Source organism: Coregonus clupeaformis, chromosome 26 (genome assembly GCF_020615455.1).
Source record: "Coregonus clupeaformis isolate EN_2021a chromosome 26, ASM2061545v1, whole genome shotgun sequence".
NCBI classification, from domain to species: domain Eukaryota; kingdom Metazoa; phylum Chordata; class Actinopteri; order Salmoniformes; family Salmonidae; genus Coregonus; species Coregonus clupeaformis.
The window spans coordinates 43814884-44103241 of record NC_059217.1 but is presented as its reverse complement, the minus strand read 5'-3'; the positions used below and the strand labels follow the sequence as shown (position 1 = coordinate 44103241).

Sequence of the window (288358 nt, the reverse complement as noted above, 5' to 3'; positions counted from 1 at the left end):
GGAAACAGGTGTAAACAATAAAGACCAAACAAGACAAACACAGAAACATCGATCGGCAGCAGCTAGTACTCCGGGGACGACAAACGCCGAAGCCTGCCCGAGCAAGGAGGAGGAGCAGCCTTGGCTGAATCCGTGACAGTACCCCCCCCCCTTGACGCGCGGATCCATCCGTGCGCCGACCCCGGCCTCGGGGACGGCCAGGAGGACGCGGAGCAGGGCGAGTCGGATGACTCCGGTGTAAATCCCTCAACAGGGAGGGATCTAGGATGTCCCTCCTAGGGACCCAGCACCGTTCCTCCGGACCGTACCCCTCCCACTCCACGAGATACTGCAGACCCCCCATCCAACGCCTCGAATCCACGATGGACCGGACTGAGTACGCCGGAGCCCCCTCGATGTCTAGTGGGGGCAGAGGAGCCTCTCGTATCTCATTCTCCTGGAGTGGACCAGCTACCACCGGCCTGAGGAGAGACACATGGAACGAGGGGTTAATGCGGTAATTAATGGGCAGTTGTAACCTATAACATACCTCGTTCAATCTCCTCAGGACTTTAAATGGCCCCACAAACCGCCGACCCAGCTTCCGGCAGGGCAGGCGAAGGGGCAGGTTTCGGGTCGAGAGCCAGACCCGATCTCCCGGTGCATAAACCGGAGCCTCACTGCGGTGGCGATCGGCGCTCGCCGACCGTCTGATAGTCCGCTGCAGATGGACATGCGCAGCGTTCCATGTTTCCTCCGAGCGCTGAAACCACTCATCCACCGCAGGGGCTTCGATCTGGCTCTGATGCCAGGGTGCCAGGACCGGCTGATAACCCAGCACACACTGAAAAGGCGTAAGATTAGTGGAGGAGTGGCGGAGTGAGTTTTGGGCTATCTCTGCCCAGGGGATATACCCTGACCCCTCCTCTTGCCGGTCCTGGCAATAGGACCTCAGAAACCTACCCACATCCTGGTTTACTCTCTCCACCTGCCCATTACTCTCAGGGTGAAAACCCGAGGTAAGGCTAATCGAGACCCCCAGATGTTCCATAAACGCCCTCCAGACTCTAGAGGTGAACTGGGACCCCGATCAGACACTATATCCTCAGGCACCCCGTAGTGCCGGAAGACGTGAGTAAACAGGGCGTCGGCCGTTTGTAGGGCTGTAGTAAGACCTGGCATAGGAATGAGACGGCAGGCCTTAGAGAACCGATCCACAACGTGGTATTCCCCTGGGAGGGGGGAAGGTCCGTGACAAAATCCACCGATAGGTGAGACCACGGCCGTTGTGGAACGGGTAGAGGTTGTAACTTCCCTCTGGGCAGGTGTCTAGGCACCTTACACTGGGCGCACACCGAGCAGGAAGAAACGTAAACCCTCACATCCCTAGCTAAGGTGGGCCACCAGTACTTCCCACTAAGGCAGTGCACTGTCCGACCAATACTAGGATGACCAGAGGAGGGAGCCCAATATATCAGTCGATCACGGACCTCGAGCGGCACGTACCTCCATCCCTCTGGACACTCTGAGGGAGTAGGGTCGGCACGTAACGCCCGCTCGATTTCCGCATCGACCTCCCACACCACCGGTGCCACCAGACAAGACTCCGGAAGTATGGGAGTGGGCTCAATGGACCTCTCCTCTGTGTCATATCGTCGGGACAGGGCGTCTGCCTTAGCGTTCTGTGACCCTGGTCTATAAGTGAGCTTAAATACAAACCGGGTAAGAAACATGGCCCACCTAGCCTGACGAGGGTTCAGTCTCCTCGCTGCCCGGATGTACTCCAGGTTACGATGGTCATTCAGAATGAGAAAAGGGTGTTTAGCCCCTCAAGCCAATGCCTCCACACCTTCAGGGCTTGGACCACCGCTAGCAGCTCCCTGTCCCCCACATCATAATTGCGTTCCGCCGGACTGAGCTTCTTGGAATAGAAAGCACAGGGGCGGAGTTTTGGAGGCGTGCCCGAGCGCTGAGACAGTATAGCACCGATCCCCGCCTCGGACGCATCCACCTCAACTTGGAACGCCAAAGAGGGATCCGGATGTGCCAGGTGAACAGCTCCTTCAGATGTCTAAATGCCCTGTCCGCCTCAGCCGAACACTGCAAACGCACCGGGCCACCCCTTAGCAGGGAGGTGATGGGAGCTGCTACCTGTCCAAAGCCCCGGATAAACCTCCGGTAGTAATTGGCAAAACCCAAAAACCGCTGCACCTCCTTCACCGTGGTGGGAGTCTGCCAATTACGCACGGCTGAAACGCGGTCAATCTCCATCTCCACCCCTGACGCGGACAACCGATGTCCCAGGAAGGAGATGGACTCCTGGAAGAACAGACATTTCTCCGCCTTCACATACAGGTCATGCTCCAACAGTCTACCCAGCACCCGACGCACCAGGGACACATGCTCGGCTCGTGTAGCGGAGTATATTAGAATGTCATCAATATACACCACTACACCCTGTCCATGCAAATCCCGGAAAATCTCGTCCACAAATGATTGGAAGACTGAAGGAGCATTCATTAAACCATATGGCATGACGAGGTACTGATAGTGACCCGAGGTGGTACTGAATGATGTCTTCCACTAATCTCCCTCCCTAATGCGCACCAGGTTGTACGCGCTCCTGAGATCCAATTTTGTGAAGAATCGTGCCCCGTGTAATGACTCCGTCATACTAGCAATCAGAGGGAGAGGATAGCTGTATTTGATTGTAATCTGATTGAGACCACGGTAATCAATACACGGGCGTAAACCCCCATCCTTCTGGAGAAGTGGACGATCGTATGTATCCCTGTCTCAGAGATTCGGTGACGTATGTCTCCATAGCTGCCGTCTCCTCCTGAGACAGAGGATACACATGACTATGAGGAAGCGCAGCGCCTACCTGGAGGTCTATCGCACAATCCCCCTGTCGATGAGGTGGTAATTGAGTGTGCCAAATTGTGCCAAATCGGCATACTCAGGAGGAATATGCATGGTGGGAATTTGGTTCGGACTTTCCACCGTCGTTGCCCCTACGGAAACACCTACACACCGCCCGACACACTGATCAGACCATCCCTTGAGAGCCCTCTGTTGCCATGAAATGTTGGGGTCATGAGATTTTAACCAGGGAAGCCCCAACACCACGGGAAACGCAGGAGAGTCAATCAAATACAACTGTATAATCTCCTCATGGCCCTCCTGCGTCTTCATCTTAAGTGGCGCTGTGACCTCCCTAATCAATCCCGACCCCAAAGGGCGGCTATCTAGGGCATGGATGGGGAAGGGCACATCAACTGGTACAATAGGAATCCCTAACTTGTACGTGAACCGGCGATCGATAAAATTCCCAGCTGCGCCTGAATCTACCAGCACCTTATGCTGGGAGTGAGGAGAAACCTTGGGAAACACAACTTTAATACACATATGTACAACAGAGAGCTCTGGGTGAGTTGGGTGCTTACTCACCTGGAATGACTCATCAGTGCGCTGCCTACTGCCTCGATTTCTAGGAGACCCTCCCCAGCACCGAACTGCAGTGTGTCCTCTGCGACCACAGTTGGTGCAGGGGACGGCCTCTCTCCTGGTCTCTCTCCTCGTCTCCCTAGCACCAGCACCCCCGAGCTGCATAGGGCTCGGCTCGGAAGTGCTGGGGGATGGAATGGACGGCCCCGACTCCGGACATCCGCGGGTAGCCAACAGGGTATCTAGGCGAATCGACATGTCCACCAGCTGATCGAAGCTTAGGTTGGTGTCCCTGCAGGCCAACTCCCGACGCACGTACTCCCTCAGGCTGCACCTGTAGTGGTCGATGAGGGCCCTCTCATTCCATCCCGCATTGGCAGCCAGAGTCCGGAAATCCAGGGCGAACTCCTGCGCACTCCTCTTCCCCTGTCTGAAGTGGAACAGACGCTCACCCGCTGCCTTCCCCTCTGGGGGATGATCGAACACCGCCCTGAAGCGGCAGGGGGAACTCCGCATAGTTGACTGTAGCGGCGTCTATTCCCCCCCCACTCGGCGTTGGCCCACTCCAGTGCCTTGCCGGACAGACAGGAGATGAGGGCGGACACGCTCTCATATCCCGAGGGCACCGGGTGGATGGTTGCCAGGTAGAGTTCCACTTGGAACAGGAAACCCTGACACCCGGCCGCGGTGCCATCATAAGCCCTCGGGAGCGAGAGCCGAATCCCACTGGACTCCGGAGGTGAAGCGATGGGTATAGCTGATGGTGGTGGTATCGTCGGAGGAGGTGTGAGCAAACCTCCTCTTTCCCATCGCCCCAAGGTGTTCATCACCCCTACCATGGCGGTGCCGAGTGCCTGGATCCTGGCCGCTTGTTGTGTAACGCGCTCCTCCAGTGATCCAGCTGGCACCGCCGCTCCTGCTGACTCCATGTTGTGGTGTGTTATTCTGTCACGCGACATGTATGCGGTAGCGAAGTCAAAAGCAGGACACAGGCTGGCAACGTTCTTTACTGAACACAGTAAAATCAACGTACAAAACAACAAACCTCCAAACAGGGAGGAAAACACAAAGACCTGTACATACAAGCAACTGCCGAAATGACAACGAACAATAACACACAAAATAACCAATGAGCAACAGGGGGTAATATAGGGAATACAATCCAACATAATGGGAAACAGGTGTAAACAATAAAGACCAAACAAGACAAACACCGAAACATCGATCGGCAGCAGCTAGTACTCCGGGGACGACGAACGCCGAAGCCTGCCTGAGCAAGGAGGAGGAGCAGCCTCGGCTGAATCCGTGACACCTCTGAACAGTTGATGTTGAGATGTGTCTGTTACTTGAACACTGTGAAGCATTTATTTGGGCTGCAATCTGAGGCTGGTAACTCTAATGAACTTATCCGCTGCAGCAGAGGTAACTCTGGGTCTTTCTTTCCTGTGGCGGTCCTCATGAGAGCCAGTTTCATCATAGCGCTTAATGTTTTTTGCGACTGCACTTGAAGAAACTTAAAAAGTTCTTGAAAATTTCCGGATTGACTGACCTTCATCTCTTAAAGTAATGATGGACTGTCGTTTCTCGTTGCTTATTTGAGCTGTTCTTGCCATAATATGGACTTGGTCTTTTACCAAATGGGACTATCTTCTGTAAACCCCCCCACCCCTCCCTACCTTGTCACAACACAACTGATTGTCTCAAACGCATTAAGAAGGAAAGAAATTCAACAAATTAACTTTTAACAAGGCACACCTGTTAATTGAAATGCATTCCAGGTGACTACCTCATGAAGCTGGTTGAGAGAATGACAAGAGTGTGCAAAGATGTCATCAAGGCAAAGGGTGGCTACTTTGAAGAATCTCAAATATAAAATATATTTATATAAAACAAATATAAATATAAATATAAAACACTTTTTTGGGTACTACATGATTCCATATGTGTTATTTCATAGTTTTGATGTCTTCACTATTATTCTACAATTAAGAAAAACCCTTGAATGAGTAGGTGTGTCCAATCTTTTGACTGGTACTGTATATATATATGATCAATATTATGTCCCTTCACCTGTGTATATTTCCCTACACAGCCAGTGTGTCTCTGCTTGCTGTATATTTCCCTACACAGTCAGTGTGTCTCTGCTTGCTGTACATTTCCCTACACAGCCAGTGTATCTCTGCTTGCTGTACATTTCCCTACACAGTCAGTGTGTCTCTGCTTGCTGTACATTTCCCTACACAGCCAGTGTGTCTCTGCTTGCTGTACATTTCCCTACACAGTCAGTGTATCTCTGCTTGCTGTACATTTCCCTACACAGTCAGTGTATCTCTGCTTGCTGTACATTTCCCTACACAGTCAGTTTATCTCTGCTTGCTGTACATTTCCCTACACAGTCAGTGTGTCTCTGCTTGCTGTATATTTCCCTACACAGTCAGTGTGTCTCTGCTTGCTGTATATTTCCCTACACAGTCAGTGTGTCTCTGCTTGCTGTACATTTCCCTACACAGTCAGTGTATCTCTGCTTGCTGTATATTTCCCTACACAGACAGTGTATCTCTGCTTGCTGTATATTTCCCTACACAGACAGTGTATCTCTGCTTGCATACAGTAACGATTTAGCCCTCAATCCTAGCTGAATGTGCCCATCATTTTTAGTCAGCCACCTAATATCTCTGTGTCAGAGGTCAGTCCAGTGGATGGTTGATATCTGGGAGGCCCTTCACGCAACACTGACTCCATGTTCGGCCCTAGAGCCTGTCAGCCTGCTGAGTTAGTGGTGAATGTTTCCACCCCGCATTCATCTTGTAAACGCCTGTCTGGGGCAGTAACTGGCAGTCTATCCTCGAGCCTTACAGCATGCTTCAATGCTTCTTGTTTCACCCAACCAGTCTCTGTTGTAGTTTTCCATTTTGTGAACGATCTCTTTTCTTCTTTCTTGTATTTTTTTCTCCCCAATTTCGTGATATTATTTTTGCGATCCTGTCTCATCACTGCAACTCCCCAACGGCCTCGGCGAAGGTCGAGTCATGTGTCCTCTGAAACATGACCCGCCAAACCACCCTTCTTTACACCCGCCCGCTTAACCAATGTGATGGAGGAAACACCGTTCAACTGACAACTGAAGTCAGCCTGCAGGCGCCCGACCCGCGAAAGGGAGTCGCTAGAGCGCGATGAGTCAAGTAAAGCCCCCCCAGCAAAACGCCCTATAGGACTCCCGGTCGGTTGTGACACAGCCTGGGATTGAACCTGGGTCTGTAGTGACGCTTCAAGCACTGCAATGCAGTGCCTTAGACCGCTGAGCCACTCGGGAGGCACTCTTCTTCTTCTTTTGGTGCAGTTTTGTCCCGTCAGGTTGTTTACTGATTGTATGTTGACATTTTGTTAATGTCTTTTTAGCAACCAGAAAAATACCTCTTTATCTGGTTGTATTCTGGTTATCTGACCAGATAACAACCAAACGATTACATATTTCCCATGACGTCTGGATCTTGTCATGAAAAATGTATCTTTACCTGGTTTAGACTAGTTGGTTGTAACCTGTTAGTTTTTTGTGTGAATAGGTCTGTATAGGTGGGTCTGTTTGTTTTTTGTGTGAATCGATCTGTAGAAGGAGGAAAGTTCCCTGTCAGTTGGGCTTCTGGTTAAACAGAGCAGCTGTAGCCATACTAGGAATCATCTTGGCAGACGCTCTTACAGGAGCAGTTAGGGTTAATTGCCTTGGGGATTTGAACCAGTGACATTTCAGTTACTGGGTCAACACTATTAACCGCTAAACTACTACTCAATCCTGTCGTCTCTAACCTCCCTGCTGATGGCAAATACAGAAGTCACTGGAGAGAGAGAGAGAGAGAGAGAGAGAGAGAGAGAGAGAGAGAGAGAGAGAGAGAGAGAGAGAGAGAGAGAGAGAGAGAGAGAGAGAGAGAGAGAGAGAGAGAGAGAGAGAGAGAGAGAGAGAGAGAGAGAGAGAGAGAGAGAGAGAGAGAGAGAGAGAGAGAGAGAGAGAGAGAACAGGTGAGAGAGAATTGGTGAGGGCACTAGAACAGTCTGCAGTACCCGGCCTCACCCTACTAGAATCTGAAGTCAAATGTCTACTGTTTGCTGATGATCTGGTGCTTCTGTCACCAACCAAGGAGGGCCTACAGCAGCACCTACATCTTCTGCACAGATTCTGTCAGACCTTGGCCCTGACAGTAAATCTCAGTAAGACAAAAATAATGGTGTCCCAAAAAAGGTCCAGTTGCCAGGACCACAAAAACAAATTCCATCTAGACACCGTTGCCCTAGAGCACACAAAAAAACGATACATACCTCGGCCTAAACATCAGCGCCACAGGTAACTTCCACAAGGCTGTGAACGATCTGAGAGGCAAGAAGGGCCTTCTATGCCATCAAAAGGAACAGAAAATTCGACATAACAATTAGGGTCTGGCAAAAAATACTTGAATCAGTTATAGAACCCATTGCCCTTTATGGTTGTGAGGTCTGTGGTCTGCTCACCAACCAAGAATTCACAAAATTGGACAAACACCAAATTGAGACAAAAATATCCTCTGTGTAAATAATGCATGCAGAGCAGAATTAGGCCGATACCCGCTAACTATCAACATCCAGAAAAGAGATGTTAAATTCTACAACCTCCTTAAAGGAAGCGATTCCCAAACCTTCCATAACAAAGCCATCACCTACAGAGAGATTAACCTGGAGAAGAGTCCCCTAAGCAAGCTGGTCCTGGGGCTCTGTTCACAAACACAAACAGACCCCACAGAGCCCCAGGACAACAACACAATTAGACCCAACCAAATCATGAGAAAACAAAAAGATAATTACTTGACACATTGGAAAGAATTTACAAAAAAACAGAGCAAACTAGAATGCTATTTGGCCCTAAACAGAGAGTACACAGTGGCAGAATCCCTGACCACTGTTACTTCCCCAAAATTAAGGAAATCTTTGACTATGTACAGACTCAGTGAACATAGCCTTGCTATTGAGAAAGGCCGCTGTAGGCAGACCTGGCTCTCAAGAGAAGACAGGCTATGTGCACACTGCCCACAAAATGAGGTGGAAACTGAGCTACACTTCCTAACTTCCTGCCAAATGAATGACCATATTAGAGACACATCATTCTCTCAGATTACACAGACCCACAAAGAATTAGAAAACAAATCCAATTTGAATAAGCTCCCTTATCTACTGGGTGAAATACCACAGTGTGCCATCACAGCAGCAAGATTTGTGACCAGTTGTCACAAGAAAAGGGCAACCAGTGAAGAACAAACACCATTGTAAATACAACCTTTGTTTATGTTTATTTATTTTAACTATTTGCACATCCTTATAACACTGTATATAGACATAATATGACATTTGAAATGTCTTTATTATTTTGGAACTTTTGTGAGTGTAATGTTTAATGTTAATTTTTTATTGTTTATTTCACTTTTGTTTATTATCTATTTCACTTGCTTTTGCAATGTAAACATATGTTTCCCATGCCAATAAAGCCCTTAAACATAATTGAATTGAATTGAGAGAGAGAGAGAGAGAGAGAGAGAGAGAGAGAGAGAGAGAGAGAGAGAGAGAGAGAGAGAGAGAGAGAGAGAGAGAGAGAGAGAGAGAGAGAGAGAGAGAGAGGATGAGGCGAGTGCGTGTTAACACAAAAACCCAATTGCCCAGCATGCAGCTTCTCTCCCTCGTTTTCTCTTTTGTACAACATCTGCTGGAGGGGATAGTGATTATTTATTCGTGAGCCCCCGTTCAATATTCATGACTTTTTTCCAGGCCTTTCTGTAAACTGGATGTGGATGCATGGGGGAGTTAGTGGATACAGGGGGGAGTTAATGGATACAGGGGGGAGTTAGTGGATACAGGGGGAGTTAGTGGATACAGGGGGAGTTAGTGGATACAGGGGAGTTAGTGGATACAGGGGGAGTTAGTGGATACAGGGGAGTTAGTGGATACAGGGGGAGTTAATGGATACAGAGGGGAGTTAGTGGATACAGGGGGGAGTTAATGAATACAGGGGGGAGTTAGTGGATACAGGGGGGAGTTAGTGGATACAGGGGGGGTTAGTGGATACAGTTAGTGGATGCAGGGGGGAGTTAGTGGATACAGGGGGGAGTTAGTGGATACAGGGGGGAGTTAGTGGATACAGGGAGAGTTAGTGGATACAGGGGGAGTTAATGGGTACAGGGGGGAGTTAGTGGATACAGGGGGGAGTTAGTGGATACAGGGGCCAGTTAGTGGATACAGGGGGGAGTTAATGGATACAGGGGAGTTAGTGGATACAGGGGGAGTTAGTGGATACAGGGGGCAGTTAGTGGATACAGGGGGAAGTTAGTGGATACAGTTAGTGGATGCAGGGGGGAGTTAGTGGATACAGGGGGGAGTCAGTGGATACAGGGGGAGTTAGTGGATACAGGGGGAGTTAGTGGATACAGGGGGGAGTTAGTGGATACAGGGGAGAGTTAGTGGATACAGGGGGGAGTTAGTGGATACAGGGGAGAGTTAATGGATACAGGGGGGAGTTAGTGGATACAGGGGGGAGTTAGTGGATACAGTTAGTGGATGCAGGGGGGAGTTAGTGGATACAGGGGGAGTTAATGGATACAGGGGGAGTTAGTGGATACAGGGGGGAGTTAGTGGATACAGGGAGGAGTTAATGGATACAGGGGGAGTTAGTGGATGCAGGGGGGAGTTAGTGGATACAGTTAGTGGATGCAGGGGGAGTTAGTGGATACAGGGGGGAGTTAGTGGATGCAAGGGGAGTTAGTGGATACAAGGGGGAGTTAGTGGATACAAGGGGGAGTTAGTGGATGCAGGGGGGAGTTAGTGGATACAGGGGGGAGTTAGTGGGTACAGGAGGGAGTTAGTGGATGCAGGGGGGAGTTAGTGGATACAGGGGGGAGTTAGTGGATACAGGGGGAGTTAGTGGATACAGGGGGGAGTTAGTGGATACAGTGGGGAGTTAGTGGATACAGTTAGTGGATGCAGGGGGGAGTTAGTGGATACAGGGGGAAGTTAATGGATACAGGGAGTGTTAGTGGATACAGGGGGAGTTAGTGGATACAGGGGGGAGTTAGTGGATACAGTTAGTGGATGCAGGGGGGAGTTAGTGGATACAGTTAGTGGATACAGGGGGGAGTTAGTGGATACAGGGGGGAGTTAGTGGATACAGGGGAGAGTTAGTGGATACAGGGGAGTTAGTGGATACAGGGGGAGTTAGTGGATACAGGGGGGAGTTAGTGGATACAGGGGGGAGTTAGTGGATACAGGGGGGAGTTAGTGGATACAGGGGGAGTTAGTGGATACAGTGGGGAGTTAGTGGATACAGTTAGTGGATGTCGGGGGGGGGAGTTAGTGGATACAGGGGGGAGTTAGTGGATACAGGGGGGAGTTAGTGGATACAGGGGGGAGTTAGTGGATACAGGGGGGAGTTAGTGGATACAGGGGGGAGTTAGTGGATACAGGGGAGAGTTAATGGATACAGGGGGGTTAGTGGATACAGGGGGGAGTTAGTGGATACAGGGGGGAGTTAGTGGATACAGTTAGTGGATGCAGGGGGGAGTTAGTGGATACAGTTAGTGGATGCAGGGGGGAGTTAGTGGATACAGGGGGGAGTTAGTGGATACAGGGGGGAGTTAGTGGATACAGGGGGGAGTTAGTGGATACAGGGGAGAGTTAATGGATACAGGGGGGAGTTAGTGGATACAGGGGGGAGTTAATGGATACAGGGGGAGTTAGTGGATACAGGGGGAGTTAGTGGATACAGGGGGAGTTAATGGATACAGGGGAGTTAGTGGATGCAGGGGGAGTTAGTGGATACAGTTAGTGGATGCAGGGGGGAGCTAGTGGATGCAGGGGGAGTTAGTGGATGCAGGGGGGAGTTAGTGGATACAGGGGGGAGTTAGTGGATGCAGGGGGGAGTTAGTGGATACAGGGGGGAGTTAGTGGATACAGGGGGGAGTTAGTGGATGCAGGGGGGAGTTAGTGGATACAGGGGGAGTTAGTGGGTACAGGAGGGAGTTAGTGGATGCAGGGGGGAGTTAGTGGATTTGTCTGCACCAGAGGCCCCTTTTGGCCCAAACTAGTTTCTGCTCCTTTGAATCCAGCTGCAGACATGGCTGTCGTTTCTATCTAGTGTGTTTATCTGTGTGTGTTTGTGTGTCTACTGTGTTTATAACTGTTCATGTTAGAGAGTGGGTGTGCGTTTGTTCGTACCTATGTGTGTGTGTGTGTGTGTATGTGTGTGTGTAGCCCCACTAAACAAAAAAGGCTGTCTCTGAATACAACATAGCCACTTACTCCCGATCAGTCACTGGGCTAATAGCTATGATAGAGCAGGCAGGAATACTGAGCCAACAGCGATAGTAGGCAGCAGACCAAACACAATAGCCTCCACTCTCTCCTACACAGCTCTTTTCCAAGCCCAGTCAACAGGCTCCACTCTCTCCTACACAGCTCTTCTCCAAGCCCAGTCAACAGCCCCAGTAAATTGAGTAGGACCCAATGCATGCAGGAGACATGGCAGATCGGAGGAGAAAATCTGAACTCAACTAGAATCTATTGACCCGTGGGTTTCATTTTATGACAGGGCTCAGCTTCAACGCTATTGATTTCAGTCTCTATCCTCCAAAGCTGGGTCATTTCCATCTCGTCGACTCCACTCTGGCGCTTCCCTGAGCCCGATGGAGATCAGTCTCATGTTGATTCACCCCCCGTGGCTGACTGCCGGGGACACTGGCTAGGAGATGATTGTGATTTTCAGCTCTGGTGGCTTGTTTTACAATGTCAGTGACCGAGAGAAACCCGGATATTTGTTAGCGGCGGAGGGGAGTCGAAGTGACAGATTCGCTTAATGCTCGGTGGGAGTGTTGTGTGATGGAGGCGTTACAATAGGGACATCCGCATGATGGGATTGCTATTGTGTGTAAAAGCAGAAAGAGATGTTCATTATTGGTTGAGTGATGTCCATGAAAGAGTAGGGCGATTTGTGTAATTGCAGTGCGAGTGTGTGGGTTGCTTTGATTGTGTGTGTGTGTGTGTGCATTTTCAGTACAATTATGTCTATTTCAGTACAATTATGTCTATTTCAGTACAATTATGCGAGCGCGCGCACACACACACACACACACAGTTTCAGCACAGAGCAAAAGCGTTTTGCATCATATTTATTAACAGTGGACTAATTAACAAAATTCTACACGTTTTTAGGTGTAGTATTCCTTTAGTCCAATATTACGAATCCCTCTATACCCATCTGTCTCCCTCCTGCCGCCCAGCACAGTTTACCAAGAGTGCAGTGCCCATGTCTGATGAGAGGAGCAACAACCAGCCCTCCTCTTGGCCTCGCCCCCCGGGACCCTCGCCCCCTTTACCTGGCTGTATAGACACACTGTAAAGAAAGATGTTGATTCAACGTACAATTGTAAGGCAACCAGCTGCAAAAGGATTGTGAGTTTGTTCAACAACATTTTCACACACAAACATTTTGTTGAGCAAACGCACAATCCTATTGCAGCTGTTCGCCTTACAATCAACATATATATTTTTTTTTACATTTCACACACACACATGCACAAATACACCACCACACACACACACACAACCTGCTTAATATAATACCCCACCATGAACCCCACACCCCAAAAATCTAAGACTCACCAATGTTTTGTTTCTCATTAACAGAGTTGACCGCGTGGGCTACACCCAGCACTGTGCTTCTCACAGTGGAACCACAGCTGGTCCTAACAACTTCAATCTACACAGAGAGGAAACCAATAAATAATCTGTGTGAGCATCCCAAATTGCACCCTCTACACAGTGTAGGTCCACAAATTTTGACCAGGGCCCAAAGTAGTGCACCATGTATGCAATACGGCAGCTAGTGTACGTCACGCATGGCGTAGCTGGGAGGGGGTTCTGGGAACGTGGTCGGTTGATGCTCATGGTCAGCACTGGACTGCGGGGGACCATGACCCAACCCCTCCTCATCAGGGCCCTGGCAGTCGACCACCAGAGGACCCTGGCAGTAGACCACCAGAGGACCCTGGCAGTAGACCACCAGAGGACCCTGGCAGTAGACCACCAGAAGACCCTGGCAGTAGACCACCAGAGGACCCTGGCAGTAGACCACCATAGAAGACCCTGGCAGTAAACCATCATAGAGGACCCTGACAGTAGACCACCTGAGGACCTGGCAGTAGACCACCATAGAGGACCCTGACAGTAGACCACCAGAGGACCCTGACAGTAGACCACCATAGAGGACCCTGGCAGTAGACCACCATAGAGGACCCTGGCAGTAGACCACCATAGAGGACCCTGACAGTAGACCACCAGATGACCATGGCAGTAGACCACCATAGAGGACCCTGGCAGTAGACCACCATAGAGGACCCTGGCAGTAGACCACCAGAGGACCCTGGCAGTAGACCACCAGAAGACCCTGGCAGTAGACCACCAGAGGACCCTGGCAGTAGACCACCATAGAAGACCCTGGCAGTAAACCATCATAGAGGACCCTGACAGTAGACCACCTGAGGACCTGGCAGTAGACCACCATAGAGGACCCTGACAGTAGACCACCAGAGGACCCTGACAGTAGACCACCATAGAGGACCCTGGCAGTAGACCACCATAGAGGACCCTGGCAGTAGACCACCATAGAGGTCCCTGGCAGTAGACCACCAGATGACCATGGCAGTAGACCACCATAGAGGACCCTGGCAGTAGACCACCATAGAGGACCCTGGCAGTAGACCACCAGAGGACCCTGGCAGTAGACCACCATAGAGGACCCTGGCAGTAGACCACCATAGAGGACCCTGGCAGTAGACCACCAGAGGACACTGGCAGTAGACCACCATAGAGGACCATGGCAGTAGACCACCAGATGACCATGGCAGTAGACCACCAGAGGATCCTGACAGTAGACCACCATAGAGGACCCTGGCAGTAGACCACCAGATGACCATGGCAGTAGACCACCAGAGGATCCTGACAGTAGACCACCATAGAGGACCCTGGCAGTAGACCACCAGAGTACCATGGCAGTAGACCACCAGAGGACCCTGGCAGTAGACCACCATAGAGGACCCTGGCAGTAGACCACCAGAGGACCCTGGCAGTAGACCACCATAGAGGACCCTGGCAGTAGACCACCAGAGTACCATGGCAGTAGACCACCAGAGGACCCTGGCAGTAGACCACCATAGAGGACCCTGGCAGTAGACCACCAGAGGACCCTGGCAGTAGACCACCATAGAGGACCCTGACAGTAGACCACCAGAGGACCCTGACAGTAGACCACCATAGAGGACCCTGGCAGTAGACCACCAGAGGACCATGGCAGTAGACCACCAGAGGTCCCTGGCAGTAGACCACCATAGATTACCCTGGCAGTAGACCACCATAGAGGACCCTCGCAGTAGACCACCAGAGTACCATGGCAGTAGACCACCAGAGGACCCTGGCAGTAGACCACCATAGAGGACCCTGGCAGTAGACCACCAGAGGACCCTGGCAGTAGACCACCATAGAGGACCCTGACAGTAGACCACCAGAGGACCCTGACAGTAGACCACCATAGAGGACCCTGGCAGTAGACCACCAGAGGACCATGGCAGTAGACCACCAGAGGTCCCTGGCAGTAGACCACCATAGATTACCCTGGCAGTAGACCACCATAGAGGACCCTCGCAGTAGACCACCAGAGTACCATGGCAGTAGACCACCAGAGGACCCTGGCAGTAGACCACCATAGAGGACCCTGGCAGTAGACCACCATAGAGGACCCTGGCAGTAGACCACCATAGAGGACCCTGGCAGTAGACCACCATAGAGGACCATGGCAGTAGACCACCAGATGACCATGGCAGTAGACCACCAGAGGATCCTGACAGTAGACCACCAGAGGACCCTGGCAGTAGACCACCATAGAGGACCCTGGCAGTAGACCACCAGAGGACCCTGGCAGTAGACCACCATAGAGGACCCTGACAGTAGACCACCAGAGGACCCTGACAGTAGACCACCATAGAGGACCCTGGCAGTAGACCACCAGAGGACCATGGCAGTAGACCACCAGAGGTCCCTGGCAGTAGACCACCATAGATTACCCTGGCAGTAGACCACCATAGAGGACCCTCGCAGTAGACCACCAGAGGACCATGGCAGTAGACCACCAGAGGACCCTGGCAGTAGACCACCATAGAGGACCCTCGCAGTAGACCACCAGAGGACCATGGCAGTAGACCACCAGAGGACCCTGGCAGTAGACCACCATAGAGGACCCTGGCAGTAGACCACCATAGAGGACCCTGGCAGTAGACCACCATAGAGGACCCTGGCAGTAGACCACCATAGAGGACCCTGGCAGTAGACCACCAGAGGTCCCTGGCAGTAGACCACCAGAGGGTAAACAAACAAACCACAGTGCCTCCAGAGAGGGAGAGATGGAGGGAGGGGGAGAGATGGAGGGGGAGAACTGAGGAAAGGTAATGGGACAAAGAGAGAACTGAGGTGTAACCCCAGGTGTAAAATAATAAATAATGGCTACTTTTTAGAAAATATTCAACTGTCAAAAGGAGCAATGCAAGGCTGTCCACTATCGGCATATCTATTTATTATGTCCATTAAAATGTTAGCTATTAAAATCTGATTCAGCAATAGTATAGAGGGTCTAGAAATCCAGGGCTTAAAAACAAAGGTGTCATTGTATGCTGACGATCTGGATCCCTGCACAGCCTCATAGAGGATCTAGATCATTTCTCTAACCTCACAAAAAAATACAACTTTTACATTACCGTGTAGTTTACCAATAAAATGGTCTGAAATAAAGGAACTTACTACAACACATTTTTACAGAAAGTTAGCAAATATAGATAATATCTTGCTACCATGGAAAGGTAAATACCTGTCTATTTGTGGAAAAATCCCCATCTAAAGAGGGTATTTTGGCAGGTTGGGGCATCTAAAGATAATATTTTGGCAGGTTGGGGCATCTATAGAGGCTCTGTTGGCAGGTTGGGGCATCTATAGAGGCTCTGTTGGCAGGTTGGGGCATCTATAGAGGCTCTGTTGGCAGGTTGGGGCATCTATAGAGGCTCTGTTGGCAGGTTGGGGCATCTAAAGAGGCTCTGTTGGCAGGTTGGGGCATCTAAAGAGGCTCTGTTGGCAGGTTGGGGCATCTATAGAGGCTCTGTTGGCAGGTTGGGGCATCTAAAGAGGCTCTGTTGGCAGGTTGGGGCATCTAAAGAGGGTCTTTTGGCAGGTTGGGGCATCTATAGAGGCTCTGTAAGTGGAATGAACAGTGTCTGTTCAAAAGCTGCTGCATTGTCAGCTGATGCTGCTACTTGGGTATTGAATACAGAACATCATCAGCTCCGTTTAACAGACGGTTTCTAGCTCCTGCACAGCGAGCATTGTTTCCTGTTTGGTTAGCATTAGCTAACAGCTGCTAATCACATGATCAACATCTGTGTGAATATCCAGTATAACACAGTGCTTGGATTTGTTCAGGACCGTAGCAGTGTTAAACACAAACTTAAACTGAGCTATGTCACTTTGCAATGCACTGAATCAATGAACCCCTTTGGCTCTTTAACTGAAATAAAACAATCTACTTTCCATCCAGGAGCTCCATCACTTAGTAGCCTGCTGGCTTTGCCTGAGACCATTTTAAGTAGATGGAAGAGAAGAGTGCCTGTTCAGAAATAATGCATGATAGAGAAATCTCTAGCGAATCAATTCATAATGGTACAGCTCTTTACAGAAGCATGTTCCTGCCCAGAACAGTAGGAACGTTCTGTGTGTGTGTGTGTGCGTGCGTGTGTGTGTCTGTGTTAGCGTGGGTGTGGAAGTTGGGGTAATTAATGGGATCTGATGGCTCATTGGTAGTCTCCTTTTGTTGCCAGGCATTGAGAGATAGATGGCTGGGTGGGCATAATTAATTAAGTATCGAGCAGAGTTCAGCAACGATGGCCTGTGGGAGTCAAACTGCTTACCTCTAACATTCTCACCTCTGGATGGTGGAGCAGCAGTTCATTACAGAGAGCACAGGCTGCAGACCACAAGTTAAAAGCCCATTTATGCTTGATCTGTGTAGATCCTTTTAGAAGCACAGACTGAAAAACACAGGCTCAGAAAGACAGGTTTAACAAACGGGAGAATCTCCTCCTACACAGAAAATCTCAAGTTCAGATAAATCCAGATATGGCTGCCTATTGATGTGTTGGAACGTCCATTGACAAGGTGTTGTGTGAACATCTGTTTGTTTAATGCAGTTCATTATGTAACAATGGCTTAGTTGTATGATCATTGAAGCTGGATCATTGATACCATGGTTGGCATTTATATTTAATTTCACATAGGTTGCAAGACTTAACATGACAGCGAAGGAATTATTCATCCAACGCCTCCTCCTTTTCTACACAAACTCTCTCTCTCTCTCTCTCTCTCTCTCTCTCTCTCTCTCTCTCTCTCTCTCTCTCTCTCTCTCTCTCTCTCTCTCTCTCTCTCTCCTACACACACAACACTACCACATGAATATGTTTGTTTTGATGAAGATGAGGGGAGAGTAATGTGCTATGCTAGTTTTGAGTGGTTGTTGGGGGCATGGATATATAATGACTAAGCACTATATGAGTAAATTATATGTCAAGGGTAACGCCAGGGTTGTGTTAGCTTAGCGTCAGTGACTGCTGATAGCCCTGAACTGCTCTCGTTTGAGGCCGCACATCAGACGAGATGAGATGCTGCTCAATTTCCATTTTTATGAACAATCAGGCTCCCTCTGTCAGAGAGATGGATGAAGGTGCACGGACAGATCAATGTCACTCTGCCTACGGCGTCGGCATGCCAACCAGCTTGGCTCAGCAGGTAGAGAGAGCGTGCGGCGGTGTTCTCATCCCTGGTGTTTGATGGATCAGCTGCACACTCACTCATCCCCAGCCAATTACACAGAGAGGGCCTGAAAGGGAATGAGAGCACCACACTACTGACACTAGAGATTTCTCCCTAAACAACGCCAAATATCTCTCTTCTCTTCTACTCCCCCCCCACCCTCCCCCCACACAAACACCAAATAGCTATATATTTTTTCCCTCTAACATCCCCCTGTCTCTGTTTGCTTTCCCTTGATCAGTTCATATTACAGTAGAGGAGATTAGGTAGCTTGATAAATTACTACAGTAGAGGAGATTAGGTAGATTGATAAATTACTACAGTAGAGGAGATTAGGTAGCTTGATAAATTACTACAGTAGAGGAGATTAGATAGTTTGATAAATTACTGCAGTAGAGGAGATTAGATAGTTTGATAAATGACTACAGTAGAGGAGATTAGGTAGCTTGATAAATGACTACAGTAGAGGAGATTAGGTAGCTTGATAAATTACTACAGTAGAGGAGATTAGGTAGCTTGATAAATTACTACAGTAGAGGAGATTAGGTAGATTGATAAATTACTACAGTAGAGGAGATTAGGTAGCTTGATAAATTACTACAGTAGAGGAGATTAGGTAGCTTGATAAATGACTACAGTAGAGGAGATTAGGTAGCTTGATAAATGACTACAGTAGAGGAGATTAGGTAGCTTGATAAATTACTACAGTAGAGGAGATTAGGTAGCTTGATAAATGACTACAGTAGAGGAGATTAGATAGTTTGATAAATTACTACAGTAGAGGAGATTAGGTAGCTTGATAAATGACTACAGTAGAGGAGATTAGGTAGCTTGATAAATGACTACAGTAGAGGAGATTAGGTAGCTTGATAAATTACTACAGTAGAGGAGATTAGGTAGCTTGATAAATGACTACAGTAGAGGAGATTAGGTAGCTTGATAAATTACTACAGTAGAGGAGATTAGGTAGCTTGATAAATGACTACAGTAGAGGAGATTAGATAGTTTGATAAATTACTACAGTAGAGGAGATTAGGTAGCTTGATAAATGACTACAGTAGAGGAGATTAGGTAGCTTGATAAATTACTACAGTAGAGGAGATTAGGTAGATTGATAAATTACTACAGTAGAGGAGATTAGGTAGCTTGATAAATTACTACAGTAGAGGAGATTAGGTAGCTTGATAAATTACTACAGTAGAGGAGATTAGATAGTTTGATAAATTACTACAGTAGAGGAGATTAGGTAGCTTGATAAATTACTACAGTAGAGGAGATTAGGTAGCTTGATAAATTACTACAGTAGAGGAGATTAGGTAGCTTGATAAATGACTACAGTAGAGGAGATTAGATAGTTTGATAAATTACTACAGTAGAGGAGATTAGATAGTTTGATAAATTACTACAGTAGAGGAGATTAGGTAGCTTGATAAATGACTACAGTAGAGGAGATTAGGTAGCTTGATAAATTACTACAGTAGAGGAGATTAGGTAGCTTGATAAATGACTACAGTAGAGGAGATTAGATAGTTTGATAAATTACTACAGTAGAGGAGATTAGGTAGCTTGATAAATGACTACAGTAGAGGAGATTAGGTAGCTTGATAAATTACTACAGTAGAGGAGATTAGGTAGCTTGATAAATGACTACAGTAGAGGAGATTAGATAGTTTGATAAATTACTACAGTAGAGGAGATTAGGTAGCTTGATAAATGACTACAGTAGAGGAGATTAGGTAGCTTGATAAATTACTACAGTAGAGGAGATTAGGTAGCTTGATAAATGACTACAGTAGAGGAGATTAGGTAGCTTGATAAATTACTACAGTAGAGGAGATTAGGTAGCTTGATAAATGACTACAGTAGAGGAGATTAGATAGTTTGATAAATTACTACAGCAGACGAGATAAGGTAGTTTGATAACTACTACAATAGAGGAGATTAGGTAGCTTGATAAAGACCTCTATTGGTACGCAAGTGGCTGCAGGGCAAAACAAGTGACATGGTAGCTTGATAAATTCATACTACAGTAAAGGAGATTAGGTAGCTTGTTAGAGGATTTAGCCGAAACGTGGATCTGTTTGTTTACAAGTCAATTTCCTTGGTAACAGTTTTATACGGTTCTGGCCAATGAATCCCTCTTGTTCCTCTTATGCTCTGAATCTCATTATAATAATTATATGTATCTTCATACTACTCTGCACCAAAAAGTGACAGTATATACCCAGGGGGAAACATTTGGCACATTACGTCTTAATGACGTTGTAAACTGGGTTTTTGATCGAGAAGACCAGGGAAAGACGTATTTTTCATGCCAAGGTCAACACATCATGGGGAATCCATATTTTGGTTATCAGATAGAGACTTATTTTTCTGGTTGATAAAAATATGTTAACAAAACGTCTTTATACAACTAGTATACAACCTGACCATGGCATCATAATGAAGCCAATTTTGCCCGCTGTGTATAGCTCTATATAGGCCACTAATTGTCAATATACTAGTCTCCAGCAGATATCAACACAATTCGCAGCTACCCGCCGAGCTGCATAGCTAAACTAAATCACTCACTGCGGTGAGTCCCACCAGCCGTTGGATTTCCGTTAAAGACCTAATTTATGAGAAATGTCAATAAGAAACACAATGCAGAGACACAGAGAGACAGATGGAACAATTAAGTGGCTCCTCGCTGGCATACTAATCCATGAAGAAATTTAGCAGACAGCCTCGGCTGAAATTTAAAAAAAGACAGTCAGAGCGGACGGATGATTCCAATTGATTGGTGGGCGTTCAGGCCTGTTTGAGGGGAGACGACACAATCTGGAAGAGCCAATCAATTAGCAATTCATAAAGTCGTACAACAGAAGAAGCCCCTCATTTTAACGGATCATTCACGAGCGCTGGGGAATCGATGGCCGACACCTGGGCCAATCAGGGCGAAGGTTCAGAGGTCAAGAGCTGGGCGTAATTTGAGGTCTGTTTTGCCCTTTGATTAAAGATTGCAGAGTGACTGTCTCAAAGGCTGGTCTAAGACACAAAGGCTTTGGTTAACTCAGCTGGCTCTCAGTACAAAAGCACATAGCTACTGGGGATCGTTTAAAAGCACAACACAGCAGCTCAGTGGACTAAAGAGTGGAGCTAAAACGAGGTGATGTGATAAAATAATAATGGTCTAGCTGGCATAGAGAATTGAAGTACATGTTGTTACAGAGGAAACCTTAGAGACAGCTTTTTCCTGTCTTTTTTTCCTGCCTCTTGATCTCTCCTCATTCTGAAGCCCAGGGGATCACAGGCTGATAGCTGGCTGCTACATCTCACTGACAGAGGAAATGCATTCCCTCAGACAGAGTCCTGCCATAACAAACACACACACACACACACACAAATGCACACACACACACACTCATTGCCAGCGAGGGCTAAATGGATTCAGAAGGGTGGATCTCAGGGGCCCTGGAGGTGCCAAACATGGTGGAGCTCAGGGTGCCTGGAGAGGCCAAACAGGGTGGATCTCAGGGTGCCTGGAGGGGCCAAACAGGGTGGATCTCAGGGTGCCTGGAGAGGCCAAACAGGGTGAATCTCAGGGGCCCTGGAGGGGCCAAACAGGGTGGATCTCAGGGGCCCTGGAGGGGCCAAACATGGACAGGTAACGCTGTGTTTTAAGCTGCATCCCAAATGGTTGCTATGGTGCTTTTTATAGAAATGGGATAGTCATAGGGACTCAGGGATGGTAGAGAAGGAGGGGGTGAGGGGAGGAACACATTGTCTTGAGAGCCCTAGATTGGTAGTGATGGCAATTTCCAACTTTCCATCAGATAGTGCACTCATGGGTGATTGATGGAGAATGGCAACCTAATGTGTTTGTATGAACACAGAATCCTCCCCATAATGATATTTTCACAACCACACATTTCTCTGTTGCTTTCTTTCCTTCTCTGTTGCTTTCTTTCCTTCCATGTTACTTTCTTTCCTTCCATGTTACTTTCTTTCCTTCCATGTTACTTTCTTTCCTTCCATGTTACTTTCTTTCCTTCTCTGTTGCTTTCTTTCCTACTCTGTTACACACACACACACACACACACACACACACACACACACACACACACACACACACACACACACAACACATACACACACACATGCAAACACATGCTGGCATTCATACACACACACACACACGTGCACAAACACACACACACAGATACATACTCTTGCATGCACACAAACACACACACACAGACACACAGACACACCCTTCCACACACAAAGGTCAGGCACCCCCATCTCTGGCCCTGGCAGTACGCAGGTCTCATGGCTTCTGTTGTTCCCCAGAGAACAGTATTGCATTTAGGCTGATCGTAACGCAAGCTCTGCCTCCCTGCATCCCTGCCTTTCTGCCTCCCTGCCTCCCTGCCTTCCTGCCTCCCTGTCTCCCTGCCTCCCTCCCTCCCTGCCTCCCTGTCTCCCTGCCTCTCTCCCTCCCTGCCTCCCTGCCTCCCTGCCTCCCTGTCTCCCTGCCTCCCTGTCTCCCTGGCTCCCTGCCTCCCTGCATCCCTGCCTTTCTGCTCCCTCCCTCCCTGCCTCCCTCCCTCCCTCCCTCCCTCCCTCCCTCCCTCCCTCCCTCCCTCCCTCCCTCCCTCCCTCCCTCCCTCCCTCCCTCCCTCCCTCCCTCCCTGTCTCCCTGCCTCCCTGCCTCCCTGCCTCACTGTCTCCCTGCCTCCCTCCCTCCCGCCTCCCTCCCTCCCTGCCCTCCTGCCTCCCTGCCCCCCTGCCTCCCTGACTCCCCTGCCTCCCTGCCTCCCTGCCTCCCTCCCTCCCTGCCTCCCTGCCTCCCTCCCTCCCTCCCTCCCTGCCTCCCTCCCTCCCTCCCTGCCTGCCTCCCTGCCTATAATACATAATAAATAATACAACCATTCCTGAAATGTCTTTACGTTGATGTATTTTCCACATTTATTCAATGTCACCAGAAGGAAAAAAAATGAATTTTTGTTGTTGAAAAGACGTGGAAACAATGTTGATTCAACCAGTTTGTGCCCAGTGGGGAGGCTATATATATGAGGTCTCTGCAGACCTGGGTTGTCTCACTCTCTGCTTCGCTGTTTGTGTGTGGTCTCTTGCAAAATATTCAACCAATTACAGCTTATGTAAAAAAAAAAATTGGGAAAATCATTGTACGTTTCGCAACAAGGGCTGGCTGTGTCATCCATAATGAGTCTGCATAGAGACCGAGCACCAATCCCACTTGTCCACCAGCGAAGAGGAGTATTACCATCCAAAGCCTTTCATTTGAATCAACCTCTGCTTTGCACATGATAATAAATTCCCCCACAATAATCTCTTATTTACTCAGTGTCTAAATAACACAGAGAGCCCTGATCGCACCGCATATCCTTATCGTCATGGTTGCAAAGACTAACGAGAAGCACTCTCAAAAACAATAGCTCTTTCAGTCTTTATGGCCGCTCATGTTTCCATTTCGTGAGCTGTATTAGTCACACGCTGAAACGTAATTTGTTCATGGGGCCTGTATCGTTTTCAATCAAATCAACTGCTTCGCATTCCCATTCTGAGAACATTCATCAGCCTCTGAATAGCTCCTAGATTCCCACCCCTCCTCCATTCTTCCTCACTGAGGCCAATGGAGTACCCACCCTTCATCCATTCTTCCTCACTGAGGCCAATGGAGTACCCACCCTTCCTCCATTCTTCCTCACTGAGGCCAATGGAGTACCCACCCTTCCTCCATTCTTACTCACTGAGGCCAATGGAGTGTGCTGCTAAACTGAAGTGGAGTGGACTGGCATTAGTGTTTGTATTGGGGATTTGGGGGTTGGGTGCCTGAGGGTTTGGGGGCCTGGGGGTTTGGGGTCTGGGGGTTAGGCCCTGAGTGTTTCCTTACCACATGCCCGAACCAGAAAAAACTTGGGGCACCAGTTTCATGACCACTTCACCCTGGTTAGGGGCCCATGAAGGTCAGCAGTATCGAGGGCTATGGGAGCCCCTGGCTTTAGCCATGGCTTTACAGTGGAAGCTGGGGCTGAGGTTGGGTGTGTAATGTTTTGCTAGGCACACTCTTTACAGACTGGCTATGTGTGATGAGTCACCTCCCAGAGAAGAGTGTGGGAGGAATCACTAATGACACTGGAGCACTGGGGAGAAAGTGTGTGTGTGTGTGGGGGGGGGTTGAGTGAACCGGACTGAAGGGTGAGTGAACCTACTTTTCCCCATCGGACTGAAGGGTGAGTGAACCTACTTTTCCCCATCGGACTGAAGGGTGAGTGAACCTACTTTTCCCCATCGGACTGAAGGGTGAGTGAACCTACTTTTCCCCATCGGACTGAAGGGTGCCCACACATTTTCTATAGGATTGAGGTCAGGGCTTTGTGATGGCCACTCCAATACCTTGACTTTGTTGTCCTTAAGCCATTTTGCTTAAAAAGTACAATCTTTGTCCCCATGTGCAATTGCAAACCAATGTCTGGCTTTTTTTATGGCGGTTTTGGAGCAGTGGCTTCTTCTTTGCTGACCGGCCTTTCAGGTTATGTCGATATCGGACTTGTTTTACTGTGGATTTAGATACTTTTGTACCTGTTTCCTCCAGCATCTTCACATGGTCCTTTGCTCTTGTTCTGGGATTGATTCGCACTTTTCGCACCAAAGTACGTTCATCTCTAGGAGACAGAACGCGTCTCCTTCCTGAGCGGTATGACGGCTGCATGGTCCCATGGTGTTTATACTTGTGTACTATTGTTTGTATAGATGAACGTGGTACCTTCAGGCGTTTGGAAATTGCTCCCAGTATGAACCAGACTTGCGGAGGTCTACACATTTTCTTCGGCGGTCTTGGCTGATTTCTTTTGATTTTCCCATGATGTCAAGCAAAGAGGCACTGAGTGTGAAGGTAGGCCTTGAAATACATCCACAGGTACACCTCCAATTGAATCAAATTATGTCAATTAGTCTATCAGAAGCTTCTAAAGCCATGACATCATTTTCTGGAATGTTCCAAGCCGTTTAAAGTCACAGTCAACTTAATGTATGTAAACTTCTGACCCACTGGAATTGTGATACAGTGAATTATAAATGAAATAATCGGTCTGTAAACAATTGTTGGAAAAATTACTTGTGTCATGCACAAAGTAGATGTCCTAACCGACTTGCCAAAACTATAGTTTGTTAACAAGACATTTGTGGAGTGGTTGAAAAATGAGTTTTAATGACTCCAACCTAAGTGTATGTAAACTTCCGACTTCAACTGTACATGTGAGTACATACACGCAACAAGTAGGTCACATGGGGGAGAGGCGTTGTGCCGTGAGGTGTTGCTTTATTTGTTGTTTGAAACAAGATTTGCTGTTTACTTGCGCTATATAAGATGGAAGGCAGTTCCATGCACTCATGGCACTGTATAATACTGTACGTTTCCTTGAATTTGTTCTGGACCTGGGGACTGTGAAAAGACCCCTGGTGGCATGTTTGGTGGGATAAGTGTTTGTGTCAGTGCTGTGTGTAAGTTGACTATGCAAACAATTTGGAATTTCCAACACATTAATGTTTCTTGTAAAAACAAGAAGTCTTTCCTCAACTCTTAGCCAAGAGAGACTGGCATGCATAGTATTAATATTAGCCCTCTGATTACAATGAAGAGCAAGACGTGCCGCTCTGTTCTGGGCCAGCTGCAGCTTAACTAGGTCTTTCTTTGCAGCACTTGACCATATGACTGGACAATAATCAAAATAAGATGAAACTAGAGCCTGCAGGACTTGCTTTGTGGAGTGTGGTGTCAAAAAAGCAGAGCATCTCTTTATTACGGACAGACCTCTCCCCATCTTTACAACCATTGAATCTATATGTTTTGACCATGACAGTTTACAATCTAAGGTAACACCAAGCAATTTAGTCTCCTCAACTTGTTCAACAGCCACATCATTCATTACCAGATTCAGCTGATGTCTAGAACTTAGGGAATTATTTGTACCAAATACAATGCTCTTAGTTTTAGAGATGTTCAGGACCAGTTTATTACTGGCCACCCATTCCAAAACAGACTGCAACTCTTTGTTAATGGTTTCAGTGACTTCATTAGATGTGGTTGCTGATGCGTATATGGTTCAATCATCAGCATATATGGACATACATGCTTTGTTTAATGCCAGTGGCAGGTCATTGGTAAAAATAGAAAAGAGTAGAGGGCCAAGAGAGCTGCCCTGCGGTACACCACACATGTTTGACATTAGAGAAGCTTCCATTAAAGAAACCCCTCTGAGTTCTATTAGATAGATAGCTCTGAATCCACAATGTGGCAGAGGTTGAAAAGCAATAACACATACGTTTTCTCAACAACAGGTTATGGTCAATAATATCAAAGGCTGCACTAAAATCTAACAGTACAAACACAATTTTTTCCAACAGTTTGCTAAGAGCTAGCAGCAAGCTGATATGTCTGTTGTTAGAATGAGTAAAGGCTTCCCTCCAGGCCTGAGGACAAAGACTTTCCTCTAGGCTCAGATTAAAGATATGACAGATAGGAGTGGCTATAGAGTCAGCTACCATCCTCAGTAGCTTTCCATCTAAGTTGTCAATGCCAGGAGGTTTGTCATTATTGATCGATAACAATAATTGTTCCACCTCTCCCACACTAACTGTACAAAATTCAAATTTGCAATGCTTTTCTTTCATTATTCGTTTTTTTTATACATGAATACGATAGCTCAATGTTCGTTGTTGGCATTTCCTGCGTTAGTTTGCCCACTTTGCCAATAAGTTGAATTTGTCTTTCTGCCCATAATTTCATTTAAAGTACTCCAAAGTCTTTATATCATTGATCTTGGCTTCATAAGACTGAAGGGTGAGTGTGCATGTATGTGTGTGTGTGTGTGTGCATGTGTGCAGTGTTGTAAAGAACTTAAGTAAAAATACTTTCAAGTACTACTTAAGTAGTTTTTTGAGGTATCTGTACTTTACTTTACTTTGACAACTTTTACTTTGACTTACATTTTACATTTACATTTACGTCATTTAGCAGACGCTCTTATCCAGAGCGACTTACAAATTGGTGCATTCACCTTATAGCCAGTGGGATAACCACTTTACATTTTTTTTTTTGGGGGGGGGGGTAGAAGGATTACTTTATCCTATCCCAGGTATTCCTTAGAGAGGTGGGGTTTCAAATGTCTCCGGAAGGTGGCGAGTGACTCCGCTGTCCTGGCGTCGTGAGGGAGCTTGTTCCACCATTGGGGTGCCAGAGCAGCATACAGTTTTGACTGGGCTGAGCGGGAACTGTGCTTCCGCAGAGGTAGGGGAGCCAGCAGGCCAGAGGTGGATGAACGCAATGCCCTCGTTTGGGTGTAGGGACTGATCAGAGCCTGAAGGTACGGAGGTGCCGTTCCCCTCACAGCTCCGTAGGCAAGCACCATGGTCTTGTAGCAGATGCGAGCTTCAACTGGAAGCCAGTGGAGTGTGTGGAGGAGCGGGGTGACGTGAGAGAACTTGGGAAGGTTGAACACCAGACGGGCTGCGGCATTCTGGATGAGTTGTAGGGGTTTAATGGCACAGGCAGGTAGCCCAGCCAACAGCGAGTTGCAGTAATCCAGACAGGAGATGACAAGTGCCTGGATTAGGACCTGTGCCGCTTCCTGTGTAAGGCAGGGTCGTACTCTCCGAATGTTGTAGAGCATGAACCTACAGGATCGGGTCACCGCCTTGATGTTAGCGGAGAACGACAGGGTGTTGTCCAGGGTCACGCCATGGCTCTTCGCACTCTGGGAGGAGGACACAACGGAGTTGTCAACCGTGATGGTGAGATCATGGAACGGGCAGTCCTTCCCCGGGAGGAAGAGCAGCTCCGTCTTGCCAAGGTTCAGCTTGAGGTGGTGATCCGTCATCCATACTGATATGTCTGCCAGACATGCAGAGATGCGATTCGCCACCTGGTTATCAGAAGGGGGAAAGGAGAAGATTAGTTGTGTTTTGTCTGCGTAGCAATGATAGGAGAGGCCATGTGAGGATATGACAGAGCCAAGTGACTTGGTGTATAGCGAGAATAGGAGAGGGCCTAGAACTGAGCCCTGGGGGACACCAGTGGTAAGAGCACGTGGTGCGGAGACAGCTTCTCGCTACGCCACTTGGTAGGAGCGACCGGTCAGGTAGGACGCAATCCAAGAGTGAGCCGCGCCGGAGATGCCCAGCTCGGAGAGGGTGGAGAGGAGGATCTGATGGTTCACAGTATCAAAGGCAGCAGACAGGTCTAGAAGGACAAGAGCAGAGGAGAGAGAGTTAGCTTTAGCAGTGCGGAGAGCCTCCGTGACACAGAGAAGAGCAGTCTCAGTTGAATGACCAGTCTTGAAACCTGACTGGTTTGGATCAAGAAGGTCATTCTGAAAGAGATAGCAAGAGATTTGGCTAAAGACGGCACGCTCAATAGTTTTGGAGAGAAAAGAAAGAAGGGATACTGGTCTGTAGTTGTTGACATCAGAGGGATCGAGTGTTGGTTTTTTGAGAAGGGGTGCAACTCTCGCTCTCTTGAAGACGGAAGGGACATAGCCAGCGGTCAAGGATGAGTTGATCAGCGAGGTGAGGTAAGGGAGAAGGTCACCGGAGATGGTCTGGAGAAGAGAGGAGGGGATAGGGTCAAGCGGGCAGGTTGTTGGGCGGCCGGCCGTCACAAGTCACAAGATTTTATCTGGAGGGAGAGGGGAGAAAGAAGTCAAAGCATAGGGTAGGGCAGTGTGAGCAGGACCAGCAGTGTCATTTGACTTAACAAATGAGGATCAGATGTCGTCAAACTTCTTTTCAAAATGGTTGACGAAGTCATCCACAGAGAGGGAGGAGGGGGGAGGGGGAGGAGGATTCAGCAGGGAGGAGAAGGTGGCAAAGAGCTTCCTAGGGTTAGAGGCAGATGCTTGGAATTTAGAGTGGTAGAAAGTGGCCTTAGCAGCAGAAACAGATGAAGAAAATGTAGAGAGGAGGGAGTGAAAAGATGCCAGGTCCGCAGGGAGTCTAGTTTTCCTCCATTTCCGCTCGGCTGCCCGGAGCCCCGTTCTGTGAGCTCGCAATGAGTCATCAAGCCACGGAGCTGGAGGGGAGGACCGAGCCGGCCGGGAGGATAGGGGACATAGAGAGTCAAAGGATGCAGAAAGGGAGGAGAGGAGGGTTGAGGATGCAGAATCAGGACATTGGAGGGAGAAGGATTGAGCAGAGGGAAGAGATGATAGGATGGAAGAGGAGAGAGTAGTGGGAGAGAGAGAGCGAAGGTTGCGACGGCGCATTACCATCTGAGTAGGGGCAGAGTGAGTAGTGTTGGAGGAGAGCGAGAGAGAAAAAGATACAAAGTAGTGGTCGGAGACATGGAGGGGAGTTGCAGTGAGATTAGTAGAAGAACAGCATCTAGTAAAGATGAGGTCAAGCGTATTGCCTGCCTTGTGAGTAGGGGGGGACGGTGAGAGGGTGAGGTCAAAAGAGGAGAGGAGTGGAAAGAAGGAGGCAGAGAGAAATGAGTCAAAGGTAGACGTAGGGAGGTTGAAGTCCCCCAGAACTGTGAGGGGTGAGCCATCCTCAGGAAAGGAACTTATCAAGGCGTCAAGCTCATTGATGAACTCTCCAAGGGAACCTTGGGCTAGTGACTGTGACAGCATGGAATTCAAATGAGGAGATAGACAGATGGGTCAGGGGAAAAATAGAGAATGTCCACTTGGGAGAGATGAGGATTCCTGTGCCACCACCCCACTGACCAGATGCTCTCGGGGTATGCGAGAACACATGGTCAGACGAGGAGAGAGCAGTAGGAGTAGCAGTGTTTTCAGTGGTAATCCATGTTTCCGTCAGCGCCAAGAAGTCGAGGGACTGGAGGGTAGCATAGGCTGAGATGAACTCTGCCTTGTTGGCAGCAGAACGGCAGTTCCAGAGGCTGCCTGAGACCTGGAACTTGTGGGTGGTGCGTGCAGGGACCACCAGGTTAGAGAGGCAGCAGCCACGTGGTGTGAGGCGTTTGTATAGCCTGTGCGGAGAGGAGAGAACAGGGATAGACAGAGGCATAGTTGACAGGCTGCAGAAAATGGCTACAATAATGCAAAGGAGATCGAAATGAAATGAACTAAACATCTGGGAAAGGAGAGAGCGGGGCCTCCCTCACCACAACCCCCAAATATAACTCTCCCAACTTCCACCTCAGAGACTATGTGGTCCTCTGTAGCTCAGCTGGTAGAGCACGGCGCTTGTAACGCCAAGGTAGTGGGTTCGATCCCCGGGACCACCCATACATAAAGATGTATGCACGCATGACTGTAAGTCGCTTTGGATAAAAGCGTCTGCTAAATGGCATATTATTATAATTGTTGTAAACTACAGCGGTTCAATGTTTTCTAGGAATAGACTAACTTAGTTTATTCAGCTAGCTAACTAGGTACAGTATTCTTCCGTGAAAATCGTCCAGGGCACCTAGTCATAAGACGCCACAGCCAGCTAGCATGCCGGACTCCAACAACACGGTTTAGCACCAATACTCGGCCACAACAAACCACCAGTGTGAACACGCCAAGCAGATCGTTCGTGTCCGTGTCTAACGTTGTGGGTTAGTCCCGACAGCTTGAGCGAGTCCGTCGTCAACTTATTCAGCCAGTTAGTTAGCTAGAATAGTTAGCATACTAGCTAGCCATTGCTTTCAGACAAAGAAGAAACCCCTCCTTTCACGGCACGAACACACAGAGAGAGCCAAGCTAACGTTAACTAGTCACCCATGTCCTGAATTCCTTGAACGACTGGCTACCAATATGTAAAAACAAAACACAAATGTAGGTTATGACTTACCCCTAGAAGCTACTGTTAGCTAGCCAAGTGCAAAGCTAGCCACTGAATTGACTCAGCCAGTTTGCGTCTGTTCGCTAGGTCGTTCCAGCTATTGTTTACTAGTAGCTATCCAGGTAGCAACAAGCTAGCTAAATTTCAAGCACAGTAGCCACTTACTACCTAACGTTAACGGTTCAGACAATGAGGTTAGAAAACAGCTGAATGGTAGGCAATTATTGTATGTAATTATTGTAGGCAGCCAGCTGGCGTAATTACAGGCACTCTCAGGCGTGAAACAACTATACCGTTGCTAATAGTTGCCAGTAGCTACCCGCCAGCTAGTCCAGGTAGTGGGTTAGCTAGCTAGCTTTGTGCTTCACCGGGCTCAGCCGAATACAATATTAACCTACAATAATTACATACAACAACCCACAATAACTACCTAGAATACCTAACTACAATCTAAATACATAGTTTAAGCTTTACTCGACAAAGCCAAAACTACAGTGGGGAAAAAAAGTATTTAGTCAGCCACCAATTGTGAATGTTCTCCCACTTAAAAAGATGAGAGAGGCCTGTAATTTTCATCATAGGTACACGTCAACTATGACAGACAAAATGAGAATTCCGGAAAATCACATTGTAGGATTTTTAATGAATTTATTTGCAAATTATGGTGGAAAATAAGTATTTGGTCAATAACAAAAGTTTCTCATTACATTGTTGTATACCCTTTGTTGGCAATGACACAGGTCAAACGTTTTCTGTAAGTCTTCACAAGGTTTTCACACACTGTTGCTGGTATTTTGGCCCATTCCTCCATGCAGATCTCCTCTAGAGCAGTGATGTTTTGGGGCTGTCGCTGGGCAACATGGACTTTCAACTCCCTCCAAAGATTTTCTATGGGGTTGAGATCTGGAGACTGGCTAGGCCACTCCAGGACCTTGAAATGCTTCTTACGAAGCCACTCCTTCGTTGCCCGGGGGGTGTGTTTGGGATCATTGTCATGCTGAAAGGTCCCAGCCACGTTTCATCTTCAATGCCCTTGCTGATGGAAGGAGGTTTTCACTCAAAATCTCACGATACATGGCCCCATTCATTCTTTCCTTTACACGGATCAGTCGTCCTGGTCCCTTTGCAGAAAAACAGCCCCAAAGCATGATGTTTCCACCCCCATGCTTCACAGTAGGTATGGTGTTCTTTGGATGCAACTCAGCATTCTTTGTCCTCCAAACACGACGAGTTGAGTTTTTACCAAAAAGTTATATTTTGGTTTCATCTGACCATATGACATTCTCCCAATCCTCTTCTGGATCATCCAAATGCACTCTAGCAAACTTCAGACGGGCCTGGACATGTACTGGCTTAAGCAGGGGGACACGTCTGGCACTGCAGGATTTAAGTCCCTGGCGGCGTAGTGTGTTACTGATGGTAGGCTTTGTTACTTTGGTCCCAGCTCTCTGCAGGTCATTCACTAGGTCCCCCCGTGTGGTTCTGGGATTTTTGCTCACCGTTCTTGTGATCATTTTGACCCCACGGGGTGAGATCTTGCGTCGAGGGATCGAGGGAGGGAGGGAGATTATCAGTGGTCTTGTATGTCTTCCACACTTTTACTCAAGTATGACAATTGGGTACTTTTTCCACCACTGCATGTGTGTGTGGTGTGTGATGTGTGTGTGTCACTGCGGTGTGAGACAGGGGAGGAGAAGGCACCTAGGAGCACAATCATCATGAATCCTCACCGCCTGCTGTTCCCACAACCTAAAAATAAATTCTGAGAACCTTTAAAGAACAGACCAAATGTGTTCTGGGAATGATCTTGTGACATCAGGTGAATGTTTTTTGCACCCTAAAAGAAACATTGTGGGATCATCCGCACAACTTGACAGTTTTTGTGTTTTAGGAACATATATTTTGTGATATCCTCCCCAGACTGTTCCCACAGTGTAATAAAACATTCTGGGAACCTTTAAAGAAAATATTAAATGTGTTCTGGGAACGTTCTTGCAACATCAGACAAATGTTTTATACAAAAATGATGTAATCAGCAGCGCGACTGGACTATTTTTGTGTTATGAGAACATTTGCTGCGATCGTTCACAGCCTTGTGGAAGTAATTACCTGTGGCGCTGATGTTTAGGCTGAGGTATGCGTAATTATTTGTGTGCTCTTGGGCAACGGTGTCAACATAGAATTTATGTTTGTTGTTCTGGCATCTGGACCTTTTTTGGAACACCATTATTTTTGTCTTACTGAGGTAGAGTTACTCAGGTCCTAATCTAGGCACTTGTCATCTCCCGTCTGGATTACTGCAACTCGCTGTTGGCTGGGCTCCCTGCCTGTGCCATTAAACCCCTACAACTTATCCAGAACGCTGCAGCCCGTCTGGTGTTCAACCTTCCCAAGTTCTCTCATGTCACCCCGCTCCTCCGCACACTCCACAGGCTTCCAGTTGAATCTACTACACAACCATGGCGCTTGCCTACGGAGCTGTGAGGGGAACGGCACCTCCTTACCTTCAGGCTCTGATCAGACCCTACACCCAAATGAGGGCACTACGTTCATCCACCTCTGGCCTGCTAGCCCCCCTACCTCTACGGAAGCACAGTTCCCGCTCAGCCCAGTCAAAGCTATTCGCTGCTCTGGCACCCCAATGGTGGAACAAGCTCCCCCACGACGCCAGGACAGCAGAGTCACTGACCACCTTCCGGAGACACTTGAAACCCTACCTCTTTAAGGAATACCTGGAATAGTCTAACAGTAATCCTTCTACACCCCCCCTCCCCCAGTGGTGGTTGTCCCACTGGCTATCCTAAGTTGAATGCACCAATTTGTAAGTCGCTCTGGATAAGAGCGTCTGCTAAATGACTTAAATGTAAATGTAAATTCACTGTCAGGGCCTAAGTCTGACAGAATCTGTGCAAAAGATCTAGGTGTTTTTGTAGGCCCTACTTGGTTGGGGACAGAAGCACCAGATCATCTGCAAACAGTAGACATTTGATTTAGGCTGGGTGCTGCAGACTGTTGTAGTGCACTCGCCAATTCATTGATATAAATGTTGAAGAGGCTCAAACTGCATCCCTGTCTCATTCCCCGGCCTTAAAATAAATAAAAAAATCTGTGTGTTTATTGCAAAATTTGGCCGCAGACTTGTTGTTTGTGTACATATGTAACAACTTCATACAGCAACCCAGAAGAACGGCACACAGACACCCACACTTCAGGTTGACTTGGTTTTTATCTGCAGTAAAAGATGTCAAACAGTGATGACAGGCATTGACAGGACGGTCACAGCCACACATTCACTGCTCTCAGAATATCTCTCTCGGACTGAAGAGCAGGCAGACCAACTTTCCAAATAGGGGAGAAGCACTCAAAACCAAAACGGCGGTGTTCTTTAATTTCGTGGCGCGAATGAGTTTGATGGAAACTCAACATTTTCACTTTGTCACGCATTTTATATTATCGTAGGCTTTCCCCCAACACCACTTTCCATCAGTTTATACAGCAGGCCCTCATGACATATTCAGTCAAAAGCTTTTTTGAAATAAACTAAGCATGAGAAGACTTTGCTCTTTGTTTGTCAATTAGGGTGTGCAGGGTGTATATGTGGTCTGTCATACAGTATTTTGGTAAGAAGCCATTTTGACATTTGCTCAGGACATTGTTTTCACTGAGGAAATGTTGGAGTCTGCTGTTGATGCTACTGCAGAGGATTTTCCCGAGGTCACTGTTGACACAGATTCTGCGGAAATTGTTGGGGGCAAATTTGTCTCTCTCTTTCCATCTTTCCATCTTTATTTCTCTCTCTCTCAATTCAATTCAATTCAATTTAAGGGCTTTATTGGCATGGGAAACTTATGTTAAGTAGATAGTAAACAAAAGTGAAATCAACAATAAATATTAACAGTAAACATTACACTCAGAAGAAATGTAATGGTATGTCTATATACAGTGTTGTAACAATGTGCAAATAGTTAAAGTACAAATGGGAAAATAAATAAACATAAATATGGGTTGTATTTACAATGGTGTCTGTTCTTCACTGGTTGGCCTTTTCTTGTGGCAACAGGTCACAAATCTTGCTGCTGTGATGGCACACTGTGGTATTTCACCCAGTAGATAAGGGAGTTTATCGGTCTTTCTCAATAGCAAGGCTATGCTCACTGAGTCTGTACATAGTCAAAGCTTTCCTTAAGTTTGGGTCAGTCACAGTGGTCAGGTATTCTGCCACTGTGTACTCTCTGTTTAGGGCCAAATAGCATTCTAGTTTGCTCAGTTTTTTTGTTAATTCTTTCGAATGTGTCAAGTAATTATCTTTTTGTTTTCTCATGATTTGGTTGGGTCTAATTGTGTTGTTGTCCTGGGGCTCTGTGGGGTCTGTTTGTGTTTGTGAACAGAGCCCCAGGACCAGCTTGCTTAGGGGACTCTTCTCCAGGTTCATCTCTCTGTAGGTGATGGCTTTGTTATGGAAGGTTTGGGAATCACTCCCTTTTAAGTGGTTATAGAATTTAACGGCACTTTTCTGGATTTTGATAATTAGCGGGTATCGGCCTAATTCTGCTCTGCATGCATTATTTGGTGTTTTACCTTGTACACTTAGGATCTTTTTGATGAATTCTGCATGCAGTCTCAATTTGGTGTTTGTCCCATTTTGTGAATTCTTGTTTGGTGAGCGGACCCCAGACCTCCCAACCATAAAGGACAATGGGTTCTATAACTGATTCAAGTATTTTTAGTCAGATCCTAATTGGTATGTCGAATTTTCTGTTCCTTTTGATGGCATAGAAGGCCCTTCTTGCCTTGTCTCGCAGATCGTTCACAGCTTTGTGGAAGTTACCTGTGGCGCTGATGTTTAGGCCAAGGTATGTATCGTTTTCTGTGTGCTCTAGGGCAGTGGTTCCCAACCTGGGGTCCGCGCCCCCCTCAGGGAGGTGCCAGAGTTCACAGGGGGGGCGCGTGATCTCATTTGCTTTGAGGTCAAACATGCATAAAATGTTCCACTATAATTTAATTGTAAACTTAATACATTTTAAAATGTTATTAAAGATCATATGCTTGCAATGCCAAGGCCAATCTAAAAAAGAATAATAATGACAGAGAAATGTAAAAGCTGTAATTCCCAGAAAAAGTGTTTTGCACTTCAATGACCCGCGCTCAATCAGTTTCAGCTAGCAGCTGGTTTTTCCTGCAGTCAGAGCATCACTATTTTATGAGTAAAACAACATGTCTAAGAAACGTAAAAGTGCTGATGACTCATCATCAAAAAAGAAAGTAAGGCTATATCTCGAGAGTTATCTTTACTTCGGTTTTATTGAAGGACAGGACAGGACTCGGCCAGAATGTGTCATTTGTGGCGAGAAGCTAGCTAATGACAGCATGAAGCCAAGAAAAATGTAACGACACCAGGAGACTATTGGTGAAGGTCAGGATTTCTTTGAGAGGAAGAAGCAGTTGCCACTATCAAAAAGATCTACAGACGTCAGAAAAGCATTTAAAATAGCAGGCAGTGATTTACACAGAGCCACGGAGGCGTCATTTGAGTGTTCACTATTAATTGCCAAGGCTAAAAAGCCACACAATATTGGAGAGCAGCTAATCAAACCCGCCTGCCTGAAAATTGTAGAGAGGTTGTGTGGCCCACAGGTGGTGGATAAAGTGAGAACCGTCCCACTCTCTGACAACACTGTCAAAGACAGAATTGATAAAATGGCTGGAGATTGTCAAAACCAGCTGCACGAGAAGCTTAGGAATGTTCCCTTTGCCATTCAGTTGGATGAAACAACAACAGTGTCAGACGAATCCGTGCTCATCGTTAATGTGCAATATATTGACGGTGATGACTTGAAACAAGACATTCTTCTGTCTACCAATCTAGCCACAACAACAACAGGCCAAGATATTTTTATAGCTATGGACTCATATCTCTCGTCCAACAATCTGCCCTACGAGAATATTGTTGCATGCTGCACTGATGGGGCTGCAGCATTGATGGGCAAAAACAAGGGATTTAACAGCCGATTGAAGGAAAAAGCCCCAGGGTGCGTAATTTTCCACTGCATGCTACATTGCCAAGCATAGGCCAGTAAAAAACTTTCGGAAGACCTTAGTAACACCCTGGCAACTGTTGTTAAAGTTGTAAACTTCATTAAGGCTCACCCTACTAACAATCAATCAATCAATTTTATTTTATATAGCCCTTCTTACATCAGCTAATATCTCGAAGTGCTGTACAGAAACCCAGCCTAAAACCCCAAACAGCTAGTAATGCAGGTGTAGAAGCACGGTGGCTAGGAAAAACTCCCTAGAAAGGCGAAAACCTAGGAAGAAACCTAGAGAGGAACCAGGCTATGAGGGGTGGCCAGTCCTCTTCTGGCTGTGCCGGGTGAAGATTATAACAGAACCATGCCAAGATGTTCAAAAATGTTCATAAGTGACAAGCATGGTCAAATAATAATCAGGAATAAATCTCAGTTGGCTTTTCATAGCCGATCATTAAGAGTTGAAAACAGCAGGTCTGGGACAGGTAGGGGTTCCATAACCGCAGGCAGAACAGTTGAAACTGGAATAGCAGCAAGGCCAGGCGGACTGGGGACAGCAAGGAGTCACCACGGCCGGTAGTCCCGACGTATGGTCCTAGGGCTCAGGTCTCTCAGTTGGCTTTTCATAGCCGATCATTAAGAGTTGAAAACAGCAGGTCTGGGACAGGTAGGGGTTTCGTAACCGCAGGCAGAACAGTTGAAACTGGAATAGCAGCAAGGCCAGGCGGACTGGGGACAGCAAGGTGTCATCATGCCCGGTAGTCCTGACGTATGGTCCTAGGGCTCAGTGCCCCTCACACAGCTGGGCAAACAAGAGACTGTTTGCCCAGCTGTGTGAGGGTGAAGGGCATCAAACACTGCTGTTACACACAGAGGTACGCTGGTTGTCACGTGGACAAGTGCTTGTGCGTTTTATGGAACTGCAGGAAAAAATAAAATATTTCTTGCAAGATCACAATCGACCACTGTGCGAACAGCTGACTGATGCGTTTTGGATCAAAACGGCATACCTAGCGGATACATTCACTCTCTACAATGAGACAAACAAGTGGATGCAGGGTCCTGAATCAAACGTCATGCAGTGCAAAGACGCTCTCAACGCTTTTGTGCGGAAACTGGAGTACAGAGTTGGAAAAATGTCAAAAGGGGAGCTACAACAATTTCCACTGCTGATGAAACAGTCTGATGAAACACTGTGCCTGAGTCTTTACGCACTGAGTTTACCAGGCACATGAACAAATACTTATCAAAGGAATCGTGGGTGATGTGATGGACCCTTACATTTGCAGTCTCGAGGACGTGGAATACCTCGGCTGTGAAGATGAGCTTGCTGACCTTCAAGCCGATTCTGTGTCAAATAAATATTTCCACGAGAACGGATACAATAAGTTTTGGATTGTCAAAGGATACGCTGTTGCACCCAGACTGGCCAAACACGCAGCTACAAGGGTTATTCTACCATTCGGCACTACGTACCTGTCTGAGACGGCCTTCAGCGCGCTTGGAACAATAAAAACAAAAGCCCGTAACAGTCTCCATGTCCACCAGGACTTTAGGTTGGCTGTCACTAGCATCACACCTGACATCCCATCCCTGGTCAGAGGTATGCAGGCCCAAGGTGGCCATTCGTTTTTTAAGGAAGGAAAAAGTTATTGATTGTAACTTACTGTTTGTTCTTGTTACTTATTGTTATTTTTTTTATAACACATACATTATAGCTGTGTCAAAACCAGTGTTCACATGATGTGCATGTGTGTATGCAACAAACTGCCCCGTTTCAGTTAATTGGTCTGAGGGAGATCTAGGACAGAGCTATATAGGATTGGTCTGAGGGAGATCTAGGACAGAGCTATATAGGATTGGTCTGAGGGAGATCTAGGACAGAGCTATATAGGATTGGTCTGAGGGAGATCTAGGACAGAGCTATATAGGATTGGTCTGAGGGAGATCTAGGACAGAGCTATATAGGATTGGTCTGAGGGAGATCTAGGACAGAGCTATATAGGATTGGTCTGAGGGAGATCTAGGACAGAGCTATATAGGATTGGTCTGAGGGAGATCTAGGACAGAGCTATATAGGATTGGTCTGAGGGAGATCTAGGACAGAGCTATATAGGATTGGTCTGAGGGAGATCTAGGACAGAGCTATATAGGATTGGTCTGAGGGAGATCTAGGACAGAGCTATATAGGATTGGTCTGAGGGAGATCTAGGACAGAGCTATATAGGATTGGTCTGAGGGAGATCTAGGACAGAGCTATATAGGATTGGTCTGAGGGAGATCTAGGACAGAGCTATATAGGATTGGTCTGAGGGAGATCTAGGACAGAGCTATATAGGATTGGTCTGAGGGAGATCTAGGACAGAGCTATATAGGATTGGTCTGAGGGAGATCTAGGACAGAGCTATATAGGATTGGTCTGAGGGAGATCTAGGACAGAGCTATATAGGATTGGTCTGAGGGAGATCTAGGACAGAGCTATATAGGATTGGTCTGAGGGAGATCTAGGACAGAGCTATATAGGATTGGTCTGAGGGAGATCTAGGACAGAGCTATATAGGATTGGTCTGAGGGAGATCTAGGACAGGGCTATATAGGATTGGTCTGAGGGAGATCTAGGACAGAGCTATATAGGATTGGTCTGAGGGAGATCTAGGACAGAGCTATATAGGATTGGTCTGAGGGAGATCTAGGACAGAGCTATATAGGATTGGTCTGAGGGAGATCTAGGACAGAGCTATATAGGATTGGTCTGAGGGAGATCTAGGACAGAGCTATATAGGATTGGTCTGAGGGAGATCTAGGACAGAGCTATATAGGATTGGTCTGAGGGAGATCTAGGACAGAGCTATATAGGATTGGTCTGAGGGAGATCTAGGACAGAGCTATATAGGATTGGTCTGAGGGAGATCTAGGACAGAGCTATATAGGATTGGTCTGAGGGAGATCTAGGACAGAGCTATATAGGATTGGTCTGAGGGAGATCTAGGACAGAGCTATATAGGATTGGTCTGAGGGAGATCTAGGACAGAGCTATATAGGATTGGTCTGAGGGAGATCTAGGACAGAGCTATATAGGATTGGTCTGAGGGAGATCTAGGACAGAGCTATATAGGATTGGTCTGAGGGAGATCTAGGACAGAGCTATATAGGATTGGTCTGAGGGAGATCTAGGACAGAGCTATATAGGATTGGTCTGAGGGAGATCTAGGACAGAGCTATATAGGATTGGTCTGAGGGAGATCTAGGACAGAGCTATATAGGATTGGTCTGAGGGAGATCTAGGACAGAGCTATATAGGATTGGTCTGAGGGAGATCTAGGACAGAGCTATATAGGATTGGTCTGAGGGAGATCTAGGACAGAGCTATATAGGATTGGTCTGAGGGAGATCTAGGACAGAGCTATATAGGATTGGTCTGAGGGAGATCTAGGACAGAGCTATATAGGATTGGTCTGAGGGAGATCTAGGACAGAGCTATATAGGATTGGTCTGAGGGAGATCTAGGACAGAGCTATATAGGATTGGTCTGAGGGAGATCTAGGACAGAGCTATATAGGATTGGTCTGAGGGAGATCTAGGACAGAGCTATATAGGATTGGTCTGAGGGAGATCTAGGACAGAGCTATATAGGATTGGTCTGAGGGAGATCTAGGACAGAGCTATATAGGATTGGTCTGAGGGAGATCTAGGACAGAGCTATATAGGATTGGTCTGAGGGAGATCTAGGACAGAGCTATATAGGATTGGTCTGAGGGAGATCTAGGACAGAGCTATATAGGATTGGTCTGAGGGAGATCTAGGACAGAGCTATATAGGATTGGTCTGAGGGAGATCTAGGACAGAGCTATATAGGATTGGTCTGAGGGAGATCTAGGACAGAGCTATATAGGATTGGTCTGAGGGAGATCTAGGACAGAGCTATATAGGATTGGTCTGAGGGAGATCTAGGACAGAGCTATATAGGATTGGTCTGAGGGAGATCTAGGACAGAGCTATATAGGATTGGTCTGAGGGAGATCTAGGACAGAGCTATATAGGATTGGTCTGAGGGAGATCTAGGACAGAGCTATATAGGATTGGTCTGAGGGAGATCTAGGACAGAGCTATATAGGATTGGTCTGAGGGAGATCTAGGACAGAGCTATATAGGATTGGTCTGAGGGAGATCTAGGACAGAGCTATATAGGATTGGTCTGAGGGAGATCTAGGACAGAGCTATATAGGATTGGTCTGAGGGAGATCTAGGACAGAGCTATATAGGATTGGTCTGAGGGAGATCTAGGACAGAGCTATATAGGATTGGTCTGAGGGAGATCTAGGACAGAGCTATATAGGATTGGTCTGAGGGAGATCTAGGACAGAGCTATATAGGATTGGTCTGAGGGAGATCTAGGACAGAGCTATATAGGATTGGTCTGAGGGAGATCTAGGACAGAGCTATATAGGATTGGTCTGAGGGAGATCTAGGACAGAGCTATATAGGATTGGTCTGAGGGAGATCTAGGACAGAGCTATATAGGATTGGTCTGAGGGAGATCTAGGACAGAGCTATATAGGATTGGTCTGAGGGAGATCTAGGACAGAGCTATATAGGATTGGTCTGAGGGAGATCTAGGACAGAGCTATATAGGATTGGTCTGAGGGAGATCTAGGACAGAGCTATATAGGATTGGTCTGAGGGAGATCTAGGACAGAGCTATATAGGATTGGTCTGAGGGAGATCTAGGACAGAGCTATATAGGATTGGTCTGAGGGAGATCTAGGACAGAGCTATATAGGATTGGTCTGAGGGAGATCTAGGACAGAGCTATATAGGATTGGTCTGAGGGAGATCTAGGACAGAGCTATATAGGATTGGTCTGAGGGAGATCTAGGACAGAGCTATATAGGATTGGTCTGAGGGAGATCTAGGACAGAGCTATATAGGATTGGTCTGAGGGAGATCTAGGACAGAGCTATATAGGATTGGTCTGAGGGAGATCTAGGACAGAGCTATATAGGATTGGTCTGAGGGAGATCTAGGACAGAGCTATATAGGATTGGTCTGAGGGAGATCTAGGACAGAGCTATATAGGATTGGTCTGAGGGAGATCTAGGACAGAGCTATATAGGATTGGTCTGAGGGAGATCTAGGACAGAGCTATATAGGATTGGTCTGAGGGAGATCTAGGACAGAGCTATATAGGTGCTGTTAATCACTTATTACACTGATAATGAATCATTATTATTATTTTGGTAACAATGTGTGTGTATAGGCCGACAGTAGTGGGTGGGGGGGGCTCCAAGGAACAATGGTTGGGAACCACTGCTCTACGGCAACGGTGTCTAGATGGAATTTGTATTTGTGGTCCTGGCAACTGGACCTTTTTTGGAACACCATTATTTACTGTCAGGGTCCAGGTCTGACAGAATCTGTGCAGAAGATCTAGGTGCTGCTGTAGGCCCTCCTTGGTTGGTGACAGAAACACCAGATCATCAGCAAACAGTAGACATTTGACTTCAGATTCTAGTAGGGTGAGGCCGGGTGCTGCAGACTGTTCTAGTGCCCTCGCCAATTCGTTGATATACACAGTTGAAGTCGGAAGTTTACATACACTTAGGTTGGAGTCATTAAAACTTGTTTTTCAACCACTCCACAGATTTCTTGTTAACAAACTATAGTTTTGGCAAGTCGGTTAGGACATCTACTTTGTGCATGACACAAGTAATTTTTCCAACAATTGTTTACAGACAGATTATTTCACTTATAATTCACTGTATCACAATTCCAGTGGGTCAGAAGTTTATATACACTAAGTTGACTGTGCCTTTAAACAGCTTGGAAAATTCCAGAAAATGATATCATGGCTTTAGAAGCTTCTGATAGGCTAATTTGCATCATTTGATTCAATTGAAGGTGTACCTGTGGATGTATTTCAAGGCCTACCTTCAAACTCAGTGCCTCTTGCTTGACATCATGGGAAAATCAAAACAAATCAGCCAATACCTCAGAAAGAAATGTATAGACCTCCACAAGACTAGTTCATCCTTGGGAGCAATTTCCAAACGCCTGAAGGTATCACGTTCATCTTTACAAACAATAGTACGCAAGTATAAACACCATGGGACGCAGCCATCATACCGCTCAGGAAGGAGACTCGTTCTGTCTCCTAGAGATGAACGTACTTTGGTGTGAAAGGTGCAAATCAATCCCAGAACAACAGCAAATGACCTTGTGAAGATGGTGGAGGAAACAGGTACAAAAGTATCTATATCCACAGTAAAACGAGTCCTATATCGACATAACTTGAAAGGCCACTCAGCAAGGAAGAAGCCACTGCTCCAAAACCGCCATAAAAAAGCCAGACTATGGTTTGCAACTGCACATGGGGACAAAGATCATACTTTTTGGAGAAATGTCCTCTGGTCTGATTAAACAAAAATAGAACTGTTTGGCCATAATGACCATCGTTATGTTTGGAGGAAAAGGGGGGACGCTTGCAAGCCGAAGAACACCATCCCAACCGTGAAGCACGGGGGTTTTTCCCAAGGTTGCTGTTGACGCAAATCCCACGGTAGTTATTGGGGTCAAATTTGTCTCCACTTTGGGGGGATCAGTCCTTGGTTCCAAATATTGGGAAGATGCCAGAGCTAAGGATGATGTTGAAGAGTTTAAGTATAGCCAATTGGAATTTGTGGTCTGTCAATTTTATCATTTCATTGAGGATACCATCAACACCACAGGTGTTGGAGGGTTTTTATTTTGTCCTGTAGTTCATTCAATGTAATTGGAGAATCCAGTGGGTTCTGGTAGTCTTTAATAGTTGATTCTAAGATTTGCATTTGATCGTGTATATTTTTTTGCTGTTTGTTCTTTGTTATAGGGACAAAAAGATTGGAGAAGTGGTTTACCCATACATCTCCATTTTGGATAGCTCCCTCCCTCCCTCCCTCCCTCCCTCCCTCCCTCCCTCCCTCCCTCTCTCTCTCTCTCTCTCTCTCTCTCTCTCTCTCTCTCTCTCTCTCTCTCTCTCTCTCTCTCTCTCTCTCTCTCTCTCTCTCTCTCTCTCTCTCCCTGCCTCTCTCTCTCTCGCTGTCTCTCTCTCTCTCTCTCTCTCTCTCTCTCTCTCTCTCTCTCTCTCTCTCTCTCTCTCTCTCTCTCTCTCTCTCTCTCTCTCTCTCTCTCTCTCTCTCTCTCTCATGGCGGGTGGTCCAGTGGTCTCTCTGATGAGCCTGCCAGTCCAGGGCTGCTGTGTGTTTTCTATATCTCTATGTATTCCCTTCTTCCCTTTTTCATGAAACGCTGTCATCTTACTAGACCCCTGTTACCCTCCGTCCACTGTAATACGCATTAATAGTTGTAACCTCTGTCAGTAACATCTTAAGTCAGAGCTGCCTCGTGCTGGATAGAGACGTGCTGCTGTTGTACATGCAATACCTTGTTTATTGTTGATTCATCTAGTATCCTCAATTACTAGTTAGCTATTGTTAGCATTTTTACTAGCACAGACCCCATTTCTCTCTCTCTCTCTCTCTCTCTCTCTCTCTCTCTCTCTCTCTCTCTCTCTCTCTCTCTCTCTCTCTCTCTCTCTCTCTCTCTCTCTCTCTCTCTCTCTCTCTCTCTCTCTCTCTCTCCAGACCATGAATCTTCTCAGCATTTGGGGGGTTGCTTTCAGGCAGAGTCGGGTTCATGGTTCATGGTTCATGCTTCATGGTGGCACTCTCCTGCTGGGATGGAATGTTTAGAGTGAATCAACGTCTGTTATTTTTCTACCTCCTCTCAGGGCGTGAGGCAGCTGTCCATCATGCACACCTCTCTGTGGCTTGGGTCAGTGACCTCTGGTATTTTTCAACACATGAAGGCAGACAAGATCAATGTAACCTCTCCTCTGCAGTGTTCATTTTGGCAGCTATTTTACATTTAGTCTTTTGACTAAAATAGCTTTTAGTCTTAGTCACATTTAAGTCATTTCATCCTTCTTAGTTTTAGTTATTATCAGTCGACTACAACTCTGGACAATTTTAGTCTAGGTTTAGTCACAGTCAGTTTCCAGGAAACACAGTCATTATTATTAAAGGTGAAATGTTGCAATCTGTTGTTAAGAGAGAGATTGCATCGATCAGCAGCTATGTGGAATGCTAAAGGGGATGAATGCACAACCTTTTGCTTTCAGGCAGCTGTTTTTGAAGAAACCGCTTTTTTTCTCACCTATTTTCGTGGTTTTGTCATCGAGAACTTGAAGAGAGACAGAATAAGTTGTGTTGTTCTGTGCGGCCTGGGGCTGACAGTATGAGGCTGAGAGGACTCCTGCTAGAGGACAAGGGTGTGTGTGTGTGTGTGTGTGTGTGTGTGTGTGTGTGTGTGTGTGTGTGTGCCTGGGAGAGCTCTGCTTACACTTCCAGCACCTTAATGTGATCGGACAGATAGCAAACACAGCTGACAGGCCTTACTGCCTGGGACTTACATAATCTATTTCCTGCTCCTGCCCTGAAATACACAGAGAGAAGGACAGAGAAAGAGAGGGAGGGAGGGACGGAGGGAGGGAGTGTTTATGCTTATCTGTTTCTGCACATGTGAGTGTTTCTGGCATATATCATGTGTGTTTATGAATGTATAGACATTATATAAATAGTTGTAAACAGCATGAACATTTTTTAGACTACTGAGCTGAATGTGCGTGTGTGTGTGCATATGGGTTTGTGTGTGTGTGTGCAAGTGTTCAAGTGTGTATGTGTAATTTAATGTCTGTGTGTGCATGTGTGTGTTTTTGTTTTTACTGTCCTTGCGGGGGCCAGAAGTCCTCACAAGGATATTAAACAAGGACAATTCAGAGTGGGGACATTTCACTGGTCCCCACAAGGAAAAAGGCTATTTTAGGCTTGGAGGTTGGGTTTGGGGTTAGGGTTACAATTAGAGTTAGGGTTAGAGTTAGGGGTTTGGGAAAATATGATTTTAATTGTTTGGTTTTAATTGTTTGGATTTTAATTGTTTGATTTTAATTGTTTGGTCCCCACAAAGATAGTAAAACAAATGTGTGTGTGTGTGTGTGTGTGTTCACATGACCCTCTGCGCCTCTCCTCTCTCTCCAGCACAGCAGCGGTGGAGCCGTGCCAACAGTAGAATACTAATGAGAGCATGAGCGAGGCCCGTCTCCCTTGTTAATGATTCCATCTCCTCTACCCACTGACGATGTAGGCATGGTAGGCAGTCAGGCAGGTAGACAGGGAGGCAGGGAGGCAGGCAGGCAGGCAGGCAGGCAGGCAGGGAGGGAGGGAGGGAGGGAGGGAAGCAGAAAGACAGGGAGGCAGAAAGACAGGGAGGGAGGGAGGGAGGGAGGGAGTCAGGGAGGCAGAAAGACAGGGAGAGAGGGAGGGAGGGAGGGAGGGAGGGAGGGAGGGAGGGAGGGAGGGAGGGAGGGAGGGAGGGAGGGAGGGAGGGAGGGAGGGAGGGAGGGAGGGAGGGAGGGAGGGAGGGAGGGCAGGCAGGGAGGCATGGCAGGCAGTCAGGCCCACAGCACTGCAGCACTGCCCCAATTATAAAAAGCACCAGGGAGGGAGGAAGAGGAGGAGGAGGGGGAGATGGGTGGGAGACAGAGAGTATGTTTATGCTTGTCTGTTTCTCCACATAGAAAAACAGTTACATTTTGTACATAGAGACAATAGAGGGAGAGAAAATAGAGAATATAGAGGGAGAGATACAATATATATAGAGAGAGAGAATAGAGAGAGAGAATAGAGAATATAGAGAGAATAGAGAATAGAGAGAGAGAATAGAGAATAGAGAGAGAAAATAGAGAATAGAGAATAGAGAGAGAATAGAGATTAGAGAGAGAGTATATAGAATAGAGAATAGAGAGAGGATAGAGAATAGAGAGAGAGAATAGAGAATAGAGAGAGAGAGAATAGAGAATAGAGAGAGAGAGAATAGAGAATAGAGAATAGAGAATAGAGAGAATATAGAATAGAGAGAATATAGAATAGAGAGAGAGAATAGAGAGAGAGAGAGAATAGAGAATAGAGAATAGAGAGAAAGAAGGTTCAAATTGAGCAGCAGCTGCTGAAAAAACTGAGCTCCTACAAATATTGAAACATGGTTTTTAGAGTGAAGTTCATTGGAAAAAACCAAAAAGAAAACTGGAGGACTGAATGGGAGACAAAAAAAGCAACAAATGAAGAAGATAGGCTTGTGAAAAAGTATCTATTTTTACAAAATTGTGCAGTTATCTTAGCTAGCTGGATTGTTTACCAGTTGGACATCAAAGTAAAACAGTTCTCTAAAGACACTAGAGACAATAATACAAGAAACAACGCTGTTTGGGAAAAGGTAGGCTTATATTGCAACATTGTAGCCAATGTTGCTATGGAAATTGTTTACCCACCAGACATCCAAATGGAGAAAGCTAAGAAAAGTTTCAATGGTTTGATGATGGGACAGAACCATGAATTCCTGTTTGCAGATCTTACCAGTTGCAAAACAAGAGCAAATGTAATATGTAATACCAAACGAGGACACATGGAAAAGGGTTATGTGCAACCATTTCCGTTTCTCAAAAGAGAGAGGCATCAGCCAAGGCTGTCAGATCAGCATTTTTGAAGAAGCTGACCAGAGCAACACATATCAAACAGTCAACTTATACAATAATGGAACTGTATTGATACAAGGCAATGATTCAAGCCTCCAGGCTTTTGAGAATGTGTTTGCTACCCTAAAAGTAGAAGCTGAACTCATCTCAGAAGCTGAGGAAAAAGTAAAGGAGGGAGATGATGGAGAAAAGCAGGCCCCAACACCCCCAACAGCCTCTGTGACCCAGCAAGAAGCCCTCCGTGTCCCTCCACCTACCTCACTGTCACGCCCTGACTCAGGGGACTCTTATATGTTGAGTCAGGGTGTGTATATTCTTTGTTGTGTATGTTCTATGTTGTATTTTCTAGTATGTGTATTTCTATGTTGGCTGGTGTGGTTCCCAATCAGAGGCAGCTGTCGCTCGTTGTCTCTGATTGGGTACCATACTTAGGCAGCCTATTGGCACTGTCTAGTTGTGGGATCTTGTTCCGTGGAAGGTATGTTGTGTGTTCTACCTTGGACTTCACGTTTCGTTTCGTTTATTGTTTTGTCGTGTGTTTAATTAGTTTAATAAACATGTACGTATATCACGCTGCGCCTTGGTCTGACCCGTCATTCAACGAACGTGACAGAAGATCCCACCAAACGAGGACCAAGCAGCGTGCCCAGGCGGAGCGAATGGCCATGTCACAGGTGGGCAAGTTGTGGTCATGGGAAGAGATATTTGCGGGGAAAGGACCATGGGCTAAGGTAGATGCCCAGGCAGGAGAGGAGCAACGGCAACACGGAGGAGGCCGGTCGAGGAGGAAGCCCGAGAAGCAGCCCCAAGAACATTTTTTTGGGGGGGCACACGGGGTGGTTGGCGGAGCCTAGTGTCAGAGGAGAGCCAACTCCCCGTACTCACACGAGGAAGCGTATGACTGGGCAGGCTCTGTGTTATGTGGAGCTACGTACTGTGTCGCCAGTGTGCCGGCACAGTCCTGTACGTCCTGTACTTGCACCACGCACGTGCCGTGCGAAGATCGGCATCCAGCCAGGACGGGGTGTGCCGGCTCAACGCTCCTGGTCTCCAGTACGCCTCCTCGGTCCCACATATCCGGCGCCAGTTCTACGAACTGTATCGCCAGTGCGCGTGCACAGCCCAGTGCGTCCTGTGCTGATGCCTCACACATACTGTGCGGAAGTAGGCATTCAGCCAGCACGGGTGGTGCCAGCTCTCCACTCCAGACCTCCAGTCCGCCTCCACAGTCCGGCCCGGCCTGTTCCTTCTCCTCGCACCAAGCCAGTGGTCCGCGTCGCCAGCCCGGGCCCGGTGTGTTCCTGCTCCTCGCACCAAGCCAGTGGTGCGCGTCGCCAGCCCGGCCCGGTTCGGCCTGTTCCTGCTCCTCGCACCAAGCCAGTGGTGCGCGTCGCCAGTCTGGCCCGGCCTGTTCCTGCTCCTTGCACCAAGCCAGTGGTGCGCGTCGCCAGTCCGGCCCGGCCTGTTCCGGCTCCTCGCACCAGACCAGTGGTGCGTTTGTCCAGTCCGGCACGAACCCGTGTCCGCTCCACCGGTGCCTGATCCAGTTCCGGTCAGCTGTTCCACTCCGGAGCCAGAGCAGTCCGCTCCACCGGTGCCTGATCCAGCTCCGGTCAGCTGCTCCACTCCGGAGCCAGAGCAGTCCCCTCCACCGGTGCCTGATCCAGCTCCGGTCAGCTGCTCCACTCCGGAGCCAGAGCAGTCCGCTCCACCGGTGCCTGATCCAGCTCCGGTCAGCTGCGCCACTCCGGAGCCAGAGCAGTCTGCTCCACCAGGGTCTAGTCCAGCTCCGGTCAGCGGCTCCACTCCGGAGCCAGAGCAGTCCGCTCCACCGGTGCCTGATCCAGCTCCGGTCAGCGGCTCCACTCCGGAGCCAGAGCAGTCCGCTCCACCGGTGCCATTCCAGCTCCGGTCAGCGGCTCTAGTCCAGACCATGACATCAGCCCCTCTCCAGGTTCGGGGTCTCCCACACCAGGATCCAGACAGGGCCTGGCGTATTGTGGGAGGAAGGAGAGGGGAAGTAGCGCGACGAGGTCCAGACCAGACCAGGGGCGCAACAGGGAGGCGGAGAGTGAGAGGTCGTCACGCCCCGAGCCGGATCCGCCTCCGAGGCGCAATGCCCACCAGGCCCCTACCCTGTTATGTTTATGTTGTGCGGTCGGAGTCCGCACCTTTGGGGGGGGTACTGTCACACCCTGACTCAGGGGACTCTTATATGTTGAGTCAGGGTGTGTATATTCTTTGTTGTGTATGTTCTATGTTGTATTTTCTAGTATGTGTATTTCTATGTTGGCTGGTGTGGTTCCCAATCAGAGGCAGCTGTCGCTCGTTGTCTCTGATTGGGTACCATACTTAGGCAGCCTATTGGCACTGTCTAGTTGTGGGATCTTGTTCCGTGGAAGGTATGTTGTGTGTTCTACCTTGGACTTCACGTTTCGTTTCGTTTATTGTTTTGTCGTGTGTTTATTTAGTTTAATAAACATGTACGTATATCACGCTGCGCCTTGGTCTGACCCGTCATTCAACGAACATGACACTCACCTGCAGCAGACAGAGCCAAGGACATGCCTACAACACCAAGAACACCTGCTATGCAACGTTTCCACAACACCCTCTCTCTAGTCGAAGCAGAGGTCATAGAACTCAGAGAGAACAAGCTTCAAGAGGATGACACTGTCCAGAAACTAAAAGAAGAGATGAAACAGTTCAGGGAGGAGAGCAGAGCATCTATTGTTAATTTAGAAAGCAGAATGGACAAACTGAGTCAGACAAATGATGACTTCAGAGACCATCTGAGCACAACAAGAAAGGAGCTAGAACAAAGAGAGAGGTACATTGACCCCCTCAACCAGGAGCTGGTCAATATGTCCTCTGCATCTAGAGAACATGTCCACCAGCCTGGTACAACACAAGCAGAACATGAGACCAGCATGGCCTCCACCACACAGCCTGATGACACTGCACCAGCCTCCCAGTCTGCTCCAGCCCAGGTCAACCTACCAGCCTCCCAGTCTGCTCCAGCCCAGATCAACCTCCCAGTCTGCTCCAGCCCAGATCAACCTCCCAGCCTGCTCCAGCCCAGGTCAGCCGACCAGCCTCCCAGTCTGCTCCAGCCCAGGTCAACCTACCAACCTCCCAGTCTGCTCCAGCCCAGATCAACCTCCCAGTCTGCTCCAGCCCAGATCAACCTCCCAGGCTGCTCCAGCCCAGGTCAACCTCCCAGTCTGCTCCAGCCCAGGTCAACCTACCAGCCTCCCAGTCTGCTCCAGCCCAGGTCAACCTACCAGCCTCCCAGTCTGCTCCAGCCCAGATCAACCTCCCAGTCTGCTCCAGCCCAGATCAACCTCCCAGTCTGCTCCAGCCCAGGTCAACCTACCAGCCTCCCAGTCTGCTCCAGCCCAGATCAACCTCCCAGTCTGCTCCAGCCCAGATCAACCTCCCAGTCTGCTCCAGCCCAGGTCAGCCGACCAGCCTCCCAGTCTGCTCCAGCCCAGGTCAACCTACCAGCCTCCCAGTCTGCTCTAGCCCAGGTCAACCTCCCAGTCTGCTCCAGCCCAGATCAACCTCCCAGTCTTCTCCAGCCCAGATCAACCTCCCAGTCTGCTCCAGCCCAGATCAACCTCCCAGTCTGCTCCAGCCCAGGTCAACCTACCAGCCTCCCAGTCTGCTCCAGCTCAGGTCAGCCGACCAGCCTCCCAGTCTGCTCCAGCCCAGATCAACCTCCCAGTCTTCTCCAGCCCAGATCAACCTCCCAGTCTTCTCCAGCCCAGATCAACCTCCCAGTCTGCTCCAGCCCAGATCAACCTCCCAGTCTTCTCCAGCCCAGATCAACCTCCCAGTCTGCTCCAGCCCAGATCAACCTCCCAGTCTGCTCCAGCCCAGGTCAACCTACCAGCCTCCCAGTCTGCTCCAGCTCAGGTCAGCCGACCAGCCTCCCAGTCTGCTCCAGCCCAGATCAACCTCCCAGTCTTCTCCAGCCCAGATCAACCTCCCAGTCTTCTCCAGCCCAGATCAACCTCCCAGTCTGCTCCAGCCCAGATCAACCTCCCAGTCTTCTCCAGCCCAGATCAACCTCCCAGTCTGCTCCAGCCCAGATCAACCTCCCAGTCTGCTCCAGCCCAGATCAACCTCCCAGTCTGCTCCAGCCCAGATCAACCTCCCAGTCTGCTCCAGCCCAGATCAACCTCCCAGTCTGCTCCAGCCCAGATCAACCTCCCAGTCTGCTCCAGCCCAGATCAACCTCCCAGTCTGCTCCAGCCCAGATCAACCTCCCAGTCTGCTCCAGCCCAGATCAACCTCCCAGTCTGCTCCAGCCCAGATCAACCTCCCAGTCTGCTCCAGCCCAGATCAACCTCCCAGTCTGCTCCAGCCCAGATCAACCTCCCAGTCTGCTCCAGCCCAGATCATCCTCCCAGTCTGCTCCAGCCCAGATCAACCTCCCAGTCTGCTCCAGCCCAGATCAACCTCCCAGTCTGCTCCAGCCCAGATCAACCTCCCAGTCTTCTCCAGCCCAGATCAACCTCCCAGTCTTCTCCAGCCCAGATCAACCTCCCAGTCTGCTCCAGCCCAGATCAACCTCCCAGTCTTCTCCAGCCCAGATCAACCTCCCAGTCTTCTCCAGCCCAGATCAACCTCCCAGTCTGCTCCAGCCCAGATCAACCTCCCAGTCTTCTCCAGCCCAGATCAACCTCCCAGTCTGCTCCAGCCCAGATCAACCTCCCAGTCTGCTCCAGCCCAGGTCAGCCGACCAGCCTCCCAGTCTGCTCCAGCCCAGGTCAGCCGACCAGCCTCCCAGTCTGCTCCAGCCCAGATCAACCTCCCAGTCTGCTCCAGCCCAGATCAACCTCCCAGTCTGCTCCAGCCCAGATCAACCTCCCAGTCTGCTCCAGCCCAGGTCAACCTCCCAGTCTGCTCCAGCCTCCCAGTCTGCTCCACCCAGACAATCACCCACAACTGCAATCCTTATCGATTTAAATGGGAAGTTCTTGGTCCAGGAAAGATTATTCCCTAGACACCAGGTGTATATGTTCCGGTGTCCTACAACTGACAGTGCAATGCAGCTACTCAGTCAGACCAGGATTGACACCCCCGACAACATCATCATCCACACTGGTGAAAATGTATCTGGGGCAGTGAGAAGAGTGGCAGAACGGGCACAGGCTATGTTCCCAACAACCAATATAGTTGTGTCCACCCTCCTACCAAGAAAAGACTTTCCAGGAAAGTTGATCGAAAAAAATAAATCAACAGATCACTGTGGACTGTGCCTCACTGCTCAACATCAGAACGGCTCACCACCCCACTCTGACATGTGAACATTTATACGATAATGTACATCTTGATCAGGACAGTGTCAGAACCTTTGCTAAGGACCTAAAGGATGCAACACTTGGCAGGGACCCACACACCCATCACCCCAGCAGCAGAGGCCCCCCTCGCCCCACCTTCTGAAACAACAGTACCCCCACCATCCCCAGGAGAGAAGAGCCAGACACGGCTTATTACAGCACAGCTCTACAAGACCGGGCCCAACACAGCACAGATTTACCAGACCAGACCCGCCTCAGGACAGCACGACCAGACGCGGCCCATCACAACACAGTTCTACTAGACCCAGCCCATCACAACACAGCTCTATTAGACCCGGCTCATCACAACACAGCACTGACCACTACTCTAGGGTCGGGCAGAACACTGTCCTTCAGAGAAGTGCACCACATGATACAGTCCACACCATGTATCATTCAGATCATCAGCCTACATATGCTGAGGTAACCTCTGGCAAAACACACCTATCAACTATCAGAGATTGGAGAGGTGCGCCAACTACTGCATCTAATATGCAGACTACTGGGCTAGACAGACCCTTTAATTCACACACACACACACACACACACACACACACACACACACACACACACACACACACACACACACACACACACACACACACACACACACACACACATAAGAAACAAATACCTACAAGGGGGTGCAGATTGCATTGCATTGTACTTATTTTTATTGTAATCTTATTCCATTCTAATTGATTTGTTTATAACTATTCTTTATTTTCTTGGCACTGGCATTATAATAATAATTATATATGTAATGATTTGTGTATGCGTATGTGTGTGTATATATATATATATATATATATATTTTTTTTTTTATGTACTTTACTCAAACCAGTGAATATCACTTATTATAAATGAGATCATGAACTATCAGCTCTTGGAATATCCAGGGCCTGTACTCTTCACATTTTGGTTCTAAAACAACAAATCCAGACATTTTAAAAACATCAAGAGACAGGACATCATAATCCTACTGGAAACATGGTGTCGTGGAGACAGATACTCAGTGTCCCTCAGGCTATAGAGAGAGTTTACTACCATCAATCAAACATACAAATGTTAAATGGGGCTGGGATTCAGGTGGAATAATAATTTGGCATAAGCAGGACTTAGCACTGAATTAAATGAAAAAAGGTACTAACCACATTTGGCTAAAACGTAACAAAGGTACAATCTATTGTGACAATGATGTATACATATGTGCAGTTTATGCTCCTCCTTCAGATTCATCATATTATGATGATCAGTTTTTTGACAATCTCCATACAGAAATAATTCAATTTCAGGCAGAGGGTAAAGTGCTTCTTTGTGGAGATTTCAAAGTGAGAACAGGTTCTGAGCCTGACTACACTGATGCGGGAGGTAACCACCACATATTTGGACACCCCTCCTTGTACAGTAGCCCTATTATAAATAATAGAAACAGTCCTGACCAAATACTGAACAAAAATGGGAAGGAGTTAGTGCATCTCTGTCGAGCCTTAGGCCTGTACATGCTTAATGGTAGAATCAGAGGGGACTCTTTAAGTCGGTTTACTTACTGCTCAGCTCTTAGGACAAGTGTAGTCGATTATGCCATCACTGACATCGACCCCTCCTCCATTAGTGCATTCACTGTCAGACCACAGACACCATTGTCAGATCACAGTCAGATCAACGTGTTTCTGAAGAAATTAACCAGCAAACCCATTCAAAAAAACAGCCCAATAAACTCTACAACATGAACCAATCGTACAGATGGGCTCCAAACAGTGCAGAGAAATTCATTGAAACATTGAACTCAAATGAAATGATGAACTCTATACAGGTCTTCAACAACTCACAATACCAAAACAATAAAGAAGGTGTCAATTCGGCTACTCAAAACATCAATTCCAAAAAGCAGCATCAAAAGCAAATTTGAGAAAACCAAAGAAATACAACATCAGAAACAAAAAACTAAATGTTTCTGAAAAATGGTTTGATAACGAATGTAAAACAATTAGAAAACACCTAAGACAAATTTCAAATGAAAAACATAAGCAGCAAAACAACCCAGAGCTATGCTATGAATACTTTGAAACTCTGAAACAGTATAAACATACACTAAAATGCAAGAAATTGAATTATACCAACAAGACACTTGATGAAATTGAAAGTGCAATTGACCAAAATCAGTTCTGGGACATGTGGAACAATTTAAGCATGACAAAGCCAGAAGAATTAGCCATACAAGATGAAGGAATTTGTAAAACTTATTTTGATAATCTATACAAAAACATCCCACAAAAAGACTTACAAAATAACCAATTAGAAATTCAAGAAAAATGGAACATCCTTGAATTAGTCATTAAAAATAACCAAAATCCATTAGATTACCCAATAACCCAACAAGAACTAAATGAAAAGCTAAAATCTAACATAACATAAGAAATGAAATGCTGAAAAACAGCACACCTTTTTTTATTTCACCTTTATTTAACCAGGTAAGCCAGTTGAGAACAAGTTCTCATTTACAACTGCGACCTGGCCAAGATAAAGCAAAGCAGTGCGATAAAAACAACAACAACACAGAGTTACATATGGAATAAACAAAACGTACAGTCAATAACACAATAGAAAATCTATATACAATCAATCAATTTTATTTTATATAGCCCTTCTTACATCAGCTAATATCTCGAAGTGCTGTACAGAAACCCAGCCTAAAACCCCAAACAGCTAGTAATGCAGGTGTAGAAGCACGGTGGCTAGGAAAAACTCCCTAGAAAGGCCAAAACCTAGGAAGAAACCTAGAGAGGAACCAGGCTATGAGGGGTGGCCAGTCCTCTTCTGGCTGTGCCGGGTGGAGATTATAACAGAACCATGCCAAGATGTTCAAAAATGTTCATAAGTGACAAGCATGGTCAAATAATAATCAGGAATAAATCTCAGTTGGCTTTTCATAGCCGATCATTAAGAGTTGAAAACAGCAGGTCTGGGACAGGTAGGGGTTCCATAACCGCAGGCAGAACAGTTGAAACTGGAATAGCAGCAAGGCCAGGCGGACTGGGGACAGCAAGGAGTCACCACGGCCGGTAGTCCCGGCGTATGGTCCTAGGGCTCAGGTCTCTCAGTTGGCTTTTCATAGCCGATCATTAAGAGTTGAAAACAGCAGGTCTGGGACAGGTAGGGGTTTCGTAACCGCAGGCAGAACAGTTGAAACTGGAATAGCAGCAAGGCCAGGCGGACTGGGGACAGCAAGGTGTCAGCATGCCCGGTAGTCCTGACGTATGGTCCTAGGGCTCAGGTTCTCAGAGAGAAAGAGAGAACGAGAGAATTAGAGAGAGCATACTTAAATTCACACAGGACACTGGATAAGACAGGAGAAGTACTCCAGGTATAACCAACTAACCCCAGCCCCCCGACACATAAACTACTGCAGCATAAATACTGGAGGCTGAGACAGGAGCGGTCCGGAGACACTGTGGCCCCATCCGAAGAAACCCCGGACAGGGCCAAACAGGAAGGATATAACCCCACCCACTCTGCCAAAGCACAGCCCCCGCACCACCAGAGGGATATCCTCAACCACCAACTTACAATCCTGAGACAAGGCCGAGTATAGCCCACAGAGGTCTCCACCACAGCACAAACCAAGGGGGGCGCCAACCCAGACAGGAAGATCACGTCAGTAACTCAACCCACTCAAGTGACGCACCCCTCCTAGGGACGGCATGAAAGAGCACCAGCAAGCCAGTGACTCAGCCCCTGTAACAGGGTTAGAGGCAGAGAACCCCAGTGGAGAGAGGGGAACCGGCCTGGCAGAGACAGCAAGGGCTGTTCGTTGCTCCAGAGCCTTTCCGTTCACCTTCACACTCCTGGGCCAGACTACACTCAATCATATGACCTACTGAAGAGATAAGTCTTCAGTAAAGACTTAAAGGTTGAGACCGAGTCTGCGTCTCTCACATGGGTAGGCAAACTGTTCCATAAAAATGGAGATCTATAGGAGAAAGCCCTGCCTCCCGCTGTTTGCTTAGAAATTCTAGGGACAATTAGGAGGCCTGCGTCTTGTGACCGTAGCGTACGTATTGGTATGTACGGCAGGACCAACTCGGAAAGATAGGTAGGAGCAAGCCCATGTAACGCTTTATAGGTTAACAGTAAAACCTTGAAATCAGCCCTTGCCTTAACAGGAAGCCAGTGTAGGGAAGCTAGCACTGGAGTAATATGATCAAATTTCTTGGTTCTAGTCAGGATTCTAGCAGCCGTATTTAGCACTAACTGAAGTTTATTTAGTGCTTTATCCGGGTAGCCGGAAAGTAGAGCATTGCAGTAGTCTAACCTAGAAGTAACAAATGCATGGATTAATTTTTCTGCATCATTTTTGGACAGAAAATTTCTGATTTTTGCAATGTTACGTAGATGGAAAAAAGCTGTCCTTGAAACAGTCTTGATATGTTCGTCAAAAGAGAATCAGGGTCAAGAGTAACGCCGAGGTCCTTCACAGTTTTATTTGAGACGACTTTACAACCATCAAGATGAATTGTCAGATTTAACAGAAGATCTCTTTGTTTCTTGGGACCTAGAACAAGCATCTCTGTTTTGTCCGAGTTTAAAAGTAGAAAGTTTTCAGCCATCCACTTCCTTATGTCTGAAACACAGGCTTCTAGCGAGGGCAATTTTGGGGCTTCACCATGTTTCATTGAAATGTACAGCTGTGTGTCATCCGCATAGCAGTGAAAGTTAACATTATGTTTTCGAATAACATCCCCAAGAGGTAAAATATATAGTGAAAACAATAGTGGTCCTAAAACGGAACCTTGAGGAACACCGAAATGTACAGTTGATTTGTCGGAGGACAGACCATTCACAGAGACAAACTGATATCTTTCCGACAGGTAAGATCTAAACCAGGCCAGAACTTGTCCGTGTAGACCAATTTGGGTTTCCAGTCTCTCCAAAGAATGTGGTGATCGATAGTGTCAAAGGCAGCACTAAGGTCTAGTAGCACGAGGACAGATGCAGAGCCTCGGTCTGACGCCATTAAAAGGTCATTTACCACCTTCACAAGTGCAGTCTCAGTGCTATGATGGGGTCTAAAACCAGACTGAAGCATTTCGTATACATTGTTTGTCTTCAGAAAGGCAGTGAGTTGCTGCGCAACAGCTTTTCTAAAATTTTTGAGAGGAATGGAAGATTCGATATAGGCCGATAGTTTTTTATATTTTCCGGGTCAAGGTTTGGCTTTTTCAAGAGAGGCTTTATCACTGCCACTTTTAGTGAGTTTGGTACACATCCGGTGGATAGAGAGCTGTTTATTATGTTCAACATAGGAGGGCCAAGCACAGGAAGCAGCTCCTTCAGCAGTTTAGTAGGAATAGGATCCAGTATGCAGCTTGAAGGTTTAGAGGCCATGATTATTTTCATCATTGTGTCAAGAGATATAGTACTAAAACACTTAAGTGTCTCTCCCGATCCCAGGCCCTCGCAGAGTCTGTGCAGATCCAGGACAGCTAAGCCCTGGAGGAATACGCAGATTCAAAGAGGAGTCCGTAATTTGCTTTCTAATGGTCATGATCTTTTCCTCAAAGAAGTTCATGAATTTATTACTGCTGAAGTGAAAGCCATCCTCTCTTGGGAATGCTGCTTTTTAGTTAGCTTTGCAACAGTATCAAAAAGAAATTTTGGATTGTTCTTATTTTCCTCGATTAAGTTGGAAAAGTAGGATGATCGAGCAGCAGTGAGGGCTCTTCGGTACTGCACGGTACTGTCTTTCCAAGCTAGTCGGAAGACTTCCAGTTTGGTGTGGCGCCATTTCCGTTCCAATTTCCTGGAAGCTTGCTTCAAAGCTCGGGTATTTTCTGTATACCAGGGAGCTAGTTTCTTATGACAAATGTTTTTCGTTTTTAGGGGTGCAACTGCATCTAGGGTATTGCGCAAGGTTAAATTGAGTTCCTCAGTTAAGTGGTTAACTGATTTTTGTCCTCTGACGTCCTTGGGTAGGCAGAAGGAGTCTGGAAGGGCATCAAGGAATTTTTGTGTTGTCTGAGAATTTATAGCACGACTTTTGATGCTCCTTGGTTGGGGTCTGAGCAGATTATTTGTTGCGATTGCAAACGTAATAAAATGGTGGTCCGATAGTCCAGGATTTTGTGGAAAAACATTAAGATCTACAACATTTATTCCATGGGACAAAACTAGGTCCAGAGTATGACTGTGGCAGTGAGTAGGTCCAGAGACATGTTGGACAAAACCCACTGAGTCGATGATGGCTCCGAAAGACTTTTGGAGTGGGTCTGTGGACTTCTCCATGTGAATATTAAAATCACCAAAAATTAGAATATGATCTGCTATGACTACAAGGTCTGATAGGAATTCAGGAAACTCAGAGAGGAACGCTGTATATGGCCCAGGAGGCCTGTAAACAGTAGCTATAAAAAGTGATTGAGTAGGCTGCATAGATTTCATGACTAGAAGCTCAAAAGAGGCAACGCCATTTTTTTTTTGTAAATTGAAATTTGCTATCGTAAATGTTAGCAACACCTCCGCCTTTGCGGGATGCACGGGGAATATGGTCACTAGTGTAACCAGGAGGTGAGGCCTCATTTAACACAGCAAATTCATCAGGCTTAAGCCATGTTTCAGTCAGGCCAATCACATCAAGATTATGATCAGTGATTAGTTCATTGACTATGACTGCCTTTGAAGTGAGGGATCTAACATTAAGTAACCCTATTTTGAGATGTGAGGTATCACGATCTCTTTCAATAATGGCAGGAATGGAGGAGGTCTTTATCCTAATAAGATTGCTAAGGTGAACACCGCCATGTTTAGTTTTGCCCAACCTAGGTCGAGGCACAGACACAGTCTCAATGGGTATAGCTGAGCTGACTACACTGACTGTGCTATTGGCAGACTCCACTAAGCTGGCAGGTTGGCTAACAGCCTGCTGCCTGGCCTGCACCCTATTTCACTGTGGGGCTAGAGGAGTTAGAGCCCTATCTATGTTGGTAGATAAGATGAGAGCACCCCTCCAGCTAGGATGGAGTCCGTCCCTCATCAGCAGGTCAGGCTTGGTCCTGTTTGTGGGTGAGTCCCAGAAAGAGGGCCAATTATCTACAAATTCTATCTTTTGGGAGGGGCAGAAAACAGTTTTCAACCAGCGATTGAGTGCTGAGACTCTGCTGTAGAGCTCGTCACTCCCCTAACTGGGAGGGGGCCAGAGACAATTACTCGATGCCGACACATCTTTCTAGCTGATTTACACACTGAAGCTATGTTGCACTTGGTGACCTCTGACTGTTTCATCCTAACATCGTTGGTGCCGACGTGGATAACAATATCTCTATACTCTCTACACTCGCCAGTTTTAGCTTTAGCCAGCACCATCTTTAGATTAGCCTTAACGTCGGTAGCCCTGCCCCCTGGTAAACAGTGTATGATCGCTGGGTGATTCGTTTTAAGTCTAATACTGCGGGTAATGGAGTCGCCAATGACTAGGGTTTTCAATTTGTCAGAGCTAATGGTGGGAGCCTTCGGCGTCTCAGACCCCGTAACGGGAGGAGTAGAGACAAGAGAAGACTCAGACTCAGACTCCGACTCGCTACATAATGGGGAAAAACCGGTTGAAAGTTTCTGTCGGCTGAATGAGCGACACCGGTTGATCATTCCAACAGTATTTCCCTCCAGAAGCCATGAGAAAGTTGTCCGGCTGCGGGGACTGTGCGGGGGGATTTATACTAACGTTACTATCTGTACTTACTGGTGGCACAGACGCTGTTTCTTCCTTTCCTACACTGAAATTACCCTTGCCTAACGATTGCGTCTGAAGCTGGGCTTGTAGCACAGCTATTCTCGCCGTAAGGCGATCGTTCTCCTGTATATTATGAGTACAGCGACTGCAATTAGAAGACATCATGTTAATGTTACTACTTAGCTTCGGCTGTTGAAGATGTTGACGAACCATGTCCAGATAAAGCGTCCGGAGTGAAAAAGTTGAATGAGGGAAAAAAAAGTTGCGATGGAAAAAAGGAAAATAAAGTAAAGTTGGCAGCAAAAACGCACAGGAAAATGACTCTTCTGTCTCGGGATAAAACGTCCAGGGTGAAAAAGTTTAACGAAAAAAGATGAGTGAGGACAAAACTAAAAAGTTGGTAAATTTGTTGAACACAGAGATTGATTAAACGTTTATTAAAAGTAAAACGTGAATAGTTTGGCAGGTAGCCAAGTAGCAGCAAACAGCACAGCAGCACGGAGACAATGCGGAAGCGAGAAACAAGAGTGTGTGCAAATGTAGTAAGTTATGGAGGTAAGGCAATAAATAGGCCATAGTGCAAAATAATTACAATTATAATTTAGTATTAACACTGGAATGATAGATGTGCAGAGGATGATGTGCAAATAGAGATACTGGGGTGCAAATGAGCAAAATAAATAACAATGTAAATAACAATATGGGGATGAGGTAGTTGGGTGGGCTAATTACAGATGGGCTGTGTACAGGTGCAGTGATCGGTAAGCTGCTCTGACAACTGATGCTTAAAGTTAGTGAGGGAGATAAGTGTCTCCAGCTTCAGAGATTTTTGCAGTTCGTTCCAGTCATTTGCAACAGAGAACTGGAAGGAATGGCGACCAAAGGAGGTGTTGGCTTTGGGGATGACCAGTGAGATATACCTGCTGGAACGCATACTACGGGTGGGTGTTGCTATGGTGACCAATGAGCTAAGATAAGGCAGGGATTTGCCTAGCAGTGATTTATAGATGACCTGGAGCCAGTGGGTTTGGTGACGAATATGTAGTGAGGGCCAGCCAACAAGAGCGTACAGGTCACAATGGTGGGTAGTATATGGGGCTTTGGTGACAAAACGGATGGTACTGTGATAGACTACATCCAATTTGCTGAGTAGAGTGTTGGAAGCTATTTTGTAAATGACATCGCCGAAGTCAAGGATCGGTAGGATAGTCAGTTTTACGAGGGCATGTTTGGCAGCATGAGTGAAGGAGGCTTTGTTGCAAAATAGGAAGCCGATTCTAGATTTAACTTTGGATTGGAGATGCTTAATGTGAGTCTGGAAGGAGAGTTTACAGTCTAACTAGACACCTAGGTATTTGTACACCTGTGGTCCTCTGTAGCTCAATTGGTAGAGCATGGCGCTTGTTACGCCAGGGTAGTGGGTTCGATCCCCAGGACCACCCATACGTAAAAATGTATGCGCACATGACTGAAAGTCGCTTTGGATAAAAGCGTCTGCTAAATGGCATATTATTATTATTATTGTAGTTGTCCACATATTCTAAGTCAGACCCGCCGAGAGTAGTGATTCTAGTCGGGCAGGCGGGTGTAAGCAGTGTTCGATTGAAGAGCATGCATTTAGTTTTACTAGCGTTTAAGAGCAGTTGGAGGCCACGGAAGGAGTGTTGTATGGCATTGAAGCTTGTTTGGAGGTTTGTTATCACAGTGTCCAATGAAGGGTCAGATGTATACAAAATGGTGTCGACTGCGTAGAGGTGGATCTGTGAGTCACCAGCAGCAAGAGCGACATCATTGATATACACAGAGAATAGAGTCGGCCCGAGAATTGAACCCTGTGGCAACCCCATAGAGACTGCCAGAGGTCCAGACAACAGGCCCTCCGATTTCACACATTGAACTCTATCTGAGAAGTAGTTGGTGAACCAGGCGAGGCAGTCATTTGAGAAACCAAGGCTTTTTAGTCTGCCAATAAGAATGCGGTAATTGACAGAGTCAAAAGCCTTGGCCAGCTCAATGAAGACGGCTGCACAGTACTGTCTTTTATCGATCGCGGTTATTATATTGTTTAGGACCTTGAGCGTGGCTGAGGTGCACCCATAACCAGCTCGGAAACCAGATTGCGTAGTGGAGAAGGTACGGTGTGATTCGAAATGGTCGGTGATCTGTTTGTTAACTTGGCTTTCAAATACTTTCGAAACGCAGGGCAGGATGGATATAGGTCTGTAACAGTTTGGATCTAGAGTGTCACACCTGAATTGCAAAATGCAAATCAGACCCCAAAAATTACAGGAGAATATGCATAAACAGCATTTTCTTCAATAATTTTTTTAAATAAGTAAATGTCAAATTGGCTTTCTCCCCAACCATCGCACTATTGACCATATATACACCTTAAACACACTAATTAATAAACACGTCCACCAAAAAAAAGAGGGCAAAATCTTTGCTTGCTTTATTGACTTTAAAAAAGCATTCGATTATATTTGGCTATTCTTCAAAATTCTCCAATGTGGGCTTGGTGGTAAGGTGTATGATTTAATAAAATGTATGTACAAAGAAAACAAGTGTGCAATAAAAATCAAACACCAAATAACATAATTATTTTCTTAACGTCGAGGTGTGAGACAAGGCTGCAGTTTGAGTCCAAACCTTTTCAACATTTATATAAATGAATTAGCAGACATGTTGGACCCTTCTGCAGCCCCAGGACTCACACTATTTGACACAGAGGTCAAATACCTGTTACAGTTGAAGTCGGAGGTTTACATACACCTTAGCCAAATACATTTAAGCTAATTTTTTCACAATTAATCCTAGTAAAAATTCCCTGTCTTAGGTCAGTTAGGATCACCACTTTATTTTAAGAACTTGAAATGTCAGAATAATAGTAGAGAGAATGATTTATTTCAGCTTTTATTTATTTCATCCGAATGGGTCAGAAGTTTACATACACTCAATTAGTATTTGGTAGCATTGCCTTTAAATTGTTTAACTTGGGTCAAACATTTTGGGTAGCCTTCCACAAGCTTCCCAATTTTGTCCCATTCCTCCTGACAGAGCTGGTGTAACTGAGTCAGCATTGTAGGCCTCCTTGCTCGCACACGCTTTTTCAGTTCTGCCCACAAATGTTCTATAGGCTTGAGGTCAGGGCTTTGTGATGGCCACTCCAATACCTTGACTTTGTTGTCCTTAAGCCATTTTGCCACAACTTTGGAAGTATGCTTGGGGTCATTGTCCATTTGGAAGACCCATCTTTAACTTCCTGACAGATGTCTTGAGATGTTGCTTCAATATATCCACATAATTTTCCTTCCTCATGATGCCATCTATTTTGTGAAGTGCACCAGTCCCTCCTGCAGCAAAGCACCCCCACAGCATGATGCTGCCACCCCCGTGCTTCACGGTTGGGATGGTGTTCTTCGGCTTGCAAGCGACCCCCCTTTTCCTCCAAACATAACAATGGTCATTATGGCCAAACAGTTTGATTTTTGTTTCATCAGACCAGAGGACATTTCTCCAAAAAGTATAATCTTTGTCATCATTAAGCTTGAGGCCCTGGGTCTGAACCCCGCCCTGTGCAACTGGGTCCTGGACTTCCTGACGGGCTGCCCCCAGGTGGTGAAGGTAGGAAACAACATCTCCACTTCGCTGATCCTCAACACTGGGGACCCACAAGGGTGCATGCTCAGCCCCCTCCTGTACTCCCTGTTCACCCATGACTGCGTGGCCAAGCACGCCTCCAACTCAATCATCAAGTTTGCAGATGACACAACAGTAGTAGGCTTGATTACCAACAATGACGAGACCGCCTACAGGGAAGAGGTGAGGGCTCTGGGAGTGTGGTGCCAGGAAAATAACCTCTCACTCAACGTCAACAAAACAAAGGAGATGATCGTGGACTTCAGGAAACAGCAGAGGATGCACCCCCCTGTCCACATTGACAGGACCGCAGTGGAGAAGGTGGAAAGCTTCATGTTCCTTGGCGTACACATCACTGACAAACTGAAACTGTCCACCCACGCAGACAGTGTGGTGAAGAAGGCGCAACAGAGCCTCTTCAACCTCAGGAGGCTGAAGAAATTTGGCTTGGCACCTAAAACCCTCACAAACTTTTACAGATGCACATTTGAGAGCATCCTGTTGGGCTGTATCGCCACCTGGTACGGCAACTGCACCGCCCGCAACCGCAGGGCTCTCCAGAGGGTGGTGCAGTCTGCCCAACGCATTACCAGGGGCAAACTACCCGTCCTCCAAGACACCTACAGCACCCGATGTCACAGGAAGGCCAAAAAGATCATCAAGGACATCAACCACCTGAGCCACTGCCTGTTCACCCCGCTATCATCCAGAAGGCGAGGTCAGTACAGGTGCATCAAAGCTGGGACCGAGAGAATGAAAAACAGTTTCTATCTCAAGGCCATCAGACTGTTAAATAGCCATCACTAGCACATTAGAGGCTGCTGCTGCCTATTGAAATCACTGGCCACTTTAAAAAATGGAACACTAGTCACTTTAATAATGTTTACATATATTGCACTACTCATCTCATATGTATATACTGAATTCTATTCTATAATATTCTACTGTATCTTAGTCCATGCCGCTCGGTCATTGCTTGTCCATATATGTATATATTCTTAAATTCCATTCCTTACTAGATTTGTGTGTATAGGGTATATGTTGTGAAATTGTTAGATATTACTTGTTAGATATTACTGCACTGTCAGAGCTAGAAGCACAAGCATTTCGCTACCCCATCTATAACATCTGCTAAACACGTGTATGTGGCAAATAAAATTTGATTTGATTTGAATAGAGAGAGAGAGAGAGAATAGAGAGAGAGAGAATAGAGAGAGAGAACAGAGAATAGAGACAGAGAGAGAATAGAGAGAGAATGGAGAGAGAATATAGAATATAGAGAGATAAGAGAATAGAGAGATAATAGAGAGAGAGAATAGAGAGCGAGAGAGAGAATAGAATAGAGAGAGAACAGAGAATAGAGAGAGAGAATATAGAGATAGAATATATATATATATAGAGAGAGAGAGAGAGAGAGAGAGAGAGAGAGAGAGAGAGAGAGAGAGAGAGAGAGAGAGAGAGAGAGAGAGAGAGAGAGAGAGAGAGAGAGAGAGAGAGAGAGAGAGAGAGAGAGAGAAAAGAGGGAGAGGGTTAGATATTACTGGTGAGCGTGTGAACTGTCAGTCAACACCCACGCTATTTGTCTAAGGTGAATTGAACCAGGCAGGGGAAACAAAAGGTTCTTTATGGTTGGTCACAGCCCTCTGCTTATTTCTAGGAGGAACCACGATGCAACTGGAACATTGCCACCCAACAGTGGTTGCATCCCTAATGTCACCCTATTCCCTATGCATTGCACTACTTTTTTACCAGAATCCTATGGGCCCTGGTCAAAAGTAGTACACTGAAGAGAATTGGTTGCCATTTGGGACGCACAGTATCTGAGGAAAATAGGCTTTGAATGTACAGTATGAATGGCATCATGGACACACAGGATCAAAGTCTTAACAATAATAGACTGGAAGTTTTTTTCATTTTGTCTGAGATGTTTCTATACACTCTTAGAGAAAAAGATGCTATCTATAACCTAAAAGGGCTGTTCGGCTGTCCCCACAGGAGAACCCTTTTGGGTTTCTTGTATAACCCTTTCCACAGAGAGTTCTACATGGAACCCAAAAGGCTTCTCCTATGGGGACAGCCGAAGAACCCTTTTGGAACCCCTTTTTCTATGAGTGTATTTCTTAGATCGTCATTAGCGCTTTCCGTGTGTATATAGATGATTCTGTAGTAGGGTGATTAGGTGTGATATTGAACATTTGGAAAGTAGATAGCAAAACATGCAGGGTCTACACCCAATAAAGATGTCACATTATATATCATAGTTATCATAGTTTATATAGGTAGACCAGTATCAAAACCTTCTCACTGTTCTTTTCAGACCTTGTGGCCATTTATTTCCAGTACTCGGCTTCGTCGGAAATGCCATTGCCAGTCCGTGTGTATCTGTGTCCTTGACTCCTATTTAACCCAACTGAGCCCCCCCCACTCCCTCTCCCTCAGAACAGGTAGCAGGCCATATCACCATGCCACCATACCACCAGGCCACCATACCACCATACCACCATACCACCATACCACCAGGCCACCATACCACCAGGCCACCATACCACCATACCACCATACCACCATGCCACCATACCACCAGGCCACCATACCACCATGCCACCATACCACCAGGCCACCATACCACCATACCACCATACCACCAGGCCACCATACCACCATGCCACCATGCCAGCATACCACCAGGCCACCATACCACCATACCACCAGGCCACCATACCACCATGCCACCATGCCACCATACCACCAGGCCACCATACCACCATGCCACCATACCACCAGGCCACCATACCACCATACCACCATACCACCATACAACCAGGCCACCATACCACCATGCCACCATAACACCATACCACCCGGTGGCCATTTTACTCAAATTTTACCCTGCATGCCTCTTGTAGCAACCATAGCAACCATAAACAATTATCCATTAAAGGTGCTGGTTTGTTACCTAGCCAGCCAAACACTCACAGCGTGTTACTTAGCCAGCCAAACACACACAGAGCCCTTGCCAGACATCCCAGAGCCCTGAGAGAGAGAGAGCCCAGGGCTGGGAACACATAGGGCAGCAGGCTAATCTGGTCTGAAGCTGGGGTCAGGAGTCCTCAGGCTGGGTAGAGACTATAACTCCTGTACTGAGCCCTCCTGGGCCCAGCTAGTCTCTGGCTTTTTTTGGATTTCTTTCTCTCTGTTTGTCTCTCTCTCTCTCTCTCTCTCTCTCTCTCTCTCTCTCTCTCTCTCTCTCTCTCTCTCTGTCTGTCTGTCTGTCTGTCTGTCTCTCTCTCTCTCTCTCACACACCATTCACTGCTTCCGAGTATTTTACTCGCTAATGTTCAGTCCTTGGACAATAAATTAGACGAGCTCAGGGCGAAGATCTCCTTCCAGAGAGACATCAGGGACTGTAACATACTCTGTTCCACGGAATCATGGTTCTCTCGGGATGTACTGTCCCCGTCCATACAGCCATCTGGGTTCTCAGTACATTGTGCAGACAGGAATAAAGAACTCTCCGGGAAGAAGAAAGGTGGGGGTGTATGTTTCATGATTAATTACTCATGGTGTGATTGTGATAACGTACAGGAACTCAAGTCCTTTTATTCACCCGACCTAGAATATCTCACAATCAAATGTTGACCGTATTATCGCCCAAGAGAATTCTCTTCGGTTATAGTCACAGCCGTGTATATTCCCCCTCAAGCCGATACCATGACGGCCCTCAAGGAACTACACTGGACTTTGTGCAAACTGGAAACCACATATCCTGAGGCCGCATTTATTGTAGCTGGGGATTTTAACAAAGCAAATTTGAGGAAAAAGCTACCGAAGTTCTATCAACACATTGCCTGTAGTACTCGCGCTACAAGAACTTTAGACCGTTGTTACTCTCCCTTCCGGGATGGCTACAAGGCCCTCCCCCGCCCTCCCTATGGCAAATCAGATCATGACTCCATTCTGCTCCTCCCGTCCTATAGGCAGGAACTCAAACAGGAAGTACCCGTGCTAAGGTCTATTCAACGCTGGTCTGACCAATCAGAATCCATGCTTCAAGATTGTTTTGATCACACGGACTGGGAAATGTTCCGGGTTGCCTCTGAGAATAACATTGACATATACACGGACACAGTGACTGTTGTTCCCACTGTGACTATTAAAACCTTCCCAAACCAAAAACCGTGGATAGATGGCAGCATTCGCGCAAAACTGAAAGCGCGAACCACCGCATTTAACCAAGGCAAAGTGACTGGGAACATGGTTGAATACAAACAGTGTAATTATTTCCTCTGTAGGGCAATCAAACAGGCAAAACGTCAGTACAGAGACAAAGTGGAGTCGCAATTCAACGGCTCAGACATGAGACGTATGTGGCAGGGTCTACAGACATTCACGGATTACAAAAGGAAAACCAGCCTCCGACGCGGTCCGCTCCCAAGGACTGTGGACTCTCGTTCTCCGTGGCCGACGTGAGTAAGACATTTAAGTGTGTTAACCCTCGCAAGGCTGCCGGTCCAGACGGTATCCCTAGCCACGTCCTCAGAGCATGTGCAGACCAGCTGGCTGGAGTGTTTACGGACATATTCAATCTCTCCCTATCCCAGTCTGCTGTCCCAACTTGCTTCAAGATGTCCACCATTGTTTCTGTAACCAAGAAAGCAAAGGTAACTGAACTAAATGACTATCGCCCCGTAGCATTCACTTCTGTCATCATGAAGTGCTTTGAGAGGCTAGTTAAGGATCATAACACCTCTACCTTACCTGACAGCCTAGACTCACTTCAATTTGCATACTGCCCAATAGATCCACAGATGATGCATCGTCATTGCACTGCACACTGCCCTATCCCATCTGGACAAGAGGAATACCAATGTAAGAATGCTGTTCATTGACTATAGCTCAGCATTCAACACCATAGTACCCTCCAAGCTCATCATTAAGCTCGAGGCCCTGGGTCTGAACCCCGCCCTGTGCAACTGGGTCCTGGACTTCCTGACGGACCGCCACCAGGTGGTGAAGGTAGGAAACAACACCTCCACTACGCTGATCCTCAACACAGGGGCCCCACAAGGGTGCATGATCAGCCCGCTGCTGTACGCCCTGTTCACACATGACTGCGTGGCCAAGCACGCCTCAACTCAATCATCAAGTTTGCAGACGACACAACAGTAGTAGGCCTGATTACCAACAATGACGAGACAGCCTACAGGGAGGAGGTGAGGGCCCTGGCGGAGTGGTGCCAGGAAAATAACCTCTCCCTCAACGTCAACAAAACGAAGGAGCTGATCGTGGACTTCAGGAGACAACAGAGAGAGCACGCCCCATTTACATCGACGGGAACGCAGTGGAGAAGGTTAAAAGTTCCTTGGCGTACACATCACTGACAATCGGAAATGGTCCACACACACAGACAGTGTGGTGAAGAAGGCGCAACAGCGCCTCTTCAACCGCAGGAGGCTGAAGAAATTCTGCTTGGCCCCTATGACCCTCAGAAACTTTTACAGATGTACAAATCAGAGCATCCTGTCGGGCTGTATCACCGCCTGGTATGGCAACTGAACCACCCGCAACCGCAGGGCTCTCCAGAGGGTGGTGCAGTCTGCCCAACGCATCACGGGGGGCACATTGCCTACCCTCCAGGACATCTACAGCACCCGATGTCACAGAAAGGCCAAAAAGATAATCAAGGACATCAACCACCCGAGCCACGGCCTGTTCACCCCACTATCATCCAGAAGGCGAGGTCAGTACACGTGCATCAAAGCTGGGACCGAGAGACTGAAAAACAGCTTCTATCTCAAGGCCATTAGACTGTTAAATAGCCATCACTAGCCAGCTACCACCCAGTTACTCAACCCTGCACCTTAGATGCTGCTGCCCTATGTACATAGGCTTGGAATCACTGGTCACTTTAATAATGTTTACATACTGTTTTACTCATTTAATATGTATATACTGTACTCTACTGTATTTTAGTCAATGCCACATAGACATTGCTCGTCCTAATATTTATATACTTCTCAATTCCATTCTTTTACTTTTAGATTTGTGTGTATTTTTGTGAATTGTTAGATACTACTGCACTGTTGGAGCTAGGAACACAAGCATTTCGCTACACCCGCAATAACGTCTGCTAAATATGTGTATGTGACCAATAACATTTGATTTAATTTGATCTCCTAGTGGTGCTAGCTCTTACAGGGTGTTATCTTCTAGTGGTGCTAGCTCTTACAGGGGGTTATCTCCTAGTAGTTCTATCTATTACAGGGTGTTATCTCCTAGTGGTGCTAGCTCTTACAGGGTGTTATCTCCTAGTGGTGCTAACTCTTACAAGGTGTTATCTCCTAGTGGTGCTAGCTCTTACAGGGTGTTATCTCCTAGTGGTGCTAGCTCTTACAAGGTGTTATCTCCTAGTGGTGCTAGCTCTTACAAGGTGTTATCTCCTAGTGGTGCTAGCTCTTATAGGGTGTTATCTCCTAGTGGTGCTAGCTCTTACAAGGTGTTATCTCCTAGTGGTGCTAGCTCTTACAGGGTGTTATCTCCTAGTGGTGCTAGCTCTTACAAGGTGTTATCTCCTAGTGGTGCTAGCTCTTACAAGGTGTTATCTCCTAGTGGTGCTAGCTCTTACATGGTGTTATCTCCTAGTGGTGCTAGCTCTTACAAGGTGTTATCTCCTAGTGGTGCTAGCTCTTACAGGGTGTTATTGCGTAGGAGAGAGTGTATTTGTTTACCATTATAGTGGAACAAGAACAAATGGCTCACTGCAGGCAGAGCTCGGAGGGATCTTTCCCTTATGTCTGAGTCAATGAGCCATCTCATTTAGCCACATTGACAAATCATCCTCTCCAGAAAGTACTGTAAGTGGATCAGGGGAGGAGAAGAGTGTGTGTACACACAGGAATGTACACACACACACACACACACACACACACATACACCCACAATGTGTAGAGAAGCAATCAGGCAGGATCTGTGGGACATATCTTGAATTGATTTTGCCCAGCGGGTGTAATTTCCACTTTAAAATGTCAGACTTGATTTGCCCTAACGAAACATGTTTCAACCCCTACAAAAACTTTACATTAATTATAATTGTTATGATTTACCTGGATAAGAACCCAAATGCAGATCAGTACACCAAGCCAGAGAAGTTTTAACAGGTTTATTTACAATGTTCAAAGTCCAGGTTTCCAAATATAGGGGAAGAGCAAGTCCAGGTTACCGGGAGGGTAACAGATCCAGATCAGGGCAGGTGTGGTACCGTAATGTCCTAGTGTCCGTGGTGAGTCCAAAAGAGAGGTCCGGTAATGGAGAGCAGGATGGTGGTGGCAGGAGTGAAGCGGAGGCAGGAGTCAGGTTCCAAATATCTGTGGCACAGGAGAAAAAGTAAATAGAACAAGCCAAAACACAAAGAGCAAAAATAAACAGGTTGAGTCGGCAGCGAGACTAACATGGTCGTCTTGACTATGATCTGACGATGAGTGGTAAGTTTGACCGGGTCTTAAAGGCTGAGGTGATTATGGTGAATGAGCTGCAGCTGGAACCCTGACTCCCGCACACCAGACTTCACTCCTGCAATCAAGGACAGACAGAGGGGAGGAGAGAGCAGAGAGAGAGCTACCTAGCAGCAGTAGGCCTAACAGTACCCCCTCTACGGACGCCACCTGGCGGCCGGCGGGGTTTTCGGGATGTAACCTATGAAACTCTCGGACCAGAGCAGGATCCACAATGAAGCTCCTGGGCACCCAGGAACGTTCCTCAGGACCATAACCCTCCCAATCCACCAGGTACTGGAAACCCACGACCCCGGCGGCGAACATCCAGAAGTCGCCGGACAGTGTAGACCGGACCCCCACCCACGATCCTGGGCGGAGGAGGGGGACGAGAGGGCGGGCACAGAGGGCTAACCGACACAGGCTTAATCTGGGAAACATGAAAGGTGGAATGAACCCGTAGGGAGGCAGGAAGCTGTAGCTTAACCGCGCAGGGGTTAACAATAGACAGTATCTTGAACGGTCCTATAAAACGAGGCGCCATCTTCTTAGACTCCACCTTCAATGGAAGGTCCCGTGACTTCAGCCATACCTCTTGACCAGGAGAGTAACCGGGAGCCTGGGACCGGTGACGGTTGGCTTGCCTCTGCATGTACGCCGAAGCTCGGGACAGAGCTACCCTGGCCTTCCTCCAGACCTTGAAGCAGCGGCGCATGTGGGACTGCACCGAGGGTACCGCCAGTTCCCTCTCTTGAGAAGGGAACAGGGGAGGTTGATAACCCAGAGCACACAGAAAAGGAGACAAACCAGAGGAAGCGTTAGTCAAGGTGTTATGAGCATATTCCACCCAGGGGAGCATGGAGCTCCATGACCCAGGGTTAGACCCTGTGACACAGCGAAGAGCGGTCTCCATCTCCTGGTTCGCTCTCTCGGCTTGCCCGTTGGTCTGGGGGTGATATCCAGAGGACAGGCTGGATGTAATGCCCAAAGCTTTACAGAAAGCTTTCCACACCTGGGAGACAAACTGGGGACCCCTGTCAGAGACAATATCCGTGGGTAGACCATGAGAGCGGAACACATGTTCAACCAAAATATCAGCCGTCTCTCTGGCAGTGGGCAGTTTAGGTAGGGCCAAAAAATGAGCGAACTTAGAAAAACGATCAATCACCGTAAGAATTACAGTCTTTCCAGACGAGGGGGAAGTCCAGTGACAAAATCCATAGCGATATGCGACCAGGGCCGGCTGGGTATAGGTAGAGGTCGTAGATGACCAGCGCTGGCCTGGGTGGAGTTCTTACTTCGTGCACATACCGTACAAGCAGCAATGAAGGCTCGAGTGTCCGCCTCCATCGTGGCCCACCAGAACTTCCGTCGCACAAAGTCAAGGGTCCGCGAAACTCCAGGGTGACAGGTAAGGGGAGACGAGTGAGCCCACTGAAGTACCTGGGAGCGAGCAGACTCAGGGACAAACATCCGGTTAGGAGGACCCCTCCCAGGGTCAGCTTGATGATGTTGAGCCTGTCTAACAATCCCCCTCGATGTCAAATGTGACGACCGCAATACTGCAGGTAGGAGGCAAAATGGGTTCAGGGTTACTACCAGTATCAACAGCCGAATGAACACGAGACAGGGCGTCAGGCTTGACGTTGCGTGACCCAGGACGGTAAGACAGAGAAAAATTGAATCTCCCAAAAATAGTGCCCACCTGGCTTGACGGGGGGTTGAGCTGCTTCGCTGACTGGAGGTAAGCCAGATTCTTATGATCCGTCCAAACGATGAAGGGTTGTTCCGCCCCCTCCAACCAATGTCGCCACTCCTCGAGAGCCAGCTTAACGGCGAGCAGTTCGCGATTGCCAACATCATAATTCCTCTCTGCCTGAGAAAGTTTCCTTGAGAGAAAAGCACAGGGATGCAGTTTGTTATCTTCAGAAGAACGCTGTGACAACACCGCACCTACCCCAGTGTCGGATGCATCCACCTCCACGACAAACTGGCGGTCGGGGTCCGGCTGCATCAGAATGGGAGCCGAGGCGAAGCGATGTTTCAGTTCTTCGAACGCTGATTCGGCCCCTTCATTCCAAGCGAACGGTCGTGAGATGGAGGTGAGAGCGGTGAGTGGCGCCGCAATGCGGCTGTAGTCCTTGATGAACCTCCTATAGAAGTTCGCAAACCCCAGAAATCGTTGAAGTTGTTTGCGGGTAGAGGGGGCTGGCCAGTCCGTGACAGCAGAGATCTTAGCTGGGTCCATCCGCAACTCCCCCTGAGCGATGATGTAACCCAAAAAAGAGGTCTCAGACACATGAAATTCACATTTCTCCATCTTCACAAACAGTTTGTTCTCCAACAACCTTTGCAACACCGGGCGCACATGCAGTTCATGTTCCTGGGAGGACTCTGAGAAAATCAAGATATCATCCAGATAGACAAAAACAAACCGATTCAACATGTCCCGAAGGACATCATTGACTAGTGCCTGAAAAACAGCAGGGGCATTAGACAACCCAAAAGGCATAATCAGATACTCAAAATGTCCCAAGGGTGTGTTGAAGGCAGTCTTCCATTCATCACCTTTACGAATGCGCACCAGGTGATACGCATTTCGTAGATCCAGTTTCGTAAAGATGGTAGCACCATGAAGGAGGGGAAAAGCAGAATTAATCAAAGGCAGAGAATACTTGTTCTTAATGGTGATGTTGTTAAGTCCACGGTAATCAATACAGGGTCTGAGGGTCTTATCCTTCTTAGCAACAAAAAAGAATCCCGCTCCTACAGGTGACGAGGAAGGACGCATAATACCTGCCGCCAAGGAGTCCCGAATGTAGTTCTCCATAGCCTCCGTCTCCGGCCGGGAGAGATTGTACAGGCGACTGCTGGGGAGCGGGGCTCCTGGCTGGAGGTCAATGGCGCAGTCGTAAGGCCGGTGAGGAGGAAGAGAAGTAGCTCTGTGTTTGCAGAAAACGGATGCCAGGTCATGATACACGTCAGGAACATTAGAAAGATCCATGGACTCCAGTGGAGGTCGAGGCACAGTACTGGCAGGAGTCAGAGCAGAACACAAACAATTCACATGACAAAATGTGCTCCATGAAACAATTCTACCTGTCACCCAATCAATGTGTGGATTGTGTCTTATGAGCCAGGGGATACCAAGGACCAGAGGGGTCTGTGGGCAGTCGATAATATGGAATTGAATGTTCTCCTGATGATTTCCCCGACACTCTAAGACAAACAGGAACAGTCTGATGGGTAATATGGGTCAACAATTGTCCATTCAGACCCTTAGCCTGCAGCGGACAGTCCATAGGAACAGTCTCCAAATCCATTTGTTGAGCCCACTCTCTATCCAAAAAGCTTTCGTCTGCACCAGAGTCAATCAGCGCACTAACAGAGAGATTCTGGAACTGCCACTGGAGGGATGCCTGGAGCAGAATGCGGGGAGAAGAGGAAGAATCCGCTGCTCGGCTCACCAAAACTTCTCCCATTAATGATGAGCCGGCCCTTTTCCCGGACGAACTGGGCAGGAAGGAACGAAATGACCAGCTTCTCCACAATACAGGCAGACCCGAGCCTGAATGCGACGTGCACGCTCCTCTGAGGACAACCGTGCACGACCCACCTCCATGGCTTCGGGTTCAGTGCTCCTCGTATCGACTCGGGAAGACACGGCTTTCTCCGTAGGGAAGATGCGGGGAGGAGTTTGTTGATGACAGACAGGTTGCTTGGAACTAACACTCCTCTCCCGGCGGCGCTCCCGAATCCGATTATCCAACCTGATGGTGAGTGAAATAAGATTATCCAGCGTAGGCGATTCATCATATGACACCAATTCATCTTTTAAAGTCTCAGACAAAGCATTGATGAACACTCCTTGTAATGCCTCGTCATTCCAACCACTCACTGCTGCTAAAGTCCGAAACTCCACTGCCATCTCCGCCACACTGCGAGCCCCCTGCCGAAGAGAAAACAACCGTTTCGCAGCCTCCTTGCCTCGTACGGGGTGGTCAAAAACCTTCCTCATCTCAGTGGTGAAGGCAACGTAAAGCGTTGCAAATGTCCGACTGACTCTCCCAGACCGCGGATCCCCAGGCACGAGCGGAACCGCTAGTAGAGTTGATAAGGTAGGCAATACGGGCTCTTTCTGAGGCGTAGGTGAGGGCTGTTGTTCAAACACTAACGAGCATTGAGTCAAAAAAATCGCCACAGGTTCCCATGTTCCCATCATAGCGCTCTGGAGCAGGAACAAAAGGCTCTCTGATCTGGGCTGAAGGGGTAGTAAGGGCAGACACTTGATTGGTGAGTAATTGAACCTGATTAATCAGCACCTGACTGTCCTCAGCAATCGTCTTAAACAGGGTATCATGTTGGCCAAGTAAAATGCCCTGATTGGCTATGGCAGTCCAAATTTGAGTGCACTCTGGGGTGGTATCCGAGCTACTGTCTGCTGGGTTCATGATGGTCAGATCATACTGTTATGATTTACCTGGATAAGAACCCAAATGCAGATCAGTACACCAAGCCAGAGAAGTTTTAACAGGTTTATTTACAATGTTCAAAGTCCAGGTTTCCAAATATAGGGGAAGAGCAAGTCCAGGTTACCGGGAGGGTAACAGATCCAGATCAGGGCAGGTGTGGTACCGTAATGTCCTAGTGTCCGTGGTGAGTCCAAAAGAGAGGTCCGGTAATGGAGAGCAGGATGGTGGTGGCAGGAGTGAAGCGGAGGCAGGAGTCAGGTTCCAAATATCTGTGGCACAGGAGAAAAAGTAAATAGAACAAGCCAAAACACAAAGAGCAAAAATAAACAGGTTGAGTCGGCAGCGAGACTAACATGGTCGTCTTGACTATGATCTGACGATGAGTGGTAAGTTTGACCGGGTCTTAAAGGCTGAGGTGATTATGGTGAATGAGCTGCAGCTGGAACCCTGACTCCCGCACACCAGACTTCACTCCTGCAATCAAGGACAGACAGAGGGGAGGGAGAGAGCAGAGAGAGAGCTACCTAGCAGCAGTAGGCCTAACAATAATACACATAATAATTCACATCTCCTGTTGCTGCAGGATTGTTTTCCTTCTGTAGCAAACGGGCTCAAATTAATGTCCTACATCTGTATATCTACACCCAAGTGGTTTTGGAATGACTTACTGATCTTGTACATTTACATCTATATCTACACCGAAGTGGTTTCATAATGAAAGACTTACTGTTCGTGACCTCTGCTTGCTGGAATTGGCGTACATTTAATGTCCTACTATCTAATTAATGAGCAATGAGGCCCAATTGAATGATATTTTCTATGCTGTTTACATTATACCTATCCATTTTCACCCATGCTTATTACCATTGATGTGGGAGATACAGTATATCCACTTGATTGATTGAACAATGATTAGCCTTCATTATTGCTCTATTGCTCAGATTGTGAGTGATTTGCAAATCATGGATGTCCTTTAGCCTATGTTCAGCATGCTGTGCACTAGAATGGACATTTTGCCCAAAGTGACTCAAACCATCCGCATAGAATAGAACATAAACAGAACAGAACAGAACAGAACACAATATAGCATAAACAGAACAGAACAGAACAGAACACAATATAGCATAAACAGAACAGAACAGAACAGAACACAATATAGCATAAACAGAACAGAAGATGACAGAATAGAACAGAATATAAACAGAATAGAATAGAACAGAATTGTCAGGACACAGAGCTAATCAAAAGGCGTACTTTACTCGTAGGTAAAAGAATGAACAACAACCTCCACGCACGCAGGGAGGGAACAAACCACACACTAACGACAACCAAAACATGAACAAACACGCACAACACACAGTGTGAGACAGAGGGTTAAATAGGGATGACATAACTACATAATGGGAAACAGATATGACCAATTAAGACAAAACAAGTCGAACATAGATACATGGATCGGTAGCAGCTAGTACTCCGGTGACGACGAACGCCGAAGCCTGCCCGAGCAAGGAGGAGGGGCAGCCTCGGCTGAATCCGTGACAGTACCCCCCCCCCTTGACGCGTGGCTCCAGCCGTGCGCCGACCCCGGTCTCGGGGACGGCCAGGAGGAAGCGGAGCAGGGCGGGTCGGATGACTCTGGTGGAAATCCCTCAACATGGAGGGATCGAGGATGTCCCTCCTAGGGACCCAGCACCATTCCTCCGGACCGTATCCCTCCCACTCCACGAGATACTGCAGGCCCCCCACCCGACGCCTCGAATCCAAGATGAAACGGACCGAGTACGCCGGAGCCCCCTCGATGTCCAGTGGGGGCGGGCGGAAGAACCTCCCGTACCTCAGACTCCTGAGTGTACCAGCTACTACCGGCCTGAGGAGAGACACATGGAACGAGGGGTTAATACGGTAATGAATAGGAAGTTGTAATGTATAACAAACCTCGTTCAATCTCCTCAGGACTTTAAATGGCCCCACAAACCGCCGACCCAGCTTCCGGCAGGGCAGGGGAAGGGGCAGGTTTCGGGTCAAGAGCCAGACCCGGTCCCCCGGTGCATACATCAGGGCCTCACTGCGGTGGCGATCGGCGCACGCCTTTTGTCGCCTGATTGCCCGCTGCAGGTGTACATGAGCAGCGTTCCAGGTCTCTTCCGAGCGCCGAAACCACTCATCCACCGCAGGAGCCTCAATCTGGCTCTGATGCCAAGGTGCCAGGACCAGCTGATAACCTAACACACACTGGAAAGGCGTAAGGTTAGTAGAGAAGTGGCAGAGTGAGTTTTGGGCTATCTCTGCCCAGGGGATATAACCTGACCACTCCCCCTGCTGGTCCTGGCAATAGGACCTCAGAAACCTACCCACATCCTGGTTAACTCTCTTCACCTGCCCATTACTCTCGGGGTGAAAACGTGAGGTAAGGCTAATTGAGACCCCCAGACGTTCCATGAACGTCCTCCAGACCCTTGAGGTGAACTGGGGACCCCGATCCGACACAATATCCTCAGGTACCCCGTAGTGCCGGAAGACGTGTGTAAACAGGGCCTCAGCAGTTTGTAGGGAGACCTGGCATAGGAATGAGACGGCAGGACTTCGAAAACCAATCCACAACGACCAGGATCGTGGTGTTCCCTTGTGAGGGGGGAAGGTCCGTCACAAAATCCACCGATAGGTGGGACCACGGCCGTTGTGGAACGGGTAGGGGTTGTAATTTCCCTCTGGGCAGGTGTCTAGGTGCCTTACACTGGCCGCACACCGAGCAGGAGGAAACATAAACTCTCACGTCCTTGGCTAAAGTGGGCCACCAGTACTTCCCACTAAGACAGTGCACTGTCCGACCGATGCCAGCACGACCAGAGGAGGGTGACGTGTGAGCCCAATAGATCAATCGATCACGAACCTCGAGCGGCACATACATCTGACTCTCAGGACACTGGGGGGAGTGGGCTCGGTACGTAACGCCCGCTCGATGTCCGCGTCAACCTCCCACACCACCGGTGCCACCAGACACGACGGCGGGAGTATGGGAGTGGGCTCAATGGACCTCTCCTCTGTGTCATACAGTCGGGACAGGGCGTCTGCCTTAGCGTTCTGGGAACCTGGTCTGTAAGTGAGAGTAAACACAAAACGAGTGAAGAATATGGCCCACCTTGCCTGACGAGGGTTCAGCCTTCTCGCCGCCCGGATGTACTCCAGATTACGATGGTCAGTCAAAATGAGAAAAGGGTGATTAGCCCCCTCAAGCCAATGCCTCCACACTTTCAGAGCTTGAACCACAGCTAACAGCTCCCGGTCCCCCACATCATAATTGCGCTCCGCCGGACTGAGCTTCTTAGAAAAGAAAGCACAGGGGCGGAGTTTTGGTGGCATACCCGAGCGCTGAGACAGTACAGCTCCAATCCCAGCCTCGGACGCATCCACCTCGACCTGGAATGCCAAGGAAGGATCCGGATGAGCCAGCACCGGAGCTGAAGTAAACAGGTCCTTCAGATGCCCAAAAGCCATGTCCGCCTCAGCTGACCACTGCAGTCGCACCGGTCCCCCCTTCAGCAAGGAGGTAATGGGAGCCACTACCTGACCAAAGCCCCGGATAAACCTCCGGTTGTAGTTGGCAAAACCCAAGAATCGCTGCACCTCCTTCACCGTGGTTGGAGTCGGCCAATTACGCACGGCCGAAATGCGGTCAATCTCCATCTCCACACCTGACGCGGACAGGCGGTGTCCTAGGAAGGAGATGGACTCTTGGAAGAACAGACATTTCTCAGCCTTCACATACAGGTCATGCTCCAACTGTCTACCAAGCACCTGACGCACCAGGGACACATGCTCGGCCCGTGTAGCGGAGTATATGAGAATGTCATCAATATACACCACTACACCCTGTCCATGCAGGTCCCTGAATATCTCATCAACAAAATATTGGAAGACTGAAGGAGCATTCATCAAACCGTATGGCATGACGAGGTACTCATAGTGCCCCGAGGTGGTACTAAATGCCGTCTTCCACTCATCTCCCTCCCGGATACGCACCAGGTTGTACGCGCTCCTGAGATCCAATTTCGTGAAGAAGCGCGCCCCGTGCAATGACTCCGTCATACTCGCAATCAGAGGTAATGGATAGCTGTATTTTACAGGGATCTGATTTAGACCACGGTAGTCAATGCACGGGCGTAAGCCACCATCCTTCTTCACAAAAAAGAAACACAGGGGAAGTGGACGGCCGAATGTATCCTTGTCTCAGAGATTCGGTGACATATGTTTCCATAGCCGCCGTCTCTTCCTGTGACAGAGAATACACGTGACTCCGGGGAAGCGCAGCGCCTACCTGGAGGTTTATCGCTCAAACCCCCTGTCGATGGGGTGGTAATTGAGTCGCCTTCTTTTTACAGAAGGCGAGAGCCAAATCGGCATATTCAGGCAGAATGTGCATGGTGGGAACCTGGTTTGGACATTCCACCGTAGTTGCCCCTATGGAAACACCTCCACACCTCCACAAGCACTGACTTGACCATCCCTTGAGAGCCCTCTGTTGCCATGAAATAGTGGGGTTATACAGACTAATTATTTCCTCATGCCCCTCCTGCGTCTTCATCCAGAGGGGAGCTGTGACCTCCCTAATCAGCCCTGACACTAAAGGGCGACTATCTAGGGCATGTATAGGGAAGGGCACATCGACTGGCACAATAGGAATCCCTAACCTACGGGTAAACTGACGATCAATAAAGTTCCCAGCTGCGCCTGAATCTACTAGCGCCTTATGCTGGGAATGAGAAGAAAACTCGGGAAACACAACATTAATACACATATGTGCAACAGGGAGCTCTGGGTGAGTTGGGTGCCTACTCACCTGAAACAGTTCACCAGTGCGCTGCCTACTGCCTCGACTCCTTGAAGGCCCTCCCCAGCACCGACCAGCAGTGTGTCCTCATAGCAGCACCTCCGAGCTCCATAGGGGTAGGGTCGGAGGTGCTGGGGGATGGAATGGACGGCCCCTGATCCGGACATCCGCGGGTGGCCAACAGGTTATCCAGTCGGATTGACATATCCACCAGTTGGTCCAGGTTTAGGTTGGTGTCCCTGCAGGCCAGTTCCCGACGAACGTCCTCCCTTAAGCTGCAACGGTAGTGGTCGATGAGGGCCCTCTCATTCCATCCTGCGCTGGCAGCCAGAGTCCGAAAGTCCAGTGCAAATTCCTGCGCGCTCCTCTTCCCCTGTCTGAGGTGGAATAGACGCTCACCCGCAGCTCTCCCCTCTGGTGGATGATCGAATACCGCCCTAAAGCGGCTGGTAAACTCTGCATAGCTTACAGTTGCGGCGTCTATTCCCCCCCACTCGGCGTTGGCCCACTCCAGCGCTTTACCGGACAGACAGGAGATGAGGGCGAACACGCTCTCGTATCCCGAGGGAGCCGGGTGGATGGTTACCAGGTAGAGCTCTACCTGGAGCAGAAAACCCTGACACCCGGCAGCTGTACCATCGTACGCCCTCGGGAGCGAGAGCCGAATCCCACTGGACCCAGAGGGTGAAGCGATGGACATCGGTGTAGGTGGTGGTGTAATCGGAGGAGGTATAGGGATACCTCCTCTCTCCCATCGCTCCATAGTATTCACTACTCGTTCCATAGCAGTGCCGAGAGCCTGGATCATGGCCGCTTGTTGTTGGACGCGTTCCTCCATCGATCCGGCTGGCATAGCTGTACCTGCTGACTCCATGTAGATGGTGAGTGTTTCTGTCAAGGCGTCAGTGTAATGCGGTAGGCGAAGTCAGGCGCAGGACACAGAGCTAATCAAAAGGCGTACTTTACTCGAAGGTAAAAGAATGAACAACAACCTCCACGCAGGGAGGGAACAAACCCGCACACTAACGACAACCAAAACATGAACAAACACGCACAACACACAGTGTGAGACAGAGGGTTAAATAGGGATGACATAACTACATAATGGGAAACAGGTGTGACCAATTAAGACAAAACAAGTCGAACATAGATACATGGATCGGTAGCAGCTAGTACTCCGGTGACGACGAACGCCGAAGCCTGCCCGAGCAAGGAGGAGGGGTAGCCTCGGCTGAATCCGTGACAAGAATAGAACATCAACAGAATAGAACAGAATGGAACAGAACAGAATAGAATAGAACATAAACAGAATATAACAGAACAGAACATAAACAGAATAGAACAGACAGAACAGAACATAAACAGAACAGAATAGAACATAATAAAAAATAACAGCTTTATTTTTAGCAGAATCAATGGAATGCCTTTTAATCTATTATATTGTATTCATACTTTTCTCCCCATCCTGAATATAAAAGATTGTCCTGTATTTCAAACAGCTCCAAAAGCTATACCCGGTTATATATAACACTATATTTCTGACAGCTCAAAAAGCTATACCTGGTTATAAATAACACTGATCTGAGAGCAGTTCCAGATTAAATCCCGCAGTTGGTTGGGTCCCATGTCAGTGTGGAATTTCTCCACTCTCACAGGTTACATCCCAAATGGCACCATATTCCCTACATAGTGCACTACTTTTGACAAGAGCCCTGTGGGCCCAGGTCAAAAGTAGTGCCCTATATTGGGAATAGGGTGCCATTTGGGAAGCAGACACAGTCTCACAGTTCAGTGAGATCTGCTGATCAAAAGGGCCATAACTCTCTCCACTCTCCATTATCCAGAACCACACGGAGAGATGCTAACTCTCTCCACTCTCCATTATCCAGAACCACACAGAGAGATGCTAACTCTCTCCACTCTCCATTATCCAGAACCACAAGGAGAGATGCTAACTCTCTCCACTCTCCATTATCCAGAGCCACAAGGAGAGATGCTAACTCTCTCCACTCTCCATTATCCAGAACCACAAGGAGAGATGCTAACTCTCTCCACTCTCCATTATCCAGAACCACAAGGAGAGATGCTAACTCTCTCCACTCTCCATTATCCAGAACCACAAGGAGAGATGCTAACTCTCTCCACTCTCCATTATCCAGAACCACAAGGAGAGATGCTAACTCTCTCCACTCTCCATTATCCAGAACCACAAGGAGAGATGCTAACTCTCTTCACTCTCTATTATCCAGAACCACAAGGAGATATGCTAACTCTCTCCACTCTCCATTATCCAGAACCACAAGGAGATATGCTAACTCTCTTCACTCTCTATTATCCAGAACCACAAGGAGATATGCTAACTCTCTTCACTCTCTATTATCCAGAACCACAAGGAGATATGCTAACTCTCTTCACTCTCTATTATCCAGAACCACAAGGAGATATGCTAACTCTCCATCATCCAGAACCACAAGGAGAGATGCTCTCTCTTCACTCTCCATTATCCAAAACCACAAGGTGAGATGTTAACTCTCTTCACTCTCCATCATCCAAAACCACAAGGAGAGATGCTAACTCTCCATTATCCAGAACCACAAGGAGAGATGCTAACTCTCCATTATCCAAAACCACAAGGAGAGATGCTAACGCTCCATTATCCAGAACCACATCACCATCTCAATATGTTAGATTTTTATTAAGGTTGTTTATCCACCTCAATGTGGAATGGGAGATACACTATGTAGAGATACACTATGTAGAGAGACACTATGTAGAGATACACTATGTAGAGATACACTATGTAGAGATACACTATGTAGAGAGACACTATGTAGAGATACACTATGTAGAGAGACACTATGTAGAGATACACTATGTAGAGATACACTATGTAGGGAGACACTATGTAGAGATACACTATGTAGAGATACACTATGTAGAGAGACACTATGTAGAGATACACTATGTAGAGATACACTATGTAGAGATACACTATGCAGGGAGACACTATGTAGAGATACACTATATAGAGATACACTATGTAGAGATACACTATGTAGGAAATGGGGAGCCATTTGGATGCTGCCCAGAGAATCAGTAGGATAAACACTTGAGACAATGAGTGGAATCAGCCATGTAAAGGAGACAGAGAGCCCCAGCTCTGACAGGGAAGCAGAGACGGAAGAGGAAGCGAGACATCCCACTCCCTCATTTTTCTGGTTCATATACTGTCAATGCACTAAGCAGACCAGACCCAGCTGCTATCGCTTTGGTGCGTATGGGAGAGCCACACCTTAAGCAGACCAGAACTGTGACAATTTTTTCAATGGTAAACGGCCTGAGTAAGACATCGTCATTTATCCACCATCTTTGGGGGAAGGGCTGGGTTGTCCGTTGGACTGTGACAGCCCCGAGGTGTTCTTGGGCTGTGCCTTACTGTAAATAATACCGTGGTAGGGAAGAGTGGGACTGTGTGTTTTAGTTTCAAGTTTCAAGTTTTATTAGTCATAAAAAAAAGCTACGTCGAGCAGGAACCAGCAAGACACGTGCCCTGCTCAGCCCCGCCAACTTATCTGTGTGTGTGGTGGGGGAGGACACAACATGCTCGTGCGTATTATGTCAACGGCTACTCTTCTCACTTACCCGCCAGTACACACAGTACCAACGTCTTCAACAAAATAAAAAGTGGTCCCATTAATCACCGTCTGAGTGTTTGAGTCAAACACATCTTCTCTTTTTTTTTTTTTTTTACATTTCATACTCAATAACAACTGTTTTTTTTTTCTCGAAGTCAGACACTAAAATATAGTCCTCCCAGTCTTCTCTGAAGACTATGAATGTATGAATACTCAACGCAGAATCATCAAACGCAAAACAACAAAAAAAATTCCATTCATAAAGAAGAGGGAAATGTTCTGATGGCATCATTTATAATGAATGAAAGGCAGAGAAAGAGAGTGAGAGAATGTTCCTGTACAGCGGTGTCTCGGTCTTGGGTGACTGAGGAGGGGAGCTCTGGAGAAGGAGTGTGTAGGAGGAGGAGGAGAAATGCTGGAAGCCGATGAACAATAGTGATCAAACAGGAACCATCCATCTGGCGAGTGCAGTAGCCATTCACCTCCATGCTGTGGTAAACACCACCACTCCACAGTCACAGTCTCTTCAAATCAAATCAAATCTCCCTCCTGCAGGCTTTCAAAGAACCTTCTGTTGAGTGATGGGCGATGGGGTAAAAAACAAAAATCTGTGCTTTTGACAACCCCCCTACTCCCTACTCCCTACTCCCTACTCCCCTGCCTAGCCCCCACCTCGTGCTACCACAGAGAGATTCTATGAGAAAGAGGGAGGGACAGAGGGAGAGAGAGAGACAGAGCTGGCTTGGGTTCCACTACTCTGAGCTGGCTTGGGTTCCACAATTCATGCGGTCAACTGCCAACTGAGTTGTACAGCAGGAAATGTCCCCATACACTGGGATTAGGTTTAGAAGAAGTGGGGAGAGACTAAATCCTCTCCCACTGTGAGCATTAAAGATGTGGAAATTGAGTTAGCTTGGTGGAGAAAAGAAAGGAGTGGGATTTGCGATTGGAAATCTACAGTTTTATGTATTGCGTAACATTTGCTGCAAACCGACTGAAAGAGAGTTTGAAGAAGAGAGAAGCTGTTTTATGTGTTAATATCGGATTCTTCAAAGAATATAAAGTCACTCCTCTCTTCCTCGTGTCTCCAGTATTTTCTGCCTCTGAGGAGGTCCGGGGAGGCTAGTGAAAACAGACACTGACTGATCTGTTTTCGATTCCCCACGGTTTGAGTATGCGGCACATTATCAGGAATTCCTTTGTCTCCTCAGTCTCCTGCATGACTGGCGAATTGATATAGAGTCTGCGGCCCAAATGGCACTCCATATGGGTCTGGTCAAAAGTAGCACACTATAAAAGGAATAGGGTGTCACTTGGGACGCAACCAATAACATGCTGTTCCTCATTCCACAATTTATTACATTATATTTTACACTTCAGAATTCGAGTGAAAAATCTGCCATGCCATGTTTCTCAACAGAGAATACTGATATATATGTGGGTGCAGTAGTATAGTAAGATAATAGCTTAATCCAAAGGAAACGCCTACTTTGTGTCCGGAACAGCCGATTCAGATTTCCCAAACTGCAGTTCCCACTTCCCAAGCCTATCTTCCCACTGTATGGAACAACCACATCAACAGCATGGGTTCATCACCCGTGACTTTCCCCCTACCACAGGGGAGTTGTCCGTCCCTTACCGCCCTGGTTGGTCATGCTGTTGTTGTGCTAGTAGAGAATTGGCGGTGGGTTGCTGGTGCTCTGGGGGGAAACTGGTGCTCTGTGGGGGAAACTGAAAGTGTGTGAACTTTTGAACGTCTGGTTCCTCCAGGCTGGGGGCTTTAGTGTAGATATCACACAGTCCCTCTCTCTCTCTCCCTCTCCCTCTCTCTCTCTTTTCTCTCTCTCTCTCTCTCTCTCTCTCTCTCTCTCTCTCTCTCTCTCTCTCTCTCTCTCTCTCTCTCTCTCTCTCTCTCTCTCTCTCTCTCTCTCTCTCTCTCTCTCTCTCTCTCTCCCTCTCTCTCTCCCTCTCTCTCTCTCTCTCTCTCTCTCTCTCTCTTTCTCTTTCTTTCACTCTCTCTCTCTCTTTCTCTCTCTATCTCTCTCTCCCTCTCTCTCCCTTTTCTCTCTCCCTCTATCCCTCTCTCTTTCTCTTTCTCTCTATTTCTCTCTCTCTCTTTCTCTATCTCTCTCTCTCTCCACGGTGGAACAGACGGCTGCTGGACTGAGGCACAGCTGGTGGGTTCTGGGTGGGAAAGGAGGTTCCTGAGAACTTTGGGGGAGGCGGTAATAGGGAGGCCAGGTTCGTCCTCGGGCGAAGGTCGTCTCTCGGGCTGCCTCGCTTGTCCCTTCATAAACATACGGCTGTTCAAGTCCCAGCCACATTCTCTCTCTTTCTCTCTTTCTTTCTCTCTCGTTCTCCCTCTCTCTCTCTCTCTCTCTTTTACTTTCTCTCTTTCTCTGTTTCCTGTTTTCTTTAGTTCTCTATGTCTCTCTCTCTCTCTCTCTCTCTCTCTCTCTCTCTCTCTATGTGTCTCTCTCTCTGTCTCTCTCCCCCACCCCAACCGTATGTTATGGTTAGAGACTTTCGACAAGCTCCTTTGTGTGTCGGTGCACATGTTCATGCATGTTAGTTTTGCATGGGGACTCCAGACAGAGGCCTGTGTGTGTTGAGAGAGAGGGCCCTTAGCCACCTGTGCTGTTGACATACCTGGACATCTGTTGACAGCTCTCTCAGAGCAGAGAGAGGGTAGGGGACATTCTGCTAAGTTTTTCTTTTGAATGCTTACGTATTTGTGTGTGTCTGTGTGTATAGTGTATATATACAGTATATATAGTGTGTATGTGAGTGTGAGCCTGTACTTGGGGTCTTTGAGTGCGGCCAGCTGCTGAGTTGACAGGTCTGCCTGCCGAGGGCCGCTGCTCTTTGTCAAACCAGAGAGCTCGCCTGTCAGCACTCCGGGGCTGACAGGGTACTGTAAACACTACACAGGAAGGAGGCGACACCGCACTGGGGCCGCAGGCACTTCCCTTCACGCTAGACTTGCTCGCCACAGCCGGAGAAGGAAAACAAATGCCCAGCATTTACGTGCCAAGGGGCATCCCCCTACCACCCCGAGGGGTGTCCCCCTACTACCCAGAAGAGTGTCCCCCTACTACCCAGAAGAGTGTCCCCCTACTACCCAGAAGAGTGTCCCCCTACTACCCAGAAGAGTGTCCCCCTACTACCCAGAAGAGTGTCCCCCTACTACCCAGAAGAGTGTCCCCCTACTACCCAGAAGAGTGTCCCCTACCACCCCGAGGGGTGTCCCCCTACCACCCCGAGGGGTGTCCCCCTACTACCCCTATTGAACAACCCTCACTCTTTACAGTTAGTTTCAGAATGGGTGGTAAGGAATAAGTTAGTCAAAAACTTAAAGCATTGTATTTGGGACAAATAATTCACTAAACCCTAAACTTCAACTAAATCTTGTAATGAATAATGTGGAAATCGAGCAGGTTGAGGAGACTAAATTGCTTGGAGTAACCCTGGATTGTAAACTGTCATGGTCAAAACATATTGGTACAACAGTAGCTAGGATGGGGATAAGTCTGTCTATAATAAAGCGCTGCTCTGCATTCTTAACAGCACTATCAACAAGGCAGGTCCTACAGGCCCTAGTTTTGTCGCACCTGGACTACTGTTCAGTCGTGTGGTCAGGTGCCACAAAGAGGGACTTAGGAAAATTACAATTAGCTCAGAACAGGGCAGCACGGCTGGCCCTTGGATGTACACAGAGAGCTAACATTAATAATATGCATGTCAATCTCTCCTGGCTCAAAGTGGAGGAGAGATTGACTTCATCACTACTTGTATTTGTGAGAGGTATTGACACGTTGAATGCACAGAGCTGTCTGTTTGAAGCACAGCTCAGACACCCATGCATACCCCACAAGACATGCCATCAGAGAGGTCTCTTCACAGTCCCCAAGTCCAGAACAGACTATGGGAGGCGCACAGTACTACATAGAGCCATGACTACATGGAACTCTATTCCACATCAAGTAACTGATGCAAGCAGTACAATTAGATTTAAAAAACAGATTAAAAAAACACCTTATGGAACAGCGGGGACCGTGAAGCAACACAAACATAGACACATGCATACAAACACATGATATCATACGCACTATACACACATGTACACATGGATTTTGTGTTATAGATATGTGGTAGTAGAGTAGAGGCCTGAGGGCACACACTTAATATGTTGTGAAATCTGTTTTGAAATGTATTGTAATGTTTTTAAAATGTATAACTGCCTTCATTTAGCTGGACCCCATAATAAATATAAATACTAAATACAGTGAATAATAAGGTCAATGGAATAACAACATAACACTGCTGCCTGTGTTCATACTGCACCTCCTCTCCTCCTCTTCCTCTCCTCCTCTTCCTCTCCCTCCCATTGCTAAAACAGACCACATGGCCCCACCGCTGAGATACCTGTACCGGGCAATGTCCCAAATGGCACCTTATTCCCTATAGAGTGGACAAATTTTTTACCAGGGCTTGGGTCTCCTATGTCCCAAATGGCACCCTATTCTATAGTGGATGGGGACTGTGTGGGGGTATACTCTATTCAACATGCATGAGAGGGCAGATAATGCCGTTATGGAGTATATAGCCAGACAGAGTGTTTACGTTTTGTTCATACTAGTGTGTGTTTTTTTTTGTGTCTGTGCGCGCGTGTGTGTGTGTGTGTGTGTGAGCATTCGTGTGTGTACATATGTCTGTATAATACGTGGGTGTGTGAACTTTGCGTATGCAGCGCAAATCTATTTAAGAAGACAGGTTGTGTGAGAAGCTCCTCTTTCATTTGTGACATCAGTGGCTCTCCTTGTATATGACAAAATGAATGAAAACGACACCGAAGCCCAGAGCCCTCCCTGCCGGCTACCACAATTTGATGTGCGGCTTCATGCTTTTCTTGCATCCTAAATGGCACCCTATTCCCTACATAGTGCACTACTTTTGACTAGATTCCCTATTGGCCCTGGTCAAAAGTAGTGCACTATATAGGGAATAGGGTGCCATTTGGGAAGCATCCCTTCTTGTCTTTGCCCATTGTGAATCACACGCCATTTCTTGCATCCTGTTCTTTGTTGCCCTTCTCTATCAAATGTCCACAGAGATAAGATAAAGGGAACGTCTGCAATGTGTTGCTAGCTAAGGAAGCGCTAGCTCCGCGCACTGCATTGTCGGTTTACCATGATAATGCGGCACAGATGACACAAAGGCAGGGAGAAAACCAGGAGGCGGGCTCTGTCTTTATCCACATCTCCCTCTAACAGCTCATTAGAATGACTGATTCATTAGCATAGCGAGTGCTAGCGAGTGCCAGTCAGACCAGAGAGGGGAATCAAATGAAATGTAAATTCCGCCCCAGACTTCCCTAGCTCACGATGAGACGGGCATTGATTAAAATGTAATCAGGGATAAGACACACACATCCTGCCTTGCATTCATGTAGTCACACAAACACGTACACACATACACCCACCCTAATGTTTATACACACATGCACACACACACACACACACACACACACACACACACACACACACACACACACACACACACACACACACACACACAGGTGATCCAAGTGGCTTCTTTTCTTTAGCGAATCAAGCCTGTAATGACTGATTTACAATTTTAAGCAAGTGAAATGTGTGTTCCCGACAGCCTGTTCATTTATGCTGAATCCTTGGTGTGCCTGACAGATAGCACGGCGTAAAGCCTCCAACTCTGAAAGCAAATCAACAGTGATCTCTGTTCCCTCGCTGTGCCTTCTGCTGTTTAGCACTGAAACCAGAGAGCGAGGAGAGATGCGGGGGGAAGAGAGAGAGAGAGAGAGAGAGAGAGAGAGAGAGAGGGAGAGAGAGAGAGAGAGAGAGGCAGAGACAGAGAGAGAGAGAGAGAGAGAGAGAGAGAGAGAGAGAGAGAGAGAGAGAGAGAGAGAGAGAGAGAGAGAGAGAGAGAGAGAGAGAGAGAGAGAGAGAGAGAGAGAGAGAGAGAGAGAGAGAGAGAGAGAGAGAGAGAGAGAGAGAGAGAGAGAGAGAGAGTGAGAGGAGACAGAAAGGCAGAAAGAGACAGAAAAAAACCCAGCCCTGCTTGCTTCAAAATGGAAGCTGTTCCTGTGTGTGTGGGGATAAATAGGTGAGCCAGCATGAGTGCAGTGTGCACAGAGTGGAGTAGGCGATGAGAAGATGGAGTGCCAGCCCTGACTGCCGCCCTCACTGGGTGAAAATGAACCCATTAATTCAGTTTCCCCTGGCCTCCCTGTGCCCGCTGCCTCGGAGAACTGCCGAGATGATTCCCTGTCACGTCAAAGGCAACATTATCATATCCCTGTTGCCTGGGTAACCAGCTCGGAATGCCTCCGTGGAGTGTGGAGAGCGAGCATCGTCCCCCCCACACTCCTTCCTGCTTTGCCTCCCACCTCCCAGAATGGGGAGTAAACACGAGAGGTTATCTATGCGCTGCTGTATGACAAATAGCATGACATGTTTGCCTGTCATGAGCACTAGTTCTCCCTTTTCTGCAGCTGTTGGCTGGTTTCTCTCTAACAACAGTGCACTGCTCCCACAATTAGCCTCAGTGAGCTCTGTGCTGAGGCATGGGTAGACCTTGGACAGCCTGCTCATTAGTACGGCTTTTCTGCTGGCATTTAAACTGGCAAGATCTGCCCTCACTTCAGCAGACATGTCAACTGTGAAGACTAATGTTAGAGGGTTGTTATGCTCTATCGTTATTCAAACCATTACTCAATTTTTTTTTTTTTGTTATTGTTTTTTTTACAGACATTTACCCACTTTCCATCTCCACTGACTGGACCCACCCCAACTGTCTTGTTTTGTGTCATTTTCAGACCAATAAATCCGCATTAGTCTAGCACTGAAACTGGAATGAGCTGAACAAATATTACCACTACTCAATTAGAAGTGAGTATATGCACCCGAATGATATTCGATTAACCAGATAAGAAACATTTCACTTCCGAGGAAAATTACCCTAGCACTTATGTGGAGGGAGTTACAGTATTATTTTTTCTGTGACAATGTAACTGCAGTTTGATTTGCCATTCACCTGTTTTTGGTATCTGTCATATCTTTGATATCCATAACTGTGCTGTCAACCTGAGGAAATAAACAAACACAATTTTGCACTCTGCATTAAGTCTATATGCAGTTGAGACAGAATCCAGAAATAATGTTTTATGTGAATTTATATGAAACAAACTCTATGTGGATAATATAATATCAAATCCGAGGTGTATACATATTTTTGTTTTGTTATTTGTAATGAACCAAATATTTTGTAGAGTAGCCTAGTTATCTCATACATGTGTGCATTTTGACAGCCACAAATAAATAATGTAGCTATGTCTCTTTTCTTCTGCCACGCATTTACAAATAACCATATTTTTCCTGTCATGCCAATAATGAAATCATCCAAGTCATCATAGGAGACTCATTCACAAAACATCCCCAATCCCTTCTAAAATCCAGTTCCAGTTCTTCTCAGCTAATGTTGTACCCATAGAGATAGATAGAGGACTCATCTTTATATAGGTGCCTTTATAGCGTCTGCGACAGCATAGGCAGGGCCATTGAGGTTACAGCCCATAGGAATCCCCACCCAGTTGAATACTTTGACTACTTTAAAATGTCGGAAGCATGGTGGAAGCCCTCAATGGCGCTCCCCATGCTAAAATAGCCTTTTGGCCACTAGAGGCCTCTATCCTTCTCTATGGTTGTATCTACCTCCCCTAGCGGTTCATTCCACGTAGCTCATTTTCCGGAATTTGCAAGTGGCTCGTTCTGCTTGTTGGTTACATTGTATCGCTCCCCTCAGCATTGAAAGATCCAAACAGTCATCAAGATATTAGAGATTCAGCGAAATCAAGTCCAGGAATATAACTGGTGAGGAAACTTCCGGAATATCGGAATTTACCATTCGGACTACAGAAAGGATATGCTTTATTTCCAACCAGGCTTGAAACTGAATTTGAAATCCCCATCATAACCGGTATTTTTGAATTTTCAACGGGATCTCAACGTGTGATGGCAGCAGTCCAGTGAATTAGCGGTTCCCCTACCGCTGGCGTTGGATTTCTTGGGAGCACGTTGATTGATTTGTCTGTGTATCTTAGCACGTTGGGGGTCATCAAAGTGGTTTTACCTTTACTATCAGGATCTATGGAGTGTACATAAACATTCGCTGGATTGGGTTTGTCAAGAGGGTAAGTTAGCGAACAACATTAAGTTTATACTAGTGAAGGAATTTGTTCTATACTTTAGAACACGGGACGTAGCTAGCCTACTAGTGCTAGTTAGTAAGCGCGTGAGCTAGCTTCGTTAGCTAATGCTAACCTGGAAAGCGCGTTAGCTAACTAGCTAACAGTTAGCTTCTCTGGCTAACAACTGCTTTCGTGCATTGCTTTGGTGAACCCCTCTTTGTCTAAGGACCCAGGAGGAGCAGCTATTTCCACACAAGCACCCGGCATGAGTTATTCGGCTTTTGTCCCAAAATACTATTCACTAGCCATATAATTATCATGGTACAAATGTATGATATGCCCTCATGTAATGTATGCATTTTGAGGGAATAACGTTTAGCCACTAAATACATGTTCAACATGGACTCCGATGAGGACATTGTAGTACTGTTGCAGCTAGGATGAAATTGGTAATTTAACAAGCAGTTTAAATAGCAAATTTTAATATTAAATGATGTATTAACTATCTAAAAATATATATATTTTAATTGGCTAACGTCAGTATAGCTATTCTATACCAATGCTTGTGTACACTTGACAGGGTGTCAATCATTTACATTTTAGTCATTTAGCAGACGCTCTTATCCAGAGCGACTTACAGTTAGTGAGTGCATACATTTTCATATTCATAAATCAAGTTAGTGTTTTTTTCAGTAGGTTGGCTCAGCCTTTTGCAAAGAATAATAATAATAATAATATAATATACTGATATGCCTGTTTATTAAGTGTACCAGAACATATGTCACAGTATTTGCCTGGGGAACCATGCTACCTGACGCTAGAAGGGCTCCCAGACTTCTCAACATGCTCCTTGAAGTCGCGTTCAGACAGCCTCTTTATTTGATTGGATGACTCAAGTCAAGAGGCGTGGTATAGTCACATGGTTGCTGTCCTTGGTCTTGGTAGAGTGGTTGACATGAGGGTCGTTCCTTGTCATTTCAGCAAGCCATGACATTATACCCTGATGAAGACAGCTTGTCTGTCCAAACGTTGGGTATTCAAGTATTGCATCTGAGCTCCTAGAGTGTGTGGCTCTCCTTTTCTTTTTCAAGTGTTCTACTCCGCTAGCCAGCACCTCTCCTAAACAGGTGTTCTACTCCGCCAGCCAGCACCTCTCCTAAACAGGTGTTCTACTCCGCCAGCCAGCACCTCTCCTAAACAGGTGTTCTACTCCGCTAGCCAGCACCTCCCCTAAACAGGTGTTCTACTCCGCTAGCCAGCACCTCTCCTAAACAGGTGTTCTACTCCAATAGCCAGCACCTCTCCTAAACAGGTGTTCTACTCCGCTAGCCAGCACCTCCCCTTAACAGGTGTTCTACTCCGCTAGCCAGCACCTCCCCTAAACAGGTGTTCTACTCCGCTAGCCAGCACCTCCCCTAAACAGGTGTTCTACTCCGCTAGCCAGCACCTCCCCTAAACAGGTGTTCTACTCCGCTAGCCAGCACCTCCCCTAAACAGGTGTTCTACTCAGCTAGCCAGCACCTCCCCTAAACAGGTGTTCTACTCCGCTAGCCAGCACCTCTCCTAAACAGGTGTTCTACTCCGCTAGCCAGCACCTCTCCTAAACAGGTGTTCTACTCCGCTAGCCAGCACCTCTCCTAAACAGGTGTTCTACTCCGCTAGCCAGCACCTCTCCTAAACAGGTGTTCTACTCCGCTAGCCAGCACCTCTCCTAAACAGGTGTTCTACTCTGCTAGCCAGCACCTCTCCTAAACAGGTGTTCTACTCCGCTAGCCAGCACCTCCCCTAAACAGGTGTTCTACTCCGCTAGCCAGCACCTCCCCTAAACAGGTGTTCTACTCCGCTAGCCAGCACCTCCCCTAAACAGGTGTTCTACTCCGCTAGCCAGCACCTCTCCTAAACAGGTGTGCGTTTCTTTCGCCTCCAGATTTCAGCAAGCGATGACACCCACCATCTCAGTTTCTTCTGAAATCGTTTCTCTAGTTAGAAACCAATAAGATAAGCATTCCGGGAACATTATTTTGTTGAAATATAATTTAATCTCTGAGAAATTAACCCTTCACACCCGTACCCGTATACATGTTGAAAATGGCAGATTTGAGCACTAATAAGCTCCTAAATTGGAACGTAGTGGAGCTCTCTAGGAGCTCTAGGAGCTCACCAAATTGAGTGAGAATACATTACATAGGATGAAGAAACAATACTCTGAGCCGCAGCTCCATACTACTTGTCAAACATAGAGAACTGATACTATATACACATTGTTGCGGCGGTATGGGTGTGGGGGGTCTGTGGATGGCTTTTGACCACTTCTTTGGATTCCTCATGTCTTACTCATTGTCAGTTTGGACCAAATCGGATGTTAGGTACTATAATGATTGAATATTATATGAATCCTATACATTTCAATGGCCAATTTGGGTGCAATCAATTAGCTTCATTTCTCATAGATCAAATGATATTTCAACAAAACAATGTTGCAGGAATGCTGATCTTATCTGTTTCTAACAGAAAGGACTTCAGAACAACCTGAGATGATCTTTCTTCTGCAAAATATCATCACCACCATGACTTTGTAAGATATAATGCTTAAGTGCTCGCAGTGGCAGATCAAGACCAGACTAGCTCTGTTTCATTGTGAAAAAGAAAAACTACCACCAGGCATTTGTCTTTGAACTGATGTATGTCAACTTCTCTTTCATTACCAGTTGACTCTTTCTAAGTTTGCTATGTTATTAGCATGGTGAGATGGGGGATCTGTTATCTCCCTGGTTCAGCTGTGCTAAGTGGAGTTGAAGGCAAAGGCAGATGTTTGCTTACTTGTGACTTGTCTATTTGTTTGCGGTGGAGATAGCGCCCATTCACGCCTCTCATTGTTAAGGTGTTGGTGCTACTTTCCTGTTTGACTGGAGAGTAAACAAGCGTGTAGGCTGAGGGCTAATGAAGAACATTGAGAGTTCTAGACCATTTCCTCAATATTATTATTGGACAATGGATATTAGCTTATTTATTGTAGTCCAGAGATTTTTATCAGTGAAAAGAGAAAAACATAAATCCTTTATGCCTATTTCTGTCATTGTACAAGTATTTTCTCCACCGTATTCATCCTCAAAGTGAAAGCTGTCTTTATTCTCAGAGGTGAACCGTGACTCTTTTACCTGTAGGCTCTAAGCGGAATAGATTTCAAAGTAATTTAGGAGAATTTCCATAGTCTGGCTGTTTGGAAACCATTTCAGAGAATCCTTTGAAGACTGGACATGTATAAAAGTACACTGTAGTTTGATCCCATTGCCTACATTTTCAGTGTCTATTTTTCAACTTGTGTGTTATGCTCTTTGTCAATAGGCCTAAACGCTTCTCACTGTCAAACAGAACCATCGCGATAGCACAGTGATTCATTAACATAGCCGAATGTTTGTTTGCCTATTCTACCTTCTGAAGGGGCTTGTATCCAGTTAGACAAATCCTTTTATGCATGCGTTTTCATGTGACTAGACCACGACCATTGCATGCAACATTGATTGCATGAATGAAATATATCATGACCAACGTTAGCTGGGCCTTGGGCAAGTTATGGAGTTGTAAAAAAACAAACAAGTAAGTTGTTGTTGTTGAAAATTACACCCTGTGGTTTCATCGGTGTGTAAAATAACTACCTTCTACCGCTGTTATCATGTTCATGTTTTTGTGACAGTGTTGTTGTTGTTGCCAATTCATGCCCTCATTTATCTTAGTTGAGACCTATGATCTGATTAAATCACTCAAGTGGTGCGCCACAAGGGCGCTGATGCACTTAGCTGACCTTTATCCTATCACCTAGCTAAGTCTCACTTAGCTGGGATCCAAGTGGACTATGGAAGAGGAGATTTGTTGTCAAGGAAAAAGGGAAGTGAAATTGCCCGATCTCAGTGCACATCTGTTGGCCCTCATTCTGAGAGGGAGACCAGAGAACGAGCCGCTAACGTTTTGGAATGACAGCAACCCCGGGCTCGGGTATCTCCGATCATTAGTCACAACAAATTGAATTTAGAATGAGAAGGATAATATCGGTGTAACCAAAGACTAGGATTTTTCTGTTGGTAATTGAATCCTTCAGGGGCTATGTGAAAGTGATATTATGATTTGACCGAGGCTTCTGTTTTAGATTGTTTTTCATACGGAAAATGCTTCTATTCAATCAAAGAAATGTGAACTGACGAACTGGATGGCACTCAAAATACTTTTTCTCAAGGATTAGGCTCAGCCTTCCTTATTAACAACCTAGGATTGAGGATAAACAATACCATTTTGAGGATCTTTCATTTACAAAGACTTTGACAAGTAGCAAGCTCCTTTCCATTTCCCCCAGGACATCCCCAGTGAGTATTTAAAGCAGTGATTGCATGACAGCATGTAGGCCTTGCCTAACGCTTACAGCAGTGAAAGTCCTCTACCTGTTATGACAGCCGTGAATTACATTGCATGCTAATTGGCCGTGGGACTGTGGTTTATTTTTAGTATCGGGCTCATCATTTCATTGTATTTGCAATTTCAACTTTAATAGTTACGCTCAAAGAGACATTAGGCCTATATGGGTAGTCGTTAAAAAAATCAGTTTAATGGCTCAATACCTGCAATGGCCGCCAAGCACCAAAACCTTTTCTCACCAATAAAAAGAATGAGAGAAAGAATCAAGGCTCTTCGATACTAAGGATGATTGTTAAGAAGAAGATGGCCATTTTGTGTACTGAGGTCACCTAGGCCTATAGCCTTGTTGTGGGTAAATCCCATATATAGGCTGTAGGCTACAAAAGGGAAAATATTGAAATGAGACATCACATGATCTACTAATGAGAACGTTCAGTCATGGTTTAGGCCGGTAGCCTAACCTTCCCCCTTTTCAATTGGCTAACCTTAACTCTGATATGCATAGAAAACGTTTTGAGGCTAAATATCCTAAACCAGGTGTTTTTGGCCCACGACCCAATTTTGATATCAGAAAATGTTCACAACCCCACCATATGATCAACAGCTAGTGTTTTTTTTTTTGGGGGGGGAGATGACAGTCTATTGCAATTCAGTCGGACAGTATTTTTGACGTTATTTCGATCTGATCTATGGTTTGAAGTGACTGAAATGTATAGCTTAATAGAAGAAAACAGAAACCGCTCTGTTAGCCACAACTGCTATTAGCGGCCATCTGATCTTACATTTCCGCGGTTAGATTAACTAAGCACTGCATTTGTTTTGGAAACGATGGCCTAAACATTGTTGGTAGAAAGGTTTCTTATAGACTCAATCTTTTCACACGTGATGTAGAAATGGTGGTGGATTGTTGGTCCCCTAACCGTTTCTCTTATGAGTAATTGGCAGGTGAAAGCAACATCATTAACCTACATCTGTCACATCTTCAAAAGCCCTAATTGGTTGCTGAGTGAACCACAATTATTGGATAATTGTGATGTTGTTGATTTAGAACATTGCTCTTTTAACCCCCCCCCCCCCCCATGCTGTGAGCACCAGCCCCCCAACTGCTCTACCAACTGAGCTACAGGGGACCTCTACACGTCGTTGGTACTGAAGACTAAACTGTGCTACTGATAGTATTCCTTCAGAGGATCGGTTGCACTGGAATAACCCGTTGGCCGCCCACCAACTGATGACGGACCAGATAGGATTTATGAAAGGGCAGTGAGCTAGTAAAGCTGAGGCATAATCGTGACATGATTTCTAATTTGTTCAGCATGATGTAGAACGCTTCATGATGTGTTACGGCTTGTGCTAGGCTGTGAAATGTTTGTCATATCTGAGCCAGAAAGAAAGGTGAGCCGTTTGAGCAGTAGTCTATAGGACATGTAAGCCTATCTATGTGTCATTATTCATTTGGCTAGGCCTATGCATTCATTCATGATTTATGCTAGGCCTATTTCAGTTAACCTAGTTTCTTATGCCTATTAAAAGGTGATGGTAAGGATTCTACATCACAGACATTTGAAATAGCATGAAGCCGAGTTTTTAGCTGTCCCAGACAAGTTTTTTGAGATCAGAGACAAATCCCCTACTTGGGGCGTGGCCTTCACCGGCGTGTGAGCGGGTCAGAGATGTAATCTGAGGGCAGATCTCGTCTTTGAGCAGTCCCAGACGTCCCGATTTAAAATCAAGTTTCAATGCTATTGTAGTGTGAGATGTGCAACGACAAGTTTCGAGAGCGTTGATGAGGAATAACGACTAACAAAAATACGCAAGCGACCAATTTTTAATTCCACTAAATTATGCTAATTAACCTATTGACCGATAAGCATGACCGACTGGTCAAATGTATTTCCATCGAGGAGTAGTATTTCCATCAATGAATGGGCTAAAAAGCATTTTTGCGATGGATTTTTATTTATTCTCCCAGACAATTGGCCAGTGTCAGTTGTATTTATTGGCTTTTCATTTATTTATTTTTGGCCAAAAGCCAGCTATTACCGGTTAACAGAAACCCTGGATGGTACTACTATTGAGGTGACTGGGGTGTTGATTCCAAATGCTATTTTGAATTTGAGGTCTTTACTGTCTGTCTGATACTTTTTGTTCAACTGTTCGAAGTCGTCATGGATGGACACTTTTAACCATCGCTGGTAATGCTAAGCTATTAAGATCACTCATGACTCTGCTTGTCTTGGTAGTCTACAAATTCTACTATCTTGAGTGTCTTACTGCCTATTTAAGCATAACCAGGGAACTTATCTGGGTTTCTCCTCCACCCACTCAGTTATCTCTCTGTTAAGTAATTTAAATAGAGTTGTGTTTGAAGGCTGGCTGTACTCCTCAGCTCTGGGGGAATTAGATTAAAAGTGCAGTGTTTTCCATTAGCGCCGGCTGTTGGCACAGAGTTCCTGACATCTATTACCACTTGCGATGTGAGTTTGAATCCCCCCATGGTGCGCAAAAAAAGCAGAGAAAATCTTTTAAATGTGTACTCACATTTATTGCGGTATTGTGTTGGGAAGAAAAGTGCAATCATCACCTTGAAAATGAGGAATAGGGACTCAATCCAACCCACAATGCAGTATTTACTCAGTAGCTCTTTTTCCAATGGTCAAATTAACTCAGATTGGTCTTGAGTATAAAAAATATAATATAATATGTAAAAAAAACCTACGACTACTACTACCCCTCTCACAGGTATACGTTCACTTTTCAGAATTAAAGCACGGGATGAATATTATAAATAAAAGATTTGAAGGAAAAAGAAATATATCTGCCACATGGGATTAGAATTCACAACCATTGAACTATGAACCAACTGTCTTAGTGGACTGCGTCACCAATCAGTCATAGTGGTTGGGTTAAAATACAACGATTTGACATGAACACTATTGTCATCTATTTCTTGTTATGATGGCTGTAGCTACCAATATTAACGTATTAATCCTCATAGCCTACAGGTTTTCTTTCTTTCTAAAAGCACATAGATGTGTATGAAACGGTAAGCAAAAAATGTTGAATTTGGTTAAATGTGGAAATGTGCCTTACTGCCATTTGAATTGTGTGTAACGTCAATAGTCTAGTCAAGGAAGCATCATGCTAAATATATTGGCACACTCCACTTACCAAGACCATTACCAAATAAGTCACCTGCTTTTATACTAAGCCATGAGGTGGTACCGCCCAGCACATCTAGAAGGGAGTGTATTTCATAACAAACCTTGAGATGACGTAGAGGCACCATTTCAATGGTATAGTTGAACCGCTAGGGGCAAAAAGATCTAGATTTACTATTAAAAACCTAAATATATCACTTTTGCAAATTAACTGTCAAAATGAAGACCAGAATTGAAGTGTTTCACTAAGCCTAAAACGTCTGGTTTTCGATGGAGATAATATTTTTTCATGAAAATTACTCTGTAATTTATTTTTCAAGGTAAGGTGGGCAATTTACTTCATTTTTCTATTTTAATAAAATACATAATTTGAAGAACCAACATCATTGTGGAAATTTATATCTTGCAGTAACACTGTAAATAAGACTTTAATCTCAAGAGAAGATGGGTTAATACTTAGAACATAGTCCTGATCATATAGACCTAGACAATATTCAAACTAACAATACACTGAATTCATACATTTTCAGTCATTTTAAGTTGTAAAGTCATGTCTTTCTACACAATACCACAACAAATGTTTCCAATCTGGGAGATAAAGTGAATAAAATATTCAATTATTTGGCTGTGTATTTATGATGTGTCACAGGCCACCAAAATAGAGCTAATTTCGGCAAAACAAATTTAACCCAGGGGGACAAGCCCCCACGACCCCCACCCCCGGTGCCGGGGGCGCCTGGCTGGCTACTTTTTCTATAAGGCTGGCTACTCTATTAACTTGTGGAAAACACTTAGTGTTCTTCTGTTCCTTCTTCTTTGGTGTCCAGGCCTTCTGACCCTGCAGAGTGACAGCCGGTAAGAACTTGGTGTTGAGGAAAGAAGGGAGAGGGAGAGTAACGGAAGAGTGACAGGCCTGTGACAGGAGTCAGGACACTGCTGACAGGGTTGCAGTGTCTCATCTGCAGCTTTATGTTTGCAGTCCCATCAGTAACGGTCCGCGTAGGGAATGTTACACTGCTCCGGTTCCATTACCATAGCCAAGCCAGAGCCTTCTGGAACTTTCCGTGATGGCTGGCAGGTGGGTGAGGATGTAAGCTTAGGCCCTATGACGTCATTCTGGTCTGTGGTTAACACTGGGAGTCACAGTTCACCACAACCTTTCATTTTTGTTTGACCGACCACAGAACCTGACCACTCTCATGTCCAGTTAACCTCTGTGTCTCTGGTACTTAAATGTCATCAAAACCTTTTTTCTAGGAATGTTCTATTGTGTGCCAATTTGGTGTCCAGGCCTATTGTCTCTGGAGGGTGGAGGAAAGCCAAATGTCTTGAGCATTTGACAGCATTGGACTGTGTTTCTCCCCTAGATTACATGAGGACCTGTAAAGAATTTGAATGCATGTCATTACTGTGGCAATAACTCTTGTCCTGCGCTCCCCAGCTAGTGCAGTTTCTCCATAATAAGCAAGGCTGAAGCTTTGTTCCTTAGGCTGAGTGTTTTTTAGTTAGACGCCCCGAGGATGCTGTGAGAGAGTGTGATCAAGCAGCTGAATGATCAATAAGATTGAGTGCCCTCTAGAATGAGAAGTAGCTTTGTTTACAGTTATAATGTGGGATTATTTTGGTAATGTCCCTGGCTAGGATTTCTGGGATCGATAGAACAAAACCTTTTCTTGTGCTAGGCTAAATCGTGAATGCCGCAAACTGACTCTCCAGCCTGCTCATTTGCAATCAAAACTATGGGTTAAAGATGCACTACGCAGAAATCGCTCGACCATTTCCTGATTACTAAAATTCTAATAGTTGGCCTGATTTCAGTTTGTGACAAAACAAGCAAGTACGGTGTAGAGAATCATTGTACCATCTAAACCGCTGTGAAATATATTTTCCAGAACCAAAAATGTAGTATTTTCAGCTGTTTTTGAAGCTGGTGTACAAAACCAAAAGTAAAAGACGCAAAAATGAAACATGGGAACCGGAAGCATAGAAATAGTGCATATAGAATAGGTCTACCGCTTCTTAGACTTGCTTTTAATGAGAGTGACAGATCTATAACACACATTTCTATGTGAATTTGGTCAGGTCGCCCAAAAATTGTTGCAGCCTTAACCAAATGCCAGTCCCTATGGCATTTCCACACAAGCACTGTAACTTTACAGCCTTGTCTGAAGGATAGCCTATGGCCTGCAAATAAAAGCCTATTGTGTTTTCACTTTGTCTGCTGTTGAAAAAAGCTGAGTTTCTTGAGGTGCATTAGTTACGGACTAGTCAAGCCCGATCTGCTAGCAGTTTGTGTGGATTTGTTAGACCAGGCCTTATTGTTTTAGAAACTAGGCTAATAGGCCTAACTGATGAAGTCATTCTGAAGCTAGTTAGCTAAAGCCATTGAAATATAAACATACAGTTGAAGTCGGAGGTTTACATACACCTCAGCCAAATACATGTAAACTCAGTTTTTCACAATTCCTGACATTTAATCCTAGTAAAAATTCCCTGTCTTAGGTCAGTTAGGATCACCACTTTATTTGAAGAATGTGAAATGTCAGAATAATAGTAGAGAGAATGATTTATTTCAGCTTGTATTTCTTTCATCACATTCCCAGTGGGTCAGAAGTTTACATACACACAATTAGTATTTGGTAGCATTGCCTTTAAATTGTTTAACTTGGGTCAAACGTTTCGGGTAGCCTTCCACAAGCTTCCCACAATAAGTTGGGTGAATTTTGGCCCATTCCTCCTGACAGAGCTGGTGTAACTGAGTCAGGTTTGTAGGCCTCCTTACTCGAACACGCTTTTTCAGTTCTGCCCACACATTTTCTATAGGATTGAGGTCAGGGCTTTGTGATGGCCACTCCAATACCTTGACTTTGTTGTCCTTAAGCCATTTTGCCACAACTTTGGAAGTATGCTTGGGGTCATTGTCCATTTGGAAGACCCATTTGCGACCAAGCTTTAACTTCCTGACTGATGTCTTGAGATGTTGCTTCAATATATCCACATAATTTTCCTTCCTCATGATGCCATCTATTTTGTGAAGTTCACCAGGCCATCCTGCAGCAAAGCACCCCCACAGCATGATGCTGCCACCCCCGTGCTTAACGGTTGGGGTGGTGTTCTTCGGCTTGCAAGCTCCCCCTTTTTCCACCAAACATAACATGGTCATTATGGCCAAACAGTTCGATTTTTGTTTCATCAGACCAGAGGACATTTCTCCAAAAAGTGTGATCTTTGTCCCCATGTGCAGTTGCAAACCGTAGTCTGGCTTTTTATGGCGGTTTTGGAGCAGTGGCTTCTTCCTTGCTGAGCGGCCTTTCAGGTTATGTCGATATAGGACTCGTTTTACTGTGGATATAGATACTTTTGTACCTGTTTCCTCCAGCATCTTCACAATGTCCTTTGCTGTTGTTCTGGGATTGATTTGCACTTTTCGCACCAAAGTACGTTCATCTCTAGGAACAGAACGCATCTCCTTCCTGAGCGGTATGACGGCTGCGTGGTCCCATGGTGTTTATACTTGCGTACTATTGTTTGTACAGATGAACGTGGTACCTTCAGGCATTTGGAAATTGCTCCCAAGGATGAACCAGACTTGTGGAGGTCTACCATTTATTTCTGAAGTTTTGGCGGATTTCTTTTGATTTTCCCATGATGTCAAGCAAAGAGGCACTGAGTTTGAAGGTAGGCCTTGAAATGCATCCACAGGTACACCTCCAATTGACTCAAATGATGTCAATTAGCCTATCAGAAGCTTCTAAAGCCATGAGATCATTTTCTGGAATTTTCCAAGCTGTTTAAAGCACATTCAATTTAGTGTATGTAAACTTCTGACCCACTGGAATTGTGATACAGTGAATTATAAGTGAAATAATCTGTCTGTAAACAATTGTTGGAAAAATTACTTGTCATGCACAAAGTAGATGTCCTAACCGACTTGCCAAAACTATAGTTTGTTAACAATACATTTTTGGAGTGGTTGAAAAACAAGTTTTAATGACTCCAACCTAAGTGTATGTAAACTTCCGACTTCAACTGTATTGTCAGTTTTGAATGGATCACCAACAAGTGAGTTACCATGGTAACGGCCCATCCCTTAACCCTTTGACACGTACCAACAAACCGGTGTGATTTAAAACGCTTATTTAGAACGTCCAGTTTCGTTTGACGCAACAGTCAGCGTTTGAGCTGGCCACACTGTTTTTTTCACAAACATTTTGCACAAACAAAGTCCTTACAAAGTTATGTCCTGAATGTGACCAGTTTATTTTTGGATGCAATGTTCAGACATTCACAGAAGTAGCGACAGGATAACACAATCATCCAAACCGGAAAATGTAGGCTACATTAGTCCTAGTGCTAACTGAGGAAGGATTGACGTAACACAAGCGGTCATATTTAGCTAAGTTTCGACTGACAAAAACCACTATGAATTAGCTAATAGCAATTACTATTTACAATTCATCACATCACAGGTGAGATTACCATTGATCTAAATAATTGAGTAAAACACTTTCAAAAAATCGAAAGTAATCCGACGATGGGTAGTTTGTGTGCGCCAACATGTTTTTTTTTTTCGTCAACCAACGAGGAGACAAGATGAGTTTGGTCTGTATGTATGTTGAAGGGGGTGGGTCGTCTACGATCATTCACTTCCCTTCATTCACTTCCGAAAGTTTACTTAAAGATGAGTGAACGATCCCTTCACCTCATTTTGTTATAAAATCTTTGGTCTGACAGACGTTTATGTGACACCCAGAATGCATTGTATAACGTCAACAAATATGGTGCCACACATAGCTGGCAAATAGCTTAGCGTTTAAGTCATCATAATCAGTACAACTTTAAAAATGTATTTTACACATATCATAGATGGCCATTACAATCTATGCAATAATCGGAATGCTTGATTTGTCACCCGTACTTGAAAATGTGAATAAAACTGTAAATACATTCTTCTCTGCAGATCCTCTCAAGCTCTGTCATGTTGGATGGGAAGCATCGCTGCACAGCTATTTTTCAGGTTTCTCCAGAGATGTTCAATCGGGATCAAGTCCGGGCTCTGGCTGGGCCATTCAAGGACATTCAGAGCCTTGCCCCAAAGCTACTCCTGCGTTGTCTTGGCTGTGTGCTTAGGGTCATTGTCCAGTTAGAAGGTGAACATTCGCCCCAGTCTTGAGGTCCTGAGAGCTCTGGAGCAGGTTTTCATCAAGGATCTCTCTGTACTTGGCTCCGTTCATCTACAGTGCATTCGGAATGTATTCAGACCCCTTGACCTTTTCAAAATGTTGTTACGTTGCAGCATTATTCTAAAATGGATGAAATTATTTAATTTTTCTACTCAATCTACACACAATACCCCAAAATGACAAAGCTAAAACAGTTTTTTTGATTTCTTGGCTAATTTATTAAAAATATAAAACAGAAATACCTTATTTACATAAGTATTCAGATCCTTTGCTATGAGACTCGAATTTGAGCTTGTGAATCCTCTCTCCATTGATCATCCTTGAGATGTTGATACATCTTAATTGGAGTCCACCTGTGGTAAATTGGACATGATTTGGAAAGGCACACACCTGTCTATATAAGGTCCCACAGTTGACAGTGCATGTCAGAGCAAAAGCCAAGCCATGAGGTCGAAGGAAATGTCCGTAGAGCTCCGAGACAGGATTGTGTCGAGGGACAGATGTGGGGAAGGGTACCAAAACATTTCTGCACAGCATTGAAGGTCCCCAAGAACACATTGGCCTCCATCATTGGGGTGACTGTTAGAGATATTTGGAACTCGCAAGTGAAAAGGTTTAAAGGGGCAGCTGAAAATTTGTCTCACCTAATGTTTGTGCTTGATTGAGCTTTTATTTATTTAACTTTTTGTAATTTCTTATCATTAAAACACTCAAATACTTTAATTGTTCTCCAGGATGTATTTGTGTGCTTCTACATTTGTACTTAGAAGCCCATCATGTACTCCTTTAAAAAAAATGTCAGCATAGACCCCTGAACTTTAATAATAAGTACGCCATATCACTCAGCCGTTTGTGGCAGGGTAGGCACTTTGTTCATTCTTGATGTTCAGTTGTAGAACTTTTTCTGTTTTTACCATTGTATCTAAATGATTTATTTTAACATACATTGGTTAAAAGACGCAAGCCACAAAAATGAAATGAAATGAAGCAATATACCCCATTACGTCTTACTAGTAATACAAAATTTTTTGTTACCGGAGTCTTTTAATCAAAATATCATAGACAAAATGTTCAGCTGCCCCTTTTAAGGGCGGGAGGTTACCGTGGTAATGGGGCAACTCGAGCCATGTCACAAGTGTCTGTGTGTGTGTGAGATTTGGGATCTGACTAGGGCGTCTTTTCACTATCAGTTGAAGCAGCAGACTCAAAGTAACGTTGAAAAACACCCGAGCTCGTGAACAAAACAATGTAACTAGCCAAGAAACACGAGGACAAAGTCTCACTTTGTAGTCTTGAGTAAATTACACCAACTTTTATGTCTGTGCGCAGCACCTCCAAAAATGAATCTATCAGCACTTCACTCAGGGCGCACAGCTCTGCTGCCAGGCAGTGTTTTTTGCGCGAGGTGGGACATATAGGACTCCTATGTCTTTGTGCAATTAGCGGATATGAAACAAAACAGCAGAAATACTTTGAAAACAGCTACTGCAGCATTTTTCTAACTCTTACTCACACATTTTTTATTCGCTAATGTAATGCTCTCACTGTAGAGCCCTGCAAATTGACCAACCGCCAACGTGGCTGGTGGAATAGACATTCTTACCCTCCAATACCTAAATCTACCCGGATTTGGCGGGTGGCCGGTGTTAATTTTATGCCCTGATTTCTTGTTTTATAAAAACAGAAAGCTCATCCGTTTTGTTCGTATTTGTTGTTGTTGTAATTATGGCAAATCATATTTTGGCTGTTTAAAAAAATCTGAGTGGCTGGTAGATTGTTTTGTATCTACCTGCCACAGTGGCTGGAGGATGAAAAAGTTAAATTTCCCACCGTGGTTATGTTAAATGAACACGTAAACCCAATGACCACATTTAATATTGGCAGCTTTACTTGTTCACCTTCGATCTTTAGTCTTGTAATGTTTGTTTCATCTATCAACGTTGCACACATTAGACATCTGTTTTGATTGCTTGGTTAGTGTTCTTTCCATTACATGTTAATTTCCCAAATGAGTGTGTTTTACTGTGTATCTGGTTGACCGAACACCAACCCGTACTGTTGGCTAATCCTGGGCTGGCATGAGGCAGTGTTTTCAGAGCAAACAGCAGCAGCACTCAGCCTGTGTTTCCCAGGATTCCCCTCCCCCACCCACAGAGAGCTGCTTAGCTCAGTGGACAGGACTGAGGAAGAATGAGGGAGCTGTGTGCTAGGCTGCAGACAGGGTAGCGTTGGAAATGCCACTGAGACTGTTGCTGTTGGTTTGCTTGAAGGCTAGAAAATATATTTTAATTTGATCTTTTAATATATATATTTTTTTTATCTCACGTCTTAATAGAATTGCTAAATTAGATTGGAAATAGCTCAGGCAGCATCAAGCGACTAGTAAGCATGATCAACTTTGCCTTCTGATCATAGTTTGTGATGTAGGCTGATTTGGAGTTTTCCATATTTCAAACAGAACATTATTTTGACATCAATACGCCTAATAACTGATTCTATCAATGTAGAGAAGTACCTGCATTTACAGTCTCTTTATTCAACTTCATGATATTTACATAAAAAAAAAAAAAACATTTAGCAGACGCTCTTATCCAGATCGACATTTTCATACTTTTTCCATACTGTTCCCGAACCCACAAAGTAATATAGTAATATGAGGATGACGTAAGGTGCTTTTGGCTCCATTGCTCATGGAACACCTGCTGTCTTGGAGATCTGTAGCAACAAGCACATTTTGAACGGCTAACCATTGTACTCTACAGACAGGGATCTGCTCATGCTTAGCATGGATAGTCTTGTGAAAAGCAGACTTACTTCAAAGGTGTCGATTTCAGAAGGTCATCAATGGAGGGTAAAAAACGTTCTATTTAGCTTTTGTCAGTATCGTTTCAGTCTTACTTAATGACCACAGATTTGATGCATTTAAAACTTTAATCAGGCTCTTATGATGAAATGTAATGACTCCCACACAGGCCTATCTCTTGGCATGGCATTCCTTTTCTGTCCTAAATTGCTGTTTTGGAATTGCTGCCTCTTTCGCTACAGATTAAATGTACGAGTGATAGATTGGCTTAACTCGCTCATTCATGGCGACAGTTTTCTCCCCCCTTCACCCCTGGTGAAATCCCCTGTGGGGAAGGCAATTACATGCTTCCTCTGAACTGGGTCACGGTGCGGCGAGGGTGGAGTGGCTGTAACAATGCACTGTGGGAGGCCACTACAGCCCTCTTCCTGTTTGTGTGTGTTTTTGGATTTCTCCATCTCGTATTTTCACTGGCCATCATCACTTTTGTTGATTCAGCCCTCATCTGTTGACCGGTGGAAAAAACTGTTTCTTGATTTGACATTTCATGTGTTTGGCCACCCACTGAATGCTGTTAGCTTGAAGTGATTTGCCAAGCAGAGGTGCGACAAATTGATCCTCAGATATTGCTCTTATTGTTGTCTGTATGTAAAACGATCGTGTAGGATTGAAGTATGACGTAGCCTAAATGTAATCTGGAAATGTCCCATGTTACACTTGTCAGTACTCTGTAATACAATTTGATATCAGGGCTTATTGTCTTGCCTAATCTTTTCCATTGTGATCCTTAACCCGATTTTATGAGTAAGGTTGCTTAACAATAAACAATGGTCTTGTAGTGGATGTGAGCTTCGATGAAGCCAGTGAAGTGTGCTATATAGTGTTGTCCCAGCCTATAGTGTTGTCCCAGCCTATAGTGTTGTCCCAGCCTATAGTGTTGTCCCAGGCTATATAGTGTTGTCCCATCCTATAGTGTTGTCCCAGCCTATAGTGTTGTCCCAGGCTATATAGTGTTGTCCCATCCTATAGTGTTGTACCAGCCTATAGTGTTGTCCCAGGCTATATAGTGTTGTCCCATCCTATAATGTTGTCCCAGCCTATAGTGTTGTCCCAGGCTATATAGTGTTGTCCCAGCCTATATAGTGTTGTCCCAGGCTATATAGTGTTGTCCCAGGCTATAGTGTTGTCCCAGGCTATAGTGTTGTCCCAGGCTATATAGTGTTGTCCCAGCCTATAGTGTTGTCCCAGCCTATAGTGTTGTCCCAGGCTATATAGTGTTGTCCCATCCTATAGTGTTGTACCAGCCTATAGTGTTGTCCCAGGCTATATAGTGTTGTCCCATCCTATAATGTTGTCCCAGCCTATAGTGTTGTCCCAGGCTATATAGTGTTGTCCCAGCCTATATAGTGTTGTCCCAGGCTATATAGTGTTGTCCCAGGTTGTCCCAGGCTATATAGTGTTGTCCCAGGCTATATAGTGTTGTCCCAGGCTATATAGTGTTGTCCCAGGCTATATAGTGTTGTCCCAGGCTATATAGTGTTGTCCCAGGCTATATAGTGTTGTCCCAGGCTATATAGTGTTGTCCCATCCTATAGTGTTGTACCAGCCTATAGTGTTGTCCCAGGCTATATAGTGTTGTCCCAGGCTATATAGTGTTGTCCCATCCTATAATGTTGTCCCAGGCTATAGTGTTGTCCCAGGCTATATAGTGTTGTCCCATCCTATAATGTTGTCCCAGCCTATAGTGTTGTCCCAGGCTATATAGTGTTGTCCCAGCCTATAGTGTTGTCCCAGGCTATATAGTGTTGTCCCAGGCTATATAGTGTTGTCCCAGGCTATATAGTGTTGTCCCAGGCTATATAGTGTTGTCCCAGGCTATATAGTGTTGTCCCATCCTATAGTGTTGTCCCATCCTATAGTGTTGTCCCATCCTATAGTGTTGTCCCAGTCTATAGTGTTGTCCCAGTCTATAGTGTTGTCCCAGTCTATATAGTGTTGTCCCAGTCTATATAGTGTTGTCCCAGGCTATATAGTGTTGTACCAGCCTATAGTGTTGTCCCAGGCTATATAGTGTTGTCCCAGCCTATAGTGTTGTCCCAGGCTATAGTGTTGTCCCAGGCTATATAGTGTTGTCCCATCCTATAATGTTGTCCCAGGCTATAGTGTTGTCCCAGGCTATATAGTGTTGTCCCATCCTATGTTGTCCCAGCCTATAGTGTTGTCCCAGGCTATATAGTGTTGTCCCAGGCTATATAGTGTTGTCCCAGCCTATAGTGTTGTCCCAGGCTATATAGTGTTGTCCCAGGCTATATAGTGTTGTCCCAGGCTATATAGTGTTGTCCCAGGCTATATAGTGTTGTCCCAGGCTATATAGTGTTGTCCCAGGCTATATAGTGTTGTCCCAGGCTATATAGTGTTGTCCCATCCTATAGTGTTGTCCCAGTCTATAGTGTTGTCCCAGGCTATATAGTGTTGTCCCAGGCTATATAGTGTTGTCCCATCCTATAGTGTTGTCCCATCCTATAGTGTTGTCCCAGTCTATAGTGTTGTCCCAGTCTATATAGTGTTGTCCCAGTCTATATAGTGTTGTCCCAGGCTATATAGTGTTGTCCCAGGCTATATAGTGTTGTCCCAGGCTATATAGTGTTGTCCCAGCCTATAGTGTTGTCCCAGCCTATAGTGTTGTCCCAGCCTATAGTGTTGTCCCAGGCTATATAGTGTTGTCCCATCCTATAGTGTTGTACCAGCCTATAGTGTTGTCCCAGGCTATATAGTGTTGTCCCATCCTATAGTGTTGTACCAGCCTATAGTGTTGTCCCAGGCTATATAGTGTTGTCCCATCCTATAATGTTGTCCCAGCCTATAGTGTTGTCCCAGGCTATATAGTGTTGTCCCAGCCTATATAGTGTTGTCCCAGGCTATATAGTGTTGTCCCAGGCTATATAGTGTTGTCCCAGCCTATAGTGTTGTCCCAGCCTATAGTGTTGTCCCAGGCTATATAGTGTTGTCCCATCCTATAGTGTTGTACCAGCCTATAGTGTTGTCCCAGGCTATATAGTGTTGTCCCATCCTATAATGTTGTCCCAGCCTATAGTGTTGTCCCAGGCTATATAGTGTTGTCCCAGCCTATATAGTGTTGTCCCAGGCTATATAGTGTTGTCCCAGGTTGTCCCAGGCTATATAGTGTTGTCCCAGGCTATATAGTGTTGTCCCAGGCTATATAGTGTTGTCCCAGGCTATATAGTGTTGTCCCAGGCTATATAGTGTTGTCCCAGGCTATATAGTGTTGTCCCAGGCTATATAGTGTTGTCCCAGGCTATATAGTGTTGTCCCAGGCTATATAGTGTTGTCCCATCCTATAGTGTTGTACCAGCCTATAGTGTTGTCCCAGGCTATATAGTGTTGTCCCAGCCTATAGTGTTGTCCCAGGCTATATAGTGTTGTCCCATCCTATAATGTTGTCCCAGGCTATAGTGTTGTCCCAGGCTATATAGTGTTGTCCCATCCTATAATGTTGTCCCAGCCTATAGTGTTGTCCCAGGCTATATAGTGTTGTCCCAGGCTATATAGTGTTGTCCCAGCCTATAGTGTTGTCCCAGGCTATATAGTGTTGTCCCAGGCTATATAGTGTTGTCCCAGGCTATATAGTGTTGTCCCAGGCTATATAGTGTTGTCCCAGGCTATATAGTGTTGTCCCAGGCTATATAGTGTTGTCCCATCCTATAGTGTTGTCCCAGTCTATAGTGTTGTCCCAGGCTATATAGTGTTGTCCCAGGCTATATAGTGTTGTCCCAGGCTATATAGTGTTGTCCCAGGCTATATAGTGTTGTCCCAGGCTATATAGTGTTGTCCCATCCTATAGTGTTGTCCCATCCTATAGTGTTGTCCCAGTCTATAGTGTTGTCCCAGTCTATAGTGTTGTCCCAGTCTATATAGTGTTGTCCCAGTCTATATAGTGTTGTCCCAGGCTATATAGTGTTGTACCAGCCTATAGTGTTGTCCCAGGCTATATAGTGTTGTCCCAGCCTATAGTGTTGTCCCAGGCTATAGTGTTGTCCCAGGCTATATAGTGTTGTCCCATCCTATAATGTTGTCCCAGGCTATAGTGTTGTCCCAGGCTATATAGTGTTGTCCCATCCTATAATGTTGTCCCAGCCTATAGTGTTGTCCCAGGCTATATAGTGTTGTCCCAGGCTATATAGTGTTGTCCCAGCCTATAGTGTTGTCCCAGGCTATATAGTGTTGTCCCAGGCTATATAGTGTTGTCCCAGGCTATATAGTGTTGTCCCAGGCTATATAGTGTTGTCCCAGGCTATATAGTGTTGTCCCAGGCTATATAGTGTTGTCCCAGGCTATATAGTGTTGTCCCATCCTATAGTGTTGTCCCAGTCTATAGTGTTGTCCCAGGCTATATAGTGTTGTCCCAGGCTATATAGTGTTGTCCCAGGCTATATAGTGTTGTCCCAGGCTATATAGTGTTGTCCCATCCTATAGTGTTGTCCCATCCTATAGTGTTGTCCCAGTCTATAGTGTTGTCCCAGTCTATAGTGTTGTCCCAGTCTATATAGTGTTGTCCCAGTCTATATAGTGTTGTCCCAGGCTATATAGTGTTGTCCCAGGCTATATAGTGTTGTCCCAGGCTATATAGTGTTGTCCCAGGCTATATAGTGTTGTCCCGGTCTATAGTGTTGTCCCGGTCTATAGTGTTGTCCCAGTCTATATAGTGTTGTCCCAGTCTATATAGTGTTGTCCCAGGCTATATAGTGTTGTCCCAGCCTATAGTGTTGTCCCAGGCTATATAGTGTTGCCCCAGGCTATATAGTGTTGCCCCAGGCTATATAGTGTTGCCCCAGGCTATATAGTGTTGTCCCAGGCTATATAGTGTTGTCCCAGGCTATATAGTGTTGTCCCAGGCTATATAGTGTTGTCCCAGGCTATATAGTGTTGTCCCAGGCTATATAGTGTTGTCCCAGGCTATATAGTGTTGTCCCAGGCTATATAGTGTTGACCCAGGCTATATAGTGTTGTCCCAGGAGTGGGATGACGTAGGTGAAGTTGAACACCAGGCAGGCTGCAGCGTTCTGGATAAGTTTCAGAGGTTTGATGGCACAAGCGGGAAGCCCAGCCAACAGCAAGTTGCAGTAGTCCAAATGGGAGATAAGTGCCTGGATTAGGATCTGCGCTGCTTCCTGTGTGGGGTACGGTCGTACTCTACGGATGTTGTCACGCCAAGGTTCTTTGCACTTTGAGAGGGGGACACTGTGGAGTTGTCAACTGTGATGGAGAGGTCTTGGAGCGGGCAGACCTTCCCCGGGAGGAAGAGCAGCTCCGTCTTGTTGAGCTTGAGGTGGTGAGCCGACATCCAAACTGAGATATCTGCCAGGCACGCAGAGCTGCATGTCGCCACCTGGGTGTCAGAAGGGGGGAAGGAGAACATTTATTGTGTCATCCACATAGCAATGATAGGAGAAACCATGTGAGGATATGACGTTGCCGTGTGACTTGGTGTATAGCGAGAAGAGGGCCTAGAACTGAGCCCTGGGGGACACATGTAGTGAGAGTACGTGGTGCAGACACAGATCCTCTCCACGTCACCTGATAGGAGCGGCCTGCCAGGTAGGATGCAGTCAGTCTGCAGAGCCTGAGATGCCCAGCTCTCAGAGGATGGAGAGGAGGATCTGATGGTTCACGGTGTCAAAGACAGCGGATGGATCTAGGAGGATGAGAACAGAGGAGAGCGAGTCAGATTTGGTAGTGCGGAGAGCCTCCGTGACACAGAGTAGAGAAGTCTCGGTTGAGTGACCCGTTTTGAAGCCTGACTGGTTAGGGTCAAGAAGATCGTTCTGAGAGAGATAGTGAGAGATGGTAAGAGTTGGTCAGAGACTGCACGCTCAAGTGTTTTGGAAAGGAAAAAAAGAATGGATTACCGATCTTTAGTTTTTGACATCAGAGGGATTGAGTGTTGGTTTCTTGAGGACGCAACTGAAGTCAGAGGGGATGCAGCCGGTCAGGGATAAGTTGAGGAGGGAACTGAGGAATGGAAGAAGGTCTCCAGAGATTGTCTGGAGGAGGGGATGGGGTTGAGCCGGCAGGTTGTCGGGCCGCTGGATCTCACTAGTCGCAGGATTTCATCTGCAGAGAGAGGGGGAAAAAGAGGTCAAGGCGTAGGGTAGTTCTATGTGAGTGGGGTCAGTGGACTCAATAGGCTGAGTGAATGAGAAGCGGATGTGGTCAATCTTTTCAAAGTGGTTGACAAAGTCGACCACAGAGAGCGAGAGCGAGGGGGAGGGGTGGAGGATTAAGGAGGGAGGAGAAGGTGAAAAATAGTTTCCTAGGGTTAGGGGCAGAAGCTTTACATTTAGAATGATAGAAATTGGCGTTAGCAGCGGATGCAGAGCAAAATAAGGTAGAGAGGAGGGAGTAAAAGGATGATAGGTCCTCTGGAAGTTTAGTTTTCCTCCATTTTCGCTCAACTGCCCGCAGCTCTGTTCTGTAAGCTCGCAATGAGTCACTCAGCCATGGAGCAGGAGGGGACGGCCGAGCTGGCCGGGAGGGAAAGGGACAGTGTGAGTCATAGGATGCGGAAAGGGAGGAGAGTAGGGTCGAAGAGGCAGAGTCGGGAGCAAAAAGGATTTAGCAGAATGGAGAGATGGCTAGAACAGGAGAGTGTAGTGGATGGTAGGATAGAAGAGGAGAGAGTAGTGGATGGTAGGATGGAAGAGGAGAGTGAGGTGGATGGTAGGATGGAAGAGGAGAGAGTAGTGGATGGTAGGATGGAAGAGGAGAGAGTAGTGGATGGTAGGATGGAAGAGGAGAGAGTGGTGGGAGAGAGCGAAGATTGCGACAGCCATGATCATCTGGGTAGGGGCTGAGTGGTTAAGGTTGGAGGAAAGGGAAACAGAAAAGGACACAAAAAGTAGTGATCAGAGACCTGGAGGGGGGTTGCAGTGAGATTGGTAGGTGAATATTCTCTAGTAAGTATGAGATCAAGCTTATTGGCTGCCTTGAGTGGGAGGGGACTGGGAAAGGGTGAGGCCAAAAGAGGCAAGGAGGGGAAAGAGGTTTAAAGAAAGGAATCGAAGGCAGGCATCGGGAGGTTGACGTCGACCAGTATGATGAGCGGTGAGCCATCGTCAGGAAATTCGCTTATTAAGGTGTCAAGCTCATTGAGGAACTCTCTAAGGGAACCTGGTGGGCGATACAGCCAGGTCAATCGTGATACAAGTCAGTATTCGACTTCCATCCATGTATGATGACGTGGAAACCGCCCACTAGTGGCAACAGTGAGCAAGTAGGTTTTGGTTTTGCTAGGGCGTTGTGGATGGGTGTAAACATCTGCCTCTGGTGCCCAAGGTTGCATGTTCAAATCCAGCAATAGAAAGTATTTAAATTTTAATTTTTAGCCTATCCCAAACCTTAACCCTTACCATAACCATTCGGAGTTAATCCCTACACCTAACCCTAACCTTACACATTTGGAGTTAATGCTTAAACTTAACCTTAAACTCTTTGAAATGTGACATTTGGAACAACTTCGAAATTTGACGTTTGAAAAACATGGATAAACGTCTAATTCTGATGTAAATTTTTGGATAGCCGTGTACAAGAGAACTAACAGGACTGCCCCGAGAGAGCTCCTGACAGACGTGTACTATGGTGCATTAAGTTTGTTGAAACCTCTCCAGCTTACTGATAATAAAAAATGATTAATTTAAGTTTGACTTTGTGTTAATTTCCACGACAGCTAGTTGGTGCAATACAACTTTAAGCTTGAGAGGACAAGTGACAGTGACCGCATGGAATTGAAATTAGGAGATGGACAGGTGTGTGAGGGAGTAGCCCTGTGCCACCACGGCGACAACCAGATGCTCTCGGACTATGAGAGTAGCAGTGTACTCTGGGGCGATCATGTCTCCGTCAGGGCCAAAAAGTCTAGGGACTGAAGGGCAGAATATGCTGAGATGAACTCGGCGTTCTAACCAAACGCTGCCGGAGACCAGGAATTCCACATGGGTTGTGCGCGCCGGGTACCATAAATTAGAAGGCTTGCAGCCAAGGGGTGGGGAGTGTCTGTAAAGCCTACAGGGAGAGGAGCGAACAGGTATAGAAAACACACACAGTTGACAAAGCTACAAAAGAGCAAAATGAGATCTGAAAATAACGAGGTAAGATACTCAAATGAGAGTGGAGTCTTCCTCTCCTTCCTTCAACAACTCGGCAGAACAGTCTTTGTTTTGGCAACGGTATTCGTTTTGGCGATGAGACCCCCGCTTACAGCTGCCGCTGAGAAAACAGGGGAGACTGAAGTACTAATGCTAATTGCCTAGGAGAGGAGAAATCACTCCCCCCTCCAGTACAGCTACTGATTACCAAAACAACAACAGTCACAAATTGCCCTGCCCCTTAATCCTGGATGATTTATCAACAATTAGCTGCAAATTATGAGCAGTCAGCAGTTCACACACGACGTAGGCTACTGGGAAGACAGACAGCATTTCAAGTAGACAACCCTAGATAGCAACAAGACAGTACTAGACCACAACGGATAAAGATATAAATGATACTTATCCCTCCTGGTGATATCAGCAGTTCTCTAGCTATAGATTGAAGCATGAGGCAGAGTGAAACATGTTATAGTTTTAAAGCTAGTTTCTTTCAATTCTACTCATTTTGTCATGAGGCTGAGAGAGAATGGCAGTTTTCAAAGCTAATTTCTTTCAATTATGCACATTTAGCCATGGCTTATGTCTTGTTCTTATGCCATCTGAATGACTCAAATTTAACAAAATCAGTGGGGGCCCCTTGCCGTTATGTTTGGAATTTTATGTTGGTGATTGTTAGTTCTCAAAGATGATCTCATTTTAAAAATATATTTCTATTTCTTTATATCGAGTTTTAGCCGTTTAAGTTTACACTGAAAATGTTTTACCATCCTGAAAATTTAGTTTTATTTTCAAAATAATGCGCTGCTGCTAAATGAGTACGAAACACTGCTTTACCAGAAATTAGGCTTGCCCTTTTTGAAGTCACGTATGTCGATTCATTGCTCTCTTTTTATTTATAAAGTTCTCATACAAAAAATTTCGCCGTACCTAACGTCATTAATAACCTTTAGACGTGCGAGTTACCATCAGTGGTGGGGAAGCTACTCTGAAAATACAGTTTATCAAGCTACCAATTTATTCACACTGGAAGCTACACTAAAGCTACCCTTTAGAAAAATATACTTTACTTAAAGATGCACAATGCAGAAATCGCTCTGCTATTTCCTGGTTGCTAAAATTCTAATAAATTGCCTAATTTCAGTTTATGTGACAAAACAAGCAAGTATAGTGTAGAGAATCATTGTACCATCTAAACCGCTGTGAAATATATTTTCCATAACCAAAAATATTGTATTTTCAGCTAGGGCTGGGCCGTATACCGTATTTGACTATAAACTGATATTGATGCACGTACCTGTTTGGGTTTTTACTTTACCTTCTATAACGGTATTTGAATGTTTGGTTTGTTGAATGTGCTGTGTGTAACGTGAGTTTTCACGCTACTTCAGTCATCCCTCTCCACTCTCGCTCTCCATTCCGCTTTCTACACAGACCTAGCCCAGCCCCCTGTCACTCAAGGAGCGCGTTTGTTGTTGCTTGACCACGAGACTCTTGCGTTCATTCTGCATGGTCAATGCAGCACATACAACAATGTTGATGACAACGATGTTGTTTCCACTTTACTTCTTTATGTAAATCCACAAGCGTTCTATAAATACACTATTAGTTTGTGTTTCTTACATCTGCAAACAGCTAGTTTGTCTTTTCTTAGCAAGTTTTAGCTGAATCGTGTTAGCCGCTAATGCTAATCGCTAATTAGCTGGCTAGCTAGCTAATAAATGTGCTGAGTCAGAGCAAGCGTGGCTAGCTAATTTATTTAAAGTGTATTTATTGTATTTAAAGTGCCCACTACTATTTATATTCTAACTATAGAATCAGAATAAACATATTTCAATGATTCCAACAGTTGATCTAAATTGCAATTGCAACATTTGGTTAAAAATAAGGCCTAGTTTTGTTGGCCATATTGTGCAGCCCTACGTGGCAGTGTGTACATTATCTAAAATGAGTGCAGGAAATGCAGAAATGTATGGAAATGCGGGACATTATTTTTGGTGGAATTGAACAGTATAAAACAATCAGAATGGAGAAAGACCCATTGAAATCACTTAGAATGTACGTGTTGCCACCCTAGGGTCACGCACTACTCATAAAGCAAATGTATAACTTTTATTACTCAAAAACATAAAATACCGTCAAATACCGTCATACCGTCAACAATTTGAAAAATACTGTGATATGATATTTTGGCCATATCGCCCACCCCTATTTTCAGCTGTTTTATGAAAGTAAAAGAAGCAAAAACTAAACTTAAGAAATAATGAAGCATAGAAATAGCACACATAGAACAGATCTACCTGATTCAGAGGGGTTGGGTTAAATGCGGAAGACATTTCAGTTGAATGCATTCAGTTGTACAACTGACTAGATATCCCCCTTTACTTTTTCCCTTTATCGCTTCTTAGAGTTGCTTTCAATGAGAATGACAGGCCTATAACTCACATTTCTACGTGAATTTGGTCGGGTCCAAAAAGTTACATATTGCAGTTAATTTGAAGAAGTAGTTCACTACATCCAAACTACTTCATGAAACATCTCATGCAAATCTGAAATGTCATAGGCTACAAATTACAAGAACAGATCACTTTTAGGGTCATATGTTTAACAGAATGTGTAATTTAATTAAACACACATTATGCTTCAAGTGAGATTTAGGCAGGTCTGAAAAGGAAGGAAATGATTGCCTACTTCACCCATATTTTATTTTTGTAGTTCCAGTAGTTCCAGTGCCTTGCAAAAGTATTCATCCCCCTTGGCGTTTTTCCTATTTTGTTGCATTACAACCTGTAATTTAAATGGGGTTTTATTTGGATTTCATGTAATGGACATACACAAAATAGTCCAAATTGGTGAAGTGAAATGAAAAAAATAAGTACGGAAAAGTGGTGCGTGCATATGTATTCACCCCCTTTGCTATGAAGCCCTTAAATAAGATCTTGTGCAACCAATTACCTCCAGAAGTCACACAATTAGTTAAATAAAGTCCACCTGTGTGCAATCTAAGTGTCACATGATCTGTCACATGATATATACACCTGTTCTGAAAGGCCCCAGAGTCTGCAACACCACTAAGCAAGGGGCACCACTAAGCAAGGGGCACCACTAAGCAAGGGGCACTAAGCAAGGGGCACCACTAAGCAAGGGGCACCACTAAGCAAGGGGCACCACCAAGCAAGCGGCACCATGAAGACCAAGGAGCTCTCCAAACAGGTCAGGGACAAAGTTGTGGAGTACAGATCAGGGTTGGGTTATAAAAAAAATATCAAACTTTGAACATCCCACGGAGCACCATTAAATCCATTATTTAAAAATGGAAAGAATATGGCACCACAACAAACCTGCCAAGAGAGGGCCGCCCACCAAAACTCACGGACCAGGCAAGGAGGGCATTTATCAGAGAGGCAACAAAGAGACCAAAGATAACCCTGAAGGAGCTGCAAAGCTCCACAGCAGAGATTGGAGTATCTGTCCATAGGACCACTTTAAGCCGTACACTCCACAGAGCTGGGCTTTACAGAAGAGTGGCCAGAAAAAAGCCATTGCTTAAAGAAAAAAATAAGCAAACACGTTTGGTGTTCGCCAAAAGGCATGTGGGAGACTCCCCAAACAAATGGAAGAAGGTACTCTGGTCAGATGAGGCTAAAGTTGAGCTTTTTGGCCATCAAGGAAAACGCTATGTCTGGCGCAAACCCAACACCTCTCATCACCCTGAGAACACCATCCCCACAGTGAAGCATGGTGGTGGTGGCAGCATCATGCTGTGGGGATGTTTTTCATCGGCAGGGACTGGGAAACTGGTCAGAATTGAAGGAATGATGGATGGCGCTAAATACAGGGAAATCCTTGAGGGAAACCTGTTTCAGTATTCCAGAGATTTGAGACTGGGATGGAGGTTCACCTTCCAGCAGGACAATGATCCTAAGCATACTGCTAAAGCAACACTTGAGTGGTTTAAGGGGAAACGTTTACATGTCTTGGAATGGCCTAGTCAAAGCCCAGACCTCAATCCAATTGAGAATATGTGGTATGACTTAAGGATTGCTGTACACCAGTGGAACCCATCCAACTTGAAGGAGCTGGAGCAGTTTTGCCTTGAAGAATGTGCAAAAATCCCAGTGGCTAGATTTGCCAATCTTATAGAGACATACCCCAAGAGACTTGCAGCTGTAATTGCTGCAAAAGGTGGCTCTACAAAGTATGACTTTGGGGGGGTGAATAGTTATGCACGCTCAAATTTTCTGTTATTTTGTCTTATTTCTTGTTTGTTTCACACACACATTTTTTTTTTGCATCTTCAAAGTGGTAGGCATGTTGTGTAAATGAAATGATACAAACCCCCCCCCAAAAAATCCATTTTAATTCCAGGTTGTAAGGCAACAAAATAGGAAAAATGCCAAGGGGGGTGAATACCTTCGCAAGCCACTGTATCTACAACACTAAATGGCAGTAAAGTTACTAACTACTGAAAACTACCTAGAGTCAATTTTAGTTAAACTACCACCAAGCTACTGCAAAACATAGTTAGACTACTAGTTGAACTACTCCCCAACACTGGTTATCATACCCGTTCTTAGGGATAGCTAACTCTGCAAATCCTTTCGGACTCCTCCAAGTTGGGTAAATCAGCTTTTATTTTCATTGCACCCCATGTATGGAACATTATACAACGGGTGGGTCTAATCCTGAATGCTGATTGGTTAAAACCACATTCCAGCAGGTGTCTATTCCACAAGTTACCATACAGAGCCCCTCTTCAAAATGTTGATTGGGGACCTCTTTGCTGAGGAATTTAATGGTTTTTCTTGTGCGTTTGTAATTTAGTATATGTGGATTGTATTTTGTAAATTGTGTGGATGCAGGGCTCCCTTGTGAAAGAGACCTGGGTCTCAATGGGACTTATTGCTTGGCTGCGAACATACAAATAGCCCAGACATGAAAATAGCCTTAAAAATGAATATGATTTATAACAGAAAGGATCCATACATTTTAGATTTTTTTTTTAGCTGGAATTTATTTTGAACAAATTTGTGAATTCAGCTCCGTGGTCGATCATGAGTTTTAGAGCAGCCCTAAAACGTATTTGGAGGCAGGGTTATGTTTGGCTGCAAAAAGTGGTGCAGTAGCTAGTCATGAATAGGTTCTTCCCACAGTTATTGTGATGCAATCCACTTTCGAAGCATATTGTTGTTAAATAAGAATGTTCTGCTTTAAAGATATCAGTGGAGTATTGTGCTGTTTCTCACTACATTGAATACAGCCTTAGAGGTCAGACACACAGAGAAATCTGACTGCTGATAGGTACTTGGCACATTAGGAGGCCGTTCCTTCTCTTGCTAGAATAAAATACGTACCTGCTGTGTACCGACGAACCTGACGTTTCTACTTGTGGAATCGCAATGCTCGACAGTGGCCGACAACTTGACTTTGAGCCAATCAGAGAGCACGAACATCCGCATGGGGTAGCCGACAGTAGTGACGGAAAAAATAGGACACTTTTTTCCCGGTGTAATCCACTTTACCAAGCTTTACCAAGCTAGCTCTCTAGGAAGATGATGATGATGAATAAATCATTTAATATACTCTCCATTATCTCATACTGCCAGTGCCGGTTCGCTTGCTAGTCGATGTTCGCTTAATGGTTAGCATCGCCATTTGCCAGTAGCACAATATAGCTAGCTAGCTTCTCCATTGACTCTCGGCAGTTTACAGGCAGCTGCTTCATTCAAAAACGAATCCATTTTTATTGAATTATAATGTTGCTAGCTACACTAGTTATCTAGTTGTGGCCATCTGGCTAGGATCAACAAGGACTTAATACAAATTCTAGCTAGCTAGCAACAACATTAGCGCAGCTTGCTAGTTAGCTAGCTAACATTAGCTATCTACAGCCGGCACAAGACAAATAAGCTACTGCCACCTTGTGGTCTGGAGTATTTAATCTGTGGTTAAACTGGGCTATGTGAACAACAAAGTTAACTGCCTACACTCTGGGCAGCGGTGCTAAGTACGTATTGGCAGTAAGATTTCTCGGTGTGTCTGACCCTTAAGTGGTCAATTCAGTTCATGAGGATTTTCTCAGCCTTGATGCACCCTTCACTTATCTGAAAAGCTGACACTATTCTGACTTCATCATTGTGCATTTGGCCAGCTGGGTTAGTGTTGTTTAACATACCGCCTTGATGAGAGCTGAGTGTGTTTGTTATACTCCAACATTAAAAGCTGCAGCGTATGGCTACATAATCACCTTTCTCTTGTTTTCTTTGCTTGATGTAGCCCACCTGCGTAGCATTCTTGTTCGATGCATGAAAACGTTTTTAAATGTATCCAATGCCTTTTGGTATTTAGAAGAAAATGTATTTTTACATTTTAGTCATTTAGCAGACGCTCTTCTCCAGAGCGACTTACAGCATTCATCTTAAGATAGCTGTGTATGACAACCACATCTCACAGTCCTAGTATAGAAAGAGCTGCCAACTGCTGAACAACTGTAGTGAACTCTTATTGCATCTGGCCTGCAAGGTAAACAGAGACGGAGGAGAGAGTCTACTTCATTCACAGTCACACGGTAGGCTAATTTCAAGCTGATCTGTTTTTTTTAGCTAAACCTTTTCACACTGTCCAGTCTGACTTTTATGCTTAATAGGGTTTACAGATGAAAGTCAGACCTCATTAGGAATGACTGACTCACTGAGCTGAAATGGAGTCAAGGCAGGAATTGAAGGAAGGACGTGAAAGTGAAAATGTGCGTATAGGCAGTAGGCTTATACTCACTCCTATAGGCAGTAGGCTTATACTCACTCCTATAGGCAGTAGGCTTATACTCACTCCTATAGGCAGTAGGCTTATACTCACTCCTATAGGCAGTAGGCTTATACTCACTCCTATAGGCAGTAGGCTTATGCTCACTCCTATAGGCAGTAGGCTTATACTCACTCCTATAGGCAGTAGGCTTATACTCACTCCTATAGGCAGTAGGCTTATACTCACTCCTATAGGCAGTAGGCTTATACTCACTCCTATAGGCAGTAGCTTATACTCACTCCTATAGGCACTAGGCTTATACTCACTCCTATAGGCACTAGGCTTATGCTCACTCCTATAGGCAGTAGGCCTATACTCACTCCTACAGGCAGTAGGCTTATACTCACTCCTATAGGCAGTAGGCTTATGCTCACTCCTATAGGCAGTAGGCTTATGCTCACTCCTATAGGCAGTAGGCTTATGCTCACTCCTATAGGCAGTAGGCTTATGCTCACTCCTATAGGCAGTAGGCTTATGCTCACTCCTATAGGCAGTAGGCTTATGCTCACTCCTATAGGCAGTAGGCTTATACTCACTCCTATAGGCAGTAGGCTTATACTCACTCCTATAGGCAGTAGGATTATGCTCGCTCCTATAGGCAGTAGGCTTATACTCACTCCTATAGGCAGTAGGCTTATACTCACTCCTATAGGCAGTAGGCTTATACTCACTCCTATAGGCAGTAGGCTTATGCTCACTCCTATAGGCAGTAGGCTTATAGGCCTACTCTTCAAAAACCTTTCAAAATATTGAAGCTCTTGTACGCAGAGCCCTGAGCAGAACAGAGACCTTGAACTGTCTCATTTAGAAAGCTGTGCTAGTTCCTGACTTGCTTCTAATAATAAAAATAATATGCCATTTAGCAGACGCTTTTATCCAAAGCGACTTACAGTCACGCGTGCATACATTTCTTGTGTATGGGTGGTCCCGGGGATCGAACCCACTACCCTGGCGTTACAAGCGCCGTGCTCTACCAGCTGAGCTACAGAGGACTTCTCTGTTCCATTTGACAGGTGTGAAAGCATTTGTTGATCCCCTTTTGAACCTAGACTAATGATGAGTGGCAAGGTACAGTACATTCCAAAATGGCTACTCCATACTAGTCACTTGTTTGAATTGATTTGAAAGCCTGCTTGTCCCTCAACAGCCCTGCCAAGCAGCTGAGAAAGCTGACAAATTTTTTTTCTCTTTCTGTCGTGTTTTGTGAAAGCAGCTCATGCTGGGATAATGTGTTGTTGGGAAGACTGAGATCGCTGTGATTTTCCATCTGCTCTGGCCTGTTTGTGGAGAGATGTTGTACCACATCTTTCTGCTCCAGGAGGTCTTTGAACAGGGCAGCCTCTTGCACCGAGGCGTAACGTACTCTGTGCTGGGCCCCCCCTGCTTGACGTGTGGCAAATGTCAAGAGTTGCCTCTGTTCTTTGAGCCTTTCTTGTCTTGACTGGCAGCATACTAGTTTTCTCAATGACTGTTTATATGGATAATTCTATTGGAATAGGTATCTGAATCGAAAATCAATTTGGAGTTGCCTTTGGGCATTTCCATTGAAAAGGACCCATGAGCAGCAACGTGAAGTTCATAGGAGCATATCAAATTGAGTGTCAAATGAAAGTCTATTTTTTAGTCAATTAAGCCATAGACATTTTTCAACCATTTTCCATCTTAACAATTAGGCATAAGTCAAGGCTTTGATTTCTGGATAAACCGATGGAAAATGGGTTTTAGAAACCCTTTTAAGACTTTTTCTGGTAGATGTTATCAGAAATGCATCAAAACACAATGTTGATGTAAAGACCCCTGCCAACTAATATCAACACTTACAGTGCCTTGGGAAAGTATTCAGAACCCAAGGATTTCTTCACATTTTGCGTGACAGAGTGGGACTAAAATGGATTTAATTGTCATTTTTTGTCAACAATCTACACAAATACTCTGTCGGAGTCAAATATGTTATTATTATTTTTTTGTTTTTATAAACATTGTAGTGACTCCACAATAATGACCAGTGAAAAGAAGAATACAAATATACAGAATAAAAATATTCCAAAACATACATCTTGTATGCAACAAGGTACTAAAGTAATACTGCAACAAACAAACAAACGCAAAGGAATACACTTTTTGGCCTGAATGCAAAGCCTTATGTTTGGGGAAAATCCAACACAACATATCACTGATTAACTGTCTCCTTATTTTCAAGGATGGTGGTGGCTGCATCATGTTATGGGTTTGCTTGACTTCAGCTAATACTGGGGCAAATAGTTTTTCCAGGATGAAAAGAGACGGGATGAGGCTAAGCACAGGCAAAATCCTAGAGGAAAACCTGCTTAAGTCTGCTTTCCACCGGACACTGGGAGAGGTATTCACCTTTCAGCAGGATAATAACCTACAACACAAGGCCAAATCTACACTGGAGTTGCTTACCAAGAAGACAGTGAATGTTCCTGAGTGGCCAAGTTAGTTAGTTTTGACTTAAATCTGCTTGACAATCTATGGCAAGACTTGAAAATTGCTGTCTAACCATGATCCCCGACATCTTGACAGAGCTTAAAGAATTTCTGAAAGAATAATGGGCAAATATTGCACAAGACTCACAGCTGTAAACGATGCCAAAGGTGTTTCTAACATGTATTGACTCAGGGAGCTGAATACTCATGCAACAATGATATTTCGGGTATTTAATTTGTATTAATCAAAAATAAATAAATACGAAGATTACTTCCACTTTGACATTAAAGTATTTTGTGTAGAATCTCACTTTGTAGCACAATAAAATGCTAAGAAGTCCAAGGGGTTTGAATACTTTTGCAAGGCACTGTATATTTAGTTTTGGAGAAATTGTTTACCTTCTGTAAGTTAAAGAAATATTGCCTTGTGCCTTGTAACTCCATTACCAAAAACCCACATCTTTAAGACACCCATATTTCTCTCTGTCATGAGGAGGGGGGAGGATAATGAAAGTTCACAAAGTTTTTACTGATATACATTTTGTTATGATGTATTAAGTGATTTAAAACAAGTAATTCCGTTACCAAAAAATCTGTTACGGAATTACTGCAACTGAATTGGCTACAATATAGTTAAAACCACAGTTGGGTCACCTGCTACTGTCCTCTCTTCAAATCAAATTGTATTTGTCACATGCACCGAATACAACAGGTGTAGACTTTACAATGAAATGCTTACTTACAAGCCCTTAACCAACAATGCAGTTTTAAGAACAATAAGTGTTAAGTAAAAAAAAGATAAGTAAAAAAAAAAAAAGATAAATAACAAATAATTGAAGAGCAATGCAAATAGTCTGTGTAGCCATTTGATTAGCTGTTCAGGAGTCTTATGGCTTGGGGGTAGAAGCTGTTAAGAAGCCTTTTGGACCTAGACTTGGTGCTCCGGTACTGCTTGCCTTGCGGTAGCAGAGAGAACAGTCCATGACTAGGGTGGCTGGAGTTTTTGGCAATTTTTAGGGCCTTCCTCTGACACCGCCTGGTATAGAGGTCCTGGATGGCAGGAAGCTTGGCCCCAGTGATTGTACTGGGCCGTACGCACTACCCTCTGTAGTGCCTTGCGGTCGGAGGCCGAGCAGTTGCCATACCAGGCGGTGATGCAACCAGTCAGGATGCTCTCGATGGTGCAGCTGTAGAACTTTTTGAGGATCTGAGGACCCATGCCAAATCTTTCCACTGGCATACAGTTATGTTCAGCTCATAACTGTTTTCTTTGTCTTTCTGTTGTCTGGTGGTCAAACCAAGAGTGTTTTAAAACAGTCTGAGTCTGGACAATCTCACGCTCTCGCCAGTTAATGTACCTCTCCCTCCATTGTACTGAAATTATATCTAAATCCGAACTGGTTTTCTATCAAGCTACTAAAAAAGCCCCATCCTATGTTTGAGTGTGCTCTCTGCCTTTTTGCAGATTAAAACCTTACATTTTTGGTGGATTGACAATGGATCCCTGTTTAAAGTATCCTCCTTTTTAAAGTCATATGGAGTTGGCTACAATTTACATTTCATCCACCAGAAAAGGCAGATCTAATACTACAGCAAATAATATGGCTAAACTCCAATGTATGATGCTCTATGTAAGATCATAATATTGTTTCCAGAGATTGATAGAAGACGAAACATTTGGGTGCCTTTCAACTTTTAGTAATGACAGTTTTCCCCCTTATATTTTTATTATTTTGATGCAAAGTTTTGTTGATGGAAAATTCTAGTTTCAACCGTTAAACCTAAGCAGTTTTTCTATTAGGCTATTGAAAGATGTATTTGTTTTGTTTTGAGGTCAGATTTCTGTTGTACTTAGAGAATAACTGCATTCAGCGCTCATGCTCGCATGCCTCCAATCTGACTTTGTGGGTCTCCGTGGGACCAAAAGTGATGTTTTTTAAAGCAATGACGAGAAGTGTTTGGAATGGGTCGGTTCAGCAGGGAGTTTTGCTGTGTTAATGAGTGCCGTAGGTCGCAGACATGGGCCTGTAGGTTCTCCTGTGTCATTTTGGTCATGGAAAGATTGGCTGGGACGAGGCTGGGTATGCAGGCAGCTGGCTCTCATTTCCATGACTTGCATGTACGTCTGTAAACCACCAATCGTCGCATGATCAGGCGTGTAAAGCGTTGAGGTTGGAGAGCAGACGAATATCGCTGGAGGTAGACTAATGTTCATGGTGTTTATCACTGGAGGTAGACTAATGTTCATGGTGTTTATCACTGGAGGTAGACTAATTTTCATGGTGTTTGTCGCTGGAGGAAGACTAATTTTGATGGTGTTTGTTGCTGGAGGTAGACTAATTTTGATGGTGTTTGTCGCTGGAGGAAGACTAATTTTGATGGTGTTTGTCGCTGGAGGAAGACTAATTTTGATGGTGTTTGTCGCTGGAGGAAGACTAATTTTGATGGTGTTTGTCGCTGGAGGAAGACTAATTTTGATGGTGTTTGTCGCTGGAGGTAGACTAATGTTCATGGTGTTTATCGCTGGAGGTAGACTAATGTTCATGGTGTTTATCACTGGAGGTAGACTAATGTTCATGGTGTTTATCGCTGGAGGTAGACTAATGTTCATGGTGTTTATCGCTGGAGGTAGACTAATGTTCATGGTGTTTATCGCTGGAGGTAGACTAATGTTCATGGTGTTTATCACTGGAGGTAGACTAATGTTCATGGTGTTTATCGCTGGAGGTAGACTAATGTTCATGGTGTTTATCGCTGGAGGTAGACTAATGTTCATGGTGTTTATCACTGGAGGTAGACTAATGTTCATGGTGTTTATCACTGGAGGTAGACTAATGTTCATGGTGTTTATCACTGGAGGTAGACTAATTTTGATGGTGTTTCGGTTTGGGGAAAAGTATAAACATGTAGTTCTACTTTAATAAAGCCACCTGGAAGGCAACTTGACTTAAGAGTCTTTTTCAATGGGGCATTTCCAAAGACCTGTGGTTGCAATTGGAGTAGACTAGCAAAATTAAAATCCAAGGTGATTAGAGCTGGGCGGTTTGTTGTCAGGGAGGTCGTTTCTTGGCCTCCGGTTCGATGTTATCTCAATTGTGTAGGCTAGCCACAGGATGACTTCCAACCAGCATTTGGAATGTTTGACTTCACTGTTGTATGGGGTGTTGTTGGAAATTCCTTTGGCGAAGTAGTCAGCCTTACTGAATAAACAATGTGAAAAAAATCCTTGCCAATTTTGACTTTTCAGTTCCTCCCTTGTCCTGTCACAAGGCACTGGGAAATGAATGCACATGACTAGGTTCAAAGCGTGGTTTCAACACCTGCTAATGGTTGTCTTGGAAAGTTGTATCAATAACATGTCATCAAGACGAGGCGGCAGTTGGTTGCAGTTTTCTTTTTTGTGTTAATTTTAAATGCCAGACATTCCACTAGAAACCACTTCTTAACATGACTCCCTCTCCTGGGTGTGACCTAAATGCCAAGCTGTTCCATTGCAAGCCAGCCAAATGGAACTATGCTCTACACCGTTCCTGCAGCAACAGCTGGTGTGCGGGGATGGGCCCTAGTTATTAAAGGTGATTTATTGAATTACGGTCATTTGGAAATCGGTGGAAGCCTAAACTGGTCCTTCAGGGCCGAGGCGTCCTGCTCTTGACTTCATTAAGTGTTTAATTGATCAATAATGTGTGTCAAGAAAACAGAGCCTAGTGATTTAGAGAGCTGGGGCTAAAGTGAACTAACTACAGACTAACTGCAGACCAGTGGATTTACAGTGGAGGAAGCCATGCTTACAGGATCTATGGGAGGCCTTTCTCTGTCTGCCTCCTGCACTCCTAACCATGTCTAACCCTGTCTGTCTCCTGCACTCCTAACCATGTCTAACCCTGTCTGTCTGTCTCCTGCACTCCTAACCATGTCTAACCCTGTCTGTCTGCCTCCTGCACTCCTAACCATGTCTAACCCTGTCTGCCTCCTGCACTCCTAACCATGTCTAACCCTGTCTGCCTCCTGCTGCACTCCTAACCATGTCTAACCCTGTCTGTCTGCCTCCTGCACTCCTAACCATGTCTAACCCTGTCTGTCTGTCTCCTGCACTCCTAACCATGTCTAACCCTGTCTGCCTCCTGCACTCCTAACCATGTCTAACCCTGTCTGTCTGCCTCCTGCACTCCTAACCATGTCTAACCCTGTCTGTCTCCTGCACTCCTAACCATGTCTAACCCTGTGTCTCCTGCACTCCTAACCATGTCTAACCCTGTCTGTGCCTCCTGCACTCCTAACCATGTCTAACCCTGTCTATCTGCCTCCTGCACTCCTAACCATGTCTATCCCTGTCTGTCTCCTGCACTCCTAACCATGTCTAACCCTGTCTGTCTGCCTCCTGCACTCCTAACCATGTCTAACCCTGTCTGTCTGCCTCCTGCACTCCTAACCATGTCTAACCCTGTCTGTCTGCCTCCTGCACTCCTAACCATGTCTAACCCTGTCTGTCTGCCTCCTGCACTCCTAACCATGTCTAACCCTGTCTATCTGCCTCCTGCACTCCTAACCATGTCTAACCCTGTCTGTCTCCTGCACTCCTAACCATGTCTAACCCCGTCTATCTGCCTCCTGCACTCCTAACCATGTCTATCCCTGTCTGCCTCCTGCACTCCTAACCATGTCTAACCCTGTCTGTCAGCCTCCTGCACTCCTAACCATGTCTAACCCTGTCTGTCTGCCTCCTGCACTCCTAACCATGTCTAACCCTGTCTGTCTGCCTCCTGCACTCCTAACCATGTCTAACCCTGTCTGTCTGCCTCCTGCACTCCTAACCATGTCTAACCCTGTCTGTCTGCCTCCTGCACTCCTAACCATGTCTAACCCTGTCTGTCTGCCTCCTGCACTCCTAACCATGTCTAACCCTGTCTGTCTCCTGCACTCCTAACCATGTCTAACCCTGTCTGTCTGCCTCCTGCACTCCTAACCATGTCTAACCCTGTCTGTCTCCTGCACTCCTAACCATGTCTAACCCTGTCTGTCTGCCTCCTGCACTCCTAACCATGTCTAACCCCGTGTCTCCTGCACTCCTAACCATGTCTAACCCTGTCTGTGCCTCCTGCACTCCTAACCATGTCTAACCCTGTCTATCTGCCTCCTGCACTCCTAACCATGTCTAACCCTGTCTATCTGCCTCCTGCACTCCTAACCATGTCTATCCCTGTCTGTCTCCTGCACTCCTAACCATGTCTAACCCTGTCTGTCTGCCTCCTGCACTCCTAACCATGTCTAACCCTGTCTGTCTGCCTCCTGCACTCCTAACCATGTCTAACCCTGTCTGTCTGCCTCCTGCACTCCTAACCATGTCTAACCCTGTCTGTCAGCCTCCTGCACTCCTAACCATGTCTAACCCTGTCTGTCTCCTCTGCACTCCTAACCATGTCTAACCCTGTCTGCTCCTGCACTCCTAACCATTCTAACCTGTCTGTCTGCCTCCTGCACTCCTAACCATGTCTAACCCTGTCTGCCTCCTGCACTCCTAACCATGTCTAACCCTGTCTATCTGCCTCCTGCACTCCTAACCATGTCTAACCCTGTCTGTCTGCCTCCTGCACTCCTAACCATGTCTAACTGTCATGTGAATTTCTATCTCTAATTCAACCTAAGCTTGAATCATTACCAGAGGTTGTAAAGCTCTGGTTTTAATCATCAATGATTCAAGGTCCACAATCCACAAGTAATTATCGGTATATTTATTCATGGAGAGTGCTCTGCCGCTAAAAACACATACATACTGTTTTTATACTTCTTGACAAACAAAGGCACTATGCTCCTCCCACCTTTAGGTGGCTTTCTTAAACAGTTCCCGCCTCCTCCTTTACCCTTGAATGTTTAGTACCCCCTCTGTTAGTGGGTTGACACTACATGATAATTCTAACATTTATACTGTATTTGGGGTGGAATCCTTTAGTCATTATTCTTAAAATCCAAATTAATCTAACACTAACCCTGTCTGTCTGCCTCCTGCACTCCTAACCATGTCTAACCCTGTCTGTCTGCCTCCTGCACTCCTAACCATGTCTAACCCTGTCTATCTGTCTCCTGCACTCCTAACCATGTCTAACCCTGTCTGCCTCCTGCACTCCTAACCATGTCTAACCCCGTCTGTCTGCCTCCTGCACTCCTAACCATGTCTAACCCTGTCTGCCTGCCTCCAGAGTGTAAAGCGCTCCTATCATGTTGACTGACTGTCTTAAATCCCCCCGCTGGTTATTTATATAGCTAACCAATGACTGGAATTTCTCACTTAGACCTAACTGACATTTCCTTTCCCCTTCTCACTTTCTCCAAATCCGTTTGGCAAAATCTAGTATTTATGTGTCTGACTGGACGGTCGTGGAGTGAACATGTTAGAGAAATGCAGACCCCTAGTCTAGGTTGAACATCGACCCCAGGTCTAGTGAAAACTGCTAAGTGGTTTAGCAGTGCATTGAACTAGGTTATATTTGACTCGACGTTCCATGACGTACACAGTTCAATGCATGGTTAATATAATTCACCAATACATTTCTTGGTAGTCCAAGAAATATTGCTATCGGGTTGTAAATCACAGCTGGCCTGGTACATTGTTTGCTGCCTCCATTCGGGATACACCGTTTCAGTTTCCATGACTCAATATTTTGGACAAAAACGGACGAATGTATTACATTTACATTTACGAATGTATATAAGGCTGGGAATGTCAATACAATCAAACTAGCAAGGGCAAAGATCACAAGTCAGTCATAACGTGGCTAATAGGCTAGCTTATCTATTTATGTAGCAAGCTAAAAACAAGGAGTTTAACGTTAGCTAGCTAGCTGTTAGGAAGATGTCATGTTATTGGAGGAGTGGGTGAGTGAGTGACTTTTAAAATGGTCATTGAGGTGTTCTCACGTTTGTGTCTGGAAGTAGCTAGCTAGCAAGCAAGCCAACTTTAGCCAGGCAGTCAAGTTGCAGAAGGACGAGTAGGCAACAATTCCCCATCGTTTATCAGTGAAAGTTTGATGGTCAACTAGCTAAAAAAGTTTGGGTGGGTTTATCTAATGTTCCTTTGTTATATTTTAACTCCTCTTGCTCTGGCTAGCGTTAGTTCATAACTGAGGGGGAGAGAGCCTACCTTTTTCATGGTTGTTTGATCAATAGGACTGTAAAGTTCCCAAATGTAAGAGGACTCCCGTGGTATTGACATATTTGCAGAAATCTTGTGGCTTTTAGCGAACGCTTTCTAATGATCTAAAGTCACGCTGTTGCAACTGCCTGTAAACACACAGTCCAGTTCAAAGTGAATGACGGCAGACCTGTGTGGCAAATGGCTTATTTGCATATAGCCTTAATGTATGATTGGCTATGGTGCACCGGTCTCCATAGACTCCGGTCCGGGACGAGGCAGATGTTTTTATTAGGGTTTATTTACTGCAGTGTCTATTAATTGTCAAAACGCATTCCCACTCTATATTGATATAGAATTTTCACAAATGCCTTACTATACGTCATTCCCAAACATTCTTAAGAATTTATGAAAATGTGAAAATTGCCATATCTAAGCGCTCACTTGTCAGAAAATTAAAAAAGTGTCATTCTTCCTGGGGGTGTATATGAACAGATTTTAATAAGATTTCATGTTGCTAAAATGCTGTCAGTTCCACTTTAATCATAATGTATGTTCAAAAAAAAATCACAGCACTTTAATCCTCTAATTTGTTCATAATTTAACTATCCAGTGATATGACAAGATTTACAGCAGCAACACTATTTACATATGTAGCAATATGCCATGGACCCGTAGCCCACCCCTGAGGGCCACTAGAGCCATCCTCCCCCAATATGCATATGAAGCAATGTGTGGCAATATTTTACTTTGTGTCGTAACTCCATGGGAGCTCAGCGAGTTTAGTAGCCGTGTCTATGGGAAGGAGCCACTTCAGTCTCCATTAGACTTGCAGTATCTTATTTTTTGCACAATCCAATCAAAATGGAAAAGTGAATTCTGTACATGAGGCAGTGCTTGATAACGGTATCTGTGTGTGAAGGCTGTCCGATGCCCTTTCACTAAAAGTTAACTTAAAATCAGGAACAGTTTCTTCTCAAAATTGGAGATTTATTGGAATACAAAAACAGGCTAGAAAATGGCAAAGAGTTAAAATGCCTAAAGGGTTAAAACAAAGATTAAGACCGACACTAAAACACAGATCTTTCCTTTCTCACCTGTCTCTCCCAAAACTGTCAGTCTCCCATAAGCATTTAAACACCTGCAGCTCATTAGCTTAGTGGGAGGAGCCTACAATTAACAATTAGCCAACCTGCGCTGACATACAAACATTATTCACACACATTCACATACATTCAATTAAAGACAAATAACTGATTTTAGGTGAAATGGTGGAAAAGATTCAATGTAGAAAACAGGGCCCTACTCATAAACACTCAAATACACATAGACTTGTGGGATATGTTCGGTCTTTTAAGTGGATGTGTTCACGTCGTCACAATCTACCATATGGAAGGTTAGGCCTGTTATTTGGAAGCCTAGTTTCCTTCTACTCCTGCACACAATAAATGAAAACTATTAAAATGTGAAATCAGGCAGACATAAACTGCAGAGCAGTGATTAGACAGCTTAAATGTGTCTGTTATTTTGTCCAGTTCTAACAAACCTGGAAAACATTAACAAAAAAGTTGGAAGAAGATTTATATCTGAAAATGTGAAAAAATCTAACGGTTGTAAGTCCATAAAGCAGCAGATTTTCGCCGACCTCAGAAGCTTTGCAGTGACTGCTGTGTGGTCGATATCTACAGTCGTGGTCAAAAGTTTTGAGAATGACACAAATACTAATTTTCACAAAGTCTGCTGCCTCAGTTTTGATGATGGCAATTTGCATACACTCCAGAATGTCATGAAGAGTGATCAGATGAATTGCAATTAATTGCAAAGTCCCCATCAGCCCTGCCACAAAAGGACCAGCTGCCATCATGTCAGTGATTCTCTCGTTAACACAGGTGAGAGTGTTGATGAGGACAAGGCTGGAGATCACTCTGTCATGCTGACTAAGTTAGAATAACAGACTGGAAGCTTTAAAAGGAGGGTGGTGCTTGAAATCATTGTTCTTCCTCTGTTAACCATGGTTACCTGCAAGGAAACACGTGCCGTCATCATTGCTTTGAATAAAAAGGGCTTCACAGGCAAGGATATTGCTGCTAGTAAGATTGCACCTAAATCAACCATTTATCGAATCATCAAGAACTTCAAGGAGAGAGGTTCAATTGTTGTGAAGAAGGCGTCAGGGCGCCCAAGAAAGTCCAGCAAGCGCCAGGACCATCTCCTAAAGTTGATTCAACTGCGGGATTGGGGCACCACCAGTGCAGAGCTTGCTCAGGAATGGCAGCAGGCAGGTGTGAGTGAATCTGCACGCACAGTGAGGCAAATACTTTTGGAGGATGGCCTGGTGTCAAGAAGGGCAGCAAAGAAGCCACTTCTCCAGGAAAAACATCAGGGACAGACTGATATTCTGCAAAAGGTACAGGGATTGGACTGCTGAGGACTGGGGTAAAATCATTTTCTCTGATGAATCCCCTTTCCGATTGTTTGGGGCATCTGGAAAACACCTTGTCCGGAGAAGACAAGGTGAGTGCTACCATCAGTCCTGTGTCATGCCAACAGTAAAGCATCCTGAGACCATTCATGTGTGGGGTTGCTTCTCAGCCAAGGGAGTGTGCTCACTCACAATTTTGCCTAAGAACACAGCCATGAATAAAGAATGGTACCAACACATCCTCTGAGAGCAACTTCTCCCAACCATCCAATAATAGTTTGGTGACGACCAATGCCTTTTCCAGCATGATGGAGCACCTTGCCACAAGGCAAAAGTGATAACTAAGTGGCTTGGGGAACAAAACATCGACATTTTGGGTCCATGGCCAGGAAACTCCCCAGACCTTAATCCCATTGAGAACTTGTGGTCAATCCTCAAGAGGCGGGTGGACAAACAAAACCCCACAAATTCTGACAAACTCCAAGCATTGATTATGCAAGAATGGGCTGCCATCAGTCAGGATGTGGCCCAGAAGTTAATTGACAGCATGCCAGGGCAGATTGCAGAGGTCTTGAAAAAGAAGGGTCAACACTGCAAATATTGACTCTTTGCATAAACTTAATGTAATTGTCAATAAAAGCCTTTGACACTTATGGAATGCTTGTAATTTTACTTCAGTATACCATAGTAACATTTGACACATATCTCAGAACACTGAAGACCAATACTTGTGTCATTCTCAAAACTTTTGACCACGGCTGTAGCGTCCGGAACATACTTGAGTCAACCAACAAATTAGCCTGCGTAATAAATCTAACACATCTGGTGCAGAAATGCATCCCTGTCTAAGCTAGCTTCACATTCTGACTTAATTGTAATCAACACGGCTCAGGTCATATCTCGGAGGCTAGTAAAACATGACACAATAAAATCGGGCTGTGCTTCAGAGACCCCAGAAGTGTCACTGAGCCACTGATACGTTGCACAGCGGGACTCTCCACTGTAGAGTAGTGATCATCGGAGCTGTAATGGCGGTCTGAACATGAGTGACAGAAGGAAATGACCTACTGTCCTTGAGGCTAAGGATTATCTCAGTGTCCCGCCGGACCCTCCTGGTCTCTGGGTTTTATACAGGGCCATTTTAGTGGTTGATGGCTTGGCTCTCTCTAATGGAGCCTCCTGTAAAATGCTCCATAGCTGCACTTCACACTTCTGTGGAAATCAATCTGGCAACCTGTCAGGTTTGTGAAGGTTTGGGGACCTCTGCTTGGCCAGAGGCGTCGGCAGACCACTGTTTCTGTGCCGTGTGTAAATGGCCAGGAAATGATCTGTGACATGGCGGCTGGGTCTGCATGCGCTCCCTCTCTGTGAACCTATTACCCAGGGGAGTTCTCATCCCTCCCGCCTGCCAAATCCTTTTCTCTCTCCTCATCCACCCATCGTGATGGAGTGAAATCTGATGCACGCAGATTGCCCTGCTTTATTCATATGTATGCACCATGGGAATGGAGATGAAAGCAATGGGAAATGTTTCATTTCTGCCTCTGCTGCGGCTTATCTGGCAGCACAAGGGAAATATCAAAGGGTTTCTCTGTGGTCTCGCACAATGTGTTTTATGGCTCAGCTGAACTAAAAAAAACAGATAAAAATAGATTTTCACTTATACCTTTTAGGTCTGACGAGTCAACACCGTCTTAGACACGGCACCCAAACAGTACCCGGGAGGGACTGAGTAACAGTACCCGGGAGGGACTGAGTAACAGTACCCGGGAGGGACTGAGTAACAGTACCCGGGAGGGACTGAGTAACAGTACCCGGGAGGGACTGAGTAACAGTACCCGGGAGGGACTGAGTAACAGTACCAGGGAGGGAATGAGTAACAGTACCCGGGAGGGAATGAGTAACAGTACCCGGGAGGGAATGAGTAACAGTACCCGGGAGGGAATGAGTAACAGTACCCGGGAGGGAATGAGTAACAGTACCCGGGAGGGAATGAGTAACAGTACCCGGGAGGGAATGAGTAACAGTACCCGGGAGGGAATGAGTAACAGTACCCGGGAGGGACTGAGTAACAGTACCCGGGAGGGACTGAGTAACAGTACCCGGGAGGGACTGAGTAACAGTACCCGGGAGGGACTGAGTAACAGTACCCGGGAGGGACTGAGTAACAGTACCCGGGAGGGACTGAGTAACAGTACCCGGGAGGGACTGAGTAACAGTACCCGGGAGGGACTGAGTACCTTTTTGAGTGCACTGTGGTGTGCAGGGGGAAGGAAATTGAAGTCCTGCACTCTGAGGTGGCTGCCACCACCCTTCTGACATTAAGCAGAGATGGAGCCTGGCTGACCTCCCCGGGTCCTGATGATTACCATCACCTGGAGCCTGGCCGGGATATTTCTATTTCAGTCAGCAGCTCAAGCACACAATCCAATTAAACGGCCCGGCCTCGGCGTGGATCCCTGCACGGAATACCCGTCCGACATTAGCGGGCCCACTGAAATGACTCATTAGCCAGGTGCTGCACATGTAATTGAAGTCCTTATTGAGTTGTTATTCCGCAGTGCAAAAAAATCCTCTTTGGGCTAAAGGTGCCAGCCCCAGAGGCGGAAGCTCTCTGATCCGGCGGCTGTGTTTATCAAGACCGGCTTAGTTTTTATTCACTGTCTATCGTGCCGGTATTTCATCACCACTGGCATGTTGTGAAATTGGGATTGAAATGGAATTGCTCATTCTGTGGGCCTGTTGCCATGGATACACTGTAAACAGGGGTTTTCGCCGAGCTTTATTGAAATGACAAATTGCAGTTGGAATCCACTCCCCAACCCTGAGGGAAATGCTCTGCTGCTCTCTTATTCAGGAAATATTGATTCATTCAGAGATGTTTGAGAATGGTGAAAACAGAATGTTGTGGATGGATTGGAAAATGATATACTGCAACATTGCCCTTTCAGATTTTTCCTTTGATCCCTCAGTACTTAACTACACTACAGTGGAAGGCAATGCACACAGGCAAACACATTATTAACATATCAAAACACTTGAGGTCGAAACGCTTCAGGCCTAAATGGTAGGCTATACAAAGTAATTGGGTGAATGAGGTCATGCGACGTGACAACAGATTCCCTTTGGCAGGTAGGGATAATCTTTGTGTTTGTGACACAACCCCAGGAGATTGATTTGATGAGTGACACTGATCCGAATGGATGTTAAAACAGCGTACGGTGCTTTTACTGATAAGGGCAACACGGTAGGTCATGTTACAGATAGGGTTTCCAGCCCCCTTTCGACCCTACCAGACGGGGCATGGGGTGATCGAGTGTCCCCTCGCGGTAAGCAGTACTAATGTGACTGCTGAAGGTGGCCACTGTCTGTAAAAGGCTGACGGTGAAACCGGTGAGTTATGAGCCTGGCATGCAGAGCCCCGACGGCCATTGGGGATCCTCCTGTCCCTCTTATGAGAGCTGAATAATGCAGGCAGGTGACGCTCCCAGGAAGCAGCAGCAGAGCACACTCAGCTAGCAGCCACGTCAATAGCCGAGCAATCGATGCCTGCCTAGTACAGAGGGGGTTCTGGGTCTGCAAAAGCAATAGGGCCGCCTGTATCACTCAGTGTGTCATCATCTCTGAGCGAAGGCTCGATTAGATCCTCCCTCGGCCTATCAAAGTGGAGGGGCAGTATCTGCTCCCAGAGATTCTCTGATTTAGAGAGAGAAACAAAAGGAGGGTGAAATCCGGAGCGGCTCTTTCATCTGATGCAGCCTGATCTAACCAGGGGGAAGTGCTTCTTCTCTGCTTCTGCCTGTACTGCTCTTCTTCTCTGCTTCTGCTCTTCTTCTCTGCTTCTGCCTGTACTGCTCTTCTTCTCTGCTTCTGCTCTTCTTCTCTGCTTCTGCCTGTACTGCTCTTCTTCTCTGCTTCTGCCTGTACTGCTTCTGCTCTTCTTCTCTGCTTCTGCTCTTCTTCTCTGCTTCTGCTCTTATTCTCTGCTTCTGCCTGTACTGCTCTTCTTCTCTGCTTCTGCTCTTCTTCCCTGCTTCTGCCTGTACTGCTCTTCTCTGCTTCTGCTCTTCTTCTCTGCTTCTGCCTGTACTGCTCTTCTTCTCTGCTTCTGCTCTTCTTCTCTGCTTCTGCTCTTCTTCTCTGCTTCTGCCTGTACTGCTCTTCTTCTCTGCTTCTGCTCTTCTTCTCTGCTTCTGCTCTTCTTCCCTGCTTCTGCCTGTACTGCTCTTCTTCTCTGCCCCACCGCCCACCGCCCAAACCTCTTCAGAGAGCTCTCACACAGAGCCTGTCACTTTTTCTCTGCGCCAGCAGGCTTTGAAACCCATTCTTTTATTAGAGATCTTCAATTATTCTGCAGCGAAGGGGGAATTAAAAATGAAAGGCGGCGGGTGTGCAGACCGACGCAGAGAGCGCTCCCCAATCAGGTCACAGGTTCTCTCTTCTCTCGCGTTTGTTTTTCCTCGCACTCTTTTTTTTGTCATCCGTCTCGTTGGCTGTTTTCTTTTCGTTTTCTTTGAAGCGCCAAAGAGGGCCCTGACAGGAAATCAATTTGATCCCTTTGTCTGTCATCGTGCTGCGAGAGGCGTCCCTTGGCCCGCCCCCTGCTTTATTTTCCCCCTCACGTTTCTCATCAGCCACAGGCGTCCGCTGCGAATGCCTGTGTTAATTAGGCCCTTGTAGTGCAGCGGGAGGGGCAGGGTGGGAGCATGTCTGCCCAGATTCACTGGTGACTCTCCTCGCTGCTCGCTCCCTGGCATGTGGCAGGGAAAGCTAAATGAGTTTAGTTATTTACATCCCCTGGAAGTCCACCTGTAGCAGCACAGCAAGCCAGCAGGGTTTATGTGTGACTGAGTGGAGAGGAGAACCTGTTCAGGGGCTAACCGTGCCAGGGGAGAGGACAACCTGTTCAGGGGCTAACCGTGCCAGGGGAGAGGACAACCTGTTCAGGGGCTAACCGTGCCAGGGGAGAGGACAACCTGTTCAGGGGCTAACCGTGCCAGGGGAGAGGACAACCTGTTCAGGGGCTAACCGTGCCAGGGGGAGAGGACAACCTGTTCAGGGGCTAACCGTGCCAGGGGAGAGGACAACCTGTTCAGGGGCTAACCGTGCCAGGGGGAGAGGAGAACCTGTTCAGGGGCTAACCGTGCCAGGGGAGAGGACAACCTGTTCAGGGGCTAACCGTGCCAGGGGAGAGGACAACCTGTTCAGGGGCTAACCGTGCCAGGGGAGAGGACAACCTGTTCAGGGGCTAACCGTGCCAGGGGAGAGGACAACCTGTTCAGGGGCTAACCGTGCCAGGGGAGAGGAGAACCTGTTCAGGGGCTAACCGTGCCAGGGGAGAGTACACTCAGTACACATTGAGCTGGAGCTAGCTGCTGTAGGCTAACCATCAAGTAGGAACGGTATCTCTCTCTATTTAATGGAAGTCATGCTTGTGGAATCAAGATGTTTGAATGGAATCCCATTTTCCACAGAGGTGCAGCGAAATAAAAAGGAATGATCTGTTGGAATGGGGCGTATTAAACAACAAATGTGTTTGATGTGGCAAGATCTGTGGAATGAAACGCGTGCGCCATATGCTTGTGAAAGCTCTTGAGCCTAGCCCAATTAATGTTTGCACAAGCACACTAGTGATGGGGGGAAAAAATCGATAGTTGCATATCAGGGTAATATTCTTTTGCAATATATTATTTTTTTGACAATATTGCAATATTATTTTTGCGCTAGTTTGCTGTACCTGCACCAAAACTCGCAATACATATCGTATCAACACTTAAGTATTGTGATAATATTGTATCGTGAGGTCCCTGGAAATTACAAGCCCTAAAGCACACATGAACATGGCGCTTGTAGTAAAATGGAGATGGCATTTTCAGTGAGCGTTAGAAGGCAACCCTCTCCACACTGTTGTAGTCAAGTCTATCTCCAAGCAGTCATCACTCCTCTGACAGGAAAGAGTCTTACTTTCCCTCCGTTCTGTTGCCAAGGACAACATCTGTCTGTCAGATTTTCACCTCATATCCTAAATCTCAGAGTATCTTCTGGGAAACAGCGGGAGTAGTCTACTAAGTTGCTATAGTGTTGGACTTTACTTCAGACTAGTATTCAGGACTAGTATCAAGCTATTATCTCAAATTGAAGCATTTCCAGCAGAATGATAGCCTGTGGAATTCCAAACCCTTGAAAACGAAGCAACATTATTTCTGTGACGGTAAGCTGTGTTGCTCCTTCACATGACCCTGTGGTTTTGAAATGTCAGAAGCGTTTCATCCACCAAGTAATCATCAGTGCACTTTGTACACACACCCTCATCCTAAAGAAACTGACATGGTTACCTGATTTGCAAAAAATTCTAAAAACTTGTCTACACACACACACACACACACACACACACACACACACACACACACACATATATATAAAAATATATATATAAAAATCAAAAAACACAGTCATAGGAAGCTCAAATATAACATCCCAAATCAACCAGAAAAACAGTTACATTCATCCACAAGTCCCCAATCAATGCTTTAAATTGGCCGAACTGCAAATTTAAGACATGAGGAATCCAAATAAATGTTCAAATGCCACCCACGGACCCACCATACCCTACGCCAATCCCACCACAACAACCAGTATATCAGTTCACTATGTCTGACAAGTATACTGAACAAAAATATAAACTGAGTTACAGTTCATATAAGGAAATCAGTCAATTGAAATACATTTATTAGGCCCTAGTATGAAAAAAATGTATGCACTCACTAACTGTAAGTCGCTCTGGATAAGAGCGTCTGCTAAATGACTAAAATGTGAAATGTAAATGTGATCTATGGATTTCACATGACTGGGCAGGGGCGCAGCCATGGGTGGGCCTGGGAGGGCATAGGCCCACCCACTGGGGAGCCAGGCCCAGCCAATCAGAATGAGTTTTCCCCCACAAAAGGGCTTTATTACAGACAGACAATACTCCTCATGCTGTTTTAATCAGCTTCTTGATATGCCGTACCTGTCAAGTGGATGGATTATTTTGGCAATGGTGAAATGTTCACGAACAGCGCTGTAAACAATGTTATGCACAACATTTGAGAGAAATAAGCTTTTTGTGCATATGGAACATTTCTGGGATCCTTTATTTCAGCTCATGAAACATGGGACCAACACTTTACATGTTTATATTTTTGTTCAGTATAAATGTGTTTTTGTAATATTTTCAGTGGACATTGTTTTTAAGTAGTCCTTGTGCATAGAGTTGTATGGTTTGTTTAACTTTGCGATCATTTGCTTTTGTTTATCATACATTTAAAAGTGACAAATCTGAGTCTCAGCATCACTCTGTTACCGTGGACTTGCCCAGATTCTTTTGGAACAATTTCCATGTAAGGAGGGTGTTACTGAAGGACAATGAAAAGAGAGAGCGGAGCAGCTAGTGGACATTTTGTAATCACGTCTCATCCTGCTGAAGTCCTCCGACTACGCTTAGTTTCATTAAGTGTTGAATTAGAGGCAGTTCACCAGAAAGGCGGTTCTCAGAATAGCTCTGGCATCCTGCTTGCAACAGAATCATCTACTGTGTCATTTCAAGCAGCACAAATAGTCTTATTAGATTCTATGTTATCTTTTGAACACTGTCTTTTCCTGACATTGCAGAATAGAGTTCTTTTAAAGTCACAGATTGATAGCCAGACAGCTAGGCCTAAGTGTTTTATCAAGTAGAACCCATCCATTTTTGCAGTATGTTTTGGCTGTCTTTTTGTGACTGGATTCCTCCTGGTTCTGTGGCCTCTTAAGTCTTTGTGTTGGGATTGTAGTTGACAGGAATGCGTGCACCTCTCAGCATGCTCAAGCCCTGTGACTAACTAAAGGATTAGACCAGACTACTTAAGAGTTTTTTTTTTTTTCATATTTTCTTTCACCCCGTCTGACCTTCTGGCTTCACAGCCAATCAAGCGCAGACGGAGCATTTTACCCTGCTGCTGACTAAGCGTGTCGAGTTCAACAGAACACTCGGCAACACAGCCAGAGCTATCGTAGCTAGAAGGGAGGAAGGAAGGACCCAATGCTGAAAACAGTGGCTGTATGGATGGACATCTATCCGCTGCCTATATCCTTTTTCCTGTGAATGGAGGATTTTGTTGTAAAGTGATTTTTTTTTGTTATTTACCTTTCCATTTCAAGGATAATGCCAAAGCAGAGTATCTAAAAAGGTCAGCCTTTGACAAATCTACTTTGTTTATGGTACGTGTCATGCATCTCTATTAGACTATGCAAACGTCTCGAGTGCCCCTCTGTGCGAGTAGGATCATTGAATCTGAGCTTTATTTTCTCACACATAGTCAGGGGTTTAATTAGCATCTGTGATAAGTCAATAATGGCATGACAGCCCTTTTATGGCTTACAGTAGTCCTAAACTGTAGGCTATGGTGTGGAATCTGACCCCTCACCCACCACCCATCTGTCTCTCTGTCTCTCTCTGTCTGTCTCTCTCTCTCTCTGTCTCTCTCTCTCTCTGTCTCTCTCTCTCTGTCTCTCTCTCTCTGTCTCTCTCTGTCTCTCTCTCTCTGTCTCTCTCTCTCTCTCTCTCTCTCTCTCTCTCTCTCTCTCTCTCTCTCTCTCTCTCTCTCTCTCTGTCTCTCTCTCTGTCTCTCTCTGTCTCTCTCTCTCTCTGTCTCTCTGTGTCTCTCTCTCTCTGTCTGTCTGTCTGTCTCTCTCTCTCTCTCTCTCTCTCTCTCTCTCTCTCTGTCTCTGCCTCTCTCTCTCTCTCTCTCTGTTTCTCTGTGTCTCTCTCTCTCTGCCTCTCTCTCTCTCTGCCTCTCTCTCTCTCTGTCTCTCTCTCTCTCTCTCTGTGTCTCTCTCTCTGTGTGAAAAGCCTTCCATTGTCATGAAGGGGTGAATGGGTTACACCAACGCATTCATATGATAAGTGCCTTGAAAAGAGGGCTTGTGAAAGAGAGTTGTTTTTGACCCAGTGTTAGGAAAGCAAAAGCGGCAAAGGGCTGTGATCTGCCTCAATGGAGGCAAAGGGCTGTGATCTGCCTCAATGGAGGCTTTGTGTCAGGGCCCATAAAATGCCTGGGTCTTGTTTCGCTCATTATTGGTCTGTCACATGTAAACAGGGTGGGGAATACCAATAGCTCAGAGCAAACTGGTTAAGAAGAAGGCCCATGCCAGACTGTCTCTTTTTTACCTTACATTTTGGTCTGTTTGATCGTAAAGGCTGACTAAGATGAACCAGAACTTCCTAGCGAAGAATTCTGGCACAAAGTGTTGGGCCTAAGTGTGTCCTTTTTGTATGTCAGGTCCTCCCACCCCCACTGATATGAATGCAAATCTATTTCTGTGTCGCATTAAATGTCTCACAATGTAGAGGTAGCCTAATAAGAGCATAGCTGCTTCATCGAGACCTTCCTTACAGATCATTAATGCTGACATTATCATCCATTCTTTCCATTAGCTTTATATAGAGCAAAGAGGGTAAGTGGGCTTTGATGCCAGCAGGAGAAGTCAACCTTGTTTTGGTGCTATTGTTGACCGCAGTGGATTGATAAGTCATGGTGCTAATTAGACCAAATATCCGGTGAGTGGGGGAGCTCTGGTGAGGAGCTCGGAGCTTGATCTCTGGGTCAGGGTTTGTGGCTTTGATGATTTCAGAGGTCTCTTTAGTCTTGCCTGACGTCAACCTGCTGGTAAAAGAGGAAATGGACTCCATATGTGTTTGGGGTTTGTGGAAAACCTCACCCTCCCTTGTAAAGCCCAGCTCACTGTTGGGCATGTGGCTTGTAAACCTCTCCCTGAACTTGAGAGTGCATTGAGGAAGCTTGGTTATTGTTTTCAGAAATGGTACCGTTTATGACGAGCAAAGCTATTGCACCTACACATTAGGTCAAATACACTACACATTAGGTCAATGAAGACTACACATTAGGTCAATAAAGACTACACATTAGGTCAATGAAGACTACACATTAGGTCAATAAAGACTACACATTAGGTCAATGAAGACTACACATTAGGTCAATAAAGACTACACATTAGGTCAATAAAGACTACACATTAGGTCAATGAAGACTACACATTAGGTCAATGAAGACTACACATTAGATCAGAAAGACTTTCCCTCAGGCACCTGTTTATGAATAATTCTTTGTACACATTGTCTGAAAGTGCTTTGGAGGTTTACAATACTTTCTGAAAGTGGATACTTTCTTTCCTGCCATGCTTTCCTGTGTGACAGGATTCTAATATCTGATGATCTCATTATAGTTTATCTTGGAATGTTAGAGCTTGACTTTTGACTGCAGAATTTTCACACATTTTCTCTTCCTCTCTTTACAGGGCAAACATGTGGGTTACTGGGAAGGGGATTCCGAGAAGCCCCTGAAGCTGCTTCAACCCTTCTCCCACAGCAGTCTGAGGAGGTCAGACTCAACTGTGGTGCACCTGGGCCGCTGGCACTAAGATGTCCCTAAGCAGTGGCACTGCAGGCGGGAAAGGTGTGGACTCTAATGTGGTGGACACTTATGACAGCGGCGATGAATGGGATATAGGTGTTGGCAATCTGATCATTGACCTCGACGCGGACCTAGAAAAGGACAAACTTGAGATGTCTGGCACTAAAGACGGCGGGGGCGTGGCTGCCCCTCCCAGCGCCGTAGCAACTCTACCCGACAACATAACATTTGTTAGCCCCATACCCGCTGCTCAAGGCAAAGAGAGTAAATCCAAATCGAAGCGTAGTAAGAACTCAAAGGACGGTGGTAAGGCCTCAGACGGGGCCAAGAAAGACGCACAGGTGCGAACCCAGGGCGAGGTCACGGGACCCGCCGTTGGCACAGGTCCCACGGCAAATGCAAACTCTGGAAAGGGTGCTGAGAAGAGCAGCAAAGCCTCCCGTAATGTTTCTAGTGGAAAGAAAGACAAGGAGGCGGGCTCTGGGAAAAGTAAGAAGGAGAAAAGTGAATTTGTGACTACTACTGAGAAGGAGGTAGGTGCCCCAGTTCTGCCTTTGGCATGTCGTGGCGTTCCATTTGAGGGTACGCAAAATACAGACTTGGCTGTGGCTGAGCAACTTGGGAATATCGCCCTGGATTCCACACGGATTGTTGTACCACCGTTAGCCATTAAAAGTGAGCCAGAGGAGATGGACAACGGTGAATGCAGAAACCCGAAGAAAGTGAAAAGTGAAAAGGTAAGAAACAAGCTGTCTTGTGTCTTCGGTTTTGCGTTTGGCTGCTGTTTAATCAACTGATTTGAATGGTGGCAGATGCTGGCTGTTTGTTTGCTGCTGGAGTATTCGCATATCTAGCTCATTTTGACATGTGATTTATTACATTTTAATGTAGCACTTTGCTTCCAAGTGGAGTGAGCAACAGACGTAATCTGGTTCTCTGTGTGGGGGATAAGAGCTTTGTGCTGTCTCTCAACCTCTCATGTAATCACTGAATTGGATGGGTGTTAAGTAGTGCATGGAGCTCAATCTTAGCTCTAATGTCTCCTCCTCAGGGGACTTTTACGCTCTGCTGTACACACCCCAATCTCCCAGAAACAAGTGAATTATGTTCTGCAAGACACAACATTGGCATCAGTCTGTAGCACTACATACCGCAGATGCCTGTCCTCTGTTTGCTAGTCATTTCGGCAATGGGTTACTGCTCAGGCCCTTCATTGCAAACCTTCTGGTGTTCTCAGGCACTCAAATTGGCAGACTTGTTTTTATTAGGCTATGGGTTGCTTGTTGACATGGTGGGGGGGAGGGATGGTGGAAGGCTTCAGCATGCCGGATGCCAAAGATGTGAGAAGCCAGAGTTCCGCTGCTCTCTGATAAGGTTTCTGACATGGGCCCTGGAGAGTATTGAAAAGGAGATCAGTTCCACCTGTCGGCCATATGTCACCGCCAGGCGCTGAGACTAAAGTGATGCTCCAGGAGCAGTGTCCGATGTCTTGTCCTGGCAGCAGATTTTTTATTTAGAGCATCGAATAGCCTCAGCTTTTCCCAGCCTGCACTTAGTCAGCTGGGGGGCACTTCCAGGCTAAAGTTACCCATTAGACGTAATTACTGGCTACTCATCTCCAAGTCATGTCGAGAGTAGGCTTTTCAAAGTGTTCATCGGATGGCACTTGGTGGATCGACAGGAAAAGGTATCAAAGGTGCAGTCACTTTGAGCTGTGTGATAGCTGCTTCTGCTGCAATGAAGAGGCCATCCGGATCCCAATGAAGAGGCCATCCGGATCCCAATGAAGAGGCCATCCGGATCCCAATGAAGAGGCCATCCGGATCCCAATGAAGAGGCCATCCGGATCCCAATGAAGAGGCCATCCGGATCCCAATGAAGAGGCCATCCGGATCCCAATGAAGAGGCCATCCGAGTAAACAGTTCATATGCGAGTAAAGTATTACCGTATAAAAAATAACATCACATCAGCTGTGATGGAAACAGGAAGTTTCTGTACAATTTTATAAATGCAGACAGATCATTTGTTAGTTCGACATGGTGGGATCTTTTAGTGTCGGTAAAATTATTTATGTGAGAAATGGCGGTGGAAACGACTTCATGCGCAAATATTGATATAATAACCATCATATCGAAGTACACTTGGAGTCACACGATGACATGTTGTGTGGTCCTCCCACTACGACTCCACGGGAAAACATGCAGTTTATTAAGCTACAGATGAAATAAGTTATGATGAACTTCACAGGGTGGTGAAAGTTCACGGTGATGAGCTTGATGCTCCTTTCCAACAAATATTGATGGTCTTATTCTGGTGCCATGATGATCGATGCTTGACTGCCGTTTGACAAAAAAATATTCTCGCTCTTATCCATAATAATCCCGTCATGTAGGCTAGCCTACCCACACTGCATCTGGGAGCTGTCTAGAGCGCACGTGCCATGACCAGAGTAGGCACATTCACTATTTAACGCAACAGTTCTTGTGACAAAACTATCAGTAGAGTTGAAAATGGGATGGAAACACATTGAACTTTAGATTTTTATTCAGTACATGAAAACGTAAGCGAAAAAGTACATTTTATGTCATCACGCACAGATTTTTTTATCCGCAACAAGTCCACAGGTGCATATTTTCTTTTATACAGATTTTAGAATATTCGCATGAAAATATGTTGCCAATTGCATGGAAACTTGGCTACTGAGAGGGTTTTCTGCTTCCGCTGGATAGAAGAAGCCATCTGGATCCCACTGAGAGGGTTTTCTGCTTATCTTTGGAGCTTTGGGACTGCTGCCTCAGGCTATCTGAACTCTCAGCGGGAGGTTCCGTGTGTTGTCTTGCTCCATGTTCATCTAATGGAAGGTCAGTTCAACTCACTCTCGCTGTCTTGGGTGGGGAAAGAGGAGGGAGGAGAAGAAGCAATTCAGACTCCCTCTGTGAGGATCATGCCAGCAGGACAGGAAATCCGGTGACAAAGGGACAAGATATCTCAGTCGACCCTCTAGAGAAAAAGGGTCTAGGGTCAATAAGTAATTTGTTGTTTAGACACATTTAAAGGCTTGGTTGACCTAAAATTAAAGCTAAGAACATCGCAATGGCTACCTCGACAAACCCATGTATTTGGCAGAAATCCTTAAGCCCATCCTCCCCGTTTCCATAGTGTCATCCTGTGTGGCCTTCGAGGTCTGATCAATGGGCCATTTCTGACATGATGTAGTCATCAGCACCCATGCTACAGTCATGACCGTCACATGCCTCTGTCATGTTTGGACAACACAGGGATTTTGCAGTGCCCTGTTACAGGCATTAACCTCAGTGATGATGATTGCATGTTTCCACTTTGTCAGCGATGGAATTACTTGAGGTGAATGAGAGATTCTCTTTTTTAAATCCCCCATAATCCGCTTTTGGACATTATTTAATATGCTTTTGGACATTATTTAATATGCTTTTGGACATTATTTGAATGTCTCCCCGTTGTTTACAGTCTGTCCCGTCTCTTAAGACAATATGGTCCTAAAAACCTCATCGCTTACATACAGTGGGGAAGAAAAGTATTTAGTCAGCCACCAATTGTGCAAGTTCTCCCACTTAAAAAGATGAGAGGCCTGTAATTTTCATCATAGGTACACGTCAACTATGACAGACAAATTGAGATTTTTTTTCTCCAGAAAATCACATTGTAGGTTTTTTTAATGAATTTATTTGCTAATTATGGTGGAAAATAAGTATTTGGTCACCTACAAACAAGCAAGATTTCTGGCTCTCACAGACCTGTAACTTCTTCTTTAAGAGGCTCCTCTGTCCTCCACTCGTTACCTGTATTAATGGCACCTGTTTGAACTTGTTATCAGTATAAAAGACACCTGTCCACAACCTCAAACAGTCACACTCCAAACTCCACTATGGCCAAGACCAAAGAGCTGTCAAAGGACACCAGAAACAAAATTGTAGACCTGCACCGGGCTGGGAAGACTGAATCTGCAATAGGTAAGCAGCTTGGTTTGAAGAAATGAACTGTGGGAGCAATTATTAGGAAATGGAAGACATACAAGACCACTGATAATCTCCCTCGATCTGGGGCTCCACGCAAGATCTCACCCTGTGGGGTCAAAATGATCACAAGAACGGTGAGCAAAAATCCCAGAACCACACGGGGGGACCTAGTGAATGACCTGCAGAGAGCTGGGACCAAAGTAACAAAGCCTACCATCAGTAACACACTACGCCACCAGGGACTCAAATCCTGCAGTGCCAGACGCCATAGAAAATCTTTGGAGGGAGTTGAAAGTCCGTGTTGCCCAGCGACAGCCCCAAAACATCACTGCTCTAGAGGAAATCTGCATGGAGGAATGGGCCAAAATACCAGCAACAGTGTGTGAAAACCTTGTGAAGACTTACAGAAAACGTTTGACCTGTGTCATTGCCAACAAAGGGTATATAACAAAGTATTGAGAAACTTTTGTTATTGACCAAATACTTATTTTCCACCATAATTTGCAAATAAATTCATAAAAAATCCTACAATGTGATTTTCTGGATTTTCTTTTCTCATTTTGTCTGTCATAGTTGACGTGTACCTATGATGAAAATTACAGGCCTCTCTCATCTTTTTAAGTGGGAGAACTTGCACAATTGGTGGCTGACTAAATACTTTTTTTCCCCACTGTAGTTCCACTTTTTTTCCTACTAAGCTCCCTGCCGCAAAAATGGGGGATCATTCTGCCGCAAAAATGGGGGATCATTCTACTACAAAAAGGTCTGCATTTCCTTGCACAATGCTCTAAACAGGTCATTTAAAATGCACCGAAGACTGTGGCAGTTTAAAACGGAATTCAACAATATTCAAACATTTATTGAACTTAATGAATTAATTTGCCCAAGTTTATCATAAGGTAAAATGCATCAGTGAGTCGTATTTTCTGGAACTCTCTGAAAACGTCACAGGAATGCTCCTTGTGTGTGTGTGTGTGTGTGTGTGTGTGTGTGTGTGTGTGTGTGTGTGTGCAGTGCGAGCGTATTCACACTTTGTGTAGCTTTTAGCGATGATGCTAATGCTAACCGTCTCCTGGTAGAGATGGAAAGGCTTTCCCAAAAACATTCACTATAAATGCTAACTACAAAGTAGCCTATGCCTACCTGGCAGAATGATATCATGATTATTTGCCTCAAATCTGGTGGTCATTTGTCACATGCGCGATACAGGATAACTACACTCCAAAATAAAAATAAATTAGATTTTTCCTAGACCTCCTGGGAAAAAAGTCATCATCTGATGTGGTTTAAGCATTTCTGTGGACTTAGAACATCCAATTGTTTCGTTTTTCTATGAAAAAAGTGTGATTTTTGAGAGTGTAACCTGAAAAAAACAGTGAAAACTGAATTTGGGGAAAAACAAAAACGTAATCGGGCAAAAAATAAAACAGATTTTATAGGACCCTACTGTTACCCATGCCTCCTAATTAATTAGCAATGCAAGAGGTTTATGTAATTTCTAAGCTAAATGCCTCCCTCTATAAAATTGTCTCTTTTTAATTTTGAATCAGCACCAGGCACTTTCCTCACTGCCAGTTACTGCAACCTTGTTGGAGTTCAATGGACTCTACTATAGAGAGAGTGCTTTATGCAAAGGGGTTTTAAAGATGTCTAGCCTTCCTCTCTCGGCAGTGAATCCAGACATTATTTATTTAGACTCTATTCGAACAAGTTTGATAGTTAGATTGATAGAGCAGTGGTTTTCATTAATAGGTATTTTTGGATCTCTCTCTCTCTCTATCTCTCTCTATCTCTCTCTCTCTCTCTCTCTCTCTTTCTCTCTCTCTCTCACCCCCTTCTCTCGCTCTCTCTTTCTCTCTCTCTCTCTCACCCCCTTCTCTCGCTCTCTCGCTCTCTCTCCCCCTCTCCTCCTCCTCTCTCTCTCTCTCTCTCCCCCTCTCTCCCCCCTCTCTCTCTCTCCCCCCCTCTCTCTCTCTCACCCTCTCTCTCTCACCCCCTCTATCTCTCCCCCTCCCTCTCTCTTTCCCCCTCCCCCTCCCTCTCTCTCCCCCACTGCCCATGGTAGCCTGTGACTGGTGCTGTTGTATTACAGCACATTCCTTAAACAGGCAGCTCAGGGTTAGTCAGGGCTGTGCAGAGGGAAGGTGGGGCTCAGGGTTAGTCAGGGCTGTGCAGAGGGAAGGTGGGGCTCAGGGTTCGTCAGGGCTTTGCAGAGGGAAGGTGGTGGGGCTCAGGGTTAGTCAGGGCTCAGGGTTAGTCAGGGCTGTGCAGAGAGAAGGTGGGGCTCAGGGTTAGTCAGGGCTGTGCAGAAAGAAGGTGGGGCTCAGCGTTAGTCAGGGCTGTGTAGAGAGAAGGTGGGGATCAGGGTTAGTCAGGGCTGTGCAGAGAGAAGGTGGGAATCAGGGTTAGTCAGGGCTGTGCAGAGAGAAGGTGGGGATCAGGGTTAGTCAGGGCTGTGTAGAGAGAAGGTGGGAATCAGGGTTAGTCAGGGCTGTGCAGAGAGAAGGTGGGGATCAGGGTTAGTCAGGGCTGTGTAGAGAGAAGGTGGGGATCAGGGTTAGTCAGGGCTGTGCAGAGAGAAGGTGGGGATCAGGGTTAGTCAGGGCTGTGCAGAGAGAAGGTGGGGATCAGGGTTAGTCAGGGCTATGCAGAGAGAAGGTGGGGATCAGGGTTAGTCAGGGCTGTGCAGAGAGAAGGTGGGGATCAGAGTTAGTCAGGGCTGTGCAGAGAGAAGGTGGGGATCAGGGTTAGTCAGGGCTGTGCAGAGAGAAGGTGGGGATCAGGGTTAGTCAGGGCTGTGCAGAGAGAAGGTGGGGATCAGGGTTAGTCAGGGCTGTGCAGAGAGAAGGTGGGGATCAGGGTTAGTCAGGGCTGTGTAGAGAGGTGGGGATCAGGGTTAGTCAGGGCTGTGCAGAGAGACTCTCCCGTTTCTCCGGACTGACTGGTCTGGAGCTGTGAGCGGACCGTGGGACCGGCTTGGTAACCTTTCTTTCTCTGTTTTGCAGTACTGCAGCCCTGGTTTCCTTCTACACTAGCACCACATAGCAGAGCTCCAGTGGAATATGCCTGCACCAGACATAGCCTCAGACACAGCCTTGAGGACAGAGTCAAAGAACAACTAGCCTTCATCATTGAAGTGGTCTTTTTGCTCACAGAGGAGCAGGGAGATGGAGAAAAATAGTATAAACCTAGGGACACCCTGTTGAGCAGCGGCACACTGGAACTCCGCATAGCAGGGCAACTGTCTCTCGTACACACGCACACAGCCTCAGAAGCCTTTTGATCCGTGATCTAGAAGGTGTTCGATACCTCTGACCCTCCAGTCCAGACTCTTGTTTCCCCTCTAAACACAACCCCCCTCCAGTCCAGACTCTTGTTTCCCCTCTAAACACAACCCCACTCCAGTCCAGACTCTTGTTTCCCCTCTAAACACAACCCCACTCCAGTCCAGACTCTTGTTTCCCCTCTAAACACAACCCCACTCCAGTCCAGACTCTTGTTTCCACTCTAAACACAACCCCACTCCAGTCCAGACTCTTGTTTCCCCTCTAAACACAACCCCCCTCCAGTCCAGACTCGTGTTTCCCCTCTAAACACAACCCCCTCCAGTCCAGACTCTTGTTTCCCCTCTAAACACAACCCCACTCCAGTCCAGACTCTTGTTTCCCCTCTAAACACAACCCCCCTCCAGTCCAGACTCGTGTTTCCCCTCTAAACACAACCCCCCTCCAGTCCAGACTCTTGTTTCCACTCTAAACACAACCCCCCTCCAGTCCAGACTCGTGTTTCCCCTCTAAACACAACCCCTCCAGTCCAGACTCTTGTTTCCCCTCTAAACACAACCCCACTCCAGTCCAGACTCTTGTTTCCCCTCTAAACACAACCCCCTCCAGTCCAGACTCGTGTTTCCCCTCTAAACACAACCCCCTCCAGTCCAGACTCGTGTTTCCCCTCTAAACACAACCCCCTCCAGTCCAGACTCGTGTTTCCCCTCTAAACACAACCCCCTCCAGTCCAGACTCTTGTTTCCCCTCTAAACACAACCCCCTCCAGTCCAGACTCGTGTTTCCCCTCTAAACACAACCCCCCTCCAGTCCAGACTCGTGTTTCCCCTCTAAACACAACCCCCTCCAGTCCAGACTCTTGTTTCCCCTCTAAACACAACCCCTCCAGTCCAGACTCGTGTTTCCCCTCTAAACACAACCCCCTCCAGTCCAGACTCGTGTTTCCCCTCTAAACACAACCCCCTCAAGTCCAGACTCGTGTTTCCCCTCTAAACACAACCCCCTCCAGTCCAGACTCTTGTTTCCCCTCTAAACACAACCCCCTCCAGTCCAGACTCATGTTTCCCCTCTAAACACAACCCCCTCCAGTCCAGACTCGTGTTTCCCCTCTAAACACAACCCCCCTCCAGTCCAGACTCGTGTTTCCCCTCTAAACACAACCCCCCTCCAGTCCAGACTCTTGTTTCCCCTCCAGAGTAGGGATGTGACAAATGTAACAATTTTCTTAATGTTTAAACTGCCATTTTTTAAAACCGTTTAAACACAATCATAAAATGGCATGAAGTCACAATTCAGATATGGCCCTGCTAGTGGGCAATGCAGTCCTGGCTACCTACCTACCAGTCGTCACTAGTTACCACAGCCACAAAGTCATAAAGCCTGTTTCTAAAATGTATCTTCTTAAAAATGTGATTTTAAAACTAAAATTAACCCCAACCTTAATCACACTGCTGACCTTATGCCTAACCCTAACCTTAAATAATATAAAATAAAAATTATGCATTTTTACGATATGGCCAATATTGACTTAGTGGCTGTGGTAACTAGTGTAAACTATGGTTGGGCTTTATACCGTGCAGTGCATTGGGAAAGTATTCAGACCCCTTGACTTTTACCACATTTTGTTACGTTACAGCCTTATTCTAAAAATGATTAAATTGTGTTTTTCCCCTCATCAATCTACACACAATACCCCATGATTACAAAGCAAAAACAGGTTTTTAGAAATGTTTGCAAATTTATATATTTTGAAAAAATACGGAAATATGACATTTACTTAAGTATTCAGACCCTTTACTCAGTACTTTGTTGAAACACCATTGGCAGCGATTACAGCCTTGAGTCTTCTTGGGTATGACGCTACAAGCTTGGCGCACCTGTATTTGGGGAGTTTTTCCCATTCTTCTCTGCAGATCCTCTCAAGCTCTGTCAGGTTGGATGGTGAACGTCGCTGCACAGCTATTTTCAGGTCTCTGCAGAGATGTTCGATCGGGTTCAAGTCCGGACTCTGGCTGGGCAACTCAAGGACATTCAGAGACTTGTCTCAAAGCCACTCCTGCGTTGTCTTGGCTGTGTGCTTAGGGGTCATTGTCTTGTTGGAAGGTGAACCTTTGCCCCAGTCTGAGGTCCTGAGCGCTCTGGAGCAGGTTTTTATCAAGGATCTCTCTGTACTTTGCTCCGTTGATCTTTCCCTCGATCCTGACTAGTCTCCCAGTCCCTGCAGCTGAAAAACATCCCCACAGCATGATGTTGCCACCACCATGCTTCACCGTAGGGATGGTGCCAGGTTTCCTCCAGACGTGACGCTTGGCATTCAGGCCAAAGAGTTCAATCTTGGTTTCATCAGACCAGAGAATCTTGTTTCTCATGGTCTGAGAGTCCTTTAGGTGCCTTCTGGCAAACTCCAAGCGGGCTGTCATGTGCCTTTTACTGAGGAGTGGCTTCCGTCTGGCCACTCTAGAGACAATCTCCTCCTGGATTAAGATCCCTGCTGTCTAATATTTGTTTTGTGCGCGCTGCAAACTGCGTTTTGAGATACTTGCATAACATTTTGAGCTGGGTATTGTCTGTCTTAGTAGTAAATGTTTGCATGCGCTCGTTAGCATTTGCCTAGCATCTGCTATGAGGATTCCTTAGGACATTTTGTTACCATTCTGGTAAATTTATGGTTTTCAGATTTTTTTTATTTAAAAAAATAAATAGCATCTTAAATATAGCGTCCCACTGTGTGCACTACCGGTAATACCGTATATCCCTGGATGGCACAGGTACGTATGAAGGTATGGAAATCTGAATACCACCTAACCCAAGTGGGGGAAACCCACTAACCTAACTGCTGTCCCCCATCCACTCAGCAACGATGGTAGTTAATGCCATTTTAGGTTCTCTGCTGTGTGCCTCTCCTCCATGTTCTCAGCTGTCAGTACATGGGACTTAACGTCCCACTTGTCATCAATGTGATGGCTCGTTGCAGTTGATGGATGACGGCGTGTTCATAGACGTCCAACAATCTGTTGTTAACGCCACGTATGGTGTTTGGTAGTTCACGTTTTGTACTTGCAGAGGGCAATCATTGTACAATTTCTCCATCAGGACCGTCATGGTTTTTCAACATGGCCTCTTGTAGTTTGGTTCTAGATATGCCATTAGGGTATTGAAGCTGACATCCACTACCATTGACAATGGCTGCATATCAACTGCAATCATTTCTGTAGTCAACGCTGTGATTTTCTCACTCTGTCCCTTATCGCACTGCTGCCAGCAACGGGTTGGATCTCACGGTGACTCCCTTTCAGCATTGCACCTGTACTGCCACTGTAGCTCAATTCCACCTCGCAAAGTTTGCATTTCAGCAGCTTCTCATTTAACTTCTCAAAGTATTGCCATACAGGACTTTACTGCAGTGGCTTCCCTGTCTCACTATGCCATGTTTCCAACTGCTACGACAATGTGATGATCTGGACCTGTTAGTGGTCGTTTTGTGATAACTGCACTGTGAATTTAATTTAGTAAAAAAAATTGGTTAGGTATTTTTTTCATGTATTTTTTATTTAACCTTTATTTTGACAGGGAAGACATATTGAGACCTAGGTCTCTTTTCCAAATGCACCCTGTATAATACAATATACAATACACATTAAGCACAACCTTGGTAAGCACAAATAAAACATCACAAATCACCCAGAAAAACAGTTAGTCATCCACAAATAAATCCCCAATCAATATTTACATTTACATTTTAGTCATTTAGCAGACACTCTTATCCAGCGCGACTTACAGTTAGTGAGTGCGTACATTTGAAGCTCTTCTAGCATATATCAGCAGGCAGAATCTTAATTATCCTTTTTATGAAAATAAATAAAATAAATCCAATGTTTGCTTAGTAAACACCCAGGATTCATTCATAATAATTTAAATTGCCCGAACGGCACCAGAACATCAAGATGAAATGTATTTTGAATTTTGTTCCAGCAATACGGTGCATTAAACATTTAACAATCCCAATGTGGGTTAAACTTTCACACCCCTAGTTTAGAGGTCAGCCCCACCATTCGTTTTCCAGCCATCCGTTCCGAGATGCCCGAGTCCCATTCTGATTACTGCAGCAAACTGGGCAGCAAAGGTCAGACAACGCTCGCTTCTTAAGTTCCAATCCCGTTGAGCTCTCAAATGGCCACCCCACGCGTCTAATGGAAGGGCAGTGCTCCCCCCCCCCTGCCTGGCTGCAGTGGAGCAGCGATTCCGCCTCATCAGCAAAAGGCTGGCTCCGGCTCTCACACAGGCCTTTATACAGCCTTGTATTCATAGAGTGTACAGCCCTGGACTTGGAGTAGAAAGCCCTGGACATGGAGTAGAAAGCCCTATAAAATCTGCCATGCGGAGAATGTGGGCGGAATCACGGAATCCAGACATTAAATAGGAATTCAATATTCCAAAATCTATTGAACATAGTAAGGAATCAACTAAATGTATTGAAAAGACATGAACAGAATGCATCAGTGATTCGTATTTCCTGCAACTTTCTGATGAGGCAAATGCCCGTATGTGTGGTGCACGTGTCTATCACTTTGTGTAGCCATTAGTGATGATTCTAGCTAGTGAAAACAGTCTTCTGGTAGATGGAAAGGCTTTACCAAAAACCTTCTCAATTAAATGTTAACTCCGAACATTAGGATATAATTGCAGAATTTCACAATGCTTACCTGGCAGAATTATATTATGATTAGTTTCATCAATCCATTGGGTATTTGATTTGCAAACTGTACCATCACATCTGCACTTCAATTAAAGGGTTACTACACCCAAAATCCAAATGTAAACAAAAAATCCCAGACCTAAAAAAATTTTTTTGGGGGGGTGGAAACCTGGAAAAACAAAATAGAGAAAATTGAATTTGGGGAAAAACAACGGAATCAGGCAAAAAATCTAAAGCATTTTATATGAAAATCTTGAATGCCAGGGCAGGCTCAGTCAAATGGGAGAAGTAGGCTAACATTCCTCTCTTCAGACTCCCCGGGAGACATTTCCATTTGTCATGTTCAGTGCCATTTTACGACGGAAAGCAGCCTTCCCTACCCATGGAAAACAAGCTATAATGCCACCACCACCGCAGTCCCTTTTCAGAGAATGTACAACCGCCTCATTGTGGTGGGTGCAGGCTCTCTTTCCTTTTTTGTGCAACACAGTTCAGTTCTAAATGGGATTCATTGAAGTGGATGCCTGTCTTGAAGTTGAGTGTTTGTGACTTCCTTTGAAATGGGGTGGCGGATAATTGAAAACACAGACTGAAAGTGCCAAGTTTTTCGTTTCTGGTGAGCTGCTCTCGTCAACGGAGCAGTTTCCAACCATGCCATAGTCCACTCAAGACCGAACCAACACAGTCAGCCAGATGCTCAGCATTACACATGGATCACATCCATAGCTGTGATTCTTTCAGCATTTCGTCTTCTCTATACATCAGCCATTTCGGTCAAAGTAAGGTTAGCATTTTAAGTTTGCCAGATAAAAACAAATGCTCGCCTCAGTTGGCCCTTGTAGCTTAAAGTTGTTTATTGACTGACGAAATCAAACAGCCGCCAAGACCTCTGTCTTTGAAGAAAGAAACTGAAAAACGCCCGAGACTAGCTCTCTGCCCCAAGGAGAAGTATTTGCTTGGTTTAGACGAGTGTTTTTGTTTTTTTTGTCTGTTTGAAAATGAGTTTGGCAGTGCAGCACCTACAGATGCTGCCAAGAAAGGCTATTTAAATTCTTCCCTCATCCAGCTGGCTGAGTAGCCTGCAGTGAAGTTGTGATGTCTGCTCTGCGATCAGTCTTCAAGTCTCTCACCACATCCCGATCTTCATGCCTAGCCCCTAAGGTCTGATCTTTAAGACTCACCATGGTCTTCTGATTGATCGTCACTCTATATATTGATATTGCTGGCGCGTTATAAGACATCTTAGGTAGTTTACTGTCAGTCTTTTAGACCAGGTCAAAATGTGAATACACACCATATGGCAACACAAAATGGCCACATAAAACCCTTTGGAAGCCATCTTGGGAAAAAGGGCCAAGAGGAGTGCACCGAGGGTAAGCTTCCATGAGTGCAGTGCATCTAGTAATTTTGCAGCATTATGGCTGTCCACTGCTTTCGTCAGGGTGGAATTCTTCTCCCGGCCCAGAGTTTACTCTGGTGGATAGGTGTGTTGTGTTTGGTGGAGGGTAAACTCGTGAAGCATCAGTCGGCCGTCACCGGGGCTCGGCTTGGACCCAGTTTTTTGGCCAAGCTCCTGCGGTGCTGTTCCTGCCGCCGGCCTGTTTGAAGCAACCCCCCCCGGCACCGCGGGACTCCAGTAAAAACACTCCACACTAATTGTTTCCCACATGTCTGTCTCCTCTCTACAGTAGAGCAAAATGGCTGAGGGCGCACAGCACAGGGATCAAGGGAAGAAAGCAAGGGCAATGCTTCGCTCAGTCTACCTATACAGTGGGGGAAAAAAGTATTTAGTCAGCCACCAATTGTGCAAGTTACAGGTCTGTGAGAGCCAGAAATCTTGCTTGTTTGTAGGTGACCAAATACTTATTTTCCACCATAATTTGCAAATAAATTCATAAAAAATCCTACAATGTGATTTTCTGGAGAAAAAAAATCTCAATTTGTCTGTCATAGTTGACGTGTACCTATGATGAAACTTACAGGCCTCTCTCATCTTTTTAAGTGGGAGAACTTGCACAATTGGTGGCTGACTAAATACTTTTTTCCCCCACTGTATCTCCTGCTCCAGTTGCTCCAAGGGCAATGCTTCGCTCAGTCTACCTGTATATCTACCAGTCTACCTGTATATCTACCTGTCTACCTGTATATCTACCTGTCTACCTGTATATCTACCAGTCTACCTGTATATCTACCTGTCTACCTGTATATCTACCTGTCTACCTGTATATCTACCAGTCTACCTGTATATCTACCAGTCTACCTGTATATCTACCTGTCTACCTGTATATCTACCAGTCTACCTGTATATCTACCAGTCTACCTGTATATCTACCAGTCTACCTGTATATCTACCTGTCTACCTGTATATCTACCTGTCTACCTGTATATCTACCTGTCTACCTGTATATCTACCAGTCTACCTGTATATCTACCTGTCTACCTGTATATCTACCTGTCTACCTGTATATCTACCAGTCTACCTGTATATCTACCAGTCTACCTGTATATCTACCTGTCTACCTGTATATCTACCAGTCTACCTGTATATCTACCAGTCTACCTGTATATCTACCTGTCTACCTGTATATATACCTGTCTACCTGTATATCTACCAGTCTACCTGTATATCTACCTGTCTACCTGTATATCTACCTGTCTACCTGTATATCTACCAGTCTACCTGTATATCTACCAGTCTACCTGTATATCTACCTGTCTACCTGTATATCTACCAGTCTACCTGTATATCTACCAGTCTACCTGTATATCTACCTGTCTACCTGTATATCTACCTGTCTACCTGTATATCTACCTGTCTACCTGTATATCTACCAGTCTACCTGTATATCTACCTGTCTACCTGTATATCTACCTGTCTACCTGTATATCTACCAGTCTACCTGTATATCTACCTGTCTACCTGTATATCTACCAGTCTACCTGTATATCTACCAGTCTACCTGTATATCTACCAGTCTACCTGTATATCTACCAGTCTACCTGTATATCTACCAGTCTACCTGTATATCTACCTGTCTACCTGTATATCTACCTGTATATCTACCTGTATATCTACCTGTATATCTACCTGTATATCTACCAGTCTACCTGTATATCTACCAGTCTACCTGTATATCTACCTGTCTACCTGTATATCTACCTGTCTACCTGTATATCTACCTGTCTACCTGTATATCTACCATTCTACCTGTATATCTACCTGTCTACCTGTATATCTACCTGTCTACCTGTATATCTACCTGTCTACCTGTATATCTACCAGTCTACCTGTATATCTACCTGTCTACCTGTATATCTACCAGTCTACCTGTATATCTACCAGTCTACCTGTATATCTACCAGTCTACCTGTATATCTACCTGTCTACCTGTATATCTACCTGTCTACCTGTATATCTACCTGTCTACCTGTATATCTACCTGTCTACCTGTATATCTACCTGTCTACCTGTATATCTACCTGTCTACCTGTATATCTACCAGTCTACCTGTATATCTACCAGTCTACCTGTATATCTACCAGTCTACCTGTATATCTACCTGTCTACCTGTATATCTACCTGTCTACCTGTATATCTACCTGTCTACCTGTATATCTACCTGTCTACCTGTATATCTACCTGTATATCTACCTGTATATCTACCTGTATATCTACCTGTATATCTACCTGTATATCTACCAGTCTACCTGTATATCTACCAGTCTACCTGTATATCTACCAGTCTACCTGTATATCTACCTGTCTACCTGTATATCTACCAGTCTACCTGTATATCTACCAGTCTACCTGTATATCTACCAGTCTACCTGTATATCTACCTGTCTACCTGTATATCTACCTGTCTACCTGTATATCTACCAGTCTACCTGTATATCTACCAGTCTACCTGTATATCTACCAGTCTACCTGTATATCTACCTGTCTACCTGTATATCTACCTGTCTACCTGTATATCTTGTGTAAGACAAGGTAGTCTTGACTCTGCTATGACCATGTTGTGTCAACAAAATCAAATTGAATATGATTGGTCACATACACGTTTAGCAGATGTTATTGCGGGTGTAACGAAATGCTTGTGTTTCTAGCTCCAACAGTGCAGTAATATCTAACAACTCACAACAACACACATAATACACACAATCTAAAAGTAAAAGAATGGAATTAAGAAATATATAAATATTAGGATGAGCAATGTCGGAGTGGCATAGACTAAAATACAGTAGAATAGTATACAGTATATACATATGAGATGAGTAAAGCAGTATGTAAACATTATTAAAGTGGCCAGTGATTTCAAGTCTATGCATATAGGGCAGCAGTGGAAAGAGTAAAGAGTAAAGAAATATAATTTTTTGTTTTTCTTTCCCCCTCCCCTAAACCTTGGAACGGTGTTGAGATGATTGAATTGTTTCCACAAATGCAGTTGGACGTCACCTGACTCTATTGAGAGCATGGCTCTCTGTTGCCTTGACAACACTCACAAAGGCTCTCACGGTTCATTTTGAGTGCAGAAAATGAGTATGTAGGCTATACTGACCCAAGGAAGGACGGAATCCACCTCTGTGTGGTGTGTATTGCGTGTCAGTGCCACCACTGCCCTCGCGCTCTCAGAGCACTTGAGGGATTGGCTGTTGTGACGAAAAGCTTGTTCTCTCTCCACATTTCTCTTGGTTTCGGAATGCCCCACTTTTAGAATACTAGGCTTGTTTGTTTGGCTCCCATGCCTAGATCTGTTCTAGAACCCCAACAATGCCTCGTGCCTCCTGACAGATGGAGCGTAGAGTACGATGAATCAAGATGGCATACTGCAAAGCATTTACAAATCATTCCTTCGTGAAAAGCCTGTTTTTGTATTTCTACTGTGCTGAAGGTAGTAAATGGCATATATATTGGCACTATACTAGGTATGGAGAGGCGTGTGTCTGTGGAGAGGGGGGGGGCTCTAATCCTGGACGCTGATTGGTTTAAACTGCATTCCATCCGGTGTCTATTCCATAAGTTACCACGTCTAAATCTGATGTTGAAATGCCTATTTACTCTGTTCCATCTGACTGCGCAATCCACTGTCTCATCATAGTATAGTTTTGACAATATCGCAATATTATATTTGTGCTAGTTGGCTGTACCTGCACCACAACTCCAGTATTTTTCCTTCATAGTTTGTTCTCCATCTTTTTAAACAGGGAGCCAATTAGTTTTCATGACTGATCAGAACCCGTTTTCTCATGTCTCTCTCTTGTCCCTCTGCAGCAGACATATGGTGACCAATATGTTTGGAACATCGGATCTCAATAAAATCACAGTATCGAATCGCAATACGTTTAGAATCGTGAGAATCGCAATACATATCGTATCGTGATATCGTATCGTGATATCGTATCGTGAGGTCCCTGGCAATTCCCAGCCCTAGAGAGGAGGTACACTGGTTCCTAAATATATTTACAGATATATCCTATGTAGGCCGATACACGAGCATGTTGTCTGGGGAGCAGCGTAGTGGGCAGGCTTATGGGTCACAGTGGCGAGAGCTGCTGCGATCCAGGACAACCCTGTGGATGTGCTTGGTGGACATATTTAATATCAGGATCCATGCCTGCCACATAAACACCCCTTTCCAACAGCTGGTCGTCTCCTTGACCTTCAGTGTGCTGCTGGCTCTGATTGGCTGCCCCCCCCATTTTGTACATTTTAAGCATCAAAGGAGCTGTTGTGGTGCGCGACCCGGTGGATTTACGTCTAGCGCTGCTCTTACATGAGGTAACGCAGACAACACTTGTGTTTACTGTTATGGTTTGGACTTTACATGGCGGTTTTATAAGGGTTCTGTCTTTGGCTTCGGAGCGCTTGTTTTTGACAGGAAGATAAGTTCTACCCACTTATATGATTAAAGCCAGTGACCTTGTAAGAGAGCGTAGTACGTCTGTTTTGGTTTTTATGATCATTTAGTTGGCTAACTTCGTCCCCTAAGGCCTGGGTAGTCTTAAGTGTATCTTTCTGGCAGGTGCAAAAATGTCTGGAATCCCACCCGACCAATGTGAGGTGCTGCCAGGGCTGTGCCATGTGGACAAATAGGCTAGGTCTGTATGGAGTGCTGAAGCGCAACCATACGAATATCGCACAATAACATGCACAATAACAAATTGGGGGGGGGGTGTAAAAAAAGTCAATCCACAAGTCTGTTTCCTTCATCCAGTACAGGGCTTTGTACAGATTAGGCTACCCACCTTCCAGGGACACCTACAGCGTGTTACAACACTGATTGAGACTGAGAAGCAATAGGCAGCCAGCTAGCCGAGATGATTGCAGAATACCACGGCTGCTTGTGTCCTTATTTGAGCTGGCAGTGGCAGCTCCTGGGGGCCGATCTCTGTTTAACAGCTGAGCTGTAAGATGTTATTTCTCTCATAACACTTCATTATTTGAAGGAACACATTCTACCCAGAGGTAATCTCTTCCCCATTGCACAGAGCCGTCGCCGGGTCTGTAGAAGATCCTGTATAATCCCGCCCTGCCATGCTGAAACAGGATTAGCTCTCCGAGTCTCTGTTTAGCACTGTGTGGGATTGGGTTGGGAGAAGACCAGGCAGTCACAGGCACTTGAGGCTTGCCTCTGAAAACATTCTTCGTGTTCGGTATGGCCGATGTGCCTTATAGGGCTAATTTCAGCGTCCTCCTTATTGTAGTATATTCACTCAAAGCAGGCTCACTTAATTCAGTTAAATCCTGTTGTTTTTCTTTTATCTACTTTGGTTTGTTCACACAGCATGGGGAACGAATAGCATGCTTGTTTTACAATCCCCATTAATTGTTTTATCTGGCATTTCTTTTAGGTCTGAAAAATCTGAATCTGTGTTCAAGAGCTTTAACTGTGAAATGAGTAGCTTTCGTAATAATAATCGAAGCGATTGGGATGAATAAATATCTGATGTTTAGTGTACACACACACATTCCCTAAAGCCCTGTGGAAAGCCTGTGAGTGTGTAAAGGGAAGGAATTCTGTGGGAGCACAGCAAGGCTTGTGGAAACAATCCCAGAGCTGGGAGAAACAAAGGCCTTTCATGGCCCGCTGGCCCTCCCCTCTCTCTCAGCTCTGTGTGTCTGGAATAGCTGTGCAGCAAGTCGTGGGGGAGGGGACGGCCGAGCTAGGCAGAGAGAGAGAGAGAGAGAGGAGAGAAAAGAGGGAGGGAAAGTGTGTGAGCGAAAGAGGTAATTCAGCCCATGAAAGCCTTGTGCAGTCAGAACAGCTGTGTTCCATTGTCAGCCCCCAGCAGATTCTCCAGCGCGCCTCATTTCGCCTCTCGAATGCGTTGAGTAGCAAGAAAGTGGAAGAGGTGGGGGGGGGAGAGAAGAACAATAATCAGACAGAGGAGAGGAATGAAGGCCTGTATCTGGGACTGACTGACTGCTGCTGCCTGCCAGTGAGAGCTCGGGCTACTACGGTGGGCAGAGGGGGTCAGTATCTAACTTGTGTGTCTGATTGCCTGTCTGTGAGCGAGGCAGCCGTGCTGTTGCAGCCGCTGCCTGAAGGAGAGGGCACTTAAGGGGGAAAGGAGGAGGGGAGGCAGGCAGCTGTGGGAAAGGGGGGGCAGAGTGCTGTGGTATAAATGGTTGAGATGTTTGAAGCTGCCTGTGCTTTTCTCAAAGCTTTCTCAGCTGTAGGGAAGGAGAGACTTTAAAGTAGAGGTGGGGGGGTGGGCCCTCTACCTTACATTTTACATTTTAGTCATTTAGCAGACGCTCTTATCCAGAGCGACTTACAGTTAGTGAGTGCATACATTTTTCATACTGGTCCCCCGTGGGAATCGAACCCACAACCCTGGCGTTGCAAGCGCCATGCTCTACCAACTGAGCTACAGGGGATTCTCTAAAAAAATCAATGTAAACCAGAATCACTGGTTTACAGAAAGAGGGAGCGATTGGTGTTGGAACAGGCAAATAGCATTGACAGACTAGAGAGATGGCTAGCTAGAGACCCAGACAGAAAAACTGGCGCTTCTAACACCACGAAGCCAACCCACTCCAGCCCCACAGGGAAGTAAGACAGTTCCAATGCTGGCTGTGAACGCTCCGAGCATGTGCTCTGTCAGAACAAAGCTGTCACAGTGAGAAGAGGGAGGGGTTGAGTCCCCCCCCCCCCCTTCCTGGAATCTGGCTGGGGTGGAACGGAGAAGGGATCCTCATGGAGGGTTTCTGATCAGCTCTCCGTTTGGGACAGCCCAAACATTTCCTCCCACTGTTGCTCTGACACAGGAAGGTTGTGTGGATAATTTTCTCCCTCATGTTTACACGAGGGCTGAGCCAGTGATTTGTGGGCTGCCTCCTCTGTGCCCTTTAGTTCCTGGATATAGACTAATCTTGGCCGGCCCCTAACGTTTTGAGCCCTGGAAATGTCAGGCAGTTAACTTGATCGCACCTCTACAGTTTGGGAACCTGAGGGTATTTTAATCAGTCTTTCTCTCTACTCCCTGGGCTGGGGAATGCCCGCCGCGTTGAGTCTGCTGTGGAAGTGCAGTCTGGAAAGGGTTTTTGCATAGGGAGACGGGCTTGAACGTCAGTTGGAGGTTTAGGAAGGTTGTCCCATTCACAGTCTCACGCTGTACTCTGACCTTACACTCTTTGGGGTGGATTTAACTTGAACTGAACTGGGATCAGACCTTAGACATGGGGTGTTGGAGAGGATCTGAGCCGAGCTAGAAAGGACCTCTGACCCAAGAGCAGAGCCATTAGCCATTAAACAGTCCCTGTTTTTCACTCTCTGTTTTATGAACAGAGTGAGAAGACATGAGGTGAAGAGAAACGCTCTTCACTGCCTTGGACGACTGTTTCTCAGACTACTTAGATAGGAAACAGGCCCACATCTGACAGCTGTGTGCTTGGGTATACAATGTTACGTCCCTCTCCTGAGCTCTATGGAGTTGTAGAGAAATAGCTGATATTACAGGGGTCAAATCGGTGGTTTACCTGCATGTCAAGCTTTCAAGACCTGCCTCTGCGTTTAGCTACAACAACAATGTAATAAATAGCTCACTCAAGCTATTATTCTCATAACGGTTAGTTACTCTTTCAAATAAAGTCTTAAACCTGTTCATTGTCACTGCGGGGAAGAAAAAAAAAACTGGAGACACATTTCTGTGCAAGATTGTCACAGCATTCTGTGAGCTGGATGGCTGACCTTTTCTTTGAGGGAACACATTTGGTAGCCTGGTTGAGATATGAATCAAAAGGCTACTGCCGCTTCTTCCTCCATTACCCCTCTACTTACACACAGCGTTGTCAAAACAGGGCCTGTGATGTTAAGCCAGGTCAAGGCTGGAGAAAGCAACAACTCTTTATTCAGTCATTTTATCTACCTGATTCTATTATCCAATGTGTCTGTGTAGCAGGATAGTGTTATTACCCTCTAATGGAGTAATAATCGTCAACCAGAGCAGAGCTGGCACAAAAGACAACAATGGTCTCAAAATAGCTTCAAGGCCCTTGGCCAGCAGTTGGTACGATCTCTGCCTGAGCCCTTTCAGTCCAAACCACAAGCAGTGATGATTGTTATCACCATCCACCTAACAAGTGAATTCTCCACCTGCCTCGAGTCTAGTCTACCCAGCCCTCGTTTGTTTAGAACCTTAGAAACAGGAATAGATCTACAGGGTTTTTTTCTGGATCAAAATGGGGTTTAGGTGTTGGGTGTGGCGAGGGCGTGGCCAATGGTGCGTTTGCCGACCTACTTTTTTTTTAGGCCCTCCTGTTGACCGCAGTGACAACGTGTTGCTGTTTTAAAGCTAATTTCCTGCAATTCTACACATTTTGCCATGGCTTATGCTATCTGAGTGACTCAAACATAACAAAATCAATGGGAACCCCATGCCATGACAAAAATACTCCTGAATGCATCATTTTGGAAATGTTTGATTCTCCCGGACTGTCTAGCTTTTATTTAGGTGATTGTTAGTTCTCAAAGATGATCTTATTTAAAAATACAGTGCCTTGCAAAAGTATTCATACCCCTTGGATTTCTTCAAATTGTATTGTGTTACAATTTGGGATTAAAATTGATTTAATTGTCATTGGGTGAACAGGTAATACAGAAGGGGACTAAGCACACACCCGTGAGGGGCCACCGTGTTGAGGGTCAGCGTGACGGATCTGTTGTTGCCTACCCTCACCACCCGTCAGATAGTCCAGGATCCAGTTGCACAGGGAGGTGTTCAGTCCCAGGGTCCTGAGCTTAGTGAGGAGCTTGGAGGGCACTATGGTGTTGAACACGAGCTGTAGTCAATGAACAACATTCTCACGTAGGTGTTCCTCTTGTCCAGGTGGGAGAGGGCAGTGTGGAGTGCAATAGAGATTGCGTCATCTGTGGATCTGTTGAGGCGGTATGCGAGTTAGAGGGGGTCCAGTGTGTTTGGGATGATTGTGTTGATGACCAGCCTTTCAAAACATTTCATGGCTGCAGATGTGAGTGCCACGGGGCGATAGTCATTTAGACAGGTTACCTTGGCGTTCTTGGGCACAGGGACTATGGTGGTCTGCTTGAAACATGTAGGTATTACAGACTGGGTCAGGGAGAGGTTGAATATGTCAGTGAAGACACTTACCATCTGGTAATCAATGGCTTCTGGTTGGGATATGTAAACTCAGCAACAACAACAAAACGTCCCCTTTTCAGGACCCTTTCTTTCAAAAATAATTAGTAAAATTCCAAATAACTTCACAGATCTTCATTGTAAAGGGTTTAAACACTTTTTCCCATGCTTGTTCAATGAACCATAAACAATTAATGAACATGCACCTGTGGAACGGTCGTTAAGACACTAACAGCTTACAGACGGTAGGCAATTAAGGTCACATTTATGAAAACTTAGGACACTAAAGAGGCCTTTCTACTGACTCTGAAAAACACCAAAAGAAAGATGCCCAGGGTCCCTGCTCATCTGTTTGAACATGCCTTAGGCATGCTGCAAGGAGGCATGAGGACTGCAGATGTGGCCAGGGCAATAAGTTGCAATATCCGTACTGTGAGACCCCTAAGACTGCGCCACAGGGAGACAGGACGGACAGCTGATCGTCCTCGCAGTGGCAGACCACGTGTAACAACACCTGTACAGGATCGGTACATCCGAACATCACACCTGCGGGACAGGTACAGGATGGTAACCACAACTGCCCGAGTTACACCAGGAACGCACAATCCCTCCATCATTGCTCAGACTGTCTGCAATAGGCTGAGAGAGGCTGGACTGAGGGCTTGTAGGCCTGTTGTAAGGCAGGTCCTCACCAGACATCACCGGCAACAACGGCGCCTATGGGCACAAACCCACCGTCGCTGGCCCAGACAGGACTGGCAAAAAGTGCTCTTCACTGACGAGTCGCGGTTTTGTCTCACCAGGAGTGATGGTCGGATTCGCGTTTATCGTCGAAGGAATGAGCGTTACACCGAGGCCTGTACTCTGGAGTGGGATTGATTTGGAGGTGGAGGGTCCGTCATGGTCTGGGGCGGTGTGTCACAGCATCATCGGACTGAGCTTGTTGTCATTGCAGGCAATCTCAACGCTGTGCGTTACAGGGAAGACATCCTCCTCCCTCATGTGGTACCCTTCCTGCAGGCTCATCCTGACATGACCCTCCAGCATGACAATGCCACCAGCCATACTTCTCATTCTGTGCGTGATTTCCTGCAAGACAGGAATGTCAGTGTTCTACCACGGCCAGCGAAGAGCCCGGATCTCAATCCCATTGAGCACGTCTGGGACCTGTTGGATCGGAGGGTGAGGGCTAGGGCCATTCCCCCCAGAAATGTCCGGGAACTTGCAGGTGCCTTGGTGGAAGAGTGGGGTAACATCTCACAGCAGGAACTGGCAAATCTGGTGCAGTCCATGAGGAGGAGATGCACTGTAATACAGTAGTTAATGCAGCTGGTGGCCACACCAGATACTGACTGTTACTTTAGATTTTGACCCTTATACTATATATATATTATCTTCTTTGCTTATGGCCTTATACAGCTTGTTGAGTGTGGTCTTAGTGCCAGCATCGGTTTGTGGTGGTAAATAGACAGCTACGAAAAGTATAGATAACTCTCTGTAAATAGTGTGATCTGCATCTTATCATGAGGTATTCTAACTCAAGCAAAACCTTGAGACTTCCTTAACATTAGAGATCGCGCACCAGCTGTTGTTAACAAAGAGACACGCACCTCCCCCTTAACCTTACCCGAAGCTGCCATTCGGTCTTGACGAAAAAAACAATCTTAGATGTATATTATCCATGTCATTGTTCAGCCACGACTCCAAGAAACATAGGATATTACAGTTCTTCAGGTCCCGTTGATGGGATAGTCTCGAACGAGGCTCGTCCATTTTGTTCTCTAGTGATTGTACGTTGGCCAATAGAACGGAGGTTAGAGGAGGTTTATTTACTCTCCTACTACTCTCCTCAGGGAGCCCGCTGGTTTGCCTCTCTTGCGCCGTAGCTTCCTCTTTCGAGTCCCGGAGATTAGGGCCTGGTCCGGATTGAGCAGTACATCCACAGCTGCCGACTCGTTGAAGTAGAAATCTTCATCCAAGTCGAGGTTAGTGATCGCTGTTATGTCCAGAAGCTGTTTTCGGTCATAGGACTGTATTTAACACCAAGTAAGCGTTTTACGATGAAATTGGCCCCAACTCGGGTGGATGGGGACTGGGGGGGGGGGATGCATTTTTTTGATTGTTTTTGTAGCGGTAACCCGCCCCCACCAACCTTAAGAAAAAATACCAAACTAAATAAAAAGTTGGTCACAAACAAGGAAAACAATGACGGAAATATTCTGTACAGAAAAAGTTAAGATCAACATAAAAAACACACAAAATAGCAGAATTGGGCAGGAGTACGTCAGACGGCAGCTATCCACTGCAGCGCCATCCTGTAATCTTCTCTCACCCCAGCATATTTCATTCCAACACTTATTGGGAAAATATTTGATGACCGTTAGTGTTTGTGGTACAGTCCTGAGTAAAGTGATAATGAAGCTACTTGTGTCGCTCAAGGAGAGTTTCTTAATAGTGTTTGTGGGATACCAGATCGTGCTGTTGTTACTCTGGCTCTCTGCCACAGAGAGGGAACTGGACAGCTGCTGTGTCGTGAGGAAGATGGAGAGGGAGCAGGTTCTCTTGTGGCCGTGTCAGACAGGTATACTGACGGGTTAACAGGCGTGCAGGGCGGCTTTGTGGTCCGAGTTGGTCTCGCTCTGAAGAGGTCAGTGTCACAGGAAAGGGCTTCTTTAATGAGATTAGGAGAGCGGGGCGGCAGCTGCACAACACCATCGAGACTGAGACCAAAGGAGGGAGGGAGAGATGGAGGGAGGGAAGGAGAGAGAGAAGTGTAGTGGTAGAGAAATGCAGAGAGGGGAGAGTGAGTCAGAGGGAGGGAGGGAGGGGAAAACCCTCTTGTCATGTTGTGAGAGCTGACAGGCCAACTGTTGTTCCCTTCCTAATCTCGTTTCGCTCCACACTGTGAAGGGTCTTCCCAAGGTGTGCTCAGCCTGACCCCCTTTCAGCCTCCCAGACTCAGTAAAGCAGGAGAGAACACAAGTGATATTTTATATTACAGCCGCTAAAAATGCACCAGCCGTAAATGTTGAAAGCGCGTGCCATTTCGGATTAGAGTTTCAGCAGGGGCTACGTGTTGCACCTTGCCTCTCACGACGTCATCGCATCTGAAACTTTAGTAGACCTCCATTGCACACAAAACAATCCCAAGCCAGAGCGCAACGCACAGCTGTTTATTTTTCTCACTCTTTAGGAGTAGCTGTTAGAGGTGCCACTAACTGAGTTAGAGGTGCCATTTACTCTGTGTTAGATACAGTATGCTACAGGCCGCCGGGGATCGCCATGCATATTTAACAGGAGGATGAGTACATATGATGGAACCATACCAGGCTACTGCTAGTCTTAAAACAACACATCCTGCATCTCACAGTACTTAGCTGTCTTAAAACGACATATCCTGCATCTCACAGTACTTAGCTATCTTAAGACGACATATCCTGCATCTCACAGTACGTTGCTGTCTTAAAACAACATATCCTGCATCTCACAGTACTTAGCTGTATTAAAACGACATATCCTGCATCTCACAGTACTTAGCTGTCTTAAAACGACATATCCTGCATCTCACAGTACTTAGCTGTATTAAAACAACATATCCTGCATCTCACAGTACTTAGCTGTCTTAAAACGACATATCCTGCATCTCACAGTACTTAGCTGTATTAAAACAACATATCCTGCATCTCACAGTACTTAGCTGTCTTAAAACGACATATCCTGCATCTCACAGTACTTAGCTGTCTTAAAACAACATATCCTGCATCTCACAGTACTTAGCTGTCTTAAAACGACATATCCTGCATCTCACAGTACTTAGCTATCTTAAAACAACATATCCTGCATCTCACAGTACTTAGCTATCTTAAAACAACATATCCTGCATCTCACAGTACTTAGCTGTCTTAAAACGACATATCCTGCATCTCACAGTACTTAGCTGCTTGTAATATGAAGCTCGTCTTACTACCCATGGAAGATGGTTTGAAGACATATAAATGGCGATTGCGTCGAGGAGACCATTTCCCACCCAAGGTACAGTACGACACTGTAAACAGGCCTGCCTGTTAGTATAACAGAATGCTCTGAGGGTTTCATTTGACTGAGGGCTGAGAGCACTTTGCTGGTGCTGGATTCCATAGACCTGGGCCCAATGTTCCCGCTAAGCTGCGTGCGCCACGCACCTCCTCCAGGACTGCCGCACAGAAGAAATGCCATGCCGCGCAGAGACACAAGAGATTAAACTTCACTGAGTTCGCCCCGTTAGTTTGCACTATATAGATCAACGTTTTTTTCTGTGATCGAATCAACATTATATCAGCCCCTTTTCAATGCAACAAACCAAAACAAATGTAACTTTTGTTGTAGGCAAAGCCAGAGCACAACGGAGTAGAATTCTATTGGCATGGGTTGCCCACAAGCAGTCTTTCAATCACCCGCGAATGAATGCGCTTTTCAGATCAGTTAAGAGTGCAGAGCCGCGCGTGTGCACATTTGTTGATATTCTTTGCTAGTTAGCGAGTTATTAGCCCAGTTATTGATAAGTATAGGTCAGCAATGGGGAGTTACTGCTTCCTACAAGAGCACAAAATGTGTAGGCTACCTTTCAAGTTGTCTTTGAAAACCCAGTCAGGTAAAAAGCTTATGTCTTAATTAAAGGGGCAGTGTTGTATTTTGAGACAGGCTTGACTATGCAAATAATCCAATAGGCAGAGGGGTAGCCTACATTGTCTCATTCTCTGTATGGTAATAATAATTAATTTGTATTTTGTAAGTGGTTTCTTGCATCATACAACCCAATACAATTGACAGTCACCTATTTGGCCAATGGTGTTACAGACCAAGTAAAAATAATCATGAATTAATGTCAAGCCCTTCATAATGTTAAAAAAACAAACACGTTTTTAAGTCTCATGCAATGTAGGCCTGTATTGAACACCACATATAGGCTACTGTAGGCTATATCATAGAAATCAAACACTATTTCCATGTGAAAATGTTATGGGATTTGCTCCATTGGTTTTGTTGGTAGGCCTACATTATGCTCAAATAGCCACAATAGCCTACTGGCTAATGTCTAAAACTGTAAGGTTACAGCCTCAGTGTTCACTGTAAAATTCTCACAATGTTAAAGTTTCCACTCACAAGACCAAAAATGTGCTCAGTGCCCCAAAACATTTGAGGGAACATTGCCTGGGCCTGAAACAAGAAAGAACTAGACCTATCTGGACATGCCATTTCTGTTTTCCGTTGCATGCCCTAATGAACGCAGCCCATCTGTAGTGTAGTACACTCTGGAGGGATAGTTCAAGGGGACTGGGGAAGTAATCAGCTCTGGTTCCTCAACTGGCCCCTCTCTCTCTGGTTACAGAAGGTATTCTCTGGGTGGCTTGGCGTCAACCTCCCCCTCTTCATACACAGTAGGTATTTATTTAAACAACACTTATCTGTGTGTTCCGTCTCTCTCTTAATCTTCCTTTCAGATATATTCTGACAAATATATCCCCCCTTATTTCCTTGTTTGCCATCAGTGTTGAGTGTCTGTATGGTAAATAGCAAGCTACTTGTCATCTTAAGCACTCTGGCATGTGAAGAAGCCTTTCAGACAACCGATGGAAGTTTACGTTAGAGTGTGTGTGTGTGTGTGTGTGTGTGTGTGTGTGTGTGTGTGTGTGTGTGTGTGAACATGTGGGAGAGGGTGCGGTATTGAAATCCAAGCTCTCAGAATGAGTACATTGGAGTTTGTGTGAGCCATGAGTCGTTGGCACACTCTAGATTAGTCACAGGTGCAAACGTATTGAACCCAGTCACACTACTACTCACTAGTCTGTTCAGCAGTGGCCATTTTGCAGAGCCCGTTTGTCAATACATGTCCAGGGGTGGTGATGGTTGAGGCTACTGGGAGTGGAGGAAATGGGAGAGAGGGAGGAGGGGGGGGAGAGAGGGGGAGGGAAAGTGGGGAGAGAGGGGGAGGGTAGACGAATTGTAGATTTATGAGGTGTTGGTCCAAATGCCCGCTCTGGCCTCCCTCCCTCCCTCCTTCCTTCCTTCTCTCCCTCCCTCCTTCCTTCTCTCCCTCCTTCCTTCCTTCTCTCCCTCCCTCCCTCCCTCCCTCCCTCCCTCCTTCCTTTTCTTCCTTCTCTCCCTCCCTCCTTCCTTCTCTCCCTCCCTCCTTCCTTCCCTCCCTTCCCTCCCTCCCTCCCTCCCTCCCTCCCTCCCTCCCTCCCTCCCTCCCTCCCTCCCTCCCTCCCTCCCTCCCTCCCTCCCTCCTTCCTTCTCTCCCTCCCTCCTTCCTTCTCTCCCTCCCTCCCTCCTTCTCTCCCTCCCACCCTCCCTTCCTTCCTTCCCTTCCTTCCTTCCTTCCTTCCTTCCTTCCCTCCCTCCCTCCCTCCCTCCCTCCCTCCCTCCCTCCCTCCCTCCCTCCTTCCCTCCCTCCCTCCCTCCTTCCCTCCTCCTCTCCTTCTAAGGGAGGTTGACTTGTTGTAAACTCATCATGTCGCAGGGCCTCACTGGAGCCTCCTCAGGTGTAGAATGTGTTTATGGGTCAGGGTTTATCTGTATCCTGGAGGTCACAGGGTGTGTAGATCTCATCTAAGGCCTGCTAAGATAGAGCCATTAGCCTCTGGTATTTGTTCTTCATAACTACTACCACTTGGTTAATTGTATAGCCTTGCTGTCAATGCATAGGCTGCATTTTATGTTACTTTCAATACTCTCTTCTTAAAGCACTTTATTATGTAGTGTCAGTTTGCGAATGTGTTTTTTATTGCGCTATGTCGACTCGTACACGTCTAGGCCTGATACCAGCCTACCTTAATGGTGTAGGAGAGAGTGCGCCGGGTGTGTTCAATATGCAGCATGCACTCCCCGCAAGCGGCACATTTTCATGGCCTTCTACGCCCTTCCATAAGCCGGCACATATGTCGCGGTGCCTTTGAACTTTTTGAGACTCTCCCCCTTGCACATCGCGGCTCAGCGCCCCTCTGTAGCCAGGCAGGCCACGGCCGCCCCCCTGCGTGTTCCAGAACATTCTCCCTCGACCCTCCCACAGGTCAACTGTGCTCAGCTTGAGGAATATTAAGCAGGGGCCTTCACTTCAGTCTGTCGTCTCTCTCCCCTTTGTTAAACATGGCCGGTCACGGGCGACGCAGGAATATTGTGGTACTGCTTCTTGGTACTGCCAGAATGGAGGCTAAATGAAACCAGTGGCTTTCTGCCACCTGCCTAGTCTCTCTGGACAGACGGGTTGCTTCCGGAAATGTATCAATGCTCCATCTTAACAAGTCTGTACAAGTTGCAGCGTCAGTTGGGACAGAGAGGCCGAGTCGGAGAGGGGAAGCACGTCACCGGTAACGTCGCTGCCGTAGCCGCTTGCTGCCCTAGCTAAACATGAGCACCATTCCTGCCCGCATTTTAAGCCCAACATCCTCCCTTGTGCCTTTTGCTGCCTAGCTTAAGTCTGGGAAGTCTGAGACTACCGTCTTCCTGTATCCAATACTTTGATATCAGCGTTCATGAAGGACAGTGATCTAGAAGACACACGTTCATATGTTAGTACTAGGGACATGGCTGGTGTTGTAACACTGAGATGGGTTGGAGATGTGAGGCACCTCTTGTTCCCAGGTTAATCCACACAGACAGCCATGGTCCATGTGACGGGTGATTACCCCCCTCTCCACCACCTCCATGACACTCACCCCTTTGAATAGAGCCCTCTCTAAATCACCCTAAAAGGACTTCATTCCAAAGGGAAATCACAGGGAACACTGTCTTCCTCGGGGGGAGGTGTGGCCAACATTCTTAATGATTCAGACTGGTGGCAGCCAGCGAGGGAGGGTGGCAGGGCACAATGTGGGGTTATGGCTGTCTGAAATGGGAGGGGGAGCTTGTTGGACATAATGAGGAACAGAGAAGAGCTCTCCTGGCACCCCGGCTGAGCATACTGGAATCCAACACTGGTTTCCTGCAAGCAGTTTTCCCCGGCCTGTAAAACATAAAATCTTCATTCAGCCATCCGTCAGCCCACTCTATCAGTGGCAGGCATTGTGATTCACCAGACCTTGGAGGAGATGGATGGAAAGCGAGAGAGAGCGAGGGTAAATTAATATTCTCAAGAGTTCCAAGCATAACCTGTTCATTAGCCAAAGTAAGCGGCTTCGTAATTGACTGCAATTTGGAAAATAGTCTTGACTCCATTCGGAGGATGTTGAAACAGCCTCCCCTAAGAGAAGGAATGAACACCCTCGCTTGAAGAGCCTCTATTGAGCGGCAGTAGCTATGGTTACCATCAGGGCCCGCATAAGCGGGAGAGCAGGCTAATTCCCCCAGTGTTCCAACGCAGCACAATGGTACCATGAGGATGAGGGAAATAGAGAGGAAGAAGGAGAAAGCAGCCCCTCCCATTGTCTGGTGTATCGCTCCTCTCGACAGACAGAGCATGACTGTTGTGGATGTCTTGGGAAGGCCCACCCCTCTCCCCTCCTCCCTCCTCCTTCCCTCCTTCACAGCACAGACCACAGAGTCATTCTAGAAAGCATAGGCTGGGCCCCAGTCCAAGGAAGAGGATGGGAGGGAGTCGGGGTCAACTCACAAATCACTACATCTCAACCTTCTTTCTCTCTTGGAGGAAGACACAATTCCCAGGTCTTTGGATGAATATGGAAAAATTACATTTTTAACATTCCTCAGTTTCATCGCTGGGGCAGGCAGCTGATACCCCCTGATGGGTTATACAAAGGCCTGTGAGAGGATTTGTGTGTGTGTGTTTGAGTGTTTGTGTTTGTGTGTGTGTGTTTGAGTGTGATGGTGTGTGTGTTTGAGTGTGTGTGTGTTTTTGAGTGTGTGTGTGTGTACTATTCTTAATTTTCTCCTTTGTTCCTTTAACAATAAAGGTATTGACAAGCACTTGTTTCATGGTAGAAGTTCATGGCCGTTTCACCAAGCAGACCACTTACATACGATTGTAGTTTTAGCAAAACACAAAGCACATCCCCTCCCCTATAAACCGGTTTTCTGCGTGATCAAAAGTGAAAATCAATAGATTTTCTAATTGATTCTCTTGCTTGATCCTGGATTAATTACTAAACTGTCTATGATGCCAAATTTGGCAAACACTGATTAATATCAACATTATTTCAGCAAAGATCTGTCCCTTGAGGATATGCTGTGTTCTCTTGTCCCTGAAGGGTCATAGGTCGTCTCGCCCACTTTACTATCTCCACTTCTGCTGGATACTCTCTCCTAATGAATACCCAGACATGAACAAGGGATATCTCTCATCTGTTTATCCCCCGTACGGTCCCCCCTTCTCAGAGTTGGGATTTTTGCTTTACTGATGGGATGAACTTCTGAGCCCTCCACTCCTCCCCACCTCTCTCTATCTGTCTCCTGTCCCACTCCTCTCTAACACGGCGGCGGTATAAATCCGGTGATTAATCAAAAGGAGAGGGCCTGTATCTCCTTCCCGCCTGATTTGTCCCGGCTTGTCATTAGCACAGAGAAGAAGTGCCACGAGGTGCTCTTACATCAGCACACCATCCTGGGTGACATTATCTGACTCACATTCCCGAAGAACACTACCTGCCCTGAGGGGAAAGGAGGGGGATGGTGGGAGGGAGGACAGTAGGAATGAACCTACTGGGAGAGAGGACAGTACTGGGAGGGAGGACAGTAGGAATGAAGCTACTGGGAGAGAGGACAGTACTGGGAGGGAGGACAGTAGGAATGAACCTACTGGGAGGGAGGACAGTACCGGGAGGGAGGACAGTAGGAATGAAGCTACTGGGAGAGAGGACAGTACTGGGAGGGAGGACAGTAGGAATGAACCTACTGGGAGGGAGGACAGTACTGGGAGGGAGGACAGTAGGAATGAACCTACTGGGAGGGAGGACAGTACTGGGAGGGAGGACAGTAGGAATGAACCTACTGGGAGGGAGGACAGTACCGGGAGGGAGGACAGTAGGAATGAGAGGAGGGCTTCTTATTTTCTTCTTCTGTCCTTTACTTTTTCTTTCTTTCCCGAGGAGTTTGAAAAGTGCCTGGTTGGAGCAGTGCCTGTTTCCATGCAGGGTTTCAGCTGTCGCTAGGATCCCATTTATTTACCATTCGACAGATTTATCACCCTTCTTCAGATCGCCCTCACAGGGTTGGCTAATGGCGCACCGAGCTCGACTGCTGCTTAGTGTCCGCTTTGAGTGTGTGTGTCTCTGCATTTGTATAGTGTTTGTGTGTGTTTGTGGATAGGGGGAGTGGGGTGGTGGAACTAGCTAGGCCTCCAGTCAGTTGCCCATCCAATTAGTCCTGCCGGTAAACCGGCTGAAAGGTTAACAATTAAGATCCTCTACTGTTTTTGTTCTCTGTTCTCTGAGTGGTCGAAGCTTAAAGTCAAAGAAGGACTTAGTCAAAACCCAGCCCTCCAATCAGAGTCCTGACTGTTGTCTCATTACCCCGCTGGGTATGCGTAATGCCAGAGGCAGAGTGACATCAGAACTATCTCCATTGTCGTCACTGTGAGAGAAAAATAAGAATCCGTGCTCTCTCTGATAGTAATGAGAGTTCAATAGAGCAGCAGACCTGGAGGTATGTCACCACAAAGCCCTAGTACCTGGTCCTAAAGACCTGGAGGTCTGTCACCACAAAGCCCTAGTACCTGGTCCTAAAGACCTGGAGGTCTGTCACCACAAAGCCCTAGTACCTGGTCCTAAAGACCTGGAGGTCTGTCACCACAAAGCCCTAGTACCTGGTCCTAAAGACCTGGAGGTCTGTCACCACAAAGCCCTAGTACCTGGTCCTAAAGACCTGGAGGTCTGTCACCACAAAGCCCTAGTACCTGGTCCTAAAGACCTGGAGGTCTGTCACCACAAAGCCCTAGTACCTGGTCCTAAAGACCTGGAGGTCTGTCACCACAAAGCCCTAGTACCTGGTCCTAAAGACCTGGAGGTCTGTCACCACAAAGCCCTAGTACCTGGTCCTAAAGACCTGGAGGTCTGTCACCACAAAGCCCTAGTACCTGGTCCTAAAGACCCGGAGGTCTGTCACCACAAAGCCCTAGTACCTGGTCCTAAAGACCCGGAGGTCTGTCACCACAAAGCCCTAGTACCTGGTCCTAAAGACCCGGAGGTCTGTCACCACAAAGCCCTAGTACCTGGTCCTAAAGACCCGGAGGTCTGTCACCACAAAGCCCTAGTACCTGGTCCTAAAGACCCGGAGGTCTGTCACCACAAAGCCCTAGTACCTGGTCCTAAAGACCTGGAGGTCTGTCACCACAAAGCCCTAGTACCTGGTCCTAAAGACCTGGAGGTCTGTCACCACAAAGCCCTGGTACCTGGTCCTAAAGACCTGGAGGTCTGTCACCACAAAGCCCTAGTACCTGGTCCTAAAGACCTGGAGGTCTGTCACCACAAAGCCCTAGTACCTGGTCCTAAAGACCTGGAGGTCTGTCACCACAAAGCCCTAGTACCTGGTCCTAAAGACCTGGAGGTCTGTCACCACAAAGCCCTAGTACCTGGTCCTAAAGACCTGGAGGTCTGTCACCACAAAGCCCTAGTACCTGGTCCTAAAGACCTGGAGGTCTGTCACCACAAAGCCCTAGTACCTGGTCCTAAAGACCTGGAGGTCTGTCACCACAAAGCCCTAGTACCTGGTCCTAAAGACCTGGAGGTCTGTCACCACAAAGCCCTAGTACCTGGTCCTAAAGACCTGGAGGTCTGTCACCACAAAGCCCTAGTACCTGGTCCTAAAGACCTGGAGGTCTGTCACCACAAAGCCCTAGTACCTGGTCCTAAAGACCTGGAGGTCTGTCACCACAAAGCCCTAGTACCTGGTCCTAAAGACCTGGAGGTCTGTCACCACAAAGCCCTGGTACCTGGTCCTAAAGACCTGGAGGTCTGTCACCACAAAGCCCTGGTACCTGGTCCTAATGACCTGGAGGTCTGTCACCACAAAGCCCTAGTACCTGGTCCTAAAGACCTGGAGGTCTGTCACCACAAAGCCCTAGTACCTGGTCCTAAAGACCTGGAGGTCTGTCACCACAAAGCCCTAGTACCTGGTCCTAAAGACCTGGAGGTCTGTCACCACAAAGCCCTAGTACCTGGTCCTAAAGACCTGGAGGTCTGTCACCACAAAGCCCTAGTACCTGGTCCTAAAGACCTGGAGGTCTGTCACCACAAAGCCCTGGTACCTGGTCCTAAAGACCTGGAGGTCTGTCACCACAAAGCCCTAGTACCTGGTCCTAAAGACCTGGAGGTCTGTCACCACAAAGCCCTAGTACCTGGTGCTAAAGACCTGGAGGTCTGTCACCACAAAGCCCTAGTACCTGGTCCTAAAGACCTGGAGGTCTGTCACCACAAAGCCCTAGTACCTGGTCCTAAAGACCTGGAGGTCTGTCACCACAAAGCCCTGGTACCTGGTCCTAAAGACCTGGAGGTCTGTCACCACAAAGCCCTGGTACCTGGTCCTAAAGACCTGGAGGTCTGTCACCACAAAGCCCTAGTACCTGGTCCTAAAAACCTGGAGGTCGTCATTACACAGCCCCGCACGTGGTGCCAAAGCTGAGGTAGCCTTTTTAACATGGCCTCCTGAAATAGAACTCTATTCTCGGTGTGAGAGGAGTGATGGTGTGAACAGCACAGCAGGGCTTTAAAACGGCCAGCGCTCGAACATTCCGTGACCACCGCTGAACTCAGGGCTCCAGCAAAGCAGGCGACATTAAAGGGGCTGTCTGGACAAAGCCCGAGGAAGGATCAGTGACTGCTCTTTAAAAAGAAAACATAGGGACTGAGGGAGAAATGAAGAGGGGGAGGGAGTGAAAAAAAGAGTGAGAAAGAGCGCGAGAGAGAGAAAGCAGGTTCTCATTTCCTTTTGTCTCTGTGCCCTGCAAATGGATCCTTTGGCTCAAAGTGAAATGGCTTAACTGCAGTATAAACAGACTGCTGCTGTTGCTCATAAGGACTAGCATTAGAGGAGGAAATTGGCTGGTATTGGGAGCCCTGACTGAGAAAGAGAAGGCATGGGAAGAAGAGCGGTGTTTAAGCCTACGCTCTCACTGCAGCCGGCGCGCCTGCATGACTAATACCAGAGGTCCTCAGCTCCAGAGGCGGCGGCCATTTCTCACAGAGAGCAGTCGCTGATTACTTGTGTGTGTGGGTGGGTGTAAGTGTGTAACTGTGTGTGTGTTTGAGGCTTCTGAGCAAGTTATCCAGGAAGTGCCAGAGAAATTGGGATGAGACGGCACCAGGGAAGCGTGCGACTTTCAAAGCCCGGCGTGCCGGGAACACGAGCCCCGACCGGATTCGATTAATCAAAAACAGGAAGTGGATGGGGGAAAAGGCAGACTGTTGAACACAGAGCTTTTTGAGGATCTTGGGTTACGCTGAGTACCACGGTGGGGCCCCCAGTGCGTGCTTCTGCGGTCAGTTTTATGAAACTTGACCCGACCGATCTTGTCACACCACATGAAGACTACTTCTGTCCTAAGGGCCTTGGTTGTTATGGCGATCCTAAATGGTGCAAACAGAACAGCTTTTCCCCCTTTCTCCAACGCCAAATAAACAGGCAAAGGATGTTATCTGTGCTGCCTTAGAAAATCACTGAGTTATTGTAGTGTAAGTTTGGTTTAGCCTACTGTATGTCTTTGTGATGTTCAGTGTAATGTACAACTGTAATGTTAAAGGGAACGTGAAGACTATTGTTCTTAAGTTCGTGAGGTATTAAAAGGCGTCCGTGTCCACCACAAAGAAATGCCTAGCAGACCTACTAGGGATATATTGCTATGGGACCAGCCAGCCACACCTCCCCTTCCCCCACTGCACTGTTTATTTGGATCTGGGCGTTAGCAGATGAAGTGCTTGAACTAACGAGGTCATCAAATTGCGGTGCTACACTCAGGCTAGGAGAGGAAGGAAGGAAGAGTTTAGAATTCCTCTCCATCCCTCCCTCCATCCCCCTCTGGTTGTGCTGAAGGACACCCAGAAGAAGGGCTTTGTGGGTTTTAGGAAGGTTCCCCAGCTGCCACTGTCTGCTTACTGGATCTCTGTCACGTCTAGTATTTTAATCAGACAGTTACTAGAGGTCTCCTCTCTCTAGCTACCCCTCCCTCTCTCTATCACCCTCCATTCCTCCCTCCCTCCTCCCCTTTTCTCGCCTGTCTGTCACTCAGTGGGGTGAGCGCGAGGGAGAGAGAGTTTGTCCTTTAAGCCTGATAGACAGCGGGGATTTGCATAGTGAGTACGAGTAGTCCGCTTGTCATCTCCATGACAGCAGCAGCATCACAGGGGAGAGAGGCTGGCTGGAATCTCCAGGTCCTTTTTAATGTCTGCTTCAGCCTCTATTCTTGTCAGTGCCTCATTTTAAACTACATCCCGTTTAGGCCACTCACCTCACCAGCTCATCCCAACGGCTCATATTAGCTAGCTATTCAACACTGCTATCTATGAAACAAGGTTAAAATAATGATGGTCCTGTATTATTAGTGGCTGTGCCTGGCTTTTGTTGTAGTCGGAATATCAAACATCACAGAGAGAGAGAGGAGCAGCTAAACTAAAGCAGTTGGTTCAATCAATCCCTGGGCTGTTGGAAACCAGTGTTCCCATTTCCCACTCGCCTCTCCCCCTCTGAGCCGTGCTGTAGAGCGCATTGCGTGGTTTAACGTTGAGTGACATCCCCCTGCTGATAGCCGGGCCATCTCCGTGGATACAGCAGGTCATTAATGGGGAGCTGGGGAGCGGTGGCTCTGACTGCCTGGTATGGAGCTGACAGACACACTGAGATGAGATGGCCCGTGGCCCCGTGCCACAGACTCTGTCTGGCCCTGGCACTGCATGGATGGGCAGCTCCCCTTACCGCCCCTGGGCTCACTCTCTCACTCCCTGGGGACATGGAAACACAGTAGATAAATGATTATGCTGGAGCGGCAGCGTTAAGCATTCTCTAGTCCCCACCCTCGTGAGTGAGAATATGAGTGAGTATGCATGATGTGGCGGACATTTTGTGCCGTAATGCCGTCGTAGTGGCTGTGTAGGTCTTTGGAATGCGTAGAGCGGTTCATCTGTGGTAAGACTGCTTACACTGAAGTATAACCGAAGCCACATAATGTGGCTAGTCACTTCGGATAATATGATCCTCAGCTAATATGACACATCCTTTGTGTTTCTTCAGAAGCTAATTAGTTTAATTGATTTAATGGCACTGTCCCGTCTTGAAGTCCTTAAGTGTTTTTTTAAGTACTAGACTACCAGTCCATATACATTCCTGACTGTGCGCTCTTGGCTTGCCACGTTTCCAAGATGGCCGCCGCCTGGCTACCCTTTCAGAAAATCTCTTGCGGTTTAAGAAGGCGAGGAGCGCTGTGGATGGGGGATAAGAGTTTGGGGGATGGGGGATGTGTTGGGGAACTAGAGGAGGCTCTGTCCGCAGCCTCCCTCCCTGCCTGGCTGGCTGCTTTCTTCAAGGAGGGCGTGCCCCTCCCACCAGGGGCTTGCTGCAGAACAGGAAGTGCAGGCGAAGATGGAACCCATGGGGTCTATAAATAGCCTGGTGGTGGAGCGGGGGCTCTCCTGGGAGGTGACACAGACAAGAGCGGCAGCACATTCGCTTGATTGGAACATGCAGTTAACTTAAAACAGCTTTCGTCCTGTTGCCAGGGCCACAGGGTCCCTCCTCTGTTCTCCCGTCCTCCTCCTCTTCCACCCCTGGGAGAGAGCAGTGACAAGAGGCTGGGGGAGTTCAGTGCTGCTCAGGGCTCACCTTGAGAAAGCAGCTTTTTATGGCTTTTGGACTCAATATGCTAGAAAAGGGACTGGTTGGAGGAGAGCGCCTGTCTACTATGTGTAGTATAGTGGCTTATCTCTGTACATGAGAAGAGCGGTATCAGCCAGCCAGCCAGCACCCTTCGGTGACCCTCCTAAAGGTAGATGCAGTAAACGAGGGATTGTTTGGGGGCTTTGTGCTCTGCGGAGCTGAGAGGAAAGGTTATCCTTTCAGAGGACAGATAAGTGTGGGTTGGTTCCTCTATCCTTGTGGGGACCTAAAATCCCCCAAAGTCTCCACAAGGATAGTAAAACAAGGAGAATGATCCTTCATGGGGACAAAGGCTATTTTAAGCTTAGGGGTTAGGGTTAGGGCTATAATTAGGGTTAGGTTTGGGTTACGGGTTAGGGTTCGGGTCAAGGTTATGGTAATGGTTAGGTTTAGGGTTACGTTAGGGGTTAGGAAAAATAGGATTTTGAATGGAAATTAGTTTTAGATCCCCACTAGGATAGAAGAACATAACGTGTGTGAGAGCATGCAGTGCTAGCCAGGGTGATGCAAGGTCTTACAGCCTGGCAGGGACTGTACTAGAGCATGATGGTAGTCAGCTCTCCACAGCCCTCTCCTCCTCCTCCCCCCTGGGCCCCTCTCTCTACCCTCTCTATCTTTCTCTACCTCTTTCTCTACCTCTTTCCCCCCTCTTTCTCTACCTCTTTCCCACCACCTTCTTCTCCATTTTCTCCCATGCTCATTCTAGGGTTAGGACTAGGGTTAGGACTAGGACTAGGGTTAGGACTAGGACTAGGGTTAGGACTAGGGCTAGGACTAGGGTTAGAGCTAGGACTAGGACTAGGACTAGGGTTAGAGCTAGGACTAGGGTTAGGACTAGGGTTAGGACTAGGGTTAGGGCTAGGACTAGGGCTAGGACTAGGGTTAGAGCTAGGACTAGGGTTAGAACTAGGGTTAGGACTAGAGCTAGGGCTAGGACTAGGGTTAGGACTAGGGTTAGAGCTAGGACTAGTACTAGGGTTAGAGCTAGGACTAGGGTTAGGACTAGGGCTAGGACTAGGGTTAGAGCTAGGACTAGGACTAGGGTTAGAGCTAGGACTAGGGTTAGGACTAGGGTTAGGACTAGGGTTAGAGCTAGGACTAGGACTAGGGTTAGAGCTAGGACTAGGGTTAGGACTAGGGCTAGGACTAGGGTTAGAGCTAGGACTAGGACTAGGACTAGGGTTAGAGCTAGGACTAGGGTTAGGACTAGGGTTAGGACTAGGGTTAGGGCTAGGACTAGGGCTAGGACTAGGGTTAGAGCTAGGACTAGGGTTAGAACTAGGGTTAGGACTAGAGCTAGGGCTAGGACTAGGGTTAGGACTAGGGTTAGAGCTAGGACTAGTACTAGGGTTAGAGCTAGGACTAGGGTTAGGACTAGGGCTAGGACTAGGGTTGGGGCTAGGACTAGGGTTAGGACTAGGGTTAGAGCTAGGACTAGGACTAGGGCTAGTACTAGGGTTAGAGCTAGGACTAGGGCTAGGACTAGGGTTAGAGCTAGGACTAGGACTAGGACTAGGGTTAGGACTAGGGTTAGGGCTAATTTTCACTCCCACACTAAAAAGTACAATTCTAATTGAGAGAAAATGTATTTAATTAGGCTAGATGTCATTTGAACTGAAGCCCAAAGGTAAGAGTCTCTGTTGCAGAACTACTTTTTATGAGAGCTTTGTGTGCAGTTCCAGCAATCAAAGATGGAGTGTTCTTGAATCCATTGCTTTCCTTATTTGCTCTATTTTTGGATCATCACTCTAGCTTTGTTCCCTCCAGTTCTGGTATGGGTAATATTTAGACCTTGGCTGCTGAAAGCATGTTACCTTGGCTGTGATGTGTTTGGTAATCATATCTGTATGACCCTCTGGCCCAGTCCAGCACTGTGTACTGCCGTGGTTGTTGTGGGTAAGTAATCCCAGCAGGGCTCGCTAGCCGGGGTGTTGCTTACAGTGTTTACTGTTCTCCCCTGGCGGAGGTGCAGAGGTAGTGAGCTGTTGGTTAGGGCTCAGCAGTCTGTCTCAGGGTTAGGGCTCAGCAGTCTGTCTCAGGGTTAGGGCTCAGCAGTCTGTCTCGGGGTTAGGGCTCAGCAGTCTGTCTCAGGGTTGGGGCTCAGCAGTCTGTCTCGGGGTTGGGGCTCAGCAGTCTGTCTCGGGGTTAGGGCTCAGCTGTCTGTCTCGGGGTTAGGGCTCAGCAGTCTGTCTCGGGGTTAGGGCTCAGCAGTCTGTCTCGGGGTTAGGGCTCAGCAGTCTGTCTCGGGGTTAGGGCTCAGCAGTCTGTCTCGGGGTTAGGGCTCAGCAGTCTGTCTCGGGGTTAGGGCTCAGCAGTCTGTCTCGGGGTTAGGGCTCAGCTGTCTGTCTCGGGGTTAGGGCTCAGCAGTCTGTCTCGTGGATAGGGCTCAGCAGTCTGTCTCGGGGTTAGGGCTCAGCTGTCTGTCTCGGGGTTAGGGCTCAGCAGTCTGTCTCGGGGTTGGGGCTCAGCAGTCTGTCTCAGGGTTAGGGCTCAGCAGTCTGTCTCGGGGTTAGGGCTCAGCAGTCTGTCTTGGGGTTGGGGCTCAGCAGTCTGTTTCAGGGCTGCAGAGATAAGGGCATGACTAAGCAGTGGGCCGAGAGAGGAGGGGGAGAGATCTACAGGCTCTGCACTGCTTATCTGGATCTCTGTGCTCCCCGGCGGAGGCCCGGCCGTCCCTCTGACTGAGCTCTCCAGTGGGTGACCTTGACAAGAATGTGGATTGTTATTGTAATAAATACCGCTCTGGTGGAATGGCTGGAGGGAGGGGAGGAGAAGAGGCGGGAAGGAGAGGGATGGGAGGGCGCAAGGGGGATTTCCGGTATTTTCCACAGCACAGATGGGACTTTGTTGGAGCATGTTGCGAGGAGACCGGTCGGGTGAGAGCAGCAGATTGGTCTCTCAGTTGGGTGTCCCGGAACTGTTTACTACTTACTACTTCACCACCACAGCCACAGCGGCAGCCATGTTGTTTTCCTCAGTCTACTCGTCTACCGTCTGGATTTGTTCAAGGGAAGCCTGGGAGTTGTGTTTTTGGGATGGGGCTTGACTGAGGCACTTATTTCCCTGGCAACAGAGCTAACACCCTTTTTCTTAGTGTTTTTTATTTTTACATTTACCTCAAGGATCTCCACGCCTTCTCAAAATGTAAGTGCTTTGTTGTTTTTGCTTCTCTAGGAAAAGGATGTTGTACAGGACAGAGGTTGGATTTACAGAGGAGTGGAAGTACACCCTTGTAGAGGGGGGGGGCTTCGTGTTTTGGTCTCCTCCCATTACCTCCTGCACACAATACCAGGTGGAGTCTCCAAGCCAGCCAGCCCCCATCAGAAGAGTTGATGGAGGGAGGGGCAGAGCAAATGAGCCAGGCGAGGGGAGGGAGGCCATCAGCTAGGCTTGTGTTGAGACCAGAGAAGACAGTAAACACCTGCTGCAGTCAACCCTTTCCTTTAATACACCACTGGGCAGCCACTAACTCTCTCAGGTAGCAGCACATTCTCAATTGGCTGTCCTTGAGAGGATAGAGACAGGCAAGTGGGAGGAAGAAGGGGTGTAAAGTGTATATATATATATTTTCTTCTTCAGAATATGTAGTCAGAGTTAGTGTACACAAAGCCATGGTTACACTTCCGTGTGGACAGAATAGACGCTAAGCCATCCGTCAAACTCTTGTGCCGTTATCAGGCGATCGTAGCTTGCTCTGCTACCTTCTGGTTTCATGCACGCTCCTGCCGCTGAATGCTGATTAGCCGGGAGGCTTTTTTTCTCTCTGGCTCTCTGCGAAACACTATCTTGATTGTTATGTTCTGTTGAAAAGCTTTTCCTCCCTGCTGTCTCTGGTAGAAAGGTCATATTACACCCAGCCGTCCTGGCTGTGTTCTCAGGGAACACAAACACTTCTTAGTGGGTCTACTCTCTCTCTCTCCTCTCGCTCTCTCTCCTCTCTCTCCTCTCTCTCCTCGCTCTCTCCTCTCTCTCTATCGCTCTCTCCTCTCGCTCTCTCCCCTCTCTCGCTCTCTCCTCTCTCTCTATCGCTCTCTCCTCTCTCCTCTCTCTCCTTTCTCTCTCTCCTCTCTCTCCTCTCGCTCTCTCCTCTCGCTCTCTCCTCTCGCTCTCTCCCCTCTCTCGCTCTCTCCTCTCCCCTCTCGCTCTCTCTCCCCTCCCCTCTCGCTCTCTCTCCCCTCCCCTCTCGCTCTCTCTCCCCTCTCTCTCTCTCCCCTCGCTCTCTCTCTCCTCTCGCTCTCTCTCTCCTCTCGCTCTCTCTCCTCTCGCTCTCTCCTCTCCTCTCTCTCCTATCGCTCTCTCCTCTCTCCTCTCGCTCTCTCCCCTCTCTCTCGCTCTCTCTCCTCTCTCTCGCTCTAACCCTCTCTCTCCTCTCTCCTCTCGCTCTCGCTCTCTCCTCTCGCTCTCTCCTCTCTCTCCTCTCGCTCTCTCCCCTCTCTCTCGCTCTCTCCTCTCTCTCTATCGCTCTCTCTCCTCTCGCTCTCTCCCCTCTCTCTCGCTCTCTCCTCTCTTTCTATCGCTCTCTCTCCTCTCGCTCTCTCTCTCTCTCTCTCTCTCTCTCTCTCTCTCTCTCTCTCTCTCTCCTCTCTCTCTCTCTCGCTCTCTCCCCTCTCTCTCCTCTCGCTCTCTCTCTCTCCTCTCGCTCTCTCCCCTCTCTCTCCTCTCGCTCTCTCCCCTCTCTCTCCTCTCGCTCTCTCTCTCCTCTCGCTCTCTCTCTCCTCTCGCTCTCTCCCCTCTCTCTCGCTCTTTCCCCTCTCTCGCTCTCTCCTCTCTCTCTATCGCTCTCTCGCCTCTCGCTCTCTCCTCTCTCTCCACTCTCTCCCCTCTCTCGCATCTCGCTCTCTCCTCTCTCTCCTCGCTCTCTCCCCTCTCTCTCCTCTCGCTCTCTCCCCTCTCTCTCGCTCTCTCGCTCTCTCCTCTCGCTCTCTCCTCTCGCTCTCTCCTCTCTCTCCCCTCTCTCGCTCTCTCTCCTCTCTCTCTCTCCTCTCGCTCTCTCCCCTCTCTCTCTCCTCTCTCTCTATCGCTCTCTCCCCTCTCTCTCGCTCTCTACTCTCTCTCTATCGCTCTCTCTCGCTCTCTCCTCTCGCTCTCTCCTCTCTCCTCTCTCTCCTCTCTCTCTCTCCTCTCTCTCTCTCGCTCTCTCCTCTCTCTCTCCTCTCTCTTCTCTCTCTCTCCTCTCTCTCTCTCGCTCTCTCCTCTCGCTCTCTCCTCTCTCTCTCCTCTCTCTCTCCTCTATCTCTCTCGCTCTCTCCTCTCCTCTCGCTCTCTCCTCTCTCTCCTCTCGCTCTCTCTCCTCTCGCTCTCTCTCCTCTCGCTCTCTCCTCTCTCTCCCCTCTCTCGCTCTCTCCTCTCTCTATCGCTCTCTCGCCTCTCGCTCTCTCCTCTCTCTCCCCTCTCTCCCCTCTCTCGCCTCTCGCTCTCTCCTCTCGCTCTCCTCTCGCTCTCTCCTCTCGCTCTCTCCTCTCTCTCCTCTCTCTCGCTCTCTCCTCTCGCGCTCTCCTCTCGCTCTCTCCTCTCTCTCCTCTCTCTCGCTCTCTCCTCGCTCTCTCGCTCTCTCCTCTCTCTCATCTCGCTCTCTCCTCTCACTCTCTCCTCTCGCTCTCTCCTCTTTCCCTTTCTCCCTTTCTCCGATTATCCTTTTTCACGCATGGGCTAAAAAAGAGGCATCGGAGGTGGAGCTGGCAGCGATCCATCAAGGCTGAAACTAGGGCAAGCAGAGAGAAATGTAACCTAAACGCCAGGCTAAACCAAAGAGCACAGCCTCTCAGTAAGTAGAGAAACTGCCTTTGTACGCTGGGCGGACTAGCTGCACATAGAGCGCCTTATCCACTGTATTTTTAAACGGGCAGAATGTAGGCGTTGACAGTGTCTCATGAAAACAGGGTCCTGCAACACCGCTGTTTAGCCCAGGCCTGAGAGCTTTAAATTGAGGCTTTGCTTCCATTTCCTTTTTTCTTCTGCCTGCCTCAGCTGCTTGGGAAACACATTCGTAAAAGCACACTCGTAATCGGGCAACCTGCTCTGTGCTCCGCTGCCTGGGCTTTCAACTCTGTTGTCTGATATCTGTTAGCGAAGTGTGAAAGTGTGCCACTAGGCTGTGCGGCCATTCATGATGCCTCAACCCACAGAGACGAGGCTAGACGAGGCTTTGCCTAACCACAAAGAGACACCCGAGAGTAGCTGAAATTGATGACATAGTGATGCAGGTAGCTTGATACGGTTTAACGTAACAGAACAAATGAGCGCTGTCGCAATGACAATAACGGTTTAATTACATCTAGGCTAGCATTGTCTCACTAACAGGCTGCTGCGTCAGACTGTTTTGTTGATCTAGTAATTGGCACTGTGACCTATAATTGACAGTCATTTTTTCCAGCCATTGGCTGTAGCTCAACATTTAACGATGCTCTCTTTCTCTCCCCGCTGTGTTGTCAAGTGCCTCCTACTCAGTCAAGGCCTCTGCTGATTTGTCGATACCAGGCTATTGGCTGCTTTCAAAGTGCAGGTGGTGTTGGGGTTACCACCACTCCTCGCTTCCTCTCTCTCTCACACACACACACACGCGCACACGCACACGCACACCTACAATTGAATTGTCATCGCCACAGACAGTAGATACAGGCATCTCTTTTGTTAAGCTCCTTCTGTGGCAGCAGGATCCAGTGAATGACCTCTTAAGGTAAGGCCTTGTCAACTTGCCAGTGATTAGGCTATTGTCTTTTAATTCAAATCTGATTTTGTTTACCATAGGATCATAGCCAATGTCAAATTAGCCTCTTTATTGAAAACATTTTCATTCCCTTTCACAAGGGCTGCTTGATTAAAAAGGCTGGAGACTTTGATTTGATTGCATTTCATTGAGTTGGCTACAGTAGCCTAACCGTTTCCATTGAGTTGGCTACAGTAGCCTGACAGTTCTATTTTTTGTGTTTCACTTCCTCGTTGATGTTGGTAGGATGTGAGAACTTGGCGGAGAGTCTCTTTCCTCTTAGCAACAGGTGAATAGCTGTCTGAGGCTGTTGCTAAGGGCCGGGAGATGAGGGCTGGAGGGTGGTTGGGTCCTCTGATGTTTCTGAAGGCACTTCCTCAATATGCCTCTCCCTTGGGGGGGTTGTTTGGCAAACCCAACCCCTCCCTCCTCACTAACAATAAAATGGGTCACTGAAGAATACCACTGTTCTTTCTGGAGATAGCTTAGTCATTGAACATGCTACTTGGTCCAGTTGTACGTATGCATAGTAGGACAAATAATTTTGTACGTTAGAAAGCAAACTTGATGGCAAGGTATTCAGAATCAGACTTTTATTGTGATACCATTGCCATTTAAAATCTATTTTGCTGTGGCAATTTTTGTTTATGTCCAACTCTTGTTAGACTAGGCTCTGAGTTGTGTCAGTAATGGTGAAAGGGTCAAGCAGCAGTTGCTACATGATAATGATATGTAGGACTACCCATTTGATTCATGAAGAATATAATTTATAAATGCCTCATGCGCTTAGTTCAACTGTCGTACCCCATCAGAACCCAAAATATAAGCTTGTTTTACTGGTGGGGAGAATACTTGTTTTATGTGCTGATTGCCACTTTAAGGGTTCTGTTGAAGTGGATGTTGGCTCCATAGAATTAGGAATTAGAATACTATAATATATATTTGTCATTTAATAGGATTTCAATGGTTGACTCTGTCAGTGTGGGAGATGGTGTGATTGAATTAGCCAGTGCGCAGCTCATGCTGTTGACTAGCAAGGATGCTCTGCATGTGAACTGTAGAACAAAGGTTTCTTTGGTGACCTGGAATGCACAAACCTGTCAGCCATTTCCGCCCGTAACTCTCACCCCTTTACCTGTTACTTTCTGTGGTCTGTCTGCTTTCCCACACTCGTACACTAAACACCAACTGGGGAGTTTCGATCATTACCTCACAAAAGGCCTAGCCAATACAAACCTTATATGGGATTTTAAAGAAGTGGTTGTCGGAACAAATGGGTCTCCAAGTCTTTTATGGGATAACGTTAACTAGGTTTGTGTTAAACCGTGCCTTTAAACGTGGCAGTCTCTCCGAGCTCTGTGTCTGCAGCCCCTGTTAAGTCCCTTTCATCATCAGTTACAGAGAACATAGTACCCATGAAAACATGTCAGTTTGTTTACAGTTCACTCCAAGTGGAAGGATGGAAAAACGGTCTGTTGTATGTAATTGTGGGATGCATGTTTGAAGAGGCTGCGTACTGTTAGCTGGCAGCCATATGCTGGCAAGCAGCGTCTTCTTTTACTTATGTTTTCTGTCCTCTGTTATGTAGCCAAGCTTGGTTTACTCAGCGCCACTATTAATGTGGTGTTGTCTTGTTGTTTTCTTTCCTTCTCTTCTCTCTCTTTCTCGCTCGCTCTCTCTCCTGTCTCTCTCTTTTCAGTTTGAGGCTTGTTCTTGTGCTTAGTCGCTTGGAGACACGAAACCGAACCCCCCCCCCCCACATCTTTTCCTTAAATGTTTTTCATGAAGTTTCTCATGCTAGCGTTTACTAATTTTCCACTTCTCTCTCTGAGGTTTTCAGTCCAGACAATGCAGCTTGTCATTTAAAAGGCCGCACTTGGTCACAGGAAACTGTCAGTTTATTTTTTTCCTGTGTCGTTTGGTTTTGACAGTGGTGTTAGGCCTGTTCCGTGTGACCCTGGGGAGACGGGAAGCCTTGGAACACTGGTTGAGAGCAGAGGTGTCGTGCCCCCTCAGAATTATTATATAAACTCAGCAAAAAAAGAAACGTCCCTTTTTCAGGATCCTGTCTTTCAAAGATAATTAGTAAAAATCCAAATAACTTCACAGATCTTCATAGTAAAGGGGTAAACACTGTTTCCCATATGGGGGATACAATCTTCCCAGCTCTGCAGATTTTGCTGTGAAGAGACGGAATCATTGGACCATTTGTTTTGGTTCTGTCCATTTGTAGCTTGTTTTTGGACACTGGTCCAGGAATGGCTAAAGGATTGCAATATTTACCTGGAACTAACCTTGCAGATAGCATTACTGGGTGATCTGAAAAGCCATAGTCAATCAATCAATAATATAATAATACTTTTAGCAAAGCTGTTTATTTTTAACTCTCAATCTGTAGAAGCAATGAGAATAGAAAGGTTCAGAACTTTTGTAAAACATCACAGTACGGTTGAAATATATATGGCAAATAGAAATCCGATATGGATGGTGTTAAGAGATAGATGGGAGGTATTGAATAGAGTTGAAGGATGGGACTAATAACAAATAACAACAAATAATAACAAAGATAGCTAATAATGTAAGCATACTGTGTCCATAATAAGTATATAGGCTGTATGTTGGGAGCTTTTGGGAAAGAGCACAGTTAGAAAGATATGGCATATAGAAGCAAACCGGATGGACATCATGAAAACGATCGGAGAGGTTGAGAGTAGAAGTAGTTCAGGAGCAAAAAATAAATAAATAATAATAATAATAATAATAATGATATGTATGTATGTATGTATGTATGTATATGTATATATATATGTATATATATAATAGAATTATTGTAAAATTAACTGTGTCCATAAGGTGTAGATAGTAAGTATAGACCGGAAGTAGAGGCCTGGGAATTGTTGTTCACTAATTTACTCCAAGTAGGGAAAGGATGGTGGGGTTGAAAAGTAATAAAGGGGAGTATATATATAAAAAAATATATATATAAAAAAAAAAAAAAAAAAAAAAAAACATGGGGGGATTGGAAGTGATGCAGACAATTACATTGATAGAAGATACAATCTATCTGCAATATTAAGCTGATCCATTCCCAAAAAAATAAAAAAAAAAATAAAATAAAATAAAATACACTGTTTCCCATGCTTGTTCAATGAACCATAAACAATTAATGAACATGCACCTGTGGAACGGTCGTTAAGGCACTAACAGCTTACAGACGGTAGGCAATTAAGTTCACAGTTATGAAAACTTAGGACACTGAAGAGTCCTTTCTACTGACTCTGAAAAACACCAAAAGAAAGATGCCCAGGGTCCCTGCTCATCTGTGTGAACATGCCTTAGGCATGCTGCAAGGAGGCATGAGGACTGCAGATGTGGCCAGGGCAATAAATTATATATATATAGGGAGACAGGACGGACAGCTGATCGTCCTCGCAGTGGCAGACCACGTGTAACAACACTTGCACAGGATCGGTACATCCGAACATCACACCTGCGGGACAGGTACAGGATAGCAACAACAACTGCCCGAGTTACACCAGGAACGCACAATCCCTCCATCAGTGCTCAGACTGTCCGCAATAGGCTGAGAGAGGCTGGACTGAGGGCTTGTAGGCCTATTGTAAGGCAGGTCCTCACCAGACATCACCGGCAACAACAGCGCCTATGGGCACAAACCCACCGTCGCTGGCCCAGACAGGACTGGCAAAAAGTGCTCTTCACTGACGAGTCGCGGTTTTGTCTCACCAGAGGTGATGGTCAGATTTGCGTTTATCGTCAAAGGAATGAGCGTTACACTGAGGCCTGTACTCTGGAGTGGGATCAATTTGGAGGTGGAGGGTCCGTCGTGGTCTGGGGCGGTGTGTCACAGCATCATCGGACTGAGCTTGTTGTCATTGCAGGCAATCTCAACGCTGTGCGTTACAGGGAAGACATCCTCCTCCCTCATGTGGTACCATTGAGCACGTCTGGGAGCTGTTGGATCGGAGGGTGAGGGCTAGGGCCATTCCCCCCCAGAAATGTCCGGGAACTTGCAGGTGCCTTGGTGGAAGAGTGGGGTAACATCTCACAGCAAGGACTGGCAAATCTGGTGCAGTCTATGAGGAGGAGATGTAGTACTGCAGTACTTAATGCAGCTGGTGGCCACACCAGATACTGACTGTTACTTTCTATTTTGACCCCCCCCTCCCTTTGTTCAGGGACACGTTATTCAATTTCTGTTAGTCACATGTCTGTGGAACTTATTCAGTTTATGTCTGTTGTTGAATCTTGTTATGTTCATACAAATATTTACAGATGTTACGTTTGCTGAAAATAAACGCAGTTGACAGTGAGAGGACGTTTCTTTTTTTTTGCTGAGTTTATATAATTTTTGTAATACTACTAGCCACCTAGCTATTTTATGACGTTGGCTTTGAGCCACCAGAGTAGTTTCCAGGAAAACTCAAATTACAGGCAGCTTTGGGTTTCCATCAATCAGATTTTCAATCCATTCTCTTCTCTAATTATAGGCAAAAGGCAGTTAGTGGCCCCGTGGTATGGCCTTCTTCAGAATGTTCTGGTCTGGTGCTGGCTAGAGCTCAGCATTAACTGGGCAACCACTCACAACCATAACACACCGCTCATTCCCCTTTGTGCCCAGACTGGTTGGGAATGTAGTGAGTTTTCCAGACCATTTTCTAGGCTACTGACCATAGTGATTCCTCTATTGACACTTCTTCTATCTTGATATTTGGACTCTTCTTATCGGAGGATCAATGGCGGTACACAATTGCTACTTTTGGTAATGTTCCGTGGTCAAAGTCTGTTTGAAACTAACATCATGGTGTGTCCAGTCTGTCCTGTCCACGTCTCTGGATTGTGTGTTTGTCAAATGCTATTTTGAGTCCAGTTGAGTGGCAGTGTGAATGGTGTCCAATAGGAGCTATGTCAGAGGGTCAGGTTTAGTCCTTTCATCTGCGTGACTCATTACTTCTCCCCCGAGCGCTGTTGTGGGTATGCTCAGTGGAGCCAGAGTGTGGAGAAGGGACTGTTGGGCAATGTTCCCTCTTAATTGTTTTCGGCACTGAGCAAATTTCAGGTCTGCTGAGTGCAAACTTGAACGTTGTGAAAATTCTGTGCAACTTCCAGCACGCGTTTCCTGTGAACACTGAGGCTGTACCCGCTTTAAGTTACAGTTTTAACAGTGGCCAAGTAGGCTACTGTGGCTATTTGATTATAATGTAGGACTACCAGAGTGGCCTACCATCAAAAACAATGGAGACAGTACATCCCATAACATTTTAACATGGAAATAGCTGTTCTATCATTCAGCCTACAGTAGCAGCCAATGTGTGGTGTTCAATGTAGGCCTACATTCCATGAGACTTTTGAAAAAAAACATGTAGGGCTTGACATTAACTGGTTTATCCACTTGTCCTTCAGACAAGGAGGTGACTGAAAATGTTGTTGTGGTGTTTGATGTAAGAAACCAGACAAATTATGCTACCCACTGCCTATTGGCTACTTAGCTTATTCAAGCCTGTCTCAAAATACAACACTGCCCCTTTAAGACAAAGAAAAGGTATTCACCTGACTAGCTTTTCAAAGATGTCTAGAAATGTACACGTGTTGTGCTCTTGTAGGAAGCAATCACTCCCCTATTGCTGACTACAAATGATCTATAACTGGGCTAATAACTCACTAACTAGCAAAGGATATGAACTAAAAGTACACACATGGCTACATGCAGCTCTCCCTTTGATCTCAAAACAAGCATATCTACTCAGGACTACAGCTGTAAACACAGTCCAGTTCAGAGTAAATGGCACAGATCCATAAATAGCAGTGGTCTATTTGCATATAGGCCTACCACAGCCCTGATTGGTTATGCCACACCGGTCTGTGTAGAGTACGGCTGAATACAATCCTACTCCGATGTGTTCTGCCTACAACAAAATATCTTGCATAGTTTGTTTTGTTTCGGTATGTTGCATTGAAAGTGGCTAATATTGAGTTGATTCGATCCCAATTGCCACAGTAAAGGGCAAAGTTGATAGTGTTAACTAACAGGGAAAAACTCTAGAAAGTGAAGTTCAATCTCGTGCTTCTCTCTGTGGGCTGATATTTGTTCTGCGCTCTGGGCGGCAGTCCCTGGGGAACATTGCTGTTGGGTAATGGGCACAGATTTACACAGTATCGCCACAGCACAGTGATTAATTGAACAGTGTCCTGCAAAGGAGAGCGTCTGTGTAAAATGGCCGCCCCCTGATTCGAACTATGGCACTGCTAGCTCAAACGTTTGCTGTGAATAAATTGTGGCAACCTTTGATCTGGAGGCGAGCTCGTTAAAAGTATGTAACCTACATTTATAATGTTTTGACATGCACAGGGAGGCATGCCAACACGGACATACTCCAGATTTAAGCATGGTGTTCCAGCTCCCTGGTTTTGGTTCAAAGGTGTACTTTAGGCAATGCAGCTAAAGCCAATTGGCACACTGTGTCAATACACCCTAAATAATGCCATAAGGCCAACAACTTATGAGTAGTAGTGTGAAATTGTTTTGGTTTTATTTACGAGAAGTCCTGCTCATTTGTTTGTTAATAACTTGACTCTTAAACATGTTGAGAAATCCGTCTTTTTCTGGCGTTTGTTTCAGAAAAGGGAACATTATCAAGCCTTTTGATCTGCATCAAAGTGGCAAATGCTGTTTGGGGATGTCGAGATCACAAGAGGATGTTTAGAGTAATCTTCTTTGAATTGCCTCAACTTTAAGTCTTCACTGCCTGCTTGTTGACATAGTTGGGATTATAGCTCCTAACCTGAAAGGCTGCTTAGAGAGAGAGGTCCATCTAAACATAGCGTAAAATTAGTTAAACTGTGTCGACACCAACAGGGTTAAGTTGAAAGGTCATGAGTGATTGATCGAAGATGGACTTTGCTCCACTCAGCTCAACGGCACGCTACTTCTGCGCCATTGGAGAGATTGAGGAAGGTGTCTCTCTTCAGTCATGAGTGTAGGCGTGTCGAATACTGTCCTCAATGAAAAAAAAAAAAAGGTTACCGTCATTGTGTTAGCATTCAGGTAGTAATGTGAATAGATTACGTCATTGTGTTAGCATTCAGGTAGTAATGTGAATAGATTACGTCATTGTGTTAGCATTCAGGTAGTAATGTGAATAGATTACCGTCATTGTGTTAGCATTCAGGTAGTAATGTGAATAGATTACCATCATTGTGTTAGCATTCAGTTAGTAATGTGAATAGATTACGTCATTGTGTTAGCATTCAGGTAGTAATGTGAATATATTACCGTCATTGTGTTAGCATTCAGGTAGTAATGTGAATAGATTACGTCATTGTGTTAGCATTCAGGTAGTAATGTGAATAGATTACTGTCATTGTGTTAGCATTCAGGTAGTAATGTGAATAGATTACTGTCATTGTGTTAGCATTCAGGTAGTAATGTGAATAGATTACGTCATTGTGTTAGCATTCAGGTAGTAATGTGAATAGATTACTGTCATTGTGTTAGCATTCGGGTAGTAATGTGAATAGATTACGTCATTGTGTTAGCATTCAGGTAGTAATGTGAATCGATTACTGTCATTGTGTTAGCATTCAGGTAGTAATGTGAATAGATTACGTCATTGTGTTAGCATTCAGGTAGTAATGTGAATAGATTACTGTCATTGTGTTAGCATTCAGGTAGTAATGTGAATAGATTACCGTCATTGTGTTAGCATTCAGGTAGTAATGTGAATAGATTACGTCATTGTGTTAGCATTCAGGTAGGAATGTGAATAGATTACGTCATTGTGTTAGCATTCAGGTAGTAATGTGAATAGATTACGTCATTGTGTTGGCATTCAGGTAGTAATGTGAATAGATTACTGTCATTGTGTTAGCATTCGGGTAGTAATGTGAATAGATTACGTCATTGTGTTAGCATTCAGGTAGTAATGTGAATAGATTACCGTCATTGTGTTAGCATTCAGGTAGTAATGTGAATATATACCGTCATTGTGTTAGCATTCAGGTAGTAATGTGAATAGATTACGTCATTGTGTTAGCATTCAGGTAGTAATGTGAATAGATTATGTCATTGTGTTTGCATTCAGGTAGTAATGTGAATAGATTACCGTCATTGTGTTAGCATTCAGGTAGTAATGTGAATAGATTACCGTCATTGGGTTAGCATTCAGGTAGTAATGTGAATAGATTACCGTCATTGTGTTAGCATTCAGGTAGTAATGTTCCCCAGGCACGTTGTCACATATTCATGTCAAATAAAATTGTATTTGTCACATGCGCGAAATACAACAGGTGTAGACTTTAATGTGAAATGCTTACTTACGAGCCCTTTCACAACAATGCAGAGTTAACAAAAAATAAAATGAAAATGTAATAGTAACACATTAAATAACAATAACAGGCGTTTTATTACCTGGGTCAGTTAATGGCAGGGTCAGAGAAGGGGGAGGTCACTGCACGGTTAAAGGTGAGCGTGTGGCTCTGTAGAAGTCTCTCCAGCTGGGCTTGTTTTTCAGTGCTAACAGGATATGTCAGCATGGGTAGATGATTAATTTGAGCCTGTAAAAAACATGGAGAATGCCTCCAATCAGTTCAAATTAGCCTAGAGGCCAGTGGACTAAAACAAATGCGCTCTCAAAGAAATTATGGAGGGCTTTCACTTAATTCCCCATTCTTGTGATTCATTTTTATGCCTTATTTAGTTTCTAAGGCTAAATGTTGAAGCAGGCTCTTTTGTAAAATCTCAATTGGTTACGTTAATCTATGGTGTAGTTTACAGACCTCCAAGTCTGCTTCTAAACGGTTCAGCTTCGTTTTCCTCCATGGCTCTCTCTACATTTTCTGCTTCTCTCCCCTGTCATTATGATGTGGGGTGAGTGGGGGTGGGGGGGGGGACTTGTGTGGCAGACCTATTTTCCACAGTGGTGGGGCCCTGTCCTGTGGTTACCGGAGACTCTTGACACGGCCTGAACTCTGCTCCCTAACCCCTACCTGACTCCAACCTCCCCAGCAGGGACGGGTCACCACCTCCCAGCGTGTCCCATTCAGAGGGATGTTGGGAAGGTGACAGCAAACACCCGGGGGCCTCAGGGATCTGGTCCTGAATCTGAAACACTTACTCTGCTGCGGAAAGGAGGGCGTGGGGGTGCGGAGGAATGTTCTGTGAACTCAATGGAATTTAAGCTGTAACACACTCCCCTGCCAAAACCTAATTTCGTGTTTCTGTGGGATTCCATTCCTATTATACCAGTTGCCAGCTTTTCCATACCTCTTTTCCATACCTCTTTTCCATACCTCTTTTCCAATACCTCTTTTCCATATCTCTTTTCCATACCTCTTTTCCATACCTCTTTTCCATACCTCTTTTCCATATCTCTTTTCCATACCTCTTTTCCATACCTCTTTTCTTCTCTTCCCCTTGTTTTTTGAGTGATTGTTTTCCTAAGGGAGCATTGATTCTCCTCTTTGCCAGTGTGCAAGTGGATATGGTTGTTTGATGCTTTCCAGACCACTGGATTGGGGGGACCCCTAAGATGATGCCCATGGGCTCAGCAGACCGAGGGCCTGGTCTTTTGCAGCCAGCAAACCGTCATGAGCAGGGAAGGGCATTACCCCTAAAAAGCCTTATAAAGTAAAGGGCTGTTCAGTCTTTTCCGTTTTGGTAGGGCCTATTTAGCTTAGTGACGCTTCATATTGATTTAAAGACAATCCCTAAACATTTACTAACTGAATAACGATGTGGTTGTATTGGAACCTAGGCCTATTAACGGCTAAAATGACGGGAAAGCATGATTTCACTTTTCATCAATCTCATGCGTTTGACCTAATAGGCCCAACATTCCCACAGCAGCTTTTGTAACATGGCACACTGCCACCATTTTGATTTTCAATACTTAAATCACGAAAAGCCTTTAAATTGTTTATTTTTGGGATTCAACTTTGAGTCATTGGACAGACCCAATCCTTTTACAGCCTCAGAGTCCCAGTTGCAGGGTGTGGACAAATCACATGGTGCGTGTGTGCAGGCTTGGTGAAGTGAAAACTTTGCTGAGAAAAATGACCACTGAACCACTAATAGTGCACTTGAGCCCACAAAAGGAGAAACACTGCCAGTAATAATGGATGTTTTTCTTGTAGGATTCAGCTGGAGCTTCCACTGAGGTTATGCATCCATTTAGATTCCTGCTTCCATTTCCCCCCGGCTAGAGACTGGTCCTCCTCCCTGCTCTTTTGCAAGGCTGAAGTCTGTAGGCATAGGGTGGATTTATGTTTAAAGTCTCTCCCTTCAGTCGTAAGCATCTTTGGTTTGGAATGATCTGAAGCTGGGGTATGTAAGCATGCTTTTAGTCGACGGTTGGAAGAATTCCTCTGACCAATGCCATTTTTCAGTCCACTTTCTTCTTTATGGAGCCTACGCTTTGGGAATAAGCCTTTAGTTTATGTTAATGTTTCGCTTGTGTTTACGTACATGCGTTGCCTTGCTAGCTGATAACAGGTAGCTGAGCGTGACACCCTGACTGTAATCCAGGAGGACAGGTGGCTGAGCGTGACACCCTGACTGTAATCCAGGAGGATAGGTGGCTGAGCGTGACACCCTGACTGTAATCCAGGAGGATAGGTAGCTGAGCGTGACACCCTGACTGTAATCCAGGAGGATAGGTGGCTGAGCGTGACACCCTGACTGTAATCCAGGAGGATAGGTGGCTGAGCGTGACACCCTGACTGTAATCCAGGAGGATAGGTGGCTGAGCGTGACACCCTGACTGTAATCCAGGAGGATAGGTGGCTGAGCGTGACACCCTGACTGTAATCCAGGAGGACATGTGGCTGAGCGTGACACCCTGACTGTAATCCAGGAGGATAGGTAGCTGAGCGTGACACCCTGACTGTAATCCAGGAGGATAGGTGGCTGAGCGTGACACCCTGACTGTAATCCAGGAGGATAGGTGGCTGAGCGTGACACCCTGACTGTAATCCAGGAGGATAGGTGGCTGAGCGTGACACCCTGACTGTAATCCAGGAGGACAGGTAGCTGAGCGTGACACCCTGACTGTAATCCAGGAGGATAGGTGGCTGAGCGTGACACCCTGACTGTAATCCAGGAGGACATGTGGCTGAGTGCGACACCCTGACTGTAATCCAGGAGGACAGGTGCCGGAGTGCGACACCCTGACTGTAATCCAGGAGGACAGGAGGCTGAGCATGACACCCTGACTGTAATCCAGGAGGATAGGTGGCTGAGCATGACACCCTGACTGTAATCCAGGAGGACAGGTGTCGGAGTGCGACAACCTGACTGTAATCCAGGAGGACAGGTGCCGGAGTGCGACACCCTGACTGTAATCCAGGAGGACAGGTAGCTGAGCGTGACGCCCTGACTGTAATCCAGGAGGACAGGTAGCTGAGCGTGACACCCTGACTGTAATCCAGGAGGACAGGTAGCTGAGCGTGACACCCTGACTGTAATCCAGGAGGACAGGTAGCTGAGAGTGACACCCTGACTGTAATCCAGGAGGACAGGTAGCTGAGCGTGATACCCTGACTGTAATCCAGGAGGACAGGTGTCTGAGCGTGACACCCTGACTGTAATCCAGGAGGATAGGTGCTGAGCGTGACACCCTGACTGTAATCCAGGAGGACAGGTGGCTGAGCGCGACACATTGACTGTAATCCAGGAGGATAGGTGGCTGAGCGTGACACCCTGACTGTAATCCAGGAGGACAGGTGGCTGAGCGCGACACATTGACTGTAATCCAGGAGGATAGGTGGCTGAGCGTGACACCCTGACTGTAATCCAAGAGGACAGGTGGCTGAGCGCGACACATTGACTGTAATCCAGGAGGATAGGTGGCTGAGCGTGACACCCTGACTGTAATCCAGGAGGGCATGTCTGAGCGTGACACCCTGACTGTAATCCAGGAGGACAGGTAGCTGAGCGTGACACCCTGACTGTAATCTAGGAGGACAGGTGGCTGAGCGCGAAACCCTGACTGTAATCCAGGAGGACAGGTGGCTGAGCGTGACACCCTGACTGTAATCCAGGAGGACAGGTGCTGAGCGTGACACCCTGACTGTAATCCAGGAGGACAGGTGGCTGAGCGTGACACCCTGACTGTAATCCAGGAGGACAGGTAGCTGAGCGTGACACCCTGACTGTAATCCAGGAGGACAGGTGGCTGAGCGTGACACCCTGACTGTAATCCAGGAGGACAGGTAGCTGAGCGTGACACCCTGACTGTAATCCAGGAGGACAGGTAGCTGAGCGTGACACCCTGACTGTAATCCAGGAGGATAGGTGGCTGAGCGTGACACCCTGACTGTAATCCAGGAGGACAGGTGGCTGAGCGTGACACCCTGACTGTAATCCAGGAGGACAGGTAGCTGAGCGTGACACCCTGACTGTAATCCAGGAGGACAGGTGCCGGAGTGCGACACCCTGACTGTAATCCAGGAGGACAGGTGTCTGAGCGCGACACCCTGACTGTAATCCAGGAGGACAGGTAGCTGAGCGTGACACCCTGACTGTAATCCAGGAGGACAGGTGTCTGAGCGTGACACCCTGACTGTAATCCAGGAGGACAGGTGTCTGATACGTGACACCCTGACTGTAATCCAGGAGGACAGGTGTCTGAGCGCGACACCCTGACTGTAATCCAGGAGGACAGGTAGCTGAGCGCGACACCCTGACTGTAATCCCCCAGTAATCCTTTGAGGTCATGGGCTCACTCACTTCTCCCCAGCCTAAGTAAACAAGGAGATCGATATGACTAAGGTTTAACATGGCTTTACAGAGAGCACAGCCGTAAAATTCTGAAGGGCAACAGGAAAATGTGGAAGTTTTGGTTTGAGCAATTCACCATGTGATGCTTTAGGCTTTATAAAGGGGGGAGAGGTTGAAGTCTTGCCTCATGCCAGAGTATAAAATGTAGATTAATCTCTGGCAGAATTAACTCTTCCCTATAGCCCTACAGGGTGTGGGGTAATGAGTCACCTCGCCAGGCCCCGGAATGAGAGTGTGACTCCGCAGAGCCTTTGCAAACAGTGTGGCCGGTATAATTTTTAGTAGCCAGACTGTAAATCCAGGGAGCTGCAGTCGCAACCAGCATGGAGATAGAGCGAGTGAGAGAGAGATATTGAATTTAGCATCAGAGGACAACCACTGAGTGAGTGATCACACAACCACAGGAGTTTTTCTCAGACTGGAGGATTTGGCTTTGACTGATAGAGCGGTGCTCTCTGGGATGCTAATCATAGTCGAGTTCTTCTTGTGCTGTCTGCCTGCCAGCCTTGCTGCAACAACATTCGCAACTGGCACGTTTACAGTAGCGGCATAGCAATAATCAGTATCTCAATTCTGAAAAGACAAGACTATCTCAATGCTTTTCTTAATTTAAGTCCCCTGATAAAGTGGTTGTTTGGGGCGCTCAATCAATGCATGATCATTGGCTATATGATGCTCTCCTCAGTCATCTCCAGCGCCATGTCTGATATTCTCCAAGGGCTTAATGATATCCCTGACAATAAGGGCCTTTAAGAGGTGGTCCCAGAGCTCCCCGGGCTGCCGACGGCACAAGCTGCTGGTGCTGGCTGCCACTCCAATTAAAGGCCCCACTTCTCTTAGGTCAATTCATCAGGGAGCTTGTTGCTTACTGCCAAAACACACAGCGAGAGACACAATACCAACAAATGTTCCTGTGTGGCTCAGTTGGTAGAGCATGGCGCTTGCAACGGCAGGGTTGTGGGTTCGATTCCCACGGGGGACCAGTACGAAAATGTCTGCACTCACTACTGTAAGTCGCTCTGGATAAGAGTGTCTGCAAAATTACTAAAATGTAAAAAAAATATATATATACAGTTGGGAGAACAAGTATTTGATACACTGCTGATTTTGCAGGTTTTCCTACTTACAAAGCATGTAGAGGTCTGTAATTTTTATCATAGGTACACTTCAACTGCGAGAGACGGAATCTAAAACAAAAATCCAGAAAATCACATTGTATGATTTTTAAGTAATTAATTTGCATTTTATTGCATGACATAAGGATTTGATCACCTACCAACCAGTAAGAATTCCGGCTCTCACAGACCTGTTAGTTTTTATTTAAGAAGCCCTCCTGTTCTCCACTCTTTACCTGTATTAACTGCACCTGTTTGAACTCGTTACCTGTATAAAAGACACCTGTCCACACACTCAATCAAACAGACTCCAACCTCTCCACAATGGCCAAGACCAGAGAGCTGTGTAAGGACATCAGGGATAAAATTGTAGACCTGCACAAGGCTGGGATGGGCTACAGGACAATAGGCAAGCAGCTTGGTGAGAAGGCAACAACTGTTGGCGCAATTATTAGAAAATGGAAGAAGTTCAAGATGACGGTCAATCACCCTCGGTCTGGGGCTCCATGCAAGATCTCACCTCGTGGGGCATCAATGATCATGAGGAAGGTGAGGGATCAGCCCAGAACTACATGGCAGGACCTGGTCAATGACCTGAAGAGAGCTGTGACCACAGTCTCAAAGAAAACCATTAGTACCACACTACGCCGTCATGGATTAAAATCCTGCAGCGCACGCAAGGTCCCCCTGCTCAAGCCAGCGCATGTCCAGGCCCGTCTGAAGTTTGACAATGACCATCTAGATGATCCAGAGGAGGAATGGGAGAAGGTCATGTGGTCTGAGACAAAAATAGAGCTTTTTGGTCTAAACTCCACTCGCCGTGTTTGGAGGAAGAAGAAGGATGGTTACAACCCCAAGAACACCATCCCAACCGTGAAGCATGGAGGTGGAAACATCATTCTTTGGGGATGCTTTTCTGCAAAGGGGACAGGACGACTGCACCGTATTGAGGGGAGGATGTATCGCCAGATCTTGGCCAACAACCTCCTTCCCTCAGTAAGAGCATTGAAGATGGGTCGTGGCTGGGTCTTCCAGCATAACAACGACCCGATACACACAGCCAGGGCAACTAAGGAGTGGCTCCGTAAGAAGCATCTCAAGGTCCTGGAGTGGCCTAGCCAGTCTCCAGACCTGAACCCAATAGAAAATCTTTGGAGGGAGCTGAAAGTCTGTATTGCCCAGCGACAGCCCCGAAACCTGAAGGATCTGGAGAAGGTCTGTATGGAGGAGTGGGCCAAAATCCCTGCTGCAGTGTGTGCAAACCTGGTCAAGACCTACAGGAAACGTATGATCTCTGTAATTGCAAACAAAGGTTTCTGTACCAAATATTAAGTTCTGCTTTTCTGATGTATCAAATACTTATGTCATGCAATAAAATGCAAATGAATTACTTAAAAATCATACAATGTGATTTTCTGGATTTTTGTTTTAGATTCCGTCTCTCACAGTTCAAGTGTACCTATGATAAAAATTACAGACCTCTACATGCTTTGTAAGTAGGAAAACCTGCAAAATCGGCAGTGTATCTGTTTGTTCTCCCCACTGTATATATAATACAATATATAAAAAGTAATTTTGTGGCCGTCCTCGGCTACACCCCTCTTCATAGTTCCTACAACTCCCCTTTCTCAAAATGGAGTCTCTTTGCTGAGTGGGCTGCCTGTGAGAGTCAAAGAAGCCAGAGAAGGGGTTGTGTAAATACCTTGTTATCCACCACCTGTGTGTGGAAGTCATTAACGGTGGTTTTATCGCCGATACGCACGCGTATCGTCACCACCTCTGCAGTGGCGGCGTCTCAAACATCCACACTTTAGTGTGAAGTGCTCTTTTCACCGTACAGCTTTTCTGTCATTCAGATAATGGATTATATTTACAAAGCTCTTTTTCATTTCAATGCTTTAAGACGCTTCAAATTGTGTGAAGTTAGTGTTTCCCTCCTCAATTGTTGTATTTTTGTTTTACCGTACACAGCAAGACGGTTAGGTTTTTACTAAAATGAATTAGGCTAGCCAGTCAGTAAGCAACGCCGTCATGGGGGTTTGTTTATATCCTAATGAGGGTATGATGTAGGGTCGAGCTCATCAGTACTCTCATACTTAAAGCACATCTGTAGTTCTGTAAAGAAGGCCTGACGTCATGACAACACACTGTAGCCTACAAGCCACAATCCAAACATACAAGTCAACCTTCACTTAGTCGCTTTAGCCTCTTGGATACCAGCAGCATTAAACAACACCTAAATAACAGGTGTGCTCTGAAAAGTTGACAACGGAAGCAATGGTGTCACAGGTTTGTCTACGATAAGGGCGTACATTCTTGAGAAAGGAGTGTTGCAGACATTGGCTGTGGTGCAGTTTCTCTGTTTCCATTCATAACAGCTGTGTGTTTTACTAGGGGTCTGGTTGACTGACAGCACCGTGTTCTACTAGCTCCAGGACGGATGATGTGTTTGTTCAGAGGCTGTTGCCCCCTGGGAAAGTGGTAGGAACTAAATGCCAGCCCTCTCTCTGCAGCGTTGAGGGAGGACATCTGCTGATTGGTCTGGACTTCCTCGTTGATTAGCCCTGTGTTTCAGCGGCCCCATCAGCTCCTCTTCGGACTTCACAGCTTAAGTGCCTCTGGAATCCCTCACAGCGTGACCTTCGCCTGGTTCTCCTTCACAGCGTGACCTTCGCCTGGTTCTCCTTCACAGCGTGACCTTCGCCTGGTTCTCCCTCACAGCGTGACCTTCGCCTGGTTCTCCCTCACAGTGTGACCTTCGCCTGGTTCTCCTTCACAGCGTGACCTTCGCCTGGTTCTCCTTCACAGCGTGACCTTCGCCTGGTTCTCCCTCACAGCGTGACCTTCGCCTGGTTCTCCCTCACAGCGTGACCTTCGCCTGGTTCTCCTTCACAGCGTGACCTTCGCCTGGTTCTCCCTCACAGCGTGACCTTCGCCTGGTTCTCCCTCACAGCGTGACCTTCGCCTGGTTCTCCTTCACAGCGTGACCTTCGCCTGGTTCTCCTTCACAGCGTGACCTTCGCCTGGTTCTCCCTCACAGCGTGACCTTCGCCTGGTTCTCCCTCACAGCGTGACCTTCGCCTGGTTCTCCCTCACAGCGTGACCTTCGCCTGGTTCTCCCTCACAGCGTGACCTTCGCCTGGTTCTCCTTCACAGCGTGACCTTCGCCTGGTTCTCCCTCACAGCGTGACCTTCGCCTGGTTCTCCTTCACAGCGTGACCTTCGCCTGGTTCTCCCCTCACAGCGTGACCTTCGCCTGGTTCTCCCTCACAGCGTGACCTCCGCCTGGTTCTCCCTCACAGCGTGACCTCCGCCTGGTTCTCCCTCACAGCGTGACCTTCGCCTGGTTCTCCCTCACAGCGTGACCTTCGCCTGGTTCTCCCTCACAGCGTGACCTTCGCCTGGTTCTCCCTCACAGCGTGACCTTCGCCTGGTTCTCCCTCACAGCGTGACCTTCGCCTGGTTCTCCCTCACAGCGTGACCTTCACCTGGTTCTCCCTCATAGCGTGACCTTCGCCTGGTTTCTCCCTCACAGCGTGACCTTTGCCTGGTTTCTCCCTCACAGCGTGACCTTCGCCTGGTTTTCCCTCACACAGTGACCTACGCCTGGTTACTCCCTCACAGCGTGACCTACGCCTGGTTTCTCCTACACAGCGTGACCTACGCCTGGTTTCTCCCTCACAGCGTGACCTTCGCCTGGTTTCTCCCTCACAGTACAATCATATATTCACCTTTCTCTCCAAGGCCCTAACACAGACAGGCTTTTCCCAAAGGCTTTACATTTTAAACCAGGTTGACTGAAGTGGATTGGTGAGTCTCTTCCATTCTACAGACACCACCTCATTCAACTGCCCCTCTGCATTGTAAGCCAACGCCAAGCAATTGCAACGTCTTAAACAATTCTCCCTAAAGTCTTAAACTGTAAACTAAATAAGTAAACTGTTGTTGAAATAGCAAGTATATGTTGCGTGTAGTTGTAGGGTAAATGTTGCCATATCCTGACCCCAATACCTTACATGTACATATTTCCTCTTACCTCACGGAATGGCAGCTACTGCTAAATAAATAGCAAAAACCTCAAGCATATTTATATAAAGTATTTCTATTGTTGACGTTTCGCACAATGTGTGGATTGATCTACTGCACTGTTTTCTTTGACGTTTGGTTTGGAAACGTAGGGCTGGAACTGATCTCTTTCTGCTGTTCTGCTATGCTTGCTTTTATTTTGCGGTAAAAGAGATCTCTTACTAAACGCTGCACTTTCACGTGTGGCAAGTCAATAAACACCACTAATTAGATTGTCAAATTGCTTCCGCGCGCAAGAATTAGCAATAATGGCTTAGGCTGCGGCGGGAAAAAATGGAAAAAAGGTGCTTTATTACAGCCGTAGCTTATGTTTGAATGATTTGGTGCACTTAAGCGTCCTCAGCCATGAATAATAATCATGGAGGATGGTAATGATCTCCACCATCAAGGTTAAATAAGCTAATGCTTACCCCCCACAGCTTTCGGAATATGGCTGACTAGCTCACACTGAAGGGGAGCTAGACAGACCTCCCATACAGCCAGCCGTTTAGATGAGATGACTCTGTAGCTGATTCGCTTGCCCCAATAGTGGGGGTACGTAGTGGGGTGCATTTATCAAATCAAATCCCGGGCCTCCAGGGGGGTTCAGTTGGTTTGTGAGAGGCTGCGAGCTCAGGCCAGAACAGTAGGCTGCAGCTAAACCAGTATACTGAAGAGAAGGAGGGTTTTCAGGGGAAATGCCGCCACTGCTGCCAACAACAAGCAAGGAGTGCTATGACTATCACTGTATTCGGATCAATTCTTGCCACCCCACACATTTTGTTGTGCCTATCGTAACGTAGGCCGGCCTCCTTTGTGTGGACACGGATAAGCTTATGTGGTCTATGTCGGCTTTTGTTTATCACGTTATCTCCCAGATTGTGTTATCTCCCATCTCTAACCAGAAACCTTTCCTTTCTCCCAGATGGAGTCTCCGGTCTCCACGCCCGCCACTCCACCCCGCCATCTCCTGCCGCCGGTTGGCAACAGCAATGACAGCATCGCCTCACCCTGTGAGCAGATCATGGTGCGCACGCGCTCGGTGGCGTCCAACACGACAGACATGGCCTTGGCCACGGAGCCCGAGTGCCTGGGGCCCTGCGAGCCCGGGACCAGCGTCAACCTGGAGGGCATCGTCTGGCAGGAGACCGAGGACGGTAAGGGCTGATCTATGGGCTGAGGGAATACGGAGATATCTTCTTCTGTCCTACTCAGTCATTTCTTTGTTGTTTTTGGTTTCCTTATGGTTGCCTATTGTAAAGCATCTTTGGGTAAAAACACTGTAAAAGTACTAGGTTATTTATTATTATGGGAAGGGTCCAGAGCAAAAACATATACTTTATCTTTTTGTGGAAAAATAAAATGTGTTGCCTGGGATTTCTTTCACAGTTTTTTGTGGTTTCAGTGTGTATTTTATGTAGGACCTCCCGATAAAAGGTCATGAGGAGGAAAGCAAGATGTTTTCTTTTATCCGCTGCCATAAGTACAACTGGTAGGAATTGTAAGCCTCTCTTTGGATAAATAATTCACTCATTAATCCAGAGGAGACGTTCTTCAAAGAAGTGCATTAGGCAGTTATTCTCTGAGTTAAACCACCGCCTACAATGGGAGATAGCTCATCAGCATTCCGAGGGCCGAGGGTCTTGTCTGCTTTATCGTGTTCTTACAGTGGTGTACCCTCTGTAGCTCACTCCTCTTAATGGAGAACGGAAGCAGCCGACGACGCCTCCTCATTTTCAGCACTTAGCCATTACAGATTTTAAAAAACCATTTCACAAAAGCTTCAGGTAGGTTCTAGTGCGCCTGCTCCGACAATGCTTTTCCCCCGCAGGGGACGCTAATGTGTTTAAACTGAAGGACTATGCAGCACCAGACTGCCTTTAATGATTCAGCTATCTGCATCCTGATCGTGAGTGAGGTGGTGCTATATGCATCCTGATCGTGAGTGAGGCGGTGCTATCTGCATCCTGATCGTGAGTGTGGTGGTGCTATCTGCATCCTGATCGTGAGTGAGGCGGTGCTATCTGCATCCTGATCGTGAGTGAGGCGGTGCTATCTGCATCCTGATCGTGAGTGAGGTGGTGCTATCTGCATCCTGATCATGAGTGAGGTGGTGCTATCTGCATCCTGATCGTGAGTGAGGTGGCGCTATCTGCATCCTGATCGTGAGTGAGGTGGTGCTATCTGCATCCTGATCGTGAGTGAGGTGGTGCTATCTGCATCCTGATCGTGAGTGAGGTGGTGCTATCTGCATCCTGATCGTGAGTGAGGTGGTGCTATCTGCATCCTGATCGTGAGTGAGGTGGTGCTATCTGCATCCTGATCGTGAGTGATCGTGAGTGAGGCGGTGCTATCTGCATCCTGATCGTGAGTGAGGCGGTGCTATCTGCATCCTGATCGTGAGTGAGGCGGTGCTATCTGCATCCTGATCGTGAGTGAGGCGGTGCTATCTGCATCCTGATCGTGAGTGAGGCGGTGCTATCTGCATCCTGATCGTGAGTGAGGCGGTGCTATCTGCATCCTGATCGTGAGTGAGGCGGTGCTATATGCATCCTGATCGTGAGTGAGGCGGTGCTATCTGCATCCTGATCGTGAGTGAAGCGGTGCTATCTGCATCCTGATCGTGAGTGAGGCGGTGCTATCTGCATCCTGATCGTGAGTGAGGCGGTGCTATCTGCATCCTGATCGTGAGTGAGGCGGTGCTATATGCATCCTGATCGTGAGTGAGGCGGTGCTATCTGCATCCTGATCGTGAGTGAAGCGGTGCTATCTGCATCCTGATCGTGAGTGAGGCGGTGCTATCTGCATCCTGATCGTGAGTGAGGCGGTGCTATCTGCAAGCCGCTCACTCCCAACATCCTCTTTAACAGCCATGAATAAATCGCTTTCAAGTGACCATAATTTAACAGCAGCAGCCGGGGTCAGGAGGCGTACCCACGTGCCCCCACGTGTTCCATGACCCCCGCCGCCACGGTGTGGTTAGATGAACACACACAATACTAACTCACAGTTCACCCTGTGGCGGCTGCTGAGGAGGAGATGTGACTGGGGAAGCTAGCTGGACTAACTGGTTCTCTCCCTCCCCCCCCGTTTCTCCCCCTCCAAAACCCCCCTCCTCTCCCATCCCATCCCAACCCCCCCTTTCTAGTCTCTGTCCAGTAGTGATTCAGTGCCTTGTTTGAGGCGGCACCGTGTTGCTCATGCAGCGTTATCACTCCCCGCGCCCCCCCCTCACCCTATCTCAGCAGCAGCCCCCCTCCTCGCCTGACAAACACAGAGATTAAGCACTGGGAGCAATAGACTATAGACATCAAGGCTCAACAGCATCCACTTTAGTGCAGGAGAGAGAGAGACGCAGTGTGTATGGAAGGATAGTCTCAGCGACCTCATCTGGATTTGTTTAAGGCGCTAGAGGCCGACTATTTAATACATGTTGTTAGAAGCTGAACATTCGGAAGCGTGTGTGTATTGGTGTGACTGTTTTTCCCTACATGCTTAAAAATGTCTTAGGATTTATCCTCCCGTGTCTTCCAACGCGCTCGTAAATGAATGCAAAACAAGACAGTGCCAGAAAGAGAGATCATTAGTCATTATAAACTGGGTGGTTCAAGCCCTGAATGCTGATTGGCTGACAGCCGTGGTGTATCAGACCGTATACCACGGGTACATCTATTTTTAATCCTCTAATTACATTGGTAACCAGTTTATAATAGCAATAAGGCACCTCGGGGTTTGTGGTATATTGCCAATATACCACGGCTAAGGGCTGAATCCAGGCATTCCGCATTGCGTCGTGCTTAAGAACAGCCCTTAGCTGTGGTATATTGGCCATATACCACACCTCCTCGTGCCTTATTGCTTAAATATATTCTACATGTTTTTCCCCCTCAGTGGTGCAATTACACATCACTCAACACGTCATCTCCGTATCCACAGCTTCCTTCATTAAAGTGGGTCGCGTTGGTTCGTTCGGGATATTTAATGCTGACCTTTTTAGCCGTGCAGTATCTATAGAGTGCCGTGTGGATCAATGAACAACCCCATGCTGGACCTGACAGGGTGAAGTGTAGGCAGGGGAGGAGGAGGTGCCCCTGACCCCTCCAGCCAAGACCCGCGCTCGCTCCCCCACTGTGGGGTTGCCACGGTTACAGGCGTCTGCGCCCGGACATTTTTTAATTTAATGTGTTATGATTTGGGGATTAAATTAACATTGAACGCACGCCAGCTTTGTTTTTGGCAGGAGAATTTTGTGGTGTTTGGACAAAGAACAATGGAAAAATTTGCGAGAGGAGGGAGTGGAGAGTCGAGCATTGGAGAAAGCCGTGAGGAGTGAAATATCTATAGATGGAGCTCTGCCACGCTGTTTGAAACAGTGGAGCTCTGCCACGCTGTTTGAAACAGTGGAGCTCTGCCACGCTGTTTGAAACAATTGGTTGCTAAGCCAACTGAGAGGAGGCTCTGGGGCTCACAGCTGAGAAAGCCCTTCTAGCTCAGAACTCTTGATTCACTCGGTCCAACACAGGTTGTCAGAAAAGCCTGTGGCTTGTACCCCGGCTTGTTTTTGTCCCTGTCCAACAAGAATGTAATGATGATGGACACTGACATGTGGATGTCTAGTTTGTCTACGTAGGCGAGCTGATCTGAACACACACTGCGAGGAGCCCAGAGGGGGCTCTGCAGTCTCCCTGGCAGATATGCACTCTGTGGCTGGTGTCAGTGAAGCCCGCTCGGAGCATGCTCTCACTACCCACTACACCACTCCTTTCACTCTCTCTCCCAGTCCTGTGGTTTTGGCCTCTGTCCTCGGCTCTCCCTCTCTTTCTTTTTCAATCACTCATCCCCTTCTGTCCACAGCTAGGCCTCGCTCCATTCCATCCATGGTCTTTCACACTCGTTCTTGGGTTCGGACCAACCCGCGGTGAGGCAGCTAGCCAGCCCTAGCGTACGTCCAGCTGAGCCCAACCCAACCTCGCTGCTCTAGACAGCTGAGCCCAACAGCCCTACTGGTCTAGACAGCTGAGCCCAACCCAACCCTACTGGTCTAGACAGCTCAGCCCAACCCAACCTCGCTGCTCTATACAGCTCAGCCACACTGCTCTAGACAGCTCAGCCACACTGCTCTAGACAGCTCAGCCACACTGCTCTAGACAGCTCAGCCACACTGCTCTAGACAGCTCAGCCACACTGCTCTGGACAGCTCAGCCACACTGCTCTAGACAGCTCAGCCACACTGCTCTAGACAGCTCAGCCACACTGCTCTAGACAGCTCAGCCACACTGCTCTAGACAGCTCAGCCACACTGCTCTAGACAGCTCAGCCACACTGCTCTGGACAGCTCAGCCACACTGCTCTAGACAGCTCAGCCACACTGCTCTGGACAGCTCAGCCACACTGCTCTGGACAGCCCAACCCCACTGCTTTGGACAGCTCAGCCCAACCCAACCCTGCTGCGCTAGACAGTTTTGTAATGAAAATGGATACTGTCTGCTAAATGACGTAAATGTAAATGATACTGGCCAGATGACTGACCTCCCCCCCCACCCCCCTCCTCCATTGTTGACAACCTCTTGATTTTAAAACTAAAAGAGGGAACTGAGGTAGGAAGAGGAACTGCAACTCTGTAATGTGACAACAGTGGATTAAGGGCCGTCCACACCAAGGACGATACCTATAACGATAAAAAATAAAGGTTGTTCTAATTAGGAGTGGGCGATATACCGGTTTGATAGTAAAAACCGGTATTGTGCCGCGCCATGATATGGATTTAGCAATATCATGGATACCGCGATTTATTCAGAATTCATAAATTCGAATTTTGCATCAATATTTTTTTGTTCCAAATTTCAACTGAGTGATAGTACTAAGTAGCTACATCTTTTTTTTTTTTTTTTATCCAACCTTTCTTGGTTCTTACGAATAAAAGAATGTATGTTAATATGTTGACCTATTTTTATGAGCGCACGTCGCATGCACTTGTTGCACGCATGTAGTGCTAGCAACAAAGAAGTGTGCAGGCAGCTGCAGTTAGGAGGCAGGTTAACTATTGGGGGAAAACTTTACAATCCAGGATGAGCGAAAACACAGAAATTGATGTTGCTCAAGAGCAGGAGGATAAATTGGTTAAGAAGAAAGGGGGCACCTCTGTTGTTTGGAACTGGTTTGGCTTTAAAATCTCCGACCCCGACCAAAACACTACCCTATGCAAGTTGTGTCGTCGTGTTGTCTTAGCAAAAGGTGGAAACACGACCAACCTGTTCAATCACTTAAAAACATACATGTCCGTGAGTATGAACAATGCACCAGAATGCGTGAGACAGTAAGCCCAGGAGCTCGCCCGAAGACAAGCCAGACTCGCACTCAACAATCAATTATATCATCATTTGCTGCCGGTACTTGCTATGAGAAGACGAGCAAAAAATGGATAGACATCACAGCTGCGATTACAAATCACATAGCGAAGGACATGGTACCGATTCAAACTGTGGAGAAAGAGGGGTTCAGAAAGTTGATTCAAACTCTGGACCCAAGATATGAGATCCCGAGCCGCAAATATTTTAGCCAAAAATGCCTGCCACAGCTTTACACAGAATGCTGGGACAGAGTTTACAGTGAGATAAATAACATTCCATTCTTCTCCACTACTGCCGATCTATGGTCAAGTCGTACCACAGAACCTTATATAAGCCTCACAATCCATTACATAGACGGTGACTGGAAACTGAAAAGTAAGTGCCTACAGACGTCTTATTTCCCAGACGACCACACCGGGAAATAATTGCAGGTGGGCTGAGGGACATACTGTCGTCCTGGGGATTAAAAGAGTCGCGTCAAGTTTGTATGACGACCGACAGCGGATCGAACATGATCAAGGCATTGCAGCTGAACAAGTGGGCAAACCTTGGATGTTTCGGACACAGGCTGCACAATGCTATTGGTAAGTTTCAGGACTGTAGCCTAGGCCTACCCTGTATGATGCTTATTATTAAGAAAAAATACAGCTCACATCAGCCATGTACCGTAGGCTAAATCTAAGCACATCAGATTTGTAAAATGTGTAACAGTTGAATGTAAATGCCGTAAATCCTCAAACAAAGATTAAAAGTTATATTGTATTGTGATTTCTATATAAAAATGCATTATTATTAATTATTATTGTATTGTGATTCGATTATTTTTCACCCTATTATTTTGATTTCTTATTCCCAATTTCCAGAGAGGAGTGTCCAAAACGCTCCCGGGCCACAGGGGTGTGCGATTTCCCGGGCCACAGGGGTTTGCAAAAAGGTGGTTAGCACGTTCTCATACAGCTGGAAAAAGCAGAAGGCCCTGATGACAGCACAGAATGAACTAAGCCTGCCCCTGCACAAGCTCATCACAGAATCTCCGACAAGGTGGGGATCTCGTCTGAAAATGATGGAAAGAGTCCTGGAGCAGGAAAAGGCCATTACACAGGTCCTGGCAGGGGACAAAAAGACACGGCACCTTGTACCTACCTGGCAAGACATCCAGGTCTTGGAATCAGTCACAGCAGCACTGAAGCCACTCCAGGACTTTACAGATGCCCTGTCAGGAGAAGCGTATGTGAGCGTGTCCTATTTGAAGCCTGTCATCAATCTGTTAAATGCAGAGGTTCTAAATCTGAGCAAGGACGATACAGAACTGACCAAAGAGATCAAGATCAAGGTTCTTGATTACTTGAATAACAAGTACACTGACCCTGCAACAGATGAGCTGCTCTCCATGGCTACCTTTCTAGATCCAAGGTTCAAGACCAGGTACATGTCCGCTGAGAAACTGGAGGACATTAAGGTATTTATTCATTTGTTCTTGTTTTATTGCTTCAAATGTAAAGCACTTTGGGCTGCATTTTATGTATGAAAGGTGCTATACAAATAAAGTTTAATTATTTTCATTTTTTAAGGTGAGAGCTGCCTCAGAGACCGAAGCCCTCCTGGTGGAGAACACAGCCCTGGGAAAATCGTCTCTTGCAGAGGATCACACTGACAGGGAGAAAGAAGCTTCCACTGCTCATCAATCAGGCAAGAAGCCCAAGAAGAGCCTTGGGAGCTTCTTTAAGCAGACCAGCAGTGCACCTGCCTCATGTTCAGAGAGGCAGATCATTGAGCAAGAGCTGAATAGCTACATTCTGGCAACGGCAGCAGACAGCGAGTCTGATCCTTTGGAGTGGTGGCGATTTCACGGATCTAATTTTCCACGTGTGAGTTGTCTGGCAAAGAAATACTTATGCATCCCTGCCACAAGTGCCCCCTCTGAGAGGGCATTCAGCACTGGGGGCAATGTGGTGACATGTCACAGGGCAGCACTAAAGCCAGAAACAGTCAACATGCTGGTATTCCTGGCACGGAACTTGTGAAGAAAGTTCTAGTGAAGATTTGTTGATATTGTTGATAATTGATGGTTGAGGCTTGAAAGGTTTAGTTTCAAACGGTTAGTTTTTTTACATATCTACGGACCGTAGCCAAAACAAACACACGTATTTGAATTTGTAATTACCTTATTTTCTTTATCTCCTGTTATTTTTTATTTAATTTTACTTAATATCTAATTTATATATATATATATATATATAGGCCTACCTACCTCATGTTTACGGAATGCATGTTTGCACAATACAAATAAAAACTTTTCAGGTCCATACGGTCCAATGCCTCACTCTTTCTGGTTATATAAGGTTCAAATACATATTTTTCCTTAACTAATATAATTTAACCAAGAAGGGATATTAAAATGTGATTCATATTTTTTTACGTCATATATCGTGATATCATATCGATATCGTCTGGACAGTGGAAAATATCGTGATATGAATTTTAGCTCATATCGCCCACCCCTAGTTCTAATCAGGGTGTCCATAAAAAGTCTTAAACTCTTAAATTCATTTATCTAAATTAAAGGCCTTAAAATGTCTTAGTCTTAGTCAGTTTTCAATGGTCTTAAAAAATGCGACCGGAGATGACTACAGTGTTTCCGCTAAGTTGTGCAGCTGCTTTTTTGTTATTTTTTATTTCTCAGTTGTCTATTTTACAACCAAGATATTGATATGGATTTGAGATACGGCGCATGCGAAATGAGCATTGGCCATTGCGAGCACATCGGCCTCATTGGGTATTAGGCTATGACTGCAACGTTTTTTTAGGACATTAATAATTACTTTACTGTTAGATTAAAACATGGCTACTTCCAGTGAAAATTATATTTCGAGGTAGTGATGTAGCTAATGTGTTTTGAGTTTCCACTAACCCAGCTGGTGAATTAGCACCAAATATATTAGCCTATGATCTTAGTGCCATTAGAAGATGATTATTATACTTTTTCTATTGGTGACGGCGCAAAAAAAATATGGGAATATTAGCAGACCTCAAAATTGGTATTTAAATTGCATTTCAAGATTGGCATAGGGTCTGGGGGGTCCATGGGTGGCTTTTGATTTTTTTGGGAGGGATTCCTCATGTCTTACTCATTGGTAGGAAGAAGTTTGGTCCCTAACTACATAAACAATTTCAGAACAATCTGAGATAGTGGGTGTCATGGCTTGCTGAAATGACATGGAATTACTCCTAGGCCTTCATCACTGCAGTTTACAGCCTAGACAATAATTGTGTAGTCACTTGATAACAATAATTCATAATATGTAGCTCAGTAGAGCATGGTGTTTGCAACGCCAGGGTTGTGGGTTCGATTCCCACGGGGGGCCAGTATGAAAAACATAAAATAATGTATGCACCAACTGTAAGTCGCTCTGGATAAGAGCGTCTGCTAAATGACTAAAATGTAAAATGTAAATGTAATAATACAATTGGGATCCTCAACGTTAATTTAAAAATCCCTAACCGAAACGTTTTCTTTTCTTACAAAATTAAAATCACGGTTATCACAAAACTACCACTAACAGGTCCCGATCATCATCATAAATGGAAAAAATAAAAAATAAATGTTGCTACTTTATTAACCGGAGGTATTATGCATGAGGGAGAGCAAGAGGCTCGAAGCAGGGCAGCAGTTCAAATGTGAGTGAAGGGGTGAGAGATGGCAACAGAATGGCTGTTTAAACGTTACGAAAAATTGCCAATTTGTCACATCCCTAGCACAGATCATCCATTTTCATCGTTTAACTTTTTTTCTTGCACTTTGACAGGTAAATATTTAAGCTCATTTACATTGACATTTTAGTCATTTAGCAGAAAACTCTTATCCAGAGTGCCTTGCTTAAGGTCACATCGACCGATTTTTCACCTAGTCTGCTCAAGGAATTCGAACCAGCGGCCTTTCCTCTACTGGCCCATCGCTCTTAACCGCTAGCTAATATTTAACTTCTTACTTCGGCTACACATTCCACTGCGCAATATGCTATATACAATCAAATTGATTTATAAAGCCCTTTTTACATCAGCAGATGTCACAAAGTGCTTATACAGAAACCAAGCCTAAAACCCCAAAGAGCAAGCAATGCATATGTAGAAGCATGTTGGCTATGAAAAACTCCCCAGAAAGGCAGGAACTTAGGAAGAAACCTAGAGAGGAACCAGGCTCTGAGGGGTGGCCAGTCCTCTTCTGGCTGAGCTGGGTGGAGATTATAAGATCGTTCTTCAAGCTGTTAAAACGTTCATAGATGACGAGCAGGGTCAAATAATATTCACAGTGGTTTTAGAGGGTGCAACAGGTCAGCACCTCCGGAGTAAATGTCAGTTGGCTTTTCATAGCCGAGCATTCAGAGGGAGGGAGAGAGAGGGGGTCGAAAACAGCAGGTCCGGGACAAGGTAGCACGTCCGGTGGACAGGTCACGGTTCCATAGTAGAAACTGGATCAGCAGCACGACTGGGGACTGGGAATGCCAGGAGTCGTCAGGCCAGGTAGTCCTGAGGCATGGTCCTAGGGCTCAGGTCATCCAGGAAGGGAAAGAGCTGGGAGAATTAGAGGGAACATACTTAAGTTCACACAGGACACCAGATAAGACAGGAGAATTATACCAGATAGGACAGACTGACCCTAGCCCCCCGGCACATAGACTATTGCAGCATAGATACTGGAGACTGAGACGGGGGGTCAGGGGACACTGTGGCCCCGTCCGACGATACCCCCGGACAGGGCCAACCAGGCAGGATATAACCCCACCCACTTTGCCAAAGCACAGCCCCCACACCGCTAGGGAGATATCAACAGAACACCAACTTACTACCCTGAGACAAGGCTGAGTATAGCCCACAAAGATCTCCCCAACCGCACAAGCCAGAGGGGGGCGCAAAACCGGACAGGAAGATCACGTCAGTGACTCAACCCACTCAAAAGGGGCTGCATGGGAGAGCACTGTGACCCGTAACAAGCCTCGCCGCTATTCCTCTGTTCATGAAATCCCAGGAAATGCTATAGACTACAAAAGCTATAGGACACTTATTTTATTAGCATTTTCTATATTAGAACTAATGGCTTATTCGAGGAGAGAAGCAGGCCTGCTCTTGCTAATTGCTGAATGTAAAATAAGCCTAGAGCATAGGCCAATTAATAGAGTGCTTTGGCCGGTGATGATAACATTGTTGCACTGATGCATTGCAAATGGTTGCACAGGACAGACAGAGAGATGAGCACAGTGAAAAATAAGATCCAAACGAATTAACTACCATTTGAAAAATGGAAATAACTTGCAAACCACTTGAGCAACGAGGTAAGCAATGACAAGACATGCTGTAAAAGATATGCAGGCTAAACTGCGTTTGTTGTTGAATAGCTACATTTAAATACGAGTTTCTATATAATTTTTCATTACTTGTACATTGAAGTATTACTGCAGTTGTCACTGTGACAATGAACACACCCTGAAGCACTGAAGGGTCTTGTGTTACCACCTTATTAAAGGGTAGAAAGCATGAGTTCTTACTGACCAAAGTAACAACACAGTGTGGTCAAAGACTTAATAACTTAGTTATCGTCACGATCTGGTTACCTATAACTACAAACATTAGTTAAGTTTTAACGGTTTTAAATATTTACTAACTTATTTGTGGATATCTTTGGAACTACCCACAATGCACTTTTTCTCAACGTCATATGTAGAACCAGTGCTACCTATCTAGTACCAGCTGGCTAATGTTAGCTACTAGCCATTCTAGCATGTAATTACATTCCAAACCAAGTGTTGGCGCTGGTGAGCTACTATGTACATCCACAAAGAAGAAACCATATAAATTCATGCAAAAAAACTGCAACTCTTCTCCTGTGCGTTTGGTAGTGGTAGTCGAGCAAGCGAGTGAGTCTTGTAGTAGTTTTCCGTCGTTTGTAGCTAGTGCAGTAAGACCCACATAGTGCGTTAATACCCACAAGGACGGGGTAACGACTCATTTCTGGCCCAATCGTTTGTGGCCCAAATGTGAAAAAAGCAAGCTTTGAAGTAGGAACGGTTTGTCCGGTTGAAGCCAGCAGATTGAAGTATGGGAACCGTGCACACGTCTACTGTATGCAGTGCTCATTTCACCCTGGAGGACTTCGATGGCTTAGTATAATCAGTGGAAGGAATGATTCGGAATGAGACTCTGACTGAAACCAGGTGCTGTGCCGAGCGTGAATGTGAAGCCTGCAACCTCAATTTCCTACTGACCTACCGGTACATCGCAAGTGTCAGCAGTGAAGGGGATAAACCGGGTAAATTCAATGTGGATTTACCTCACTATATCGCTATTGGATTAGCTAGCTGTCGCTTCCTCTTAGCTGGCAGGCTTGCTTGCTGGCTAAGATAACTGCATATTAACATTATTTGTTAACTGGTTAGATGGCGTTATGTATTTCCAAAATGTTGGTTTACTTTAATGTAGCTGTAAGCTAGGTGTTGATGTTAACTGGCTGACTCATGCAGTGCTAACGGATCGTTAGCAGGCTAGTAGGGCTAACATTAGCAGGCTAGTTGGCTAGCAACCTTGCAAGCTGATTTGTAACAAATTCAAAGTATTTTCTTGTAAGCTGGCAGAAAATTCAATTGAAACCAGTAGTCATGAGTGCAAACGATTTGGTTTAATTTGAAGTTATACATTTTAAGATATTTCAGTTGGAGTTTACATTATAGGGAATAGGCTGGCTTGCCGGGTCCTCCATATTACATCACACCCCGCAAATGTTTTTTCCGACACGACTTCGTCATTCTTCGGAATTCTGATCAGTTTTATGCAATAACGTGAAAACATAGAAAAGTGAGGTGTAACTTGCATTGGGACTTTTGATGCGTATACTAACGCAAATCCATGTTACATGTGATTACATTTATGCTACCTACCCTTTAATAGGCCTACAGCGTCCCGTAGGATGCGTTGATCCGTTGATTGACAGGTGTACCGTAGAACAATAAACGAAAAACGTTCCTCTAGTATGGATGCTCGCCAACGTTTAATAGTTATACAAGTTTTCGCTGTAGTTATCGTTATAGTTATCGTCCTTGGTGTGGATGGCCCTTTATGTGTTAGTATAAAGGTGTGGATGGCCCTTTATGTGTTAGTATAAAGGTGTGAATGGCCCTTTATGTCTTAGTATAAAGGTGTGGATGGCCCTTTATGTGTTAATATAAAGGTGTGGATGGCCCTTTATGTGTTAGTATAAAGGTGTGGATGGCCCTTTATGTGTTAGTATAAAGGTGTGAATGGCCCTTTATGTGTTAGTATAAAGGTGTGAATGGCCCTTTATGTGTTAGTATAAAGGTGTGAATTGCCCTTTATGTGTTAGTATAAAGGTGTGAATGGCCCTTTATGTGTTAGTATAAAGGTGTGGATGGCCCTTTATGTGTTAGTATAAAGGTGTGGATGGCCCTTTATGTGTTAATATAAAGGTGTGAATGGCCCTTTATGTGTTAGTATAAAGGTGTGAATGGCCCTTTATGTGTTAGTATAAAGGTGTGAATGGCCCTTTATGTGTTAGTATAAAGGTGTGAATGGCCCTTTATGTGTTAGTATAAAGGTGTGAATGGCCCTTTATGTGTTAGTATAAAGGTGTGGATGGCCATTTATGTGTTAGTATAAAGGTGTGGATGGCCATTTATGTATTAGTATAAAGGTGTGGATGGCCATTTATGTCTTAGTATAAAGCTGTGGATGGCCCTTTATGTGTTAGTATAAAGCTGTGACTGACCCCTATTAAATGTATGCAGTGTGTGGTCAGTGATCAGACACATGAGTGAGTATCAAGGCCTACTACAACAGGGAGCAGCAGAGGGGGTGTGTCTGCTGGGGAAACAGCACAATCAGTTAACACTCCTCAAGGTCTCAGTGTGAGGGCTTTTTTTTTCAGACCCCGGGAAGCACAAACGGCACCCGGCTGCCAAGCCCTCTGCCCTCAGGGGAAATGAAAAAAGAGGAGGAGGGGAGTTGGAGCTGTTCTATCTCTCGCTCTCTCTCCCCCTTCCATTCAGCGGGAGTCACTCAGCTGTGTTAAATTACTAGCGGGGTGATTACAAAAGAGGGAGCTCTCCGTCCCTCCCACTCCAGCGGTTGAACCCCTCACCCTGGTCATGTGACCCGGATAATCAGAGAAGGCAGTCACCGTAGTCTCGCCACAGGATCAAGACCTCATCAACATCACAGATCTGTTGTGTATGGCAACTGCAATCCACCCTCGTTCCATCCATTTGCTGACGCTTGCAGAGGTGGTATATTTTGTTAATTTGTTCCTTAGGTAAACATTTAAAGTTTGTTGATTACCTACTTATATGTTGGTTAGTAGCCTACGCCCAATTATTTGAACTAAAAAAGGAGACGCACCAGTGTGACCTCAAGTATCCATATTGGCACGATTACCGAAATTGAATTGAAGTGCCAAATTGGCCTCAAGACTTTATCCTTATTGGAACAACATGATAACGTGATAACCTTTGAAAGCCCAGCTCCACCACAGATTTCAGCTACATGGTTCTAGATAGCTGTGTGTGTGGGAGAGTGTAATCCAATGCCACGGAAAGCCTGAGCGACGATGGCGGAGTTTATCAGTTACCATTTAACAGTGAAGGGATTTCATTCCTTTATCACCTCAGTCGATGGGCACCGCTCCCACTCAGATTAAGGCCTTTATCACTGTTATCAGCACTTTCGACAATGTAGAAAAATCCCACGCCGCTCTCGTCAACACAATGCCTTTTTAAACGTCAATTAAGAACATAAAGTCTGACTTTCAGGCTGGATGGGACTGTGCACTGGTGGCTGACGCCATGTTATTCATCCTACAGCCATTTATATAGATGGCTTTTGTCCACTCTAGTCTATTTGACCTGCAGTTGGTGAATGGGGAAAAATATAATACGACAAGTTAAATGAGAATGGTGCCTGGGAGCAGGGGTCACAGTGCCTGGGGGCCTCGGACGACCTGCAGACTTGACCCACCGCAGGGGAGGGGGGGCCTTAGGGGCCACGGGGAGGAGGATTACGGGGTCCATGCCTGCCCATTAATGAAAGGCCTTCCACCGGGGGAAGTTGAAACTGGTGACCCAGGCAGGAGAGGCCTTCCGGACCCCCAGGCTCCCTCTGGGAGCTTGTCAGCTCTTTGTTGCCATTAGAGAGGCTTTTGATGGGGGAGGCGAGGAGGGATGAGCGGAGCAGGGCTGGTGGTGATCTTTGTTGCCATTAGGGCGGCCTTTGATGGGGGAGGTGAGGAGAAGTGGTCTTTGTTACTCTGCGGGGGCAGTGGGAGGGAATGGGTTCCTAGCTGGTGCACTTGAGAATCAACATGGGGGCAACCGGTTCATGTCTCTCCTAGCTTCTTTCTCACTCCCTGTATCTTGCCATTTTACTTTTCTTATTACTCTTTCTTCTGTCCATTTCTTTCTGGGCCTCTCTCTCTCTTTTGCTGTTGCTTACTTTCGCTTCCTGGGCCTTTCTGCTCGATACAAATGGGCCAGGCTAACTCGGATGAATTTACGGGGAAGGGGACAAGCCTATTTTGGTTGCAGTATTTTTTTTTTCACCTGCTAAATCCAGTCATTTTAACCAACAGTAATACGTTCAGAGACTACTTGACTCCTTCACACAAACCCTTATAAAGTCCAGAAAGATGTGCAACTCGGCCATGGAGAAGCAAAAGGAATCCTCCAACCCTATCTGGAGATCTGCTCTCTGGTTGAGGAAGACCCCGGCAAGTGGAGCTTGTAATCTGAGTTTGGACTTGTCTGCCACGCCAGTTTGCTGCTCTTGGTAAGCGCAGTCTGCAGAGAGGTATGCAAAACAGCCGCAGAGTCCCACACCGCAAGTATGAAAAACAGCCTGGCTTTTCCTCTCCACAATGAGCCATTCTCCCAACTGGCTCTCTTCTACGTGCCCTACAAACCCCAGGCGGGCTCGCTGGGAGGGGAGAGAGAGAGACGGACACACATTGTATTCTTACCCTTAGCAGACTCCATGTTCAGACTCTGTTCTGCTCTGGGAAGGTTCAGTGCCTGGGGGTTATGTGTAGTGGGGGCTTGGTGCCTATGGATTGTGTGTGGAAGTGATTGAGGGAGTTATTTTGTTTTCTTGTCGAAGAACTCCCCAGTGCTCGTGTGGTGGGTCACCTGCTGAAGCTAGGCTAACGCTAGCCCTACTTGTGAACAGATGGAGACTAGTCATCGCTGGGTTTTCTCATTGTCTAAGTGCGCCAGCCCTGCCCCCACCGCCACCCCGCCCTTATAATCTCTTCAGTGAGGAATAAACTCCTAATCTGTCTAAGACTAAACCCCAACGGCCCTGGAAGCTCAACATACAGAGCTCACTTTGTTTACATGTTTGCTTTGTGTGAGTCATATCGGTTTCACACTCTGAGTGTCTGTCTTCACTGAGTGAAAGACCAGGGTGAGAACAAAAGCTTTACAGGTCTGCCCAGGTTGAGAAACCGGCAGTATTTCCAGCAACAACAAATGCAGGCCAAGCGAAAACGTAGAGGGAGGCCTGGGACTGTGCCGAGAGCTCTCCTGAGCTTTATAAAAACTGAATTAGCCTTCAAACCGCTGTCAGAAATGTAGCTTTAATGCGGGCCGACTCCCATTACCGCCAATGACTTATCTGGCACACAGAGGTCACTATCAGGGTATGGGATTGAAGCGAGCTGCAGGCTTTCAGGCCTAACCTCCTGAAAGCAACACTGTGTGGCCTTTTTACCACTGTTGTTTTTTACTCATGCTGTGGTTACGTTCATACACACAGCTCACACACTTCACATAGACTAGGCTACATTCACACACACACACAGATAACACACTTCAACTCAAACCTGTGTTTTACCATTTATATATGTGATTTCGGGGACTTCCCTCACCTGCTTAAAGCACTTATGTGATTTCGGGGACTACTTTCGAGTTGTGTTTAATGGACAGTATCAGATTTTTAATGTCTTGGCACAGACTATGACTTCCCTTTACGAGGCTCCGGAGTTGAACCTCAGCATCGCCTGCCATTTGAAATAACATTTGCGTGCCTGAGCAAATGACATGGAATTGGCAGAGGCTTCATTTTGTCTTGCACCTTTCCCAAGCAATGGAACCCCGGTTCAAGTTCAGTGATAGGCCTAATGGTTACCTTTCCAACAATGTGCTGATGTCATGCTAACTCTTTGCAGATGGGATAATTGCTTCCAAAGCTGTTCTGTCTGCCTACACGTAAACTCACGCAAGTTCATCATTGATTGTTTGAACGGCTCGTCCCGTTGAACCGGTATTGTCTCATTTGTTATGCCAGTAACTTCTCTTCTGTTGTCGTTTTACTGCTCTGACAGTTCAAATCTATCGGAACGGTTGTAAAGCGTTGGACAGCTATAGGCTTTTGAGTTAATGGTACATTGTCCCCTGTAGCTCAGTTGGTAGAGCATGGCGCTTGCAACGCCAGGGTTGTGGGTTCGTTCCCACGGGGGGGCCAGTATGAAAAATGTATGCACTCACTAACTGTAAGTCGCTCTGGTTAAGGGCGTCTGCTAAATGCCTAAAAATGTTTTTTTTAAATACTCCCTTTCTTGAAACCAAACAAATATTCTGCACTTGAGTTAAGCAACATTATCTGGAGTGTGCTGTGTAAACACAGTCATTGTGACTGATATTTATGAGAGAAGCTGCTAAGGCAAAATGGTCGGCTGACTGAGTTCAGTTCAATTATGAAAGCCAAAGCCCCTGGGGGAATGTCTCAATGAAATTGAGTGTATGTGTGGTAGTGATTCTTTGGAAGCTCATCCTGTGATACCAACTGCCCCCTAGTGGTCTAAGAAGCACATGGCAGTCTCTCTCAGCAGCCAGGCACACAGATGAGTCGAGCCTCACTCCTCCACTTCCCCGCACTCTGCTAGTATCAAAGCGTCTGTCAGCCGATGCGCAAACCATTCGAGAGACAAATTGAAGGCGACAGACCTGGGCTTTGGCAACCAGGGAACTCTTTTATATGCCTCAGCTGTTTCCTTCCCCGACACGAAAATACAACCTTTTTTCTTCTGTGGAGCCTCTGCAGTCTGCAGGCAGCAATGTCATTTGGAGGACACCCCCCCCCGTTGTTTTCCCTCCTCCTCCATCCCTCGCTCAGCTGCATACAAATGGCCGTCTGTCAGTGTACTGTGCTGCACCTAGGCCCTGTAATCAGGAACTGCTCTGTTCTAATGGAGGCGGGAGGTGTGTGTGTGTGTGTGTGTGTGCACTTCCAACAGGGAAACCAGCGTGCTGAATACTGAACAGTCGCACCTATTCTATTCAATACTCTGACATAGACCTGAATGTTGCTTGGCGCCGTCTTTTCTCTTGAGGAATTAATATGAAACCAATGAGTAGTATGACAGCTTTTTAGTACAGAGTGTTATGTTTACTAGTAGTGATGAGTGGGGAAAATCGATAGTTACATATCGGGGATATGATTTTTGACGATATATCAATTCGTATCATTTTGACAATATGGCAATATTATTTTTGCGCTAGTTGGCTGTACCTGCACCACAACTCCAGTATTTTTCCTTCATAGTTTGTTCTCCATCTTTTTAAACAGGGAGCCAACATGTTTTCATCTCTGTTATTTCCATGACTGATCAGAACCCGTTTTCTCACGTCTCTCTTGTCCCTCTGCAGCAGACATATGGTGACCAATATGTTTGGAACATCGGATCTCAATAAAATCACAGTATCGAATCGCAATACGTTTAGAATCGTGAGAATCGCAATACATATAGAATCATGAGAATCGCAATACATATAGAATCATGAGAATCGCAATACATATAGAATCATGAGAATCGCAATACATATAGAATCATGAGAATCGCAATACATATCATATCGGCACCTAAGTATCGTGATACTGTATCGTGCGTGATATTGTATCGTGATACTGTATCGTGAGGTTCCTATTTACTGGCCTATATTGTCCAGGCTGACAAGTATTTTTGATGGAAATGGTCATGTTATGCTAATAAGCAGTGTGATTATGTGTATTATATATTAATATTATATATTCGTTATGTGTGTGTTCAATCAATCTAATTTTTTTCATAAAGCCATTTTTACATCAGCGGTTGTCACAGTGCTTTACAAATACCCAGCCGAAAACCTCAGCGCAAGCAACGCCGAGGCAGGAAGCACAGTGGCTAGGACAAACTCCCTAGAAGCAGAATTGCATGATGGTGGGGTTTGCACCCTTGACCGATGAAGGAAGACATGAGATGACAGTTCCTCTGTGATCATTCCTCCTTTCCCTCTCCTCCCAGGCATGCTGGTAGTTAACGTGACCTGGAGAAACAAGACCTATGTAGGCACCCTCCTGGACTGCACCAGGCACGACTGGGCTCCGCCAAGGTAAGCATACAGTAACCCACTAAACACAAACGCACTGGAAACGCATGCACACACTCACACACACGTTCAAACTGAACATTGTCTGTCAGACACTTGAACTGACAGATATTGGTACTAAAGGCCTCTCGAGGGCAGATTCCCCCCCATAGCTTATCCTTTGCTCGGAGCCAGCCATTATGAATGAAATATCCTTTGGCAACGTCTCCAAAGCTTTTCCCCCGCTGACACAGGGCTTTTGAAATGATTTTTCTCTTCCTCCTCTGCCATCTATCCTGTCGAGGCACCACAGAGCTTTCATAGACTTCTACTAAACACCTGAGTGCGGTCTGTCCAAAGCCTGCTGGGTCTTAGTGTCCTCAATGATGTTCGAAGGCTTGAAAGCTAGCTGTGGAACAGAATCTGGTAGTGTTATCAATAGGTAGTAGGCTATTTGATTTATTTTTCATTGCTGTCAATGGTGGGAGACGAGGAAGGTCTTAGTATATTTTATTATCAGTAGGTTGAGTGTGTAGTGGTGTTCCCACAGTGTTCTATAGCAGCGGACAACCGGAATCAAACATGGCCGCTGGCCAGTCCCAGGATGGAGAAGGGGAGACCATATTGTACATGGGGAAATCAAGATGAAACATGTATAGCCATCATCCATTCACATCAGAGCTACTTTGTAGATTGTTTAAATTCTATTAAAGGTTTGCCACCTGTAGTACAATGAAGCATTTATCAAAGGTCTATAAGACTATACGGCCCGAAAGAGTTGGTAGGTAATTGCTTCACCGTGTGTTGGCAAGTAAGATAAACAATAGCTATAGTGATGTAAGTAATCGTCCTGCATCCCCATAGCTTTGTGTGCAACACTGTAATCTACAATTTGTCAGTGGTCATGTAGAACAACCCAGTCACTCATGTTATTATCAAAGATCTGCTGTCATCTTTCCCGCCATGCAACACATCTTTTGATAGAGCTCTGTGACTCGTCTCGCTCTCTCACTCTACTTCTCTTTCTGTACCTCGCTCTACGTCGCGGTCTACGTCTTTCTCTCTCTTTACTGCTCTTACATACCTCTCTCTCTACCCCTCTATCTACCTCTCTCTCTCTACTTCTCTCTCACCCCTCTATCTCTCTACCCCTCTCTCTCTACCTCTCTCTCTCTACCTCTATCTATCTCTCGCTCTCTACCTCTCTCTCTACTTCTCTCTACCTCTATCTCTCTCTACCTCTCTGCCTCTCTTTCTCTCTCTCTCCATCTATCTCTACCTCTCTCTCTCTACTTCTCTCTCTACCTCTCTCTACTTCTCTCTCTGCCTCTCTATCTCTCTACCTCTATCTCTCTACTTCTCTCTCTACCTCTCTCTCTACCTCTATCTCTCTACCTATCTCTCTCTACTTCTCTCTCTGCCTCTCTCTCTACCTCTCTCACCCCTCTATCTCTCTACCTCTACCTCTCTCTCTCTACCTCTCTCTCCCTCTATCTCTCTACCTCTATCTCGCTACCTCTCTCTCTACCTCACTCTCTCTACTTCTCTCTCTACCTCTCTCTACCTCTCTTTCTCTCTCTCTCTCTACATCTATCTCTACTTCTCTCTCTGCGTCTCTCTCTACCTCTCTCTCTACCTCTCTCACCCCTCTATCTCTCTACCTCTACCTCTCTCTCTCTACCTCTCTCTCCCTCTATCTCTCTACCTCTATCTCACTACCTCTCTCTCTACCTCACTCTCTCTACTTCTCTCTCTACCTCTCTTTCTCTCTCTCTCTCTACATCTATCTCTACTTCTCTCTCTGCGTCTCTCTCTACCTCTCTCTCTACCTCTATCTCTCTACCTCTACCTCTCTCACCCCTCTACCTCTCTCTCTCTACCGCTCTCTCTACCTCTATCTCTACTTCTCTCTCTACCTCTATCTCTCTACCTCTCTCTCTACCTCTCTCTCTACTTCTCTCTCTACCTCTCTGCCTCTCTCTCTGCCTCTCTCTCTCTGCCTCTCTCTCTCTCTACCCCTCTCTCTACCTCTCTCTCTATCTCTATCTCTCTACTTCTCTCTCTGCCTCTCTCTCTGCCTCTATCTCTCTACCTCTCTCTCTACTTCTCTCTCTGCCTCTCTCTCTCTCTCTCTCTCTCTGCCTCTCTCTCTCTCTCTCTCTCTACCTCTCTCTCTCTACCCCTCTCTCTACCTCTCTCTCTCTCTCTCTCTATCTCTACCTCTATCTCTATCTCTCTACCTCTATCTCTCTACCCCTCTCTCTACCTCTCTCTCTATCTCTACCTCTATCTCTCTACCTATCTCTCTACCTCTATCTCTCTACCTCTATCTCTCTACCTCTATCTCTCTACCTCTATCTCTCTACCTCTATCTCTCTACCTCTATCTCTCTACCTCTCTCTCTCTCTCTCTACCTCTCTCTACCTCTCTCTCTACCTCTATCTCTATCTCTCTCTCTCTACCGCTATCTCTCTACCCCTTGTTGGCCGTTGTGTAAAGGTGGGATGTTATCTCCTCCTATCTGATCAGCCTAATCCTGTCGAGCTCCGTGGCGCTTGGCGATCTGTCAGAACACACTGGGCTGTCGAGATTGAGGGATAACGAGAGGATCAGAATCCGTCGCAGGTCCAGGTCCTCTCCCAGGGCCTGCTAGTAACATCCCTCCTCGGAGCGGTGATGATTCAGAGACCGAGAATTACAACAGGATTGAGAGAGCTCCATTGAGTGGTTCACCACCTTTAGTTAGTATTGTTTTAATATCTAGCTTTTATTGGCTGTTGGTGGAGATTCATGAGGGAAGTGAGTTCTCTGGTTGGAGGCTCTGTTATTGTGGGGGGATAATGGCGGATAGGTTTAATTCTCTGGTTTTGGTTTCCCCCCAGGTTCTGTGAGTCCCCCTCCAGTGACTTGGAGATGAAGAACGGCCGAGGCCGGGGCAAGAGGATGAGGCCTAACGGAAACACACCCGTCAACGAGAACAGCAACTCGTCAGACAACAAGGGAAGCGGCACCAGCAAGACGCGCGGTGCCAACAGCAGCAGCAAGGGCCGGCGGGGCACGCCGCCCAACAGCAACACAGAGGACGTTAAGGCCAGCCCTTCGTCGGCTAACAAGCGCAAGAACAAGCCCGCCTCAGACATGGAGCCCAACTCCAGCTCGGAGGACACCAAGGGCAGCAAGCGCATGCGCACCAACTCCAACAGCGGCCCTGGAGGACTGCCCCAGACGCCTCACGCCGTCCTCCCCGGCAAACCCGGCATCAAGGCGGAGCCGCTGCCCCCGCAGCAGCTCGACCGCAACTGCCCTTCGCCGGTGCTCATTGACTGCCCGCACCCCAACTGCAACAAGAAGTACAAGCACATGAATGGCCTCAAGTACCACCAGGCCCGCGCCCACAATGACGATGACATCAAGCTGGACATGGACGGGGACAGTGAGTACGGGGAGGACTCTACGCTCCACCCCGATCCGAGCAGCTTCAATGGGGCTTCCATCTCTCAAAAGGGCTGCTTGTCACCTGCCCGCTCAATCACGCCCAAGGGTAGGGGCTTTGAGGCCCAGACTCCGTCACCCTCCTCGGGGAAGTTTGTCTCCAAGCAGAGTAAAAAGAAGCCGTGCGAGGCCGACCCAGAGGCGGGGGGCATGCCCGTGGACGGCTGTGAGGACGGGCCCTGCCTAACGGACGAGGCCAGCAATGACGGCCTGGACTACAAGAAGGACAAGGCCAAGAAGACGGGCGGACAAGCTGGCTCCAAGGCGGACAAGCTGGCCCAGAAGGGTGTGAAGTCAACACGGCCCAACGCCCCGACCATACCACCTCAGCAGCTCTACTCCCTACAGACGGCAGGCAGCTTCCCTGCAGCCAGCCCTGGCTCCACCCCTGCCGTGGGCTCAGCAGTTCAGTCTGTCCCCAAGAGCCCCCAGCTAAAAGCCATCCAGCCCAAGCCCTCTGCCCTGGGAGACCCCTCGCCTGTGAACCCAGCGCTGAGCGGCTCCAAGGACAAGAAGAAGAAAAAGGAAAAGAAGAAGAAGGAGGATGTGGGAAAGGAGGGAGACAGCCCCAAAGGGAGAGGAGGAAAGCCAGAGGAAGGTAAGAGCCCGTACTCTGAATCTTCGGACCCGGGGAGCAAAGGCGACGGGCTGCTGAACGGCTCGTCAGACCCCCACCAGAGCAGGCTGGCCAGCATCAAGGCCGAGGCGGACAAGATCTACAGCTTCACCGACAACGCTCCCAGTCCCTCCATCGGCGTGGCCAGCAGGATAGAGGCCGGAGGCATGGCCCAGCCCCTCACCCCGCTCCATGTGGTCACACAGAACGGAGCCGACAACTCCTCGGTGAAGACCAACAGCCCAGCCTACTCAGACATCTCGGACGCGGGCGAGGACGGCGAGGGCCGGGTGGAGGGCGTCAAGGGAGTCAAGTCCGAGGAGCAGGCCACCCGAGAGGGGGCCAAGAAGGCCCTGTTCCCCACCCAAACGGCCAGCAAGGAGTCTCCCTACTACCCCGGCTACGAGACTTACTACTCCCCGAACTACGCCAACCCTAACCCTAGCCCGGGGGTGTCGGCCACGGGGGTCGCGCAACAGGAGGGGGCCCAGGTCAAGGTGAAAAAAGAGGAGCAGGAGGGGCCGGGCGAGGAGGACCGCAAGGTCAAGCAGGAGCAGCAGGAGGAGCGTAAGCCCGAGATAGGTGCCTCTGGGCCGGGACAACAGCAGCAGCAACAGGCCTCGGTCATCCAGCAACGCTCCAACATGTACATGCAGCCTCTCTACTACAACCAGTACGCCTACGTTCCCCAGTACGCCTACCACCCGGACCAGGCCTACCACAACCACCTGATGAACACCAACCCGGCCTACCGGCAGCAGTATGACGAGCGGCAGAGGCAGGCGGCAGCCGAGCAGCACCGCGCCGCAGAGAAGAAATCAGACGCTGCTGGAAAAGAGCGAGAGGGCTCCTCGGGGAAGGAGCGGGGTGAGGAATGGAAGCAGAAGGCTTTGGTTCCCCCCACCCTCTCCAAGGCTCCCAGTCTCACAGACCTGGGCAAAGGCGGGCTGCCCCAGGGCAAGCCGCCCAAAGAGCCCTCGTCCTCCTTGGAGCAGGCCAAGTCATCAGTCATCATGCCCAAGGGGGAGGACGCCAAGGTGCCGGCCCAGCAGGCTGAGGGGATGAAGATGAAGCTGAGTGAAGGAGGACACCACGGGAAGGGGGAGGAGCCCAAGGCGGGCATGGAGTCGGGCAGGCCGTCTGCCATGGAGCAGGCCATGTGGTACAGACAGGTAACCTGACACGGTTGAGTTTGAATCTGCTGATTGTGATTGGATGATAGAAAAATGTATGTAGCAAGACACCAAAATGATCAGTATCAAACTGAGTAGAAGTGCATGCTGGTTTGTGTATTTTGGGAAATGTTTAAGTGAAGGTACATTTTTGTAGGACAAAACTGATGAGATGTTGTCTGTAATGAGATGTTTTGTGTTGTTTTCAGGAGCCAGACTCACGGCTGTGGCCTTACCTATACCCCAGCAAATACCCCGAGGCCCACAAACAACAGGAGGAGGAGCAGCGCAACAGGGAAAGAGACAGAGACCGAGGAGAGAGGGACCGAGACAACAGAGACAGGGAACGGGAACGAGACCGAGACAGAGACCGAAAGTGCAGGGACGAGAGGGCTCGGCCCAAAGATGCCACCCCCAAGGAGGAGTGTAAAGAGGGGTCTGAGCCCCGGTTGTCTTCGGCCTCGGAGGAACACCGGGGGGTGGGAAAGGACCCGAGGGCCACCGCTGGCCACATGCAGTTCTCCTCTCCCCTGGCCCAGCACCAGGGTTACATGCCCTACATGCACGGAGCCTACGCTTACGGCCAGGGCTACGACCCCAGCCACCCGGGCTACCGCGGGATGCCCTCAGTCATGATGCAGAACTACCCTGGTAAGAGTTAATGCCACTGCTTACAGTATACATTGCATTCAGAAAGTATTCAGACCCCTTCCCTTTTTCCACATTTTGTTACGTTACAGACTTATTCTAAAATGGATTAAATGGCTTTTTTCCCTCATCAATCTCCACACAATACCCCTTAATGACAAAGCGAAAACAGCTTTTTAGAAATTTTTGCAAATGTATTCAAAATATTTCCGAATGCACTGTACATACAGCTCTGCCATTGGATTGTTTAAATCTGTATTATGATGATGTACAAAATTGGCTTATATAAAATAAGACTGAGTGAACCCTGATATGCATTCATTTTCAGGTTTCTTTGATGGTAAATGGGAACACTTAATCGACTCGCGTGTCATGGTGTTTAACCTCCTCTGTCACCCCCCAGGCTCCTACTACTCCTTCTCCCCCTACGGCAGTAAGATGGGGCCGGGCGAGGAGGGCGGCGAGAAGGCCTCGCGGGCCAGCCCCACGGTCAGTGGCAAGTCATCCTCCGAGGCCAAGGCATTGGACATCCTTCACCAGCACGCCAGCCAGTACAAGAGCAAGTCGCCCACGGTCGGCGACAAGACCTCCTCGCGCGAACGGGAACGGGAGCGCGCTGTGGCCGAGCGCGAACGAGACATGGACCGGCCGCGCTCCTCGCCCTCGCAGCGCATCATGCCTTCCCATCACCACCTGGGCTACCCGCTGCTCTCGGGGCAGTACGACCTGTCCTACGCCACAGGTAAGTGATGGATGGACGCCCACAAACAAGCTCAAGCACAAGGACACATCTCAGCCTTCAGCGTTGGCTAGCTCCTCAAATAGAACGCTGTTCTATGGTAGTCACCTAACTGTAAAATGATATAATTTTGTGAGGCCCTTTTCTCCTACCTAAGGTATTATGGAAAATAAAACAATAATAAAATATCATCCATAACTTGGTGTAAGTGTATTGACTAAATCTGAAGTTATTATTAGTATATGGAGGCGTATCTAACGAGTGGCTCTTCCTTCACAGGTCTCTCCTCATCAGCCATAGTTGCCAGTCAGCAAGCCTCCGCCCCCTCCATGTACCCCCCTGCACGAAGATGAGGATGGTGAGGATCCCGCTTACACAGACACACACACACACACACCACACACACCACAAAACACACACACACACCACACACACCACAAAACACACACACAACACACCACACACACACACACCACACACACCACACACACCACAAAACACACACACACACACACACACCACACACACACACACACACCACAAAACACACACCACAAAACACACACACACAACACACACACACATTTCTTCCTGATGTTTAAACATGGTCTTTGATCCAGAAGGGGTGTGTTATGATGAGCCTCTGTTGGCCTACTTGACCAAAAGTATGTGGACACCTGCTCGTCGAACATCTCATTCCAAAATCATGGGCATTAATATGGAGTTGGTCCCCCCTTTGCTGCTATAACAGCCTCCACTCTTCTGGGAAGGATTTCCAGCAACAAGATCATTCGTGATGTTGGGCGATTAGGCCTGGCTCGCATTCGCCGTTCCATTTCATCCCGAAGGTGTTCGATGGGGTTGAGGTCAGGGCTCTATGCAGGCCAGTTAAGTTCTTCCACACCGATCTCGACAAACCATTTCTGTATGGACCTCGCTTTGTGCACGGGGGCATTGTCATGCTGAAACAGGAAAGGGACTTCCCCAAACCGTTGCCACAAAGTTGGATGCACAGAATTGTCTAGAATGTCATTGTATGCTGTAGCGTTAAGATTTCCCTTAAATCGGACCTAACCCCAACCATGAAAAACAGCCCCAGACCATTATTCCTCCTCCACCAAACTTTACAGTTGGCACTATGCATTCAGGCAGGTAGCGTTCTCCTGGCATCCGCCAAACCCAGATTAGTGATTCATCACTCCAGAGAACGCGTTTCCACTGCTCCAGAGTCCAATGGCGGCGAGCTTTACACCACTCTAGCCAACGCTTGGCGCTGCGCATGGTGATCTTAGGCTTGTGTGAGGCTGCTCGGCCATGGAAACCACAGGAGGTTGGTGGCACCTAAATTGGGGAGGACGGGCTCGTGGTAATGGCTGGAGCGGAATAAATGAATGGTGTCAAATACATCAAACACATGGTTTCAATTTACTCTGTTCCGACCATTATTATGAGCTGTCCTCCCCTCAGCAGCCTCCTGTGATGGAAACTCCTTTCATGAAGCTCCCGACGAACAGTTATTGTGCTGACGTTGCTTCCAGAGGCAGTTTGGAACTCGGTAGTGAGTGTTGCAACCGAGGACAGAATATTTTTACGCTCTTCAGCACTTGGTGGTCCCGTTCTGTGAACTGTGACGTTTCCAGTTCATAATAACAGCACTTACAGTTGACGGGGCAGCTCTAGCAGGGCCAAAATTTGACAAACTGACTTGTTGGAAAGGTGGCATCCTATGACGGTGCCACGTTGAAAGTCACTGATCTCTTCAGTATGGGCCATTCTACTGTCAATGTCTGTCTATGGAGATTGCATGGTGGTGTGCTCGATTTTATACACCTGTCAGCGACGGATGTGGCTGAAATAGCCGAATCCACTCATTTGAAGGGGTATGTGTCCACATACTATGTGTCCACATACTTTTGGCCGTGTAGTGTATCTATTTTTTTTACTGTACTGAGTTCCTTAGTCCAAAAATAAACGCTTCTGTCTGACTAGAGGGATTTCTGGTTGTTTGATGACAAGAATACACTGCAGTCTATGATGTCCTCTGCTGGACAAAATATGAACAAACATCAACTACATTTCATTGAACGCATCAGTGTATACAGTATGCGCGATTCTCTGTAGGGCCTAACTACAATATAGGTTTGATTAAGCAATGTTAATTACAGACCAATCATCTTGTTGAATGTGAATGTTAAATTCTTACCATTGCTGTCGTATAACTCTCCCTGTCTCTTTTTCCCCCCGTAGGGAGACCTGATTGGCTGACCTCGACCTTGCCTGGAGCCATGTGACTGGATCACATGAAGAAGCCTGCTGCAGAGCTCATTTTGAGACATCAGTTCAATGGTGTTTGTTGTATTTTTTTAGTTGTTTCTGCCTGGTTGTTCCGGCTGCTCTGTTTCCTCCTCCCTCCGCTAGTGTGATGGCCACCCCACGGCAAGGCTTCCCGTGGCTGGGTTGAGGGCTCGCCGAGCCCCCTCCTCTGGCCGGCCAGCCAGTCACTCCTTTGCACCATTCACGTGATGGACTAAAAGGTCTGAGGAACGGCCTGACGAGGCTGACACGTTCTTATGGGGTGAGGCCTTATCACACGGACGGCCATTTTGGAACTGGAGAGTGCATAGGGGAGAGGGGGTCGATCAGAAACATACTGGATTAAGTTTGAAATCACTACATGGAGTTATGGACTCATTGGATTGTTGGCTGACCCTGGGCTGACCCTGTGCTGACCCTGGGCTGACCCTGTGCTGACCCTGGGCCTTAGCGTAGTAGGGTTTTAGCTTGACTTGTGGGTTGTTTCATCCATCCACCAAACTACCCACTGACCCGTAGGACATTTTGAGACATTAATTGCAGTGGGGGGTGTCGTTGTTTGGGCCAGAGGGGTGACCGAAAGGGGAGAAACTGGTCTCTCCACCACTCTGGGCTTTCTATGCAAGCCTCTTCTCCTCATACTGACAGAGACAGCCCTCCTCTCCATCTGTTCAGTTTCAGGGGGAGGAACATTCAAGTTCGCGCTCTGTTGAATCTGTATTAGTTTGTGTGAAAAGTTGTCATCCGCCTACTTGAGTTAATTCAGAGAGTAAAACAATGTTGTTGTTTTTTTGTACGAGGCTTTTTATTTTTGTGCGTGGTTCGTTCTACAGCATTAGTCTCCACACTATTCATGTTTTTTCATTATTTTAGCTGTTTATTTTTTTTCTTTTTTCCTTCATGTCTTGTTGGCTTGACGACCATGTTTCCATCTCACTCTGACCCAGTGGTAAAACAAACTCCTTCGGCTGTTTACGTCTGTGTCAAACGCTACTGACCTCTCTGTGGCGGCAGCGACCGCTGTCTCCCGGTTTCCTTTCCCAAAGGGTCAAAGGGTCATCCAGTTTACAGCTCCAATACATCCGCTACAGCGCTCAGCTGCTCAGCGACAGCCTTGAGGGAGGGGACATATCTATGCCTGGAGGTACTTTGGCTTAGAGAGGAGAGGAACAGAGAGGAGGAGGGATGCTCCATTCTGGTGCTCTCTAAGCTCTGTAACCCGGGAGGGAGGGAGGTTGCACTGATCAGAGAGGCTGACTGGACTCTTCACAGATGTTGCCTCTAGTTCCATCCAGCCATTCATCTTCACTGGGCACTGAGAGGGGGTCCCAGACAGACAGACAGACAGGCAGACAGGCAGCCTGCCCAGCTCTTATAGTATACACGGGTTTTGTTTTGGCTGTTTTGGGCCCCAAGTGTCTGTCTGTGGACACTGTCTGGGACCTACACGACTACGTATGTGAACAGTCGGCAACTGTCTGCAAGCCACTGTCTGGCTGTTGCTGCTGCTAGTCTCTCACCAAACTGCATCATGGGATATCTGCAGTCCTCCCTCATCATTGGACATGTAAGAACACAAAGGGAAACTCTCTAGAGCTTGTCAATGGATGCTCAGTAGATATGGCTGCTGCACTCACTCTCCCTCTGTTCTGGCCTGTAGTCCTGGAGAGAGAGGCAGCTCTCTCCCTCTGTTCTGGCCTGTAGTCCTGGAGAGAGAGGCAGCTCTCTCCCTCTGTTCTGGCCTGTAGTCCTGGAGAGAGAGGCAGCTCTCTCCCTCTGTTCTGGCCTGTAGTCCTGGAGAGAGAGGCAGCTCTCTCCCTCTGTTCTGGCCTGTAGTCCTGGAGAGAGAGGCAGCTCTCTCCCTCTGTTCTGGCCTGTAGTCCTGGAGAGAGAGGCAGCTCACTCCTGTATATTTATTAGAGGACGTATAGTCGTGGAGTGCTGTGTTACTGGGAGTTGGCACATGCCCCTGTTATTTTTTTGGTGAATGAGCGTAATTGCAAAATGGAGTCTCCTGCAGGCCCACCTCCTCTCTCTCTCTCCTTTCCAACTATCTCTGTCTAGCTCTGTCGTGTGTGCCTGCATGGCGTAAGCATTATCCCCACACAACGTCCTTCCCAGTGGATCTGCTCCCTCCTGCCCCTCTCACCACCCCTCCTCACTGTGTGCTTTCTGTTTATAGTGGACAGAGGAATTATTTTTAAAAGGTTGTTGGACGCTATCAGAAAATGTCATTTTTTTGTCTGTTAGGCTTCTCTTTTTTCTTCCTACTGTTGTTGACAAACTGTAGCTGCTTTATAACTGGTTCCCCTCCTACCCTTCAGTAGCCTGTTGTTGACAAACTGTAGCTGCTTTATAACTGGTTCCCCTCCTACCCTTCAGTAGCCTGTTGTTGACAAACTGTAGCTGCTTTATAACTGGTTCCCCTCCTACCCTTCAGTAGCCTGTTGTTGACAAACTGTAGCTGCTTTATAACTGGTTCCCCTCCTACCCTTCAGTAGCCTGTTGTTGACAAACTGTAGCTGCTTTATAACTGGTTCCCCTCCTACCCTTCAGTAGCCTGTTGTTGACAAACTGTAGTTGCTTTATAACTGGTTCCCCTCCTACCCTTCAGTAGCCTGTTGTTGACAAACTGTAGCTGCTTTATAACTGGTTCCCCTCCTACCCTTCAGTAGCCTGTTGTTGACAAACTGTAGCTGCTTTATAACTGGTTCCCCTCCTACCCTTCAGTAGCCTGTTGTTGACAAACTGTAGCTGCTTTATAACTGGTTGCCCTCCTACCCTTCAGTAGCCTGTTGTTGCCACTCTTGAAGCTCATGATGCCATTTTAGTCCCCTCGTCGCACACGTTCCCAAGCCTCCTCACCCACCCTCAAGGAAAACAAGTCACATTTCAACATGTCATTGTAACCCCTGTTGGTGTGTTTTTGGTTCAATGAGATGCTGCTCGTGAATGCAGTGTATTGGGTGGGAGTTGTGTTATTACTGCCTGCTGGGATAGACAAAGGCTGAGAGCCAGGCTGAGAGCCAGGCTGAGAGCAGAGCAGCTGTCCACAGAGGAGTGATAGAGAGGTAGAACTCAGCAGATTCTTCCACTGCGTCCACTCTTCTCCCGCTAATGGTCCCCATTAATCCTGACGCCGCACAGCGCCCACTCAACCACTTGTCCGAAACAGTAAATCTGATTCGCCGTGATGCTTTTATTGCCCTTTATGGATCCGGCGTACTTGGGAGCGCAGCACAGGAAATCTGAACTAATAAATTGGATTTGTGTTTTTTGTATTGTATACATAAATGTGATTTAGCGGAGGGGACTAGCCATTTGTTGTGCCAGAGGCGGTAAAACAGACCTCAACACCCCTAAAGTGGCATTTATTCACCAAGAGATCAGTCGAATGCTATTAATGGTCTGCTATTATGAACAATTAAATAGACTGTGCTCAGAGCACTACTCCCTGTGAGTACATCCATTCCAGTAATACCCTAATAGTTATCCTAATCAGACACGTTCCATTTTAATGCCCTGCTAAACACTAATATAAGAGGCCTGTAGGATCCATAACGATCCAGTCACTAGAAAGGGGATCCCCATTCAAGTCAATGTTCAATGATTGGTGGACCGGCATTCTAATGATTCTATGGTAGGCTCATCAAGGTTGACTTGGTTCTCTCCTGTAATGATGTCAGTTCACATGTTACTGGGCGTATGAGTGTTTTTGGAAGTGGCACTGGTTGATAGGCCCTACTCTCACCACAATACTGTTGATGCTCAGCCGTGAATGGATGCTGGCACAGATTTCTTCTGTCATTTTCTCTGAAGTAGATGGTTTTGGTTTTGTTTGGAAATGTGTCTGTCATACAATGGGGGAGGATCCAGTGTTTTTTTAAAGGCTTTTAACACGTTCTGTACGGAGTGAGATGTGAGGCCAGAACCAGATTATATATTAATAGTCATTTTTAACTGTCTCATTGTGAAACCAGAACACTGCTGGTGGAAAGTGGTAAAAAATGCTAAGGAACATTTAAAAAAAAAAAAATGTTTTATCTAGTTTGGGGATAATTTTGTTTTTTTTGTACGTTGACACCCGCCAGCCACAGAAATGAGTTGTTGATCACACTCCCACGGCAGCCATTGTTGGTGTTGTCTCAGACTGTGCTTGGGTAGTCAGTCGTTCCTTGTGTTCCTCACGCCGGGGGAGGAGGGAATGTTCTTGTGTGGGATTTCCTCTTCCTGTTTCTCTATTCATAACCCCGCCCCCTAACCCCCCTGCCCCATCACACTCAGCCCGGCCCCCAGAGCAGTGGCTCAGTATCAGTCATCGGTACTTGAAAGAAAGATGTTTACAGCTTTTTTTATTGCTATGTTTTGTTTTGGTTCAATTCCCCCACCTGCCTCCCCCCCCCCCCCCCCCCCCCCCCCCTCTCCCCCAAGGGTTTCTCTCTTATGTAAAGTGTACATTGACACATTTCTTTTTTTATACAATACTGTAACTTGCCTTTGTACATTTAAGCAACAAACTAAATCTTTTTATGAGACAATCACTCCCATCTGTCTTGTCTTTTTTCCACAGGTAAATAAAGGGTATGGATCACCATAGGTATTGCTATTAGGAAACACTTAGGTTAATGCATATGATACAGGTTAATGCATATGAAACTGGTTAATGCATATGATACAGGTTAATGCATATGAAACAGGTTAATGCATATGAAACAGGTGCACCAACCTATTAGATTATAAGGCATTATAATTCAACATTCTGTCGACATTCTGGTACTTGCTTGCATAAAAAAAAAAAAAAAGTTTGCCATTTGAAAGACTGTGATTTGATAAATATAATGGTTCACCAAATGAAAACAAATTCTGTTTACACTTCCTAACTCGAGGCACACTCATACACTTAGTGAATTATAATGCTTGTAATAAACTGTCATAACTCCATAAGTAGTTATTACATCCTTATAATAAATCACTATGATGCATTATAATACCAAAGTGGGCCTAGCCACTAAGCGACATAGGGCCCAGTGGCCGTAAGGGGCCCGACCAAATTATCAAATCAGTCGGGGTCTAAACTTACTGTTGAGAGTTAGAATAGTAGAATACACAAGGTGCCATTTTGAAATGTAGTTGTGCATCAGTAGTTTTCCTCTTATGTCAGTCTGTAACCACGTTTCCATCCAACCGAATTACCTGACGCGTGAAAAAGGTCACGACCGGGCTGATGGAAACAGGAAATGCCGGTACAATTTTATAAACGCAGACAGACAATTTGTTCGTTCGACATGGCGGGATATTTTTGTGTCTGTAAAATGTATTATGCGAGAAATGACGGTGGAAATGCCTTTATGTGCAAATATTGATATAATAACCATGATATCGAAGTAAACTTGGGAGTCACGCGATGACATGTTGTGTGGTCCTCCCACTACGACTCTGGAAAGCATGCAGTTTATTAGGCTACAAATGAAATAAATTAGGAGGAACTTCACAGGGTGGTGAATGTGCAAGGTCATGAGCTTGATGCTCCTTTCCAATAAATATCGATGGTCTTATTCTGGTGACATGATTGATGATCGATGCTTGGCTGCCGTTTTGACAAATACAAATAATATATAATAATGTAGGTAGTCTCCCCGCACTGTATCCGCCAGCTGTTGGCTAGAGAGCACGTGCCAAGACCAGAGTGGGTGCATTTGTATGTAACGCAACAGTTACATAGTAAAACGATTAGCAGAGTTGAAAATGCGATGGAAGACCTTTTAACTTGTATTTGTCATTCTGTGCGTGGGAATCTAACGGCAAAAGGTATTTTTATGTGCACTACGTCACCACACAGCCTTTTATCTGCAGAAATTCAGTTTGATGGAAACGTCTCTGGTGGGAAAATGTGCATATTTTTTTTAATGCGGATTTTTGAATATTTGCATGAAAATCTTTCGCAAATTGGATGGAAACCTAGCTACTGACAGTCACTCAATAAGCCATGTCAGTTTTTTTTTAGATTGATAAGTTAGTCTAGCCAGCTATCTAAAATTGTAGCAATCATGTACGAATTATGGACAGGGCAGCCCAGGGGCCCTGACCTCCAGGGGGCCCCCATTGATTAAAATGATTAATTACATTATTTTGTTAGTCACTCTCACTCAGATATCATATTAACAGGGCATAAGTCATGGCAAAATGTGTAGAATTGCAAGAAATGTGCTTTTAAACTGCAAAAGTTTCTCTCCACCCCATGGCAAAATGTGTAGAATTGCAGGGTTAGGGTGCATTATGCACAGCATCTCATTAGTGGAAACCAAGACTGTTCTCAGATCAAACCTGGTTGTAGCAAAATACAGTATGTTCGAGTTGTGTTGGACAATTTTAGCTAACCCTTTTCCTAACCTTAACCTAATTACCCTAACCTGCCACGTTAATTATCCTAACCTGCCACGTTAATTACCCTAACCTGCCATGTTAATTACCCTAACCTGCCACATTAATTACCCTAACCTGCCACGTTAATTACCCTAACCTGCCACGTTAATTATCCTAACCTGCCACGTTAATTACCCTAACCTGCCATGTTAATTACCCTAACCTGCCATGTTAATTACCCTAACCTGCCACGTTAATTACCCTAACCTGCCATGTTAATTATCCTAACCTGCCACGTTAATTACCCTAACCTGCCACATTAATTATCCTAACCTGCCACGTTAATTATCCTAACCTGCCATGTTAATTACCCTAACCTGCCACATTAATTATCCTAACCTGCCACGTTAATTACCCTAACCTGCCACGTTAATTACCCTAACCTGCCACGTTAATTATCCTAACCTGCCATGTTAATTACCCTAACCTGCCACGTTAATGATCCTAACCTGCTATGAAAAGTCAGTTCTGCTAGTCAAAACAGGCAGTACATTTTGCATAATAGACCCTCCAGAATTTCACGGCAGTTTTTTGTGATAGTTGCTTGCAAAAATGCTTTTATTTTGCTACGGCAATTCTGACATTTTGCATGGCTTCTGTCCAATTGGTCACGAAAATGCACTAGTGGGGGAAAAGTTTGACAGGTGGCTTGATATTTTTTTGCGGTAAATGTGCTGTGATTTGTTCATATTGCGAGCCCTCCTTTTGTAATGCGTGATCAGACAATTTTAAACGGTGGTTTTACCGTGATATGGTTGTTTTATGCTGAAATAATGCGGCGATTGATCACATTCGTATAATATGCGGGAAATTGTTGATTTTGCACACAAAAAAAGGTGCAATCGCAGAATCCTGGAGAGACTGCATAAAGGTGATATATTATCAAGATGTTACTATTATGAGTTATGACGCAAGTGTTAATACACTATACGTGTAAAATAAGTGAAAGACAATAAAGCATTGTAAATGCCCTTAAAAGGCATATGTGTGCGTTATTTAAAGTGTTATCTACATTCCGCTACTTTTATACATATTTTACTTCATTGTTATTCAGTGGGTCCCCTGTAGCTCAGTTGGTAGAGCATGGCGCTTGCAACGCCAGGGTTGTGGGTTCGTTTCCCACGGGGGGGCAGTATGAAAATGTATGCACTCATTAACTGTAAGTCGCTCTGGATAAGAGCGTCTGCTAAATGACTAAAATGTAAATAGAGTGTCGCGGCGGTCTAAGGCGCTGCATCTCTTTGCTTGAGGCGTCACTACAGACCCCCTGGTTCGATTCCAGGCTGTATCGCAACCGGCCGTGATTGGGAGTCCCATAGGGCGGCGCACAATTGTCCCAGCGTCGTCCGGGTTTGACCGGTGTAGGCCGTCATTGTAAATAAGATTTTTTCTTAACTGACTTGCCTAGAAAAATAAAGGTACAATTAAAAAATACATTTGGTGATGCAGTATGCCACATTGACCAGAGCGGGGCTCTGCCTTACCGATAGAATTCACCTCTCATCCAAGTTGTGAGAGCTGTTCAGTACAGCACATACTGGTGTTTTGCTTTGGAAAAAAATGCTATTCCACACACACTGAACACTATTAAATACCCTATATAAAATTCTGCAATTTTCCCTCCACTCTCTCAAACATTGATTGCAAGTTGGCCTAGTTCATAAAAGTGAGTTCAAGGATATGGGTTACAGTGTGTTTTCTTAGTCTAGCTGGGGATTTGCCAGTAGCTCAGCTGCAGGGTTCTTTTCAGTTTTTCGAGAAATCAGGTGACCAAGTCTGACTGGCAAAAAAATCAGGTGACCAAGCTTAATATAAAAGCGCCACACAAACACTCCACCTAGCGCACAGTGGTTGCTGTGGAGACACGGTTGGAAGTCGATGGGAAGAACCTAGCACTACCAGAATGAATGACCTACCCTGAAGCGCACAGTCTCAAGATAATGACTGTTCCTACTGGAGCCTTTGCCTCTGGCTGTATTGAGTGCAATGGCGTTTTACTTACCAATTTATACTTTAGAATTTGATTTTTCCTCATGCGTAGGCTAATTGATGTGGGTAAGTGTATGGATTAAACAAATTAAAAACCACTGCTTTGTATATTTATATAATATCTTGACCCCTTTCCACAGATACATCAATAATGTATCCCTTTATTATCGTGGTTCCACTGCGTCTTCAGACCATAGGCGGGAAAAATTGAGGCAGGTTGGATGTGAGGAACGTGCGTAATTGGAATTCAAGACAGCTCCTCTCTCTTTCCTCCAGTCTGACAACAGCCAAAGTGAATCACGTGGACTCCTGCATAAACTACAGTGTACCGCATTCATTTTAGACATACTCTTCTTCTAATCAGGTGCTGGCTTCCTCCCGCCATCAGTTTTATTATGATGGGCGCCTTTGTTCCACACAAAGTGCAACTGCTTTTTGATGGGAATGTAAATGTTCCGCGTTCTTCGAATTGTGTAAGTCAATTTGCATGTTTTATTTTCATAATTTAATTTGAATGTAGGCAGTGGCGGCTCCTGAAAAAATTCTCAGGAGGGGCAATTTTTCTGATGATTTAGGTGACCTACACACATTTAAAAAAAGATATGTCCAGCAACAACATGAAGACAGGGGCAGCATATAAGTCAATACCAGAAGCATTTATTGACTGATCTCAAAAGTGTTGGCTTACCAGGGTTGGTGGAGCCCTCAGTTTCATCTTTGCCTCGCAAAGCTAACTCAAACACTCCGCAAAACTTCACACACTGGATTAGCCGGCTGAGGATGTGGCGGTTCTTGCTAATGTCGTAGTAAATATATTTGTTATAGTGAATATGGAATATGATATGTTGAGTAAAATGTTGTGCTAAGATCTATTTAGGTCAGGAGCTGGTTATAAGTTATGTTCCTATCCAATAACAATGGACAAAAGGGTCCTATCTTGTCAGCCTTGTCAGCAGGTGGCCAAGGACAACACCCACGCCATAGGCCTCTCAGTTCTTCCAACTCACGAGTTCTTGCTCTGAGGACACACACACACAAACACACACACACACACATCATCACTGTTAAACACACACACACACACACACATCATCACTGTTAAACACACACACACACACACACACACAAAAATCCCCCTCTCTTAGGCTGAACATTTGAAGACAGAGAACCCGACTCAGAGCCAATGCAACAGTGACAGTAGCCTGCAGGGGACCTCGCCCAACTCATCAGGACCAATCAGAAGATCAGAACTACTAGATTGAACCTACTTCATTTATTGCATAAAATGTCTGCACACAATGTTTCGGGCTCTCTTCAGATAATAATAATAATAATAATAATAATAATAATATGCCATTTAGCAGACGCTTTTATCCAAAGCGACTTACAGTCATGCGTGCATACATTTTTGTGTATGGGTGGTCCCGGGATCGAACCCACTACCTTGGCGTTACAAGCACCATGCTCTACCAGCTGAGCTACAGAAAGTGGATACTCATGGATGCGCATTGCAATTGTAAAATGTCAACACAATTGGAGACACCACGTCATTTTTGGAGACATGTTATTGACAGTAAACTATTGTAGATGCGACTGCTAACTAACTAAAACATTTTAGCTGGCTAGCTAATCATCTTAGCTAAATGTGGGGCAAACAATTCAGTTATTTACCGTTAATTTGAGGGATTGGGGTGAAAGAAATCGAGTTACATAGTGATACTTTACGATATACTGTATTGACAATATCGCAATATTTTAGCGCTAGTTGGCTGTACCTGCACCAAAACACCATTATTGTTCCTTCATAGCTTGTTCTCAATCTTTTCACATTGGGAGCCAATTTGTTTTCAGCACTTTTATTTCCATGACTGATCAAAACTCGTTCTCATGGCTTTCTGATCCCTCTGCAACAGACATATGGTGCGCAATAAAATCACAGTATCGAATCGCAATACGTATAGAATCATGAGACTCGCAATGCTGATGCATATATCTTATCGTGAGGTTCCTGGCAATTCCCAGCCCAAGTTCATTTGCCACAACAAATCTCTTCGCTAGCAAACGCGATGTCTTCTCCAAAACGGCAATGTGTCTCCAGCAATGTTTACTTTTTTGACGTTCTATGGCATCTCCACTTTCCAAGCATATATGACCACATGTAATATTTTGGTAAGTGATGCAAATAGTGAACTATGTAGGGCCAGGATGTAAAATATATGTAGCTGCAGCAATTTCTCTTATCTGATATGGTAAGTAATGGGGCTTAATTTATAGCTCCCTAAGAGTTTGACGAACGGGTCCGTGAACGCGATTCCAGATATATTTACCTCTGAATAAACTGCCTTTATTACACCATATCCACATCCAGTAAACTTGTGATTATCAACACTAACCTCATCGTTGTGGCGGCGGACAGCTAGCCTGTATCCCTCGTCATCCAGTTGAGTGAGTGGCAATGTCTTTTTCGTTCAGTACCAATTTTTGGAAAATCCTCGGGTGTAGGACTTTCCGCCTTTAGTAGAAACCTGTTGAATTATTAAATTTGGTCTGGGAGGTCCTAATTGTTTCGTTGCCAATTTATCTTCATTTGTTCGCCGACAAAAAGGAACTTCTTTCAAACAATCCACTCTTTTCTCAGTTACGTTCATGGTTACGTAACGTATGACGCAAAGCGCGTAAGTGCAAGCCCACAGACACCCATTGAGATTGTATTGAAGGCTCTGAAATTTGAAAAAAATAGATTTTACATGGGAGTCTATGACAGAAGTTCTGGGCGATTTTCAATCTGACTGAAATCGCCCCAAAAGGGGGTGGAGCCATTTGAAGCACGACTTTAGCCTGATTCGACATTTAGTGGCAGTGTGGCACTGTGGCAGATCAGACGTATAGATTACAACACTGATAACTACTGTTGCCGTGATATAATTGATTAGAAAAAAAATCCCTTCCTTTTCCCGTTTGGCAGTGCGTCGCCCATATCGCCCTATTGAACAGGCCGTCCCTGAATGTAGGTCTAGGGTTTAGCAAGAATTTCTCAGCCCACATAACGTATCACACCGTAGACTATCCATATTATGTTTAGCCTACATGATTCTGGATATTTTTACACAAAATATTAATAAAGAGCGCTCTCTGCACGAGTGGATGTCAATAATGATGTCATTGGTGCGTGTCCTTGTACCGTAAAGATTACACTTAGTAGGACACAAAACAATTGTAGGAGGCGGGAACAGTAAATAAGCCACTGCCCACTGCGCTTGTGGATGCTGAGCGCAACAAGTTAGCCAGCAGACATTCGATCTGCTCGGTTCTCCTGCCTTCGTATTGACAGCTCGACAACTCCGACAACCGCATCTCCTCTTCCAGTCTTGTCTACCTTTCCCCACGGACTCCTTACTTTCGAAGACGATGATGTGGACATTCGCCCGACTTTCTCTTCTGTGAGTGCACGGTGGAAATGATATACTCGACAGCATAGCTACCCGCAGCTTCCACCAAGGTAGGTTTTGTCCACGTCGAGACCGCAGACATTGTCACTGAGCTGCAGATATTTTTCTGCTTCGCGTTGCTGGTACTGCATTTGGCAGTTTTTGAAGAAAGACAAGTTAATTGGCAACTGAGCTGACGATTAGGGAACAACTGATTAAAGTCGGACAGTAGCCTAACGTTATTATTCTTACATAACGGTCATATGGGACGCTATCAGATTAGGTTGCGATAGGTTGGTACTTGGTCATATAAATATGTATTTGAATTACATAATGAAAATATTCAACCCCCATGCCATTGTGCTGTGGTAGTCTATGCACTAATCCTATCCATTTATAGCTATAAATGGTTACAAAGGAAACTAAAAATGCGAAAACTGATAAGGCATTCTTCTATGCCAACTTCGAGCAGTTTTTCCAGAACATTGAACAAGGTGTGGAGAGAGAGTTGACAATAAGAAATAATATGGCTGCTCAAATAGACTTAAGGTTCTCAGCCAGTAGTTTCTACTTTGGGAATGTAAACTTGTCACCCAGCACATGAGGTTCAACCCATGGGTCTGTAAGGTATGTAGTTAGGGTATGATGATTAGTTTACCCCACAGGACCTTGTACATGTAGTGTCTGTCTGAAAAGTGACGACAGGCATGTTCTAATTGCATTCTTTGCTGCTCTATAACCTGTTAGTTCATATGCCTTGCGACCGTGATATATAGGCCTAAGGCCGAGACATTAAGAAGACATAGTGGCAGAATAAATTCAACCACACCTTTGTTTCATCACAAACCTGGAGAGCAACCTCTGTCCGGTGGAGTCCACAAAGCATATTGCATGTAACAAACAGTTAACAAGCAAGTTAATGTTTCCGACATTTTCGGACCACTAAACAACTATTGATTTAGAACCACAGAGAGTTACCGCAAGTCGCAAAGAAAACAGGAGCTGCCTCCACTACTCCAGCACCATTTCAACTTCAACATTATCAAATCACCTCTGCTTAGTCTAATACAGTGACAACTAAAATATACCTAAAACAATTTAGCCCAATCAACAAGTTAAATATGATGTAGCTTTCCATGGTTCTGTTTTCTGTGTGTGTGCGCGTGCAAGTAGAAAACATGTTGACTCACCCTACTTGTAGAGAAACGCCAATGCCATCCTCCTCTCTTTCATGTTGACAAAACGGTCTATCACTCTGTCATACAGTACACGCTTTTATTTTTTGTTGTCCTAGGCTACCTGGCTAAAATGCTTGCTCGCTAGCCTAACTTCCATTAATGGGCAACGTTAGCTAGTTAACATTGGCCTTCTACATCTAGCTACATATTGAACGTCCATCCTCCCAGGCCAGGGGCACAACAATGAATGAATTAATGGTTGGATCAGAATCGCAATTATAATCATTGGCCAGTACGGAGAATTAAGTCCAAATCCCTATCTCCATCCATGGCTAATTTAGGAAAGGGACAATTTTAGCTAGCTAGCTAGCTAGTCACCGGAGGACAACAACACAACTAGATGCACAACCAGTTTCTGTTCATGAGTAGGCCTATGCTCTGGAAGTGATGTGATTGGAGCGAAGCTAAATCAATCGATGGAGATAGGGATTTGGACTTGTGATTTTACTAAATTCTCCTTACTGGCCAATGACTATAATGGTGATTCTGATCCAACCATTGTTGTGCCCCTGGCCTGAGAGGATGGAAGTTCAATATGAAGCTACATGGAGAAGGCTAATGTTCACTAGCTAACGTTGCCCATGAATGGAAATTATATTCTGTGCGAGAAATAAATATTCCAAACATAGTCTGGGACAGTTGTGGGGTGCAATAGATCCCAAATATTATAATACTGTGTACAGAATTTTTTTGTATTAGTTTTATTTTTTTAGTCATTTAGCAGACGCTCTTATCCAGAGCGACTTACAGGAGCAATCAGGGTTAAGTGCCTTGCTCAAGGGCACATCGACAGATTTTTCACCTAGTCAGCTCGGGGATTAGAACCAGCGACCTTTCGGTTACTGGCACAACGCTCTTAACCACTAAGCTACCTGCCGCCCCAGATCAGATCAGAGAGGAAGCTATTATAATACTGTATATAGATCAGATCAGAGAGGAAGCTATTATAATACTGTATATAGATCAGATCAGAGAGGAAGCTATTATAATACTGTGTACAGATCAGAGAGGAAGCTATTATAATACTGTATACAGATCAGAGAGGAAGCTATTATAATACTGTGTACAGATCAGATCAAAGAGGAAGCTATTATAATACTGTATATAGATCAGATCAGAGAGGAAGCTATTATAATACTGTGTACAGATCAGATCAAAGAGGAAGCTATTATAATACTGTATATAGATCAGATCAGAGAGGAAGCTATTATAATACTGTGTACAGATCAGATCAAATAGGAAGCTATTATAATACTGTATACAGATCAGATCAGAGAGGAAGCTATTATAATACTGTATACAGATCAGATCAGAGAGGAAGCTATTATAATACTGTATACAGATCAGATCAAATAGGAAGCTATTATAATACTGTATACAGATAAGATCAAATAGGAAGCTATTATAATACTGTATACAGATCAGATCAGAGAGGAAGCTATTATAATACTGTATATAGATCAGATCAGAGAGGAAGCTATTATAGTACTGTATATAGATCAGATTAGAGAGGAAGCTATTATAATACTGTATACAGATCAGATCAAATAGGAAGCTATTATAATACTGTATACAGATCAGATCAAATAGGAAGCTATTATAATACTGTATACAGATCAGATCAAATAGGAAGCTATTATAATACTGTATATAGATCAGATCATAGAGGAAGCTATTATAATACTGTATACAGATCAAATAGGAAGCTATTATAATACTGTATATAGATCAGATTAGAGAGGAAGCTATTATAATACTGTTAACAGATCAGATCAGATAGGAAGCTATTATAATACTGTATATAGATCAGATTAGAGAGGAAGCTATTATAATACTGTGTACAGATCAGATCAAAGAGGAAGCTATTATAATACTGTATATAGATCAGATCAGAGAGGAAGCTATTATAATACTGTGTACAGATCAGATCAGAGAGGAAGCTATTATAATACTGTATACAGATAAGATCAGAGAGGAAGCTATTATAATACTGTATACAGATCAGATCAGAGAGGAAGCTATTATAATACTGTATACAGATCAGATCAAATAGGAAGCTATTATAATACTGTATACAGATAAGACCAAATAGGAAGCTATTATAATACTGTATACAGATCAGATCAGAGAGGAAGCTATTATAATACTGTATATAGATCAGATCAGAGAGGAAGCTATTATAATACTGTATATAGATCAGATTAGAGAGGAAGCTATTATAATACTGTATACAGATCAGATCAAATAGGAAGCTATTATAATACTGTATACAGATCAGATCAAATAGGAAGCTATTATAATACTGTATATAGATCAGATCAGAGAGGAAGCTATTATAATACTGTATACAGATCAAATAGGAAGCTATTATAATACTGTATACAGATCAGATCAGAGAGGAAGCTATTATAATACTGTATACAGATCAGATCAGAGAGGAAGCTATTATAATACTGTATATAGATCAGATTAGAGAGGAAGCTATTATAATACTGTTAACAGATCAGATCAAAGAGGAAGCTATTATAATACTGTGTACAGATCAGAGAGGAAGCTATTATAATACTGTATACAGATCAGAGAGGAAGCTATTATAATACTGTGTACAGATCAGATCAAAGAGGAAGCTATTATAATACTGTATATAGATCAGATCAGAGAGGAAGCTATTATAATACTGTGTACAGATCAGATCAAATAGGAAGCTATTATAATACTGTATACAGATCAGATCAGAGAGGAAGCTATTATAATACTGTATACAGATCAGATCAGAGAGGAAGCTATTATAATACTGTATACAGATCAGATCAAATAGGAAGCTATTATAATACTGTATACAGATAAGATCAAATAGGAAGCTATTATAATACTGTATACAGATCAGATCAGAGAGGAAGCTATTATAATACTGTATATAGATCAGATCAGAGAGGAAGCTATTATAGTACTGTATATAGATCAGATTAGAGAGAAAGCTATTATAATACTGTATACAGATCAGATCAAATAGGAAGCTATTATAATACTGTATACAGATCAGATCAGAGAGGAAGCTATTATAATACTGTATATAGATCAGATCAGAGAGGAAGCTATTATAGTACTGTATATAGATCAGATTAGAGAGAAAGCTATTATAATACTGTATACAGATCAGATCAAATAGAAAGCTATTATAATACTGTATACAGATCAGATCAAATAGGAAGCTATTATAATACTGTATATAGATCAGATCATAGAGGAAGCTATTATAATACTGTATACAGAACAAATAGGAAGCTATTATAATACTGTATACAGATCAGATCAGAGAGGAAGCTATTATAATACTGTATATAGATCAGATTAGAGAGGAAGCTATTATAATACTGTTAACAGATCAGATCAAAGAGGAAGCTATTATAATACTGTATATAGATTATTTTATTTTTTATTTTTTATTTTTTCACCTTTATTTAACCAGGTAAGCCAGTTGAGAACAGGTTCTCATTTACAACTGCGACCTGGCCAAGATAAAGCAAAGCAGTGCAATAAAAACAACACAGAGTTACATATGGGGTAAAAAACATAAAGTCAAAAATACAACAGAAAATATATATATACAGTGTGTGCAAATGTAGCAAGTTATGGAGGTAAGGCAATAAATAGGCTATAGTGCAGAATAATTACAATAGTATTAACACTGGAATGCTAGATGTGCAAGAGATTATGTGCAAATAGAGATACTGGGGTGCAAAAGAGCAAAATAAATAACAATATAGGGATGAGATAATCACTGCTAGGCAAATCCCCGCCTTATCTTAGCTCATTGGTCACCATAGCAGCACCCACCCGTAGTCTGCGCTCCAGCAGGTATATCTCACTGGTCATTCCCAAAGCCAACACCTCCTTTGGCCGCCATTCCTTCCAGTTCTCTGCTGCCAATGACTGGAACGAATTGCAAAAATCTCTGAAGCTGGAGACTCTTATCTCCCTCAATAACTTTAAGCATCAGTTGTCAGAGCACCTTACCGATCACTGCACCTGTACACAGCCCATCTGAAATTAGCCCACCCAACTACCTCATCCCTATATTGTTATTTATTTTGCTCTTTTGCACCCCAGTATCTCTATTTGCACATCATCTCTTGCACATCTAGCATTCCAGTGTTAATACTATTGTAATTATTCTGCACTATAGCCTATTTATTGCCTTACCTCCATAACTTGCTACATTTGCACACACTGTATATATATTTTCTGTTGTATTTCTGACTTTATGTTTTTTTTACCCCATATGTAACTCTGTGTTGTTTTTATTGCACTACTTTGCTTTATCTTGGCCAGGTCGCAGTTGTAAATGAGAACCTGTTCTCAACTGGCTTACCTGGTTAAATAAAGGTGAAAAAAAAAAAAAAAATGAGGTAGTTGGGTGGGCTAATTTCAGATGGGCTGTGTACAGGTGCAGTGATCGGTAAGGTGCTCTGACAACTGATGCTTAAAGTTATTGAGGGAGATAAGAGTCTCCAGCTTCAGAGATTTTTGCAATTCGTTCCAGTCATTGGCAGCAGAGAACTGGAAGGAATGGCGGCCAAAGGAGGTGTTGGCTTTGGGAATGACCAGTGAGATATACCTGCTGGAGCGCAGACTACGGGTGGGTGCTGCTATGGTGACCAATGAGCTAAGATAAGGCGGGGATTTGCCTAGCAGTGATTTATAGATGGCCTGGAGCCAGTGGGTTTGACGACGAACATGTAGTGAGGACCAGCCAACAAGAGCGTACAGGTCACAGTGGTGGGTAGTGTATGGGGCTTTGGAGACAAAACGGATGGCACTGTGATAGACTACATCCAATTTGCTGAGTAGAGTGTTGGAGGCTATTTTGTAAATGACATCGCCGAAGTCAAGGATCGGTAGGATAGTCAGTTTTACGAGGGCATGTTTGGCAGCATGAGTGAAGGAGGCTTTGTTGCGAAATAGGGAAGCCGATTCTAGATTTAACTTTGGATTGGAGATTCTTTATGTGAGTCTGGAAGTTGAGTTTACAGTCTAACCAGACACCTAGGTATTTGTAGTTGTCCACATACTCTAGGTCAGACCCGTCGAGTGGTGATTCTAGTCGGGTGGGCGGGTGCCAGCAGCGTTCGATTGAAAAGCATGCATTTAGTTTTACTAGTGTTTAAGAGCAGTTGGAGGCTACTGAAGGATTGTTGTATGGCATTGAAGCTCGTTTGGAGGTTTGTTAACACAGTGTCCAATGAAGGGCCAGATGTATACAAAATGGTGTCGTCTGCGTAGAGGTGGATCTGAGAGTCACCAGCAGCAAGAGCGACATCATTGATATACACGGAGAAAAGTGTCGGCCCAAGAATTGAACCCTGTGGCACCCCCATAGAGACTACTGTGTACGGATCAGATCAGATAGGAAGCTATTATAATACTGTATATAGATCAGATTAGAGAGGAAGCTATTATAATACTGTGTACGGATCAGATCAAAGAGGAAGCTATTATAATACTGTATATAGATCAGATCAGAGAGGAAGCTATTATAATACTGTGTACAGATCAGATCAAATAGGAAGCTATTATAATACTGTATACAGATAAGATCAGAGAGGAAGCTATTATAATACTGTATACAGATCAGATCAGAGAGGAAGCTATTATAATACTGTATACAGATCAGATCAAATAGGAAGCTATTATAATACTGTATACAGATCAGATCAGAGAGGAAGCTATTATAATACTGTATATAGATCAGATCAGAGAGGAAGCTTTTATAATACTGTATATATATCAGATTAGAGAGGAAGCTATTATAATACTGTATACAGATCAGATCAGAGAGGAAGCTATTATAATACTGTATACAGATCAGATCAGAGAGGAAGCTATTATAATACTGTAAACAGATCAGATCAAATAGGAAGCTATTATAATACTGTATACAGATAAGATCAAATAGGAAGCTATTATAATACTGTATATAGATCAGATCAGAGAGGAAGCTATTATAGTACTGTATATAGATCAGATTAGAGAGAAAGCTATTATAATACTGTATAGCGATCAGATCAAATAGGAAGCTATTATAATACTGTATATAGATCAGAGAGGAAGCTATTATAATACTGTGTACAGATCAGATCAGAGAGGAAGCTATTATAATACTGTATACAGATCAGATCAGAGAGGAAGCTATTATAATACTGTATACAGATCAGATCAAAGAGGAAGCTATTATAATACTGTATATAGATCAGATCAGATAGGAAGCTATTATAATACTGTATATAGATCAGATTAGAGAGGAAGCTATTATAATACTGTGTAAGGATCAGATGAAAGAGGAAGCTATTATAATACTGTATATAGATCAGATCAGAGAGGAAGCTATTATAATACTGTGTACAGATCAGATCAAATAGGAAGCTATTATAATACTGTATACAGATAAGATCAGAGAGGAAGCTATTATAATACTGTATACAGATCAGATCAGAGAGGAAGCTATTATAATACTGTATACAGATCAGATCAAATAGTAAGCTATTATAATACTGTATACAGATCAGATCAGAGAGGAAGCTATTATAATACTGTATATAGATCAGATCAGAGAGGAAGCTTTTATAATACTGTATATATATCAGATTAGAGAGGAAGCTATTATAATACTGTATACAGATCAGATCAGAGAGGAAGCTATTATAATACTGTATACAGATCAGATCAGAGAGGAAGCTATTATAATACTGTAAACAGATCAGATCAAATAGGAAGCTATTATAATACTGTATACAGATAAGATCAAATAGGAAGCTATTATAATATTGTATATAGATCAGATCAGAGAGGAAGCTATTATAGTACTGTATATAGATCAGATTAGAGAGAAAGCTATTATAATACTGTATAGCGATCAGATCAAATAGGAAGCTATTATAATACTGTATATAGATCAGAGAGGAAGCTATTATAATACTGTGTACAGATCAGATCAGAGAGGAAGCTATTATAATACTGTATACAGATCAGATCAGAGAGGAAGCTATTATAATACTGTATACAGATCAGATCAGAGAGGAAGCTATTATAATACTGTATATAGATCAGATTAGAGAGGAAGCTATTATAATACTGTTAACAGATCAGATCAAAGAGGAAGCTATTATAATACTGTATATAGATCAGATCGGATAGGAAGCTATTATAATACTGTATATAGATCAGATCAGAGAGGAAGCTATTATAATACTATGTACGGATCAGATCAAAGAGGAAGCTATTATAATACTGTATATAGATCAGATCAGAGAGGAAGCTATTATAATACTGTGTACAGATCAGATCAAATAGGAAGCTATTATAATACTGTATTCAGATCAGAGAGGAAGCTATTATAATACTGTATATAGATCAGATCAAATAGGAAGCTATTATAATACTGTATACAGATCAGATCAAATAGGAAGCTATTATAATACTGTATACAGATCAGAGAGGAAGCTATTATAATACTGTATATAGATCAGATCAGAGAGGAAGCTATTATAATACTGTGTACAGATCAAATAGGAAGCTATTATAATACTGTATATAGATCAGATCAGAGAGGAAGCTATTATAATACTGTATACAGATCAAATAGGAAGCTATTATAATACTGTATACAGATCAGATCAGAGAGGAAGCTATTATAATACTGTATTCAGATCAGAGAGGAAGCTATTATAATACTGTATATAGATCAGATTAGAGAGGAAGCTATTATAATACTGTGTACAGATCAGATCAGAGAGGAAGCTATTATAATACTGTGTACAGATCAGATCAAATAGGAAGCTATTATAATACTGTATACAGATAAGATCAGAGAGGAAGCTATTATAATACTGTATACAGATCAGATCAGAGAGGAAGCTATTATAATACTGTATATAGATCAGATCAGAGAGGAAGCTATTATAATACTGTATATATATCAGATTAGAGAGGAAGCTATTATAATACTGTATACAGATCAGATAAAATAGGAAGCTATTATAATTCTGTATACAGATCAGATCAAATAGGAAGCTATTATAATACTGTATATAGATCAGATCAGAGAGGAAGCTATTATAATACTGTGTACAGATCAGATCAGAGAAGAAGCTATTATTATACTGTATATAGATCAGATTAGAGAGAAAGCTATTATAATACTGTATACAGATCAGATCAAATAGGAAGCTATTATAATACTGTATACAGATCAGATGAAATAGGAAGCTATTATAATACTGTATACAGATCAGATCAAATAGGAAGCTATTATAATACTGTATATAGATCAGATCATAGAGGAAGCTATTATAATACTGTATACAGATCAGATCAGAGAGGAAGCTATTATAATACTGTATACAGATCAGATCAGAGAGGAAGCTATTATAATACTGTATATAGATCAGATTAGAGAGGAAGCTATTATAATACTGTTAACAGATCAGATCAAAGAGGAAGCTATTATAATACTGTATATAGAGCAGATCAGATAGGAAGCTATTATAATACTGTATATAGATCAGATTAGAGAGGAAGCTATTATAATACTGTGTACGGATCAGATCAAATAGGAAGCTATTATAATACTGTATACAGATAAGATCAGAGAGGAAGCTATTTTAATACTGTATACAGATCAGATCAGAGAGGAAGCTATTATAATATTGTATACAGATCAGATCAAATAGGAAGCTATTATAATACTGTATACAGATAAGATCAAATAGGAAGCTATTATAATACTGTATACAGATCAGATCAGAGAGGAAGCTATTATAATACTGTATATAGATCAGATCAGAGAGGAAGCTATTATAATACTGTATATATATCAGATTAGAGAGGAAGCTATTATAATACTGTATACAGATCAGATCAAATAGGAAGCTATTATAATTCTGTATACAGATCAGATCAAATAGGAAGCTATTATTATACTGTATATAGATCAGATCAGAGAGGAAGCTATTATAATACTGTGTACAGATCAGATCAGAGAGGAAGCTATTATTATACTGTATACAGATCAGATCAGAGAGGAAGCTATTATAATTCTGTATACAGATCAGATCAGAGAGGAAGCTATTATAATACTGTATACAGATCAGATCAAATAGGAAGCTATTATAATACTGTATACAGATAAGATCAAATAGGAAGCTATTAAAATACTGTATACAGATCAGATCAGAGAGGAAGCTATTATAATACTGTATATAGATCAGATTAGAGAGGAAGCTATTATAATACTGTTAACAGATCAGATCAAAGAGGAAGCTATTATAATAGTGTTAACAGATCAGAGAGGAAGCTATTATAATGCTGTGTACAGATCAGATCAAAGAGGAAGCTATTATAATACTCTATACAGATCAGATCAGAGAGGAAGCAGCTATTATAATACTGTGTACAGATCAGATCAAAGAGGAAGCTTTTATAATACTGTATACAGATCAGAGAGGAAGCTATTATAATACTGTATACAGATCAGAGAGGAAGCTATTATAATACGTTATACAGATCAGATCAGAGATGAAGCTATTATAATACTGTATACAGATCAAAGAGGAAGCTATTATAATACTGTATACAGATCAGAGAGGAAGCTATTATAATACGTTATACAGATCAGATCAGAGAGGAAGCTATTATAATACTGTATACAGATCAGAGAGGAAGCTATTATAATACTGTATACAGATCAGATCAGAGAGGAAGCTATTATAATACTGTGTACAGATACGATCAAATAGGAAGCTATTATAATACTGTATACAGATCAGAGAGGAAGCTATTATAATACTGTATATAGATCAGATCAGAAAGGAAGCTATTATAATACTGTATATAGATCAGATCAGAGAGGAAGCTATTATAATACTGTGTACAGATCAGATCAAAGAGGAAGCTATTATAATACTGTATATAGATCAGATCAGAGAGGAAGCTATTATAATACTGTGTACAGATCAGATCAAATAGGAAGCTGTTATAATACTGTATACAGATCAGATCAGAGAGGAAACTATTATAATACTGTATACAGGTCAGATCAAATAGGAAGCTATTATAATAATGTATACAGATCAGATCAAATAGGAAGCTATTATAATACTGTATACAGATCAGATCAGAGAGGAAGCTATTATAATACTGTATATAGATCAGATCAGAGAGGAAGCTATTATAATGCTGTGTACAGATCAGAGAGGAAGCTATTATAATACTGTATACAGATCAGATCAGAGAGGAAGCTATTATAATACTGTATACAGATCAGATCAGAGAGGAAGCTATTATAATACTGTATACAGATCAGAGAGGAAGCTATCATAATACTGTATACAAGTCAGATCAGAGAGGAAGCTATTATAATACTGTATACAGGTCAGATCAGAGAGAAAGCTATTATAATACAGTTTACAGATCAGAGAGAAAGCTATTATAATACTGTATACAGATCAAATAGGAAGCTATTATAATACTGTGTACAGATCAGAGAGGAAGCTATTATAATACTGTATACAGATCAGATTCGAGAGGAAGCTATTATAATACTGTAAACAGATCAGATCAGAGAGGAAGCTATTATAATACTGTATACAGATCAAATAGGAAGCTATTATAATACTGTATACAGATCAGGTCAGAGAGGAAGCTATTATAATACTGTATACAGATCAGATCAGAGAGGAAGCTATTATAATACTGTATATAGATCAGATTAGAGAGGAAGCTATTATAATACTGTATACAGATCAGATCAAAGAGGAAGCTATTATAATACTGTATATAGATCAGATTACAGAGGAAGCTATTATAGTACTGTGTACAGATCAGATCAAAGAGGAAGCTATTATAATACTGTATATAGATCAGATCAGAGAGGAAGCTATTATAATACTGTATATAGATCAGATTAGAGAGGAAGCATTTATAATACTGTACAGATCAGATCAAAGAGGAAGCTATTATAATACTGTATACAGATCAGAGAGGAAGCTATTATAATACTGTATACAGATCAGAGAGGAAGCTATTATAATACTGTATACCGATCAGATCAGAGAGGAAGCTATTATAATACTGTATACCGATCAGATCAGAGAGGAAGCTATTATAATACTGTGTACAGATCAGATCAAAGAGGAAGCTATTATAATACTGTATACAGATCAGAGAGGAAGCTATTATAATACTGTATACAGATCAGAGAGGAAGCTATTATAATACTGTATACAGATCAGAGAGGAAGCTATTATAATATTGTATACAGATCAGAGAGGAAGCTATTATAATAATGTATATAGATCAGATCAGAGAGGAAGCTATTATAATACTGTATATAGATCAGATCAGAGAGGAAGCTATTATAATACTGTATATAGATCAGATCAGAGAGGAAGCTATTATAATACTGTATACAGATCAAATAGGAAGCTATTATAATACTGAATACAGATCAGGTCAGAGAGGAAGCTATTGTAATACTGTATACAGATCAGATCAGAGAGGAAGCTATTATAATACTATATATAGATCAGATTAGAGAGGAAGCTATTATAATACTGTATACAGATCAGATCAAATAGGAAGCTATTATAATACTGTATATAGATCAGATTAGAGAGGAAGCTATTATAATACTGTGTACAGATCAGATCAAAGAGGAAGCTATTATAATACTGTATATAGATCAGATCAGAGAGGAAGCTATTATAATACTTTATATAGATCAGATTAGAGAGGAAGCATTTATAATACTGTATACAGATCAAAGAGGAAGCTATTATAATACTGTATACAGATCAGATAGGAAGCTATTATAATACTGTATACAGATCAGAGAGGAAGCTATTATAATACTGTATACAGATCAGATCAGAGAGGAAGCTATTATAATACTGTGTACAGATCAGATCAAAGAGGAAGCTATTATAATACTGTATACAGATCAGATCAGAGAGGAAGCTATTATAATACTGTATACAGATCAAAGAGGAAGCTATTATAATACTGTATACAGATCAGAGAGGAAGCTATTATAATACTATATACAGATCAGAGAGGAAGCTATTATAATACTGTATACAGATCAGAGAGGAAGCTATTATAATACTGTATACAGATCAGAGAGGAATCTATTATAATACTGTATACCGATCAGATCAGAGAGGAAGCTATTATAATACTGTGTACAGATCAGATCAAAGAGGAAGCTATTATAATACTGTATACAGATCAGAGAGGAAGCTATTATAATACTATATACAGATCAGAGAGGAGGCTATTATAATACTGTATACAGATCAGAGAGGAAGCTATTATAATACTGTATACAGATCAGAGAGGAAGCTATTATAATACTGTATACAGATCAAAGAGGAAGCTATTATAATATTGTATACAGATCAGAGAGGAAGCTATTATAATACTGTATACAGATCAGATCAGAGAGGAAGCTATTATAATACTGTGTACAGATCAGATCAAAGAGGAAGCTATTATAATACTGTATATAGATCAGATCAGAGAAGAAGCTATTATAATACTGTATATAGATCAGAGAGGAAGCTATTATAATACTGTATACAGATCAAAGAGGAAGCTATTATAATACTGTATATAGATCAGATCAGAGAGGAAGCTATTATAATACTGTGTACAGATCAAAGAGAAAGCTATTATAATACTGTATACAGATCAGATCAGAGAGGAAGCTATTATAATACTGTGTACAGATCAGATCAAAGAGGAAGCTATTATAATACTGTATACAGATCAGATCAGAGAGGAAGCTATTATAATACTGTATACAGATCAAAGAGGAAGCTATTATAATACTGTATACAGATCAGAGAGGAAGCTATTATAATACTATATACAGATCAGAGAGGAGGCTATTATAATACTGTATACAGATCAGAGAGGAAGCTATTATAATACTGTATACACATCAGAGAGGAAGCTATTATAATACTGTATACAGATCAGAGAGGAAGCTATTATAATACTGTATACAGATCAGAGAGGAAGCTATTATAATACTGTATATAGATCAGATCAGAGAGGAAGCTATTATAATACTGTATACAGATCAGAGAGGAAGCTATTATAATACTGTATATAGATCAGATCAGAGAGGAAGCTATTATAATACTTCATATAGATCAGAGAGGAAGCTATTATAATACTGTATACAGATCAAATAGGAAGCTATTATAATACTGTATATAGATCAGATCAGAGAGGAAGCTATTATAATACTGTATACAGATCAGATCAAAGAGGAAGCTATTTTAATACTGTATACAGATCAAATAGGAAGCTATTATAATACTGTATATAGATCAGATCGGAGAGGAAGCTATTATAATACTGTATACAGATCAGATCAAAGAGGAAGCTATTTTAATACTGTATACAGATCAAATAGGAAGCTATTATAATACTGTATATAGATCAGATCAGAGAGGAAGCTATTATAATACTGTATATAGATCAGATCAGAGAGGAAGCTATTATAATACTGTATACAGATCAGATCAGAGAGGAAGCTATTATAATACTGTATACAGATCAGATAGGGAAGCTATTATAATACTGTATATAGATCAGAGAGGAAGCTATTATAATACTGTGTACAGATCAGAGAGGAAGCTATTATAATACTGTATACAGATCAGAGAGGAAGCTAATATAATACTGTATACAGATCAGAGAGGAAGCTATTATAATACTGTATATAGATCAGAGAGGAAGCTATTATAATACTGTATTTAGATCAGATCAGAGAGGAAGCTATTATAATACTGTATATAGATCAGAGAGGAAGCTATTATAATACTGTATACAGATCAGAGAGGAAGCTATTATAATACTGTATATAGATCAGATCAGAGAGGAAGCTATTATAATACTGTATATAGATCAGATCAGAGAGGAAGCTATTATAATACTGTATATAGATCAGATCAGAGAGGAAGCTATTATAATACTGTATACAGATCAGATCAAAGAGGAAGCTATTTTAATACTGTATACAGATCAAATAGGAAGCTATTATAATACTGTATATAGATCAGATCGGAGAGGAAGCTATTATAATACTGTATACAGATCAGATCAAAGAGGAAGCTATTTTAATACTGTATACAGATCAAATAGGAAGCTATTATAATACTGTATATAGATCAGATCAGAGAGGAAGCTATTATAATACTGTATATAGATCAGATCAGAGAGGAAGCTATTATAATACTGTATACAGATCAGATCAGAGAGGAAGCTATTATAATACTGTATACAGATCAGATAGGGAAGCTATTATAATACTGTATATAGATCAGAGAGGAAGCTATTATAATACTGTGTACAGATCAGAGAGGAAGCTATTATAATACTGTATACAGATCAGAGAGGAAGCTATTATAATACTGTATACAGATCAGAGAGGAAGCTATTATAATACTGTATATAGATCAGAGAGGAAGCTATTATAATACTGTATTTAGATCAGATCAGAGAGGAAGCTATTATAATACTGTATATAGATCAGAGAGGAAGCTATTATAATACTGTATACAGATCAAATAGGAAGCTATTATAATACTGTATATAGATCAGATCAGAGAGGAAGCTATTATAATACTGTATACAGATCAGATCAAAGGGGAAGCTATTTTAATACTGTATACAGATCAAATAGGAAGCTATTATAATACTGTATATAGATCAGATCGGAGAGGAAGCTATTATAATACTGTATACAGATCAGATCAAAGAGGAAGCTATTTTAATACTGTATACAGATCAAATAGGAAGCTATTATAATACTGTATATAGATCAGATCAGAGAGGAAGCTATTATAATACTGTATATAGATCAGATCAGAGAGGAAGCTATTATAATACTGTATACAGATCAGATCAGAGAGGAAGCTATTATAATACTGTATACAGATCAGATAGGGAAGCTATTATAATACTGTATATAGATCAGAGAGGAAGCTATTATAATACTGTGTACAGATCAGAGAGGAAGCTATTATAATACTGTATACAGATCAGAGAGGAAGCTATTATAATACTGTATACAGATCAGAGAGGAAGCTATTATAATACTGTATATAGATCAGAGAGGAAGCTATTATAATACTGTATTTAGATCAGATCAGAGAGGAAGCTATTATAATACTGTATATAGATCAGAGAGGAAGCTATTATAATACTGTATACAGATCAGAGAGGAAGCTATTATAATACTGTATATAGATCAGATCAGAGAGGAAGCTATTATAATACTGTATATAGATCAGATCAGAGAGGAAGCTATTATAATACTGTATACAGATCAGATCAAAGAGGAAGCTATTATAATACTGTATACAGATCAAATTGGAAGCTATTATAATACTGTATACAGATCAGATCAGACAGGAAGCTATTATAATACTGTGTACAGATCAAAGAGGAAGCTATTATAATACTGTGTACAGATCAGATCAGAGAGGAAGCTATTATAATATTGTGTACAGATCAGAGAGGAAGCTATTATAATACTGTATATAGATCAGATCAGAGAGGAAGCTATTATAATACTGTATACAGATCAGAACAGAGAGGAAGCTATTATAATACTGTATACAGATCAGATCAGAGAGGAAGCTATTATAATACTGTATACAGATCAGATCAGAGAGGAAGCTAATATAGTACTGTTCATTTGACTTCACTGTTTAGTTCCCATGCTTGGGGGCAATTCCAGACTCAGACTTTTGCATATTTGGGTATTATTCTACACACTGACTGTTATTTTAATGAGCTCCGCCCCCAAACGACCAAATTTGGTTGGTCTGGACCGGACCAAATCTGAACCAATCATAGATGTCTATGTTTCACAAGTTTGGACATCAAAGTACAACACAGTAAAGTTCAGTAGCATACAGAACAGAACAGTAGAGTAGAGTTCAGCACAGTAGAGTTCAGCACAGTAGAGTTCAGCACAGTAGAGTTCAGCACAGTAGAGTTCAGCACAGTAGAGTTCAGCACAGTAGAGTTCAGCAGAGTAGAGTTCAGTAGAGTAGAGTTCAGCACAGTAGAGTTCAGTAGAGTAGAGTTCAGTAGAGTAACGTTCAGTAGAGTAGAGTTCAGTAGAGTAACGTTCAGTAGAGTAGAGTTCAGCACAGTAGAGTTCAGTACAGTAGAGTTCAGTAGAGTAGAGTTCAGCACAGTAGAGTTCAGCAGAGTAGAGTTCAGTAGAGTAGAGTTCAGTAGAGTAACGTTCAGTAGAGTAGAGTTCAGCACAGTAGAGTTCAGTACAGTAGAGTTCAGTAGAGTAGAGTAGAGTTCAGTACAGTAGAGTTCAGCACAGTAGAGTTCAGTAGAGTAGAGTTCAGTAGAGTAGAGTTCAGCACACTAGAGTTCAGCAGAGTAGAGTTCAGTAGAGTAGAGTTCAGTACAGTATAGTCAAGTAGAGTATAGTCAATTAGAGTAGAGTTCAGTTCAGTACAGTTCAGCACAGTAGAGTTCAGTAGAGTAGAGTTGAGTACGGTACAGTTCAGTACAGTACAGTTCAGTAGAGTAGAGTTCAGTAGAGTAGAGTTCAGTAGAGTAGAGTTCAGTAGAGTAGAGTTCAGCACAGTAGAGTTCAGTTCAGTATAGTCAAGTAGAGTATAGTTCAGTACAATTCAATACAGTACAATAAAGTGCATTATAGTGGACTCAACTCTAGTGCTCTACTGTGTACTGTAGTGAACTCCAGTATTTTCTACTCTACTGTAGTGTACTTTACTGTGCTCTACTGCACTGTAACGTACTCAGACCCAGCGCCAGGATAAAGTGACTAAGGGGGCTGTTGAAATCGTGCTTCTTGCGTTGGAATTATATTGAATTCTGCTTATAAAGTCACGCTATACCATAATAAACATAAAGTTCAAATGCCAAGACTCCGAGATCACCCCCTACAACAATGCCGTTTAGATGGGCAATTACTCTATTACAAACAGCCTATGTAAATGCAGCCGTACACGCAGCTGTCTTACCAGAATAATTGCAAAGGAAATGCTGAAAGTATTAGCCTAGTTATTCATGCATGCAAAACAAAAATACTGAATAGCAGTTTGGCTTAGAATACCGACACAACTGCGAATGAATGTGAACAGAACAGCTGTACCAAGTAGAAGGCCTAGTAAACAAAATATCAGATCGATAAAGGTATGACACTATCTATATTTAGGCTCGTTACATTAACAGTAAACAAAAGGTGAAAGGAGATCCAAAACAGCCTACAGCAGGGCTCCCCAACTGGTGGCCCCCAGGCTGAATCTGGCCCACGGGTGGTTTTATTTTGCCCCCCAAGTTTTCTGAGCAAAAAATAAATAAGAATATATATATATATATATATATATATATATATATATATATAACACTACCGTTCAAAAGTTTGGGGTCACTTAGAAATGTCCTTGTTTTTGAAAGAAAAGCAATTTATTTTTCCATTAAAATAACATCAAATTGATCAGAAATACAGTGTAGCCATTGTTAATGTTGTAAATGGCTATTGTAGCTGGAAACGGCGGATTTTTCATGGAATATCTACATAGGCGTACATAGGCCCATTATCAGCAACCATCAGTCCTGTGTTCCAATGGAACGTTGTGTTTGCTAATCCAAGTTTATCATTTTAAAAGGCTAATTGATCATTAGAAAAGCCTTTTGCAAATATGTTAGCACAGCTGTAAACTGTTGTGCTGATTAAAGAAACAATAAAACTGGCCTTCTTGAGACTAGTTGAGTATCTGGAGCATCAACAATTGTGGGTTCGATTACAGGCTCAAAATGGCCAGAAACAAATAACTTTCTTCTGAAACTTGTCAGTCTATTCTTGTTCTGAGAAATGAAGGCTATTATTCTATGCGAGAAATTGCCAAGAAACTGAAGATCTCGTACAACGCTGTGTCCTACTCCCTTCACAGGACAGCGTAAACTGGCTCTAACCAGAATAGAAAGAGTGGGATGCCCCGGTGCACAACTGAGCAAGAGGACAAATACATTAGTGTCTAGTTTGAGAAACAGGCACCTCACAGGTCCTCAACTGGCAGCTTCATTAAATAGTACCCGCAAAACACCAGGCTCAACGTCAACAGTGAAGAGGCGACTCCGGGATGCTGACCTTCTAGGCAGAGTTGCAAAGAAAAAGCCATATCTCAGACTGGCCAAAAAATAGAAAAAATTAAGATGGGCAAAATAACACAGACACAGGACAGAGGAAGATTGGAAAAAAGTGTTATGGACAGACGAATCGAAGTTTGAGGTGTTCGGATCACAAAGAAGAACATTTGTGAGACGCAGACTAAATGAAAAGATGCTGGAGGAGGGCTTGATGCCATCTGTCAAGCATGGTGGAGGCAATATGATGGTCTGGGGGTGCTTTGGTGGTGGTAAAGTGGGAGATTTGTACAGGGTAAAAGGGATCTTGAAGAAGGAAGGCTATCACTCCATTTTGCAACGCCATGCCATACCCTGTGGACGGCGCTTGATTGGAGCCAATTTCCTCCTACAACAGGACAATGACCCAAAGCACAACTCCAAACTATGCAAGAACTATTTAGGGAAGAAGCAGTCAGCTGGTATTCTGTCTATAATGGAGTGGCCAGCACAGTCACCGGATCTCAACCCTATTGAGCTGTTGTGGGAGCAGCTTGACCGTATGGTACGTAAGAAGTGTCCATCAAGCCAATCCAACTTGTGGGAGGTGCTTCAGGAAGCATGGGGTGAAATCTCTTCAGATTACCTCAACAAATTGACAACTAGAATGCCAAAGGTCTACAAGGCTGTAATTGCTGCAAATGGAGGATTCTTTGACGAAAGCAAAGTTTGAAGGACACAATTATTATTTCTATTAAAAATCATTATTTCTAACCTTGTCAATGACTACATTTCCTATGTATTTTGCTATATTTCCTTTCAAACTCATTTCATGTATGTTTTCATGGAAAACAAGGACATTTCTAAGTGACCCCAAACTTTTGAACGGTAGTGTATATACACTGTATATATACAGTGAGGGAAAAAAGTATTTGATCCCCTGCTGATTTTGTACGTTTGCCCCCTGACAAAGAAATTATCAAGTTTTCTGAGCAAAAAATAAATAAGAATATATATATATATATATATATATATATATACACTACCGTTCAAAAGTTTGGGGTAACTTAGAAATTTCCTTGTTTTCGAAAGAAAAGCAATTTATTTTTCCATTAAAATAACATCAAATTGATCAGAAATACAGTGTAGCCATTGTTAATGTTGTAAATGGCTATTGTAGCTGGAAACGGCGGATTTTTCATGGAATATCTACATAGGCGTACATAGGCCCATTATCAGCAACCATCAGTCCTGTGTTCCAATGGCACGTTGTGTTTGCTAATCCAAGTTTATCATTTTAAAAGGCTAATTGATCATTAGAAAAGCCTTTTGCAAATATGTTAGCACAGCTGTAAACTGTTGTGCTGATTAAAGAAACAATAAAACTGGCCTTCTTGAGACTAGTTGAGTATCTGGAGCATCAGCAATTGTGGGTTCGATTATAGGCTCAAAATGGCCAGAAACAAATAACTTTCTTCTGAAACTCGTCAGTCTATTCTTGTTCTGAGAAATGAAGGCTTTTCCATGCGAGAAATTGCCAAGAAACTGAAGATCTCGTACAACGCTGTGTACTACTCCCTTCACAGAACAGCGCAAACTGGCTCTAACCAGAATAGAAAGAGGAGTGGGAGGCCCCGGTGCACAACTGAGCAAGAGGACAAATACATTAGAGTGTCTAGTTTGAGAAACAGACGCCTCACAGGTCCTCAACTGGCAGCTTCATTAAATAGTACCCGTAAAACACCAGGCTCAACGTCAACAGTGAAGAGGCAACTCCGGGATGCTGACCTTCTAGGCAGAGTTGCAAAGAAAAAGCCATATCTCAGACTGGCCAAAAAAAAGAAAAAATTAAGATGGGCAAAATAACACAGACACAGGACAGAGGAAGATTGGAAAAAAGTGTTATGGACAGACGAATCTAAGTTTGAGGTGTTCGGATCACAAAGAAGAACATTTGTGAGACGCAGACTAAATGAAAAGATGCTGGAGGAGGGCTTGATGCCATCTGTCAAGCATGGTGGAGGCAATGTGATGGTCTGGGGGTGCTTTGGTGGTGGTAAAGTGGGAGATTTGTACAGGGTAAAAGGGATCTTGAAGAAGGAAGGCTATCACTCCATTTTGCAACGCCATACCCTGTGGACGGCGCTTGATTGGAGCCAATTTCCTCCTACAACAGGACAATGACCCAAAGCACAACTCCAAACTATGCAAGAACTATTTAGGGAAGAAGCAGTCAGCTGGTATTCTGTCTATAATGGAGTGGCCAGCACAGTCACCGGATCTCAACCCTATTGAGCTGTTGTGGGAGCAGCTTGACCGTATGGTACGTAAGAAGTGTCCATCAAGCCAATCCAACTTGTGGGAGGTGCTTCAGGAAGCATGGGGTGAAATCTCTTCAGATTACCTCAACAAATTGACAACTAGAATGCCAAAGGTCTACAAGGCTGTAATTGCTGCAAATGGAGGATTCTTTGACGAAAGCAAAGTTTGAAGGACACAATTATTATTTCTATTAAAAATCATTATTTCTAACCTTGTCAATGACTACATTTCCTATGCATTTTGCTATATTTCCTATTCAAACTAATTTCATGTATGTTTTCATGGAAAACAAGGACATTTCTAAGTGACCCCAAACTTTTGAACGGTAGTGTATATACACTGTATATATACAGTGAGGGAAAAAGTATTTGATCCCCTGCTGATTTTGTATGTTTGCCCCCTAACAAAGAAATGATCAGTCTATAATTTTAATGGTAGGTTTATTTGAACAGTGAGAGACAGAATAACAACAAAAAACTCCAGAAAAACGCATGTAAAAAATGTTATAAATTGATTTGCATTTTAATGAGGGAAATAAGTATTTGACCCCCTCTCAATCAGAAAGAATTCTGGCTCCCAGGTGTCTTTTATACAGGTAACGAGCTGAGATTAGGAGCACACTCTTAAAGGGAGTGCTCCTAATCTCAGCTTGTTACCTGTATAAAAGACACCTGTCCACAGAACCAATCAATCAATCAGATTCCAAACTCTCCACCATGGCCAAGACCAAAGAGCTCTCCAAGGATGTCAGGGACAAGATTGTAGACCTACACAAGGCTGGAATGGGCTACAAGACCATCGCCAAGCAGCTTGGTGAGAAGGTGACAACAGTTGGTGCGATTATTCGCAAATGGAAGAAACACAAAATAACTGTCAATCTCCCTCGGCCTGGGGCTCCATGCAAGATCTCACCTCGTGGAGTTGCAATGATCATGAAAACGGTGAGGAATCAGCCCAGAACTACACAGGAGGATCTTGTCAATGATCTGAAGGCAGCTGGGACCATAGTCACCAAGAAAACAATTGGTAACACACTACGCCGTGAAGGACTGAAATCCTGCAGCGCCCGCAAGGTCCCCCTACTCAAGAAAGCACATATACAGGGCCGTCTGAAGTTTGCCAATGAACATCTGAATGATTCAGAGGAGAACTGGGTGAAAGTGTTGTGGTCAGATGAGACCAAAATCGAGCTCTTTGGCATCAACTCAACTCGCCATGTTTGGAGGAGGAGGAATGCTGCCTATGACCCCAAGAACACCATCCCCACCGTCAAACATGGAGGTGGAAACATTATGCTTTGGGGGTGTTTTTCTGCTAAGGGGACAGGACAACTTCACCGCATCAAAGGGACGATGGATGGGGCCATGTACCGTCAAATCTTGGGTGAGAACCTCCTTCCCTCAGCCAGGGCATTGAAAATGGGTCGTGGATGGGTATTCCAGCATGACAATGACCCAAAACACACGGCCAAGGCAACAAAGGAGTGGCTCAAGAAGAAGCACATTAAGGTCCTGGAGTGGCCTAGCCAGTCTCCAGACCTTAATCCCATAGAACATCTGTGGAGGGAGCTGAAGGTTCGAGTTGCCAAACGTCAGCCTCAAAACCTTAATGACTTGGAGAAGATCTGCAAAGAGGAGTGGAACAAAATTCCTCCTGAGATGTGTGCAAACCTGGTGGCCAACTACAAGAAACGTCTGACCTCTGTGATTGCCAACAAGGATTTTTCCACCAAGTACTAAGTCATGTTTTGCAGAGGGGTCAAATACTTATTTCCCTCATTAAAATGCAAATCAATTTATAACATTTTTGACATGTGTTTTTCTGGATTTTTTTGTTGTTATTCTTTCTCTCACTGTTCAAATAAACCTACCATTAAAATTATAGACTGATCATGTCTTTGTCAGTGGGCAAACGTACAAAATCAGCAGGGGATCAAATACTTTTTTCCCTCACTGTATATACAGTTGAAGTCGGAAGTTTACATACACCTTAGCCAAATACATTTAAACTCAGTTTTTCACAATTCCTGACATTTAATCCTAGTAAAAGTTCCCTGTCTTAGGTCAGTTAGGATCACCACTTTAATTTAAGAATGTGAAATGTCAGAATAATAGTAGAGAGAATTATTTATTTCAGGTTTTATTTCTTTCATCACATTCCCAGTGGGGTCAAAAGTTTACATACACTCAATTAGTATTTGGTAGCATTGCCTTTAAATTGTTTAACTTGGGACAAACATTTCAGGTAGACTTCCACAAGCTTCCCACAATAAATTGGGTGAATTTTGGCCCATTCTTCCTGACAGAGCTGGTGTAACTGAGTCAGGTTTGTAGGCCTCCTTGCTCGCACACGCTTTTTCAGTTCTGCCCACAAATGTTCTATAGGATTGAGGTCAGGGCTTTGTGATGGCCACTCCAATACCTTGACTTTGTTGTCCTTAAACCATTTTACCACAACTTTGGAAGTATGCTTGGGGTCATTGTCCATTTGGAAGACCCATTTGCGACCAAGCTTTAACTTCCTGACTGATGTCTTGAGATGTTGCTTCAATATATCCACATAATTTTCCTTCCTCATGATGCCATCTATTTTGTGAAGTGCACCAGTCCCTCCTGCAGCAAAGCACCCCCACAATAGAATGTAGCCTATCTATTTCTATGATGAAACATACCAATATGTAGCTATACCCAGGGGCGTCATTTGGGTTCTTGCGTTGGAATTATATTGAATTCTGCTTATATCACGCTATACCACAATAAACATAAAAGTTTAAATAATGCTTTTGACCAAGAGATGACAGGTTCAATGGCACGAAATCTCACTGCGCTCTCTCAGCACCATGGACAGCGCTCTACACACTAAAGCAAGATTTTGATGAAAAACCAACCAGCTAGATTGTTTCAATCTTATGTTTTCAAAAGAGTTGCAGCTTCCTTGATGCTCTGTGAAACTTTCTGAGAAATGGATAATTCCATTCTCATTCAATCAATCAATGAAATTGTATTCATAAAACCCTTTTTACATCAGCAGATGTCACAACATGCTATACAGAAACCCAGCCTAAAACCCCAAACAGCAAGCAATGCAGATGTAGAAGCACGGTGGCTAGGGAAAACTCCCTAGAAAGGAAGAAACCTAGAGTGGAACCAGGTTCTGAGGGGTGGCCCCTTCTGGCTGTGCCAGGTGGAGATTATAACAGTACATGGCCATTAAGGACAGAATTTTTCTCCAAGATGTTAAAACGTTCATAGATGACCAGCAGGGTCAAATAATAATTCCAAATATTCTTGTACGATCCCCCTCAAATGTCAGTTGGATTATTTGAGCTTTCCTCCGGTGTAGCATGCTTCTTCTGTGCTGACTGAACATGATTGTCAAAGTGGAAAATGAGTTCTCGCATGTAGCTGTGGACGACCCAAAAGTCAGTCCATGTTTCAGTGCAGTAAGCACGGTCGGCATAGCGGAGAGAGGTCCACAGAATCGTTGCAGGATATCAAGTGGGGTCCATTTGTCCTCATTGGAGCCAAAGCGGGCAATTTCATTTCGCAAAAACTGGCAAGCGACACTAAACTCAGCTTCCAACAAATCTGTTTTGCTTAGATTCAGCACCTTTTTCACATCTAGAAAGTAATGTCTCTCTTGGTCAAGGGCACACAGGGCCTCCACCAGTCTAGGGTAGGATTCTAGGCTAACCTGGGCTGGCTCCTCTGTTCCAAGATCATCAGGAACAGTCAAGGGTTGAGGCGGCTGTGGAGCCAATATGGCGGCGCTTGTGGAAGGGTGGGTAGGCTCTGCACACGGTGCTAGCTGGAGCTCGGGAGCAACATCGCTGCTGGGCTTGACGACGGTGGTTTGAAGCTGCTGCAGCTCATCGCTCTCCTTCTCCTTTGTTTGGATACTTTGGCGAAGCCAATTTCTGATATCCATCGTGGCAGATTAACTGGTTCGAGCTAGCTAAATAGGCTGATAACACTAACGTTTTTTACAGCTGTGAAGCAGCCTCAACTGTAAACTTCACCCCGCTCTTTTAAATCTAAATCAAATATTACAGGAGGAGTCGTATTCACTTAGCCTACCACAGAGATGAGAAGCGTTTTTTCCCGCTTTTTATGGAAGCCCAAAGGAGTCAAACCTAGCCACCCAGTGGATTTCCATTGACCCCTGCTGCAACCTGGTCTCAGAGCATTTCGTATTATTATGTACGTAAATCCGTGACACTCCATTTAGTATGATATGGAATTTTTCGTATGAGATGGATTAATTTGAGAATGTCCATCATCCATTTTCGTATGATATGTTACGAATTACAATTTGTTTGATATGTTCCTAATTTGCAAAACGTACAATATGTTACGAATTTTCAAAATGTACAATACTTTTTTACCTTAACGCTGCAATATGTAACTTTTTGGGCGACCTGACCAAATTCACATAAAAATTTTGAGTTATAGATCTGTCATTCCCATTGAAAGCAAGTCTAAGAAGGGGTAGATCTGTTCTATGTGCACTATTTCTATACTTCTATGCTAGATGTCAGTTCAACATCTAGTTTTGATTTACATTTGGTTGAGTTGAAAAAAAAAAAGAATTCACCATGTCATTGGATTTAGGTTAAAAGTTGGGTGAAAAAAATACGAAATGCCCTTACGTTGATAACTTTTTTCAAAATCCAATCAGTTTTCCATGTCGATTCAACATCTTCACATAGATTTTTTTGGATACCAAACATTAGGAACACCTTTCTAATATTGAGTTGCAAAGCCCCAGCCTCCTTTGGCTGTTGGACCATTCTTCATACACACAGGAAAACAGTTGAGCGTGAAAAAACCAGCAGTATTGCAGTTCTTGACACAAACCGGTGCGCCTGGCACCCACTACCATACCCCGTTCAAAGGCACTTAAATATTTTGTCTTTCCCATTCACCCTCTGAATGGCACACATACACAATCCATATCTCAATTGTCTCCAAAATCCTTCTTTAACCTGTCTCCTCCCCTTCATCTACACTGATTGAAGTGGATTTAACAAGTGACATCAAAAAGGGATCATAGCTTTCACCTGGATTCACCTGGTCAGTCTATGTCATGGAAAGAGCAGGTGTTCCTAATGTTTTGTATACTCAGTGTAAGTGTTGATATTAGTTGACAGGGGTCTTTAGTTCAACTTTATTGTGTTTTGATGTATTTCTAATACCTTTTAAGACTTTTTGTGGTATATGTTTTCTAAAGACCCCTTTTCCATCTGTTTGACAAGAAATCAAAGCCTTTGCTTAGTCCAAATTTTTAGGATGGAAAATGTTTGAAAAATGTACAAATGCCTTAATTCCTCAAAAATATAGACTCTTAGCTTTAATTTGACACCCAATTTGAAAGGACCCATTCACATGTTGGTACGAATGGGTCCTTTTACATGGAGATTACCTTGGTCATTTGATTCTCATGCAGCATTTGTGGCATAAATCCCATTCAAGTCATGGGACCGATATTAGCATTTTTCACGCATCATTTTCAAAACATATATAAGTGAAGTTGTTGAGCTTCACAATCAATTTGAGATACTTTTGGATTAATTGGACATGATGCGCGAAAAATGCTAATATTGGTCCCCTGACTTAGCATGTGGAAACAGTGCCAGGGAAACTAAACCAAAGCATGTGGAAACAGTGCCAGGGAAACTAAACCAAAGCATGTGGAAACAGTGCCAGGGAAACTAAACCAAAGCATGGATTACTGTCATACCTTGTCCATAGACTGCTTTAAATAGGATTTGTGCATGCAAGTCAACTGTCTTTCTACTTTTTATTAAATGTTTTATTTGATATGAGGGGGTTGCCTTTCCATGCCTAATTGCAGATAGGCCTAATACGGGTAGGGTTTTACTGCACATTTCACTGATTTACTGTAGATGGGTTTTTTCCCCAATGACCTCATTCTCTCCCCCGGATGACTTCACTTTTGCCGTAGTCTCAGCACAGGCACCGTTGTTTCAGGAACTGCGTTGTTCTTTGGGCTGTCATTGCATAAAGCCCAGGGCAATGTTTTTTCTTTTTGCTTGCTGAATAGGAAAGAATACCATAGCCTGCATTCCAGGTGATGTGGGTAGCCTATAAAGTCAAGTTAAATATGTCCTGAAGCTTAACACAATACCAATGGCAGCCATCAGTATTGTAAAGCCTGTCTCCCTTCTTATTGAAAGGTTATCATGTAAAAGTTGCATATGGCTCAACCTCTTTTATGTGAGTCTGAGAGAGACATAGACGAGATCTCTGATTCTGTGTCACGGTTTCGGCCGAGGCTGCTCCTCCTCCTGGTTCGGGCAGGCTTCGGTGGTCGTCGTCCCCGGAGTACTAGCTGCCACCGATCTATATTTCATGTTCGTTTGGTTTTGTCTTGATGTTGTACACCTGTGTCTAGTTAGTCCTCGTTAGTGTCCTATTTAAGTCTCGTTGTGTGTGTCTGTGTTTGTGTGTGATTGCTCTTCTGTTTTGGTGTTTGAGCTATGTACTTCCCTCCAGTGTTTGGAGAGGTTTTCGCACATGTTAGTGCGCCGTTTATTTGACGCCTGTGTGCGCCGTTATTTCGCCTCCGGGCTTATTGTGCTCATTTACTCCGTGAATATTTCACTAAAGTCTTTTGGACTGAGCTTCTGCGTCCTGCGCTTGATTCCTGCACCACACCCACCTTCAGCACCCCTTGGCAGAATCACACACCAATTGAATGGAATCAGCAGGATCAACAGTCACGCCTGAGTCGCTCGAGGAGCATGTCCGCGGCCAGGATGACCAGCTACGACAACTGGGGACCGCTCTACAGGACGTCATCAACACTCTGCACCGATGGGAGGCCAGAGGGGTACCCACACCTCCACCTACCCTGCCAACCCCATCGGCCGGTCCACCAGTCCCAGGTCCGGAACCCAGGGGGATTCGGCTCTCGCTCCCGAGGGCGTATGACGGAACAGCTGCCGGGTGTCAGGGGTTCCTCCTGCAGGTGGAGCTCTACCTGGCCACTGTACACCTGGTGCCCTCGGGACACGAGAGCGTTTCCGCCCTACTCCTGTCTCACGGGCAAGGCGTTGGAATGGGCCAACGCCGAGTGGAGGAAGATGGACGCCACCACCATCTCCTACGCCGAGTTCTCCCGTCGCTTCAAGGCCGTGTTCGACCATCCACCTGAGGGCAAAGCGGCGGGGGAGCGTCTAGTCCACCTGAGACAGGGGAGGAGGAGCGCACAGGCGTTTGCGCTGGAGTTCCGGACTCTAGCGGCGGACGCAGGGTGGAATGAACGGGCCCTCATCGACCATTTTCGATGTAGCCTACGGGAGGACGTTCAACATGAGTTGGCCTGCAGGGATACCAATCTCACCTTCGACCAGTTGGTCGATATGTCCATCCGTCTGGACACCCTGCTGGCCACCCGTGGACGTCCCGAGGGGGGTCCGTCCATTCCGCCCTCCGGCACCTCCGAGCCGAGCCCTATGGAGCTCGGGGTGCCGGCGCTAGAGAAAGGAGGAGGAGGAGCCCGAGGGGGCCTGTCTCCTGCACCAAGTGCGGTCGTGGAGGGCACACTGCGGCCAGGTGCTGGGGAGGGTTCTCCGGGGGAGAAGACAACAGGCCACGCACTGGGGAGCCCTCCCAGGTGAGTAGACGCCCACTTACCCAGAGCTCTCTGTTGCGCACTTTTGTATACCTGTTTGTTTTCCACAGGTTGCACCTCATTCCCAGCATAAGGCGCTAGTAGATTCAGGGCAGCTGGGAATTTTGTTGATCGGAAGTTTTGTTTAGATTTAGGGATCCCTCTCCTACCTGTTGACAAACCTTTTCCCGTTCATGCCTTAGATAGCCGCCCCGTTGGGGTCGGGGGTTGATTAGGGAGATCACAGCACCACTTAGGATGTGTGCGCAGGGGGGTCATGAAGAGACTATACAGCTGTATCTGATCGACTCTCCTGCGTACCCAGTGGTGCTGGGTATTCCCTGGTTAAGCACCCATAACCCTGCTATTTCGTGGCAACAGAGGGCTCTCGATGGGTGGTCTGCTCAGTGCGAGGGGCGATGTCTGGGTGTTTCCGTGGGGGCGAATTCGGTGGAAAGTCCAAACCAAGTGCCCGTACTGCACATTCCGCCTGAATATGGGGATTTAGCTCTCGTGTTTAGTAAGACTAGGGCGACGCAGTTGCCTCCTCATAGACAGGGGGATTGTGCGATTGATCTCCAGGCAGGAGCAGCGCTCCCACGGAGCCATGTGTATCCTTTGTCTCAAGAGGAGAGAAAAGCTATGGAGACTTACATAGCCGAATCTTTGAGACAGGGATACATTCGGCCCTCCACTTCTCCCGCCTCCTCGAGCTTCTTTTTTGTGAAGAAAAAAGATGGAGGGTTGCGCCCGTGCATTGATTACCGTGGTCTCAATCAGATTACTGTGAAATACAGTTATCCACTCCCTCTGATTGCGACCATGACGGAGTCATTGCATGGAGCGCGGTTTTTCACAAAACTGGATCTCAGGAGCGTGTATAACTTGGTGCGCATTAGGGAGGGCGACGAATGGAAAACAGCGTTTAGTACCACGTCAGGTCATTTCGAGTATCTCGTCATGCCATATGGGTTGATGAATGCTCCATCAGTCTTCCAATCCTTCGTAGATGACATTTTCCGGGATATGCAGGGGCAAGGGGTGGTCGTGTACATTGATGACATTCTGGTGTACTCGTCTACCCGAGGCCGAGCATATAACCCTGGTGCGTCGTGTATTGAGGAGGCTGTTGGAGCACGACCTATATGTCAAGGCAGAGAAATGTCTGTTTTTCCAGGAGTCGGTCTCCTTTTTGGGTTATCGGTTGTCCGCGTCAGGGGTGAGAATGGAGGTGGATCGTGTGTCCGCTGTGCGTAATTGGCAAACCCCAACCACTGTCAAAGAGGTGCAGCAGTTCTTGGGTTTTTGCGAATTACTACCGGAGGTTTATCCGGGTTTTGGACAGGTGGCAGCTCCCATCACGTCCCTTCTGAAAGGGGGTCCGTGCGCCTGCAGTGGTCAGCTGATGCGGACAGGGCCTTTAGGAAACTGAAGGACCTGTTTACGTCGGCTCGGTGCTGGCGCATCCGGATCCCGCATTACCCTTTCAGGTTGAGGTGGACGCGTCTGAGGCTGGTATAGGGGCCGTTCTCTCTCAACGGTCCGGCACGCCACCTAAACTCCGCCCCTGTGCTTTTTACTCAAAAAAGCTCAGCCCGGCGGAGCGTAATTATGACGTCGGGACAGGGAGCTGTTAGCTGTAGTTCAGGCCCTTAAGGTGTGGAGGCATTGGCTTGAGGGGGCTCAACACCCTTTCCTCATTTTGACTGACCATCGGAACCTGGAGTACATCCGGGCAGCGAGGAGACTGAACCCTCGCCAGGCTCGATGGAGTATGTTTCTCACCAGGTTCGTATTTAAAATCACGTACATCCCTGGGTCCCAGAATGGTAAGGCAGATGCGCTGTCCCGCGGTATGACACGGAGGAGAGGTCCGTTGAGCCTACTCCCATACTACCGGAGTCTTGTCTTGTGGCACCGGTGGTGTGGGAGGTCGATGCCGAAATCGAGCGAGGCGTTGTGTACCGACCCCAGCCCTCCACAGTGTCCTGAGGGTCGGAAGTACGTTCCGCTCGAGATTCGGGATCGACTCATTTACTGGGCTCACACGTCACCCTCCTCTGGACATCCGGGTATTGGCCGGACAGTGCATTGTCTTAGCACTAAATACTGGTGGCCCACGTTAGCCAGGGATGTGAGGGTTTATGTCTCCTCCTGCTCGGTGTGCGCCCAGTGTAAGGCACCCAGACACCTGCCCAGGGGTAAGTTACAACCCCTGCCCGTTCCACAACGACCATGGTCCCACCTCTCGTGGATTTTGTGACAGACCTTCCCCTCTCTCAGGGGAATACCACCATCCTGGTCGTTGTGGACCGGTTCTCTAAGGCCTGTCGTCTTCTCCCTATGTCGGGTCTGCCTACTGCCCTACAAACCGCAGAGGCCCTATTTACCCACGTCTTCCGGCATTACGGGGTACCCGAGGATATAGTGTCTGATCGAGGCCCCCAGTTTACCTCCCGAGTTTGGAGAGCGTTCATGGAGCGTTTGGGGGTCTCGGTTAGCCTTACCTCAGGGTACCACCCGGAGAGTAACGGGCAGGTAGAACGTGTCAACCAGGATGTGGGTAGGTTTCTGAGGTCGTATTGCCAGGACCGGCCTGAGGAGTGGGCTCGATACATTCCCTGGGCCGAGATGGCCCAGAACTCTCTCCGCCACTCCTCTACCAACCTAACCCCCTTCCAATGTGTGTTAGGTTACCAGCCGGTTCTGGCACCTTGGCAGCAGAGCCAGATCGAGGCCCCTGCGGTGGATGATTGGATGAGGCGCTCGGAGGAGACGTGGAACGCTGCCCACGTCCACCTGCAGCGGGCCATCCGTCGTCACAAGGCGAGCGCCGATCTCCACCGCAGTGAGGGGCCGTGTACGCACCCGGAGATCGAGTCTGGCTCTCTACCAGAAACCTACCCCTCCGCCTGCCCTGCCGGAAGCTGGGTCGGCGGTTTGTGAGGGCCTTTTAAAGTCCTGAGAAGATTGAACGAGGTGTGTTATAGGTTACATCTACCTGTTGAATATAAGAATATTAACCCCTCGTTCCATGTGTCTCTTCTCAGGCCGGTGGTAGCTGGTCCACTCCAGGAAGGTGAGATAGGAGAGACTCCTCCGCCCCCACTGGACATCGAGGGGGCTCCGGCGTACACCGTTCGGTCCATCTTGGACTCAAGGCGCCGGATGGGGGGTCTCCAGTATCTCGTGGAGTGGGAGGGGTACGGCCCGGAGGAGCAGTGCTGGGTGCCGCGGAGGGACATCCTAGACCCATCTCTCCTGTCGGAGTTCCACCGGGACCATCCCGCGCGCCCTGCTCCGCGTCCTCCTGGTCGTCCCCGAGGCCGGGGTCGGCGCACGGCTGGAGCCGCGCGTCAAGGGGGGGGTAATGTCACGGTTTCGGCCGAGGCTGCTCCTCCTCCTGGTTCGGGCAGGCTTCGGCGGTCGTCGTCCCCGGAGTACTAGCTGCCACCGATCTATGTTTCATGTTCGTTTGGTTTTGTCTTGATGTTGTACACCTGTGTCTAGTTAGTCCTCGTTAGTGTCCTATTTAAGTCTCGTTGTGTGTGTCTGTGTTTGTGTGTGATTGCTCTTCTGTTTTGGTGTTTGAGCTACGTACTTCCCTCCAGTGTTTGGAGAGGTTTTCGCACATGTTAGTGCGCCGTTTATTTGACGCCTGTGTGCGCCGTTATTTCGCCTCCGGGCTTATTGTGCTCATTTACTCCGTGAATATTTCACTAAAGTCTTTTGGACTGAGCTTCTGCGTCCTGCGCTTGATTCCTGCACCACACCCACCTTCAGCACCCCTTGACATTCTGTCCTATTGTAATGGGGAATAGTGAGTTCTAGTGTACTTGTATTGGATATTAAAGGGGCTAATTGAGCGCTTCAGGCTATGTTTAGCCTAATATACTAAAGTGAAGTAGGTTGGTAGCTTTAAAAGAGAACCCATTTATAAAACTGTGGACACAGCTCTCGGCGGGAAGTAAATGTACATATCAAATGAAATTGTATTGGTCTCATACACATATTTAGCAGCTGTTATTGCTGGTGTAGTGAAATGCTTGGGGGGGAAATGGTTTTATACACTGGATAGGTGCAGTGACATTTGTTGTTTTACAGGGTCAGCCACAGATATTTCTCCTCGGCGATTCCAACCAGCAACCTTTTGGTTACTGGCCCATCACTCTAACCGCTTGGCTACCTGCTGCCCTGTGTCAGCTTGTGTTGTAGATCAAGTTGGACAGATCCATTTTCACTAAAGCCAAACAATGTGTTCGTTTCCCCTAGCTGTGTTTGGAATGGACTTGTTTGGGGGGCAGGCAGCACTGAAGCGGTGAGATCACTCAAGGACACTTAAACAAGAGGCCCATTGAGGAGGTTCGGAACCATTTTGGCTCTGATTTGGAGCCAGTAGCAGCGCTACACAAAATAACTGTTGGTTGTTAGTTGTGAAACCGCTGCCCGTTGAATGTCTTTTGCACTCAGTTATTACTCATTAGAACTCCCGAAGAGCAGCCATTATATATATATATATATATATATATATATATATATATATCTATATATATATATATATATATATATCTATATATATATATCTTTTGTAGTAATGACAGCAAACCATTTGTGAATGAACAATAAACCTGTAGGCTATTCAGTTGCACCCAAAGATTTTATTAGTTTAATTTCCGTGCATGTGGATGGGTGTTGATTCCGGCGAAAGGGGGAAATTATTTTCATACCATTTGCATCCGTGTCAATGGAAGTGTTTATCCAGCCAAGTGCACTACCAACAACTGAAGAGAGACAGGAGCTTCTGTGAGTGAGCAAGATCGTATCAGGACTGGAAGGTTTGGAAGGTTTGAATACGTGTTTGTCTCACAGAATGATGTGTTTTACTACGGTGTCTGACTTAAGACTTAGCGGCTCAGCCAACTGGGCTAAAAACTGGTTAAACCAACGTTGTTTCAACACAATCAATGTATTGTGATGTGGAAGCCATGTGGAAAAATACTGTACATTGGATTTGAAAAAAAATTAACTTTTTGAGGGTGGAATTTCAACCACAGGATTATGTCATGATGGTAACCAAATTTCAACATAGACAAACCTTGTACCTTTTAAATGTCAGATCTTCAACGTTATATCCACTATCTGGAGAGTTGATGTAGCTATTCATTTGGTTTCCCATCCAGGGTTTTAAGCAAGCCCCTGCTTTTATACCTCTTAATAACTAAATATATTCCGTTTTGCTATCGAACTCATTCCAAAGGGTAGGTTTAACAGAGCAAATGAAATGTAACCATACTTTAATAAGTAATATATCATCAATGATACTATTTAGGCCTATGTAACATTTGGGATGTCATCAACAGCTGTTGTTTCAATTCAACCCAGGGTTCAACTAAAAATAGACAATACATATAGGTCTAGGGTTTCAAGCTTTGGCTGATTTCAAATGTAATCTTCAACTACAATCCAGGTCATTTGGTTCTGCTATTAGATGAAGCACAGTGATAACACTTTAAGTTGTTGTATAAATACAAAATATCGGACATTGTATTCCCATTTGGACTTTGTTGTGCTTTTAAATGGTTGAAAGCGCAGTGATAACACATTTTGATGACAACTACACCAAAAATCTGACCTTGTTTTTCCATTGGAATTTGGTTGTGCTTTTAGATGGTTGAAAGCATAGTGATAACACATTGGGAATTCAACAAACTTCTGGCTGACTTTTTTGAGTGGATGAATATCTCATTGATCAATGTCTACCAAATATTACCCAAATTTCCACGTTGAAATGACGTGGCGTGCCCAGTGGGAAGTGAGGCTGGATTGTTGATAAAGTCTCTGAATTAAATGTATGTTTTGAACTATCCAGAGAGTGTTTTAATATCGTATCTAGATGATTTTTTTAACCATCATCTCAATACTCGCCTGGTCCCAGTCTTTTGATCACTGCGTGACAATGACCATAGGAGTTGGCAAGACAGCACAAACTGATCTGGGACCAGGCCATCTCTGTGCACGTCACTCTGGTCCTGGGGGAGCTAGGATGCCAGACAGCCAGTCACCAAGAGGCTGAACTTCAGAGAACATGATGCTTTGAATAAAAGTGGGAAGAGAAGAGGATGTTTTGCAGATGAAAGCAGAAGATACAGTACCTGGTCTGGGGAGTTACCAGGCATTCACCAACACGGACCTCAGATCCAGGCCGTCCTACCTGACTGACAAATTAGGCTAACGTTTTAGACAGGAAAGATGAAAGAGCGAGCAGCGTTGTGTAACTGGATCACATTCTCCCTTTGTCAGTTACACAACCCTGCTCTGATTCTCCCTTTGTCAGTTACACAACCCTGCTCTGATTCTCCCTTTGTCAGTTACACAACCCTGTTCTCTCATCGCCTCTACACTCTTAGAAAAAAAGGTGCTATCTAGAACCTAAAACAGTTCTTTGGCTGTCCCCAGAAATCTTCTTGGTTCCAGGTAGAACCCTTTTGGGTTCCATGTAAAACCCTTTCCACAGAGGGTTCTACATGAAACCCAAAAGGGTTCTACCTGGAACCAAAAAGGGTTCTCCTATGGGGACAGCCGAAGAACCCTTTTGGAACCCTATTTTCTAAGAGTGTAACCTAGCACAGCATATATTTCTCAATGGGGAATGCGTTGCTCTAAGTCGTATATATCCTGATGAAATCTGAAGGGAACAGACGGGGCAGGCACAGACATGTTGAATGAATTTGAGTTTCATGAGTTTGTATTGAGAGCCTGTGAGGGCTGTACCAACCAAGCTTGTGGTGTATTGAATATAGGCTCAATAAACAATAATACAAAATAAATAAAAGGGGGGCCCTGGGGAAAAAAGGTTGGGAAACCCTGTTCTAGATGATATACCAACTGGTTCCTGTATCCTAGTGATCACACCTCCCCAGTCACACGTCAACCTGCATCACCATCAGCATGCCCGTGGAAGCCTTGATCGATACGGCCATGCTTAGACACAGCTGTATTGTACTGGCCTGGTTGCGCGTCCATCATTGTTTCTGAAAAGGCCAATGTGAAAATAACTCAGCTGCTAGCACAGTACGGTTTGAGAGGGCACGATGAGTAGAAAAGGGTATGGTCGTGTACTGAGTGATGAACTGAAGTGTTCATCACTTAGTTGTCTCGGTGTGTGACGGGGTGTTGTGTTCTGTTCTGTCCCCTCAGGCTGATGATGATGATGATGATGGACCAGCAGGACCAGAGTGAGGAAATCAGTGTCCTGAGCCCGCTGGAGTTGCTGGCCGAGGCCGCCAAGGAGGACAATGGGCACTGCCAACCGCAGTTCAGGTCAGTCTTCTCCTTTTCCTTTGGCACAGATCTAGGATCAGCCAACCCCCTACCTCCTCAATGCTCATTTTTAAAGGGATAGTTTGAGATTTTGTCAATTAAGCCCCTTTTTCTACTGAACCAGAGTCAGATGAACTCATGGATACCAGAGTCAGATGAACTCATGGATACCAGAGTCAGATGAACTCATGGATACCAGAAATTAGTGTTATTGTTATTTTAGCGTGCGTTCGGGCAAATCGAAGATGCCTCCGACATTAGTGTGAAGGTCGTCACCCTCCCCGCAGACTCCAGAGTGGTAAACAGATGGATGGTGTCTCCCCATGCTGTCATGAGGGACCGTTAACAAGCCGTCTCTGATTAGAAGCTGAAGAAGCATTCTTGATGAGTCATCTCCCATATTGCTAAATGTTCAGTGACGGTCAGCATATGCAGACACTGTAAGTTATGGTGAATGTGTCTAGTCTGGTCACAGTGCACTCCTAGTGAGCAAAAGTGGTTTCAATGGTGGTCCTCTGTAGCTCAATTGGTAGAGCATGGTGCTTGTAACGCCAGGGTAGTGGGTTCGATCCCCGGGACCACCCATACGTAAAAATGTATGCGCACATGACTGTAAGTCGCTTTGGATAAAAGCGTCTGCTAAATGGCATATTATTATTATATTATTATTATAATGACGTCATGATCAGGTTGTGTACTGGTAGTATAAGGACGCTTTGCTAAAGTCTTTTTAGCAACTATAAAATAACATCATTACGATGTCATTTACAAGCATTTCGCTACACCCGCAATAACATCTGCTAAATATGTGTATGTGACCAATAACATTTTATTTTATTTGATGTGCCATTGCCCACTGCCGTCGTTGCTTGCTGGGCTGACTAAGGACAGGGAGGCAAATTCGCAACCAGCATTAGGATGTACAGTGATATCTCCACCTCTTTCTGCCCACATTCAACAACCCTGTCTCCTTTTCTTAAGTTGCCTACAAGTCCCCACCTGAATTCTGCTCCATCCTGCCGTGTCCTCTGCATACAGAAGGAGTTAGTAGCTTAGGATGCAACAAAGAGCTGCCAAACGCTGGCAGCTCGCCCAAACAAAGACAGTTAAAGGGTCTCTGTGGTCAGTTTCATTTTCCCTTCCTGTTTATTTGCGTTGGCATCGAGTAGAATAGAATCACACCTTGTGATTCAACATTGATGACTAGGTGGGAAGGCTGTCTCGAGGTCTGGGACCCAACCCTTTTCCCGTAATTATAGTGTCATTTTCCTTGACTCGGGATGAAGATTAGCTAGCTTCCACATGCTAACGTGGCAGCCAATAACCCATATGACCCCATTTCTATAATCATGTATTTTCTATATTCTACCCAACTGTCATCTTATGACCCATTTACACCCTAGTCTTTTGATACAGTATTGTTGAACTTGTCTATGGGTGTCATGAATATAAAGTGCACAGAACAGACTTATGCCCTGACATAGACCATAGCTACCCTAGTCTGTCAGACCTGGGCTAACCTCTCACTATCAGACCTGGGCTAACCTCTCACTGTCAGACCTGGGCTAACCTCTCACTGTCAGACCTGGGCTAACCTCTCACTGTCAGACCTGGGCTAACCTCTCACCTCTCACTGTCAGACCTGGGCTAACCTCTCACTATCAGACCTGGGCTAACCTCTCACTATCAGACCTGGGCTAACCTCTCACTGTCAGACCTGGGCTAACCTCTCACTATCAGACCTGGGCTAACCTCTCACTGTCAGACCTGGGCTAACCTCTCACTATCAGACCTGGGCTAACCTCTCACTGTCAGACCTGGGCTAACCTCTCACTGTCAGACCTGGGCTAACCTCTCACTGTCAGACCTGGGCTAACCTCTCACTATCAGACCTGGGCTAACCTCTCACTATCAGACCTGGGCTAACCTCTCACTGTCAGACCTGGGCTAACCTCTCACTATCAGACCTGGGCTAACCTCTC

General features: G+C 45.5%; 2 protein-coding genes across 4 annotated transcripts in view; both read left to right on the top strand.

Moving 5' to 3' along the window:
• The first annotated feature begins 92695 nt into the window (after nucleotides 1-92695).
• Nucleotides 92696-242239, top strand: LOC121540793 (zinc finger protein 609-like). The gene is made up of 9 exons (XM_041849888.2): nucleotides 92696-93087; nucleotides 145938-146790; nucleotides 210028-210259; nucleotides 228789-228876; nucleotides 231735-234132; nucleotides 234342-234783; nucleotides 235184-235522; nucleotides 235799-235877; nucleotides 237767-242239. The coding sequence occupies exons 2-8, from the start codon at nucleotides 146062-146064 to the stop codon at nucleotides 235870-235872; spliced, it is 4302 nt and encodes a 1433-aa protein (XP_041705822.2). The 5' UTR covers nucleotides 92696-93087; nucleotides 145938-146061; the 3' UTR covers nucleotides 235873-235877; nucleotides 237767-242239.
• A 4359-nt stretch (nucleotides 242240-246598) lies between these two features.
• Nucleotides 246599-288358, top strand: part of LOC121540802 (GRAM domain-containing protein 2A-like) — a 111151-nt gene continuing 69391 nt past the window's right edge. For 2 of the 3 annotated variants that reach the window (XM_041849907.2, XM_041849908.2), the window contains exons 1-2: nucleotides 246599-246717; nucleotides 286254-286376. In XM_041849907.2, coding sequence (XP_041705841.1) covers nucleotides 246695-246717; nucleotides 286254-286376 — 146 coding nt within the window. In that variant the 5' untranslated portion in view covers nucleotides 246599-246694. Of the gene's footprint in view, nucleotides 246718-249516; nucleotides 249744-286253; nucleotides 286377-288358 lie in introns of those variants that run through there. The other variant, XM_041849909.2, reaches the window with a different exon arrangement.

What these genes read in the sequence shown, in the direction of transcription:
- LOC121540793 (XM_041849888.2), top strand. Translation starts at nt 146,062, where the DNA reads ATGTCCCTAAGCAGTGGCACTGCAGGCGGGAAAGGTGTGGACTCTAAT. An exon ending in AGAAAGTGAAAAGTGAAAAG is followed by an intron (nt 146,791 to 210,027) that starts GTAAGAAACAAG and finishes CCTTTCTCCCAG; the next exon opens with ATGGAGTCTCCGGTCTCCAC. An exon ending in CGACCTGTCCTACGCCACAG is followed by an intron (nt 235,523 to 235,798) that starts GTAAGTGATGGA and finishes CTTCCTTCACAG; the next exon opens with GTCTCTCCTCATCAGCCATA.